At 42.4% G+C, this 269,731-nt stretch overlaps 6 protein-coding genes and 1 long non-coding RNA gene across 10 annotated transcripts; 4 read left to right on the top strand and 3 right to left on the bottom strand.

The window, feature by feature from the left end:
* Positions 1–14,285: 14,285 nt before the first annotated feature.
* CHRNA1 (cholinergic receptor nicotinic alpha 1 subunit) lies at positions 14,286–24,845 on the top strand. Its single transcript, XM_077829804.1, has 9 exons — positions 14,286–14,325; positions 16,882–17,027; positions 17,132–17,176; positions 17,661–17,770; positions 18,285–18,480; positions 19,031–19,268; positions 20,566–20,789; positions 22,146–22,385; positions 24,714–24,845. Exons 1-9 carry the CDS (start codon positions 14,286–14,288, stop codon positions 24,843–24,845), a joined length of 1,371 nt encoding a protein of 456 aa, XP_077685930.1.
* An 18,395-nt stretch (positions 24,846–43,240) lies between these two features.
* Positions 43,241–120,292, top strand: WIPF1 (WAS/WASL interacting protein family member 1). The gene is made up of 9 exons (XM_077829884.1): positions 43,241–43,445; positions 86,760–86,875; positions 98,732–98,820; positions 100,333–100,462; positions 104,635–104,790; positions 107,369–108,136; positions 111,147–111,365; positions 113,694–113,807; positions 115,203–120,292. The coding sequence occupies exons 3-9, from the start codon at positions 98,770–98,772 to the stop codon at positions 115,256–115,258; spliced, it is 1,494 nt and encodes a 497-aa protein (XP_077686010.1). The 5' UTR covers positions 43,241–43,445; positions 86,760–86,875; positions 98,732–98,769; the 3' UTR covers positions 115,259–120,292.
* Positions 120,293–144,119: 23,827 nt separating this feature from the next.
* On the top strand, positions 144,120–190,038 carry GPR155 (G protein-coupled receptor 155). 4 transcript variants are annotated; one of them, XM_077830519.1, is made up of 16 exons: positions 144,120–144,534; positions 153,466–153,977; positions 165,179–165,578; positions 168,567–168,732; positions 170,881–171,036; positions 172,842–172,925; positions 174,818–174,938; positions 177,134–177,218; positions 177,305–177,395; positions 179,153–179,366; positions 180,224–180,331; positions 181,909–182,042; positions 183,933–184,028; positions 184,651–184,715; positions 185,490–185,627; positions 188,943–190,038. In XM_077830519.1, exons 2-16 carry the CDS (start codon positions 153,512–153,514, stop codon positions 189,163–189,165), a joined length of 2,547 nt encoding a protein of 848 aa, XP_077686645.1. In that variant the 5' UTR covers positions 144,120–144,534; positions 153,466–153,511; the 3' UTR covers positions 189,166–190,038. The 4 variants fall into 4 exon arrangements, with proteins under 4 accessions (XP_077686645.1, XP_077686649.1, XP_077686647.1 ...); XM_077830523.1 differs by having other exon boundaries at positions 188,607–189,082; XM_077830521.1 differs by lacking the exon at positions 144,120–144,534 and adding an exon at positions 144,565–144,799.
* Positions 154,632–157,117, bottom strand: LOC144272462 (uncharacterized). Its single transcript, XR_013347564.1, has 2 exons — positions 156,804–157,117; positions 154,632–156,518 (listed from the first exon to the last, which is right to left on the bottom strand). It is a non-coding gene; the product is annotated as an uncharacterized LOC144272462 (long non-coding RNA).
* A 6,047-nt stretch (positions 190,039–196,085) lies between the features above and the next one.
* SCRN3 (secernin 3) lies at positions 196,086–207,189 on the bottom strand. Its single transcript, XM_077829510.1, has 8 exons — positions 207,113–207,189; positions 206,456–206,627; positions 205,386–205,567; positions 204,304–204,503; positions 203,313–203,525; positions 199,520–199,682; positions 198,968–199,148; positions 196,086–196,549 (listed from the first exon to the last, which is right to left on the bottom strand). The coding sequence occupies exons 2-8, from the start codon at positions 206,624–206,626 to the stop codon at positions 196,394–196,396; spliced, it is 1,266 nt and encodes a 421-aa protein (XP_077685636.1). The 5' UTR covers position 206,627; positions 207,113–207,189; the 3' UTR covers positions 196,086–196,393.
* CIRSR (corepressor of RBPJ and splicing regulator) lies at positions 207,177–251,421 on the top strand. Its single transcript, XM_077829509.1, has 10 exons — positions 207,177–207,345; positions 214,285–214,379; positions 215,027–215,100; positions 217,996–218,009; positions 218,113–218,168; positions 218,613–218,661; positions 218,852–218,969; positions 246,433–246,539; positions 248,076–248,161; positions 249,850–251,421. Exons 1-10 carry the CDS (start codon positions 207,274–207,276, stop codon positions 250,556–250,558), a joined length of 1,380 nt encoding a protein of 459 aa, XP_077685635.1. The 5' UTR covers positions 207,177–207,273; the 3' UTR covers positions 250,559–251,421.
* Positions 251,422–260,158: 8,737 nt separating this feature from the next.
* SP9 (Sp9 transcription factor) lies at positions 260,159–262,334 on the bottom strand. Its single transcript, XM_077830215.1, has 2 exons — positions 262,314–262,334; positions 260,159–261,511 (listed from the first exon to the last, which is right to left on the bottom strand). Exons 1-2 carry the CDS (start codon positions 262,332–262,334, stop codon positions 260,159–260,161), a joined length of 1,374 nt encoding a protein of 457 aa, XP_077686341.1.
* Between the last annotated feature and the right edge of the window lie 7,397 nt (positions 262,335–269,731).

The raw sequence follows: 269,731 nt of genomic DNA, 5'->3' as shown, positions 1-269,731 counted from the left end.
ACTTTTTAAATATTAAGTGAGCTCTTTTTTTTCCCTCCTTATGGTTTCTGGGATTTTGATTTTGAGTTTTTGTTGTGTGTGTATCTGAGGTTTTATAATTTAGTAAAAGTGCCAGTTACCCAAAGAGGATTGTCCAAGGCCATTTTGGTTATCCAGATTGTAAGAGTATTCGTTACCATAATGCACTATCATGAAGCTCACTTTAAGGATCCCTTCACTAAACCCGAAAGAATATAGCAAAGTATTAACACATTCATACATTGTTGGTTGTTGCTTTTCTGCTGTGTCTGTTCTGTAAAGCAGGGCTTTCATCATTTTTGTGCACCTGCCCCCTTCCCTGTTTAACTACTTTGGCTACAGACTTATCTGCCAACATTATTATATGAGCTATACTGTGCAATATAATTCATGGAATGTAGATTCTTCTTCAAGTGATGGTCCCTATTTGGTATTCCACATGTGGATGTGCATGTGCGCCAGGCACCTGAGTCTGGAAGTGTTTCTTAGCAGTGTCCATTGTCCCGCATGTGCGTAGTGCGTCCCTCATGCTCGCAGACGAGAGTATAATGGGCAGTGCGGATCGCCACCTCTCCAGTTCCCTCTTACCGCTGCTTCGCCTGAGTCAGAACCCTTGTTTCTGTGTGCTCTTAGTTTTTACTAAGGCTACATCTACACTACAGACCTTACAGCAGCACAGCTGTAAGTCTCCTATGAAGCCGCTCTATGTCGATGAGAGAGAGCTCTGCCGTCGGCACAATTAAGCCAGCCCCAACAAGCAGTAGTAGCTATGTCATCAGGAGCGCGTCTCCCACTGACATAGTATGGTCCACACTGGCACTTTTGTTGGTGAAACTTATGTCGCTCGGGGGGTGTTGTTTTCACACAGACAAAAGTTTTACCAACGAAAGTTCTAGTGTAGACGTAGCCTAAGAGAGTGACTACTGTTCACTTGCTCTAGATAGTTGTATATAGTTATAGATAGTAGTTTTAGAGTAGATAGTTGAGTTAGCAAAGTTCTTTCCTCATTTGAGGACTACTCCCCCCCACCCACATGGGGACTATGCCCCAGATTCTGGGATTTAAAAACTGTGTCTCCTGCCCGTGCTTGTTCTCCAAGCAGTGACAAGCAGCAGAGGCGCCTTCATTGCCTCAGTGAGGCTCACATCACAGCTCACTGCTCCATTTGCAAGTCCTTCCCGCCCCAAACCTGGGAAGCTTGGGAGCTCTGCCTCCATACTTTTTTAATGGAGGAAGCTATGCGACCGTGTGCACAGTTGGATCTGGGACCATCGGACCCCACCCTGTACAGCAGCCATCACTGGCAGTCACCACAGTTGCTTCCTCTTTGCCAGATGAGGTGCTTATTTCCCTCTCGCACTCTCTGCCCGATGACCACCGTCAATACCAGGACTTGCTCCAGTGGACTGGGGATTCCTCTGGAGGAGGTTCAGGCCCAGCACAATAAGCTCCTAGACATTCTCCAAGCTCAAGGGCCCTCCAGGGTGGCACTGCCTATTAACAAGGCCGTTCTCCAACCAGCGTAGGCAGTGTGGCACTCCCCTGCCTCCTGTGCCCCCACACCTAACCGGGCAGAGAGGAGGTATTTTGTACCTGATAAGGGGGTGGATTTTATTTTTTCTCCTCCAGCTCCTCATCCAGCTCTCTTGTCATCCAAGCAGCTGCAAAGCAGGCACACCAGCACTCACAGAAGTCGACCCCTCTGGACAGGACAGCGAAGCATATGAACCTGTTAGGGGGGAAAGTATATTCCTTGGCAGCCCTACAGTTCCTTCCAAATCGCGAACTGTCAGACTCTGCTAGCTAAGTATGATTTTAATAACTACACTAGACTAGCAGCGTTCAGGGACAAGCTGTCACCGGACCAACAACAGCAGTTTCAGGCACCGGTAGATGAGGGGTGCCTGGTCACCAAGGTGGGCCTCCAGGCGGCTGTGGATACAGCTGACATGTCTTCGCTCGTGCGTGCACAACAGGGGTCGTCATGCACTGGGACTCATGGCTCCAGTCATCCAGCTTCCCCAGGGAAGTCCAAAATATGATAGAGGACCTCCCCTTTGATGAGGTCCTATGGCAAGACGGACAAATCCCTTCACTTGTTGAAGGGCTTGAGACACATTATAGTCCCTCAGAATATATACCTCCGCCCTGCAATGCAGATAAGAGAGGTAGCCGTTCTATCTGCACCCACACAGTCCCTACCCAGCCTACTACCAACACCAGCAGGAGGCTCCATGAAGATGGCACCGCTCTCAATGACCTCACTTCCCTGCATCTGCCACAACCATCTCCTCAACCCTTTTCCAGAAGCAGCCAAACCTCCCCCAATGCCACCCACACTGCCCCATATTGTCTTTGGGGACCGTCTTTCCCCAGTCGCCCACAACTGGGGCAAGATCTCCATGAACAGTTGGGTACTGGAGATCATCCACCATGGATACTCCATAGAATTTCTGTCATTCCTGCCACATCAGCCCCCTTTTCCCCCCACCCAAGTCCCCCTTGGGGACTCTTTCCATCAACACATTCTCCAACAAGAAGCAGACACTGTCCTCCTCAAGGGGGACAAAGACCATGTCCCACATCACTACATGGGATGAGGCTTCTACTCCCCATACTCCCTCATCCTGAAGAAAGAGGGAGGGCATTGCCTCATTCTCGATCTTTGTGTGCTGAACATCAGAAAGTCCAAAATTCTGTATGGTGACGCTGGCATCAATTATCCCATCCCTCCAGCGGGGAGCCTGGTTTGTGACTCGACATGAAGGATGCCTACTTCCACATGGACATTCACCCAGCCCACGGCAAGTTTCTCTGTTTTTGGGTAGGACACCAACACTACCACAGAGATTGCTGCTGAGTCTTTTAGGTACCCCTAACACTCCTCTGATTCAATGCAGCAAACTCAGTGAGGATCAGCAAACAAAGAATTAAAGTCAACCCATGAACCTAGTGCAAGACCATCATAAAACATACATTAAAGAATAATGTTTCAAACAGGCTGCATTTTCTAAGTGAGATAAGCTATAGTTTTCAAATCCCTTCACCCCTCCTGCAGAGCTGTAGGAAGTAGTGCTCTTCCGGCAGCATGAAGCTTTGCTATTCCTTACATGTCAGCTGCATGTTGTATTTCGGGGGAAAGACATTGTTTTCAACGTTGTTATAATAAACATTATCATGGTAACAGAAAGTTTGCAGGAATGGGGTTTAGATCGTGAAAAACTGGTTTGCAGAAGCTGTAGAGGTGCTTTTTAAAGTCAGCTCTTTTCAAAGAACTCTGCTTTGATACAAAGTCCACCTCTAAAGGAGGCCATGTCAGCAAACTCAAATATCACTTGGCATGTGAATGAGTAATCCGCTCCCTTGATAATAGGGAGCGGGAAAAATCACCTACTTCTGCCAACCAGTTTAAAGAGCTGTTGATCAGCTTTAAATTGCACCCTGACCTTGGCTAGACATTAGTGGGTCTTCCATAGGTCTTCATTGGGAAAAGAGGTGTGGAGAACTCAGGGCCTGATTCTGATCTCCTTTATCGCGGTCACTGGAGTTACACAAAGGTCAGTGACATCATCTGTAATGTAAATGACTCACTGGAGAAGCTGGGAACATAACTGCTCATGTGGGAGGCTTGGGGTGGTTTATTAGATGTTCCATTCTTATGTGTGAGTGTTTTTATCAGCAGCCTGTATTTTCCTTAGCTTAGGGGTCTTAATCTCTTTGCTCTGCTCTGTGACCTGGTGGGAGGAAAAAAAACCTGTTCCATCTTTAGGGGACAACCTGTCCACTAAAATGATTGTTTAAAATTGATGATGGTGGCACTGGTATGAAATGGAAGAAATAGCCACCCTGCACTTTGTGAGGACAGCTGACATCTACAGCCATGTCTCTCATTGTTGCAAATAATTCCAATAGGGAGCCTATCTCAAATCTTTATCCCAAAGGTTGCTCTTGCTCTAGAGTCATAGACTCTTTTCAGTATGATGAATTAAGTGGTAAATACATTGAGGGGGGAAATACTTTGCTTCTTTCATCAACAAATGCCACTTTACAAATGCATAAAGCTACTTGTTATGGGTATGTTTATTATACTGTAACTGGGGTCCAAAAGAGGCCACTCATGTGGGGTCTTTATGCTGTTGGATGTTTAAATGCACATTTAAAATGCAAGTATTACCTTCAAATATCTGCTTACAGTTAGCTGAAACCTCTTGCAAATATTCCATCTTCTCTCTCCACTCTTTTCATGTACACAATTGTCCCCTTTGCATAATCTTTTACAAGCAACCATCACTGCCCATGATGATTTCTAGCATTTTTACTATAATTTTATTACAAAATAAAATCTAACCAAATTTTAAAAAAATAACTTATTGCAACAATCTCCTTAGTGGTTAATCTTATGTGAAACCCTCTCAGGATTACTATGTTAGGGTTTGATTAACTGTAGGATTTGACCTCTCTCATAGTTGTCTCATGATATAAGGGCTTGTCTACACACAAACTTGCATTGGTTTAGTTAAACCAGGGCAGCCCCTTGTGTGGGTACACTTATATCAATTTAAATCTAATTGATATAGATTCAACTTCCCCTGTTAACATACCAGTGTAAGCTGATTTAAATCAGTGAGGGTGTCCACACACAAAGTTCCGCAATGTAATTAAATTGGTTTAAAATCACTCTGGTTGAAGCAGTTCCACTTTGTGTGTTCGACAGGACCTAAATGGATGTGCTCTTGTGCTTTTACCATCCCTTCAAAAATCCCCAAAATAGCAAAGGATGGGAGAGAATGTTCTCTACACCACTCTGTAGTGATCTTCTCTGGTAGATGTCCTACCCAGCGCTGCTGGGATCCAAATAGGGTAACCAGATGTCCTGATTTTATTGGGACTGTCCCGATATTAGGGGCTTTGTCTTCTGTAGGACCTTATTGCCCCCATCCCGATTTTTCGCCCTGGATATGTGATCCAAAGGGAGCTGCAGCCATCCCTCCTCATTAAAAGGAGCGACATCACAATGTGATGGGAGTTTTGTGGGGAGAAAGGAAAGAGGGATCCTTCAAGATATTCCCTAAAAAGGTTCTTCATGTCCAATAACTGGCCAGATTACATTGTAATAATTTTTCCTAAATGGAGAATTAATTCCAAAAGATTTTAACACATTCAGACAAATTATCATAATAATAGAAAATAGAGATAGTAAAGACCTTTTAGATCACTGAGTCCACTGTTCTGGAAAAGCAGGGTATATAGAAGCCCCTGAGAGAAGAGGTGTTACATATTAAATTCCTGAGTGTTAATTTTCACTGAAACACTCCATATCTGCCAGGAAGATGAGACAAATATCTGCAAAAATGCATTAGTCATTTTAAAAAGATAAAAAGCCTCTGCTCTTTGTTTGATGCTGACTTATCTTTCACTTATATTGCCTTATTGGCCTGTGATGGGGCATCTGCCTCACACTGGCCCATAAGGGGTTAATAGAACCCTAGGGAAGTTGTGTAGGAGGCAGCCAATTAGAGAGGGGCTGTGAGGACCATCCAATCAAGGCAGGGCTGGTCCATATAAGAAGAGCTGCAGGGCAGAGCAGGTTCAGTTGCTCACAGGAGCTTAAGGAGGGAGAACTGGCTGCCTTGCAGGTAGAAGAAAGCTAGCACCTTGGACAGAGTGATGGGCAGGATCAGGGGAGTAAGAGTGAGCTCCTGGCTGACTGCTAAGACTGGCATGCTGAGGCCCTGAGATAAGGGCGGAGAAGGTGTGGGGGCTGCAGGGAAGTGGCCAGGGAAATAGACTGTGAGGTTGGAGGGGATGCAGCATGTGGCTACCATCTATGGGGTCCCTGGGCCAAGACCCAGAGTAGTGGGTGGTCCCAGGTTGCCCCCACTCACCACTGAGGAAGTGGCCAGACAATGGGCTGAGGGAAGTGGCTGGACAGCAGACTGCAGTTCCCCCGGAAGTCGGGAGTGCAGCGTGTGACACAGCCGGAGGACTGTGTCCTGAAGAAGACGGCATGATCCTCGGAACGACACAGGTCCAGGAGCAGAAGTGACGATGGCAAGACATCACCAGAAGAAGGCACACTGGCTAATAGAGCTAATCCCCAGAACAGCCAGCAGGAGGTGCTGCAGTAGTGAGTCGCATCTCATCAAATGACTATATTATGGCTATATCTACTAATCTATTCCCAATAATTGTCTTCAACTGAGGGAATTTAGCTGTGAGAACATGTGTGTAAGGTAGATTTAAGGTTGCTGCAATACCACAGAGCCGCCTTCTTCCCATGCCAAAACCCAGGTATTAGAAAACGGGGCAATAAATGTTAATGTTACAAGAAAACACAAGCCACAAACTCATAAAAATAAGGAAAATCACCACTAGGGTGTGCTTCACGCACAACACAACCACCAAGTCTTGCCTCCAGTGCTTCATTTGTACCAGGGCTTGCCAGGTTCTGAGCTCGGGAACCTCTAGGTTTGGCAGTCCGCAGCCCCAGTATCTCTGGGCTTGCTGTGTAAGTTATGAAAGTAAAAAATATTGCTTAAGCCTCGGCACCTCTCTCATTACAAATTAAGCACTGCTTTCCTCTGCATTCATAGTGATCGTTATGGGGACCGGGAGCATCACAGTACCTTATCCCCATCTGCAAAGTGCACTTCTAAAACTGTTTTTTAATTCTATAATAAGGAGCTTGTGGGCCTGTCTTTGGGTTTTTATTAGTTATGGATCAGCAGCAATTTGTTCGATGTTATATAAGAAGACATGATCTTTGCTGCAAGGATCTTACAATCTGGTTAAACCACAAAACAAACAGTTCAGAATGCGCTGGGTGATCGTACTCTACTACCATTAAAAAGTCCATATTTACCACTCGTTACCAGCAGAATGTTGAGCCCATATTGGTAAAGTTCCTGAAATAAGCAGGAAAAACACATGCTTTGGTGTGAAGCCAGGCACTAATGAATTGTGTGCTGAGAAATTCAAATATAGTTTGTCACATGGAGAGATGAAATCAGTTCCTGGGACTGTAAAATACATTTACAGTATTTCCTGTTCTGACCAGAGAGAAATACTGTGGTATCTCAGATAGCACAGTGAGGTGAATGTTGACTTTTAAATGGCAAAGGTTGTAGCCTTAGGTGAGGTGAGGTTCAGACCAGGGGTGGCAGAGCCTTCCCAAAAGTGTGGGGGGGGACCCCTCCCCCTCCATGGCCCTGCTCCACACCTTCTGCCCCAGGCCCATCCCTGGCCAAGCCAGAAGTCAGACTGGTCTGGGAGCCGTGGACCCTACAGCTGCCTGGGATGGGGGGCTGAGAGCAGCCCCCAGCCTGTATCCCTGCCCCGTGCCCTTCTCCTGGCATGGGGATGGGGCCTCGGAGCTGCAGCCTGGCCATGGAAAGAGCTGCGTGGCCAGATAGCTGTGGGGACTCGGGGCACAGACCTTCCACCTGCTCTGGGTGGGGGACCCAGTGGCGGTGACATGGGCCGGGGGCTGCTCTTTGTCCCCCAACCCTGGACAGGTGGAGGGTCTGTGGCACAGCGCCCCATGCTGCCCAGGCTCCCCGTCTGGGGTCCAGCTTCCAGCCTGGCCAGGGGAGCAGGACCTCGGGGGGGAAGAGGAGGGGTGGGGAGGTCTGTGGTGAAAAGTGGACAGGTCCAGGCCCATCCACTTTCAAAAAATGGGAGTGCCTTGGCCCACCTTGTTCCAGCGCCCTTGGTTCAGACACTTTGCAGAGGTCATTGTTAGATCATTTCATTCAATAAGCAAGGGCTTAAAGAGAAGACCTACCGTGTGTGAAGAAAAAGATGGAGCTAGTTCTAACCCTAAGTGCCATCTTGTATATTTTCAAAATATATTTTTAAAAGATGAAATAACCTAATCTCTGCAAATGAATCCAGTAGTAAAAGAGCCAGTACTGTATAGCTAGCTGTTCTGGGGATCTATCAGAGTTACAAAAGCATTTCCAAGGTTATGTATGTTTATTTTGGTTGCCCAGTGCTCTCTTATTCCAGATGTGATGCACAGTGATTTAACAAGTCTATCTTTTACTTTGATGAGAGCATTTCACTGGAGGCAGACAACCTCCCGATGTATGTTTGAGTTTTCAAATCCATAGCTCAGATTATTTGTGGAATAAGTCATGTAGCGCTTGACATGCCAGTGAGTTAAGACCTGTTATTAGTTTTGGTTTTGGTAGCCATGATGTTGAAAAAGGGGTTGTAGTTAGGGCTGTCAATTAATGGCAGTTAACTCACACGATAAACTCAAAAAAATTAATCGCGATTAAAAAAAATGAATTGTAATTAAGCGCAGTTTTATTCACACTGTTAAACAAGAGACTAACAATTGAAATTTATTAAATATTTTGCATGTTTTTCTACATTTTCATATATAGTATTCTGTGTTGCAATTGAAATTAAAGTGTATATTTTTATTACAAATATTTGCACTGTAAAAATGATGAACAAAAGAAATAGTATTTTTCAATTCACCTCATACAAGTACTGTAGTGCAATCTCTTTGTCATGAAAGTGCAATTTACAAATGTAGATTTTTTTTGTTACATAGCTGCGCTCAAAAACAAAACAAAGTAAAACTTCAGAGCCTACAAGTCCACTCAATCCTACTTCTTCTTCAGCCAATCGCAAAGCAAACAAGTTTGTTTACATTTACAGAAGATAATCCTGCCCTCTTCTTATTTACAATGTCACCAGAAAATGAGAACAGGCATTTGCATGGCACTTTTGTAGCCGGCATTGCAAGGTATTTACATGCCAGATATGCTAAACATTCTTATGTCCCTTCATGTTTTGGCCACCATTCCAGAGGACATGCTTCCATGCTGATAACGCTTGTTAAAAAAATAATGCGTTAATTAAATTTGTGACTGAACTCCTTGGGGGAGAATTGTATGTCCTCTGCTCTGTTTTACCTGCATTCTGCCATATATTTGATGACCTCGCACATGTTGTTCATTTTAAGAACACTTTCACTGCAGATTTGACAAAACGAAAAGAAGATACGAATGTGAGATTTCCAAAGATAACTACAGCACTCAACCCAAGGTTTAAAAATCTGAAGCGCCTTCCAAAATCTGAGGGGGATGAGGTGTGGAGCATGCTTTCAAAAGTCTTAAAAGAGCAACACTCCAATGCGGAAACTACAGAACTCAAACAGTGGCAATAGAACCTACATGGCCAGATTTCAAGCTTTAACCACTTAGCCCATGCTGTGTGGGAAATTTAATTTTCTATGGCCATACTTTTGTGCCTTGCAAATCTCATCCATCTATGTAAAGAGGAACATATTGCCTGCCTGTTATACAAAAAGCTCAAAACAAGCTGCTCTAGCAATTCTACTGATGCTGAAAGGGCCTGGGCAGTGGATCTAGCCAAAACCAATGGGGAAATGTTTAGATACACACTAGGCCTGCACCAGGTCACCATAGTGGCCAAAGTATCCTTAAAATCCCAGAGCAGTTTGGCTGCCTTTTACAATGAATTAGCCAGGACTGTGTGATCCAACATGGTGCACTTGTCTGTTAGAATGGGCGTCTATTGGGCAGCCCTCCCATGAGTGCAATGCTGAATGATTTCTGATTTCAAATATGGAGTTTCATGAATGCCAGCTAGGATTGGATTTACCTTTCTCAGTCATAATAGTGAGTCATAAATGCTCTACCTGGTACATGTCTTACCACAGAAAAATCAATAGCCGTCTGTATCAAGCTAGCAGCTGAAACAATGAACTCTGTTTTCATGGATTGACCTGCTGGGAAAGTATTAAGTGTGTTTTACTAACTCTCTGATGCAGGTGGCTCATTAGTCAGTACAGATATAAGGGAGATGGGCCTAGCTACCTTGAGAGAGAAGACTGGATCCAACAGTGCAAAGCAGGCTACCTGAGGATTCCCTCAATGCAGGAGAATTTCCAAGAGGGAAAAGCACTGTTGTAGCTAGCTGTAATCCCTTTTCACTCTTCAAAGTAGGAAGCATGGCCGGGGAAACAGCTGGAGTACTGCCATGCCAGAATTCTCCCTTGGGAACTAGAGGTAGGTGCAAGCGAGAGCAACCCTTACAAACTGGGGTTTTGCCAACTTTTCCCCCCAACCCAACTAGGGTCTAACCCTGGGTGCAATTCAGCTAGCACCAGAGTTAAACCCTAGTCCTGAAATAGGAACCCTAGAAGCAGCCGAGTCTAAGAAGATGGCTTGAGATGAATTTGGTATCTCATTGTTAATTTCTTTATTAATAATCAAAACTCCAGAAAGGGGGCAGACTTTTGATTCTACATAGTTTTACACAAGAGGGCTGAGCCATGTCTGATATGAAAACTCCAACTTTTGAATTTCCTGATGTTGGCTAATTGAATTAGCCCATAATATTGCACTAAAATAGGCATTTGCGTGAATTAATGCAGTCATCCCCAAATATTTTTGTCTGCATCCCCCCTTATCTGGTCCGTAGTCCCCCAGGAACCACGCTCTAGAGCTGGGGCTGGGAACAGGGCCGCAGTCAGGAGCGGAGCCAGCGCTGCAGCTGGGGCCTCAGCTAAGAACAGGGCCAGGAGCTGGGGGCCACGGCCAGAAGCTGGGCCAGAGCTGTGGCTGGGGCAGGAGGTGAGGCCAAAGTGGAGCTGGGGGCAGAGCAGGGCTGGGTGGCACTCCCTCCCCACCCCCCATGGGGACTGGTCCGGGCCCTAGTGGGCCCACTGGAATGTTCCTTTGCAGCCACATAGGGGTCCCACCCCACAGTTTAGGGACCACTGAATTAATGTTTAGTCCTTGTGCTGTTCTTAAAAATACATTGGAAGGAATGTGAAAAGTGCATTCCGATGGGATCTCAAGGTTGTTAATTCTTTGACTGCGTCTCCTGTTGAAAATATGTATTTCCTCTGTTTTGGTTTTCCTGGTGATTGTTTGTGATAGTTATCTCTTAAATACTGTTGATGTGCCCACTGCATCTTTTCTAACCATCTGTTGCCACCTGCTGGTGATATTATTGAGTTGCCAGACTAGAGTGTGATGGTTTCCAGCAGAAAATGTATGCCATACTGTATATAACTAGGGGCAATCTGGTATCAAACACATGGCAAATGTACAAATTACTTTTCAAACAATCTGCCTTCTGTTATCAGATAGCGCCATAATCTACTGTCACCAACAATGCCATTTTTCGCATATCAAACTGAATTAAACACTGTTAAGGTGTTCTTGGTTTACAATTATATATGAAGTAAACAAGCTTCTATTATTTATTTCTCAGCTCTTATCCCCCTTCATTTTCGTGACGGTATAGCCAGTTACACTGGCTTAATGCTTTTATACACAAACACGTGCACTGAATACCCACCCCCACCCCCACCCCCACCCCCACCCCCCGTCTCTTAAATGATGGATTGCACTGCAGATCCATGTGAATTAAATAGCCTGAGTTAAACCATGTAATAGAAGTGGTTTGGAGACAAAGAAACCTACCCACCCCTTTTCCCTGCCCTGTTTGAAATTATCTTTATTGCCTTTTTTTATTTCATTTCTGGTTCTCATGTCAACAAATGACATAGATGAAGCTGCCATTTCGCTTCGTCTTTCTGTACCATTTCTTCTCCTCCATCTCCCACTATAGTTCAGGAAGTGACTACTTGCAAGTGTGCATATGAATTTTTAATGTTTTCTAAGTCAAAGTCCGTGTTCTCCAGCATTCCACCAGAAACATTTAATAATCAGGCTGAAACCAGTTTAACTTGTAAACTGATTGTTTACATTATGCTGGCGCCCTTCTGCAGTGAAGATTTACCTTCAATACCATCAGTTCATTGTGGGGGTTTTGAACTCAGGCCTGCTATTATTCACAAATTCAGATAAAAATGTAAAATCCTAAATTCAGACAATATTGAGTTAAAATTCTTCTTTATAGCCTGCCTGGATGGGACCCATCACTCCATTCTATCCACTTGCGTGGTTAAAGCACCCTAGGCCATGGCTCCATCTGAGATTGGGGAGGCAGTGCTGAGGGACCAATGTCTCAGAGACCAAAAGGCTGAGGTTAGGTGGAAATAAGTCAGAGCAGGATTTAGCTGTCTTCTATTAGCAAATGATTTTTGTAAAGCATCTTGAGGCTTTGAAGCTGAAAACAGTTTTCTTAGCAAACTATGGAAACCAGGTGTTGTATTGCATCTCTGTAAATCCAGATAAATTCCCACCACTGCTCTTTTCACTCCTGTCTGTTTAGTTTCACCAAGACAATAACTAGTCATACTACATTGTTAACAACAAACAACTTTCATTTCTCTCAGTGCATATTTAAAATTCAGAGTTCAGCTGGCCTGAGCTTCTGGAGGGGAATTTTTTGAATCCAGACACTCTGCCAGCTAAACTCCAACCCCCCTTCCATTCAGACTGTGGGTCCCTATAGGTCTTTTTTGAGAAAACTACTCTTGCAACATCCTTCAAATGTGGACCTCTGACTTTCAACCAGTAAGTTATAGCTAGCTATCCCACGTACAGCAGTTTGCTCCAGAAATAAGGACTCTGTTTTGAGGTCTACACAGCTGCATGAAAAGTAAGCCATGCTGAGCGCACAAATTTTCTGCGCCACTTACACATTCCATGTCTGGCTGATTCCAAACAGAACACAATAGTATAGCTAGGCTTTTTGGAATGGTTGAACCTTATGTTATCCCAGACCTATAATAGGCACAAGACAATGGTAATTTTTTGACTGCCTCTGTTTGGGACTGAACCTGCCATTCCTAGCTTGGATATGCAAGGAATGCTGGGACAGACAAAATGTGCATCTCTGAAGCTGCGTGGTTAAGATTCCAGTGATATCATCATGAATTTGTATCTTTGTGCAGTGTTACGCTGGGGGTTGGGTGAAACTTGGCTGAAGCTGGTGGGTATAATGGCCACCTTTCATTTGGAAGAAGCAGTTAATAATCATAAAGGCATAGAGTTTAAGACCAAAAGGGACCACAAGATCATCAGGTTTGACTTCCTGTATGTCACAGTCCACCATTACCACCCAGTACCTACACATTAAATCCAACAATGGAAATGAGACCAAAGGAAATGAGACCCATAAGAGACTAGACTACTATGTGCCACAGGCAGATAATAGAAGGAACTGGGTGTCTGAGGGCCCTGCAATGGCAGGGAAATGATTAAGTGAGATATTCACAAATAATCCTGGTAAGAGACCCACATCCACACACTGCCAATCTGAGCTGGGGGAAATTCCTTCCTGAACCAACATATGGCAATGAGTTAGGTACCCTGAGCATGTGAACCAGAGCAGCCAGCCAAGCGCCTGAGTGAGAATACTCGGTGCCACCTCAGAGCCCTGGCCTGCCCTGCCCTGTGTCCCATCTCCAGTCATGACCACCCCTGATGCTTCAGAGGAGAGAGGTAAAAAAAACCCCTTCCATTGAGGAAAAAATCCGCAGTTAAGCTTCTTTTGGAGTAAGAGAGCTAAAACAATAGGAGCCACCAGCCAAAACACAGGCCGAACACAAGGCCAGTCAGCACCTGAGCTATGTGGGCAGAGGGCTTTCACTGAGGCTGAATGCAAACACACACAGCTGGGTATTGTTTTGGTGGAGCTCTGTGTGAGATCAGATGCAGTGAGAAACACCACAGAAACAAGCAGGAAGGCAAAAGTAAGCACCAGAGATGTGCTTGTAGCCTGGGAGAAAGCTAAGTGAGAGAACTTTTTGGTAGAATGCTGGCTGGAAAAAGAATCTTGAAATACTGAGCAAGGAAACTGTCTCCTGTTGTTTGATTCCTACTTTGTACAAAATCCTGTGTCCTTGAACATTCTTTGTAAATAGGATTGCATCAAAGAATATCTGACTCCAGCACCAATTTCTCCTCCTAGCTGAAACTGACAAGACCCCAAATTCAGCTAACCACTCAGGTCAAAAAAGATTATGTGCAGCTGAGGGTTTTTTTAGGTTGGGAGTATTCTAGTTAATCCTTACTTGGACGCTAAGTTACTCTACAAACAATCTTCCTTTTACCATGGAATGTGTTATGCTTAGAAAAAAATATCCCACTGTAAACCAGAGAAGATGTTTGACTGGGCAAATATAGCATGTTGCTGTTCCTGCACTCTCAGCTGTCATTCCCATAAGCAGGTGGTGTAAAACAATAGCTCAGCAGTCACATTTTCCAAGCTGTGTATCAGGAAGCAGCAGAACCCTCCTCAGTGCGAGACTGTGAAGACTTTGAGGTCCCCGCTAGTCTGTGTGTCTAGCAGAGACAAAAGGCCACACAATGAAGTTCCACTACACACCCCTCCTCTTCTTTTGCTCAGGTAAGCTCATTTCAACAGTTGGTTCATTTTTGGTTTGGTTCATTGCTTAATGTGTTGCCCACTGCTCCTTGTGTATAACGTGAACTGTGTTAATAAAGCTTTATGAACTTGCAAGGATGACATACAAAATTAATAAAATACTGGCTTCTAAGTGCAATGATATCAGTTTATTCACATTTGAAGACTGAACAAGTGGAGAAATATTCAGATGATTTAATCACAGTATGCACTGGGTTCAAAAGTCGAGCTGCTTTCTCCCCTCTACATTTGCTGCTTTTTTTCTGCCATGTGCCATGTTTTAGCACAGAACAAAAAAGACATTGAAATCTTTGGGGATTTTTAGCAAATATGGCTTGAAATGCAATATACTGTAACAAACATTTTCATTTATTTGTGGGGAATACTGATAAGGATACTGAATTGATTGGCAGCTGCATGTGTTGTGCTGGGACCTATTAATAATTCCAATTAAACTGTCCCCTAAGAGATTAAGTATTTTGTAATCTTAAATATTTTTCACCAAATTAAAAAAATTGCTATATTACTACCAAGACCTATTAGAATAGAACTGTAGGAAGGATTTTGTTAATTGGATTAATAGAAACCAGTGTAACTGTTGACCTAAATATGACTCTGTGATCATAACATACCGTCTGAAACATGACACCCAATACTGCCCTTCCTGTCAGTGGAAACAGGAGCTGTTTGTCTGCAGCAGAATGTGATGTAAACTTCCGTGTTTTGCCACCAAGCATCTTAATAGCAAGAGTTGTGTCATTTCAGTAAATCTGATCCATTTGGAGAAAAGTATTTCATACAGTACAAAGCAGCTGAGACCCAGGAGCAGATTACAGCTGGATCCTCAGATTCCCAGCTCAACTATCTTAAAGGACCTGAGAGTAAATCAATTAGAAACCGAGCGAAATCCTGGCCCCACTTTAGTCAATGGCAACACTCCAATGGACTTAAATGAGCCAAGATTTTGCCCTAAGAACCTGTTCAAGAGTCTGAGCTCAGAAAAAGGATTTTCAGAAGTGCTAACCTCTGACCTAAATCTGCTCCCATCACAGTCCATTCCTGTTGCTGGATGAAAAGATCACTGGGAGCAAAACAGGCGGCTCTGCAGAGCCAGCTTCGCCTTCTATGCTGCTACCTTTGATACTGAGTACAAGGAAACATGTTGTGCCCTTGTAACACTGCATTAGCCAGGCTGCAGTATGGTCCCTTGTAGGTAGTGGAATTTAATTTAACGCTTTCTCAATCACATGACACACCCCACCTATTTTCACAAGTAGTTTTATTATGTGTACTCTGCCAGTGTGAAGAGAATGAACTGACTTGTAAAAATACGTTGTTATTGAAAATGTCAAGTTGATAGCAGCTTCTAGATGTAGCAAAGGGCTTTAGCATTGTATGTTATCCCTCTCCCAACTTGTGAGGATTTGGGTTTCCACATTATGCAAAATCTGCAAGGGCCATTTTTACATACCAACTGTTCGCTTTCACTATGATCTGAAGCAGATGTACACAACCACTTTCTAAAGAAAAGATGAAAGTATGTAGGAATAAGACTGCAAGATGACCGTTCCCTTGTGGCTCTCTCAAAAATGAAATGGGAACTCATCATGAGGGTATGCGACTGATCAAAATAATTTCTAAAGCAGATTTTTTTCTGTATATGTCTGCTCACTGAAAGCATGAGTGAGCAAGATATGGGAAGAGGAAATGGAATCAACATTAAATAAAGATAAAGTGTTAGGTCTATCTTGTCTGAAGTCACACGAGCCTTTTAATTAAGAGGGAAAGCCTGTTTCCTTTTCCATGTGGATTTGAAATGACTGACTTGCATGCTGTTGCACTTGAAATTCAGATATAAAACAAGATGAAGCTGGATCAGTCAACAGATGTACACAGGGAGCAGATTGCAGGAACATAGCGTTAATGTCTTCTTAACCACACAGCCATGCTGAGAATCACTCCCAACAATTCCCAGCATTCAAAGCTTAGCATAAGCTTACATAAATAAAAAACAACCAACAAGCCACAAGGTGGCACTTTTAGCTAAACATACTAACATTATTTGTGCATATTCTTTAAACCTCCAGTGTTATGGGCAAGGACAAGAATGTGGATCCAAGAAAAAAGATGCAAGAAATGCCTGGCAATGAGTCTTCAGTTTGCCTAACTATCCAAAAATGCAGGGTGAGATAGGTTTTAGGAGTTTCATGAAGCCTGATTCCAACTTTGATGGTGGGAGTTCTTGATGTTTGTTGGTCTCCTGGATGGAACTGTATGTGTTTTGAATGATACTTACTCTTGCAAGCAAATATTACTCAGAATCAGAATTGGTTATCATCCCTGATGACTATGAAACAGCCTAAGACATGGTCTACAAATAAAAAGAAGCAATGAAATAGTAAATAAGCTTTGTTATGGTTAGAGTCCCTCACTAAACTGGCACATGACTTTGTATCAGTAATATTTGCAGGATGTCCTTACCAAGATTGCAATATACTCTATCACTGTCTTACGGATGACATATTTGCTGTTCTGTAGCTGGTCTGATCCTGTGCTCTGAACATGAAACTCGTCTAGTTGAAGATTTATTCAAGAACTACAACAAAGTAGTGCGCCCAGTGGAAGATCATCGTGAGGCTGTTGTAGTCACAGTTGGGCTGCAGCTTATTCAGCTTATTAATGTGGTACAGTATGAATGATGATGTTTAACTGTGTTTATTTATATGAGCGCATCAAACATTTCTTCTGAATAAGCTTTTTCCCTAAACTTTCTGTTTGTTTTTTGAAGGATGAAGTAAATCAGATTGTAACAACCAATGTACGCCTGAAACAGGTAACCTCTGAATCTCATTATTCTTGCTATTCCAAAGCAAACCAATGCCCTGGACCTAATCAGGAATGTGCTAGTCTCCAGACATAAATATTACACGTACAACATTTTCTGTTATGGTTTTCTGAAGCAGCTTAGGCAGATGGCAGAACTGATTGATGATTTCTTTATACAGTCCTGGAACCTTGAAGTTCCATTGAACAACATGGAGCTCCTTAAAAAAGACACTTTGCATTTGACAAGATGTCCTTCTCTGATATTGTTTCAAACAGCAGATTAGTGTTACAGTTATTTTAGATTATTGAGGTAATCATCATGTATTGTTTGAACATATATAAGAAAGCAGCATTGGTAGAAGGACACATACAGTACTTTTGTGCCTATCTACATGTATCAATGGTATGACAGTCAGTAGATCTTGGAAATATTTTATTTAGTTCCAGCAATACCAATAACAGATTTCCACTAGCTAAAATTCTTTTTATAGCAATGGACGGATGTCAACCTAAAATGGAATCCAGAAGAATATGGTGGGCTGAAAAAAATTCGTATCCCATCTGAGATAATCTGGCATCCCGATCTTGTTCTTTATAACAAGTAAGTAGTGCTAATGGTACAAAAACTCTGCATAGAGCCTCATATAACAAAAAAATACAGAATCTGAAGTAGAGGAAGGGGACCAATGATCAGCCTGGTGTTTTTTCAATACCTATTTGAACACTTCATATGTGTCTGAATGGCTAGCTGAGCGTCACTTGGATTAGTAAATGGAAAAGATCAGGAGAGAGAACGTCTAAAACAGGGTCTGAGACAGTTATAGTAAATCCAGTGCAGGACAGAAAACCTGTCCATCTTTTGAACATCAAGACCAAATTCTTGGCACACACGCCTCCTCATAACCTAATGACAGGGGAGTTACACCCTGGTATTTCAGATCTGAATTTGACCCATAGGTTTTATATTCAATGAGCCAAATTCTCCACGCAGTTACTTCAGAGCAACCCCTTTACCCAGTATATACCCTTTCCAAGTTTCCTTCAGATAGATACTGTATTATATGTATGTCAGTTATGCTATCCATGTCACTGTTAATTTCCTCTTCCTTTTGCAGTGCAGATGGTGAGTTTGCTATTGATCAATTCACCAAAGTTCTTTTAGAACATACAGGCAAGATCATCTGGACACCACCAGCAATTTTTAAAAGTTACTGTGAAATTATAGTCACACACTTTCCATTTGACCAGCAGAACTGCAGTATGAAGTTGGGCACTTGGACGTATGATGGTACAGTGGTTATCATAAATCCGGTATGAATCAACTTTTTAAATGAGAGTACCAGTAGACATTGAATATTTTAACCTGAATTCTTTTTTCATACACCTTTTTTCTTTTTTTTTTTAAAGTCTCAGGTTTAAATGTTAATTGTAAACTGCTCTGATTGAAAAATAAACAGGTACTAAATTACTGAAAATATTAATTACTGATGCCAAAATATAGAGTTTACTACCAGCAGTATTCAGCACTACCGGTCTTCTAGAGCTATTCTGCACACATTTAGTGCATAAACTTCATTGTCAACAGCATGGCTAAAACTCAGAGAGCCAACTCCTCAAATTGGCACAGTTCCATTGACTTCAGTACAGCTATGGCAACTCTTTGTTATCTGTAGTAGTATTAAGGCTTAGTATTAGGATACAGCCACTAGATTGTGATTACACATGTATCAGGATCCCACTCCTGGAACAAAGAGTTCCCTCAATCATATACATTGTTTGTCTCTCTTTCTCCCTCTCTCTCATTTTCTATAATTTATTGGTCAGTAGCTCTAATATTGAAATATACTATTTATACTGTCAGGAGAGTGATCGCCCAGATATGAGCAACTTTATGGAGAGCGGCGAGTGGGTGATGAAAGATTACCGGAGCTGGAAGCACTTCGTTTACTATGCCTGTTGCCCTGACACCCCATATCTGGATATTACCTACCACTTCCTTATGCAGCGCTTGCCTCTCTACTTCATTGTCAATGTCATCATTCCCTGTCTGCTCTTCTCGTTTTTAACTGGGTTAGTGTTTTATCTGCCCACTGATTCAGGTATGTGCATTTATTACATTACTGTAATAAACTCCTGATTCTCAAAGGAAAGAGCAATAACTAACAATTAAGTCAATGGGACCTGTCAGGATCAGCCCCTAAAGTGATGGACGCTATAAACCTAGCTGAGAAACAGTTTAAACTCTAAAACTGCTATTATATAGGCCTGACCCAGCTCCCTTGGAAATCAGTGGTAAATCATTCATTCAGTTTCACTGGGAGCAAGGTTCAGCTGATTGGTTTTGTGCCTTTGAAATTAATGTATTGAATATGTTAATAAACAATCAAAGGGTGACACTGGAAACCCTGATATAGCATGTTTGGGTAGGGGATTGTTTTAGCTATTAGCTTCTGTGATGGCATGAATAAATATATTAAGCAGCCCTGGACTCTTTCTGTGCCTCACTATTAGGTGCTCTCTAATCTGAGAAAAGCACCTATTCACTGCAACCATTTCCTGGTGCTTAATTTGTTTTTAATCCATGCCAGGATTTTGTCCCTTATCCTTGGTTGTTTTTTTCCTTCAATTTCCTTTTATGTAAGGTCTTATCAGGAGCTTTTTTAAAAAAAATGCTTGCCACTGGACTGAACAGAACAAAATGAATGTTCATTGTGCTTTGTGGTTCAGTTTTGTCATCCTTAGTTCTAAATAGGGTTGCCAACCCTCCAGGATTGTCCTGGAGTGTCTAGTAATTAAAAGGATTAATCTTTAATTAAAGATTATGTCATGTGATGAAACTTCCAGGAATACGTCCAACCAAATTGGCAACCTTAGTCCTAAAGGAAGTCTCAAATACCGACTGAGCTCTAAGGCCGTGTGCTCTCTTGTCCATTCAATCAGCCCCCGGTGAGGCTGCCATTTATCCAGAGCAAAAAACAAAGCCACCCAATGGAGCTGAGGAAATCAACCCAAAGGCGCAAGCCCTGATTAGAGGCTGAGTTTACTCACTTAACTCCTGCAGCACATACTCATGCTCATAGCAGGTGAGTTGTCAGTACCTTCAGCCTGTCCCCAGTCCCAGTTTTGTCCCGGAAAACTCCAACTTGATGCTGGGGGCTTGATCCTAATTTGATCCCTCCACAGTGGCAGAAGAACATGAATGACCAGCCAGGTTTGCTGCTTCTTGTGATGCAGGGAGATATAAAAGTAGTCCTGATGTATAGGTATACATTCAAGTATCCAAAATGTACCAACAACCAATCACCCATGAAATCACACTCTATTTCTCTCCCTGATTAACACCCTCTGCACTGTACCACATTAATGGCAGTGTTGTTGTTTTGTTCTGTGTGGCAGGTGAGAAGATGACTCTGAGCATTTCTGTTTTGCTGTCTTTGACTGTGTTCCTTCTGGTCATTGTGGAGCTGATTCCTTCTACTTCAAGTGCAGTGCCCTTGATAGGCAAATACATGTTATTTACCATGGTGTTTGTCATAGCATCAATCATCATTACCGTCATTGTAATCAACACCCACCATCGCTCCCCAAGTACCCATATTATGCCACAGTGGGTGAGGAAGGTGAGAAGGATTATTTGTGAATTTCTCTGCTTGAGCAGCGCCTTAAATATTTCACTCTGAGGTTTATGTGTTAAAAATCTCAAGATGTTGGGAGGAATTTCCTAATCCAGATAAATCTCAGGGCTCCCTGGCTGGGCTGCAAAATCACTCCTTTAAGTAGCAAAATTGCCTGTTGTTGGGTAGACTATCAGAGGGAAAAGCCAACACCTGGAGGCAGATGAGGCAAAACAAAGTGGCAGCTGTGGACAGAGAAGGAATTAGGTAGGTTGCTTATATAGCTGTTTATGGGAACTGACAGATTATCAGGCTGCATGACTCCTGGCCCAGCAAGTGGCCAACTCCATCAGCCAGCTGCCTGCCCGGGTGTTCATTGTGGATCCACAGAGTGGAGCTCAACTGGGGCTCCCATGACAACTCCTCAGCCCATTCCCTACTCTCCTATGAAACAGCATTATTCCACAGCTGTTGGGAAGGGAGGGAAATCTTCCTCTCCAACTTAAATGATGGCCACCAGACCTTACCAAGACTCATGGCAAAGTTGTGGGTATGTCTCCACCAGGGGAACCCAGACCATCTGTGGCCACTCCTGCTAGTCTTTCCATTACCCAGCTTGCATGAACTGGCATTAAACTATGTAGGCCAGACCTACCAAATACAGACCTATATCTTTAAAATTGCTCCTGTGTTGCAGTAGAAATTGTCTTTTTTTTTTTTAATGGAACTTTAAAAAATATTATTTTATCAAATTCCTGCAAGGCAGAAAATCCCCTGCATAAAGTGAGGAATTTTAAAAGGCCATGTCTGTACATGCTGTGTGATCAGGAAGAAAAACCTCCACTGATTTAAAGAAGGTAGTGAAAATCTGTGTTTATGTAAGTGAAACAGGATAGCCAACAAGAAGAAGGGACAAGCAAAAGCAGGCCAAAAGGATTTCTCTGCAACACTTCTAGACAGTGTGGGCCAGATCCTCATTTCGTGTGTATCAGCATAGCTCCATTAAAGTCAGTCGAGTTACGCCAATTTATGCCAGTTGAGGTTCTGGTCCTGGGTGTTATACTCTGGTTATGTTTGGATCCTGTTAAATCAGTATACATTTTATATAGCAGCAAGAAATTGTTTCTTGAAAATGTGTGAGAGGCTTGTGTATGATTCAGTAAGCTCCAGGGCATCAGATTTATACAGGACAAGTAAAGTGTGACTAAGGCTTGGGCTGTGACATACTTTCAAACAGGGAATTTCTAGCAAATCCAGTAGAGGAGATTATTTGGTAGTTAAGAATGTTGTACCTGCTTTTATTTGTTGTAATGCCACATCAGTAAGACAATCTCCCTAAACTAATACAATTTCTTTTTTCAGATCTTTATTGACACAATCCCAAATGTTATGTTTTTTTCAACAATGAAACGACCATCCAGGGATAAACAAGAGAGAAGGATTTTTACAGAAGACATTGATATTTCGGAAATCTCTGGAAAACCATGTCCTGCTGCCGTCAACTTCCACTCCCCACTTACCAAAAACCCAGATGTGAAAAGTGCCATAGAGGGAATCAAATACATTGCTGAAACCATGAAATCAGACCAAGAATCCAGTAATGTAAGGCATTTTTTATGTGTGATTCATCCTTCGCTTTTAAAATAAGACACTTTATTTTCTGGGAATAATAAATCTTTCCATTTCTCACAAGTACACCCCAAACATAGTTTCTGCTGTATCAAAGAGCCCTGTTATTCCCTGATGCAATCTGTAAAGAATGATAAATAAAAGTTACAGATGACAATTGAGTCTTTGAAAAAAATTATGCACTAAGATTTTCCAAGTGTAGTACATGAACTCAGAGAGGAGTGAGTACGGATAAAATTAGAATGGTTTCAAGGAAATTAACAATATTCCCAAACAGATTCCTAATGTATTTCATGCAGAACATTTTCCTAATATAATAGGCAGTCTGCAGTACACTCAAAGCTGGGAAATAAACCTTAACAAAACTCCATGCTAAAAGAAACATTTTGATTTCACCACCTCAGATCTTACATGTGATATGCAAATGTTAATTCCAATTTTGGTAAGCTTTGATTTTGTGGACTCAGTACTCCAAATAATTCCTATAGGGGGGCACATAATAAGCATCTTTTAGAACACACTGGCCTTTTCTACTGTACCACCGAAATGAAGGCTTAGACAGCATTTCCCAGGAAAAGCTAGCTTTGCCCCTCTTCTGTAGAAAGTTAAGTATATGTGCTAAAACCCTTATTTATAACGCCTGGTTATATACTTCTGTCCTGAGTCGTTTCTAATATTTGGAGGTTAACTTTAATACTAATACAGCACTTATCATTTTGAAGGATCCCAGAGACTTCTCAATTATATACAAAAAGCACCACTGAGATGCAGATGTTTCTGGATGGGTGGTGGCAGCAGCTTGAGCTTGGGGCTTGTTGATGAGAGAATTATTTTGGGCACCCCCAATTTAACTAATTCATTTTGGGCCACAATATGAAAAAAAAAGCACAAAATTCTCACCTGAATGTTCGACTGCAACGGAAATGCTGGCTCAGCTGAGATAGTTAGAGGTTCAGTCAAATACTCCAGTTTGCATCTGAGTTCATTTTGTGGGTGAAAACTGCACCTGAAAAAAGGGAGTCCCGACCTCAGCTGTTTTGAAGATTTGCACCCCATTTGTAAAGAAGGCTCTTTGAGTCATTGCCAGCCTTTTGAAGTGGAGCTCAGCTGTCTGTGTGGTCTGTGCATCATTTCTAACATTTACAAAAGGTTTCCAAGGCAAATTACAAAACCAAGCCAGGGGTTGTAGCCATTCTGGTGAAATGTAGCACTTATGAAGTACTTGAAAATAGTAAGTGATTATCACAGTCCCACTGGGAACTAGGTAAATCTAATAGTCAGTTTTACAGATGGGGAAACTCAGGCAGAAAGGTTGGAAAAGCCTTAGGTTACAGAGAGTCATTGTCATAGGCAGTATTAGACTGTATGATTCCTATGTGCCCACTCCCATGCTTGGCACACTATTCTGTGCTCACTCACACTGCTTGCCTCCCCACAGAAGTTGCTTAGCAAAAGCCCCAGCTCTGAGCAAGTAGCTTGGAGGTTCTTGTACTGGCAAAGCCAGCTTGGGCACCATTGTCCCCCACAACTCTGAACTGCGTTTGGCTCCCCACAAAAATCCAGGGGCCTATAGAAAAGGGTGTTGTGTCCCGAAGGTTGCTGGGTGGACAAAATGGGGACCATGAATAACCTAAAACCTTTAGGAAAAATGGTGACTGGTTTTGAACACTCACAATTGGCATACACTTTTAAGGCTCATTTTGCAGTCTAAAGGGTATTGAGGTTGATTTTCAAAAGAGCCTGAGGGATTTAGGAGCACGTGTTCCATTAAAAACCAATTGGAAGGCGCTTTGAAAATCTTCTTTATTTAAATTAAAACCCAGGCTAGCTTTGATATTTATAAGTCCCCACAATCAGGAGTAAGCCTGTGGCCAAATGTTTGCAGTGCTCTGAAATGCCCACTTTGGCAGCTGTCCGCACACAGCAGAGTGGTGTGTGGGAAGGGGGTGGGTGTTCAAGAGTCTTGGCTGAAAACACCACGGCAAATCTCTGCTCTTACAAAATGAGCAATATGATCTTTTAACCACTGTAGATCACACAGGACCTCTGTTCTTAAGGCCGCTGTTGAAAGGAAGGTTGAATCATCCCTTAATTTGAATTTGTGAGTCCGGCTAGCATAGGCATTGCAGACCACTAACTTGTCACTTCAAAGAAAGTGAATATTTTTCCATAATAATATTAGAAGCCAGAGAAAAGCTTTCCTTTGCACAAGACAGTAATTGCCCACACTTCCATATCCTGCCTTGTAAGGAATATAGCTCTCGGGAGGTTCTAACTGTCTCCTCTTTCTTTCATGTCCAGGCTGCAGAAGAATGGAAGTTTGTTGCAATGGTAATTGACCATCTTCTCCTTGGTATCTTCATGCTGGTTTGCATTATTGGAACATTGGCCGTGTTTGCTGGTCGTCTTATTGAATTAAATCAAGAAGGATGAACATTAAATCTAAAATGTGTACTATCCCTGGCACATCTTTATTCACTTCGTAGGCTTTTATTGAATACATTTCATTGTTCTACCTGTTGTGTTCTTCCCAGCTGTCTGAAGGTTGCACAGCTAAGAATCACTTCCCATGGGGAACAAATAAAGGAAAAATTAAAATGATTTTTCCACACTTGGCATTTCTGAGCCACTTCCTGGTGATGTCTCTTTTGTCAAAAGAAAAAGATCTGTGCCACTGACAATGTGAAAATGCTATGGAAATGGCTATGGAAATGCTATGGAAATGGCTGTAAACCAGGTTCTGACCCTTCTTAACAATCTTAAAAAACATTAATGTATAAATAGAATGTTTAACTTTGAAACATATTAAGGGCCAGATTGTGCCCCAGCTGCAGCCCATGTCAATAAAGTCTAACTGATTATAGGATTCTTCACTTCATGTTTTATCTGTGCTTTAGATCATTATCTAAACTTAGCTTTCAAGCTGGTTTTAAATCTCTGACATGTGGTTTCTGTATTGGCCATGTCACAAATGACCCTTCCATTAGCAAGAGAGGTGCCACCAGCAGAGGGCTCTAAAATTCCATTCTTAAGTGTGACTTTCAACTACAGGTGACTGTGTGAAAAGTGCTTCTGCCCCTGGAAACTCTGCTTGGCTCAGCAAGAAGGGGGCAACTTTCCTTTCAGGTGTTGTAGGTGGAATCCAGCTCAGTACGGGTGATCCGCACAAGACCTCCTTGCTGCCAAGTCCTCAAGGAGCCACGTGCAGGAAGTTTCACAGGTAGAGCAACTGTGCAGAGGTAATGTGCACCCAGTGTTCACAGAGCAGGTCTCTGTGCCTGTCCCAAATAGCCTGCACAAAAGGAAGCTGTTGGAAGCACACCAGGAGCCAGGTCAGTGTTTAAAGTGGTGATTCTAAACCACTTTAAACTAAACCACCAGGGCGTGGCCACTTTTGGCTGAAATAATGGGTGTGAAGAGGCTGCTCACGGGCTGGTGTCAAGGATTCCTTCCCTTGCCCCACCATAGAGTTTCCTGAGAAACTAGGTGTAGTAAGACCTATTCCTTGGTCCCAGATCTCCTGTCCCCCTGCATGCTCACTCCCCCCTTCCAACCTCAGCCTTCTTTCTAAGAGTGTATCTCTACTTCGAGCTGCGGGTGTGATTCCCAGCTCGAGGCGACATACCCGCACTAGCTCTGATTGACTGAATACATTAAAAATACTGGGTGGCTGGGGCAGTGCGAGAGAAGTATGTACCCGTCCAAGGCAACAGGCATGTACTCAAGGCTAACCCCTCCTGCCATATGCACTGCTACAGCTATGTGCTGGTTTTAGCACACTATCTCGATCAGAGCTAGTGTAAATTTCCTCCATCTGGAAATCACCCCCACCCCCAGCTATAAGTGTCAATGTACTCCAAGATGTAGTCATGCTGAGGAGGTAACTTATGTGCATATAGCCCCTTTGTGTCTGTGATTTCTCCAATTAATTCTTGGCCTGTAGATTGTTCCCCATATTCAAAATTCCAGCTGTGTTGACACACCCATGGGTAACATGGAATTGTTTCTGTTCCTTTACTGTATGAGAGCCTGTCAAGGTTCCCCCCCCCACTCTGAACTCTAGGGTACAGATGTGGGGACCTGCATGAAAAACCTCCTAAGCTTATCTTTACCAGCTTAGGTCAAAAACTTCCCCAAGGTACAAAATATTCCCCCCGTTGTCCTTGGACTGGCCGCTACCACCACCAAACTAATACTGGTTACTGGGGAAGAGCTGTTTGGATGCGTCCTTCCCCCCAAAATACTTCCCAAAACCTTGCACCCCACTTCCTGGACAAGGTTTGGTAAAAAGCCTCACCAATTTGCCTAGGTGACTACAGACCCAGACCCTTGGATCTTAAGAACAATGAACAATCCTCCCAACACTTGCACCCCCCCTTTCCTGGGAAATGTTGGATAAAAAGCCTCACCAATTTGCATAGGTGACCACAGACCCAAACCCTTGGATCTGAGAACAATGAAAAAGCATTCAGTTTCTTACAAGAAGACTTTTAATAAAAAATAGAAGTAAATAGAAATAAAGAAATCCCCCCTGTAAAATCAGGATGGTAGATATCTTACAGGGTAATTAGATTAAAAAACATAGAGAACCCCTCTAGGCAAACCCTTAAGTTACAAAAAAGATACACAGACAGAAATAGTTATTCTATTCAGCACAATTCTTTTCTCAGCCATTTCAAGAAATCATAATCTAACACATACCTAGCTAGATTACTTACTAAAAGTTCTAAGACTCCATTCCTGTTCTGTCCCTGGCAAAAGCAGCATACAGACAGACACAGACCCTTTGTTTCTCTCCCTCCTCCCAGCTTTTGAAAGTATCTTGTCTCCTCATTGGTCATTTTGGTCAGGTGCCAGCGAGGTTACCTTTAGCTTCTTAACCCTTTACAGGTGAGAGGAGCTTTCCCCTGGCCAGGAGGAATTTCAAAGGGGTTTACCCTTCCCCTTATATTTATGACAGAGCCATTCTTAGAAGCAGATTGTGGATACTTATATTTCTGAAATCAACGTTTGCTCTCAATGAATATGCTCTAATGTTGGCCTAAAATGTTGTGCCATTCCTGCCTTTAATATGTTAACTGGGATATTCTCTGAAACTAACACAAAAGGAGCGTGCACACAGGGGAAGGAAATCCAGTTTCTTTTTGGATCAGGTAGTCACAGCATGTGTTTTGATGTTTCCACACAGCTGTGTTGCCAAAATCAGAACAATACTTCACTGTGGAGAATGGGAGCAGGTTAGCCATGGCACTGGGCTACAGAACCTCTCAGCTTTAGGTCGCTGGTTGAAATCTAGATCAATTGTGTAGTAACTTATTCATTAGCATATGGTGGCTGTTGTTTGGCCTGTGTACAGGCCCAGCTTTGTAATTTTGGGGGGTGAGCATGATCCTGGGAAGGGAATCAGGCCATGATTTTGCTTCCCCTTGTAGTCCTGGTGCTAAAAAAGGAGATAGGGCCAGCTAGTAAATTGCCGAGCTGCAGCAGGATGTCAAGGTGCTATGCAGCCTCCTTTTTCTCCTCGTGCTTAATGCCAGCATTGTATTTTTGTGAAATGTTATTCTCCCTTAAATATGTTTTCTAAGGGAAAAATACTCAAGCAGGCCATTTACAAAGTTAACATTAAAGAAGCAAGACATGTGTGTGATGTACTACTAAAATCACCAATGCTGTCATTATTAGTTCATTTGCTCAAGGCTTGTGATATGGGAAAACGCTTGGACCGAATTATCATTCTACCCCTGTTCCTACTAGGTCAGGAATAAGGCAAATTGGCATGGGAACTTGCTTTGCCACTATGCTGATCGTACTTGGTCTCTGGATAGACAGAGGACTCGTGCTTCTCACTGAAGCGAGCTTGAGAACACTGGAGACTAAGTCACATTAGACTGCTCAGTATCTCTATATACAGCCTGAAGATGTTTCTTTGTAAAATGTATCTCGGAGGAGACTTTAATATAATATTAAGTGACAAAATGGTGAAATAAAAATACACCATTTTGAATAACAATAATAAACCAGAGCAAACGTGCTACTACTCAGATAAGTTAGACAGCAGCTCCATCCTGTGGTAAGACTGAGTACTGCTGCTTTAGTGAATGTGAGCCATTTCCGAAATATTTCCTATTGTAGGGATTTTTTTACTCAACGTTGAACTGATGTCGGCAACAAGCATCTGTTCACTAGTTTTGGTGATACATTATTAGGCTTGAAATTCTCCCTCTGCAGCCTATTTCTCCTGAATAATGAATAGAAATGAAGGGGAAAGGACTGATATTAATTACTATTCATTCAAGACAGCGGCCCAGGCAGGTAGTATTGCTATCTTAATGGTGCTGAAGAATTTGCTGCAACTTTAACAAAACAACTCTGAATGTTCTATTGCTCTGCAAGAGTTATATTGTGTGTTTGCACAGTATAGACATTTGCAATATACTGTGGACTAAATTCCTCCCTGCTTTAATATGTAAATCTCTGCCAAACAAGAGGTGGTGGAAGCTCAACCCGAAGGGGGAGGGCGAGGTTTGGGTATGGGGATCTGAGCGGAGGAGGGTGCTGCGCAGAGGGAGCTCGGGTTCTGGCAGTGACAGGGGGCAGGGAGAGAAAGGGGTAAACACTCACCTTGACCTTGGAGGTGCACAGCCAGCCTAGGAAGCAGCACACTCAGGCACCTGCCGCAGAATGGTGTCCACACTCCCTGTCCCAGAGCAACCGCCCATCTAGCTTCCCATGCTGGCTGCTGCTTTTATACAACTGGCAGAGGCTTCTGCCCTGGAGGGGAAACAGGCCTCCCCCATTCCCAAAATGACTCAGCTCAGCCTAGCTGTCCCTTCCAAGCCCAGCCCAGCTGCACCCCCACCTCCAGGGACTACCTCTCCCTGTCAGTGAGCGGCCTGGGCCAGAGGAGGAGGAGGACCCACGCTGCCCTGTCTTGTGCTCTCCCAAGTACAGAGGAAATATTGCATCACTCCCCACAGTGTTTCCCTCACTAGCCCCCACTCAGTTCTGCTGCCCCAGTGCCAAACTGTATGCTCAGTGTTTTCTGGCTGACTGTTGTTTTGGTGAGCTACAGCCCCAAAACACAACTAAATAAGCTTGCTGTCTGGACTAGAGTCCTGCTATTTGCAATACTCCACCAAGAGTTTTCACTACCTGCTCTTCCCTATTGAAATTATTTGAGAAGGAAGGGAAACTCCCAAGTCACATCTTGTCATTCTCCCACTCCGTGGTACCATTGAGTCTCTTAGCCCTATAAACCACCTCTGAGAGTTAAGTATCAAGGTGAGGTCTCTAGTGGCATGGTAATAGGGCTAGCTGTACTTATGACCTCTCTGTGGTCACTGAGTATGTCTTCACAGGTCTCAGGCAAAGTACACAGGGTACTGTAGTCGAGCAGCCAGTCTATCTAGTCCAGTGCTTATCCAGCAGGTCTGACTAGATTGGGTACCTGCAGCGTTCTTCCCTTTGAGAGCTTGTGACCAGCAGTGAAAACAGTGACCAGACAGCCTTCTTAAAACATTGTTTGTTCTTAGCTGTAGGAACAAAGCATTAAACCTAAAAAAAAAAAGGAGGATTTTAATATAGCAAAAGGTCTACACATCTATCTGACCTTGAATCAAGCCATCCTCTTGATGGGGACCCAGCATGTCTGACTTCTCCCAGACTCTCCCACAGCAGGCTGTAGGTTCTCAGTCTCAAAAGGCTGGCTCTTGCTTTGAGGGAGTGTGTGTCTCTTGAGTCTTTTGACCCCTTCACAGACACAGATTTATTCCTGGGGGAAACCTGTCTGGCAAACCAGCAGGAGGTTGCACCAGAGCATCAAAACAAATAGCTCTTGCATTGTCTCACAAATGTGTGCTGAGAAATATACATCAGGGTTCACCTTCCCCTTCCTGGGTGCATTTCCTGACAATCCTGTAACTGAATTACCACAATATATGCATGCAGCAGACATCACAAAAACCCCACACAATATTCATAAATTATGACAAGCAGTGCCAAATCATCACAGCTGGTATTAGTGATTCCACATCCTCCCTTGGTGGCTTGTACCACTGCCCACGGGTTTGCTTCTGTTGGCAGACGCAGGGCACAGAGCTCAGTTTATAGTCACAGACTAACCCAGGGTGGGGTGTGGCAATTCAAAGCTGCCACAGCCAGGTAGCCCTGTCTCAGAAGCAAGCAGTGCCAGCCATTGGTTACGCGCCTGTTGGGGGATCTATTCTTTTTCCATTTTAGATTAAATACGTTCTTCTAACTCTAACCAAAGAAGGGGGCACCCCAATTCTCTTAAGATGCGCCTTGCTAGGAATGAGCTATACTTTGTTCCCCCAAAAGTCTCTAGAGGATATTGAGGCTATAGGAAAGTGTCCAGTTTGTACACCCAAAGAGGCAGTGATGGGCTCTGAGCTAGTCTCCCTGGTACAAAGGGGCCATCTCCACCATGGTCTGAGGAAGTAGACTCCTCATCAGCCTCTGAGGTTGGATGATATGTATCCTGACCTGAGCATGCCCAGCAGCCCAGCGGGGTGCCTGCCCATTGCCTCCCACTGCTAAAAGGTGGAGAGAAGATATTATGTCCCTTCACAGGGATTTGAGCACTTCTATAACCATGCTCCTCCAGGCTCCCTGGTAGTCACTGCTGCTAATGAAAAAAAGAGACAGGGACACCAGGCCTCTACCCCCCCAAAAAAAGCAAAAAAAAGCAGACTTATTCAGCAGGAAGGCTTATTCCACAGGGAGTTTACAGCTTGTGATCATGAACCAGCTGACTCTGCTGGGTTGATAGGATTTATGTCTGTGGGATAATATCCTGAAGTTCAAAGCCAAGCGCCCCGATCAGGCAAAGAAGGAGTTCACTGCTATGGTAGATGAGAGCAAATTTGTTGCCAAAACAGCATTGCAAGCGAGCTTGGATGTGGTGGACTTTATGGGCTCAAGCTCTGGCTTCTGCCATCACTGTGCAGTGTTCATCTTGGCTGCAGTTGTCAGGTCTTCCCTGGGAGGCAACAAATGATTCAAGACCTCTCATTTGAAGGCCCCTGGTTCTTTCCCAATAAGACAAATGAGACCCTTCATAGTGTTAAGGTTTCCAGGGCGACCCTCTTAGGATTTATACATCAGCTACAAAAAGAAAATCATTCCACCCACAACAGTCCCAGCTGTTTCAGCCCTTCTTGCTGCATACCTTGGACTTATCTAAAAAGAGGAGCAGAAGTTACAAGACTGTTGTCCTCCTCTCCTACAGCTGTCAGTTCTTCTAGGCAAACTAGTTCCTTCAAACTATCATTTTTGACCTGTTGGTTGAGAGCAGTTTACCACTCACCAAAGTACCATCTTTCCCCACTCCAATTTTTGCCAACTGCCTATCCCGCTTCCTGAGTTCTTGGACCTCCATCACCATGGATCTGTGGGTCTTAAGCACAGTGAAGCTGGGACATACCCTTCAACTTACTTCTATCCCCCCATAGCCCCATCCCTCTACAGAGACCCCTCTCTTGGGAGAGTGCTACTTCAGGAGCTCTAGGCTCTTCTCCTCCTGGGGGCCATAGAGGATGTTCCCATGTCATTCAGAGGGAAGGGATTTTATTCCCATTACTTCCTAATCCTAGTCCTGAATACAAAGGGGAAGTAGTGGCATGAGGCGCTCATGCTGCCCCAACGGGTACTGCTGAGAGGAAACTCTCCAACAACTGAGCACAAGGTGCACACACCCTACAGTGCAACACATCTCAAACAACAGGTAAAGAAAAATCGGTAACTGTTTTATCTGACTCTCCAGACTAACAAGAGTGCCGATCTTCTGAGTAAGAAGGTGCCATTTGCACAGTGAGGAGTACTGTAAGTAACTGACCTGCACTTTTCATTTTCATCCTCTTGCTTATTAAACTGTTATTGTTCCCTTTAATCCTTTGCTTGTAGTACTCCTTCATGTGCTTTTGAAGTTACTCTTCCATATTGTCAAGGCTGAATCCCCACTCTGTCACTCCAAGTACAGAAGGTGAGGGCCTGCAAGGATTCTAAAAATTAATACTGGCCACTCCAGGCTTGTATTAAACTCCTAAGATTACAGCTTTTCTCTGACCTTGGCTTGGTAAACACTGCCACCACCCAAATGCAAAAAAAAAACCCAAAAAACCCTTTGAACCCAGGAAGGAGCACTTGGGAATTCTTTCCTGGGGGGGTACCCTCAAGCCCTTTCACCCCCCTCTCTCCTCCAGGGAAGAGCTGAGAAAGAAAACAAAGGAAATTAGCTGTTGCCGCCAGCTAGTCAAACAGCATATGCACAAATCTCTTAGGACACCAAAAATCCAATCCAGTTCTTAAAAAAGGTAAATTTTATTAAAAATAAAAAGAAAGAAAATACATCTGGAACTTAGGCTTTTGCTAGATTTTAAAAGAGCAATTCCAAAAATCAAGCACCCAAAATGCTTTCTTGGGGGTTCAGCTTAAAGGTTACAAGAAAACAAAAGCATCTGGGGTGAGCACCGAGGAATCCATGAGCCAATAAGGAATAAAAGAAATAACCCTGATTGCGTCTTTCTAGACATTCCCTAATTTTACTTACATATCTGAGGCTTCAGATAAGTAGGTTCGAGGTATGAATTGATAATCTATAATTTTACCTGGTTTAAAGCTGCTTACTGCATTGCTGCTTCACCCCTGCAGCCCAGAGAACAACAGACAAAGGGAAAGTTTCTTTCCCAATTTTAAAAAGTTCTACCTTCCTATTGGCTCTTTTGGTCAGATGCCCACTTTTTTTTTTCTTCTCTACCTGGGGGACTTTTTAACCCTTTACAGGTAAAGCAAGTAAAGAACAGCTACCAAGAGGAGTTTTACAGCCAACTGGCTGGCTGGGTGTCCATCAAAGGGAGCTATCCCCCCACTTTATTTATCACACGTCCTTAATTCAGCATCCCCTTGTCACTTTTCTAGTCTACCTTATTTTTGGTATGATTCTTTTTCTACTTTCAAAGGCTCTTTTAACCATATTGGCCACTAACTCTTTCCCCTATGCACTTAGATTGCTTTCTAATGGTGCTTTCTTGGATATTTTGCCCCCATAAATTTCCAGCCATCCTGAATGTGTCTTCTTCTTCAGCAATTACTCTGTCCAAGGGACCTGACCCATTAACTTGAGGGGTTTTTTAAAGTCTGCATCTTAAAAAGGCCATTAAAGAGTTCCAGAGGATCATTTCCAGTGCTGCTTGTGCCTGGAAGCAGCAATCAGAATGGGCTGCTGCTCTTAATATTCACAGTGCAAATAAGCTAAATTTGACGGCCTTATTTAACTTCCTCAGCCAGTTGTACCTCAGCCATGTGACATGCAGCTGAGTTGAAGTGGATATGGCAGAATGAGCAGGGAAACGACAGCAGCCTACTCTAAAAGCCTGATTATGAGCTCAGATATGCCAAAGGTTGGAAATATTTCCTTCTGAGCACTCACCCGGGACCAGTGATTGGAAAAGCTTACTGGTCCTGAAAGCATTTGTCCAGGTCCTGCCAAAGTGGTTCTGGCTCTGTCAGGTCATGAGCTATTAAACATTAGACATTAAAAGACAGGTGTCACTTGATAATCTGAACACAGTGCAATACATTGGTTTTGAATATTAGTGTCCTAAACATTCTCAGCATTCCCCCAAAGCTTAAGATTCTATTTGTTCCTTTGCTGTGGTTGCCTGAGAGGCAATCTGAGTCTCATGATGCTGCTGAGTAAGCAGTTTCTGTTTCCACATTTAAAAGGAGCCACAGAGACGTACTGAAATTAAATGGAGAAAATACTGGATTTAAGGATGGGGGTGGGGAGTGGAGGGAGATAATTGGACTTTAAGAGGGACGTATGTGGTGCATAAGCATTGAGCTGGTTCTCTGCCTGGCGGGGAATTTCACCACTAAAGAATTTGTTTTCAGATGTGGTGATCTTTACAATATCAGACTTCACAGCTGTCGTTGGTCTCTCGCATTAGCACTGCTTTTGATATTGGTCCAGAATTTAAGATAGCAAGACCCAGGTCTGAGTAATTTTTGATCACAAGATAGCCACACATGTATCATCAACACATAGATTTGTGTAGGAATCTGAACAGTGCTCAGTAACTCACCGCGATCCTGACACCCTAAATATATGCTTTGAGACAGCTAGCCATCCTCCACATTTGTGCCTGGTGTTACAACCCTGGAGGAGCTCCCCATGGTGGACACTCACCAGGTTGCTGTACTTGGATTCGTTCACTGGACCCATGTGCTCTTAGGCAGGTTGGGGATGGATAGAGCCTAGGAACAGTTTCTGGCTCTGGGCCTCTAGGGATGCAGATATTCTGGCTAGCACTCCCTTTCTGAGAGATAAGGACTCCACAGTCCAACTATCCAGACTCCAAAACTAGAACCAGCTCTTCCAAGCCTTCCCACCAAACCTGTGGACCCTCTGGGTTACTGTTGCTTTCACTGCTAGTCCCAAAGAGAGAAAGGAACATACAGATTTTGCAAAGGAATTTCTAAACCAATTACACTTTACTCCTAGACAAAGCACAGGAGATATGCAGATCTATGGCAAAATAACAAACACCTGCACACAAAACCCTGCAATGTCTTCACTACTTCTACAGCCCTTTGGGTTTTGGTCTGTACATTCAAGAGTCCAGGACCTGCTGCTGCGCCTCGCCTTGCAGTTCTAGTCTTCTCTCAAAACAGCCAGGGAGAGAGCCTTCTTTTTATACATTTTCAGTCCCCCTCACACCACTCCAGATGACTCGCCTCAGTGGCATCAAGTCTCATTAGCTGCTCCATTTCTTGGTTACAAGTCTATCTGGGAGAACTGGTTCCTTTGGGCAGCAGCAAGCTTATTGTCCTAGGGTGCCTTAATTTGAATGGGAGACCCTCCAGGTTAATGACACTTGATTGTTCTGCATTGTGAGTCACCTGCTAAGTCCTCCTGGAATCCTAGTCTAAGAGGGAGGTAAAAAGGCAACATTGAAGGCACAGAGCAGCATACACTCAAAAGGGCATTCACAAAACAAAGTGAAGTTTGTAGTTTGATATAGACATGGACAGACATAATCTGTCACATGTCATGTGACTAAACAGAGAGGATCTTAGTCTTACACCCATTATTCATGTAGCCTCCTTTCCTGCCCCCCTTTCATAGGTATGGAGGGCGTTGCATGCATCAGAATCAGTGCAGATCTGCTGATGGTAAGGGGAGGTTTTGTGGAGCCCACTTAGAGCAGGCACACCACAGAGCCCGGCTTTGTGGGTGAGGCTATGTTCACAGGTACACGCAGTGTGTCTGAGGGGTGGGCATATGGTGAAACTGGGACAGGCTAATGAAATTTGCGACTGTTTGGATTGACCAGACACTGACCATGCAGAGAAGTGCACAAGTGCTGTCTATGTAGGCTACTCAAGCCTTGTGAACCTGGGATAGTGGCTTCAGAGCTGCATAAGAGGGTGAATTCTTCCCCATTCCCTCTCCCTGTGGATTCACATTTCCTCCAGCCCAAGTACTTAGGCTGGGTGCTGGGAACAAGATTTTCACCAGAGTCTCAAATGAGTTGATCTGAAAAAAAGTATCTTGATGTAATTTACTCCATACACATTGTGGAATAAACATCTCATGAGTTCCCTCACATGGACAGTCCATAGGGAACAATTTACCTACATCAGTTTTAAACTGCTTTGAGCTAACTCAGTGACCCAAATGCAAAATCTGGTATTCAGGAGCCTCATGTGGATTTGTGACCCTCTTTAGCGGTCCTTGTGTTTGTGAACCCCGAATGGCTGTAAACACATATCTGCTTTTTTCACTTGTGAGCTTTGTAATATGGATAATGTTCTTCATGTGTGAACTAATCCAACTATAAATGGGGAAAATAGACTTTTCTCTGTTTAAACATTGCAGAGCACTATGTGTGTAATGATACAACAGCATAGAAATGGCTTATAAACATGTTTGAGGGCTTTGCAACATTATATAGCAATACTATTCCACTAAGTGAGGTGATACTGCTTTGGTTTGATAGGAATGCAGCATGCCACATAATAGTGCAGCCCTCAATACTGTCTTGGGGTAACTACTAATCTCTTGGTGAAAGCATGAGCATAAGACATAACTGGTTTGTTCAGGAACCAGAATACCCAATCTTTGGTCTCATAGTTCTATGAACTTTTGGGCATACATAGTCCTGAGGAATCCAGAATGTATTCAGATTTCTGATTTCCCTGTATGTCTTTCGGCAGAAGCCATGGCTATGCCTTTTTGATGAGGTGTCCACCCCACACAAGGCCTAAAGAGGTTTAGGTGGCTAGATGGGGCAATTAACTGCCCAGGCTGCACCTGGAGGAGGACCCAGGGAGTAGGAATTAATTAGCGAGGAGGCTCAGCTGGTCAGGAACAGGAGTGTCCTGTATGAAGCCCAGGAGCTGAGAGCAGAAAGGGGGCTACAGGGAATTAGTCTGCAGATATTCCCTGGGTGAAGGGAAGCGTATTTGGGACTCTAGAGGGTTGTCTGCATCTACAATTACTTCCAGGGAGAGGGAATTTGGGCTGGCAAAGCTAGGCAGGGAAAGGGCAGTTCTCCTACCAGATACTGGGAAAGCAGCACAGACCAGGCAGTGGAGAGCAGACTGCCTGGGACAGTTTGCCCTGAAAGGCTTTGATAGCCTGAAAGAGGAAGACCATAGTGACCTGGCCAGAGGGCTAAGTCATGAAGAGGAAGCTGTAGCTCCTGGAGCAAGAGGGGCTGCAGGGTGAGAGAGGATTATGGGTAGAGAGACTGCCAGAGAAGGGCACAGCACCTGGAAGGAGCTAACCTGCAGAGCGGCCAGGAGGAGGTGTCACAAGTGGTGAGTGGACCTGTGACAGTCTCATATAATACCATTTGCAGTTGCTGAGGTGGCCAGGGTTTGTACAGGGATCAAATGAGACAGGTCAGTTAAAAAAAGGAAGACTACGGCTTGTTGTACATATAATGTGCATAAATGGAAAATAATTCTCAGAACAAAGGTATATTGGAACAATCATAGAAGATTAGGGTTGGAACAGACCTCAGGGGCCATCTAGTCCTCCCCCCCTGCTCAAAGTAGGACCAACCCCAACTAAATCATCCCAGCCAGGGCTTTGTCAAGCTGGATCTTAAAAACCTCTAAGGATGAAGATTCCACCACCTTCCGAGGTAACCCATTCCAGTGCTTCACCACTCTCCTAGTGAAATAATTTTTCCTAATATCCAACCTAGACCACCCCCACTGCAACTTAAGCCCATTGCTCCTTGTTCGGTCATCTGCCACTAGTGATAACAGCCTAGCTCCATCCTCTTTGGAACCCCCCCTTCAGGTAGTTGAAGGCTGCTATCAAATCCCCTCTCACTCTTTTCTTCTGCAGACTAAATAAGCCCAGTTCCCTCAGCCTCTCCTCGTAAGTCATGTGCCCAAGCCCATTAATCATTTTTGTTGCCCTCTGCTGAACTCTCTTCAATTTGTCCACATCCCTTCTGTAGTGGGGAGACCAAAACTAGACTCAATACTTCAGATATGGCCTCACTAGTGCCAAATAGAAGGGAATAAATCACTTCCTCGATCTGCTGGCAATGCTCCTACTAATGCAGCCCAGTATGTCGTTAGCCTTCTTGGCAACAAGGGCACACTATTGACTCCTATCCAGCTTCTCGTCCACTGTAATCCCCAGGTCTATTTCTGCAGAACTGCTACTTAGCCAGTCGGTCTCCAGCCTGTAGCAGTGCATGGGATTCTTCCGTCTTAAGTGCAGGATACTGCACTTGTCCTTGTTGAACTTCATCAGATTTCTTTTGGCCCAATCCTCTAATTTGTCTAGGTCACTCTAGACCCTATCCCTCATGGACTCTGACTTCCCCTCTGCCCTGTGGGTGCTCATTGCCCAGCCCCTGTAGCACCCTCGCCCCGCCCCAATTCCACCCCCTTCCCCCAAGTCCTCGCCCTTGCCCTGTCTCTTTACTGCCACTTCCCCTGAGCGAGCCGCATCCCCACTCCTCCTGCTTCCTCCTAAATGTCGCCAAACAGCTGTTAGGCAGCAGGCGGGAAGTGCTGGAAGGGGGAGTAGCAGGGACTTGGCTCCTCCCAGGGGAGGAGGAGGTGAAGATGGGGTAGGGGAAGCTTGGCTGCCAGTGGGTGTGGAGCACCCACTAATTTTTCCCCACGGGTGCTCCAGCCCTGCAGCACCCACAGAGTCGGTGCCTATGCTATCCCTCCCTCCAGCATATCTGCCTCTCCCCCCACCAGCTTAGTGTCCTCTGCAAATTTGCTGAAGGTGCAATCCATCCTATCATCCAGATCATGAACGAAGATGTTGAACAAAACCAGCCCCAGGACCGACCCTGGGGCACTCTGCTTGATACCAGCTGCCAACTAGACATCGAGCCATTGATCGCTACCTGTTGAGCCTGACAATCTAGCCAGCTTTTCTATCCACCTTATAGGCCTTATATGGATTCATCCAATCCATACTTTAACTTGCTGGCAAGAATACGGTGTCAAAACTTTGCTAAAGTCAAGATCTATCATGTCCACCACTTTCCCCATATCCACAGAGCCAGTTATCTCATTATAGAAGGCAATCAGGTTGGTCAGGCATGACCTGCCCTTGGTGAATCCATGTTGACTGTTCCTGATCACCTTCCTCTCCACCATGATTTTTCCAGGGACTGAGGTGAGGCTGACCGGTCTGTAGTTTCCCAGATTCTCCTTCTTCTCTTTTTTTAAAGATGGGCACTACATTAGCCTTTTTCCAATCATCTGGGACCTCCCACAATCGCCATGAGTTTTCAAAGATAATGGCCCATGGCTCTGCTATCACATCAGCCAACTCCCTCAGCACCCTGGGATGCATTAGATCTGGCTTCATGGACTTATGCATGGCCAGCTTTTCTAAATAGTCTTTAACCTGTTCTTTCACCACTGAGGGCTGCTCATCTCGTCCCCATACTGCGCTGCCCAGTGGAGCAGTCTGGGAGCTGACCTTGTCTGTGAAGACCGAGGCAAAAAAAGCATTGAGTTCTTCAGCTTTTTCCACATCATCTGTCACTAGGTTGCCTCCCCCATTCAGTAAGGGTCCCACATTTTCCCTGACCACCCTCTTGTTGCTGTAGAAACCCTTCTTGTTACCCTTCACACCCCTTGCTAGCTGCAACTCCAATTGTGCTTTGGCCTTCCTGATTACACCCCTCAGCACTGGCTCTAGGCACCAGCAAAACAAGCAGGTGCTTGGGGTGGCACAGTCCTAGGGGCAGCATTCTGGCGCCGGCCCTGCCGCCCCTAGAAATGTGCCCCGCCGCCCCAGCTCGCCTCCACTCTGCTTCTCCCCCCTCCCTCCCAGGCCTGCCATGCACAAAACAGCTGTTTGGCGCAGCAAGCCTGAGAGGGAGGGGGAGAAGCCGGTGTGCTTGGGGGAGGCGGCGGTGGTGGAGCGGAGGTAAGCTAGGGCGGGGGATTGCATGGTGGGGAGCCACAGGAAGCAAAGGGCGGGGGGAATGTGGCATGCCTGGGGAGGAGGTGGGGCTGGGGATTTGGGGAAGGGGCAGAGTTGGGGTGGAACCGGGGGCGGGGGGGGGGGGGGCACAAAAAAAGTGGGGGTGGCCAAAATTTTTTTTGCTTGGAGCAGCAAAAATCCTAGAGCTGGCCCTGACACCCCTGCATGCTTGAGCAATATGTTTATACTCCTCCCTAGTCATCTGTCCGAGTTTCCACTTCTTGTAAGCTTCCTTTTTGTGTTTAAGCTCACCGAAGATTTCTCTGTTAAGCCAAGCTGCCATTTTTGCTATTCTTTCTACATATCGGGATGGCTTGTTCCTGCACCGTCAATAAGGCTTCTTTAAAATACAGCCAGCTCTGTATTGGGCTCAGAGGGACAGTAGCGCACAAAGGAGACTCCTTCTCACCCTTCTACCCACAACAGCTAAAAAGCGATGCCCTGGATAAACCCTGCTAAGCTACTAGGTCACCAGCACTTTTGTTTTGAGAACTATTTTATTCAGGTACTCAGCACTGGGCTATGAGGCATTATTAACAGAAGTTTCCTTTCTCGAAAACTGGAGGAAGCCTAGGTTAAAGGAAGTAGAATCTGTTGCTTGCCTGCCAAAGCAATTTCTATATGAACAAGTTAATTGAGGTAAGATGACAAATCCTGCTCAGAGGCCTCATGTGGAGAGGGGTAATTGACCTTCCCACTGTTTAATTATGTTTGTTTTTTTCTGCTGCCTGCCTCTCTGCCTGCAGCATCATGTCTCCAGAGCTGCACTACTCTCCCCCTGCTGCCTGATCTCAAAGCTATCCGAGGCAGGCAAGGCCTGGGGTTGAAAGACCATTCTGTTGGGAGGGCTGGAACTATCTTTCAACCCTGATTCAGATCTGTTGCTGTTCTACCTGGAAGGTCAGGGCAATGCTAAACTGACTGAGATAGCATGTAGCACTTTCACTTTGCCAGTGGAACTAATGGCCACATAATAGCACTGAGGCCAAGAACCCAGCAGGATTCACCAAGTGATCCTCCTGTCTGGATAAGAAGTACTTCCTGAGTTCAAGGGGGGAATCTAAAAAAATAACAGAGATTTGGAAGGGATATAAGCCCTCGTGCTTCAGGCCATAACCTCCCTCTAACAATTGGGGGTTAGGAATAAACTTTCTCTGGGAGCAGGCTACCCTGTAACCACTTACTGGGGAGTTTTTTGTACCTGCCTCTGAAGTATCTGGTGCCACTCCTGGAGACAGTTGGTCTGATCTAGTCTGACCATTCCTATGCATTTATGATGGCAGGAAATAAGTTGGCTTGTTCTTGTGACCTGGTTATAACTGGCTTTCTCCTCTTGATTCTCATTCTCTGATTGACTCCCATGCATGGTGTTACTGGGGTGGAGTAGTGAGTGTTGCTGGAAGAGTGTGCTGAATGCTACTCTTCACCTTATAAGCTTTTTCATTCTTTTTTATCTGCCTGCCCACTCTCTAGTTACTTCTAAGATATACCAGTTTTTCCCAAACTTTTCTCCCCCTATCGCTACCCAAATCCCCTATTTACCTGTGAAAGGACACTTTTTATAAACAAAGGTTTCAGAGTAGCAGCCGTGTTAGTCTGTATCCACAAAAAGAAAAGGAGTACTTGTGGCACCTTAGAGACTAACAAATTTATTTGAGCATAAGCTTTTGTGCTCAAATAAACTTGTTAGTCTCTAAGGTGCCACAAGTACTCCTTTTCTTTTTATAAACAAAGAGGATATAAGATGATGTACAGTGCCTCAAAATGGGCCTGTATCCCTCTTAACTTCTGAGAATTAAATATATGGCTAAAGGTTTTTATATGCCTCAGAAAATGCCTTAATTATACAATGTGTCGCTATAAATTCTATGGGATTTTAATATAACCCCTGGAGTTTGTGAATGCTGACCCCTGTCATAGGACAAGGATAATCACTTTTGAATGCTGACTGGATCATGTGATGGGGGGGTCATGAAGAAAGTTCACTTTTATATTGGCATCTCTGTGTGTGTGACCTTTATTTAACAAGATCCTTTAGAAAATGCCTACCCTCCTGTTTGCATCCCTGGTCTATATGAGTGCACATTCTGAGATGTGCTATGCATGTAATGCCTTTCCTTCAAACTTCTGTCCCTGATCCATTGTAGGGCACAAGAGGTGTAGTACAGCCTACATCAGCAGGTGTGCAACCGCCTGTGTTCATACACACTCCACAAGAGAACTCATCTGAGGGGTGTTGCGAGATGTTGGTTGATGTTTGGCTGTGTGCCTGTTCCATCTGTGTGATGCCCCAGCCCTGCACAGACAGCTGGCATGGCAGACCTTGAGCGAACTACCAATGTCTTAGTCTTTCTTCCTACTACATTCCCCTGCTTTTTGTCTTTTTATGGAGAGGATGTTTACCCTTTGTCCTGGAAAAGTATAATGCATCGACTGAAGATGGATACTCTTCCAAAAATGATTAACTACCTGCTTTTTTCCCTTGGCCTATAGCAAGGGCACCCTCTTTCATCTGATTTCTTCTTTGTCCAGTTTGTAGACAGTCTTTGGAATGAGAACAGCCGCTCCTTGGCAAGCAGGTTAAGAGTGAGGGGCAGGAAGTGTGAACCCCGTCTATTTATTATCTATATGGGGGATAGCTCCTGATGGTGCATGGGTTGCCCGGGGGCTGAGAGTCACCTGGATACCCCCTGCCTCCCCTGAGAGAGAATTGCTTGCGTTTAATTGGGTGTCACCTCTGGCCACCACCAGCCTGTTAAGAGCGCAGGGGGGAGAGATTGGGTAACTACCAGATCTTACAGGCCCCCAGTTTAAAAAAATCAAATCTATTAATAAAACACTGTTCAACTGATACCTCCAGATAGGCGGGTTAGGCAAAGTGAAATTCAGCGTTTCATTTTAATGGCGGGGAAATGTGGATTTTATGGGGGGTTTTGTGGGAGAAGTTTGTTTTTAATCACAGAAAACAGGCGTGCCTTGCTGATGATACTAAGGGATGGAGGGGAGGAAATACAGCTCCCGCTGTTTAGAATCCAAAACACAGAACACTTCCTTTTCAGAAAGTTAAGGGGCAGCAGTTTTAAGACCGTAACATTTCTTCAGCGGAGCCGAGGCTCGAACCCCCGTTGCTCGCTCCTCCTGCGGGTCTGGTCCCCAGCTCCTGCCCTTGCAACAACGGGGCTGGGCTTCCCGGCAAGCGGAGCTTGCGAGGAGCCGCTCCGTGCCAAGGGCAGGCGGTGGGCATCGGCCCTGCCGGCGCGTCACTCGGCTAATGGGCATGTGCGGACACGTCGCACATGCTCATTCGGACCAGCTCCGGAGTCGGGACATGTGCAGAAGCAAAGAGGGCTCATTGGGCAGGTTCTGCTCTGGCTGCTCCGGGAGCTTTTCCTGCTGCTGCCCAGCCGCTCACGGGCTCTATAAATAGTTTCCCATCCCAAAATGCTCCGGCCGCCACAGCGGCTGGCTAAGAGGCGGGCGCTGCCTCCCTCGCCCGGGGCGTAGGGAGCCCGGAGGGACCCAGGCGGAGTGCGGTAAGGGGGACGCGGGGGAGGGAGTGTTGTCTCTGGGTGGGGCTGGCAGCGCGGGGCGCCTCGCTCCTTGCCCCCTCCCCGGGGGTAAATACGGGGCAGCAGCTGGAGCGCGGCGCTGCCGAGTTGCCCGAGGCGGCGGAGGGCTCGGGTGCGGGTCTGAGGGGGAGCAGGGGAAGCTGCCGGCTGGGTTCGGGGCTTGTTTACTGCAGCGGAGTCCTGGGGGTGCTCGGGGTGCTCGGAGCCGCGCTAATGAGCCCTGTCCATCACCCGCCGCCCCCCCCCTCCGCGCGGATCGCCGCAGAGCCTCGCGCCGCTTGCCCCGGCTCCCTTCCCCGGGCCAGGAGCTGCCTCCCGCCCCGTGCCTGCCCCCAGGCACCGGGGACCCGCCTCGCTCCCAGCCCCCAGGCCGGCCGGGGCGGGCAGCCTGCTGGCTCTGGCCCGGAGGCGCAGCCTTTCGGGAAGCGCTTGAGCTGGGCTGCTCGTCCAAAGTTTGCGCGCTGGGGGAAAGGTCCCTGCCTGCCTGTCACAGCACCACGCCGCCGAGCCGTGTCTGGCGGAGCCGCGGAAGGAGGCGGGCTGGCCTGGCCAGGCTGCGAGTCGGGGACTTCCTTGCGAGCGAGAGAAACCGCGCCTGTCTTACTGCGATGACACTGAAGCTGAATTCTTGCCTATTTCTGTTTTCCAGACCTGTCTGTCTAACCCTTGGATAAGCTCCCTGCATTCTGAAGCAGCTCCCGTTCTTCCCAGCCGTCTCCATAGACTGTGTGCCCTTTTATTGCCACCCTTTTCTGATTTTCCTTTCCTTGTGCTCTACCTTCTGGACTGCTGCTGTTGGGGTATTTTTGGAGGGGCGGCTGGATGGAGCATGGTTGGATTGTCTATTCCAGGGGTAGGCAACTTATGGCACACATGCCAAAGGCAGCGCGAGAGCTGATTTTTCAGTGGCACTCACGCTGCCCAGGTTCTGGCCACCATTCCTGGGGGCTCTGCATTTTAATTTAATTTTAAATGAAGCTTTTTAAACATTTTAAAAACCTTATTTACTTTACATACAACAATAGTTTAGTTATATATTAAAGATTTATAGAAAGAGCCCTTCTAAAAACGTTAAAATATATTACGGGCACGTGAAACTTTAAATTAGAGTGAATAAATGAAGATTCGACACACCGCTTCTGAAAGGTTGCCGACCCCTGGTCTATTTTGTTAGTAAGCTGTGGGGCCAAATGCTGCCCTTCCTTAAACGCCATAATTCTGCCCTACCCTAAGTAGATGTGTTCCAGCTAACATCAAAATGCCTGTTCCTGCACCTGTAAGTCCCATGCAGCCAGATCAAACTGGAGGAATCGGGGGAGGCCGGGACACATTAAGCTCCTTCCGTTTGTGACACCAAACTAAGATGCTGTCTCTGTAGATTGTGCAGATCTAAGAAAAAAAGAGGGATGCCCATCTTATGAAGTGCTTTTGATAAGTAGTTAAATGGTATATGCTGGTATTTTAAATTGTGTAATTAGGCTTCAGAGTTAATACCCCATGGAGATTGATGGAGCAATTCACCTTTCTGAGCTATTTTTTCAGGCTTGCTTGCTTTATTTATTTGTAGACTCAAGCAGAAATCACTAAATCAGTTTACGTTCTCTTCAGAATCTGAAGTGTGTTTTGTCTTTTGTTTCTGCATTTGTCATTTGTGTACAACCAATTGAGCCAAGGTTGGAGCAGAATTTGGCCCTGTGACTTTGGGTAAGAGAGGTTCAGATTTCCAAAGCATGAAACTTCTTGTTATCCCTTTTTTTATTTTTAAATGTTGCTTGAGAAGGGGGAATACATTTGGCTAGAGCCAGGCATACAGGAGTGATGTGCAAGATTCTCCCATGATGCTCTGCCAACTTGCCTCTCTCCTGACCTCCTGCCCCCCCTTGCCATATCTTTCCTCGGCAGAGTCTGAAGGTTTTGGAGATCAGACATTCACCAGGGAGCCAAAGTGACCATCAGACTCCTTTCAGGTGTTGCCTAGATAGGTGATTTTTGTGTGGTTTTTTTTTTTTTTTTTCCATCTTCTCTAGAAATGGAAGGCTATTGCTGAGCTGAAGCAAACAACAGCCTGCAGGCCTGCCCCAGGCGACAGCCTTGTTAAGCATAGCAAATACCATGGCTTATAGTAGAAAGACGCAAGCAGATTCTCTGTGCTCTTAATACACGTGGGGAAGGTGTATGAAAAGTGGGAAAACATGGCTGTTCTAATGTGCTCCCACCTGTCTGGCCAGTGGGAACACATGAGAAGAGAGCAGGAACAGAAAGACTGAGAGGGTCAGAGGAAAGCTACACAGGAAAAATAACTTTTTTTTACAGAAAACCCTCCAGCAGAAGCATGGTAGGTATGTGCTTTCCCTTGTAGGATGGTTAGCTATTTTTGACAGTCTCTGTGGTTATTCTTCTTCCATTCTTTCTGTCTCCAGCTGCTGCTGGTTTTTTTTTTTTTTTTTATCCTGCCAGTATATCTTTGCGTATATCTACAGTACAGTGGTACTGATGCAGCTACACTGCTATAGTCCTGTAGTGTAGACACTTGCTACAGGAAGGAAAGGGGTCGGTCTGTCACTGTAGTAAATCCACCCCCTCGAGAGGTGGTAGCTAGGTTGACAGAGGAACTATTCCATCTACCTAGCAGTGCCTATGCCGGGGCTTAGGTTAGCTTAACTACATCTCTCAGGGGTGTGAATTTTTCACATCCCTCAGCATGTAGACAGATCAACCTACATTTTAGATGTAAGCCAGGCTTTTGTCTCTTCCCCACTTCTCTCTGCTGCTGCTTTTCTGCTCCATGTTATCTTCTTCCCATGGAGTTCATTGGGATTTTGGCCCTTAATGTGTGTCTGTCTCTTGCATAGGCCCTTGAGTTACGACTTAAATCACTATGTTGTCCAGTCTCTCTTCCAAAATCAGTGAAAACGAATGTACTAGGAATATTATGTGACACACACTAAAGCAACCTGTTTGGCTGTCTTCTCTTCAGAGTGGAAACTCTCTGGGGCAGGGTCTATATGCAACATAGAATAGTTAGTCTAGCACAGTGAGGGCCTCATTCTTGGATTCAGTTGGCAACTAACCACAACCATAATAAATGGTCATACCTCAGTTATTCCTTTTCAGATGCACACACTCTGTATAGCTAACTTGAAACTAAAGGTGGCGAGAACCAACAGTTCTGCAGCTTTTTGTTGTTTTGCAAATCTTTTCGTAATGCTCTGGATACAGCGTAACATTTTCGTTCAGTATTTACCATCCCATCTGCCTTGAAATGGGAATTACAAGCACTTAAGTTATCTTGGTGCACTCCAGTATTTCTTTAATAACTTGAATGTCCTCTACTGAAATGTAACTTTCTACAGTAACACACCACTTATTGAATGGCAGCAGATATCCTTATGTCTCCTGTAGGAATGAAACTCCAAGGGACTATTCTTCCTTTTTCACCCCTGAAGTACTCACACCAGGATCCCATAGCTGCAGCTGGATTCTGGACTCTAGCCCTCTTACTTACACAGTTGCTTCTGTGCTTAGTGTAGACCCAAAGAAAATCTGAACTGTATTGGAAGCAAGCCTTTACCTCTGGCAAATTGTGCTCTTTCATTCCCCCCAGCCCCTGCAGCCTCACGTAAGACAAAAATAAGACCCTAAATGTAAGATACCAGAGGGGCCAATGACAGGTGGGTGCTATCCTAGCCTCTTTGTGAAGGCTGCTCATTAAAAGACAGTGTAGTAGGACTGCCGGCAAGACTGAATCTCGATGAGACGAAACTTAAAAGGGAAATGACCTGACTGAGTCACTCCCATGTTTGCCCAGGCGCTCCGACCGACCTCACCAAGGTCAGCTAAAAGAACACCTGGAGTACAGCGACAATGGCTACCAGTCATACTGCACTGTCTGCTGCCAAAAGGCAATGAGCTGCTGCTGTGTAGCAATGCAGTACCGCGTCTGCCAGCACCCAGGAGACATGCGGTGATGGTGAGCTGAGCAGGCTCCATGCTTGCTGTGGTATGGCGTCTGCACAGGAAACCCAGGAAAAAAGGCATGAAACGATTTCCTGCCGTTGCTTTCATGGAGGGAGGAAGGAAAGGGGGAGCCTGAGGATATGTACCCAGAACCACCTGTAAAAATGTTTTTGCCCCATCAGGCATTGGGATTTCTACCTAGAATTCCAAGGGGCAGCGGAGACTGCGGGAACTGTGGGATAGCTATCCACAGTGCAACGCTCCGGAAGTCGATGGTTGCCTCAGTACTGTGGATGCACTCCGCCAACTAAATGCATTTAGAGCATTTGTGTGGGGACACACACAATCAACTGTATAAAAACACTTTCTACAAAACTGACTTCTATAAATTCGACCTAATTTCGTAGTGTAGACAGCCTCAGACTGCAACATCCCTTCTTTATTGTCCCTTACCATTATCTCACTGAAATTCTTACATCTACCACGTTGTTTCTCTGTTTGTAAAAATTGCCATGCTTTCTTGGAAGCAGAAAAGACTGTACCTTTCGGCTGGTGGTATAGTAGCAACACAGAAACAATAATCCATAAGTCTCCCCAAGGAACAGAGCTCTTCCTTAAAGGCACATACACTATCTCCAATTACATCATAGTGGTGCCCTTGCATTACAACTCAAAAATCACTTCAGTCTTGACTAAATTGAATATCTGGACCTTCGAGTTACTGTTTGGAAACAATGAGAAAAGATATTGCGCCTCCCCCCCCAAAAAAAAAAGGGGGGGTGGGGGGGGAAAACTTGTCTAAAGAATTTGTGAAATGGGCAACACATGTATCCAAAGCCTAACAATGAGCTGCTGTGAAATGGTGTAAAACTTCCATTCTGATTAAAAGTGGGTGTTCTCACTGATTTCTCTTCTTCTTCTTGATAACTTGACACCTCAGGACTAATTTAGACACTTTCTCCTTTGTGACTTCATTCCTGCATGTGGTGTAGTTTTAACTTTTTTTAAGCACTGGATCTGGTGTAATATGTATTGTAAAGGGGGAGTGTGATTGTGTCTGGGTTCACAACTGCTCAATAAGTCTCCGTACGTTTGAGAGAAATTTCAAATAAGCATTGCTGTTATAAGTTGCAAACAAGTCTCCTATTTTGGGTAGGATAGCTTTTATACTTGGCAATATTAAAGGGAAAATACTAGAACTGGCTTTAAATAATAGGTCTTGAAGATATACATCGTATTGCATCAAGTGCATATCAAAGTGTTCACATTCTTCTATTTGATGTTTCTTCTTTCAAAGAGGATCATGAATCATCTGTCAGTTAATCAGCCATGCAAGTTGCTAACTTATACTAGTTATCAAATAGCCCAGGGAAATGCATTATAAAAAACCTAATTTAACGAAGTTGTCTAGGATGCTGCTTTGTAGGGCACATATTGTTGAACAAAAATAATGAAATATTGATGGATTTTTGCAGCAGCCATTCCTCTTGCAATATCAGTTTGATGCTCTGAGCTGTAACATTGACACTGTGTAGATTAAGGCTGAACATGAGATACAGTTTGGCCACTAGCATGCGGCATGATAGATACAGCATACGAAATCTGCAGAACTATTTCAAGAAAGCAGCAATAAATTTTTTTTTTTTTCTGTGTGGAATTATTAGCAATGTGCTGGATAGTTCTTGCATGTTTTCTACATCTAGATACTTTTTTTCCAAGAAAACATACAATGAAATCAGTGTCTGGACCACAGTACTCCAGTGTTAGGGGTTGGATAATTAAATAATAGAGATGGTCTCAGCAGCATTTAAAGCTAGAAGAATAAAAACCGACTGCTGTTGAGTCTTAAGATTTGAACCTTTAAAGGATGCTACAGAGCATTCGACATGGGGGTTTTGCAAGATGAAGAGACTAAAGACCCATGCCTATAACGGAATGACATACAAAGGCCTGAAAGAGCTGCTCTCTCCAGGCCCAATCCAACTGCCATGGAAGGCTGCCTGCCACTGACTTGGAGGGTGTCAAAATTATATCTGGTAATATCGACCTCCTCTCTTGTGGGTGCAGGTTAAACCAAATCTGAGAGAGTAATGAAGTTGAGAGTAGTAGAAAGTTTGCCCAGCTCTAGTAGGAGATAAATTGGAAACACATCAAATAGCTTGACCTGCCTGTTTTATAAAGTGGATTATTAACACTGTGTCAAGTTATGATGCCTGTCTAGGATGTATTTCAGCATTTGGTTCTAATTACAGATAACTAAACTTTGGATTTAAAACTCCTCATTTTGTAGCTAAATTACCTTCCTGATATAAACTCAAAGATTCCTTTGGCTTATTAAGATGTTTATACAAGACTTGCCTTCTTGAATCTTTCCATAGCGTGTATACACTATCCTGCTCCTCTTAGGGCTTGTGTCCTTTGAAGACTACCCACCCTCCACACCATTATTACATCTTTTTATTTTTGTTTAGTGCAAACTTGAACATGCATCTAGCCATAGAGAAAATACAGGATGTTCTCTGTACTGTGGAAAAGAAAAGAGGCTAAACAAATAGCCAATTGCGTACTAGACCTAGGTGCCTTTCTTAGCATTTTTTCTTCTGGCTTCAAATGTCTTGTTGCACATGCCACTATACGTACATTTTCTGAAGGGGTGGAGCGGGGGGTCTCTCTCCTTTCAAATATTTTTGATGAACTTAATGGTGATTAAAGGTGTGAGATTGAGATCACCCTGGAATGCGAAGTACTCTGACAGCTGTATAGGTACAATGTAGGAGCAGCAGAGCAGACTTCTCCACTAATATTCTTCAGCCTTGACCTGGAGGGGAGAACTTCTAGTCTTGAGAGGGGAGTAAAACTTATGTGCCCATTCAATCTTTGGCCTCTCTTTGCTGAGACTGCTATTAGGGACCCAGCTGCCATGTGGAAAGGTGGCCACTAGGAACTGGACTGGTGGTAGACACTGTACAGATTCCTAGAAAGACAATCCCTACCTCCAAATAGTTTAGACTCCTAAACAGAGAAGCCTTCCAAAGAGATTGAGGGTGGGGGGGAAATACAGAAGCACCGAGAGGTGAGGTGATTTTTCCTAAGGTAATACAGCAAGTTTTGTGACAAAACTGGGAATGCAACCTAGATCTCTCGACTCCCAGGCTAGTGGATTATTCACTAAACTACACTGCTTCTCAACATAAGGCTATCGCCTCCCACTGCTCAACTTTATAAATCAGTGAACAGCAGGGGTTAGTCCACTTTATTGATCTTATATTGGTTACTCATCTGTCATGCTCTATTATTATGTTTTTAAAAGTCATCCACAGAATCAGAGTTTAAAACTTGCATTTTAAAAAAAAATTTTCAAGAAGTCTTTTTTTAATCTAAAAATTGTTTAGAAGTAAACAGAGCAGCATATGCAAGGGAGCCTTTTGGGAATTAAGCCTGCAGAGTTAACTGTGTCTCTGTTTCGAATTCCAAATGCTCTGAACAAGGGCCCATTCAGCTCTTTGGTTATAAGTTATGCTGAATTGTATCAAGAAGAGAGAAAGTGAATCATAGAGAGAAGCTTCAACTTAGTGTTTAATTCTGTTGCTTTTGTTTCAGTAGCTCATTTTTTGAGTGATGAGGCAGGATTCTACTTTCTTTCCTGTTTCATTGGCAAAATTATTTGCCTAGAACGTAACTTGTGCAGGTCATCTGCTAATTGCTAGCATCTGTGAAACTCTACTAGGTTATATAAGCATAGCTAAAAAGTCAGTAAAACCTTGCATCGTTCAGATTTGTCCATTTTATACTCCATAATAAGAGCTTGACTTTGTGACTAACTCGCAACGGATAGCAAAATCTTAAGAGGGCAGAGGTATGAACTGAAAGCTGTGAAATCCTTTAAGTCACAGAAATGATATAATAATGTGTCATTTTATTGTCAATACAAGTGTTATAAAGATCAGACAAAGTATTGTGGTGCTATATTTGTAAGGAGAGTTGTGTGTCAAGAGTTACTCTAGCAGCTGAGTCTGCCAGATAAATAAAGCTGAATTGTCCCTTAGCCAGACTGCAATGGTAGTGATAAACCAAAAGGCTTGTGCTCTAAAATGTATCGCAGATTAGACACTCTCAGTGACAGAGCAAGCTGAACTATTCAATCTTTTCTAAAAGATGAGTCCTCAAATGGGACACATGTACAATAGAAATAGTTGACTAGAGAAATATCCCTCCATGTGAGAGATCGTCCAGGGCTCACTGATCCAAGTTGGTTAAAGTCCCAATGTTTATAATGCTCAGTATGTCTGAGACTTCTGTTGACCAACATCAGCCACTAATTACTGATACCTAAGGGAACAGTACTTGTATCCGATGAAGTGGGTTTTAGCCCACGAAAGGTTACACCCAAATAAAGTCTTTTAAGGTGCCACTGGACTCCTTGTTGTTTTTGTGGGTATAGACTAACACGGCTACCCCCTGATACTAAGGGAACACAGTCAACTTGAAATATAATGAGTCAAAATTTTAGTTGTAGATCATGTCCTCTCAGTCTCCCTGCTGACTTGTGTCATACAATCACATTTTCCAGCTTTGTGGTGTTTCCCCTTTGCTGGCTAACAGACCCTCACAGACAGAGGAGACCATGGAAATGACTGCATACAAAGTGCAGTCAAACGTGCAAAACAACCAGAAAAATAGTTTGTTTTTTGTAACAGTTCTCTTAAGTGTTTAATTGTAGCAATTGAAGGGGAAAGGGATTTCAAAGAAATGTGACTTCAGTTGGGTGTCCATTTTTAAACCAAAGGTCCTGCACTAATAGCTTAGAACTGTGTGCTCTGGCTTCACACTCGGACTACCAAAAGAAAAGGAGTACTTGTGGCACCTTAGAGACTAACCAATTTATTTGAGCATAAGCTTTCGGGTATTTTTTCATGCTTTGTGTGTATAAAAAGATCTTCTGCATTTTCCACAGTATGCATCTGATGAAGTGAGCTGTAGCTCACGAAAGCTTATGCTCAAATAAATTGGTTAGTCTCTAAGGTGCCACAAGTACTCCTTTTCTTTTTGCGAATACAGACTAACACGGCTGTTACTCTGAAACTCAGACTACTAAATCTTTAGGCCCTATAAAGCCAGCAGATCCAGCCACCTGAGATTTTCCCTGCCTAGGAGAATCCCCTGGGTAGCACAGAGCCTTTGTAGTGGCTCCTACACTACTGCCCTCTATTCATTGATGAAGGGTGTCCTGCTTGGGGCAAGGGGCCATGGCTGGGACATTCCTAGACCCTGGCAATCCCCAGCTCCTAGAATGGCCTTCTAGAGCCATGGAAGATGGATGTAAATTACAGCAGCTTTTTGCCCCCTTCTGGTCTTGTACTGAGTGAAATGTGCGTGAGCTGAAGATCTGAGCCAGGGCCTTGGCATCCATAACCTGTTTTCAGCTGAATTCAAGATGATACTTTTTCAGCTCCCATTAGCGCAGAGAACAGTTCATTCAAATCAATAGATGTGTGGCTTCTGATGAGAACTTCCCATGAGTGCAGGAAGATCCTTCCTTTTTGTAGGTAACCCAACCTGAAATCTAGCAGGTTTCATATCTGGTGTCTGCTTTCTTTAATACTTGAGAGAGGTGGGAGAAGAGAATGACCCTCTCTCCTTCCTCCTTTTACTAAAAAAGACTCAACCCCCAAAAGCTAGTAGTAGTCTGTTGTGAAAATGTATTTTCTGACCAAATTTACTGGACTGATCAGCATTTGATCTGTATGGACAAGGTCAACAATTAAATATTTATCTCTTGTCTCTTTCAAATCACTTTACAAACATTAACTAATCCTCCCAACTTGAGCACTGTGACCACTATCATTTTGGCATCCTGATAGCCACATTGCACAAGCAACATTAATGCTGGTATTTCCTTACTTTTCTGAGTGCTTGACTTTGTGACCTGAATGTTCTTCTAATGTAGTTGTTTGGATCTAATTTCCTACAGTGTTTGCCTTTTAAAAAAAAGAAAAAACCTGAAAAACATCATGTGGAACATTCTGATTCACCTTTAGATCCACCAACTTCTGCCACTTGAGTTAACAGGGTAACTGATGACGATAGTAGGTTATCATCCTCTTTATGGGTAGCCACTAGAGGGAGACAATACAGGCTACTTTTTTTTCTCAGTGGGTTTCACAGAGAGTTGCTGACAGCAGATGAATGGTGGGACTCGGGAATCCTGAGCTCTATTCATGCTTCTGAGAGGGGAGTATATCTAGTGATTATTGTCCCACTTCACCCTCCCCGACTCCGCTCCATGTCCCCCTTTCTCCCAGTCCACCTCCTCACCCTTCTTCATTCTAGCTGCCTCCTCCTGTTCCACACTGCTTGGGCACCATCCAAGGGGGAGCTTTGAGGCATGGGAGAGACAGTCTTCCTTCTCTCAGTCCCTGTGTGTGACACCATAGTGACCCATGGCAATTGCAGGGGAAAGTGTCTCTCAGTCCCTGCAGTCCTGGGCTGGACTATGTTCAATGCAGACTGAATCTTCAGCTACCAAACTCTATCAAGTCTCTCCTGAGCATAATTTGGGCTGATTTGCACAGGGACAGCAAAAGCACATCCCTGACATTAGGGTGGCTTCTCCCTGCCAAATTTCAAGCCGTTGTTCCAAAGCATGGAAGCGCGAGAATCTCTCAGTGAAATGATAGAGTATTTTAACGTGGGCGAAACAATGTATTTTTTTCAGAACTAGGTCAAGAAAATAGCTGAACCACTTTGGATGAACTATTCCTTTTTAAAAAAATCGTCCTGAGGCAGTCACCCAGCATGGAAAATTTCAACACAAATAATAGTTTGGCCCAGTTATAAGCAACTGAAAACAGGGTCTTATAATGGGAAGCGTCAGGCAACCTTAACCATGGGCATCGCTACCTGTACTACCTATTACAAAACCTTTAAAATGACCTCGAACCACAGAGCGGGGAAAATAGCTAGTCTATAACTCCATGTTCTTATTGCTGTTACACTCATGCTCCTTCTGTTTCTTACACTCACTTGTTACAATCTAATTTAAGACTAGATACAACCTCTGTGGGACAGAGGCTGTGTTTGTACAATAGGGCTCTGATCAAGAAGCACCGGAAGCTCCCTAAAATCAGGGGGGTCCACCAGTGCCTGGACTGCGGACCTGCACCCCACTCTGCCCCTTCCCCCCCGAGGCCCCACCTGCACTCATCACACCCCATACCGTTTGTTTCCCCTCAGGCCCTGCTCGCTTCTCTCTGCCCTACGCCCCCCGTTAAGGCAAGGGGGAAGTCCCCACCCACCCCCCGCCCCGCTTCTTCTGACACCCCTGCTCTGATCCTAATTGTGAGCTATGGCAATTCAAATAGTAACACCCTAGTGAGGTAGGTTATAAAAGTATTCCTGTTCTGATCTTACACATAGTGAAATCAAGGGAGAGGTGAGGTGAGGGGAAGCACCCCAAGGCCTCAGAGAATGTGCACATCAGAACCTGGTCTAGAAGTCTGTAGCTTCTAATACTTGCTCAGAACACCTAAGACCCTTACTGTTTGGCCTCAGAGTGTTAATATATTTCTAAAACAACATGCAGCTGTGCCAAACAATTGCTCAAATTGTATCTAACACCATAAAGCTACAAAGGAAAACAGACCGCTCCCAGCATTTTGCTTCTCTAAGAAGAAGCCACAAACCACATTGCAATGGCCACACTGAGGACCCTGCTTCTGTGTTCTCAAATCAAAGCTCGGTGTTTGTTCTAAACAGGTGACACTGGGTAGGGTGGAAAATAAAGGAGTTATTTTTGTTTTATAGCAAAACTCATTTTAGAAGTTCTTTGGATGGGCTGGGCTGGCATTCTAGTGGCATCACAACATATTATCTTGTGGAGAGTCAAGTTCTGAGTCACTTTTCATTTGGGGGAGCATGTCAGGTCTCCAGGAGCAGCATGGATGCTCTCTGAAGTGAGCGGATTTAGCCCTCCTTTGCTAAAAGTGGGACTGTAACTCAAGTGAAGAAAATGAAGGGGCTCTTTGAGGTTTCAAGAAGGTTTTGGAGGAACCCCTAAAAGAGGTAATTTGATTGAAACGGTGAGTGTAATTTTTTAAATTTTCTCTCTTTCGAATTCCCCAGTATGGTGCACTTCAAAGTGAAGAATATAAGGCCACATGCTTCCTTGTACCCCCGAGACACCTAAAGTAGATAAAATGGGGTCAGAGCAATAACTAGAAGTGTCCTGGTTAATAGGTAGAGCCCACCTACCACTCCCAATCAGAACCCTGCATAGTCAGGCCCTCTGAGATTTGACATGGTCTCTCTTTCGTTAGCATGTCCTGAATGTGAGTGTCTGTATATTCTGACTAAAGTGAAGAGGAAGACAAACTACCCCACTGTTATGGGGAACTAGAATGTGAAGTGTTCCATGACTGACAAACAGCACAAGATGACTGGAAAAGTTCCTTTTTTATTTATCTAAAATGAGAAATTGCATGGTAGAACATCTGCGCTCTCACAAGTGCATTGCAGGGTAAAAAGCTGTTGATGCATGTCCGTGTGAAGGCATGTTAGAGCCCAGACTATAATATTGTAGGCAATTCACAATATCTTGATGATAAATTCTCCTCTTAGGAGAGGCAATGGTGATTTGAATTGCTTACAATTGGATTGGTGCAAGACAACGCCATTCTTAAACTGAAACGACTTGGTTTTTGGCTAAGATCTCCCTTCAGTGCTGATTCCCAGAAGTTTGTGTTGCTAAGGGATTCTGTATGGCATAATGCCAGCTATAAAATTAGAGGAATTTTGTTGTTGAATGCATAGTTGTACAGGGGGTACTATTTGCTTTGGGAGCATCAGACACAAATAGGCAGTCAAGAATCTTCAAAACTAGTATTCACAATGGCAATTGATTTTAAAAATACTTCTACATGGGACTTTTGCTTAATTGGGAGAATAACTTTGGACAATTACTAAACGCATCAAAGAGTTAATGTAAATCTAAGTTATTAACATATCAGAAGTAAGCTTGGCAGAATTCAGTTTTATTTCTTTTCTGTGGATTCAGCTGTTAATATTGATGATTTTTATCAATTCTAATAATTTTTTTCAGTTTTCCAGCCAGGGCTGCCTACTACTCTCTGTAGCACCAGGGGCACTGGATCTTTGCAAGCTCAAAGTATGGGGAAGGCTGTGGTCCTGGTGGGGTAGAGCAGAGACCCCTGGCCAGGACTGGAAGGAGGACAAACTGCTGGACATGGGGGAGGCCGTTCTTCTGCTGAATGGTTCCTGCCAGGGGACAGCTTGTGAGTGAGTGGGGCCATGGCAGTAGCACTGCAAAGGGCTCCCTGCGTGGCCCCAGAGCCGGGATACTGTATCCTTGTGGGCGTGGGCTACACTCAAGGACTGCTATGAATGGATATTGTTTTCACATATTTCTGTATGTCCGGTGAAATCAAAATTGACTGATGATTGCCAACTTAAATTGAATGTGCCAAGCCTATATGTAACCCTGTAGCTATAAACATACTGTCTAACAGCTGGTTTAGCACAGTCCTCTGCTGGTAATAACAGGGAAATGGATGAAGTAACATTCTAATCTCCTGTAGCACGTGGTAATGCTTGGAGGCATGCCCACAATACTGACAGCATACCTGCCAGTCAGTCCAAAGAGCACCGTACCTATGCCTCTTATGCCTTAAGGAATCTGACCCTTAGAAAACTCAAACAATGAGGGAGAGAGGGTTGGCATAGAAAGAACCTCCATAAAAACTGTGAGTCTTGCACCTCAGTGCCTTTCCCACTGCCGGGGCACCCTAACTTGTAAAGGAGAGGGGATGTTTAGCACTATCCCTTGGCTGATACTCTATTCTCTATGCTCTAGGTTTACAAGTATAGTACAGCCCTGAGGGAAGTAATCTTAGTTAAGATGAGTTTTGGAAATTGGATTGTAGTATATTTTTACTCTATAAGTAATAACCTAACAGAAATCTTCAGACAGCCTACTTTCAAAATATACAGTGATAAGGGTCCTCACTGCCCCAAGATAACATTGTTCGAGCATATATCCATCTGCTCAAGCACAAATTCAATATTTCCTTTCTCCACTGAGGACCTAACCGTCTACTGTTTATTTTTTCATCTTTGAATAATCAGATGCTTACTGTCTTTTACACTTAGCTGCATTATTCCACGGAACTCCTGCTGACTTGACATTGGTGCCAGATTGCTTGAAGCCAGAACACCAGATGAGTGCCTTATCTTTCACTCTTAGGCTGCATTTTAAGGGGCTCCTCCTGCTTGCCAAATTCAGTATGGAGCCCAGTCTATCCAACCCACTACAGCCCCTGTCTAGTGTTGGTAACTGTTTCCTTCTATTTATGTAATGGATAAAATTCCACACACTTCTCTGTTAAGATAGAGAGGTGGTCCCCTAAAACTTTTTCAGGTTTAATTCACTAAAAAATTGGTTGAAGGGGGGGGATTTGGAGCCAAGCACTGATAATGGGCAGTGAGCCTTTTGCTTCTAGATTAGCAGTTTGAATCTCAGCCAGGTTAATTGTAACTGAACATCATTGCCATATAATGTCTTTTGGATGGTCTACGTGAAATGAGACACAAGGTGGGTGAGCTCATATCTCTTGTTGGACCAACTTCTGTTTTGGTGAGAGAATGAGTGAGTTGTCTCACATCTATTTCCAGTGGGACAGGTGCCCGCGTCAGAAGAGATGCTAGCTAGCTTTCATGTTGAAAGGCATGAGGTGGTCAACGACTGAATCCGCATAAGTCTAAACTGCTCCCTCAGCCAAAGCAAACGTCCATTTCAGGACAGGGCATGTGCACACTGGGCATGGTGATCTGAGGAAACTTACATGCATGCAGCCAGTGCTACATCCCTAGGGCTTAAGTGGGATTTCAGTGATGCATAGGCCTTGAGCCTGCCCTCTGTATGTGCCCTCTCTGAATAAAATGGATCACATCAGTGTCCAAGGCTAATTAATAGCAATCATTTTTTAAAAGCTAGTGGAAACCGACTGTGATCTTGCATTCCTCACTCAGCCAAAGCTTCTATTCATGTGAAATTGCTAGCAGTTTTACATAAGAAAGGAGCAGAGGATGCTATCCGTAACTCATCAGAGGTGCAAGTCACTATTTTGTTAGCAGACGGTCACACTGAGATACACACGCTGCAATCTGAGGTGCGATATGAAGCTCAGGTAGACATATCCACAGCTGCAGATATTAGGAGAGATACACTGGTGTGGGTTTTAGCGCAGGCTGTACAAGCATGCCAGGGACCCTGGGTACCTACTCACATTTTGTTGAAGCCTGCACTGCCGCATATACACTACAATTTTTAGCCATGCTAGTTTGGGTGTGTCTACAGTGTAGATGTCCTCTCTGGTTCCGACTGGTGATAGCACAAGTGGGAATTTGTGTGTGTGTGTGTGTGACTCACCCCGGGTCCAAATTCAGGCAGGGTTCAGATAGAAACAAATTCATATGGCAGTGTCCTTCTCTTCCTCGACCACTGTTGTCATCTTCTTTCTTCTCTTGAGGGGGACTCCAACCCTGTGAACCAGGTTGCAACACCCAGAGTGGGCAGCTAGGCCCATCCCAGTGGCAGAGAAGCTGCTGCTGTGGGGTAAGCTTGCTCTCCACTTTTCCCTTTGCCCCAGGCCTGAGACCCACCTAGAACCTTCTTGTGCCCCACTAGAGGGTCACAGTCCTTTTTTTTTTTTTGGGGAAACACTGCGCTAGATGATCAGTAATATCCCTTCTGGCCTTAAAATCTTTGCCTCTGTGAAAGTTACATTAGCGCACAAATTCTAAGAGCATGTATGGGGGAGAATGTACATAACTTTGTTAATACATATTTTTAAAGTAAAAAAACTGGACTAAAATGAATATAAAATATTTTGTGATTCAAGAATTTGGAAAAGAGAACTATGTTAATCTGTTCTAGCTGAATGGTGGGTCTCATCTAAGGTCAATGGGAGTTCTGATTTTGTAAAGTATGCTGCATCCAAGTATGCAAGCTACAGAAACTCTTGAGATCACATCATATGGTTTCTGGTATGAATAATCTTTAGAACTCATGATGTCTGCTAATAAGGAATTGCTGCTGCTGTACTAAACTTCTTCCTTTTACCATCACCATCACCACAATCTAAAGGCAATGTAGCAGAAGGATAAGTAGCTAGCAGACGTGCCACTAGCAACCCAATATTCTAGAAAAATGTTGGAGGGATTCCACTCTAATGCTTCCCAGAAGGTGAGTGTGGCACAAATTCTGATTTCACTTCCAAGGGTTTTATACTAGTCTGTACAATGAAGTCAATGTAGTTAGACCCCTGATTTGCATTGGAATAAAGGAGAGAAGTGTACGGCCCTATATTTGTCTGTAGTAAAAGTGGCCAATTTTTGGGTGGGGGGGAAATGACTAAAAATAACCAGAACTATTTTTTTTTTAAATGCTGCTGGGTCACTAACTCCCAGTCTTTTGGATCATATCTTAGGGCATGGCTACACTGGAAGCAGCAGCGCTTTGAAGTGTGAGTGTGGTCTCCCAGCGCTCCTGGTCATCCACCTCCATGAGGGCATTAGCTCTAAGTGCTGGGAGCCTGGCTCCCAGCACTCGGAGCCTGTTTACACTAGCGCTTTAAAGCACTCTGACTTGCTGCGCTCAGGGGGGTGATTTTTCACCCCCCCTGAGCCAGCAAGTTAGAGCGCTATGACATGTAAGTGTAGCCAAGCACTAACTCTGTATTCAGGTGTGGAGTACTGTCTATAGAAATGCTGCAGACTCAGAAATCAAATACTATGTGGATATGAACAGCCACCAATTCAGTTAATCATAATAGAAGTCCTTTGTCTGTCTGATTCTTGAGATTAGACTAAAATTCTGAGTCATCTAATCCAACATAGGATTTCCACAGCTATCTAGATCTTTTGGCAGCAGTAGGTAATGTGATTACTGGATCATAATAACAAAAAAACGTACAGAACTTCTTCAGGAGTTTACTGATATTCATGATATTTCCTTTTTTTTCGAGCCAAACAAGTAGCATTTCCAGAGCACTATTTGTCAGTTTAGCAACTATTACTCTCTTAAAGTATGTGGGAAAGCTTACAAGCTTCTCGATCTCTTCATGGTACCAAGCAAAGATTTAGCCATATGACTGGGCGTCCTGTAGCTAAAACAGTGGGCGGAAACTTGAAAACGTAGTCTCCTCTTTGCATACGCCTCTTAGCTGTTATAACTTTAGGTGCAAACCTCTAAAGAGCTTGACGTTTACGTTGGAAAAGCATTCAAAATTCGCTTATCCGAACCTTTTATGAGCTCTCCATATTAGGTTTTGATGCAAGACTCCTGGTTTCACAGAAATGGTATGAGAACAATGTCTTTTGTTTTTGTGGTGTTTCAGTTCTTCCAAATGATTTCAGCAGAGATGAGTGAAAACTTTCTTTCTAAAGGAAGTTACCTGAAAATTTTTGGTCCTCAAAGGTTCAGTTCAGGTTCTTTTTGACTCAGTTCACTCATCGTTCTACCATGTAAGGAATGGGAAAATGTGCTTATATTTGATATTTGTGAAGGAGCCTCTTGGGCATCCATTAAATATTTAAATCTCACTACAAACCATTGGTGCCAACAGGACACCTAGCCCTATATCACACATGCTCTAGTTCACCCCAATACCAAACTCCCACTGTTTACTAATCTACAGCCCCCATCTGTGCTGATAATGAACAAGAGGAAATGGAAACAGCAGGGATTATAAACTATTGAAGTCCCAATTTCCATGCCTGAACATAACTCTCTCAGCATATATTGCCTATCATATGCCTGCTTTGAAGTTTGAACACCTCTCTATTAGTGTCCCAATTCTTGTGATATTGGAAGATTACTGTTGAATATTAAAACACAAAAACGTTAAGAGAACCTGTCCTTAAAATATCTGTGTATACGTTGGCCTTTGAGTGTTAAAGCAAAGCAGTATGTTAAGTTGTTAAGGTTGCTATTGAATTAAGAATGGAAGTAGGAGGTTATTTAGCCCCAATATGAAAATGCTGTCCTTTTAAGAACCTCCTCACAGGATCATTGTAAATATTTTTATATGGAAAAATGCTTTATTTTAAAAATGAAATAGCTTTTAAGATAGATAGATAAATGGCTTTGCAAGCATTTAAACAATTTTCTGTCAGTAATTCTGACTTCAATCCTAAATTGCTTCAGACAAGAGGATGAAATGAATCATGTGGAAATAGGATATAACACTACTTACTATATTCTGAAGTTCCTCAGAAATATCTATGCACATATCTCTATATTGTTCTTTACTTAACTGTTAGCAGTTCCACATACTGTAGAGTTCCTGCATTCATTTATATCTTGCTTGTTAAAGTTCAGGACCAGTTATGGCTGTGATTGGAACATTAGAAATAGAAAATATTTCTCACAATATTTCACTAATCAGTGTGTATCCAGACTGTCATATTAGTTAAGTATATGTGAATCTCCACATAACAAATATGCATGGTCCAGTTCTTTGAGGCGGGCACTAGATCTGGCATATTTACCACAAGTAAACTCTGGGGCTAAGTATTCCCCTTTTGTGTATATTGCATTGTCCAATATACTTGCAAGTGTTTTCGTAAACTAGTGGTGCACTTGTTTTCAAGTCAGAAACCTCAAACATTCTATGATTTTTCATTCTACACTCTCAACCCATCTGGGACAACAAACATTGATATAACTTGTCACTACAGCCACGGGTATTAGCATCTTACAGTAGCATATCTGCTTGTGTTTATAATGAATGGTACACAGTACTGGTACCTAAGCTAATAAGCTGCACGGTGACCTTTGGCTCAAAGGTTCAATCAGCCTCTTAAGTGTGCTGGTGTGGCAGAGCATCATAATATGACATTGCTACCACAGTTCTCATTGGTGTGTATTACAGTCCTCTTTGCTACATCCACGATTCACTCCTAATAAGGGTAGTCTCTTTTTCAATTGTAAGTTACTGTAGTATCAGTGAGGGAAATATCAGGACCAACTGTAAAAATCTGTCCTTTCCTGTAACTTACTGTCTTGTTACTGCATATACCACCCCTTCTTTGGTTATATGGGTGCGCACAAGGAGGAACTTAGTTATGTCCTGCCCTCAAAAGAGGAAGGGATGACTTTGTTTCACAGTGTACATAGGACACACCGCATTAGTTATAAATGATTAGCTCACCTCATAATGTGTTGGGTAACCATAGGGAATCCACTGTGAGGGACAGCAGTACTCCCAGATCTGCCAGAGTACAGCTTCCACATTGCTGGCGTGGAGGGACAATATGATGAGAGAGGAGAAACAAATAGTTTGTCTGTGGGAGATGGGCCTAATGGCCTTCAGATGCATGTTTCCTTCCATATTTTGGAGATGTGAGGATGGACCTGACAGACAACAGGATAGATCCTTAGGCTACAGTGGTGGCTCAAAGCACCCAGAAACCAGCAGATCCAGCTAGATGGGAAGTGTAGTAAATTCCCCTGATGGCACAGGAGTGGCATAGCTAGAGCTCCATCACCACCTCAGAACAGGGAGAGTAATGCTGGAGTGCTGCTGCACGCCGATCTGTGGCTGTGGCATGGCTCCTTGGGAACAACTGTGGCCAGGCATAATTGTAAAGCAGCTCTGAGGTTGCTGTAAGTCAGGGGAGGGCAAACTTTTTGGCCTGAGGGACACACTGGGGTTCCAAAACTGTATGGAGGGCTGGGTAGGGAAGGCTGTGCCTCCCCAAACAGCCTGGCCCCCGCCCCCTATCTGCCCCCTCAGAACCTCCCATCCATCCAACCCCCACTGTTCCTTGCCCCCTGACTGCCCCGACTCCTATCCGCACCCCCACCCCCTGACAGGCCCCCCGGGAATCCCATGCCCATCCAACCCCCCCGTTCTCTGCCCCCTTACTATGCAGCTCAGAGCAGCATGTCTGGCAGCCGTGCCACCCAGCCAGAACCAGCCACACCCCCATGCTGCCCGGCAGGAGCTCGCAGCCCCACTGCCCAGAGCGCTGGCGGCAGGGCATGCTGAGGCTGCGGGGAAGGGGGAATAGCGGGGGAGGGGCCAGGGGCTAGCCTCCCCGACCGGGAGCTCAAGGGCCAGGCAGGACGGTCCCATGGGCCGGATGTGACCCGCGGGCCATCGTTTGCCCACCTCCGCTCTAAGTTATGCTGAGGACAACCTGTTACCTAGAAGATGGGAGTACAGAGCTACGTATGCGGTCCCCTCTCCTACACCTGCCAGCTGCACCAAGCAGCGCTCTGGCACAACTGAGGATCTAGCTTTCTATCTCTAACGAGCAGTCCCCATGTTAAATGTGCCACTATAAATGGAGCCCTTTTTCATGTGATTAAAAAAAAAAAATCACCACTTGTCAGCAGTGACTGTTACTCTTGAAAAACTTCTAAAGGGTCGGTTTAAGCTGAAGATGAGTACAATGGAGCAGTGTGTTGTGAACAAACATACAGCAAGTTCATGAACTTTTCAATTTCCCCTTACTCCTCTAGTGCCGAAGCGTACAGAGCAGAATGTCTCTGCACGCTCACAGAGAAAGATTATTTTAAATGAAGGCATTTCATAGTGTGCTAAATCGTCTTCCAATATAAGTAACACTAGGCCCTTTATTTGGGCCCAGATTTTCAATTGTGGGTGTAGCAAGGGTGTCTGCGTGCGCATAGTACAACCACAGGGACTTGCAGGGGCATGCACAAACAGGCACCCGTGGACCCAAAATGGGAATCTCGTGCGCAAGTCCCCATTTTGCAGGCAGGTTCCTATTTTCCAGGCACACTTACACACACACACACTTTTGTGGGTGTAGTTGTGCCCTCTTCTTGAAAAATATAATTCTCTCCGCTTTCATGGAGGATTGTTTACATAACATCCAGGGGCCAAATTTTTTTAAGTTTTGAATTGGCATTGCTTTCCCAGTTAGAATGGATCTGTTTCTTTCTGAACTCCTCCTTTTATACCACAACAACTGATACCAGTTTTGGGCAATTTTCCTAGTGATAAGATCACAGGGTTAGGAGGCAGATCTGTTTCCCAGTCACTCACTTTACGACATTAGGCAAGTTGCCTGTACGTAATTTTTTCCCATCAGTAAAATGGGTTTAATACTTGCCCATTTGAGGTAAAGTGTTTTGAAGTCTTCAGATGAAAGGCTTATTATGTAAGTATGTGGACATAGCACCTACCTCATGAGGACAGACCATACAAAAGGAACTAGAAATGGCTTTTTGTGGAACTGGGGAGGGGTCGATCATCTCTTTTAGATGAATGATTCCTTCCACGTTTCAGAGCTCTTTGGGCAGCCAGAATATATCTATTAAGAAATTACACTGCATTGTTGCCCCTTTTAGCCTGAGCAGTTAGCCAATATTTGGGACCTTGTCAGATTGCATCAATTTCTCCTGCTAACAGAAACAATGAGTCAGCTATTTCAGTTCTTGTTAATTTAGCCTCCCCCCGCCCAAAAAAAAAATGCAAAAAGTGTGGTTTCCCTGAACATAGTAGAAACAAACAGGAAGCAGTTTCCTCATCCAGAAATCCAAGTCTGCCTTCTCTGCAAGTATTGTGCCCAAGCTCACGCTCTGGACTTCCTCCTAGGCCATGCTCCCTTTGCTTCTCTCTCTGTTTGCACACTTTTTCTCCTTGCTTTCTGGTGTCTTTCGCATACATAGATACATGCAGCTGCAGAGCAGTGCCCTAGCCCCTGTATTTGCAGTGAGGCTCTAGGGAAACCCCTTAGTCCACATGGCTTAGTTTCTACTCAGGCCTTGCCATGCTGGAACTTGCCTTCAGTGGTGGCTTCTATTGTTTCCGTTGCCACAAAAAAAAAGACACATTTAATTATTCCTTTAGTTAAGCCTAAATGAAGGATGCTTACGATACCTATCTTTTCTTACCAGGTCTGTGATTGATGGCCACTCTTAACACCTTCCAGCATAACAATATTTTGTTTCTCCTCTTTCCATGCCTTCTCTGCTCCTTTTGTGATGGCAGTTTTTGATACTCTTTCTCTCAAAAACATCTGTCTCTCCTTCCATGGTGCCACTTAGGACTGAAATGCTCTTTCAAATCTAATTCTTAGGTCTCTATCTTGACTTCAAATCACGACTGAAAACACACTTCAAAAACACTAACTACTGAGTAACCATGTAATCATATCCAGGACTTTCACCATCCTCCCCGTACCCGTTGTATGTTCTATCCCAGCTTGTTTGTCAAGTCCATCGTTAGATGGAGTTACTTTGGATGTAGACTGCTGTAAATGAGAGGAGAGTTTGGCTCTATATTTTCAAAGCACTTTATAAGCATTAAATAATTACTCCTACAGCAGCCCTTTGAAATAAGTAAATTATGTTGATGGAATGATGTGTATGTCTTAGTCTGTACTGAAGACAATTATTTTCCCAAAAAACAAATTTCTACTACATACTGCCTCTATGCAAAATGAATACTTCAAGCCTAAATACTACCACTCTGAAAAGCCTATGAGCAGATATATTCAGATGGAAATTTCCCATACCCATGTGCTATTGCATTAGTGCAAATCTACCTAATTACTGCCTGATGAGGCCATTCATGCTTCCTTTAAGAAAAAAAAGCCAGCTAATGATATTGTAACAGCACCATAATATTCTAAGTGCAGCATTAATATAAATGAGCAGCATACAGTGAACCATTCAGTCCTTTGGAAGCAGCCCCCAAAAGAAATGTACTGGGTGTCTTTCTGGCTATGCAGAACTGTATGAACTGTTCATCTTGACATTGTGGTTACAGTATGTTTGTAGTTCTTCATATGCTTCTGCCAAGTAACTGAGGCAAGTTTAACAAGGTGCGGTGAGGAAGTGTGATGTCACATGCAGCTCTTACAGGAAACAAGCTAGAAGATATTTAGGGGAACTTCAGAATTTGGTGATTTCCAACGGATTAAACAACAGGTTAGTCTTTCTGAAATGGCTGTTTCTACCTGCTCTAAAGATGTGTTATATGCATTTTTAAAGGTCCCTTTTAACAGTTGATTAGGAGGGCTTGAGCAGAAAACTTATGTTAGTAGCTGTTTGTAAGCATGAGCTATTACAGGAACAAACATGGAGACTATTATGAGCATGAAAAAGTAGCATTTAGCATGGCTTGCTGTATTGGGATGGTGTAGACTTGAATTGTTTAAAAAAATATGAACTTATTAAATTAGATTTACACTGTGGAAATACTCCTACTATCTGTTTTTGTTTGTTTGTTTGTTTTGTCGTGGAGGGGTCTTTTTAGATTCTTTATATTGAACAAAGGAATCGATTTTATAAAACGAAAGTTCAGGTGCTAATAAATACAGTAAAGTACTTTTTAAAAGGTAGATACAAATTGTCAGCTAGTGTAAGAAATTTTGATATTAAATGGAGAAAATCTACAATTCCTTTTCTTTTAACATACATAAATTCTTGTTTAGTCACTTAGTGCAGGATTCTTATTTTCCCTTCTCTCCATTCTGCTCTTTTCCCACACCCACCCTAGATTTCCTATGGAGATTCTTTCTCAATCTTTCCTCTACTTTGAGTTTCCCGTGCTTGGAAATCTGTAAGTGTCTAAAATGAAACTGAACCAATATCTTTCATGTTCCACCTGGAATACACAGGGAAATAAGTAGACAGAATGAGATCTTCTTCTTTCTAAATTTTAAATCCAGACTAAATTTTTCTTTTAAGCGGTCAAAAGATATGTAAAATTTTAAACATTACTAGAGCATTGTATTTTAAAAAAACAAAAGGTTTTTGAAAGTCAGAAAATTCAGCATGAAAGTTAAAAATAAAAGAAACCTCTGAAAGGTAGGAAATAGAATGTTGTACTAGTACTTCTAAAAAATCTAAGCAGAGATCCTGAAATCAAGATAGAGACATATTCTTAATTGAGTTACTGCATTCTTACCAAAAAAAAAAAAAAAAAAAAGAGGAGTCCTTGTGGCACCTTAGAGACTAACAAATTTATTTGGGCATAAGCTTTCGGGTTTTAGCCATGAGTATAAAATCATTCAGCAGCATGTCGAGGACCATGCTGTCCCTTGCCAGGCTGTTCCTCCTACTTGCCCCTGGCTAGTAACACAAGGTCCTCCTACAATGGCTGTTCCTGTGCTACTGCTCCTCTCCTCATCCTAGCAGCACATGAAAGCTCCTTGCATTGGTCCTACATGGAGCTTTGAAACTCTGCAAGGCAGAAGCTCCTGCAGAAGTCCAGCTTCTGTCAATCCTTACTTGAGTAACTCTCAAGGTCTGCAGAGTTTATAAACCCAGGAGGCTGCAAGCAAAAGCTGTCCGATTCAGGTCTGAGAAGTTTTGTACGCTTTGTTAAAAAGGCTCTTAGCCCTAGCTGAGTTTCCCTGATCCTGCAGAACTCAAGTTTTGCAAGCTCCCAAACTCATTAAGAATCTCTGCTCCAGTGGAGTATATAGTCTTTACCAGGACACTGTGGACTCTCTAAAACCCAGGTACTTCTCAGAGGTTCACCAATAAAATTAAAATGAGCACCCCTCTTCTTGCAAAAAATAAATAAAGGCATTACTCCTCATTGAGGATGGAAGAATAATCTGAATGATGAAATTTCTTTGAATTATAACATACTCCAAAAAGATAGGAAACCTCTCTTTTAAAAAATAAAACTCTTTGATTAGTTTTCAAATGCCTTGTCATGTTACTGACTAGACTTTCAAAAATCACCACTTCTGACAGGGGACTAAAAAGAGACATTGACGGCAGATTGGTGTAGCAAGAGGACAGGTAAAAATTGGGCATATAATGTAAACTTAGTCACAGTATAAACTATAAAGAAGTAACCATCTCTCCATGATAGCTAATGCGTGAGTTTCATGGGATTGCCGTATAGCTAATTGTTCCAATATTACATTGTGAGGGGAAATAGTAAACAAAAGTAAAGCATAAGAATGGCCATAATGGGTCAGACCGAAGGTCCATCTAGCCCAGGATTCTGTCTTCTGACAGTGGCCAGTGCCAGGTGCCCCAAAGGGAATTAACAGGTAATCATCAAGTGACCCATCCCCTGTTGTCCATTCCCAGCTTCTGGCAAACAGAGGCTAGGGACACCATCCAATTTTCCATTTTCAGACTGTGTTGTTTTAGTTAAAATCCCAGCTCCTGGAATCATATATATACTGAGAATTTCAGCTTTCAGTGGAAGAAGAAAAAAAAAGTAAGATTCTACCCATCATGGTCACAGAGAAAAGATAGACACATGAAGCCTAAAGGCTCAAAATCAAAAGGCAAATAAAAGACCCAGAAAGCTGGTGTGTAAGTCAATCTCTCACTTTTTGAATGCATGGACTTGGCAATACTGGAAAATGTTAAAATAAAAATGTTAAAATAAAACTTTCAGTCCATAGGAACAGTGACATTTGCATGGTGTGTGTTCTGTTAGTCAGAGATCGTATGCTTGACTCCATCAGCTGGGACTCTTATTTCTGTGCAGTTCTTCGTAGTGGGCACATCAGTGGCTGGCAGCTTTTTTGTTAAATATGATACGAGTGTGATTAAATCATGAGGTCTTCCCAACTGTCCCCATCGTCCGTCCGTGTCCCTGTCCCCCCCACCGCTGCTGCCATGCTCCTTTTGTGCTCAGTGTGAGGCTTAGGTTTTGTCTACATGGAGAGCTGCACCAGTTTAACTCAAGGTGTGACTCTAAAATGATTTAGTTAAAACAGTGCAAACCCTGGTTGGACATTATTTCAGTTTAATAGTGGTTTAGCATAAATCAATTAGGAATTAATGTAAACTAAATCAAAATATGCTACTCTTAATCCAAAATAAGTGTGATCCACACTGGAGTTTGCAGCTGGTATTTAAATCAGTTTAAAAATGAATTTTGTTAAGCGGCTGCAACTTTCTCATGTAGTCAAGGCCTAAGTTTCATTCTGCCACCAAGAGTGAAGGCAAATGACCAGAACAATTAGAAGAAGTACAAAAGAAGGGGAGCTAGGAGAATCAAAAATCAGAAAGCAAACAATGGGGTCAGGAAACTTTTTCTATAAAACAGGCTACTGTGTCAGTCTCTTATATAGAAAAGGGGAAAGAATATTAATTTTTCAGACAAATTAAAAAGGAGGGCTGCAAAAAGAGAATAGAATATAAAATGGATCTCGAGGGAGAGAGAAACTAAAACAAAATATAAAAATAGAACCAGATGGGGACAAATTCTGTGCTCAGATAAATATGCATCTTCCACTGAAGTTGATGAAGGGGGGCCAGGGGTATTCTTACATCTGTCTAAGGGTATTATTTGATCCTTAGCTTGTAAAGTAGAGAATTTGATTTGTTTGTGTTTCTATCTATGTTCTGGTTGAATTCTTCAGGGAAGAAAGCACACAACTCTGTAAGTTTGTGGTAGTTTAGAAGTGACCTGCAAATAATAATTAGGGCTGTCAAGTGATTAAAAAAATTAATCATGTGATTAATCGCACTATTAAACAATAATAGAATACCATTTATTTAAATATTTTGGATGTTTTGTACATTTTCAAATATCCTGATTTCAATTACAACACAGAATACAAAGTGTACAGTGCTCACTTTTTATTTATATTTGATTACAAGTATTTGCACTGTAAAAAAAACAAAAGAAATAGTATTTTTCAATTCACCTAATACAAGTACTATAGTGCAATTTCTTTGTCATGAAAGTTTAACTTACAAATGTAGAATTATGTACGAAAATCTGTTTTATTTTTTAATGCAATGTAAAATTTTAGAGCCTGCAAGTCCACTCAGTACTATTTCTTGTTCAGCTGATCGCTAAGACAAACAAATTTGTTTACATTTTCAGGAGATAATGCTGCCCGCTTCTTGTTTACAATGTCACCTGAAAGTGAGAACACGTGTTCTCATGGCACTGTTATAGCCAGCGTTGCAAGATCTTTATGTGCCAGATGCGCTAAAGATTCATGTGTTCCTGATGCTTCAACCACCATTCCAGAGGACGTTCTTCCATACTAATGATGGATTCTGCTCGATAACAAAGTAGTGCGGACCGACGTATGTTCATTTTCATTATCTGAGACAGAAGCCACCAGCAGAAGGTTAATTTTCTTGTTTGGTGGTTCGGATTCTGTAGTTTCTGCATTGGGGTGTTGCTCTTTTAAGACTTCTGAAAACATGCTCCACATCTCATCCCTCTCCGATTTTGGAAGGCACTTCAGATTCTTAAACCTTGGGTCGAGTGCTATAGCTATTTTTGGAAATCTCACATTGGTACCTTCTTTGCATTTTGTCAAATCTGCTGTGAAAGTGTTCTTAAAACGACATGTCCTGGCTCATCATCCAAGACTGCTATAACATGAAATATATGGCAGAATGTGGGTAAAACAGAGCAGGAGACATACAATTCTCCCCCAAGTAGTTCAGTCACAAATTTAATTAACACATTAATTTTTTAACAAGCGTCATCAGCATGGAAGCATTTCCTCTGGAATGGTGGCCGAAGCAAGAAGGGGCATACAAACTTTTAGCATATCTGGCATGTAAATACCTTGCAATGCCGGCTAGAAAAGTGCCATATGAATGCCTGTTCTCACTTTCTGGTGACATTGTAAATAAGAAGAGGGCAGCATTATCTCCTGTAAATGTAAACAAACTTGTTTGTTTTAGCGATTGACTGAACAAGAAGTAGAACTGAGTGGACTTTGTTTTGTTTTTAGTGCAGTTATGTAACAAAAAAATCTACATTTTGTAAGTTGCACTTTCACGACAAAGAGAGTGCACTACAGTACTTGTATGAGGTGAATTGAAAAATACTATTTCTTTTCTTTATCATTTTTACAGTGCAAATACTTGTAATAAAAAATGTACACTTTGATTTCAATTACAACACAGAATACAGTATATATGAAAATGTAGAAAAACATACAAAATATTTAACAACTTTAAATTGGTATTCTGTTGTTTAACAATACAATTAAAACTGATTAATGGTGAATAATTTTTTAAATCGTGATTACTTTTTTTTTAATTGTATGAGTTAACTGCGATTAATCGACAATCGTAATAATAATGTTTAAGAAATTCCAGATTTAGAAATGTGCTGAATTTTCCCCACAAAAAAGAGTAATAGGAGTGTTTAGCACAGGGGTGGACAAACTTTCTGGCCTGAGGGCCACATCGGGGTTCCAAAACTGTGTGGAGGGCTGGTGTAGTGTATTAAATTGCTCCCCGTAGGAATATGCTACTTACGGTGTACTACTTATGGCTCTCGCAGCCTTGCTGCCCCGCAGGAGCATGCAGCCCCGCTGCCCAGAGTGCTGGCAGCATGGTGAGCTGAGGTGCCGCGGGCTAGCTTCCCTAGCTGAGAGCTCAAGGACCAAGCAGGACGGTCCCGTGGGCCGTAGTTTGCCCACCTTTGGTTTAGCACAACACTTATTCACTCACCAATTCCTGCTGTGTCTGAATCCAGCTTGCATTGTGCTGGTGACTTCACACCTGTCACAGAACAAACTGCTATGGCTTGAAGCTGACCCATCCTACAGGGTCTGATGAGTGAACAAAAATGCATAGCATTGTAACTAATATGTATCTGAACCTAATAGGCTAGAGTCTGAGATTAGAGCAAGCTTCCAATGTGCATTTCACTTGATTAGTATAATTCACCCAGGGACATCAGATGGAGCAGGAGTTAGTCTGGATGTTTGACCTAAAAATATAGGTAAGTTTTATAAGTTGTTAACCTGCTGAATGATCCCCTTATCCTACCCGGAAGGGCATTCACTACACTATTCCAGAGTCACTGGATTTTTAAAAAGACAATTTTCAGATCTTTTTTTAAAGCCGTTTCATTGCCTATAGCAATGTGCCCCATCTGCTGAGTTGGCCAACAGTATCTTTTGCCTGTTGTGGTATTTGCAGTACTTCCCTCACATGCCTTGGTCCCCTCCCCTTGTTTGAATTCAAGTTCTGCAAATCATTTCTGTAAGCGGCTGTTCAGGGTGGCTGGAGGGCGTGGGGGTTGGTTTCAGCTTTTGCAGGCATTTTTCTATAGTATTAAACTTCAGAAAAGCCTGTTTATTATTAACCTATTCACTGAGTCTTGGTTCCTTCAGGGGGGCAACTGCAGAAGCACCATTCAGTCTCCTCAGAACATAACCACCCGCACATGCTTGTTGTGTCCGATTCTGCTTTCACTTATGTTGGTTTTTACACTGGTGTAAGTCCACTGACAGACTTACATTCATGTGGGACTAAAATCAAGCTCTTTCCTTATTAGAGTCAAGTATTGCCTCTGGGTGCGCACACAGCATCTTTGTGCCTTCACCAATTTGCCCAAAGAAAAGGGGGAGCATCCCCTTGGCACAACTGCCAGAGTTTCCTGTACAAATTCTCACTGCCGTGAGCAAATGCATTTCCTCCCTGGTGGCAAAAATAGATGCATGTATAAGTTTAGGGGCTTCTGATAATTTGGCCCTCTGTAGATACCAGTTCCATGCTTTTGTCCTGTTAAACCACTCGACTTTGGCAATGTCAACATTCTCTTTAACACAGAGCCCCTGGTATGTGTGGGAGGCTTGGGATCTGTGGCACGGGGGTACATAGAGCCTGAGGTGGTGGGGAGAGTTGCAGCGAGTCCTTGAAAGATAGAGGGGTTAGGTAGAGTGGCATAGAGGGAGCTTGTGGGGGAGAGTAGAGGGGTGCAAGGTGACAGTAAGTTCAGATACAGAAATAACAAAGTGTGTGTGACCTACTAGTCATTACTTTTTAGAAGGTTCCTTATTGCACCAAAAAAAAAAAAATTGGAAGGATTTTCCTGGGGAAGAATTAATGGCGACGTTGGCGGGTTGTTTGAAATCCTTCTGATGTGGCAGTTTTCTTTCCTGGTGCCACAGGAATTATTTAAATTCTGGCTGTTCCAAGGTTAAGTGTATCAGATCCTGAGCCAGACCCACAAGCAAATTGGCATGCACAGTATGTTTTTCCAAAGTTAACTGCATCTTAGAGCTGTAAGATTGTATCAGCAGCAGATCAGGAGCTCACAGAAGGGCTTGCGTTGACCAAGCATCATGAATTTCTACTTGTCCTAACTCCTGAATTTGTATAAACAATTATTTTGCAAGTTTGCATATTTGGATCCATAACTATAGCTGTACTATGAAGCTAAATCTTAAGATTGGACTGGGCTTTTTTACCAAAGAAAAACCACCTTCTCCAGTTAATGCTTCTGTGGTAGAAGGCTTGATGGAGGTGCAGTTTAATGGACTATGATATGCAGGAGGTCAGAGGACTAGATGATCGAATTGTGCCGTGTCTATAAACTCTCTACAGATTCACAGCTGGTTGGCTAACTTAGCTTGATGTAAAGGTGATGCATTCTTTCCATGGGTCTTTACCAATAAATACAACAATCAGTAAGTGTCTGTTTTCAAATTCATTTTGAGTATGTGCTAGTGGGAGCTTGGCATTATTCCAGGGATCCACAAATATGGACAAAAGTGAAATTTTATGTATTTCTTCCTTTTGTGCCATCAGTGGCAGATTTCACCCTTTTGCTGAAAACGTGGCAGTGATTTAGTAGGATTCCCTGTTGAGCCAAGCTGCTATCAAAAGGGTGCCATCCCCCACTCTAGTGCTGCATCTTTCCTTGATTTGGGATGCCTTCATAGTTTCCAAGATCAGAAGGTACCACTGTGATCACCTAGTCTGACCACCTGTGTAGCGCAGGCCAGAGAACATCCCCAAAATAATTCCTAGAGCAGATCTTTTAGAAAAACATCCAATGGCAAAGACTTAAGATTTTGTCAGTGATTGGGATTTTTATTCTCCATGGTCATGTTGCATGCCTGTGTTTATAAGACCCATCAAACACAGGCCTTTAGCAGACTTTCTGCTTTACCTTGGCAGGAAAGTCACTGTCTCAAGGGCAGAGATGATGAACAAGTTCTTGGAAAGAGCTAGAAAAGAGAGCACATCTGTAAGTTTGTATGGCTGCAGCTATTTATTATGAAATACCAGGTCAATACTGTCAATATGTCCAAACTCGTGCATTCAGGAAACTGAATGTTTTTATAAGAACACTTGCATTTCTCCCGAATTAGTGGCGATGTGTGCTGTAACGGAAAGTTTAGTGCTATATTGAGGGAGGAGTAACACTGATGCATTGTCTTACACTGGTCCTATTCCAACTTCACAGTGTATGGCTAATTTCAGAGTCTCTGTATTGACAGCTTACTTTGACATTGCTCCAGCTACTAATGAAAGCTGATGGATTTATTTTTAAAGTGTGGGGAAACAGCAAACTTTATATTACTAGAAAGGCAATGAGAACTTTCAAATGTATGGTACAATAGTATATTCAATGCTAAAACATTTCAGAAAGTGTAACTGACATGTTATTGCTAGGTTCCTCCTGAAGATTTGACTCTCCTAGTTTGAAGTCATCAGATGCATTTGGTTTGTTGTGTTATGCACTGTGACAGAGTATGGAGGTACTATCCATCACCAGCACCCAAAGGGTTAACTCTAAGTCTCTGCTATACACAGATGTTCATAGCAAGGTAACAAAGCAGGCTTAGAAATTGCAAGCCAGAGGCAGCAGTTAATTCTATGCCCTGAGCCAGGACCCAGACACTAAGAACTAATATTTACACTGAATTTCTGGCTGTGTAAAACCAGTTTGTTTTGTTGTAAATAGAGCTTCCTAAAGAATAACAAGTTAATGAGGAACATAGGTGGCATGAAGTGCTGTGGTGTAAGTGGATGGAATCTTTTTCACCTTCCACTGGCTTTGTCCATTGTGGTCCTTTTCCCCTCTATAATTTCTCACCATTGCTGCTCTAAACAGGATTAGATGAACAGCACCTTGCCTATAATACACTAATGAAGCTACACTAGTGGTAGCAATAGCAGGAAATCTGAAGGTGAAAGAAAAGCTAATGTAGACACAGCCTGTGAGTCACTCTGGTTGATTAAAAGCACCTTGACGAATTCAATAATCGCAAAGTCCAAATCTTGCAAGGTCTTTCTGTCTCTTGCAAGATCGCCATCCTGGGCTGCAGTGTTAGGGTAACATTTGCTCTCTTGAGAATAATGCTTTCATGACTGAACAAAGGACCACAAAAGCCCCCTGCTAGTTATAGAGTTGACCTAGACACAAAGCTAGAGATGGGTTTGGGGGTCTGGGGTTCCTCCATCCCGCTTGAAGGTTTGGGGGCTCAGGTTTGAGGTGGTTCTTCATTTCTATACCTGTATCTAATTCAGAGATTTGAGGAACTGGGCTTCAGTCCACATATTCTAAACTCCATTTCCAAACCCATTTAAATTAAACCCAATTTATCTTTGTCCATGCTGTCCAGTCAATCATGGTTTAACCAGAGTTAATCTGCACAGGTTTTAAACTATACATTTTAAACATGCTGAGCAAATCTGGGACCCAACACCGCGCTGCTGCTTGCCATTCCCGTTATAAAGAGGAAACTGAAGGGAAGACTAGCTGCCATTCCTTGAGTTCCTCCAGTTTAGGGACTACAACACAAAGCATGCCACAGTCAATCTGTAAATCACTTTCTCTTGTTGCGAGGGGATATTTCTTTATGCTGTTGAACTTCAATGTGTTAGTAATGATTGAGATGTTAAACACTGGTCATGAAATTCAATTGTTTCCCTCACTATTTGTAACACCTCTTCCTTGAGCATAGTAAGTACTTTGCACAGGTACTGAAATGTGCATTTAAGAGTATATAATGTACTACAGTGTGTATATATAGGTGAGTTTGCATGTGGCTTCATGTGTGCTGGGGTTCTGTCTCCTTCAAAATGTGCAAAATTATAAATAGAAGATTGGAGGAGGCCCCAGGAGACAAGGGCTCAGTGTGCCTGGTGGCTGGAAATGCCACCGAAAGTGTCAGAGACCTTAAATTAGGGGACTCAAACTCAAGTTACCTTAGGGCCAGTCCTCAAATCCTCCCAGCGGGCCAATAATGTCACTGAAGATTAGAAAAGAAAAGATTCGATTAGATTCAGAAAAGAAAATGTTTATATTGTATTTTTTATTTCAAATTTCTTAGAAATAATAAAACTGTCATACAACTTTATACAATTCGTCACCTGCCAGAGAGTTTTTAGTGTTTGCCAGACACCTGGCATCGCTTCAGTTCTGTCAGTTTGTTGATGTTTGGCCTCAGTGACTGAGCAGTTGAAACCTTCAGGATTGCAGCAAGGTGTGCATCAGATAGTTTAACTGGCTTGCTGTCCGGAGCAGAGTGTATTGTACTTATGTGTAGTAGACGGAGCTCCCTCTCCATTGTACAGCCACTGCCGATGAATTTCACTGATCTTGAACTATTATTTTTAAACCCAATTTCTCATCTGGAAGTTTTACTGAGCTTCTCTTTGGGCTCTGAGAACAAACTTGAGATACTTTAGCTCAAAGGAGGACTTCCTTCAGCTATTCTGAATGCCTGAGAACATGTGAATTCATGTGTGCTGCGATTCTGTGTCCTTCAGAGTGTGCAAAATTACAGAGTAAATCTGTAATGAAAGTGCCTCCTCAACCATGCAGAAATTAGTGGTGCTCAGGAGCACTAAATGACTTTTCATATATTCCACTTTATTTCTCACTCAGCTTGTGACATTGACTGATTTAGTGAACCTTTCAGAGTGTCTACGCTGCAGCTGGGAGTGAGCCTCCTAGCCTGGGTAATAAATTTGTTAGTCTCTAAGGTGCCACGAGTACTCCTTTTCTTTTAGCCTGGGTATACAGACTTGTGCTAGCAGGGCTCAAGCTAGCATGCTAAAAATAGCAATGCGGATGTTCCAGCTCAGACAGAAGCTTGGGCTGTGAAGTCCACCTGACCTCTTAGGCTTAGGAGCCAAAGCTGGAATGACCACATCACTACTTTTAATCTGCTAGCTCTAGGGTTACCATATGTCCGTATTTTCCTAGACATGTCCGGCTTTTTAGTTCTTAAATCACTGTCTGGGAGGAATTTTTAGATATCTAAAACGTCTGGGATTTTGCCATATCGGTCGGGGATGCCTTTTGTCCCGATATCTGGGACCGCTCACCTCACCGCGCGCACCAAAGTCCTGGGGCTGGCGGTGCTTCCTGGGGCAGCTCCTGGTGCCGACCTCCAGCAGGAGCATGCAGTGTGGGTGGCCCCTAGGCACAGAGGTGGAGGGGGGTCTCTGTGTGCTGCACCGGCTCCCTCCTGCCCAATCAGAGCTGTGGGGGTGGAGCTTGCAGGCACCAGTAGAGAGCCCTCCCCCACCCCCCCCCGACCTGACCCTAGGAGGAACCAGAGGGACCTGCCGGATGCTTCCCGGGAGCCGCCCCAGGTAAGCACCACTGGGACTCCCCACCTTGCCCTCTGGCAGGTCCCTCTGGCTCTTAGGGTCAGGGCGGAGGGCTCTTTGCATGCTGCCGGCACCTGCAAGCCCCGCTCCGCAGCTCTGGCACGGGGCTTGTGCTTGTGACGGGTGCAGCACGTGGAGATTCCTCGGCTGCCCTGATCCTAGGAGGCAGAGGGACCTGCGGCAGGATGGCTGAGTAGGCGACTGGGGTGGGGTGAAGAGGCGAGTGGTGAGCCAGCAGTGGGTGGAGGGGGGAGAGTAGGTGAGCGAGGGGGGGCCAGTGGCTGGCGGGCGGGCGGGCAAGGAGGCAAGTGGCGGACGGGGAGGGTGAAGAGGCGAGCGGTGAGGGAGCCAGCAGCGGGTGGGGTCCAATGGGGCAGGGAGGGGGTGGAGTTGGGGCAGGGCTGGGGGGCATGAGCAAATACCCCCCCCATGGAGTGTCCTCTTTTTTGAATATTCAAATAGGGTAACCCTAGCTAGCTCAAACCCTGTTAGCACAAGTTTATTGGCCTAGGCTACGATGCTCGCCCCAGCTGCAGTATAAACATATCCTTATAGTTGGGTCCTGCATTTCTGAGAAACCACCTCTTTCCATGTTTTAGACCAGCAGCTGAGATCATGTGGGATGCTCAAGCTGATAAACCCAAAATTTACACACTTGGTGAGCCTTGATGCTGGATCTTGTTTCCTCCTTTGGTCTGGCAGAATTGTGTGTTGACCATCCCCTCCCAGCATGTTGTAGGGCTATCAATTCATGGAGGTCTATAATTCATCATTCTTTGCAGCTTCCAACAATCCTCATTCACTAGTCAAATACTTAGTTTTCTGCAGCTTGCATAAAACATTTCTGAAATGAACCGTGCTATGAACTGGAGCCGTAAAGGTGCACTTCTGTAACCTCAGCATGGGAAAGTCTCTCTTGACGTTCTTGCTGTGCCTTAAGTAGTATATTTGATGCCCCAACATGTGGGCCCCCGCTTGCCTATGCTCATGTGTTTGTCAATGGCACCCAACTCATCTAATTTAAAACTGGCTGACCACCTTATATCTGCTGTGAAAAGGTTCAGATGGGCAGGCTGACTGATGCTGCAAGTGTTCTGGGTTCTGTAATAAATCCCTCTGCTGGGCCAGCAATGCTGTATTATGTGACAGAAGAGAACTGTACTGAAACTCCCTCCAAGACAAACCTTTGAAAGCGGTGCCTTAAAACTATGAGTTTGTTTAAATTTAGGTGCCCAAGTTCAAAAAATTTGGTGTGGATCTATAGGTGAATGTGCTAAATGTTTCTGGAAGAAAATGATGGAATTCTGTAGATTTCAGACACACACACACACACACACACACACACACACACACAGCAGGAATAGAATACGGTTCCTCTCCATACGCAGAATGGGGGCTTTAATCTGGCAAATCGAGTTGACAGTGTGACTTACCTTCCACCTAATGTTAGCACTGCTATGAACTGAAGAGGAATTACTTGTTTAATGAAAAATTTAAAAGTACCGCATAAAACTGATGGAAAACAGAGACTCTACTTGGTTATCTGCTGCAGCAATAAGGGGAGGAACATCTTTCTGGTGTGTCTTTTTATTTCATAAATGCAGTGTTTAGAAACCTACTTTAATTATGGGACTTATAAAGGGACAGTAAAATTGTTAGATTAAATGGGGGTGGCTTAATAGGCTGTCCAAATTTGGGGTGTTTATGCATCTGCATTAATTGTCAACTTAAAGTGAGCATTTCTGTAACTATGTGCGAATTTCATTGGCCAAATGCCAAGTTCAGCCATCCCATTAACGTGCCAACATTTTAAAAACTGGGCTCTGTATTTTAATCTTCTCTCATCTCTCTTGGGGCCAAATTCAGTAAATACAGTGCTCCGCCCACTTACATTTTTGAGCAAGACCCAGAAAATACATAATTATGGGCTTGCCCAGCCTTGCCAAGTTGAAGTTTTGTTGAATCTGAACTTCCATGAGTGAAATAAAATATATTTTGATCATATTTACACTATTAAAAGCTAAGTGGAAATTAAGCCAGTGAAGAACAAAGTATATTTGCATTAATGAGACTTTACTGTATGAATCAATTTATAAAACATTTATGAAAAATTTGTTTAAAAAGTTCACCTCTCTTTTCCAAGTGCCTTATGATGTGATATTTCTTTTTTTCCAAAGAGCAGCCCTGGAAATACTACATACAAGACTGAATGTTTTCTATTACTCAGGGTTATTTTCCAGAATGGCCTGGAAGGAAATATTGGGTGATGGGAACAGCAAATGAGCATTGATGGCTAACCTACCTGCATAAGGATAAAATATCAAATGCAAGTACTGAAGGCTAAACCAGAGGTTTGGGGTCCTCTGTGGGGCCACAAACAGGTTTCAGGGGGGCCGCCAAGCAAGGCCAGCATTAGACTCACTAGGGCCCCGGGCACAAAGCTGAAATCCCAGCGCATGAGGCTGAAGTCCAGGGCCCTGAGCCCTGCCACCCAGGGCTGAAGCCAAAGCCTAAGCAATGTAGCTTTGTGGGGGCACCTGTGGCTTGGGGCCCCAGGCAGTTGCCCTGTTTGCTACCCCCTAATGCCAGCCCTGGCTTTTATATGCAGAAAACCAGTTATTGTTGCACAGATGGGCCGTGGAGTTTTTATAGCATGTTGTGGGAGGGGCTCAGAAAGAAAACTGTTGAGAGCCCCTAAGCTGTAGTGTCCTTATTCAGTGCATTAGAGGTGAATCCATGGGCTTCCAGCTGCTATTCCATCAGATAGGCTGGAATAGCAGTCACTTGGAGGTATTTTTTCATGCTTTGTGTGTATATAAAAAGATCTTCTACACTTTCCACAGTATGCATCTGATGAAGTGAGCTGTAGCTCACGAAAGCTTATGCTCAAATAAATTGGTTAGTCTTTAAGGTGCCACAAGTACTCCTTTTCTTTTTGTGAATACAGACTAACACGGCTGTTACTCTGAAACTTACCCTTCTGAGTCTCCTGTGTAGGAATTTCTGGATAGAGCCACTGGATCTATGTAATCACAAATCCAGTGGTCCCATCCCTAATCTGTTCCAATGGCTTGTGGCTGGTGTGGCTCACCCTTCACAGTGCACAGGGTATGGAGGAACCCCCATTCAGCCATTCCACCTGCAATACTGCATGCTTTTACAGGGCTACCACTGGGGCTTCTGCAGGCCCCCACAAAGCCGTTCATTTTACCTGACGTGCATTGTCTGCAGAACAACATGTAGACATGGAGGGCACACCCATGCTTCCTGGGTTTATAGACTGGGGCCTAGATCCACAAAGGGACTTAGCCATTGTGATGCTGAGCTTTGCAGAGCCTAACTTTCAGGTGCCTAGAAAATCATGGAACAACACTGTGATTGACAATGCCGGAGTTAGGTGCTCAGGCTCCTGTACAATGAATGTGGGGAGAGAGGCACTTTAGACTGCAATCCACAAAACCAGCATGCTAGCTGGGGAGCCACCTAAGCTAATCAATGGGAGAGGGGGCATGAGCTGAGCCCTGCCCCCACTCAGAGATAGATGCCTGAACTGGGGCTGCAGGAAGGTGCCTATCTCTGCTTGCAGTCCATGAACGGTGGAAAGCTAGGTGTTCATGCACTAGGCTATAGAGTCATTCTAACTCTCTCTGGCCCAGTTAATATTTAATTATCTAAATGAAGGAGAGATTTAGGGATACACACATTAGAATAGCCCAGTGGTCAAGGCACTCACCTGAGACATGGCAGATCCCGGTTCAAATCTCTTCTTCCCTTCAGAAGGATGGGGGAGTTGAACCAATGGCCTCCCACGTCCTAGCTGAGTACCTTATCCTCTAGACTAAAGCAGCTTATCTGGCTCCTCTGTCCATTTGTGTGAACTCACCTGAGGGGGCCCAATCCAGTAGGCATCCTCTGAGCACACATGCCAGAGTGGACCCTGTGACTGACAGTGCAGGGAGTGAACCAGTGAGCCTGCACTCTGATCACTTAGATGTTAATCAGTTCCCCTTGAGAAAACTGACAAGGGTAATTAGACAATCGGGATGGATGGAATAAGGAGCCAATTACCTCCTCCACCCCAGGTTGATAAAGAGGCAGGAGGGAAGTGCCGAGAGGGGAGCAAGAGGGGAACAGGGCTAGTTGAGCTTAGTAACATGGAGGCTCAAGGGAGGGAGAACTCTGTTTCTCTCAGGTCCTGGGGAAGGGCCAGAAGGTGCTGCTGGCACTGTAAATAGACTATGGCACAGGGATTGTTGTGGAAATGATGGAGGGAACTTAAAAGAAAAAGGAAAGGGTGAAGGCACAACTCCTGGAGTTCATGCAGTTTCCACGGGGAAGAAAGCGGGAGAGCCACACCCTGTGACCAGGGTCGGCTCCAGGCACCAGCTTTCGAAGGAGGTGCTTGGGGCGGCAGTTCATGTCCCACGACGGCAATTTGGTAGCAGCTCTGCCGATCTTCCCACTACTGTGGCTTTCGACAGCGGCAGCAATTCAGCAGTGACTGCTTGGGGCAGCAAAATTGGTAGAGCAGCCCCTGCCTGTGACACGCCCCCACATGCAACCGAGCTGGCCAAACACTTATCTCCCTTGGTTTGTGAATCACTGTGGAGCTTAAGAAGGAGACAGGCATTCAGTCATAGAGGGACACAGAGTGCGCGTGCTCAAGGGCAGAAACATAGGCACCAAAGAGATGTCACTGCAAAAATATAGGCACTGAGCACCTTTAGGCACCTACAGGGTTAGATGGCAGCCGAGTGGGAATTTTGTGGATCACAGTGGTGCCTAAAAACAGGACTTGGCCACCTAAGTATGTTTGTGGATTGCAATCTATATAATTACTCCATATAAAATATTGCCACTCTGGAATAGTCTTTCTCCTCCAGAATCCTACCTCTGACAGTGGCAAGTGCCAGATATTCAGAACAAGGCATAAAAACCTATAATGCATTCAGCTGTTCAGGGTTATACCTGGGAGAGAGAATTTCTCCTGACCCCAGCTAATAATCTACTTGTCCCCTGAAGTTTAAACTGGTAGCCCTTGTAATTTTATTATAGCTTCTGTAACGGAAGACTTTGGACCAGATCCTCAGGTAGTGTAAATCTGTGTAAGTCCATTGACTTCGATGGAGCTATGCCAATTCAAATCAGCTGAGGATCTGGTCTTCTATTTTTATTCATTAAGCTGTTTGCCAGACGTTTATTAAGACAATGAGATAATATAGGTAATGAAATACATGGGATAAAAGCTACATTTTAATAGTGAAAAGCTGTTTGGACTTTTTTTAAGTAAATTGGATGTATGTAATATGGATTTTTGACCAATATTTAAAAACAACAGTTGTGATGCTAGACCTATTTAAATTGGAGTTAGCTGAACCATTTGTTTGGCTAGAGCCACCTACTGATATTTTGGAACTGTATTTTTGTTTGATGGATTTTTTTTTTAACAGCATCATCGGCATATTGCTTCCTTCATGCATTTCTCTGAAAAAGCTTACAGCAGAAGTTCCTGCTGGACAAATGTCAGGCAAGCCAGCTGATGGTGAAAGAACATAGCTGGTAAACTCTTGATTTTTTTTTTTCTTTTCGTGGCTTAAAATTATATCTCATTTGCTGATATTGCTATGGAATTAGGTGATGAAGCAAATTAAATTTTAGTAAAGTTCAGAGTCCAGTTTTTAAAACCAACCCCTTCAAACAAAAACAAAAAATCTAGGTCAGGATATTTAGAGTTGAGATTAAACCCTTGCATTTGAGTCACCCTGTGGGGGTTGTTCAGGGTGTTTGCTTGTTTGTTTGGGGTTTTTTTAGTATTGCAGTTCACATTGTATGTGTGATCACACCTCCAACCGTAGTACCGAAGAACCGCAGGGTCAGCTGTGGACAGTTTGAGGCTTAATTCTGCTCTAGTTGATTAAAGCAGATCCTCAATTTATTTTAGATGCCTTTTGCGTGGGAACTTCCTCTTTTTTCCCTCTCTCTCTCTCTCTTTAATTTTAGGTTTAAAACCGCTTCTGAAAATTTGTTTAATTTGTTGGACGTTCTAAAATATTTACTGAAACTGTAGTGGCATCTCCAAATTTAAAAATGTGCTGTAAAATTAAAAGTAAAATCCAGATGAGGCTAAACTTTAGAGGGCAGAGACTTAGTTCAACCAGGCAAAAATGTGTAAGCACAGTTACTTTAACTGCTCATGCACAGGGATATATTGTCTCTCATCTCTGTGCACATACAGTTATTCAATCTACATGCACATGTGCACAAGCATCTATGACATACAGACCTCTGACTCCTTCTATAAAAATAAATGTGGGCCAGAGAATTACCCAAGGGCATACTTTATTTTTAGAGGCTCTTTTGGAAGGAGGGCACTTGATAAAATGCCATTTAAAAACAAACAAACAAACAAAAAAAGCTTTCAGCATGCAAACATTAATAGTGTAATTTGGACTAATTTGCACTTCAATAGGTAAAGCTTTATTTTTAACTGAAATTTTGCATTGTTTATAAACTTGTATTTGGTTTCTATCAGTTATTTATATTTAGTAGTTTTTGCCTTTTGAAGTCTGTGGATATCTGGGAGCATGAGAAATGCAGGCATATGCCCAAAACATGTCTTCGCTTAGTATGACATCAGTTCATAAGCCCAAATCATCACTACTTGTGTGCAGGAGCACAGAGGAAAAGTCACAGGAAGTTCTTCATCTGGCCCCAGCCCTTCCATGCAACTGGCAGCACGTGTTGCAGGTTGCTCTCCCCAGCCCCAAGAGGCAGGGTGCCAGCTGTGCTGAACGGGACAGAGGTTATATTTGAGCAGATTGTGAGTGTGGCCCCCAGCCATCACCTTTCCTCCCCAGCAAGACAACCAGCACTGAGGGAGCACAAGACATACCTTTACTAATAAGGAGTAGTAGTGGATGTTGGTTAGTATATTCCCCTAATTTAGTATAGTGTTTGTGCATGCAGATGTATAGCTTGATGCCTTATCAACAATCTGTGTGCACAATCACAATTTAGTGACTCAACACAGTTATCTTTGCGCACCTGATCCCAAACATTTTGAGCCCCAGCTTCAATATCCTAAACATGCCATGAGCCTGAGCAAACTGCCACTAAAGTCAATGGGAGTCTATCCATTGCCTCTGAGAGTTGGATTAGACCCTACATCACTGCTTTCAGGGAGTTATGGGTGCTTACCACTTTGCAGGATCAGGCCCTATGTATATCTCTGTACTTTAGAACATGAAATACAATTTTAGCTATCTACATATCAATTCATTGTCTCCCCATACTCTAGAAAATTGATTGATATGGACTTCCACATCACAGACTTGTAAAGTACTTGGATTATAATGTTCTGGTACCATGGCAATCTTACTTAGTTGGAATTTTCCACATACACAACTCTCCTGGATTTCCACGATGGAATTCTTGGTTGCCTCGGGCTGGTGGGGAACAACTGTTGTGGACCAATAAAATGTTACTGTGTTGGTGACAGCTATCACTCGGCACATATCTGCTCTCATACTGGTTTTTTACATGCAATTTTGTTTTGCCTTTACTTTCTTCTGAACTAATGTACTTTGTTTTATTGGATCTGTTCTGGGGTCCTGTGCGTGATTTGTTACTAAGTACATTGAAATTTTTGAGAGATTTGGAGAGGGTAAGGAATTTTTCAGCAGGATAATTAGGGTTAGTGTTACCAGAAAGAGTTCACTGGGTTCTGCTGGCTCAACAATTATAAAAGAAATGGGTCTAATTCTCTAGGAGAAGATCTGAGAGGAGCCTTAAGAGCAATCATGCTCGGGGGCCAGTATGAGCTGAACGTTATCTTATTGTTGGGGGGAGGGGGTTTATTAGAGGATAAACATCCAGGAAGGGTGAGTTTGGACTCCATAGCATGCCTAGATTATTTGAACAGATATCTAATCTACCTCGCCCTACACATAAGAATGTAGACACATCCTACCCATTCTTGCATTTTTTTTCAAGAACAAAAGTTTTGAGTTTTATTTCCTATTGTGTTTTGTTTTTCTTTTTTTATGCTTGTCCATGAACCATCAAATACTTGTGGTTTCTATGTGTCTCAGTTCATGCTGCTGTTTGCAAGAGGAAAAGGATTAAAACATGGATTAAAATGTTGTCATGTTCAAAATTTAAGCTGTGACTCTGAAAGAAATGAACATGTCTCTCTGCAGTCTGACTGGGTCTGGAAAAACACTTACCCTGACATTGGTTTTGCATTCGCATATTTCCGAAGACTTCCCCACACACTGTTGTTAAAGATCTCTAGTAGCCTGCTTTCCTACTCCCTACTTTTGGATGCCTGTAAAAGCTCCAATGTTGTGTGAAACGGGCTACCCTGGTCAGTACTGAATTGTTCTGTTTTGTAAGGGTGAAATTCACTCCCATGCAAAAGGGCTACACAAGACCTGTGTGCCATTTAAATCACATTAAGCCCTGTTTTGAGGCCTTAAGTGTATAGATGTATAGGCCTTGTTTGGTTCTCTGCACAGGGGTGAGAGAAGGGGAGCTCTGAGTTGGGTCCCAGAAATGAAAGCAGATGCTCAGTATGAGTGTCAATCCCTCTCTTACTTCGTTGGCTCAGACTGCTTCCTTAGCCTTTCAGTGATACTGGAATTTTACAGAGGTGGTGGCGTGTTTGGGATCAGGTCTCCAGCCAGACAATACCACCCCTCTTTGGGAACTGCCTCTGCTTTCAAATAAAGTCCAAAAGTCCCAGAATAAATGAACTTCCCCTTTCTGGAACTGTCTTCTCCCCAGAATTTCCCTGTGTCTCTTGTGTCTATGGTAACTTCCCTTTCTGTAGCTATCCAGTTCTTTACAAGGCCTTTTTAAAGGCAAAATGTCTACATCTCCTGTTCCTTCCCCAGCTTTCCCTGTAGTGCAGGTTAGTAATATTTTTTTTCCTCTCCTCTCTTTTCCAGGATAATTTGCTGTGAAAGCCTTTAATGCTCCAGTGTTCTTCCGGACTACGAGTCTGGTATGCCTTGCAGCAGGAGTGGGACAGACTAATGCTAGACCCCAGGCCTTCCTTTTAAAGGTACATAAACTTTGTTAATATGTACAAAGTTATTGAGGGTAAACTATCACTTTCCCTTTACTGTGCTGCCATGTTTTCCATGGAAGATTATTTTATTTTATATATTGCCCCCAAACCAATTTTTTTTTTTTGGCCTGAAGGCTGAAATATTTCAATTTGGATATGCTGCCCTCATGGCAGCTGTCCCCATTCTCCTCTGTATGCCAGGCCCCCTGGCCAGACTGCATCTTCAAGGATGCACTTTTATGGTGCAGCTCTCTCACCAGGAAGGGTCACTGATGCATTGTGTGGGAGCTGGAGTTTGACCAGGGTCTCTGGTCAACAGAGGAGAGCGGGGACATGAAGCACCACAGCAGCATTTCTATAGTTGAATTTTTGCTGAACAAATCTCAGTTTCCCATGGAAAATTGAGATGAAAATGAATCTTTTTTTCCCACGTGCATGGACGTTATCCATGGTGAGGAAAGCCCGTTTTCTGACCCACTCTAGTTCTGAGTTGTGTTTTAATTGTGATGTTGTAACTCTGAGGCTTGCTCTGCCTGAAGGTAGCGACATTATCAAAGTTGTGGCTCATATTACCCGCTTTCCTCTAACGCAGCACTTTTTGTGTTCCTTTCCTCTGTCATTAGCAAAAACCGTTGGGGATTTTAACAGTCCCAAATCAGTGCTACTTTGGAAATTAGGCTCCTTTTCACAGAATAAGGAAAGTCTTGAGAGGGACAATCAACGGTTTTGACTGGTGACTTCATTTTTTTCCCCTCTTAAGTGCCATATTATTTTCTACAGTTTGTTGTTTGTTCCTTCCTCTTTCTCTGTTTGGAAATTAATCATACAGGAAATGATTAACCGCAGCTAGCTCTCTGTCTGCCTGTCTCTGACTTAATGTGTCATATTAAGAGAGAGGCCTGAAAGTGAGTTAAAATGGATGGCTAGATGCACACAACATGCTTTTGTACAGACTTACAATCCAGTTGTTCACTTTGGCCATCCCACACAACTAGTCATCCATTTAGTTTTAGTAGAATAAGATGTTTGTTAAAAATAACTTAGAACTACAAAGTTAGAATCTGAAATTGCCAAAGTTTGGGGATCCAGGGTCTCAGCGGGCCCATTTCTACTTAATTCCCTTGCAGCTTTCCTTTGTAGAGTGTGATGTCTATAAGAGAAGTCTTACTTCTACCTTTAGATTTTTAAATGAGATTTTTGTTGTTGTTATGACATGCTGCATATCATGACTGTTTTTTATTTTATTGTTGGAAATGATATGATGGCTGTCTAACCAATAGCTGGTGGACTTAATTAGCACAACAGTCAGGCACATTTAATTACTCCTGGGGGAATTCTGCAACTTGGCGCATGTGCGGAATTTATGTCCCCCGCAAATTTCTTTGCTTCCCCGCAGAAAAAAATGACTTTCTGACAGAGAAGCAAAGGGAAGCCACAAGGGTGGTCATGCAACTCTTCTCAGCAGTATGTTTCAGGTTCCCAGGGCAGCCGGCAGAGAGGTAAATCACTGTGGGGCAGGGGGCGGGACTGGTGAAGAGAAGACCCGGCTGGTGGCTCCTACCCTCTGCCTGTCTCCGCTGCTATTCACAGCTGGGCTGGAAAGGATGGGACTTCCTCTTCCCCTGCATGGCACCTGGGGCCTGTTCAGACCCATGCCAAGATTTCTCCCCCTGCTGCAGGAAGCTCTGCAAACCCCCCCCCCACACACACACACACACCCTCCGTTGCAGGGAGAGGTATCCCTGTACAGGGAGCTGCTCCCCCATACACCCACACCCCATGCATCCAGACCCCTCATACTCAGACCCTCCCACCAAGCTTCACCCCCTTCCACATGCAGGAAACCCCCCCATGAGCCCCACTTCCCCTGCACCCTGGACTACCCCACCGAGCCCCAACCAGCTGCACCTGGATCCCCACCCCATGCTCCCAGCATCTAGACCCCGCTGAGCCCCAACCACCATCGTCTGGACCCACTTGAAGAGTCCCATTACTGTTGCACCCAGAACCTCCAACAAGCTCCTGTGCATCCAGATCCCCCTGCACCCAGACCCGCACTGAGTTGCCCGTACCCAGATTGCCCCATAAAGAACCCTCTCAACCCACACCTGGATCCCCCCATGTTAAGCCCCTCCACACTTGGATCCTGTCTGTGACGGGTTTGGTCAGAGAGACCCCCTCCCCCCTTGGGACTCTTACCTGACATACTGGAATTACCTCTGAGCCCGTTTTCCACTGCCAGCTTGGGACTCCAGAACCCTGCCTCGTTGAGCCAGACATGCTAGCCTGCTGCAACACAGACCCAGGTTTGGTCTACGCCCCCAAAACTGCAGACTTTAACCAAAAACTGCTCAGCAAGTCACCTATCTCCAGCACCCAGACACCCAGCTCCCAATGGGATTCAAACCCCAAATAAATCCATTTTACTCTCTATAAATACAGTGTAAACTCATAAATTGTCCACCCTCTATAACACTGATAGAGAGATATGCACAGCTGTTTTCTCCCCCAGGTATGAATCACTTTGGGTTAATTAATAAACAAAAAGTGATTTTATTAAGTATAAAAAGTAGGATTTATGTGGTTTTAAGTAATAACAGACAGAACAAAGTAAGTTACCAAGGAAAATAGAACAAAACACGCAAGTCTAAGCCTAATACAGTAAGAAACTGAATAGAGGTAAATCTCACCTTCAGAGATGTTCCAATTAGCTTCTTTCACAGACTAGACTCCTTCTTAGTATGGGCCTGATCCTTTCCCCTGGTACAGTTCTTGTTAGTTCCAGCTCAGGTGGTAACTAGGGGATTTCTCATAACTGGCAGCCCCCTTTGTTCTGCTCCACCCCCTTTTATATCTTTGGCACATGGCGGGAATAATTTCTCTCTCTGGGTTCCCACCCTTCCTTCTGAATGGAAAAGCACCAGGTTTAAGATGGATTCCAGTTCAAGTGATACGGTCACGTGTCCTGTGAGATCCCAAACCTCCATTCTTTCTGGCCTGAGTCACAGGAAGGCTTACAAGTAAACAGAGCCTTTTACAACCAATTGTTCTAGTTAATGGGAGCCATCAAGATCCTAAGCCACCATTAATGGCTCTCACTTTGCATAATTACAATAGGACCTCAGAGTAATACTTCATATTTCTAGTTTTAGATACAAGAATGATACATTCATACAAATAGGATGAACACATTCAGTAGATTATAAGCTTTGTAGTGATACCTTACAAGAGACCTTTTGCATAAAGCATATTCCAGTTACATTATATTCACACTCATTAGCATATTTCCATAAAATATATGGAGTGCAATGTCACACTGCCTTGCTGGGCCTACCTGCCCACACAGAGGAGCAGGGCCCTGGGGTGTTTCTGGGACAGGCCAGGTCCTTGCGCTGTGTTGGCATTGGGTGCAGCCTCACTGCTGAGTCTGTGTCGGGTGGGGGGAGGAGGGGGCTGCACAGTAATCTCCCACCTCTGTGTAGCCAGTGGCATGTGCTCCCCAATGCCATGCTAGAGCCTCCACATTTACCTGACAAACAAAATTTTCAGAATTTTTGTAAAGGATTTTGGTGCAGAATTTTAAAATTTTTGGTGCAGAATGCCCTTGGGAGTAACATTTGGTAATTTGCAAAATAACTTAAATTAAGATCACAGCCTCCCTGCACTGGTCCTTAGTGTGCAAGATATGTGAGTTTTAGTGCAGTTTTTAGTTGTTATCACCACCTAGTGACTAGAATAAATGCCTTGAAAGAGGATGAAAACATATAATGCTGCGTTCTAATCCTCCTCTAGGTGACTTTGTAGCGTAGATGCTTTTGGATTTGAGAGTTTTTAGTTTTAGTCTCAGCAGAGGCAGATTCCTCAAACCAATCTGTGATGGAATCCCTGGGATGGTCTGTCTGATATTAGTAACACTAACCTGATGGATTATAAACCTCAACAGGTTTGGAGGGTTTTTTTGTTTTTCTTTGCTTTAAGAAAGGGAAGAGTTGGAGAAGCCCAAAGAAAGTCTATCAATATTCTAAGGTATATTTAAAAGGCATAGTTATACTGTGGTCGCTTCTTATCATTCCAGTCCTTGATGAAAGGTGCCAGCAACATTTTCAGCAATCCTAGAGACAGCACTCGGGTATTTCTGTTATTACTTTGCACATGGCCCATGATATTGATTGTGGAGTCATCATAATGTATTGGATTTGTCTGTGAGGTTTTTTTTGGAGCTTAAGGACCGGGTTTCTAGTCTTGGATGAGATGTGTGTATTAGGTTCCTGTTATTGTATCTCTTGTCTACAGCACAGGATTCATTACAGTGTGTGCTCAGATACTGGCCCTTTTAATTTTTATATATAAAATAGCGGTAATATACAGTACTTTCCTGAAATAAAATGCAAAGAAATTAACCTTGGATTGCAAAGATCTATGGTCCTAAAGTGTCAAAGCCAGAGACCCTCATCCTTTTGATTTGTAATGTGGTGCTTTGTCTCACTGTTCATTAGTGTTACAAGCACCTTCATTGTTTGCAACTACAGTAGGTACATTTATTATTGCACCAACAGAAGTTAACATAAGAAGGGCCATGCTGGGTCAGACCAATGGTCTGTCTAGTCCAGTATCCTGTCTTCTACCAGTGGCCGTTGCCAGATGCTTCAGAGAGAATGAACAAAGGAGGGCAATTTATCAAGTGATCCATCCTCTATCATCCAGTTCCAGCTTCTGGCAGTCAGAGGTTTAGGGACACCCAGAACATAGGGTTGCATTCCTGACCATCTTGGCTAATAGCCATTGATGAACCTATCCTTCATGAATTTATCTAATTCTTTTTTGAACACACTTATGCTTTTGGCATTCACAACATTCCCTGGCAATCCACAGGTTGATTGTGCGTTGTGAAGATGTACTTTTGTTTGTTTTAAACCCGCAGCCTATTAATTGAATTGGGTGGTCCCGGGTTCTTGTGTTAAGTGAAGGGGTAAATAAGACTTCCTTATTCGCTTTCTCCACACCTTTCATGATTTTATAGACCTGTATCATATGTACATCCCCCTTGGTCATCTCTTTTTCTAAGCTGAACAGCCTTGATCTTCTTAGTCTTTCCTCATTTGGAAGCCATTCCATACCCTTGATCATTTTTGTTGCCTTTCTCAGAGCTTTTTCCAGTTCCAGTATATCCTGGACAAAGTATTCAACATGTAGGCGCACCATGGATTTATGTATTGGCATTATGATATTTTCTGTCATATTATCTATCCCTTTTCTAATGGTTCCTGACGTTGTTGGGGTTTTTTGACAGCTGCTGCACGTTGAGAACTATCCACAAGGACTCCAATATCTCTTTCTTAAGTGGTAACAGCTGATTTAGACCCCATCATTTTGTATGTATAGTGGATCTGCTGTTTTCCAATTTGCATTACTTTGCATTTATCAACACTGAGTTTCATCTTCAATTTTTTTGCCCAATCTCACAGTTTTGAGATCCCTTTAACTTTTTGTAGTCTGCTTTGGTCATAACTATCTTGAGTAATTTTGTATTATCTGTAAACTTTGCCACCTTACTGTTTATCCCTTTTTCCAGATGATTTATGAATATGTTGAACAGCATTGGTCCCAGTACAGTCTTGGGGAACCCCTCTATTCTCTCCACTGTGGGGGAAAATGACCATTTATTCCTACCCTTTGTATCCTATTTTTTTAACCAGTTACTGATCCATAAGAGGACCTTTCCTCTTATCACATGACTGCTTAGATTCCTTGAGATTCCTTGAGTGACCTTGTCAAAGGCTTTCTGAAAATCCAAGTACATCTTATCGACTGCATCACACTAATCCACATGCTTACCATCACCCTCAAATAATTGTAATAGAATGGTGAGGCATGACCTCCATTTACAAAAGCCATGTTGACTCTTCTGCAATATCATGTTTATATATGTGTCTGATCATTTTGTTCTTTACTATGGTTTCAACCAGTTTGCCTGGTATTGAAGTTAGGCTTACTGGGCTGTAATTGCCAAGATCACCTCTGGAGCCTTATTTGAAAATTGGCATTATATTAGCTACACTCCAGGACAGGATTACTGGACTAGATGGACCTTTGGTCTAACCCTGTATGGCCGTTCTTATGTTCTCAGTAGGATTTTACTTCTGATTTTTAAAAGATGTCTTTTTGTCTCTATCTATCTCTTTTCCTCTGTTATTTAGCCATGGTAACACTTTATTGGTCCTCTTGCTGTTTTTGTTTTGTTTGGGGTGTACATATAGTTTGAACCTCTTTTATGGTGGTTTAAATTAGTTTCCATGCAGCTTGCAGGCATTTCACTCTTGGGACTGTTCCTTTTAATTTCCATTTAATTAGCCACTTCCTTTTTGTGTAGTTCCCCTTTTTGAAGTTAAATGCTACTGTGGCGTGTTTTTTTGATATTTTTCCCTCCCTACAAGGATGTTGCATTTAATTAATTACAGTCATCGCTTTTACTCAGCAGTTCAGCTATATTCATCTCTCAGACCAGACCCTGTGTTGCCACTTAGGACTAAATTAAGAATTGCCTCTCTGCATGTGGGTCTCAGGACTAGCGTCTTCAAGCAGTCATTAGTGATGTCTCTAAAGTTTATCTCTGCATCCCATCCTGAGGTGACATGTGCCCAGTCAATATGGGGATATTTGAAATCCCCCATTATTATTGGGTTTTCTATCCTTTGTGACCTCTCTAATCTCCCTGAGCATTTCACGAGCACTATTACGTCATGGTCAGGTGATTGGTAGTATATTCCTACTGCTATACTCTTATTATTCAAGCATGGAATTTCTATACACAGAGATTCTACGGTACAGTTTGATTCATTTAAGATTTTTATTATATTTGACTCTAAGCTTTCTTTCACATACAGTGTGCTCCCCCACCAGTATGACCTACTCTATCATTCCTATGTATTTTGTACCATCGTATTACCATGTCCCATTGATCACCATTGTTCCACCAAGTTTCTATGATACCTATCTTATCAATATCCTCATTTAATACCAGGCACTCAAACTCACCCATCTTAGTATTTAAACTTCTTACATTTGCGAACAAGCACTTATAAAATTTGACAGTATTTAGTTGTTTGCCTTTGTTATATGATTGAATGAGACTCGTTTGTTTGATAGTTTCTCTTCAGCTCCTACCTGTACTTTGTCAACTTCTATCCTCTTCACTTTACTAGTATATAGAGTTTTCCTTTTAATAAATTGTCCCCTATTGGATGTGTCTGTCCAAACTATGCACCTGTTGGCCTCCCCCAGCCCTTCGTTTAAAACTGCTATATGATCTTTTTAATTTTACATGCCACCAATCTGGTTCCATTTTGGTTTAGGTAGAACCCATCTTTCCACTATAGGCTCCTCCTGTCCCAAAAGGTTCCCTGTTCCTAATAAACCTAAATCCTTCCTTTTGAACACCGTCTCATTCACGCATTGAGACCCAGCAGTTCTGCCTGTGTAACTGGCTCTGCACAAGGAACTGGAAGCCTGTTGGAGAATGCTACAATGGAGGTCCTGGACTTCAATCTCTTACCTAGCAGCCTAAATTTGGTCTTCAGCGCACCTTTCCTACCTTTCCCTGTGTCATTGATACACGCATGTGCCCCAACCACCAGCTCCTCCCCGGTTCTGCATATCCACCTGTCTAGACGTCTTGAGAGCTCTGCCACCTCCACACCTGGCAGGCAATTCACCGTGTGGTTCTCCTGGTCATCACAAACCCAACTATCTGTCTTTCTAATAATTGAATCCCCCATTACAGTTACCTGTGTCTTCCTGCTAACTTGGTTTCCTTCCCCCACCCCAGAGGTATCCTCAGTTCAAGAGGATACCATGACATCATCTGGAAGGAGGGTCCCAACTATGGGATCATTTCCTCTCTGTTCCAGCTTGATGTTCTCACTGATTTTATCACTGATTTTATCCTTTCCCTTTTACCACTGATGTTCACTGATTTTATCTTTGAGCTGCCTAGATGCATGCATTTTATTTGTAGTGTCATTAATTTGCAATGACTTACCCAAACTGCCTTTGTTAGCTTTTTGCCATAGCATTTACATGAAGACAACAAATTATTTCCCATTTAACTCAGTTGAAGGAGTTAAGATTTTCTTATAAGTGAATAGCATGACTATTCCCTCCCGCCCCTCTTGGTATGATGACATAGTAATTGTGCAGGCAACTGCAGCTATGAAAAGACTGTATTAAGAAACAGGATGGTTGTGGTTTGCTGTCAGAACTAATTTTCCTGTTGACTTTTTTTTTTTAAACAGGAAATTGAAGAACAAAGCTGCATATGTCTTAATTAGCTCTTCTGTTAAATTTCAAATTTTAAATATTGAATTTTAGTATAAGAAGATTGGGAATGGATAGTATTTTGTTCACAATTTTATTTGATGATCATAAGAGTTGGAAATATGCAAAACTCTGAAAAGAAATGCCCAGAACTGACTGGGATAGTGTCAATTAACGCCTACTTCTGTCTGGAAATATTTCACCTGCTAATATTAGAGGTAACTCCTACAACTACAAAGATCAAAGAGCATTTCTATCAGTTTGGTTTGACAGCGCTGTGTGTAGACTCAGTAAGTTAGTCAGCTTCTCCTTTCATTTGCATTTGTGTCTCACAGAGCAACAGGAGAGAAACTTTTTTTAAAGGAAAATATAAACCTACAAACATTAGGAGAAAGACTCCAAGGCAAAAGTAGTGCCTGAAACCATTTTGAACTCCATTTTCTCCCCCAGTTAGTTAGATTTCAAGATGTGGTGTGTTCTCCCCCTTTCTTCTCCCTGTTGAAGACTTTAGGCAGTATTGATTATGGTCCCATTTCAGGAAATTACTTACACACATCAATGGGACTGAAGCACATCTTTAAAGTTAAGCACATTCCGAAGTGCTTTCTTGAACTGCAGCCTATGTAAATTCCTTCTCTCCTCTCCTCTCCTCTCCTTTCCTCTGTGTAGCATGGATTTTGTTTTAAGTGTATTTGGAATGCTTTTTATGACTTTACAAATAACTAGGAAAATAAGTTGTTTTTCCTCTTTGAAACACACTAGCATCTTAAGATCTCTATTTCTCTAATAGAAATCTCTATTTCTAAGCAAGATTTTTTCCTAACACACCTAAACCTTCTTGTCATTTCTGAGATATTACAGAATTGCAAAGTGGTGACTCAAATCCAGACTAACAGCTCAGATAATTAAATTTCCCTTTTCTAGCATTAATCTGATTTTAATCCATGTATGCTATCTAGCATGAGGTAGAGCTGAACTGAGTAGAATGTGTTTTATGCAAGTCTTGTTTTGAGACTTCAAAAATAAGTGTGGAAAAAATAAGCTTTGTGTATTCCTCTGCATAACTACTGTGGGTAATATTGCTGTCAGCACGGAAGCCTGGAGGGTAACTTTTATGCCCACTCCCATGACTTTTTACCTGTTCTGCATAGGTATGTTTTGAGTGACCGACAGTGGCACCTTCTTCTAATGCCTGTTTATTTGAACAGGCAAAAGAAAAATATATGGGAAAAGGAGGCATCTTAAATAACAAACTAGCTTCCTGTTCCAGAAACCACTTCCTTTTAAATGTGTGCTTGTTACCTCCACTTACCTATGGCAGTGAGGCAGGCAAGTGTATAATGATCCCATCTGTGGTGTTCTCTTCTTTCCTGCTGCTGCAGCTTCTGGCCCAGGAATTTGGTCTTTCCTTCATTCAGCAGCAGTCAGCATGTTGACCCCATCCTGCTTCTCCCTCCTTGTCTAGTATTCAATGGCTAGGCTTCTCCGGAAAGGAGCAGCTGATTATAGAGGTAGCATTTTCTTTGCACTACCAATTCCCTTCGTCTTCCCATTCCCCCACCATAGGACTTGCTGGCAGTCTGTGGGACCTTCAGCCATAGTTGGCGAATCATTGATCTTAAGGATACCTCTAAGCTAATGCTTCTGAATGCAGCTGTGAAAAAACAAATAGAAAAGTTCTAGCACTTCTGTTCCGAAATGCCATCTGTCAACACTGGACGTGCACAGAACCTTTTTTTTTGCTTCTTAAAGTCTGACCTATACTTTCGCCTTAATGAGATCTGCAAAAAACCCAAGGTTGAACGTTTTACTTCCATCTCTTCGAATTATCCAAGCATGAGATTTCAGATCACGGGAATGATGGGAAATCTGTAGTGTGTTTTCCTCAGAAGCCGAAACACTCGGGGGTAGATCTACACGTACGGTGGCGTGTTGAGTACAGACACTGCACATCCAGCTAGCAAGGGTACAAATATCAGCATAAATGGTGAGGCGCAGCTAAGGCGAGTAGAGGGCCCTCCACACCGGGGCCCCCATGTGTGTACCTCGTACAACCCAAGCAGTGCCACCTACCTCTGCCCTGCCATTTTTAGCAGTGCAGTGTCCTGCTGCCTGCCTGCTGCGAGAGCCTATCTTCGCTGCAGTGAAAGGCTCTGGCAGGAGGGAGGAAGCTTCTGGAGCCTTTCGCTGCAGCATGTAGCTACACATGTAATGCCTATACTTGGCACACCACCATAAGTGTAGACATAGCCTAGGAGAGGCTGCAGAGGGGTAGTCTATTCTCTCTCAGTTGGGCAATTTTGTGCAATTCTCTTCCCCCCTCCGTGTTTATTCATGAAAGTGTCATTTGTGCCTGTCGCTGATAACTTCCTGTCACAGTATTTGGTAGGAAATCTTGCTCTCTTCCACACCCACTCAGTCTGTTCCTATACCAAGCTGAGATTTTTCTTTTTAAAGTACGTTGTACTGTGAGGTCTGGGTTTCTGCTACAATAATACTTTGCATTAATATGGTGCTTTTCATCCTTGCAGATCCCCAAATGCTTTGGGCTAAACTGCCCCTTACCCGGCCATGTGCGGAAGTAAGGCACCTTCAGCATGGCCAGGTAAGGGCAGCACTGACTGCAGCTCCAGTGGAGTGAGGGAGAGAGTGGGCTGCTTGCCTGATGCTCCCTCGGTGAGGAAGCAGGTGGGCAGTGAGAGGAGCCGTGGCTGGGCATACTACTGGCCCGCCAGAGTAGCTGGCCAGGCACGCCGCAGGGAGTAAGGTGCTCCCAAAGAGAAATTAAGTAACATACTTTCCCTCCCCCATACCAGTCACGTAGGGTAAATAGGGAGCAGAGAAGAGGCACAACTATTTCCTGGCGAAGCTAAACGTTTCCTTTAGTCAGGGATGGGCATGAGCCTAGTGTTTTCACTGTAGCCCTTGATAAAATACAAGTTGTAGATGTAGCAATACTTGCAAGCTCCATCGTTTAAATGGCTCTTAGGGGACTGCATCCTTCTTTAAGTATGAATTTAAAAGTTCTAATAGCCATGGGTGTTTTTTCAAAGTGATGCTTGGAGATTTAGCTGTGTGACAATCCCTGAGACTTATCCTGCAGTGCTTGCTCAGGAGAAAATCTCATGGGATTCCATGGGAACTTTGCCTGAGCATTATTTATTATTGCACGTTCTAAAATGCAGAATAAGGGCCATCAACAGGAAGTGCACAACTGAATCCTCACACACTGCATATACATTGTGGTGGTATTGCCCAGTAATAAGACATCTTTACCTGATCTCACCTGGAATTATCATAGCTGCAAGCCACTGAAATCTTGTGTGAACCCCCAGTTTATGTATGTCACTACTGCTAATACTTGTAGCTGTTTCTTGTCAAAGTTTAAAATATGAAATATTCTCCTAACACTGATTTATGCTCAGAAAATGTAGCTGCTAAATCTGTTAGCTAAGCAGGTGGTTCGGCAGTCAGGATAAAGTGTGAATACAAAGGTTATAGATTGGTTACTTTACTGTATCTCATTGTTGTTGACAGGTTTCATAGCAATATCGGGAAAAGATCCACGATAGACCATGCCTGTCCCTCCCCCTCCAGCTCCTCCACCTCCCCCAACTCTTGCACTGGTAAGTTTCAACTTAGAAGTAGTCACATGAAATATAAATGTAAAATATTTGTTGTTACAGTGCACCATGTGGGTCATATTTAAAGGGGCAAATTCTGGACCTTTGTGCACAATCGTGTATCTCGGACTCGGGTGAGGGATTCCCTCAGTGGTTGGAGAATGTACGCTTTGCAGGAATACAATCCGTGCTGCTACTCCTTCCCCCTGACTGACTGCATTACTGTCCGCACCTGCTCTGCATCCCCTTGCTCCCTCCATACAGGTCAGTTAGTCTAATATACGGTTTCTCAACCTGGGGATCATGGCCATGTTTCAGGAGGTTGTGACCACCTTCTCTATCGTTACAGCTACATGGGAGGAGGTTCGTGAGACTTTTTCTCTGTTGTAACATGAGGCCATCCTATGGAGAAGGCTGAGAACCATTAGGCTAACCATTGGTCCTATTCGATGAACCAGTGGCTTTGATCCATCCCTGTCCCACTTCCCCTTTATGCTGCCGCTGAAAGCTATGCCACACAAAGGGTACAAAGGCGTTCTGCTGTCCCCACTTCCTGGGAAACGTCCATGTTACTGAGCTGGCAAATCAGGAAACCATTTCAATGATCATTAAATGATCTCAAAACAAATTAGGTTTTGGGATCTTTTCTCAGCTGCGGTTTTGCAACGAAATGGATCAAAGAAGGGGAGAAACCTAATGCAACAAATTGAGTCTGAATGAGTAACATGTGTTTTCCGTCAATCATGAGAGGCGTTAGAAACGTCTGGAAAGGTTGGAACTCTTATTTTGTATACCAATACAAAACATTTCCTCTCTTTTTCTAAACTTGTCATTACCCTTTCTGAATGCTGAGGTAATGCAAAAGTTACACTCTGAAAAGACAAAGCAGATGCAACTGAGGTTGGGAATCTTAAAACCTTGACTGGAAATCAGAAAGGCCTGTGATTTTTGAAGTGGAGGATCAACATTTTCCAGATAGATTTTAATGAAGAGAAAACAGTAGCCAAATGCTTAATTTCCATCCGTGGCATCCAGTGTTTGGACATGATGTACTTCAGTATGATTTTTTTTTTTCAAAAACTTCAATTTTTCTGTGCAAGTCCGCGGTGTGTATGGTTTGCTCTTGTTCATTCTCCAAAATAGCAACCTTTTTATTTTCTTCCATCTTTTCAATTATATTTTTAAATTGAGATTTCTAAAAAAGACAGATCTATCTTGGCTTCATATGTATCAAACATGGACTCTGAATGCTGGGTGGAAGAGAGGACTGTTTCAAACTAGACCAGTAGTGTGGCAATGGATCTTGAGTGCTGAAACAGAAGTAGATTTTTGGGGACCAGAATCTTTGTTTGCAAGGCTAACTGCTTTTAGTGCCACGTTTGCAAGAAGGAGACTGTGACACGAAACTCATTTTGACTGCTTTGGGGTTAAAAACAGAGGTATCCATTTCTCCCCTTACTTCAGCAGGTTGCTGCAGTTTTATTTCATATCTTTATTTATTGTTTCATTTTGCAGGCAAATACCGAAAAGCCTTCCTTAAACAGGTCTGAACAAGCAGGGCGAAATGCTCTCTTATCTGATATTAGCAAAGGAAAAAAGCTAAAGAAGGCTGTTACTAATGATAGAAGTGCCCCTATCCTAGATAGTAAGTACAATTCTGTTTATTTTAATGTATTTAATGAATGATGAGTTAATATGCAAAATTAGAGTAGTTTTTATAATCAAGAGGTGAAGAGATGCAGGGTGGTCAAGCAAAATAAATTATTGTAAAATGGTCAAATAATTTGCTATATTAATTCATGTATTAAATCACTTGAGATATCCATTACTGTTTATAAAGTGTGTATATTAATTTGTGTGCTAACTCTGGTAAATCTATAGCAAAATGTAATTGGCACAACTAAGTGTATGGTGGGGAATGGGGGAAAAAAGTGTCTTCCTTTCGAGTTTCGCAGTACATGCTTATTTTAAAGGCAGACTGCAGTGATTTTTTTAAGTTCTTCTTTAGATGGCTATAGAAAAATATTCTTAATTTCAAAGCCGTATCTAAAAATATCTTCACCCACCACTGATATGAAATGGTCGGCTGTTTTAATAATTACAAAAGGAACTGCATCTTGATGTCAGGACGGGATGATGAGAGCTGCTGGTGTACAGATGAATGCAGATAACTGGCTCTGTGGATGAAGGGAAAGCAGTGGACGTGTTGTTCCTTGACTTTAGCAAAGCTTTTGACGCAGTCTCCCACAATATTCTTGCCAGCAAGTTAACGAAGTATGGGCTAGATGAATGGACTATAAGGTGGATAGAAAGCTGGCTAGATTGTCGGGCTCAACAGGTAGTGATCAGTGGCTCCATGTCTAGTTGGCAGCCGGTATCAAGTGGAGTGCCCCAAGGGTCGGTCCTCGGGCTGGTTTTGTTCAGTATCTTCATAAATGATCTGGAGGATGGTGTGGACTGCACCCTCAGCAAGTTTGCAGATGACACTAAACTGGGAGGAGAGGTAGATATGCTGGAGGGTAGGGATAGGATACAGAGGGACCTAGACAAATTGGAGGATTGGGCCAAAAGAAACCTGATGAGGTTCAACAAGGACAAGTGCAGAGTCCTGCACTTAGGACGGAAGAATCCAATGCACCGCTACAGACTAGGGACCGAATGGCTCGGCAGCAGTTCTGCAGAAAAGGACCTAGGGGTTACAGTGGACGAGAAGCTGGATATGAGTTAACAGTGTGCCCTTGTTGCCAAGAAGGCCAATGGCATTTTGGGATGTATAAGTAGGGGCACAGCGAGCAGATCGAGGGACGTGATCGTCCCCCTCTATTCGACATTGGTGAGGCCTCATCTGGAGTACAGTGTCCAGTTTTGGGCCCCACACTACAAGAAGAATGTGGAAAAATTGGAAAGAGTCCAGCGGAGGGCAACAAAAATGATTAGGGGACTGGAACACGTGAGTTATGAGGAGAGGCTGAGGGAACTGGGAATGTTTAGTCTGCGGAAGAGAAGAATGAGGGGGGATTTGATAGCGGCTTTCAACTACCTGAAAGGCGGTTCCAAAGAGGATGGCTCTAGTCTGTTCTCAGTGATAGCAGATGACAGAACAAGGAGTAATGGTCTCAAGTTGCAGTGGGGGAGATTTAGTTTCGATATTAGGAAAAACTTTTTCACTAGGAGGGTGGTGAAACACTGGAATGCGTTACCTAGGGAGGTGGTGGAATCTCCTTCCTTAGAAGTTTTTAAGGTCAGGCTTGACAAAGCCCTGGCTGGGATGATTTAATTGGGGATCAGTCCTGCTTTGAGCAGGGGGTTGGACTAGATGACCTCCTGAGGTCCCTTCCAACCCTGATATTCTATGATTCTATACACCCAGGATGGGTGGTAGAAGCAGTCTGCATTCCACAGGTACCACTGGCCCTTTGGCTCTGAGTAGGTGTCTGTATTATATGGATGGAAACACTAAACCAAAGAGAAGATCCAGAAAAATATTTAATTTGCCTAAAAATATCTGGTAAAAGCATGTACTTTTCCCTGAATCTCTGATCTTCCTGTTACAATGCTTTAAAATCTAATCAGTCTGATAACATTTAATATGAAACAATTACATATTTATGTACAAGTTATCTTAAAAATATCTCCTGAATTATTTAATAATGTTCTACTTTTGATCAAGTGCATGGAAATGCTCTTTAAATCCCATTACAGTCTTTCTGTAATGCACTAAAAGTCTCTGCACAACAAGACAAAAATATGTGCAGTGTTGGGATAGTGCCCAAGTTGAGTCCTTATTTATGAATTGACCTTAGTATCTCTAAGCAAAATCTTAGCCAAACTTCCGAATCCGAACCTGGGAGGTGTCGCTCTGATGCGTGCAGTTGCATCATGCTGAGGTGACTCCTATGACTTACCTAGCTAGACATTTTTGTTCTATGCATGCAGAGGTGCTAACAGGCTACTTCACCTTGAATAAATATGTGCTAACGATATGTGTTAGCATCTGTTCCACCTTGTATTTTGTTGGGATGCTCTGAGTATCTGTCCCAAATCTGAAGAAAAGCTCTGTGTAGCTTGTTCGCTTGTCTCTCTCACCGACAGAAGTTGGTCCAATAAAAGACATTACTTCTTTCCAGTCTGGGGACAGAAATGCTGTGTGGCTCAACCTGCTAGATAGTGTTCTGATGCACTGTAGCAACTCTGTTGCATGACGGGCTACCTGTGCTGGAAGAGGTGCTCCATCCAGTTGAGCTGCTGCAGTGCATCAGAACTCCACTTGGCAGATGCAGAGGAGCCTGGAAAAGCACCATTCCTAAGGACTCTGGGAAGGTAGGAGAGAAACAGGAAAGAGGATCAAGGGAAACAAAAGCCCGTCCCTTTAGTAGGTCGTGGGGCCACTGTCTGGTGACAGAAGGCATTTCACAGCCAGATCAGCTGATGGGAAACACATTGACAGGCACTCAATCCGGACTTCCAAGGTGGGGGTGTAGAGAAATACAGCCTCGGCTAGCCAAGCATGTTTTAACCCTGGATTTTAATGGGAAGATGACTGAAGAACACCAAAGCACTAAAAGGAATGAGATCTCTTAAAAGTGAACCAGAAAAAACAAGCAAAGCAGATCTAGGGCCGCATTCAGCAGGGTGCCTAATTTTAAGCAAGTGGGTATTCCCACTGAAAGCTAGACACATGTTTCACTACACTGCTGAATTGGAGCTACCATGGCAAGGCAATCAATGGGAATGAAAGGTAGATTAAATAGTAATGTTAAAGGTGATGGGATCTATTTTCTTGTTTGCATGAGTTAGTAAACTATGAAAGATTAAAGTCTTATAGCATCCGATGAAGTGAGCTGTAGCTCACGAAAGCTCATGCTCAAATAAATTTGTTAGTCTCTAAGGTGCCACAAGTACTCCTAGTCTTATATCAGGAACTCTCCAGAGGTTTACACCCTAAGCGAGTCAGAGCTGAATTTGGCCCAGGGTGCCTAACAAAGGGGAAGGGTGCAAGTGAGCATTTCTCCATAAATGCATCTTTTCTCTTTAAGAGAGAGACTACTGAATAGTGTGTCTCATTCACAGACCTGAAAACCCTTTACAAAAGATGGGAAATACCATTTTCCCCTTTTTAAAAACATTGTGGAAACTGAGGTGCAGAGAAATGACTTGCTCAGGTTCACATGGTATCAGTGACAGAGCAGGGAACAAAACCTAGGTCTCCTGATTTTCCCCATCCTGTGCCCTGCTCATTGCACCATGCTGCTCTAAAGTAGTCCCTTGCCTTTATTTAGCCCCAGGAAAATACTTTCATGTGCCATTTCAGTTACTGTGTCAATATTTGTCATGGTCAGAATAGAGAGAAGCATTTTTATATTATGACCTGTTCCGCCTGTTAGAAAAACAAGCTAAAATCCATTCCTAGGCCTTCCCAAAACTGTCTAAAAACAAATCACTGATCCCTTGAGGGGCTTTGTTCAATATGTATTTGTGGCAGCAACCCCATTGGTGACTGAGGTTTGTGCAAATTCCAAGCCTCCAGATTGGACAGACCACCACCAGGAAGGACAGGTCTTCCATCTATAACCAAGCCTATAAATCTGGGGAAGGTGGAGAAGGATTAGGGACCAACGGCGTGGGGAAAAATGGAAGCCCAACATTAAAAGTGTGGCTGAATACCACGTGGAATTCTCAACACCCCAACCTATTCTAGTCCCAACTTCTGCTTTGTGCCTGCTTCATAATCCTGTGGTCCAAGACAGCTACAAGGAGAAGGAGAGGCTATGAAAAATACTGGCTATGTTTTAAAATTTCTGATTTTTGTTTCAACAGAACCCAAAGGATCTGGTGGCGGCGGCAGTGGTGGAGGAAGTGGCGGAGGAGGAGGTGGTGGCGGTGGTGGCTATGGCGGAGGTGGACCACCTGGCTTAGGAGGCCTGTTTCAGTCAGGAATGCCAAAGCTCAGATCTGCAGCAAATCGAGATACAGGTAAGGAGGATTTCCCAGATCTGTGAATTCAGTCAAGAATCTTAAAAGCTTTCTAAACGATAAATTTACAAAAACTTTCATACAAGAGTAATAAAATAATGCAAGAGTTCTTTGGCTCAGGGGATACCTCCAAACATATGTAAACAAAATACAACTAAAATATCATTAAGGGGTTAACTTTAAACTCTCACACACAGTAAACTCTGAGGAAAACCAGCATTTGCTCTTGTGCCTCAGTATTTCAGTCTCTATAGCAGGTACGGTCATCCATTGAGTAACTAGGGACAAGGAAGGGAGTTAAAAAAAACAAACACAGTTTCAGACTTAAATTTGGCTTTGTGTGTTTCATTCTTAGTGCTATGTTTTATAGGGATATTTGTGGGGGAGAAGTTAAATTCCTTCCTTCCACCACTCCTGAAGGTATTACTGAGAAATAAAAATCTCGGGGATTGAGACCTCACCTGTGGTGTACAGTAATAAGGGCCAGATCCAGTCCCTTACTCTGTGTGTGCGCACCCTCAAAGTGTAGTATCCAGAGGATCCCAAGCTCGAACTCCCTTAAGCCCTAGAGAAACTGGCCTCCTCTTAAACTGGAGGGCCCATTTAACCCCATGGGGGCATAATTTACCTGTTAAGGTATGTGTCAAACATTCCATCTGGCTGCAATGCAAGCTGTCAGCAGCAGCATAGAATCATAGAATCATAGAATATCAGAGTTGGAAGGGACCTCAGGAGGTCATCTAGTCCAACCCCCTGCTCAAAGCAGGACCAATCCCCAATTTTTGCCCCAGATCCCTAAATGGCCCCCTCAAGGATAGAACTCACAACCCTGGGTTTAGCATGCATGCATTAGCTGGATATACACACTTTTTTGTGTTTCACAGGTTTTCAAAGGAGCTGCCCCATGGAACAAAGCAGATTCTTTGGCGGGCAAGATTTATAAAATTGGGGATTTGCCACTTGTTGAGGAAGGTTGGGCCCTAGTGATTATTGACATGAGAGGATATAATGGCTCCACCTAAATGTGTACTTAGGATGCTGTTAATGGCCTATGCTCATTATAGATCTAACTTAATCTTTCAGCACATGTTGACACAAACACAGACTTTCAGAGGTGGTTTTATCTATGTTAGCCTGTGCTGGGAACTCTTCTTAATCCAAAGGTTCCCGGCATAATAGGCCAGTGTTTCTTCAATTGCAAAACTGCCTCTTCCAGAGAAACACAAGAAAATCCATAAAAAATAGATATTGGAAGAAGGGAGAAATGGGAGAGTTTTTTTCTGGATTACTTTCAAGTCCTCTTCCTTTTGCTGAATTCTAGTGATCAAATATTGATTGAAAGTTAAGACGCTTCTGCTCACATGTTGAAAACCCTAAATCATTGTTCTTCACAGTTTTTCCAAGGAGAATTTCTTCCCTCTATGCTGTTAATGTTTGCATCAGGGAAGCCTGAAAATAAATCCTATTATATCATTAGCAATGGTCCATAATAGCTCTAGTCCAGTGGTTCTCAACCAGGGGTATGTGTACCACTGGAAGTACTCAGAGGTCTTCCGGGGGTACATCAACTCATCTAGATTTTGCCTAGTTTTACAACAGGCTACATAAAAAGCACTAGTGAAGGCAATACAAACTAAAATGTCATACAGATGACGACTTGTTTATACTGCTCTATGTACTTACATTTCAGTGTATAGTACAATATTTATATTCCAGTTGATTTATTTTATAATTATATGGTAAAAAATGAGAAAGTAAGCAATTTTTCAGTAACAGTGTGCTGGGACACTTTTCTGATTTTTTTTGTCTGATTTTTGTAAGCAAGTAGCTTTTAAGTGAGGTACAACTTGAGGGTACGCAAGACAAATCAGACTCCTGAAAGGGGTACAGTCATTTGGAAAGGATGAGAGCCTCTGCTCTAGTCTATCATAAGTATCCTTTCTATGCAATCCTGCTGTGATAGAACATAATGGCTACATTGGAGCTGTTGCTACAAATGCTTTTAAATTACCTACTGAGTAGCCTTATGGGGACAAATCCAGTCACGTGGCTGGCGGGGGGCGGGGCAGCAGCCGCTCCCCCCACCCCCCCGAGCAAAAATGACACCTTTTTAACTCTTCGGCACCTTTGAAATTTTTACTCACTCGGCGGCGCTCCGGGTCTTCGGCAGCGGGTCAGGGGGAGCGGAGGTAAAAAAGGCACCACCCCCTGATACTCACCCGGCGGCGCTCCAGGTCTTCAGCAGCATTTCGGCATCTGGTCCTTCACTCGCTCCAGTCTTCAGCAACATTGTGGTGGTCTTTCAGTGCAGAAGACCGGAGCGCGTGAAGGACCCGCTGGGTGAGTACCGGGGGGTGGTGCCTTTTTTTATCTCAGCTCCCCCTGTTTTTTCCGCCTGGCTACGCCACTGGACAAATCCTGAAGACTTCAGTCAGTCCTTACAACCAGTGCAAAACTCCCAGTGCATTCAAGTAACGACTTGAAAATTTGGCCCATTCTCACAGTGTGTTTTACCTTCTCTTGCCTATTGCCTAGCCCTTTACCCTGATGTGAATAGTATTTACTTCTCTGTTTCCAGATTCTGGAGGAAACAGACCTCCCATGCTGCCACCAGGAGGAAGAACAACATCTGCCAAGCCTTTTTCACTTCCAAGTGCCGCTGGGAGATTTCCAGGGCCTTCTTTGGGGCAAAGAAGTACCGCTCCCGAACCACAGAGAAACCGAATGCCACCTCCGAGACCTGATTTTGGTTCCAAACCAGATACAGGACCTCCTCCAGTGCCAAATACTCCAAGACCCATTCCATCAGGTTTACACAACAGAGTATCCCCTCCTGTGCCAGGAGTAAACAGGCAAACCAACGCAGGGCCTATCCCTCCATCTTTCCCAGGAAACAGAAATACAGGATTCGGAGGATCTATTCGCCAGTCGACTGCAAGTTCCTCGCCTTCTTTCTCTAACAGACCTCCCCTTCCTCCTGCGCCTGGCAAGTCAACAGATGACAAGCCGCCGCCGCCACCACCTCCAACAGGAAACAGGGCACCCATCAACCGGGAACCTTCCTTTCCACCTCCACCGCCTCAAAACAATAAACCTCCCATTGCTTCCACGCCTCGGCCATCCACTGTCTCACAGGCTCCACCCCTGCCTCCAGGCAGGCCAGGCCCACCTCCAGTTCCACCCATTTCCAGTGGAAATGATGACATGCCACGGCTTCCACAAAGGAATCTGTCTCTAGGTTCTCTTGCACCTCCCAGCTTGCCTGGGACAGGTCGATCTGTCCCTCTTCCTCCCCCTCCAAATGAGCGGCCTCCTCCTCCAGTAAGAGATCCACCTAGCAGATCAGGTATGGCAGTGTGCATTTTTTCAGCTCTCCAGACCACCCCTTGTAATGACTAAACTAATTGTTATTCGCGTGGTTTCAGTGACATAGCTGAATTTACCTCCAATACCAATTTCCTTTATGCTTTTCAGAATGTAATATGAGCTGTAGCTTTAAATTGATTGACATGCTTTGCTGTTGTTTGCCATATAAATTGAAGCTATAGACCAAAATGCCAATCAGTTTTAAAAATTGAAGCTCTCCTTTCACTGAAAGAGTGTGACTGACTGGTTTAATCAGTTACATCTTTAAAAATCGCTATTCAGACTTGAATTAACTATCATGACCTGAGTTTGATTTGCAAGTTATTTTTGCAGAAACATGGGTCATGTAGTTGCCACTTCGTGTAATACTACCTTTCTTCAGTTGGGCTGATTACAAGCACCGTGCCACTCAAGTCATTTTTAGTAGTAGTCGTAATTATGAGGTAGTATTTACACATTCATTATTATTATCATAGTTAATAGCAACTACAAACACTATGTTTGATCATTATATTCTTTGGTGCAACAAACTTGTTTTATCTGTGGGTCCAACTAGATGAGTAATCTTTACTCCCGGGAGTAATACAATTTGTCGGTGGCAATGTTCACAAGTAAAGGTTTGCAGAAATAGGCCCTGTGCATGTTAAACATCATGTACACTTATGGTAGTATTTAAGTTATTTTAACAAGATGTATACAACAGTCGTTAGCATAACAAGTGTCATTATATTTATGAATCAACTTTGTCATTTAGCATATGCAGATTTCTAATGAGACAGAAAATAATATTGTTTCCATGGTGATATTTCATAATATACTTTGATAATATAGTAAATAGAAGGGGACCTTGTGTTTGCTTCTTAATCCATATCCTTCCAATATTTACGCTGTTTTTAGTTGGAATAATTTCTCTCATTATCTTAAAGTTACTAAAATGAATAAACTCTTACTACTGGAGCACCATTCCAGGATTGCAAGCTGTAGTAGCAAGTAAATGTAAACCACAAAGTACGTAGGATTTCTTGTGACACATTTTTGCTTTTGGATAGTGGCACAATATCTGCTGATTTATTTTTAATAAATGTATCTGTAATACATCTTTAATAGATGTAACTAGATTTCTTTGAGCTGAGGGAATACTTGTAATAAAAAAATGACTTAATCAACACAATTAAATTCTCCTAATTGCCCCACATTATGTGTAATATATTTCACACTGGTTCTAGGCATGTTACCGCGACAGTTGCTCAAATATACCGACATTGGAAATGTTAAAATCTGTGTGTGAGGTCTGTTTCTAATTTACAGACAGATTGATGTACTGCAACCACAGCAGAGCCTGGCATGCAGCAAATATTTGTGTCAGAGAGAGAACTGATCCCACACTGCTTAACATTGCCATTACTGAGCTGAATTCTCCTTTACACGATACCACTGGCAGAATCTGGTCCTAACACCCAGCATGGTATAGGAAAGGGAGTGAAGAGTAAAGTGCCAACGTTTGCTGACAATACAAAATTATTCAGGATAGTTCAGTCCAAAGCTGTCTGTGAAGAGCTACAAAGGGATTTCACAAAACTGGATGACTGAGCAACAAAGGGGCAGATGAAACCCAATATTGATAAGTGAAAAGTAATGCACATTGGAAAAAAGTAATCTCAACTATACATATATAATGGTAGATTCTAAATTAGCTGTTTCCATCCAAGAAAGAGATTTTGGCGTCCCCATAGATTGTCAAAAAGGCTAACAGAGTGTTAGGCGCTATTGGGAAGGAGATAGAAAATATGACAGAAAAATATTATACTACTACTATATAAAGCCATGGTGCGCCCACACCTTCAATACAGTGTCCTGTTCTGGTTGCCCTATCTCAAAAAGGATACAGTAAAACTAGAAAAGGTTCAGGGAAAGGCAACAAAGATGATCAAGGGTATGGAATGGCTTCCATATGAGGAGAGACTAAAAAGATTTGGGCTGTTCAGCTTAGAAAAGGGATGACTAAGGGGAGATACGATAGAGGCTTATAAAATCATGAATGGTGTGGAAAAAGTGAATAGAGAAGTGTGTTTTACCCTTTCCCACAATATAAATATCAGGCATCACCCGACTGAAATTAATAGTCCGTTGGTTTAAGGAAGTACTTTTTCACATAATGCTTAATTAACCTGTGAAACTCATTGCCATGGGATGTTGTGATGGCCAAATGTATAACTGGATTTGAAAAAACTAGATAAGTTCATGGAGGATAAGTCCATCCAGCTATTAGCCAAGATGATCAGGGTGACCCTAAAGCTCTGATTGTCAGAAGCCAAGAGTGGAAGCCAGGGGTTGGTCACTCCAAAATTGCCCTGTTCAGTACACTCTCCCTGAAGCTGTGGTACTGGCCACAGTTGGAGGCAGGATCCTGGGCTAGGTGGACTATTGGTCTGGCCAGGTATGGCCGCTCTTATGTTCTTTTGGTTCAGTGAGCTCTTACACCACTTCCCATCCCTTTACCTTAAAAGAAGGTGTGGCTGAAGGAAATGGGATATGGCCAGGACCCTCTGTGCTGCCCTGATGCTCCATTGTGGTTTCAGCTGTTTGTGACCATTCGCAGCCAGCATAAGTTAGAGTATCTTTAGGGCTGCATTAACATGGAAGGAAGAGACCAGCCCTGCACAGAGAATATATGAGGCAAAGGGAGTGGAAAGGTGACATTTAACCCTCCTTTCTGTATAAACATGCCCCTTGAACCTGCACTCTGTGCAGATCAGCCACACCAAGGGGAAGGTGGATCAGGAAAGAGGTGTCAAACCCTGCATTACTATTATCCCTCCCTCTGGCTGAAGGAGGCAGACAACTCTCCCCATTTCTTTTGGATCCCATCAAAGCTTGTGTCCTATCTGACACCCTTCAGAGCGATGCAAGACAATAATGCTTAGAGCTGATAGAATAGCGGTAGGTTTTATGGTACAATAGATTACTGATTTGTTTCTGTCTTGATTCAGGACCCCTTCCACCTCCTCCTCCTGTAAACAGAAATGGCAGCATTTCACGGGCATTGCCTGCTACTCCACAGCTGCCTTCCAGGGCAGGATTAGAAAACCAGAGAGGTGGACCAAGGCCTCCACTTCCTCCTGACAGACCTGGTTCCGGAGCTCCTCCCCCACCACCTCCTGCACCATCATCAGCAATCAGAAATGGCTTCCAGGACTCGTCATTTGAAGGTGAGCTGTGTTTTCAGACATACTCAGCATATTACTCTCTCCTCACTCAGAAGCTTTGCTTAAGTAAAGCTATCGGTGTTTGGCCCCACAAACGTTAAATGAGATACTTCACAGATGCTTTGGTTCTGATTCTGAGCTCTCCCTAGTTTTACACCGGAGTTATTCCTGACTGTCCCAGGTGTAACTTGGGTCTAAAAAGGCCTGCCATATGGAGTTATCTAAATATTTTAATGCAGAAAACAGAAGTGCAAAGTTAACAGGACTGACATGAACATACTAGCATGCCAGTGGGACTTTAGCAAGCACTGGACCTCAGAAATAACCATTCAAAGGTAACCTAAAAAGAGGAAATGTGTGTGTGCCATTCTTTGCTGCTTTATGCTGTATAAAGAAGGCCTGAAGGATTTTTTTTTTCAGTGTTAAAAATTCAGGTCTCCTCTGCCCTGAAACCCTTGGGATGATTGAAGTAGTGGGATTATGACATCACAGGAGACAAAGTAAAAGTGGTAGAGAAGGAAACTCTCTACCCAAAGTCAAACTGCTTAAAACTTTGAGTTTTTCCATTTTGGCCACTAAACAGTGGGGATAAAGGATATATATGTGCATTAAAGATGAATCAGTCCTTTCCTTTCAATTAAGGCATGAGCTGACAATATACATTTGAGTCTCCCAACAAAATCAGGAAAGACCAGACTTGACATTCCTGATATTTCTAAGATAAAAAGCAAGCAGAAAATAAAACTATAAAGTAATCCTTCTGAGCTTTCTTGATGCATCATAAGAGACAAAACTGAATACAACCATTTTTTTTCTGTGCAAATCGCCTTTACGGGACAGAACCTACATAGTTCCTGTACAAGCAGAACTCTAATTGAAATCAGGGTGCGTCTTGCTTGCCTCAGGAATGCAAATCTGGGCCCCAAAATAATCAATCCTGTGGTCAGTTGTTGGTGAAGTTCACTCAGGTCGTAGCTGGATGACATTATACAAAAACCTACATTACAAGAGTGTTACGGTTGCAAAATGCTGGAAATGACAAAAAACGAAGTTGACTGTGTGCCCTTATTCTACCCCTGGAACATCTGCATTCAGATACAGGACAGTGTAATATGAGCATGGGCTATTTTTTCCAGGATTTTGATTTGCTATTAATATGTCACTGGAATCTGACCCCTCTTTTGTTGTACAGGGAAACGTGGGTCTCTAGTGGTTGAAGAAATACTGATACCTTTAGCTTTATCTTCTCACTTTTTACAAAAGATGCACATTTCTCCTTGATTATGCATTTTCTCACAGGTCTGCTAATTTTTCTTTTTTCTTTGAACATTGAATTTTATTGGATGCTGTAGTGGTTCTAGTTGTTTGGATGCTTTGTACATCAATGAGGTCTAAATACCTGTAATGCAAATTCAGCACCCTGAATCCTACTACGCATTTCTATCGTAGGAGGTAAAATTAATTTAATATAGAATATGTAGGGCCAAATTTATTTTATGCCTAAGTGGGTGCAATATTGATGTCACCAGCAGGTGACCTAGAATCAGGAAACCACCTAGACTGAGATCCTCCCACCAGCTTCAGGCCCTTTACACTGCGTACAAGGGCCAGAGTGATGTAAAGAGACTCTCTAAAAGCTTCATAGCTGACTATGGGAGGATCCCCCCAGCACAGGCACTGTGAAAAGACAGTCATAAGGCTGCCCTTCAAGGACTACCCCTTACAAGCCATAGCATGGGGGTCATGCCTGGGTGGGGCAAAGGGCAGAAGGGGCCCCAGCACACAGCACTGCAGAGATTCAAGGCAGCGCTATGACCTGTAGGGCAGCCCAGGGGTAAATACCATAATTTATCTTAGGCGGCCTTTGGAGGCCTATCTATGCCAAGGCTTGAAGCCACCGTCCCCTTAGTCGGGGCATCTAATCTCAGCCCTGAGGGCTATGTTCTTCTGCACAGAACGTAAGGTGGGTGGAACATACTGAGTCTTCATACAACATTCTGAGTCACAGTATTAGGATTCCTGTGGACGTCAATGGACTCCTGTTTGGATTATTTTTCTTAGTTTGTTTTTAATGGAGCATTGTAAAACAATAAGACAAGGCAGGTGCAATGACATAAACGATCAATGAATGATTAACTGAATTCAGGCTAATTTGGGCCATCTTTTTGTTCTGTGTTTGTATAGCATCTAGCATAGTGGGGTTCTGGTTTATGACTTGGGCTTCTAGGAGGTATTGCAATACAGAATGTGTAATAAGATCAGTACTACGCAACTCTTCTATTAAGGATTGTTACTTTTTAAATTTTCCTGTAATGGTTTATTTTTCCCCAGATGAGTGGGAAAGCAGATTTTCCTTCCATCCGATATCTGACCTGCCACCTCCAGAGCCATATGTACCAATGAACAAAAGTTACCCCAGTAAACTAGCAAGGAATGAAAGCAGAGGTAAGTTGTTTCTTTGTTGGGTTTTTATTTATTTATTTATTTATTGCCAAATATTGTTAATTTTGAAAGATAATAGTCAGGCCTTCAGATGGCCTAGTGATGGATCTGGTGAAAGAACCTATACAGATTAGTGGAGGATAGGTATATTTATAACTGGGAACAATTTGCATCTGTATGTATCTGCTTTCCCTTAGTAGACTGAGTTTACTAATTTCTCTGCTAATTACCATTATCCCTTTTCTGTTAGCTATTGGCTATGCACACCATCCAACCTAAAAACTCATAATTCTGCCTTCAGACGTGCAAAAACAACTCCCATTCGGATTGTAAAGGTGTTGAAGGGCAGAATAGGGCCTAATAGATCTACCAATATTTTTGTTGTTGTTGACTTGAAGAAATTTAATGGTTGAGTTCTCATGTATACAAATAGTGTAGGTGTTACCTGTGCAAGTCCCTCTTCTGTTGTTGAGAATAGACTCTCTAGACACGAAAATATGTAAAATGTCTGGGGAAAAAAATGGGAGAAACCAATGTCCTCTTAATAATTTAAGATTTATAAGTCTAAGGGCCTGATCTCGCACCCTGTCCATGCAGGAAACACTGAAAGATTGTTTGCAGGATCAAGTCCTATGAAACTTGTTACTTTTTTTTTAAATGGGGGGAGGGCCTGGGACTGTATACCCTTCTCAAATTTAATTTGCTTAGTTTTTGGATGAAAATTTTCTTACGGAGAAATGGTGCTTTGAGATTTTATCACACTTAAACTGTAGAACTTCAGTGTTTTTATTAAAAAGAAAAGGAGTACTTGTGGCACCTTAGAAACTAACCAATTTATTTGAGCATAAGCCTTCGTGAGCGACAGCTCACTTCATCATGAATGCATCCGATGAAGTGAGCTGTAGCTCACGAAAGCTTATGCTCAAATAAATTGGTTAGTCTCTAAGGTGCCACAAGTACTCCTTTTCTTTTTGCGAATACAGACTAGCACGGCTGCTACTCTGAAACCAGTTTTTTTATTACAATTTGCATTTGTTTTAAAGTCACAGTAGGACTTAATGCCCTTGTAGAAGTGATAACTCTTATTAATGCTAACAAGAGTTATAGATCTGTCTCAAGAGGAGGAAAGAGCCTAAAGGCTGAAAAACCACATGCTTTCCAGGCATTTGTGGCATTAAATATATACTTAATAGGAATTATGCTGTACATCATTTATATTTTTTATCTTGGTAAATAAATCATCCAATAAACTACACACAACTGCTCATAAAATGGATAATACGGGTACTTAAAATGTGTAGTTCTTCACATATCGTTTCATGAGGAGCTTGGGCATGCGTTTCTGTGTAAAAGGAATATATCATGATGAACACAGCCATCTCTTTCTTCTGTTTCTAGATGGCTCTGGCCGAAGAGAAAGAGGTGTCCCACCGCTCCCGCCTATACCTAGGTGAAGTGGGTTTTCAGCCCTTCTGAGGGTGACTGCTGTTTTTAAATGTTTCTTGAATTACTTCTCATGCCCATGTCATTGGAAAGTTGCCTCTTCTGCTTTATTTCCACTTTTGGCTTGTGATTAGGGGTAATTTGAGTATCTGTTAGAGAAGTAAGGTACAGTTTATGAACCATAGTTGCTTAAAACTGTAGATTTTACTTGCTTATATAGCAGGCTGCCATGAAAGGCATTTTGGGGACCATATATAACAATATATATATTCTTACTGTGTCCCGTCCTGTTCCCAGTGATCTTGGTGGGAGTTTTGCCATTGAATTCAACAAGAGCAGGCGTAAGCCCATTGACTAGTTTTGGGTGAAGTAGTTGTAACATTTCAACTACAAATTCCAATAATTTACTGCTGTCTGTCTGGAAACTAATCACATGGGGACAGCACACAGATGAGATTCCCTTGGATCTTTTTTTGCATGCTTCCACACCCTATCCCGCTTCTGCATGCTACTGCCCAACTTTTATGTGAGTCTGCAAGTTAATAGTTCAACGCAAATTCTTTTGACCATAGTTTAGCCTGTCAGAAGCGTGTGTTTATGCTACAGATAGCCTTCCCTGAGGGTGACAACTAAATGGCGTAATCTTCTGACACCCCACGAGCACTGGGCTCCAGCAGAGGCTATCTCCTGCCTTCATTCTCCAGGGGAAAGGTTGCCATGACATGAAGGAGAATCCTCAAAAGAAGAGAGAAAATTGAGAATTCAGCGGTGTAATAGTGTCCTGTATGGCCCTGATGCCTTGTTTTGTAATAGTTTTATGTTGTTAATCTCTACTTGTCCTTTCCATTTGGACATGGATCATGCTGCAGTTATCCATGCCCTCAAAATTGGATTACTGTAATGCTCTTTGTCGGACTACACCTGAAGACTACTCAAACTACGACTAGTACAAAATGCAGCAGCCCCCTTAATTATATGCTCCTTCTGTGAAGCCTGCTAACACCTATGTGCCACAGATTGCATTGGCTTCTCATTTGGTTCTGGGTATAATTCAAGATGTTTTTGACTAATGAAGCTCTGTGTGGTTTGGCTGCTCGAGAAAGTGCTTCTCCCTTGTGTTGCATGGCAATTGAGATCAACTGAGTGCTTGAGTGAATGGCCCTCACTTTTAAATAGGAGGGATCTAGTGGAAGGGCATTTTCTAGTGAAAGCCATAAACTCTGGAACTTTCTGTCCATGCTGGTTCAACAGAGGTGGAGTGTATTGACCTTCTGAGCTTGCCCTATGGCCTACCTGGGTCCAAACTTTTGTTTGAGAGGGTATCAGGAGGATCTGAAGGAAATTCCCTTATTGGGAGAAAGCAAGCCTTTTTTAGGCATTGTGGTGATTGGTGAAATTGCAGAACTGCTTTTAAATATTGTACGTAAGCAAAGAGTGTTTGTTTAGTTCATTTTATAAACTGATATAAACAAGTGGAAAAAGACATTTGGAAATCATAGGAGGACTTTGATTCTGGATTTGAGCGTGGCTGATGAATGTATCTCTGTCAGCTGGACTTCTGAAAGTTAGCTTTGAAGAATAACTATCCGTCACCTCCCCACCAATCTCTGACTCTCTCAATGTGCTCATTGGAGTCCCCAGGAAGTCCTCACTGATGGACATGTTTCATACTGTGTTGCTCATTAAATCAGAGGAAGAAGCCATGCAGGTTAGAAAAATATTGGGCTAAATGCCTCTCCCCGCCCAGCAGTGGAAAACATGATTCCTGATTCAGCTCTGCAGGTTTTGTTACGGTCTGATACTTTTGAGCCCAGCACTTGAATATCTGCAGGGGGGTGGGTTGGCAGAAGAGACTCTTCAAAAATGAACATTGAACCCTAGGGAAACGTGTCCAGTAGGACCTTCTCCATTATGTGACTGTGTAGTGGCAGAGCCCACCCTGCCTTACAATCTGTGCAATCCTGTTGACAACAGGGTAGGATTTGAACATGATAAATACAGCTTTGCCTTTCCAGTATGTTTGTTTACAAAGTCCCGTTTGGATTTTTTTACCTATGATAGTATTTGATAAAATACATATTTTTACATTTTGATATCTCTGGGCCTAATTCTGAGATGTGTTCCACGGACCTGATCCTACATTGAAATCCACCCAGCAGCATGCGTGCACACACGCACATGCAGAGCTGCAGGATCAGAGCCATGTGAGCTTCTTGCACAGATTTCAGAAGAAGCTCCCCCTGTGAAATGTATCTTTGGATCAAGCCCATGTGATCAGTAAATATACTAACATCACTTGTAAGAATGGCACTTAAAAAAAAACCAAAAAACATACGGGCTATGAATATTGAAAGTCTGTATGTGGCTCACTATTGTGTGAGTCTAAAGTCCAAAGAAGATTTAAAACACCTAGTGATATTTATAGGATAAATGATTGTATTCACGCTGTTTAAACTAAAGCACTTATGGCTTTCTGATGTCCATGACATCATGGACTTGAGAATACAATATTTTAATGCATCACCCTGCCAAAGTCTTAATAAAATATGAATAGTTATGGAGTGTAACAACTGAGAGCAATTCCAGATGTTATACATTTTTGTAACTTGTCTGCATATAGCAAAACAGTTTTACTTTGGCTGTGTCAATGAAAATGCTGTATTTCATTCCTGTAGCTGACTGCACCATCCAAAATACTCCACAATTCGCTTCCTGAGCAGAATTTCTCTATAATAATAACCAAAGCCATAACAAATTAGCATAAATCTAATTTTAAACTGTGATGTGGGCTTCAGTGAGGGAAGCAAAGAAATCTAATCTGTTTGGAACTGTCTGATTCTTAGCACTTTCGAGTAGAAATTTTTTCAATATGTATACGCTAAGCATCCATAAAACATCTTTGAGAAATGAAAGTATTCATTTTTCCCTCAGATAGTAATAACTGTATATCTTTTGATTGTAAAATTCACCAAATATATTCAAAAAACAGTGCATCATTTTAACATTGAGTATATCATTTTGTATACAAGTAGATATTTGCAATAAGATCAGTATTACAGTATTTATTTCACTATGCATAATGTTTAAAAAAGATACGCATGAAACAAAACTGGTTAATCCAAGGGTGCCTTACTATATTTTAACAAACTTTTGATGTCAAAATAGCAATTACTGCCTTTTTATAAACATTTTAGATGTTTTGCTTTGATGTCTAATGTAAAATACAAAACAGTGCTTATTGAGTGATAATACAATGTTTGAGCTAAGTGTTTGCATTTGTAACATGCTTGATCCACTAATTTCAAAGGGAGTGAAATGTTTGAAAAGACTGCTGGATCAGGCCTTTAATTGGGGTATGAATGGAAGTTTGCTTAATTCCAAATCAATTTCTGGTGTTAATGCGTTTGGAAATTAAGCGCATTTACCCCACAGGTTTATAGTCATTGGACCAATGTATCTCTTCTGTTATACTTGTACAATCCAATTAACTTCAGTGGGGCTGTGCAAGTGTATTAGAGGACCACTGACTGACAGTGTTTAGGATTTAGTATGTTTATTTTGGTGGCATGGCATTTTAAACATGCACTCCTTAAACTATCTGTATGTCATCACCTGAGACACAAATTGTGACAAAAATGACCACTGAAACTCATTTCTATGCAAATCAACCAGATAAATAAAATCAGAGCTTTCTGTGTGAGATGGCCATTTTTATTTATATTTTCTAGTCAGTATTTTTTGATGAAGACCACATGCTATATATCTGTTGGAGTAACTTTCTTGATGCTTTATGACTTTATTCTAGCCACTCTGTTTAGGGATAAGAATTGGACTAAAATTAGACTAGCTTCTGTTCACAGGAATAACTGTTTTACATGTCTGTGGTGAAGTTTGCATCCTATTTATGAGAAAGGTGTGGGGAACTAATTTCCACTTGGGTTTGGGTGTCTTAGTACTATAATTTTGCTATGCAAAAAAATGCAATTAGAAACTACACTTTTCTCCTTTTAGAGTCAAGAATTCTGAGTCTTATGAGCAAACTTATAATTTTAATTCAAACAAAATATTATGTAATGAGAAACCTTGACATAGTCTTTATGGCAACAGAATCTTAGAAAGAGGAAGGAAGAATTTGTGTGCATGGGATTACATAAAAAATGGACTAAATATTGCTATAACAGTTCAAAACAAGACTTATATGTGCTTTTTCAATGTCACATTGTGGTATTGCGAATGTTGATGTCTTACTGTCCAGTAGGAACAAAATCTACTCTGGCATTACATTGGGTGTATAGTTTTCCAAACTGTACTCAACCAGGAAATAATGAGAATACCTTGCATGAAATAGTCATTAAAAGAAAAACTGCTAAGGAAAATGTCTCTTCAAGTGAAAAGAGAGGAGGTGAGAAAGCCCTTTAGGTTCCAAAGCATCTAAAGTGAAATCTTCTAGGCTGTTTAATTAGTGTTTAGACCTGCGCAATTGCCGACAAAGGGGAGGTTTTGCAGGTGTTCAATGTGAGCAGCTCGGGCTTATATAAGTTTTTAGTTCCCAAGTGTGTGCGATGGCTATGCAAGTCAAAGAGGAGGAAATGAAGACTATGTGTTCAGAGAAAAAGAATAATGAATCTAATCGAGTATGTTTGAAATACTGTTTAACTTGGTGCACTGATGACAGGCCTGTAATGTAAAGTAATATAAAATGTGCTAAAGGCAACACTTGACATCTGGATTTGCGAAGCCACACAAGACTGTAACGGAGGAAGGAATAGAGCTCAAAATGGTTCCTGAAGAACAAATGAAGCATTTCTCTGAAAGAAATGTGTCAAGTGCAGCTGACAGCCTGCTGTGCTGAGAGAAGATTCTGGTAAATGTGAAGTCTTTGGGAAGCTTAACCAAAATTATCCAGAGCTGAGCTTGGAGCTAAGCTCGCTGGGCTTTTCATAAAATGTTAGTCATTGAGCAGAACAAAAATAACATTTATTTTGTTTGTGATTCTTTTTCTCTATTTTCTGCCCGATGTTAAATAAATTTTTTGCTTTTATTTAAGATAATGAATTGATTGTGGAGACTTACTTTAATTTAGGAACAAACACTATCAGGTCCTTCAGGAGAGAGGAAGCTGACTACTGATCTTAAAGGGAAGCGGAAGTGTAATAATTAACCTGGACACTCGCTCAAGACTCGCAAAACTTCTTCCCAAATTGGTATATGCCACTTCCTTGCAGCACAGAGTGGGACTAAAAGGATGTCAAGCTTGGTTACAATGATTTTTATATACACTAATTTAATACTTGAATTAGCCTGTTAATTTTGGTTAATGAATGTTACAAATTTACATTGTATCTTATGATACTATACTTATAGGTAGGTATTATTTTAGGGCCAGATCCTACAGTCATAGCTGAATAAAGACTTCAGGATTTAGTTCTAAGCAAGACACACACAAATTTTAAAGTGAGGTGTAATGCCAAACAAAATTGTATACACAAGGAAAGTGTTATGCATCAAATGTCTCCACTAAACAGGGAGAAGCAAATATTTTGCCTTTTGGAATGCAAACTATCAGGCACTTCCACATTTCCCCAAAGAAGTGTCCTTTCACTCCTCGCAATTCTGCTCTCACTCCTGGTCTTTAGACTTTTCCTATACTTTAGTCCAATTGGAGCCAGTATATAGGGTTAGAACCCCCTAGTCAATGTCTGAACATACAAGCTGGGCTTCAAGTCTCGTTCTCCCTTCAACCTCTCCTCAGAAGTAGAAGGATTATTTAACCCTAGTTAGGATAGTTCACAGCAATAACCCTAAAGCAGCCAATAAGTAGAACCACAAAAATTGGCAGGTGTCTGAATGCCTGAAACTAATTTTAACCGTGTTCTTAAAGTGACTGGATTTCAAGTTAATGGTGTCTCCTTATCACAGTTTATTATTTGTATTCCAGTAGTTCCTAGAGCTCCCAACTGAACATGGAGCTCCATTGTGCTACGTAGCGAACACCTAGTGCGAGAGAGCCCTGACCCCAAGAGCTTGCACTATAAGAAGGGAGAAGGAGAGGAAATATGATTGACGATGATGTCTGTGACAAATGTTCTTTTGATGATCAGATCCTTTTGTGAAAGAAGTCCATATAGTACTGCATCTCAATTTACCATCATAAAAATGCAATGGGCTCACCTATTATTTTTTCCACAGATGGTGAAATTGATGTAATCAGTATAATGGTGCATTCTGAGATGGCCAAAGTGTTAAATTCAGGGTACATGCAGAATATAGTCTTTAAAAACACCCATTTTGATGATGGGCAGTTCTCTGGGTTTTTTATTTGCAATTAGTGAAGAGTTGTGTAAGTTCAGCTTCTATAGAAAATCAGGCATAGAATAATCTTGGAAAGGAAGCCACAAAAGATAACTTTGTAAATGTTTAAAATACAGAGGGTAAATTTCATTGCATTCCCATAGGAAGCTGCTGCTAATGCTCTCCTTGACTTGTATACCTTCAACAATATTTGTGTGCTAGATCAAAATCTTTTGTCTCAGTTCCTTGGTAAAAAGGTGCAAACAAGGTGCAAACTATTTATAGAAGAAATAGTTCCAGACCAAAGGACATGCTGTTAAACCCCTCCTTGGAAACTTGGAATACTTGAAGGGATTATGATTTCAAAATGGAAATCAAGTGAATAATTTAAATAAAATATTATAAAGGGAGATTGGCGAGAAGTAGAGGAGCTGGGGCCTTGTGTTCCTTAAACTACACTGTCACTGAAAGAAGCTAATTAAGATCAGATGAGTTCATGTTAATATTACAGCTCACATCCATGGTGCACACAGTCTGGTTGACTCTCATACTTTTCAACTGTAAAGTCCTTGGGTAAGAATTTTAAGTAAGAGAGGCCAGAAAACTAGGTCAGCAACCATTTTCTTTATTCAGCTGCAACCAAGCATCTGCCTGCCAGCTCCTAAACTTCTTAGTCAGTGAGATGGGGCTAAAACTAAACACAGTAACAGTAACAGCAGTGCACACAGTAACACAGTCACTCCTACTAATGCTCTTCTCCCAGTACATTATCATTTACCCTCTGCCAGACCACATGGATAGTCATGACATTTGCCCCATGTCTCTGACAGCGAGGAAGTCAAATCTTCAACTTCTAATGCAGTTTATTCAGTGGATTTGGAGCCTAGAAGAAGCTTCCTCACAAATTTTGAGAAGCAAGCCTTCAGGAATGAGGTGTGGCTGTAACCTGGCTGGCTGTGAGCATAAAAAGAACAAGAAGGGGAAGCCTTAATGTGAGAACCAGTGAAAGGTTGTAATAATGGTTACCATATTAGTTGCATTCCAGTAGCACCTAGAGGCCCCAGCTGAGAGATGGGGTCCATTGTGCAATACCATGAACTAAAACATAGTCTTTTTCCCAAGGAGGATAATTTAAAGAGAGAAGACAAAGGGTGGGAGAATGATTTTTTTTTTAATTTTAAGTTCTTCTGCAGAAGCCAACTTAACAATAAAGAATAGTAAATATTGCCTGTAATCACAGTATTGTCTAAATAATGTATACAGAGTATAAGATAACATGAATGAGTTCTACAGAACTCAGCCTGCTGGGCTCTTATATTGTTTTGGTTTCATCATTGCCTTTTATTTTTATAACCACATAATTTCCTTTAAATGCCCCTCTCTATCTTTACATCATTCATTTTTTTTTTCTTCCTCAGCTGAAACAAGTAACATTTTTTTTCAGAAGTGCTGATACTAGTTCCTGTGAGTGCCTTCCTCATTTTGAATCTTAAACTATTTCTTGTTACTTTCTCCTGTATTAGTTAGTTCTGTTAGCACTCGTAATGGGCTCTGCGAAAAGAATACATCATCCCTGCCCAAGTAGCCTGTAATCTAAAGCAAGACAAACAAACAGACACAGGGTTTGGGAAAGGGGTCCAACATGCATGCAACTGAATTATATTTTAAGTAGGGAGCATCGCTTTTCAGGGCTAACCTGTGCTCAAAAATAGGAACGTCTGGTATTTGATGGCAGTAGTTTTTACGAACAAATGTTTTAAGCTGTTGGGACTCCGTTTTCAAAAACAGCCTCTAATAATACAAGCGCAACTCTGTCAGTCTATGTTTTCATGCATGAAATTAGTCAAATCAAGTGTGTGTGCACGGAAATCAAATTTGTGTGCAAAGCATACCAGCTCATACATACACACATCAGGTAATTAGCTATCAAGCTGATTTTCTTATGGAAATCTAAGGTTTTGTATGCATCATTCTGATTTGAAAATGTGAGCCTTTATACATACATAGCACTGTGCAAATGATAAGTTTCCCCCCCCCACCCCTGTTTGCACCAATATTTTGCCATTTATTGCAGAGTGCAACTTTTGATAAACACAAAAACAGTTACCATTAATCTGTCAAACATGATGCATTCCTTGTACTTTCTAATGTGTTGCAGTTTTTCTCTTTGGATAGCAGAGGGCTAAAGGCATCACATGCAATTAAAAATCGATGTGTAAGCCATTTCCTAAGAAGGGAAGGGTGTGTGTGGATGAGGAAGAGGTAGCTGAAGTGTTCGGACTATGACAAGAGCTCCGTAAAAGGAAGTGGCTCTGCATGTAAGATACAGCAGCTGTGAAAGCAGTGCACACATTAGTGTCTAGTGTGCAGTCTTATTTCCACTGGGCCAGTTGTCAAAAGGTTGTGGAAAGTGTTGTTTTGTTATACTATCTATAAACCAGCACTTTATTGCTGGAGTCTTGTGAAATCTTTCTGTAGCCTTACTGAAAATAGAAGCTTTCACTTCTGCTATCTTGCAAGTTACTTGCATTACTATGAAAGCAGTGAGACAAGGAAGATGTTTTATTTGAGAATACACAAGTGCATCTATAAGATTCTAAAAAAACCAAGGAGTCCTGGTGGCACCTTAGAGACAAACAAATTTATTTGGGCATAAGCTTTCATGGGCTAGAACCCACTTCATTGGATGCATGGAGTGGAAAATACAGGAGCAGGTATAAATACATGAAAAGATGTGAGTTGCCTTACCAAGTGTGAGGTCAGTCTAATGAGACAATTTACTTAACAGCAGGATACCAAGGGAGGAAAAATAACTTTTGAAGTGGTAATGAGAGTGGCCCATTTCAGACAGTTGACAAGAAGGTGTGAGGGGGAAATTAGTATTGGGGAAATTAGGTTTAGGTTTTGTAATGACCTAGATTTTCTAGTGGCCCTGTTCTTCTTTCTGGCTGATTTCATGGAACACCTTCCCTGAGTCTGCCTGCCTGACCCCTCCCCTTTCTTCATTCAAATTCCTCCTTCAAACTCATTTTTGCTCTACTACCTCCCACAAGTGAATTATTACATATTTAAAAATAAAATAATGCCCAGGTGCCCAAATAACCACATCATTTTATTACTGGGACCCTCATCCTGCCTGTGCATCTTGAACAAGACTGTAAATTCTTCAGGGTAGGGACCATCTCTTTTTATTTTTCCTACAAAGTGTCCCACAAACTTGGGGAAAGGGGGCTATAAAAATAATTTTATTGATTAAAAACATTCAAAATTATTTAAAATGTCTGTAGTTGATGGAACAGGTATGGACACACAAGTACATATAACACAACATGAGAGGCCTGCGTATATAGCTCAGTGGTTTGAGCATTGGCGCGCTAAACCCAGGGTTGCGAGTTCAATTCTTGAGGGGGCCATTTAGGGATCTGGGGCAAAAATTGGGGATTGGTCCTGCTTAGAGCAGGGGGTTGGACTAGATGATCTCCTGAGGTCCCTTCCAACTCGGATATTCTATGTGTGCACCTCAGGGGTGAGCAAACTTTTTGGCCCGAGGGCCACATCTGGGTATAGAAATTGTATGGCAGGCCATGAATGCTCACAAAGTTGGGGCTGGGGTGCGGGGGGGGGGGGGTGAGGGCTCTGGCTGGGAGTGTAGGCTCTCAGGGGCGGCCAGAAATGAGGAGTTCAGGGTGTGGGAGGGGGCTCCGTGCTAGGGCATGGGATTGGGGCAGGGGACCGGGTGAGGGCTCTGGCTGGGGGTGCAGGCTCTGGGGTGGGGCTGCGGATGAGGTATTTAGGGTGCAGGAAGGTGCTCTGGGCTCGGACTGAGGGGTTTGGAGGGCAGGAGGGGGTGGGAGCACGGGGAGGTGGCTCAGGATTACAGGCTCCGGATGGTGCCTACCTCAAGCAGCTCCCGGAAGCAGCGGCATGTCCCCACTCCAGCTCCTACGTGGCGGCGCAGCCAGGTGGCTCTGCACGCTGCGCTGTCCACAGGTGCCGCCCCTGAAGCTCCCATTGGGTGCGATTCCCAGCCAATATGAGCTGCTGGGGCAGCGCTTGGAGTGGGGGCAGCATGCGGAGGAGAGCCCCCTGGCTGCCCCTATGTGCAGGAGATGGTGGGGGGGGCATGCCACTGCTTCCAGGAGCCAAGTGGAGCGGCCCCAACCCTGCTCCCCAGCTGGAGCGCCAGAGCAGGGCAAGCCCCAGACCCCATCCTCCAGCAGGAGCTCGAGGGCTGGAGTAAAACAATTGGTGGGCCAGATGCGGCCCACAGGCAGTAGTTTGCCCACCCCTGGTATAGCTTCATGTTTAATAAGCAGGAAAAGCATATCTACCTAGACTGGATACTCTCCGCCACCTTCCTGAGAGCATACTGTGTACATGCTGCATATGAATTTCCAGTTGATGGAAATCACAAGTAGTGATAACAAGTAGTGTGCATCTGAAAATGCCCTCGGAGAGACAATTCACCAAACAGCTAATTTCAGTGTTTCAAGCAATTAAAGAGGTTTACACAGTATATTGTGCAAGTGGCATAACATAGCATGGCATATTATAGCAGTAAGTCACTAAAAAGGACATTCAAAAAAATAGTGGCCCAATTTTTGCATTAAATTATTCTGCTGTATCCATAATGTTACTCTAGATTTACACTGGTATAACTCAGCACAGAAATTGGCCCATTTAAAAAAAAAATCTATTCCCTCAGTCTGGTTTCACTGATAGCTTATGTCTCATTGCAATTTTTATCTTAAATATATATATTTGAGACCTTTCTCTTTCTCCATCTTTTTTATTTTTGGTAGATGGATTCATATTTTCCCTCCAGTGGAATTAAGTTACCTTTTAAGAATCCCTTAAGTTTTAAAAAACAAAAGATAGTTTCTAAGCACTACAATCCTGCAATTTACTGAGCCCTATTGAAATAAATTGGTGAGATACTTGCTACACTGAAGTCCTTGGCAAAATGCCCATGGACTTCAGTGGGACAAGGCTTCTTGTGGCTCAGGGGTCTGCATGCCCAGCATCACTAATAGGATTGTGGGTTTTGTTCCTTAGGTACATTTCAGAATGTTTCCTCTTGGTTTACAATGTGATCTGTAATTATGTTGGCTCCGTACCAATTTGGATTCCAATTTGCAAAGAAAAAAAGTGTCTACTAGCTTGTTGTCAGTAGACAACACTTTGACTTTCTGAATTTTGGCATTAAATCTCAGATTACTGCAAAAATTGTGTTTTTTCCCCAGAATGTTCTTTACTTAAGAAAGCAAAGATGGTGTTTTCCAAAAGAGCACTAGGTGGCGCTTATGATTTGTTCACATAAACCTTTGCATTGCAATCATAAGGGACTACAACATCTATAAGGTCATAGTCAAATTATGAAATTATATCATTTATAAATTACTTTTGATCAATATTTTACCTCATGTGAGAACAAAATGTATTTTTATATTTTAAGGTATATTCCCAACTCACAAAATATTTTGTTTTTAACCTCTTTGAGCAGAACTATAGCTATGAAAATTTAAAGTTAGTGACAACAGTACCTTTCTATCTTTTGCCTGCTGGTACAGCAACTTGTAAAATGACTCATGTATAATCTAGACAGGGCCTGATTCTCCACTCAGTCACACAAGTTTTATGTCAGTGTAACTCCATCAACCAACCTAAACCTGGTGTAACAAAGTGGAGAATCAGCTCCATAATTTTGTTACAAGAACGGATTCAGAGGGAAGGCAGGTTACTATTAGCATTTTAAAATATAAATAAAAAACCCCACATCCATTATTATAGCTAAACTGATAGAAGCAGAACAGAAGTTGAGAATTTAAACACTGTTCAGAAAGAATAAAGGAAGAAGGGAGGGCTGCCATCACTGAAAATATTCAGATCTAGAAACAGATACCCATCTCTTAAGGACCTTTAAGAATAATTAAATCAGTTCTGTGATCCAAAGATCTGGCACGCGTGATCCATTTGAGGTCTCTTGCAACCCAAATGTGACAGTGTGTACCCACCCACACTGGTTCAGCAAGGATAAACCACACTCTGTGGGTGAGGAGGCCTAGGTATAAAAGAGAGTAGCTCAGCTCACTCTGGACTGGCTGCCGAAGGGAGTACATGTGTTTGCAGTCTCCTGCGAAGAGCCTACCAGAGCACCAAGACACAGGAGCCAGCCGAGTCTCCAGCCGACCCGCAGCTGCACACCACCACCAACAGAGGAGAGACAACAGAAGCCTCAAAACTACCAGTCTCGGAAGAAAGGGTAGGAAGTAGCCCAGAGGAACTAGACAGTGATCTGGTTATGGAATCAGAGCTATACTCTGTGTGTTTTAGAAGGACCCCGGCTGAGTCTATGGTGGATTTTCCCCCACCCACTCCCCCAGACAGGGCCCTGAGTTGGGACCTGGTGGAGTAGGGAGGGCCCGACTGCTACCCACCCCAGTGGCAGCCCACTCTACTCTGGCCATGGGGCCGTGCAGTCCCACAGAGGAGGGCAGTCTTACTGACACTGGCCACTAGGCTGTGCTCTCCTGGGAGTCAGGGCTGTGGTGTGGGCAATTAGGTTACTCGGGCTGCCAACCCCCTACTTTAATTCCCCCACAAACCAGCACTCCTCTGATGAGGGTACTTACCCCACAACATCAAATGATTCTAAAAACTTGAAGGGTTAAAATAAAATGAAAAATCATTAAATATGAGAAGCAATGGGGGAGAGGAAGGAAGAGGAACCGTGAAGCATGTTCAGAGCAGTGGAGAAGACGAAGCATGAAGGCATGTGCAAGAGCACAGGAGAAGGATGTACCAGTAGCATGTACGCAGGAGTGCAGGAACAACAAGGGACATGGTAGCATGTGTATGGAACAGAGGAACAAAAGATTTGGAATTAGGAGGGGGAGATGAATGAACAACAAAAAGAACTGGTCTGATGGGGTTTTCTACCCGAAACAGACAACACAAAAAAAGATACAGTAATTGCAATGTAATGTTTAACTGCACGTGTACAAATTCATTAAATGAGAGACGTGCTTTCCGAAACGTTGTAAGCTGCTGTTGTTTCCATAGGGATATACTGTGCTCACAAACAGAATCATGATAAGCAGGGGAGATCGTTCGATTAAGGTCTGACCAACAGTGAAAAGGTTTCAACATACACCATTCAAAAACTCATGATATGTAGGTGTCAAAAGTGGCTTTGGTTTTCCAAATGAATCAGTTTGTCACCAGCTGGCATGCTAGTCAAGTCTTGCAGATTTCTTATCAAAAAGACAGTTTATTTTATGCAACTTATCTGAGTGCAAGTTTCCTTAGCAAAGTCAGAGAGGGCTTGCAAACAGTGTTTGACAACTGGAGTTACAACTGCTAATCTCATTCCATTTCTTTCTTTTGATAGAATCAAAATGAATTTAATTTTCTCACAATGACTATGGATAACAACTCTTAAATGAGTGCAGACGTGATGGAAGGAAATGACAGTCACAATACCAGTAACTGTCTTTATACAGTCAAGTGAATGAAAGTGGCTTCACATGGAAACTAGCCACAACTCACATTTCATTCCATCATGTGGTGGTTCCTCAGCTAATTCAAAGCAAACATACACAGTGTATAATAACTACAATGTCTATATACTGTACACTGTATAAACTAATGCTACTCAAATATACAGCTATTTCTAAATCATAACATAAAACTGGAAGACAAAAACTTTTTAATTTCAAATAACAAATCCCCTAGATTAACCACTCATAAAGCAGTATGTTAGAACAGTGAAGTTTAGAATTCTACTTGATAGGGCCACTATTTCTTTTGGCATTTTTTTACCCTGCAGTTTGACACGTTCACACAGTATTGAGGGGCAGTCTAGGGTTTGTACTTTGACTTGTCAGACTGATTTGTTTGCTGTGCTAGCTTTCCAGAAGCTGTCATCTCTGTGCCAATGATCACGCTGCTTTTTTCACAATATCTTTGCATCGCTTTGTCTGTCTCCCTCATAAACTTTTAGGCCAAATCCTGGTCCTACTGAAATCACTGGGAGTTTTGCTACTGACTTCACTGAGACCTCTCTGTGGATCCTTATACATTATACTCTGCAAGGGGGGTGAATTTCACCCTGTATAACATTGTCTTTTGGTGCCTAGTGCCTTACAAGAAGAGGATGTTTCCATTTCAGTAAAGCTGTCCTTGCAGAAGCATTGCTGCCATTCTGGTTTGCAGAATTTCATAAAGATTTGTCTCTTATCATTTGACAAGGAAGGTTGAAGATTATAACTATGACATTTTTCTTCTCTTTGATACGCCAGTGCTGATAAGCAGCCACCTCACAGAACCCCCTGGCGACCTCAGAGTAGTCCTGCACATAGCGTCTCACCTCAGTTTCACTTCTTGGATCCCCAAATAAACTCCACAGAGTTTTACCAGCCCTCTTTAGGGTCTGATTTATTACCTTAAAGTTCAAAAGTAAACAACCCCCACCCCCAGTACAGTCCAAACTTCCCATGTTCAGACAGAGACCTTCCTGCCTCAGCAGGCTTCTCTTGCCCCTTCCTTGCTGGAGCAATTTCTCTGCTCTCAGAGTATTCCTTTGAGAAGCCTCTATCACTCTCTGTAGTCTCACTAAAGCCCCTCCACCACCTTACTGTGGGCTCCTTCTGCTCTTCATAGGAAAGTGCTTCATTCCTCTCAGGTGCGGCTCATTCTGCAATCAGCCTTGGCTTGGCCTCAGACTCTCCAGGGCAAACAACCCGATTACATCCAGCAACATATGTCCATGTTTCAGATATAAAATAAGGTGGAAGTTATCATAGGCTGTAAACATGGACTTCAAGCTTTTGTGTGATACTGTGATGGTTCCAGATTTAATGTTCCAATCTTCCCTACAGAAAATACCAATTTGGTTCTGGTACCCAATTTAGACACCACAATGACTGGTACTATTGTAAAATGCTAGACAAGCAGATGGGTAACTTGATCAATGAGGACGATGTTTGACAAAGGTAAGAGAAGGTAATTGAAGATGCAAATTTACTTTATTGTGTTTGAGGTCATTGGTGTGATGCTAGGTCTTATAAGCTTATGAGTTATGTTGTTCCAGTTTAGCTGTTATGGTTTGGTTTTTTTCAGCTGAGTAGTAAGTCTATAGTTTTATAGCTGTCTTGGCAAAACTATAGGTGATAAACTGGATGTCATATGGCATATGTGCAATAAGAGCATTGTCATCCACATAGAGAAGTTCCTATGCAATATCTTCATTTACTTTTGGTACGTGTGTTCCATTGCCACATTCCCCCGTGCAATTGGTAGTATTTTGGTGAGATGAAGAGAAATTTCAAGAAGTCTTTCAATCTGTTCATTTTAAAGCACTTGCCAGAAGTTGTTCAATGTTTAATACAAGTGCCTGGTATGACATTTCAGGTGGCATCATCAATCTGTTGCTGTACAGAAGAAACCAAAGAAACTTCATATCAAAACATATCCCTGCTACATTCCATTTGCTATTACAAAATGGATCCAAGAGAATTTTGTCTACAATTACTCCAGCTTATTCTATCATGCAGTTGGAGAGTGACATGCATTAATATTTCTGGACAGGAATTTCCACAGTCAGCGTTGTAAAGTTAGCAGTGACAGCATACAGGTCCCGGTCTTGTTCACTATATTTTTCTTGTAAGCAACAAGCAGCGTGATAGTAGTGCTTCTTTTTGATTTAAAGTTACAAGCCCCAACTCTCTGCTGGCATAAACCCATTGACTTCAACAAGTTTTCACAGAACGCTGGGGTTCTGTCAATAACAAAGAAGCACTTGAGTAAGTATTTTTCATGAGTAAGTAACAGAGAGAAAGGAGATTACGTAAAAGGTGCTATTCTCTTCTTTCAATTGTGTCTACAATTGCTAACAATGGTTGTATCCATAAGTCTCTAAGTGTTCCATGTTGTTCTAAAATAAATGAACAGCTGGCTGGAAATTACACTGCTACTATATTGGTAGAACTCAAGGTGTATTTCATCCTGATTCATTTGTGTGTACCATAATTACCTCTGCCTGCTCATCTCCTTCCAAAAGTAGTGATACCCCTGTCTTCCTGCAAAGGTCAATCATTGTCATATTCTACTGGGAGCTTATTTTGTGATGTTCAGTGGTGTTTAAGGCAGGGGTAGCTGCACTGCCTATTATTAAGATTGCCTGACACTACTATCAGATTCGGCAGCAGGTAGCTAAGGCTAGAGGTGGCTCCAGTCAACCTAAATCCAGCTCCACTGGTGAAACCCAGATGTGCACTATGTGATGCTGTGATGGGCTCCTCAAGCTGCCTCCTAGCAAGCCAATGGGCCAGAACAGGGAGCCAGGCCTAGGCCAGCACCAGGGGACAGGAGCAGAGCCGCCACTGCCCAGGGTGAGTGCTGGATGGGCCCATACCCCAGGCCTCCCCTCTGCACCAGGCTGGGATAGATCTGGGCACGGACCCCCCCACAAACAATATTTTCATCCTCCACCTGTGATTAGAGATCCCTGCTTTCAGCTACTTAGAACTTCAAACTTTAGCTTTTTTTGGAGTTTTCCGTGCTGGGTGTCCGCCTCAGGCTGCAATTTTATTTTTATTTTTTAAATTTCAGCCAAAACTGTTGAGCAAGTTCTGAGAATGAGGCTAGGGGAAAACACATTGTTTTGCCAATATTAAAATGTTTTTGAAACTTTCTTTGAAAAGCTCTAGGGCCTTTGACCGCTCCAGCATTGCTCCAAACTTTTACAGGGTGCAGGTAAATATAACTCTGATGTTCTCTTATGAATGCTACGTCCTCATCACACAATGATTCAACACATTCCAGCTCTGAGCTACCAGGACTCAAAAGGGCTTCCCTGTAATAGCTGCTCCAGGCTGGGGTGGGACCAGGCACTGGAACTGACAACAAAGAGCTTGTCTCTCCTTTGCTCTTGATGACACTCTTGTCCCTACCCCCAGGCTCAGGCAGAGTGGAGGAAGCTGTCTGATTGGATGCAGAGGAGACAAAAGCCAGTCCTGGGGTGAGGAGAGGAAAAGAAGAAGATTGGGACAAGGCTTCTGGTGAGAATGGGATGAGTAGGAGGGTGCAGAGAAGAAGTGTGCCTGGGAGGTGGAGTAGGAGAGGCTGACAGTGGTTGGACAAAGAGACTGGGATGGGGAGCTAGTTGCAGAGCCAGGGACTAGCAGGGCAGGGATACTGGGAACAGACCGGGAGAGGAAAGACTGGGACTGGTTGGACAAGGAAACTGGGACTGGGAGCTGTGGGGGAGACTGGAACTGGGAACCACTGAGGGAAGTTGGGTAGGGGGGTTGCTGGCAGACGGTTAGCTGTGGGAGGAATTCTGAGATTGGATGAGGCACTGGGGTGAGAGGAGTAGACTGGGACTGGCTGGGCAAAGAGACTGAGACAAAACTCTGGGGGCAGGGGAGACTGAAGTTGGGGAGGGAGACTATGACTAAGAGCCAGTGTGGGATGAAGGGGAGAGACAGATCAGACAAGGAGCCAGGAGGGAGGAACTCCTGACTTACAGCTAGGCAAAGGATTTGGGGCCGGAGAGGGAGACTAGGAGTGGTTGTGTAAGGAGACTGGATATGGGATGAGAAGCCTGAGTAGTGGAGACTGGGGGACTCGGTAGGCAAAGAGAAGGGGACTGGGACAAGGAGCCAGGAGGAGAGGGGGAAAAGAGCAGGATTTGGACAAGGACAGTTTGGAGGGGACGAAGTAGAGGGGGTCAAGTTTGGTGTCATGGGCAGAAATATCTGTGACCATTACAGCACACTCCCCTCCAGATCAGTTATTCCTTTGGCTCAAGTGGCAGAGGTCTGTATAGTGGATCTAAAGGTTTCAGATCTGCTGATGAACCAGGTGGGTCTCACTATGATGCTATATGATAGAATTTTGAGGAGGGGAGGGGAGTTCACTTTGCTTTTTTAAAACTTGGGATATTAACCACCCATCCACATACACAAAATTGTAAGTGAAAGAACTAGGGCTGTCAATTAATTGCAATTAACTCATGTGATTAACTCAAAAAAATTAACCGCAATTAAAAACATTAATCGCGATTAATCACACTGTTAAACAATAGAACACCAATTGAAATTATTAAATATTTTTGGAAGTTTTTCTACATTTTCAAATATATTGATTTCTATTACAACACAGAATACAAAGTGTACAGTGCTTACTTTATATTATTATTTTTATTAGAAATATTGGCACTGTAAAAAACAAAAGAAATAGCATTTTTCAGTTCACTTCATACAAGTACTATAGTGCAATCTCTTTATCATGAAAGTGTAACTTACAAATGTAGATTTTTTTTTATTACAGAACTGCACTCAAAAACAAAACAATGTAAAACTTTAGAGCCTACAAGTCCACTCAGTCCTACTTCTTGTTCAGCCAATTGCAAAGACAAACAAATTTGTTTACATTTACGGAAGATACTGCTGCCTGCTTCTTAATTATAATGTCACCTGAAAGTGAGAACAGGCGTTCGCATGGCACTTTTGTAGCCAGTGTTGCAAGGTATTTATGTGCCAGATCTGCTAAACATTCATATGCCTCTTCATGCTTCGACCACCATTCCAGAGGACATGTTTCCATGCTGATAATGCTTGTTAAAAAAAATAATGAGCTAATTAAATTTGTGACTGGACTCCTTGGGGGGAATTGAATCATAGAATATCAGGGTTGGAAGGGACCTCAGGAGGTCATCTAGTCCAACCCCCTGCTCAAAGCAGGACCAATACCCAACTAAATCATCCCAGCCAGGGCTTTGTCAAGCCTGAACTCAAAAACCTCTAAGGAAGGAGATTCCACCACCTCCCTAGGTAACCCATTCCAGTACTTCACCACACTCCTAGTGAAAAAGTTTTTCCCTAATATCCAACCTAAACCTCCCCCACTGCAACTTGATACCATTATTCCTAGTTCTGTCATATGGTACCACTGAGAGCAATCCAGATCCATCCTCTTTGGAACCCCCTTTCAGGTAGTTGAAAGCAGCTATCAAATCCCCCCTCATTCTTCTCTTCTGCAGACTAAATAATTCCAGCTCCCTCAGCCTCTCCTCATAAGTCATGTGCTCCAGCCCCCTAATCATTTTTGTTGCCCTCCGCTGGACTCTTTCTAATTTTTCCACATCCTTCTTGTAGTGTGGGGCCCAAAACCGGACACAGTATCCCAGATGTGGCCTCACTGATGCCGAATAGAGGGGAACGATCACGTCCCTTGATCTGCTGGCAATGCTCCTACTTATACAGCCCAAAATGCCATTAGCTTTCTTAGCAACAAGGGCACACTGTTGACTCATATCCAGCTTCTCATCCACTGTACAGGAAGAGCCCCTGTGTGGCAATACCTCAGAGGGCAGGATGATGACCTGTTATATTATTTCTTTTCTTTCTATATGGGGTGGTATGAAGGGGTGTACCTGGCCCTTTGAGGCCCCCTGCTGGAGGCCTTGTGATGCTACCTTATCCTGTCCCAGATAAGGGGGGGTCCTCTGGGCCTACCTAGAAAGACTGCAGAGAAGCAGCCAATCAGCGTGCAGCAGATTCAAATAAAAGGAGTTGCAGGGCCTGAGCAGCTCAGTTGCTGGCTGGGACCAGATGGGCTAGGAGACAGCAAAACTCTCCAAGCAAGGAAGCCTGGGAGAGACCGTGCTCAAGCAGGGATAGGACAGAGACAACCTAAGGATTATAAGCCTAAGGTAACATGTGAAGGTGGTGGGACTGAGTGGGAAGCAGCGAAGGGAATGCAGCAGCAACTATTCAGGGAAGCAGTACATGGCCACTGGTGCAGGATCCCTGAGTTGAGACCTGGAGTAGTGGGCAGGCCTGGAGTGGTGGGCAGACCACCACCACCAGCCACCAGTGCTGGAAAGGGGACATGGCTAATTTAAAAGCCCAAGAAAAAAGGCTAGATTTAAAAGGGCCCAGAGACAGGACTGAAGACCCCAGAGAAGGCCAACCATGTGTTGAACCTTGATACCCCAAAAGGACACTAAACTTGGGAGGTGACCTGGATGGAGAACTGGGGCAATGAGAACTGGTGAAAACAAAGAGTTTCAAGGGAGAAAGCCCTGGGGGCAGTGCTCTATAACAGGGCAGGGACTCTATAACAGTTAGCCTAGAAGGGGTTCATCCATTGTTGACTGAGTGACTTAGCCGGAGGGCTGAGCCACTTAAGATCCACCTGATGAGGTTATCAACCTACCGGGGGCACCAGGTGAAAAAGAAAACTGCAGCACCACACTCAGCTGACAGGAGGCACTCACAAGAGTGGGTTCATCGATTCCAAGGCCAGAAGGGACCATTGTGATTATCTAGTCTAACCTCCTGTGTAACACAGGCCATAGAACTTCCCAAAAATAGATCCCGGAGCAGATCTTTTTAGACAAACATCCAATCTTGATTTTAAAATTGTAAGTGATGGAGAATCCATCAAAAACTTTGGTAGATTGTTCAAATTGCTAATTACTCTCACTTTAAAACATACTTTATTTCCAGTCTTAATTTTCATACCTTCAACTTCCAGCCATTGGATTGTGCTTTTTCTGCTAGAGTGAAGAGCCCATCAACTATTTGTTCCCCATGTAGGTACTTACAGACTAACGTTCTCTTTATTAAGCTAAATTATTAATTTCCTTGAATCTTACTATAAGGCATGTTGGCTAAGAATTCTTTTGGCTCTTCTGTGAACCCTCTCCAATTTATTAACATCCTTCTGGAAGCGTGGATACTAGAACTGGACACACAATTCCAGCAGCCGTTGTGCCAGTACCAAATACAGAGATACAATAACTGCTCTAATCCTACTGAGTTTCCCCTGTTTATGCATCCAAGGATCACAGTAGTCCTTTGGCCACAGCATTGTACTGGGAGCTGATGTTCATCTGATTATCCAACACGGCCCCCAGATCTTTTTCAGAGTCACTGCTTCCCAGGATAGAGGTCCCCATCCTGTAAGTATGGCCTACGTTCTTTGTTCCTAGTGATATATATTTACTTATAGCAGTATTAAAACATACACTGTTGACTTTGCACAGCTTACCAAGCAATTCAGATCGCTCTATATCAGTGTGTGACGCTTTCTCAGTGTGCAGAGTGGTAAAGTCACTCTGTTACCCATTTGCCTCAGCATAAAAGGGAACTGCTGGGCTAAACTGAGTCACAACTCTTTGTCACTCCAGTTTGCTAGTCAGCCCCACAGAGTCCTCAGGACTCCACCAGTCCTAACTTTGCCTTGCAGGTTAATCCTTGGTGCATTCAGCTCCCAGACTCTCCAGAAGCATCTCCCTGCAGCATCCAGCCCCTGTCACTGGACACCCACAGAAATGACCAAGTCTGCTGTCTCCAAAGAGACAGGATACACAGCCGCCTGTTGGCTTAGCTGAGGATTCACACTTTATTTCAACACACTGCATTGGGATGAACTTACAGTGCAAGGAAACATAAGTTTATTAATAAAGAACAGAAATTCAACTGATACTACGCAAAGGTAACAGAGAGAGAGAAATAGTTAAAAATAAAACTAAAGGATGACATGCTTCTAAGTGACCAAAACTTAACTAACCAAAATCCTTGGCTAAAATAAGATTCTTACCTAAATCGGCCTTTCAGTGTCACCCACCCACATGTTAGGGGATCCACTGTGCAAAAATACAAAGAGCACTGGCCTCTTTGTCCCCTAAGTGATGGGTAACCAAAGGTCATTTTGCTGCCCCTTATATTCCCCAAAGTTTATTGTCTCTGACACCAGAATCAGGATGAATCCCTGGGGTTCAGACTCCAGTGTCTTCCCAGGTTGATTTCACATCCTCATGTTAATTTGTTGCCCTGTGTATCTCCAATGCAAATGAACTGCCTACTGTCTCTGGCATCACCTTGCTCAATTCCCATTAGAGACATGGGGATAACTATATTCCCTCTTGTCTGGAAGACAACTTGTTTCTCCCTTAGTTTGGTTACAGACTTAAAGCATAATATCAGTAATTCCTCATATAGTGTAATAAATACATTTTTCAATTATATTAATGGCCAATGTGTCACCAGCTTTCATTTGGTACTCATACAACATTCTTTATAGATTGATATCATGACAGCAATGTGATAGGTGTAATGAGTTTGTCAAGCTTGATAGGAGTTGCTGAGTAGTGAAATACCAGTGGTCCTCTGTGTCACACAGTGACCATAGGATTAGATAGGTAAATAAAAGGGTTTTAGCAGCCATGGGAAGACCTTGGAAATAATGTGCTTAAAGTTAAAAAAAAAAATGTAACTGGAGAGAAGTTGTAAAAATGCTGAGCTCAGAATGTGGATGATAAGAAAAGAGGGGTCTCTAATTATCCCGGATGGTTCCAACTAGTTTGAACAATAAAGAAGGGTTGTGCATGTTGAGTCAGAAGTAACTTTAACATACCAATGTTACCTTGGAGCTGTACCTGGTTATACACAAGCTTCAGCTAAAGAAGTATTGGTCAGCAGCTAGGAAGAAGTATGGTAAAGATTTAAAAAATAAAATAAAAAAAGACTTGGAAAAAGGGAACCCAGTCAGCAATCTTATCTACTTCAGGCCTAAGAACAGGGTCTAGCCCTAAACTGCTAAAGTTAGTAATTGGCAATGACATAACTTTTTTGTTAAAGGGTAGAAAAGGGTGAGCTCTTAAATGGCTCATCACTAGTACCTGGCTGACCAAACTGGAGCCAGTCAGCATAGGTTTGACCACCCCTGGGTCTCATCCTTTGTAAGTATTTGATCATTACTTATAAACGTTTGTTGTTGTATAGCTGTAGTAACTGCTTATCATTTAGGCTTTTAAACATGTTTAGAGCAATTACATAAATACTTGAATTTAATGAAGGAATTTATGGTTAAATCAGTGTCTGGCAGGACCCTATATTAGTATCCACAACAATTCCAGTAGTGACCTGTCCTCTTTATTATTTACCACTCACCCAATTTTTATGTCATTCAAAAACTTTATCAGTGTTTATTTTTATTATTATTATTCCAGGTCATTGATGACAATGCCTAATGTAAGACCAAGAACAGATCCCTGTTGGACCCCACTAGAAACACCCATTCAATGATGATTACAGTTTGAGACCTATCAGTTAGCCAGAGTTTAAACCATTTAATGTGTGCCATGTTAATTTTATATCATTCTAGTTTTTAAATCAAATTGTTACCATGTCAAATGCCTTACAGAAGTCTATTACCTCAACACAACTATCTTTATCAATTAAACTTGTAATCTCATCTAAAAAAAGATATTAGTTTGACAGCATCTAGTTTCCACATCAAGCCCTGTATCAGCTACTCCATTATCTTGCCTAAGACCAATGTCTTACTGACAAACCTATAGTTACCCAGGTCATCTCATTTACCCTTTTTAAATATGGGCACATTACCTTTCTTCCAGTTTTCTGGAACTTCCCAAGTGTTCCAAGACACATTGAAAATCAACATTAATGGCCCAGCAAGCTCTTTTGCCAGCTCTTCTAAAGCTCTTGGATGAAAGGTATCTGGACCTACTGATTTTAAACATGCTTAAGTGTTGTAGCTGTTTTTTAATATTGTCCCAATGTAGTGGAACAGAGAGTGCTATCACATCATATGATATGACCACATCTATTTTCCCCCCAAATAGAGAACATAAATATTTATTGAATACTTCTGCCTCTTCTGTGTTATTATTGATAATTCTACCATTTTCATCCAGTACTGGTACAAAACCATTGTTAGGATATTTTTTTGTCCCTAATATATTTTAAAAACTTGTATTGTCCTTATCTCTGTTGGCCACAGAGTCCTCCTTGTTTCCCTTTGCTTCCCTTATCAATTTTCTACAATTCCTAGCTTCTGTTTTATATTCATTACTGTCAACTTCCCCTTTCTTCAATTTGTTTATTTTTTATAGATGCGTTCAATTCCCCTCTAAACCAGGTTCATTTTTAAACCAATATAGCAGAATTCCTTGTTTGTGGATTTTTGAGCATCTAGTAAAGTGTTCCTAAACAATTCCCAATTATTCACATTTCCCTGATTAAATTCTTCCTGAGAGCTGATGTGGCTCACAATTGTTTTCACCTTTGTGAAATATGGTACTCTTAAATTTCTGTGTGTGTGTGTATACAATGTATTTTTCTGGTCTGGACTTTATTCTGTTTGCACATTATAAATATGATCAAGTCATGATGATGGACTTATTATTGCAAGATCACTTTCACTGAAGGTGCCTTCCACCTTCAAATTCTCAACTAGTTCTGCCCTATTTGTCAATTAATTCTAGAACAGCCTCTCCCCTTCTCCAATTTCTGTAATAAAAAGTTGTCTGACGCGGGCTCCCCTGGGGCCTGATATAGCAAACACATGGGTGTGGGCATCCATTGATAGAGTTGTGTACATGTGTCAGGGGGAGGAGAAACTAACAAAGAAGCAACAGAAAGCCAAGGACAGCCAGAACAAGCTCTAGGAACCTGAGAAAAGCCTAGAGAGATTTTGGGCTAAATGCTAACCGGAAAAGCACCTGGAACTGTGAGCAAAAAAACTGTTTGCCTACTGAGTTCAGGAAAGCAGGACTTTGTAAATAAAGAGGAATGCATCAGAGAAATAGCTGACTCCAAATCAACTTTTCCACCTGATTGAAGCAACCCACTAGACCCTGAATTTTGGCTAACAGCTCAAGTAAAAAAAGGGATGACAATATTCTCTGTCCCGTAGTACTTTCTTCTACATTATTGACATCAGTGATACGGTGGTCATCTGTACAGTATTTAATTAGTATTGTACTGAGGACCGTGTGGTTATTTTTCTCAATATGTATTCTATAATTAGTTGAGTTAAAGAACTAGTTTAATATGTTAGAGGCATGCTGCCTTGTCTACATGAGGTTGTTAACATGTGCTTAGCTAACATCTTTCAAGTCCTAGTCTAGACAAGGCGTTTCTAGGCTAGGGAGCATGGGTTTGAGTATGATCCTTAAACAATGTTCCCACTAGTGCAGTTAACTCACCCCCCGCCCCGCCACCTTTTTTGCTGGTTTTTTTTGTGTTTTGTTATTCCCTTTCCACTTTTTTCCATTTGTGAGCATCTATTCTAAGTTTATTGTTCTCTCATTAGCTTCTCCTTTTTGTTGTCCTGCCTCTCCTTTCCATTTCTGTTTCTCCCCTTTTCTGTTTTGTTTTTTCTCCCCCAGGCTGGTCATGCACATAGCACTAGTCTAGAAAAAGGAACAGAATGAAATTGATGTGATCCTAGGCTGTTTCACTCTGCTGCTACTGTTGGAGATGCTCTGTGTGTGGGAGCATCAATGACACAGGCCAATACAATTATCTGCTGTTGGGAACAGAGGAAAGATAGACAAGCAGTGTCCTCAAAATCAGTACTGAACCAGTCACCTAGCATGGTGCAATGGAGCACTACATTGCTGAAGGTGCTCTTCTGGGACAAATTGTACTTAATGGGAGATTTCACAGCACTTTACACAAGACTAAGGGTCGTAAGACTGGTGTCCTGTCCACTGGTTTATGTTCTACCTAAACTCTCCTATAGTTTCAAATTGAGAAATTACTTTTCACTTTCTGTTGTGTGGTGTTCCTGACTCAGAATATCTACCATGTTTCATCCTAGAAGTGGTGCATTTGTCACTATACCACTTAGTCTGTAAAGAGTTTTCAGTCCAGTCAGGAAGAAAGGTGTTTTATAAGTGCAAATAATTATTTCTTGTATGTCCTTATTCTTTATCTTTCTGTAGTTGATATTCAAAGGGTAACAATCATAAAATACTTGTTTTCATAATATTCTGTATTCTAAGTAGAAATTTGATTTCCCCCCCCCATTTCATTTATTCTTTTCTCCTCTCTTGATTATCTTTTTTTCTTTTTTCTTTCAGTGGTGCTTAAGCCTGGAACATCCCAGAAGAATTGTGTTCAACCTTTTTACCAACTTGTGATCTCTTAATGAACTTTAAAATATGAAAATTGAAGTTATATTACTATCAATGTTTTTACCTCCATTCTTCCCTTAATGGTGTTCCCCACAATACCCCAAAACCAGAATTGTAAGTATCAGGATAGGAGCACTTTTCTGGATCTAGGGATGTGCATCTGACTACCATGCTCAAGAAGGAACACCCAACCTAGGGTGACCAGATGTCTCGATTTTATAGGGACAGTCCTGATTTTTGGGTCTTTTTCTTATATAGGCTCCTATTACGCCCCAACCCCTGTCTCAATTTTTCACACTTGCTGTCTGGTCACCCTACCGCCACCACTCTGACAATCCCTTACGGTAGCTACTAGTGAGGTGGGAAAGATTACACGGTGCTCCTTTAAAGTTTCCTACAATCCCTTTTCCAAACATTTTTGTTCCTTCAGTGCCCCCTTCTGTTTTGGTTAAGGGCTTTTATATCTCTTTTTATATAAACCTTTTCATTATCCTTGCCCTAAGTATCCTGTTCATGTTGTTTCTCCCCCCACCCCACCCCTTCTTAAAATATAACATCCTATTTGTTCCCTTCAACTTCCCTTTGGATTTGATAGATTCAGGGGTATAAGAGCCAAGATTGACCCATTTTGGGGAGAGAATGTTTGACAAAAAATAAAGTTTCCTTTTAAGTTGTCTGTCACCTGTCCATCCTTTTTCCTCTGCAATTGTTGGTTCTCAGTCTCTTTTTTGTTGTTGTTGTTTTTCTTTCCAGTTTATCTACATGCTGAAAGCGTGTATTAAGTCTTTTTCTTGTGTGTGAGATTCTTGTTTACTTAGTTGAAGGCCCCAGGTTTGGTTTGATTTTTTTAATTGACTTCCTGAAGAAACTATGAAAATTCCCCTGCCTGTAAGTTCCACTGTCCCAGTTACGAGGGGTTATTGGCACAGGTGTGTGTGCTCCAAGTGTTCAGAACACGGAAAACACGCTGTTTTGGGCTTTGCGCTTTTGAAGGTCCTACACACAGACTGAAAGGGAAGGTATACAAAGAAAGCATTTTACAGTTGTCCCCCCTTCAGACAGACGGCAGTGAGATCAGAGCGGAAGCAACACATGACTTAGTTCCTTCCTGCTCAGCCACCACCAAGACTGATGGAAAATGGGTAAGTCATGACCTGATTTCTCCTTCCTTCAATAGTGGGTTAAGAAGAGGCAACTTAAAGTCTGATTCTCCTTTGCAGCAGCAAGAGAATCATGACTATTGATTCTAAATACCCAACTTAAGTTATCAAGTAAGGCATAGTTAATTATAAGGCCAGCCTTTGCAGGTTATATATTAACACAGTTTGGAAACTCAGCCTCCAACTAAATTAGTAGGCTAAACAAGTTACAACAAATATAGAAAACTATCACCTCCTGACTACTCTCTCTTAATTCTATGATAATTTGCTCTTTCTGTTATTGTGGAGCATTACATGGGTAATGTTTAATTTCTAGTTTTAGTTCTAGTTTACTTAGAAAAGAAATAAAATAGCAAATTAAAAGCTTCCACCTTTATGCCCTGCTGTTAGTGTCTAAAGCTTTAGAGATGAGGCTCCTTGCATCTAAATTTTATGCACCCACTGGCCCTATCCATGGCTGTATATACAGATTCTATAGGCATATAGCCCCTGAGCCTTTGTGACAAGGATCTGGGGGCTTACAGAGCCAAACATTTGTGGGCCTGAGATCCGGTTCATGATGTGAAATGCTTCACCTGCTCATGCAGAACAGTGACAATATTAAGGGAGTGATACAGCAAGTTTCTCAGAGAAAGGGCCAAGCCCTACTCTTTCAGGCTCCCAAGAAGAGATTCCAAATGCTGTTGAGAACTAATCCCCAAAGATGGGAGTCTTTCTCAGCATAGGGAGAACAGGGGGCCAGAATCTACAACCCTTCTCTCCTCCCAAGGAGTGAGGCTGGGAGCAGCTCTGTTCCTACTAACAATGAAAAGCAACTCTGGCTCATTTTGGGGAGGTCATCTTTCTGCACTGTGAGGTCACAGGGAATGGGGGGGGGGGTGAGGGCAGGTCCTGTGACCACCTTTCCCCTTCCTCGAGACAGGATTTCTGAAGGGGTGGGGGGATCTGTCATAGCCCTTGTCAGGAACAAGACTTGGGATCAGATCTATAGTCTCCTCCCCCGCCAAGGAAATGTGGGGTTAAGGTCTGAGGCCTCCCTTTCCCTCTCCAAGAGGAGTAGGGCTGCATGATAAACTCCCAGCCTGAGGAAACTTGGGGACACATCCAAAGCCCCCCATTAGTAAGGAGATGAAGGGATAGCTCTGCAGCCCCTTCATAAGGAGAGAGGGGAATAAGTCTATAACCCCTCCCTCCAACAGGCATACGGGGGAGATAGACCCACACCCCAAGGAGCTGGAGGGGTGAGAGTGTGCCACATACCCCCATCTGAGAGAGGGCAGCTCTGTGCGCCCCCGGGTAAGGAACGGTGCTCTCCACCCCCACAAGCTACCGCCTGAGAGAGGGCGGGGTCAAGCGGCTGCATCTAGCACGGGCTTGGGTCCCAGGGGCACTAGCCCACCGAGCGCCGCCATCTTGAGGGCCGGCCTCCCTACCCCTGCCCTTCCTCGTCGCGTCAGCGAGCGCCTGACTAGCTCCCTCCACGCTCCCGGCTCAGCAGCGGCGATGCGCGCCCAGCTCCTGCTCCCGCGGCTGGGGCTAGCGCCTGGCTGCACCCGACGCAGGGCGGGCACTTAGACTCGGGCGCCTCCTCTGTGGGGCTGGGCCCTGCCGCGCGTGGGAGCTGCCGAGGGACCCAGGGCGGCAGCGCTGCGCCTCGCCTCCCGCTCCATGGGGCTGAGCTGGAGACCGGCCCCAGCCTGCGGCGTCCAAGTCCTGCGCCAGGCAGAGGCGGCGAAGGGCACCTCGGAGAGCAGAGAAGGCCTGGGGGAGCGGCCGGTGGCCGGGCACTGAGAGGGCCCCAGCACTCAGGGGCTCCGGAGCCGGCATGTGCGCTCCCGCGTTGGGGCTGTGACCGTCGCGGGGAGATCTCCTGAAATCTGTATGTTATTGGGGGCGGTACGGCGTGTGTGCCGGGGGGATGTCAGCCGGTCCCTGCTCCAGGCTGTGCCTTACGTAAGGCTGCGCTGGACACGGTGTGGGTGTTTCTTCTCTCACTGCTGGTTTGCAGCGAGATCTTCTGTGCAGATGCCCGGGCTGTCTCCTCCTCGGAGGCGCTCAGCCTGCCCACGGGAAGGGGAATTTTTACTTAGCTGCATACCGTTTGCGACACCCTAACGACTGTGACTTCAGTAGGCGCTTAGCAGGTGTGTGTGTGTGTGTGTGTGTAAATTTACCCTTTAATACTCACTTCAAGCTATCCAACAACACATCTTACTTACTGATAAACATGATCTCATTCCAAAACTATAGTGTTGGTTACACCGTGTTTTCAGTATGATTGTAAACACCTCTGGTACAGAGTGCCACTGACTGAAAAAATCAATTTTCATCAGTCTTAGCATTGACTTGTTTGTTTGGTTGGGTTTTTTTTTTTTGCACCAATTATTTTCGTATTTGTCAAACTAGACAAAGTGAAGCATCTGCTGTGTATATCTGTTATAATATATTCAAGTAGATTTAGTTTAAACACACCACCAAACTAAACAATTAGGAAACCCACCTAGCCTTCCTTTTCATCTTCCAGCTTTTCCCTCAAGTCTTCTGTTACGCAGCACATTGCAATTAGTTTTGTACTTGTCAGACACAGACATTTCCCAATCATGAATGTGGTTACTCATACACAGAAGGAGCATAGTAGGCATTCACAGAAAATAAATATGAAGTACTAATCATAGGGCTTTACTTTTCACTGTATGTTAAAAAGAATTTAATAAGAGTGAGTGATTAGGTCTTAGCTGATTTTACAAATGGGAAAACTGAGGCACTGAGGGGTTTTTTGTTTTAAAGGGATGTTGAATCTAAAAATCACACTTCAGTGTGTAAAATATTTTACTGACTGTGTAGCATCAAAGATCACATCTACAAATAAAACATAACATTACTGTAACTAAAAGAGAGTAGGGGAAATATTTTCCTTTTTCAGTTTGTTTACTTTGTGCAATTGGCAACACTTCTCATATTGTTAGGGCTTTTCTACACACCGAATTTACACCCATTTAACTTACTTAGTTGGAAGCCACGCCCTTTAGTTATATCAGTGCCACTTTGTATGTAGACCAGGGCCTTCATTTCACTGCTTCTTTTGTGTAGTCAGTTTTCTTAGTTGTTGTTGTTTCTGTGGAATCTAGGCACTTTCACACAGCAAAAGTGTGGGGAAAAAATTAAAAATAGGAAATATTTTAAAACCCTAAACAGTGTGGAAGGGAACAAAGAAGAAGGGTTGGTACCTGAAACTACTTTTGGAATTGACTAGAGTTCAGACTAATGGCGTCCCTTTTCAGTGATTTGCCCAAGGTTACACCGTTACTCTTCATTTACTCTCCCGAGGCTAGAAGACCGAATGGCAGTGTACAGGAGTGGAATCTGTACCAATCACTTCTCACCACTACAGTATCTTTTAATTTAAAGCACTAAGGTGACGCAATTAACTTCCTCTTTTTGGTGGTTTTATTACTCTAGACAATTTTAAAAGCAGACAAACCCATTCAGTATGTTATTCCTCTAATGTGAGCACCTGAGATGCAGAGCTCTTTCATGGGAGATATTGCCCCTTCTGTCAAGGTTTCCACTTAAATGAGTTTGTCCAACAGAACTATAATGTGTTCATCACCAGCAGGATATTGTTATATTGCATCATGTTGTAAATGAGGTGATCTGCTTTGTGAAAGTGATCTCAGGATCCATTAACAATTTACAGAATCTCTTCAACAAAATCAGCATGTTTCTGGTAGAAAGTCCCCTCAGAATTTTGGGGAGGGTCAGTAAGAAGAATTTTTGTGGAACTCCAAACTTAATTTATCTTCCATTAAAAGTGGAGGGGAGAGTGAAGAGGGTCTTCATGCAGGAGAGGTGGAACTCAGCTGCTTGTGCTGGGGTTTACGCATAGTTGCCAGTATTTAGAAGAGTGTTCAAGAAATAGTACTCTGATCAAAGCAGGGATCTGGGAGTTGCTCGAACTCCTAGCAACTGGAGAGTTTGGTTTCTGTTTTAGTGCTTTACAAATATTAATCAGTACACCCATCACTCATGTGAAGTAAGTAGCTAAGTAAGTATTATTGTCTGAGTTTTACAGATAGGGTACTAAGTTAGTGTTGGAGTTGGGGTTATAGAATGCAGTAGGTCCTTATACTCTGGTGCTTTTTAGTCTACTACTAGACCAGAAAGAAAAGGAGTACTTGTGGCACCTTAGAGACTAACCAATTTATTTGAGCATGAGCTTTCGTGAGCTACAGCTCACTTCATCGTAGCTCACGAAAGCTCATGCTCAAATAAATTGGTTAGTCTCTAAGGTGCCACAAGTACTCCTTTTCTTTTTGCGAATACAGACTAACACGGCTGTTACTCTGAAACCTGTTACTAGACCAGACTTCCTCTTGTTGTTGAGCTATCCCTCCTTGAGACCAGTAGCTACAATGTTTGCCTGGCAGAGGAGCTAGCTTAGCAGCTGTCCTTAGCACAAATGGCAGCCTAGGCAGCACTGTCTCTAAAAGTCATGAATTAGTCGTTAGTCCCCCCCAGAATAAATGCATCTGTGACTAACTTCTCCCTCTCCCTTCTCTGGAATAAGGGAAAAAAGTGGGAGGCCAGGTCTACACTACAAACTTTTTAGATGGTGCAGTTAACGCCAGTCGGGCTTGATTTGTGACTGACAGCTGTGCTAGGAGAAGCTCAAAGGGTAGCTGCACTTACCTACTGGTAAAACTGTGCTTTTACACAGATAGCTTATGTCATTTGAGTGGGTATAGTGAAGGAGGGAGGTCCTAGACTAAGCTACATGAGCAAAAACGCAGTTTTGCTGGTATAAGCTGGGTCCACAGTAGGAGTGCTTTGCCAGCACAATACGCCCTTGTAGCTATATAGCTATGCCAGCAAGGCTTTATAAGTATAGGCCTGGCCTCAGTTCCTGATCTGTAAGATGGGGATAGTAATATTTCTCTACCTCACAAGGATGTTGTGAGGATAAATATATTCAAGATTGTGAGGCGGTCAGATCTATGTCACTAGAGGCCGTATAAGTATATTAGGCCAGGTCTACACTAGAAAAGGTTTGCTGGTGTAACTATAATGGCACCCCCCCCCCCGCCACCACCTGCCAGCTGTAGATGCAGCTTATACTGGCAACAGTATCGTTTATACCAATTCCCTGAGGAAAATAAGCTACACCAGCGAGAGCACTTTTATGCTGGTATAACTACATCTACATTAGGGCTTTTGCTGGCATCAAAGTGTTTTTTTGGGGTTTTTTTTTTTTTTGGCAGGGGCAGGAATCGCACCCCTAACCAATTGGTTTACTGTTGAAAGCGTTCTAGTGTAGATGGGGGTCTTATATAGGAAGGCACGGGACACAGGCTGCTGCTGTGGATCAGAGCAAAGCCTTTGGGTGAAGGAGCCAGACACTAAGGTTATCGCTAGGAAGGCCCCAGGGTAGGCCAGGGAAAAGGCCAAGTTTTTAGTGCTCCTGAGAGCCTGGCCTCTGTAACTGCCTCATGTTCATTTAGGGTTTACTACCTGCAGAAGCCAAAATATACACCCTTCTCAGGTGTGGTTATGCAATTGTATCCTGCTCTGTTTGAGTGCAGAGGGAAGGGCTGAGAGTTTATTATTGCGCTGATTCTGTGCTGCAATCTATACTATGCAAAAGGGACCTAAAAAACTAGCTTGGAAAAGTGCTCTCCACTAATAAATTAGTGGGAAATAGTCAAATACAGATGTTAATTGGAAAGGAAAAACTGGGAAGCAGCAATGCTGAAAGAGCCTTAGGGGTGAGAATGAGCACTAAGTTAGACCTGAGTTTGCAATGTGATATCGGAGTGAAAAAGCCAATGTAACTTTGGGCTACAACTAGCTGTGCTATGTATTAGGGAGGTAATAATTTCTATGTGGGTCTCGTGCAACCATACCTGAGATATTGTGTTCAGTTCTGGGTACCTTCTCATCAGAAGAATATTGAAAGCTCTGAGTGAGCAAGAAAAATAACCTGTGGGCTGGAAGAAAGTTTAAGAACTAAATGTGTATGGCTGAGCTAAACATCAGTTAAACTGAGGAGGGGACGTACTCTCTATCCAAGTAGTTGAAAGGTGAAAACACTAGGGAGGAAGAGAAATTCAAGAAGTTGATACATGGAGGCCTGTGTCAGCAGTCTCTTGGTGTGGTCTTTCGAGGGACCCCAGTTTCTCCTGGCTGACTCTCCTTAGCTTGTCTTCAATCAGGTGAGTTCCTGGACCTTTACCTCTAATTAAGGCTATCAGACTCAGTCTGCTTCACTCTCTTGATTTCTTTCCTGAAAGCAGCCTGGTGTCTGCCCTTTGCTGTCCCATGCCTTTTTGCCTCCTCTTCCATCTGTCTTTGCTACCTGGAGGCCTTGTTTCCTCTATTAGTTGCAGCTGTGGGCATCTGTCTCCATGATTGGTAGCTCTGGCAGCTGTGTGGGAGTGTGATCAAGCTGAAGAGGTGGTTCTCCTCCCCTCTGTCTATGCTCAGTGTGGGGTTTGTAGACCTGATTACAAGGGCATAACTTGGAGTAATGGGGTAAAATTTAGTTAGATCATCAGGAAAAACTAACTGATAGTGAAGTGTGTTGCATTCTCTCAAGAGAACTGCTGAATCCATGTTGTTTGGGAGATTTACAGCGTAGAGTGGACACAACATTGGAAAATGTACTGTATGGGATAAGAATGGACTGGTTGACCTAAAATAGGCTATTTTCATCCCAGTTGATCAAATGTGGTAAATGTACACAATGCTGCAAGGTGGGTAAGGTTGTCAAATATTTAGTCTGTGTCCCAAAGAACTTGCATTCTAAATGCATGTACGATATAAAATATAACAAATGTGGGCAGGGAAGGAGCTCTCTATAAGAACACTCGTAAACATTGGTGCTCTGGATTAACGGTGTAATGTTTTATAATTCAATTGGGTTAGGAAAACTTTCTTTAAAAACTTCAAAGCTTTGTTTGAATCATTTAATAGGCTGACTTTTTAATGTGCAGTTAAATTGGAGAAGAGTTCCTATCACTGATACTAGTGCATATGTCACACTTGCCACAAAGTAATCAAGATGTGAAGGTTGTCTTCATGTTCTTTATGTATATAAATCTCCCCACTGTATTTTCCACTGAATGCATCCGATGAAGTGAGCTGTAGCTCACGAAAGCTTATGCTCAAATAAACTTGTTAGTCGCTAAGGTGCCACAAGTCCTCCTTTTCTTTTTTGCGAATACAGACTAACATGGCTGCTACTCTGAAACCTGTCTTTATAACCAGGGGAGAAACAAACTGTGTATTGTTTTTTGTGTTTTTTTTGTTTTTTTAAAGTAGGTAACACATTTGTGACTTTCTGTTGTCCATGTTTCCATAGCAACTGCAGAAATTAGAAAGGTCATCTCCATCTCAGTCTGAAATGGGGCACAGGAAAAAAGCAGAATCTCTGTGGCCATGTCTACATTAGCATTTTTCTTAAAATCTCCAACTCTTAATCCAGCATCAATGCGGCATCACTATTGCTTGTAACAGTGGGAATGTTAGTGTAGACCACCAATTGGTATCTTTACCACTGTGTTGCGTACCTAAATTAAAGAATGCCTGTGTTGTGTCAATGCACTTTCTGCTGTGGTTTTTCTATCGCGGCGGGACGGGGAGGGATGTTACCCTCTTTTACCCGCTCCTTTAGATGAAATTCAGAGTCCTACGGGTGATTTCAGTTGGAAGGAGAAATTGATGATGAAGGCAGGCATGTCTTTCATACAAACCTGTTTGCTTACCAAGAATGTACAAAGTCCTGTTTCCTTGAACATAGGAGGAATCAAACAACAAGAGAGTGTTTCTTTGCTCAGAGTTCCACGCCCCTTTCGGCCACTCAGCCCAGAATGTTCCCTCTCTGGGTTGTTGTTTTTCCCCCAGGGCCATAGTCCCAGGGTTTGCTTAGGCTATGTTCTTGGCTACTTTGGTCTCTGTTCTGGTGCTTCCATTCTGTGTCTCTCTCACACACAGCTGCCCTTCCCCAGTTCCTGGCCAGCCTCTGTGATTATCACTCTTCAGGGAAACCCCTTGGCCAGTGTGGCCCAGGCTTACCAGGCTGGTCTATTCCTTGAATGGTGGTTTCCATTGTTTTTTAGTACTAAACAAAGTTCCATTTTTCTAATGGCTCCCTCATAGGTACTTACCAGATCTGTGATCCCTGCAGCCACCATCACCTCTCAGCATAAAAATAAGACTTTGTCTTAAGTTCTTAACCAGATGAATGATGCAGAAAGTCTAGTTGGTTAGAAAGGATAATTGGCTTAGAATGATGATCTGATCTTTTTTTTTTTGCTTGGTGTGGTAGCAGTGGACATGATTTCTTCTGTGGCCACTGGAATTTATTCTTAATTAGAATAGGAATTCTCCTCTATTGTAGCATCCTCTCTTCTATTGTAGCATCTTATTGAGTATCCTTAGGCAATGGTGATGAAATACAGAGAGCTCTCTTTATTTAGTTTTAAATTAGCAAGTTGGTAAGATGCCCCGTCCACTCCAAAATATCCCAGAAGTCAGGCAGAGAATAGAGCCAGTGGGAAAAGGGAGGAGGCTAGTTTCTTATTTTCTAGTCTGCTTGGCGCTACTCTTCATTTTAATGCCATAAATGTACGAGAGAAAGCAGTTCACTCCAAAATATGTATTAATATATTAAACTGAAGTGTGCTTTCCCTGCTCTTGGACAGGAGGCCCAGCACTTGATAGCATTAAAAGCCACGTTACCATTAGCCAATTTTTAAAGGTTGTGGAAAACATTTTAACTATCTGAATAACTGAAAGAATATTTCCCCTCTTTTTACATTCAGAACTTGCATTCTTCTTATCAAATGATGTCATTTGTTCTTTCAAATGAACAGAACATTAAGGTGTGTGATGGGTACATACACCCACATGTTTTTCTGGTCATGCAGTCAGCAATCAGATGGTTCACAGAGGGGGCATTATGAAAGAAGCACATCAACTTAAAAATCACAATTTTGTCTGACAATGTTACTCCCCACCATTCGGAAGCAACGGTGTAACCAAATAAGATTAGACTGAATCAGATTGTTCACTCTGCATTTGACAGCATTCTGTGTTGAGTCAGTTAAACTGCTTCCTCAGCAGAATCAGTCATTTGCCCATTTGGATTGGTGTCTTATGCAGCATTATCAGAGATGTGGGGGAGGGGAATCTTTTAAAATTATATAAATATGGTTGTATAACAATAAAAATTGACTGAGGAACTTCGGAGCAGGCATGGGATCTGAAACTGCTTGTAACTCCTCGTTTGAAATAGTTTAGATTTCAGATTTGACAGGAGGGTATCATGCATGGGTAAAGCTCACGGGTTTTTTTTTTTAAGCAGACTCCCTCCCCCATCTACATTACAACTGTAATTTAGTAATGAGACCATGTGACAGGATCTATCAGTCCTTCTCTGTTCGTTGCTGGAGGCATTGGAGCCCTGACATCCCCTGTTCGATGACCAGACCAGGCTACAAAAACGACTTAGTCCTCCAGTGGCCTAGAATGGCTAGGAGGAGACTTTGACCAATCAGGACCCAGCACGCCAGTTAAAAAGGCTTGTCCCCTTTTTCTCAGGGCAGCGCTTCTGGATGAGAGTGGGACAGATCAGGAGCTCTGCTTGCCCAGAACCTCAGGGTCTTGCTTTCAAGCATTGCAACTAAGTGCTTGTCTTTGAGGTTCATTTATTTAAAGGTGCAGACAGCCAAATTCTGAGTTTATTTTTATTTAACTGTTTAGATACTGAAGTCAGGCTTGTGGCACAGACTACCCTCCTGCAAGCAGGTAGCCAAAACTTGTGGACTAAGCCGGGGGTGCCTGGAGTACCACCCAAACAGTCCCACCTGTGACATACCCAAATACGGCACCTTTTTCCCCAAGCCTCGTTACAGCACCATTACAAGTTGTAACATATATAGGACCTAACTGCATGGATTGTAACAGTGAGCTTCTTTTTTACTCTACAGCTTCTAATGGTGTTGTAACGGGATCTCCTGACTTGATTAGAGTTTTAGTATGTATGGAACTTCCATCTTTCTGGCCCTGCTCACATTCACTTTTCATGACGTTAGGAAACAGTTTCTTAAAGAAAGCTCTTAAATATGATTTCAGCTAAAATGATGCTGCCAGTTGGTGTACATGAAACATAACTTACTTAAAAGTTTGTTTTTAAAAACAATGTTGTGTACACTGGGTATGGATATGGCCCTGTTAAGTGAAACCAGTTTTCAGACCTGGCCCAACAAGACAAATGCCTTAGCTTTACTTTTGTGATTGATTTATTTTTCATTAAATCAGAAGAGCTGAAAGTGCCTTTATTTATTTTAAATAAATGTTTAGATTCCAGAGTCTACAGTAGAAAATCCTCAAGTCATGTCACTTTCCATGCCAGCAGATTTCATTGTTTCAGCTCTTGAGTTACATTTAGATTTAATTTTCACTTGACATATATGCTAGAATTAAAGTTGAAACCCAAGTGGATTTTAGTATTTGTACTAATTGTAAAGCTGTGCTATTGGTGAATTGTGTGCACTTGCCACTATCAGCAGAAGAGAGAAATAGCTAAGGAGGGAAGAATGTGTATTTGGGATCCACCCAAATGATTTTACAGTTTTCTATTTTATCAGTTTTGTTTCTTTCTCTCTCCCCCTCTCAGTAGCTGCCATTATCTGGCTGGGTGATGGACAGAAGTGCTTGTGGGAGGGATTTGGAACTGCATTTTAAAATAATCAGAGAGACACACTCCCACTCAGAAGTTGAATAACACTGTTTCGTTCTTTTATTTTTACAGATCAGAACATCACATGCTCCGTTTTTAAAACGAGCAGTGAGAAAAGATGGATACTTTCTCAGACTTTATCGCAAAGAACCTCTCCTCTTCAGCCAATATGTCGCATTCCCTGCCCAGCAAGTTGGACTACCAATTTAATATTACCAGCCGTTCTCCTTCCATGTCAATAAGCAGGCTTTTCCCAGCACTGCTACAATGCTTTGGCATCATCCTCTGTGGATATATAGCTGGAAGAGCCAACATCATCACATCAACTCAGGCCAAAGGACTGGGAAATTTTGTCTCCTGTTTTGCGCTTCCAGCTTTGCTATTCAAAAACATGGTGGTACTTAATTTTTCCAATGTGAACTGGTCCTTCCTTTGCAGCATCCTGGTTGCCAAAGCTTCTGTATTTTTCTTAGTCTGCATTTTAACATTATTGGTAGCCAGTCCTGAAAGTCGATTTGGCAAAGCAGGACTGTTCCCTATTTTTGCTACACAAAGCAATGACTTTGCACTGGGATATCCTATAGGTAAGAAACCACTTATGCTCTCTTGTTTTTGTTAACTTTATTTTTTTAACATTATTTTTCCTTGTCCTAGGCATTTACTGTATGCTGTGATTATACAGTCTTGTGTTCTTGTGCTTCTAAATTAGAACTGTTTTACATTCTGCTGAATTGAAATCTTAGGCTGTATAAAACAGTTGTCAACAAACAAACATACATTTACTTGTACAGAGACATGTTTATGACTTCAAATGTGTTGACTGGATGGCTCTGGGAATCAGGGTGGATTTGATTTAAATCAAATTGATTGAAATCGTAATATAAATCACTAGTCAGGAAGACTCAATTTAATCATGGATTTGTACATAAAAGTGCATTCTTGTTGGTTGTTACAACCTTAATACATATCCTTCACAATTCAGAAATAGATGTAGGTTTCATTTTTAGAAGGTTCACACTATAAATTTTTAAGTGATTTGTTTTGAAAACTTTTCCGATTAGTTTTACAGCTATATCAGAAAATGAATGATTGTTTGGTTATTTCATTTACCAAAGGTAATCAAAGCAGATATTTATGAGGTCATTGGGAGGCGAACTATCTCCAATTCAACAGGTTAATCATTAATATTTAGAGGATTTTCTTGCCATGCTGTATTAGGAGGAGCGCATCACTAGACAGACATTTTAAATTGTTTTATTTAACTAAAACACCGACATTATGTATTCTGGATTTTTTTCTTCAGCAGCAAACATATGATATTTTAACAAAACAAGCATATGAATTTTTGAATTTAGTTAAACATTCAACTTTTTAAAATCGGGTTTGTTTTTGTTAAAATTGTTTTTAACTAAAATGGTTAAATGAAATACTTTTTATAAAAAAAAAACAAAAATTAAATTGACTGTGTCAGCCAGGTCAACATGAAAAATTTAAAATATAGGCTTCTGCAGCTAACTCAGTCGTCTTCACCTTCATTTTCCTGTTTGTTCGTAATCTGAAAAGAAAAACAAGCTTTCCTGCTTTTTCAGGTCCCAAATAATTTCTCAATTTGGAATGAATTAGTTCAAAGGAAGAAACTATTCTTTCTGCACCGTCAGAAGAAGCTACTGCTGTTAAAAGTGAGATTATCACTTCAACAGTCTCCGAATCCAAGTGCTTAAGTGACTTCCACTAGGTCACTGGTGTGATTTTCTTTAAAACATCATCAGCAAACATATATTTCTTGAATGATTTCACCCTTAGCTCTGAACTTTATTATAGTTGGCATTATGGAGGGATGATTGCTGGATGTCCATGTCATAGCCAACTCCTCTTCTTCAATAGTTAAGGTTTGACCCTGGTACCGAGTATTGAGAATATTTGCAAAAAAATGAGCCGGAGATAGTGCTTGTCCCATTTATTTTTTTAATTCTTGTAATTTAACTCTGTCATTGCATAGGTCTTTTTTAAAGACCTCACTCAGTTCCTTCCAAATTTCAACAGCATCAGTAATAAAACAGCTATTTTCCCTGCATTTTATTCAAGGCTACAGAAATAGGCTTCAGGGGACTTGGGGTGTGTTCAACGTTTCTCTGAAGCCCAATGGTGAGAACTTTGGCTGTGACAGGGCCTTCTGTTTTTTCACAATTTTGTTCACAAACTGTCATCAGATTAGGCCAGTTCTTGATAATTGTGCTGAAAATAGTCCACTACTGAGTTCCATCGCACGTCTTGTGGGAGTGTTAGCTTGGTTCCTCCCACTTTTTTCAGAGCAGCTGCTGCAGAATGGTTGTTATGGAAGTATCTTGCAATTTCAACAACATTAGTCTTTATTTCTGGAACACTGAAGTCTTTGGCTAGGAGGTGCATCAAATAAGCACTGCAACCTTATGGTATTAGCTTGGGACTCGCTTCTGAATTTCTTCTTATCTTGGGTACGTTTGCAGCAGTGTCTGTGACCAAGCTGCGTACTAGACATTTTAATTTTTTTTCACAGTTTGTTATAGCTTTTACTGCTACGTTTTGTAAGTATTCTGTTGTGTGTGCATTTCCTGATGTATATCAGTTGTTTCTGAAGACATTCTCTTCTTCTGTTATGTCACAAGCACATACAATAGGATCATTGTGAACATTGCTCCACCCATCAAGACTCAGGTTAACAATTTTACCCTCTAGACCTTTTGCACAGTGCTCAATTTCTCTTTCATACAGTTTATCCAGCAATTTGCCTATGACATCTGCTCTGTTGGGTGGACTGTATCCTGGTCTTAATGACTGAACCATGTTAATGAAGTGTGGGCTCTCAATCATATGGAAAGGAGTTTGTTGCATAAACAAACGGGGCAATTTTTCCATCAATTACCTCTTTTTGTAATCTGCTGGTTCTTATCACAAACTTATATATGATTGTTTCTGGATGATGGAGATTTTTTTTCTTTTTGCTACAGGTGATATACTGTGGCTATGTGACATACATGATGTGACTGACACACTGTCATTGGCAGAGAACTCTGACGCTATAGAAAATGATGGTGATCTTGAAGGTGGATAGTCTTCAGAATCCTGTATGTTGAGGATGGATTCTCCTAAACAAAATAAGTCAATGCAGTTATTTAATTATTATTACCATACTGCTCATTTAGTTTTTCTCATTGCATTCACTGGCACTCAGTACTACTTTAAAAGGTGAAATTGTAAAAGGAAGATCTGCCTATTTCAGCTATTTATTTTTTTATCACAACTGCATCGAAAATGATAGTACCACAGAGTAACAACTATATTTTTTGCTCAAACATGAGAATTCAAGAATAGTCCAGAAGGAAGACAGGCAGTCCTTAAGAAAGAAGTATGAAATAAAAAAGTTTACCAACCTGAAGATCCTGCATGTTCAAATATGTTCCTTTCATCATCTTCAATGCAGCTTCCTCCTGAAAAGGAACACTTTTCACGATGTTGTTTCATTTGGGCAACCGGGCCTTGCATTTATTTGTTGCACTGTTGCATTTTGCACGCATGCCTGTCTTACCCACAGGTAGAGGAACTTCATTAAAATATTCCCAAACTGGGTCTCTTTTATGGCCTGCTGCCATTATAGGTTTTCCCTTCTAGTGAGAGAATGGTCTGGTAGATCTCAAATCTACGAAGGCTGCACTCAGAAAGACCTCAAGACTTCTGGAATATGCTGCTCAAACAGTTTCACTTTTGTTTCTACTGCCTGTCCCTCCCTTCTCACATTTATCTCCAGACTTCTTCTTGTCCAGATCTATTCCTCCCCCAACAATCTTCTATTCATTGAACTTTTTGAAACTTTGTGCTTTTAGAGAGAGGTAAGGGATTGACTTTGTGTACACAAATTTGCAGAGGGACAATAGGGTTGAAGTCTGTTATTTATCACCGCTATATATTTATTTATTTAAAACATTTTTGTTGTTAACAAGCATGTTATCTCGGATGACACAAATCCACAGTTTGAGACTCGCAAAACTAAGCATCTCTGATGGCATCTTTTAGACTGAGCACTGAGTCACATTGGGTAGATAGAAAGATTAACCTAAATCTATACAGAAGACCCTGGAACCCCATAAGATTGAGTCCATAATCCATGAATTATTGGAACTCATTTACAAAACTTTTCTTAAACATTATGTGAATACATTGTCTCATACTATAGAATTTGAATTTATAATCCCTATTCCATGATGAGATCTCTTTGAGCTATAATGTATCTTAATTAAAACTATTTTTAGATAGTTTTTTTTCTCAAAACTCATTTTATCAAAAAAATCTGATTTAGATTTAAAAAATCTGATTTTTTTTTTAAAGCATTATTTTTATCCACCCTGCTGGGAGCAGAGAATAGGATACAGAGTCTTTCAGCTGCAATTTGTCACTGTGCATCTACACCAGATATATGGGGACAAGAAGTTGCTACCATCTGTTAGCTATTCAGAGGTCTACATATAATGAGCTTAGTTTGGTTTTCAGTGGCCTGATGTCCACATCCATGGTCGCAGTGTCTGCAGAGAAACCAAGAAATAAATAGACTGGACTACCATGTCACGCACATGAGCGAGTCCGCTAAGTCTGTGTTGAGGCACGTTAGTCAGAGGAATTTTTTGGTGCTGCTGCTGCTTGTGCTGTACTCCTTCTGTACATAAAGAGAGTACTTAATTCTCCAGAGGTATCAATCTGACGACAGTTGTGAGCAATAAACGCCCCTAAAATATTTTTTTTTAAATAGTCAAAATTTTTAGCTTTGTGTGAAAACTTGCAAAACTGTCCTAAAACTAGAAATATTTACTGTGTGGAAGATTTGTAAAGCAGTATACATTGCAGTACAGAACTCCTACAAAGATCTGACATCCCTCCCCTGCCCTGAAAACCAACAGACTTCACACACAATTCTAGATGAAGTGCGCTGTAGCTCACGAAACTTAGGCTCAAATAAATTTGTTAGTCTCTAAGGTGCCACAAGTATTCCTTTTCTTTTTGCGGATACAGACTAACACAGCTGCTACTCTGAATTCTAGAAGACTTGACTAAAATAAGATGTTGCTGTCCTGTAGTTGTGTTGCTTGTTGCACTGCTGTCACAGAGTTATGCGTGACTGCGAAACTCATCATTTATAATGTTAGTTTTCTTTTTGTTTCAGAACGGTTTAGTGCTTCCAGAAATTGCAGTCAGAATAAAATTCTTACTATGAGTGTCTAATTAGGGGTTTACTGCTCGCCTGGAAAACATGCTGATTTCCAATCCGGGCTACCCGAGTCTCCCCAAACTTTAAAATTCTGAGGTTGCAGCTTAATTGTACATTTTCATAACATTTCAGGAGCTGCAATGGATGAGTTGCCTTGTACCTTCTTGGCTTTAGCTCTTGACCTAACATAAGGAAACCATCTAATGTGCATGTTTCCATCTATTGGGGAGTTTGTTCAAGAAGATTTAAAAGTGCTCAAAACAGAATTTAACTATCTATTTGTTGGCATGCTGGCATCTTAATTTCTGTAGCAGGTGATGGAGGAAAGTTGCATCTTTTGGACTCAGTTCTAATATGTGGTCATCAAGCATGCATTGTCATATGTTCTGTGGGGGAAATGTCGCTTTGTATGTACACAGGATTTTGCATAGCCCATGGTAGTGTGTGACCATATATTTCAAATCTGAGCTTCTTGGGACTTTTTCTATGCCTTCAGCATAGAGTGTAACAAGAAATCTCTTTTCTGATAGGGATCTAAAAAAAAAAATCCTATTTCCTTGAAGAATAAAACTTTTATTCTGTCAACTTTTTTGTTATTGCATCCCTATTTTTAATTTCAAACAATATAAAAACGTAGCCCACTCCTTCTCCTCAATTTTTGATAGACAGGCTTTTTATAATTGTTTTCGTTGTTGGTTTGCTAATGTGCATTTAGTCACTTACAAAACTATTTACTGTGTATCGCAGCCCAAACATATCTGGAAAACTGGATTGTACAAATAATACTATGTGTGTGGTGTGTGTGTTTAATTAGTGACCTGCAATGTGGTGTTAAAATTAACAGGAAAAACTGTGGCCATTTAAACAGCACTTACTTAAAAGGTAAAAAGCACAATTTAAAAACCATGCACTTACAGCTGAAGTTGTTTTTTTGTTTTTTTTTAAGGAGTTGGTATGTCTGCACTTTACAATAGCAACTACTTAAAAGAACCCATTCAACATGAGCTCTGGTCAGTTTTAAAAATGAATCAAAAGCTACCTGTGGTTATAAAAATTTAAAAAAATGTGGAAATTCACATTTTCCTATTTTGTAAATGTTTTTTTTCTCCCTTGCTTTTGTACGAAAGACACACACAAACAGGAAAAAGTGACAGACTGTACAGAAGAAACAGTGAAGCTGACTAGATACAAAGTCCTTTCAAAATGCACTATGCAAACATACTTATTTTTGCCACCTAAACTCTCATTTATAATATGGTAGATGTTGCTTTCTTTTAACAGTAAGTTTAAAAAAAAATCAAACATAAGTGTAATGTATGTTTTAAGTTAATGGTAACTACTTACATTTTCATAGAGCCTTTTTATGATACCTTGCGGTGCTCTACAATAAGCTTGAAATTAAAAATGAAATCCGTCTTGCCACTATTTACTTAAAAGCCAAAGATACCAAATGTCTACGTCCTTGCACAGGAAAGATATTCTTCATATCAGTAGGTTCAAGAGTACAACAGAGCAGTTTGCAAGCATGCACACAATTGGAGAATCTGTCTGACAGAATGTCAGACTTGGGCATCTAGAGCAAGTAATGTGTTGGGGGTGTGTGTGTGTGTGTATATGTGTGTATATGTATGTATATGTGTGTGTGTGTGTATGTGTGTGTATATATATATATATATATATATATATATTATATATATAAAAATCTGGGTTTTTAGTGAGGCTTTTGGCATAGTCCCACATGACATTCTCATGAGCAAATTAGGGAAATGTGGGCTAGATGAAATTACTGTAAGGTGGGTGCACAACTGGTTGAAAGACCATACTCAAAGAATAGCTATCAATGGTTTGCTGTCAAATTGGGAGAACATATCTAGTGGGGTCTCTCAGAGTCAGTCCTGGGTCTGGAACTATTCAATATTGTCATTAGTAACTTTGATAATGGAGTAGTGTGAGTGCTTATGAAATTTGTGGATGACACCTAGCTGGGAGGAGTTGCAAGCACTTTGGATGACAGTATTAGAATTTGACAAATGGACAAACGACTTTGACAAATTGGAGAATTGATCTGAAAACAACAAAATGAAATTCAATAAAGGTCAAGTGCAAAGTAATTCACTTAGGAAGGAAAAATCAAATGCACCACTAAAAATGGGGAATAACTGGCTAGGTGGTAGTACTGCTGAAAAGCATCTGTGGGTTTTAGTGGATCACAAATTGAATATGACAATGTGATGTATTTGCTAAAAAGGCTAATATCTCTGGGGTATATTAACAAGAGTGTCATATGTAAGACATGAAAGGTAATTGTCCCACTCTACTTGGTACTGTAAGGCCTCAGCTGGAGTGCTATGTCCAATTCTAGACACTACATTTTAGGGCTGAACCAATTGGAGAGTCCAGAGCAGAGCAACAAAAATGAGAAAAGGTTAAGAAAATCTGACCTGTGAGGAAAGGCTAAAAAAACTGGGCATGTTCATGAGAAAAGATTGAGGGGGAACCTGGTAAGTCTTCAAATATGTTAAGGGCTGTCTGTTATGGAGAACAATTGATCACTTTATGTCCACAGCAGGTATAACAAGAAGTAATGGGCTTAATCTTCAGCCGGGAAGATTTAGGTTAGATATTAGGAAAACATTTCTAACTATAAGGGTAGTTAACTCAGGAATAGGCTTCCAAGGGAGATTGTGGAATCTCCATCTCATATTCATTCACTCACACACATACAAAATGAGTACATACACACAGTCTTAGTGAACCTATTTCTCGCTTCCCTCTTCACCAAACCTTAAAACTTCAAGTTGCATGAATATGGAAGAATTAATAATAGAACGTACAATTAAAATGCTTGCAAATCAAGTAAGAATATGATAGGTTTCAGAGTAGCAGCCGTGTTAGTCTGTATTCGGAAAAAGAAAAGGAGTACTTGTGGCACATTAGACTAACCAATTTATTTGAGCATAAGCTTTCGTGAGCTACAGCTCACTTCATCGGATGCCACTAGTACTCCTTTTTTCAAGTAAGAATATGTTCTTTGATGCAGTGATATTGGCACCCTCTACTGCAGATGCAGGAAAGCAAATCCTTGTTAGACTGGCCTTTGGTATTTTCAGTATTCAACTGGGACAGGTAAACTAAGAATCTCTAAAGGTGTTGCAGTCTAATAATATGTTGACTTAGCAAATCCAGATGGTTTCTGGCTTCCTTTATTAAAATATAGAAATAGGGCATAACGGAGTCCTTATAACTTGCCCTTTTAACACTACTGATTACATAAGTACTGTGAGTAATGCTAAGTATGCTGAGTTAATAAGCTGTAAACAGAAATTAAGTGTTTTACCAATGACTGAACAATGAGTCTTATAGGTGTGTGTTCATTTAGAGCCAGAAAGTCCTATTTTTTTATATTGCCTCACCCCCCTCCTCAGCAATAGTCTGATCCTTTGACCTTGAAGGTGCTAGTCTGTCCATAAAAATCAGACATCTCCCTCCCCTGACTCAGCCTCTCTGAACAGGAGGTTGTCACTATCCCTTATGAAATTCCCTTTGCATATTTTAAAGTCTTTTACTATTATAATCAATACTATTGAGCAGTCAGGTTGGGGCTCCCACTCTTCCCTCCTCTGTACCTTAATTTCTCCAAATACTACTTTGAAGGTAGATCCACACAAGTGGGAGCTTTCAGCCTACATTTGCAATCCCCTGCCTTCTGGATTGGTTCTTGATATTAGAAGAGGTCCCTTTTAGAGATACTAATTGACCTATATTATAATATTTGCTTTCCCTAACCAAAGGGATAGCCTAGCAGACAGCTAGTTGTCTGCTGTGCCCTTGAGGCTAAAGAGATGGGGTTCATGTAATTTGTAGATTTCTTGCAAAACTAATTCTACTTTATATCAAATATGAAATGTGCAAATAGATTTTAATCTATCATATTTGGTACTAATTCAGCTTCTCTCAGCACTCCTTTCTGGCTAGCACATTAAATAGTACTAGCTAATTGCTGGGTGTCTTTTGTTGGCCTTTTCAGGTGGGACACAGGTAAAAAGGCTGCCAACAGAAACAAGGATTAATGTTTATTTCAGAAGGTGTAACTTTCCTGGACTTGTTGGGAGGCACTAGGAAAGGGGTAAGATATAAGAATAAGTTATATCACAGTATCCGTGAATGTTCATTACTGACCACTGGATCATCATGGTTTTATAACTTGGGAAACAAAATGTTGCTTGTATGGCTGTTGTCAACTGTGGAGTGTAGTACAGGCCTTTTTAAAAAAAAAAAAAAAAAATCCACTTGCTTCTTAGAAATGGGAAGCTTTACCAAGCAAGTTGAGGGGCCAATTCCTTTAATGTCTGCAAAGTGGAATTGTAATTTACTTAAAATATATAAGGGCTAGAGTTGTGCCGGTAACTTCCCAAATGTGAATGGATTAAAAGGACATAATGTCTTTGTTCCGAGAGCTCCCGTAACTTATAGGTTTGCAAAACAGAAGTAGAACAAATTAAGAAAACCTCTAATTGTTTTCATTGCTGCTGCAGGTAGTAGTGAAATTGTGAAGAGTTGTCAATTTATGCAGCTGCTTCTTGGTAAATTTATGAACAGCAGTGGAGGCACTCTCACCGAGCTATTCACAAGGGAGGCTGAGGGGGGAGGGCAGATAAGAGTAGCTGGCATTTTTTTTCTCACAGCCTTTGAACCAGGCAGGAGGTTGTTGGAAATGTAAAGTAGTGGAGCCTCTCTTCTCTTGCCTTTCACAGCAGCTAAGAAGTTCTGACACGCTGCAGGGAGGGGAGAGAGAGAGCAAGCTTCTGGCTACTGCAGGGAGGTGCTGGCATTTCAAATATGATGCAGGCTGGTGTACAAGATGGCGCCAAAGACAGCCCTCTCCCACTTAATTGCAGGGTTGGGCTTCTCACTGGGGATGTGTCCCTGGATCTCATTTTTGGAGCTCCCAACCCTCCTTCTGGCTAGCAGGTATAATCCTTCCATTAGCAGATGTCTAAAAGGTTTTTCAAGTCCTAGGCCAGCTCTATATTAGGAGCGCTTTGCTGCGATAGCTATACTGCTATGCTATACTATAGACTTTGACTGGCACAGCTGTGTTCATCACAAATCATAGCCCATCACATTGTGGCTGACATAGCTATGCCAGCAAAAGTTTGTAGGGTAGACCTGGCCCTAGTTAAGTGTCAGTTTGCACCAACCTCTAATTTATCCCTGCTTTGGCTTACTAAGGCCTGGTCTACACTTAATTAGTTTGACCTACCTGCATTGCTCAGGGATGTGAAAAATTTCACACCCTGTGTGTCAAAATTAGGTTCACTTAACCCCCGTTGTAGACAGAGCTAGGTTGGCAGAAGAATTCTTCTGTCAGTGTAGCTACCAACTCTTGGAGAGGTGGAGTAACTACATAGATGGAAACAACCCTTACATCAATGTAGGAAGTGTCTACACTATGGCTACAGTGGTAGCGCAGTATATCCCAATAACTTGCACTTATTTCGCTACTTTCATCCAAGGTTCTGAAAGTATTTTACTGGTTATTTTACTGTGCCCAGAAGTGCGCTAGGCATCTGCAGAGCATATAGAAGCTACAGACGCTGCCCTGAAGACGTGACATAATAAAAGGGGTGGGAAGGATTATTAAAGCTACAGGGTTTGTGAACCTTTAACTAATTTAGCAGCAGTCCTGTGAGGATATATATCATACACCCTTTTTATTGATGTGTAAAGTGAGTCACAAAGTGGCTAATGGCCTGATCTTTAGAATTCAATGACAGCTATGTGTGCTCAGTACCTTTGAAGTGGAAGCCCTAAGTGGTTTACTCAAGGTCACAAAACCAAATTGTTGTCAGTGGAAACAACCTAAAATGCCTAAATCCCAGCTCCTGACCTGAGTAGTCCCAGAACATGAACACTGCTTATTTATTCTGCACTAATTTTTCTTTTAATTTATTATATAGAGTGCCATAAAGGGATCATAAATACAGGATGATGAATTACACCTGTCATACACACTGGTTATATTTCAGAGAGATCTAAAAGACTTGTAAGAAGAAAAACAATTTGCAAATTGGACTCTTACACAAACTGTGCTATTAACGTGCAGTGACTCTCCCATGATTGTGGAATGTGCTGCAAAAACAATTTCCTTTATCTGAAATGCTGAACAATCTACAAAAGAGGGCATATGGTATTATTATTTTGTTGTTGTACAGCAATATTAGAATGATTCATTTTGAAACAGGGTTCTATCAGCTGGCCCTTGGGGTATTCATAGTATAGTAAAGCAACATGGGTTAGTTAATCTTCTATCATTTTTATTATTTTCAGTGCATATCTATGGTCTAATGACAATTAACCATGCATTTCTTTATATTTTCACTGTCATCTTGCGCTCGTTGTAAGTATTCAACTGTTAATTAGGCTGATATGGTTAGTATGAAGAACATCTTTTTGTATATTTTGAGAGACAATCATTCATTTTAATATTAAATCATATATTTTTGTTAAAGTATTGTCAATAATCACTTTCTATTTCCTGTTTTCTAGTTGAAGCTTTATATCAAACCACTTACCCAGAATATCTCCAGTACATTTACTTAGTGGCTCCGATATCTCTTATGATGCTAAACCCTCTTGGGTTTATCTTCTGTGAAATCCAGAAAGGGCGAGATAGTCGCAGTATGTCGCACAACAAAATGAAAATAGTGGGACTCGGGCTTCTTCGAGTGTTGCAGAACCCAATAGTATTCATGGTCTTCATAGGAATTGCCTCAAATTTTATTCTTGGACAGAAGATACCAGTGTATCTTGAAAACTTCCTTGATGGACTAGCCAGTTCATTTTCTGGCTCAGCACTCTTTTACCTTGGACTCAGCATGGTGGGACAAATAAAAAAACTGACGAAGAATGCGTTTGTTGCACTGATTCTTCTCATCACAGCTAAACTGTAAGTTTGATGTGTTTACTTTTGTATTTACATGTTTCAGTATTTTTTGTATATTGCAACATTTAGAAAAGCATTAAATGGACAGTCAGTATTACTAATACTTATCCATATCTCTCACAACTAATGTATTATTAAAACAGATCTCATTTTTAACAAGTTTACTTTTCATTCCAAACTGCTTGGTTAGTTTTTGCATTTTGCTTAGCTTAGACAATGAAACTAAACTGGTGAGTTTTATTTGTTCCTATTTGCTTTTGAGTCATTTTAACTTCTTGTGCTGCAATGTTTAAATTCCCCAAATAATTTTGGATTATTTTTAAAACCCACTTCTGTTCACATTAGACTGTAAAATGATTTATTTAAATCTAAATTTTGAGTATCAGTAGATGATAGTTTCCCTTTAAAGTTCAGCCAATTTGCCAGTGAATTAACTTCTGCCATCGCATTGCTTGGACTAAATAAAGATAAATGTTCTTATTGATGAACTGTGCACTCTTTCTTGCTGTGAAGCTACAATTCACATCACAGTATTACTGCTCTGATATAGTCAAAGAAATATAAACCTTATATGAAGAAGAGCTTAGATGTTGGCAGAGTAAAAATAATTAACATGCATAACCCAGATCAGTGATGGTGAAGTTGTGAATTGGACACATGAAAAGAATATGAAAGAAAACTAATTGATTGTTCATGCTATTTTTTGTTTAATACTAGGCCTATATACATCTGTGTGGACTTTTTGCTCCCATTCCCTTCCCTCACCCCCCCCCATCCAAAAATGATGCTGTCTTGACACAGCATTAATAGGGAAACCTTTTTTTTTTTTTTTTTTTTTTTTTCCCTTGCTTGGAAATCGTGTCTAATATTTCCCAACCTAGATGCCTAAAGATAGGGACTTGCTAACTTTCAAAGGTGGTGAGTGAGCACCTGCAACTACCAATGACTTCAGGTGGCATTTGTGGATGCTCATCACCTCTGAAAATCAAGTAAATTTTATTTACATACCTTAACAAGGAGTTAGGAGACTAACTTGAGGCAACCACCTTTGGTCTTTGACTTAGCACAAAAAGCAGCTCAGCATATTATGACAAAATAGGCTTATATCCTAAATCAGTGGTCTCCAAACTTTTTATGGCCAAATCACTTTTTGAATCTAAGGGCAATTCAGGATCTACCCCGCCCCTTCGCCGAGGGCTCCACCCCTCCCCCACCCTCACTCGCTTTTACTGGGCTGGGGCAGGAGGTTGGGGTTCAGGAGGGCGTGCGGGCTCTGGGCTGGGCAGAGGGGTTCGCAGTCTGAGAGGGGACTCTGGGCTGAGCCTGGGGCAGGGTTTGGGGTGCAGGAGCAGGCTCCGGGTTGGGTCAGAGTGTTGGTGTGCAGGAGGGTGTGCAGGGTACAGACTGAGAGGGAGTTTGGGTGCAGGAGGAGGCTCTAGGCTGAGGCACAGTGTTGGGGTGCAAGAGGGGGTACAGTGTTCCGGCTCTGGGAGGGGGTTCAGGTGCCGGAGGGGGTTTGGGGTGCACTTACGTGTGGTGGCTTTCGGTTGGCCGTGGGTACAGCAAGGCTATGGCAGGCTCCCTGCCTACCCCAGCCCCATGCTGCTCCTGGAAGGGCCAATGTGCCCCTGCAGTCCCTGGGGCGGGAGGAGGGGAGGGGGCACATGGCTCTGCATGCTGCCCCTATCTGCAAGCACCATCCCCACAGCTCTCCCGGCCAATGGGAGCTGTGGGGGCGGTGCTTGCAGGCAGGAGCAGTGAGCAGAGGGAGACCCCTGCCCCGCCTGCAGGGCTGCATTGGCCACTTCCGGGAGCGGTGTGAGGCTGGGGTAGGCAGAGAGTCTGCCTTAGCTGCAGCCACATTGCACTGCTGGTGGACATCACGATCGACTGGGAGATCCTCGAGGGTCAACCAGTCGATCGCGATTGTCCTAAAGAGTCACTGTCCTAAAGAGGTTCTAGTTCTCAGTGCAACTTATAAAAAAAATTATTTGAGAGTTTGTCAGTTTTAAATTGTCTCTGATGTTTGGTGACTAAGTAGGAAGGTTTACTGTGTAGTCCATGAATGCTGTTTCAGTTTTGCAAGAAGAACTCTAAGATTCTTTGCTCACCTCACCACATAAAAGATTTTCCCACTTACAGTAGATGCTTGCTGTTTGGCTTGTTCTTTTTAAGAAGGGACAGGATACCCCAAATTGTTTAACTTGAATATTTGTAGCTTTGTTTTGTTCGCCACTGGACTCTTACAGCAAGCTGTTCAAACATGCGTGATTTCCCACTTCTTTATTCTGTAGCCTGTGGAGTTTCCCCAGTTCTAATACAGATTGCCCCCAGGAGCAGCTGTCACGATATGGTATCTTTCCTTCAGATAGCCTACATATACTTTGCTCTGCTTTCTCAGAGCCTACTGCAATTTTGCTGATCTATGGACTGTTTGGAAGATGACAAAGATGCTAAAAATAGCAGAACTCCCACTATATCTTGCCTCTGTGACACAGTATCTCCAAAATCATGCCAGGAGCTAGATTGTTTTTCAGATGCTCCATCTGGCTGCCTGACATGTGGAAAGTTTTTTTTGGTTTTTTTTTTCCCTGAATTAGTTATCTCAAACAAGATTCTGGACCAGATTCTGATCTCGGTTGTGCTGGTATAAAACTTGAATTGACTGGCCTGAAAACCAGAGTAAATTGTTTTAAAGGATTTATATGGTGATTGGAATCTACTTCTGTCTGTATTAGTTCATGTTGCAGTAGTTAGCAGGTATCTAAACTTACTGTTGGAGTTCTGTTATATATTTATTTGAACATGATTTTGTGTATACATACCACTGTACCTAGGGAAGCAGTTACTGAAAGTGAGGTCCCTCTTTTCTTTGTATATTTAATACTGTTGTTCAGAGAAGCCTGAAATTTCGCCTTTTAAGCTGAAAGCAATGCAGGGAAATGTCACTTCAGAGAGTAAGTATGTATTCATTTTTTCTTTCCTTTTCAGACTGATGATGCCACTTTTCTGTAGAGAGATGGTGGAATTGTTGGACAAGAATGACAGCTTAGTCAACCACACCAGTTTATCAAACTATGCATTTCTCTATGGAGTCTTTCCAGCAGCACCTGGCGTGGCTATCTTTGCAAACCAGTTCAATATGGAAGTAGAGATTGTATGTGCCTGACATTAGCAAACTCAGCACTAATTTTGATTTTAATTTTGTTGATAAAATATTTTTAATACAAACTTTTGAGAAAGTTAGCTTTTCATAATATAGACACATCTGGGTCTCTTATGCTCTCTAGGGATCAAAATAGGAATTACAATTCAAATTAACAATTAAACCATGCAGTTTTTTTTCTGCTTTCTGTTTCAAGTGTTCACATAATACAGATTTTTTTTTTTAAACCTAAGATCCTATTCCTAGAGCCTAGATTAAGAAAAATATGTGGACTCAAATAACTTAAAGCAGAAGGAAAATTCTATATGTTCCTGTTGAAGCCAATGAAAGTTTTATCACTTGCTTCAGTGGGAGCTGAATTAGGTCACTGCTATGAACTTTTGAAAATCCCACCTTGAGTGACTCTCTCCCCTTTACAGGTGCCGACTTCTTCTGGCTCAAGTGGGTGCTTGACCCCCCTCTACCCCTGGCCCCATCCCGACTCCACCCCATCCTGCCCCCATTCCAACCCCTTCCTCAAATCCCTGCCCCAGCCCCACCTCTTCCCCGCCTCCTCCCTTGAGGGCGCCATGTTCCCGCTTTTCCCCGCTCCCTCTCAGAGCTTGCTACAGCTGTTTGGTGGCAGCAAGCGCTGGGAGATAGGCAAAGGAGTGGGGACACAGCGCGCTCAGGGGAGGAGGCAGAGGAGGAGGTGAGGCGGGGCTGGGAGCTTGACTATCGGTGGGTGCAGAGCACCCACTAATTTTTCCCCGTGGGTGCTCCAGCCCCTGAGCACCCACAGAGTCGGCGCCTATGCTCCCCTTCGGTTAAACTTTATGATAAAAAACCATGTAGTTCTTGTGGCACCTTAGAGACTAACCAATTTATTTGAGCATGAGCTTTCGTGAGCTACAGAAGTGAGCTGTAGCTCACGAAAGCTCATGCTCAAATAAATTGGTTAGTCTCTAAGGTGCCACAAGTACTCCTTTTCTTTTTGCGAATACAGACTAACACGGCTGTTACTCTGAAACATGTAGTTCTTGTTTCTTATCCAGAGGACACTGCTCCAACTTCACTATTGGATTTATTACAAATAGCTCTTAAACAGAAGAGATGTTTTATGAAGTGAGCCAAATTCTTACAGGCATTCTGCATACACTTCAGGGTGGAAAGTCCAAGTATCCAGGGTGCATCATGTTTATTACCGGACCCAGCAAGTGGCTCCTATCCACAGCTTCCCATATAAATTATTCGAGATGCTGCGAGAAAGAGACTCTGGGGAATAGACAATATGTGGAGCTGCTGCTGCCTTGAATATGGGCACACATTGATGCTGTTTTTTTAGCAGCATTTTGGGGTGGCATTTCACATAGTTCCAGAATCTGGCCCTATATACATGTGCATCTGTAACTGTTTGATTTTCTTTCAAGATTCCTTCTAGGCAAAATAATAAAACATTTGTCATAATTTTTTAGAAGAATTACACAGATTTTTTTGCAAAAATATACAAGAAAGATACAATAACGAAGCATTGTAGCTTAATTTTGTGTCTAACCAACCTTGGCAATGTCCCTTTATTAGTCAGAGGGCTGGTGTGTGTAGAATCTCCGCTGCTGTTGAATTCCAAAAGCGAGGAAGCCAGGGAAAACCAAAATATAAGTAACACGTAAACACATCCAGGCTTTTTTTCATCCTTGAATTTGTATGACAGAAAATGCACATCTGCACAAACAAATTTTATTTGTTTAATGTAAAATATAAAGCTGTGCATTGGAGGGAGAGACTAAGCTGTGACATTCCGCATTGTAGTATGTTCGCCCAGTCCTGTACTGGAGCCATTGGGATTACTCATGTGAGAAAGCACTGTTAATGTAGAGAATTTGCAGAGAGGGCTCCCAAACGGATGTTGTTTTTGATTACACTTGTTACAAGATGTTCATCTTATTCTTAACTGTCTGCAAAAAATGGATGTATTTCCTACAATTCATAGCCCAAATTCTGGTTGATCTTCTAACCATGCAATACATTGACTTCAGTAGAATTCCATATGGTATTTAAGACCAGGGTAGAATTTTGCCCATAGTATATTTCCTAAAAACAGATAATTTAACTAGAAATGTGATATCTTCTCCGCTTTCTCCTCTTGATATCTGTTTGCAGATTACCTCAGGAATGGTGATAAGCACATTTGTGTCTGCTCCTATCTTGTATGTTTCTGCTTGGCTATTGACCATTCCATCTATGGATCCAAACCCATTGGCATCTGCAATCCAAAATGTTAGCTTTGATATAAGTATTGTCAGTCTCGTCTCCCTGGTAAGTATTGATAATACAGTAAGGTGAAGGAAATACCCAAACCACATTAAATGGCAGTAAGGTAGTGACAAACAGCAAGCCAGGTAATTGAAAGACAAAATTGTCATTTCATCACTCTTACCCTCTTGTAGGAGAGGAGAGAGAGAGGCTCTCCAATGTAGGGTAAATGGTCCACCGTAAAGCTAACATGAACGAAGTAGTTGTAAAAAAGGAATGGTCCGGTGGTAAGGGTATTAAGCAAAGGACTTTGGAGATCCAGGTTCAGTTCCCTGCTCTTGCACAAACTGCCTGTGTTGACTTGGGGCAAGCCATTTGGGTGCTCTGTGTTTCAGTTCCTATCAGTAAAAATGAGGATAATTGCACTTCCCTTTCTGACGGGGGGTTTTGAGGACAAATACATTACAAATCGTGAGATGCTTAAATACTAGGCCTATACACATCTGTGTGGATATTTTTGCCCACTGGCCCCCACTCTTACATCCAAAAAAGGTGCTGGCAGGGGCTATTGCAGTAGCAAAGATAGAAGTTAAAGCTGAGGCATCTCTCTGAGCTGAATGCCTCCACAGTCTTGGCTAGTGAGAGCAGTTAGCATGGAAGTTATTTAGCATTAAAATGTTTGGGAAATTATTTTCCTGGCAACAACCTCTGGTTGCCTGGTTCATAAAATAGGTTGGGACATCCCAGAATGCATCATTTGCCATCATTACAATGCCATAGATAGCTTTGTTTGTTTTTTTTAACGTAAGTTAAAATATCCATGCTGAATGGTTCCCACAGCCTTATAAGCTGGGCCATTCAGCACAGTTTCTGAGTTTCACTCCATTTTTAGCTTTGGAGTTCATCTTTCCAGAAGCTATGTCAGACTTATATTTGCATTTTATGCCTTTTGTCAGAGTGCTTCTTTTTGATATTTCTAATAAAAGGCGGGAAAGTTTTATGTTGAGATATGAAATATGTGATGATAAATGTAAAGAAACTGGTGTGATTAACTGGTTAAATTCTTGTGTTGTAAGCAGTTGAATACTCCCTAAAGTTTTATTAATTTAAAGGAAAGGATAAATGTCACGCAGTTTAAAAATAAAATGCATGTAAATTAGTCCTTCATAATAAGCAAAATTTTTCTCCTTACTTATTATCAATTTTGTGTACGAAGATAAACTTCTCAATGTAGCTCATGGGTACCTTTTGAAGAAGTGTGAATATTGTTAACCTGGATCATTAAATATCTCAACAAAACCTTGAAAGAGTTGACAAAACAGAAGAATATAGAGTGGGGCACTGACTGTGACATTGAGGAGAAATGGAAGGACAGCCACAACTAGGACTTGCATCTTGGCAATCAACAAGCCTTTGTGGGGATTGTAAGAGAGGAATGGGTAGAAGCTGTGTCTTAAACTAAAAAAAGAGAGAGAGAGTGAGAGAGGGCGTGCACCAGATCCACCTAGCCTGAGCACCCCTAAGGAGGCATGGGTGGCTCTTCAGCATTTTTTCCACCCCTTTGTTTGTGAGGGGCAAGCAGCCTCCAGCTTGATATGACATGATAGAGCAGCTTTAACTTGCCCCAGCAACAGCAGTCCCCTAGAAGTCACACCATCCCAAGCACACAGAAGAACTGCACTGTGGCTATGCCTCCTATGGCAAGGGGACTGGGAGCTGGTGGCATAGAGTTGATGCTTCCAGCTTTGTTATCTAAAAACAAAAGGAAGTGGCTTGTTGGATGTTTAATTCCTGTATGTTAAGCCTGAGTGCTCATCTTAATTTTTAAAAGTCCTAAATTGAACTCTTATTTCTTTTGTGTATTTCAGATCTGGTCTCTTACTGTTATTCTTTTGAGTAAGAAATATAAACAGCTTCCTCATATGCTGACGACAAACTTACTCATTGCTCAGGTCAGTACCATGTAGAATATAAAAATCTTTAGATACAAACTTTTTTTTTTTTTCTGAGAAATCGCTGTGTGGAAAGCTTACTTTATAGATATATGATGAAGGGAAAAAAGATCTAACACATTACTTTCTAAATAGCTTCAGTGTTACTGTGCCTCAGATTTTGTGTAGTAGACTGTATAGTATTTACTGTACAGAACAATCATTTGTGATTCTGTTGGAATAAATGATTATAACATTAAAGTCTCTCTGATAGAACTGTTTTTAGAGTAGCAGCTGTGTTAGTCTGTATTCACAAAAAGAAAAGGAGTACTTGTGACACCTTAGAGACTAACCAATTTATTTGAGCATAAGCTTTTGTGAGCTACAGCTCATTTCATCGGAATGCATCCGATGAAGTGAGCTGTAGCTCACGAAAGTATATGCTCAGATAAATTTGTTAGTCTCTAAGGTGCCACAAGTGCTCCTTTTCTTTCCGATAAAACTGTGTCTCAAGCTGAGAAATAGAGGAAATTCAGAGGGAAAGCTCAGATTTGGAATACATTCTTTTCTCAATTTTATATGTGTAATTCTAAGTGGTGATAATCATATCTCTAAAAATAGCATATATCTTTTCATCCCAAAATGCTTCCCAATCTACATATACAGTAAGCACATATATATATATACATGAAGCCATCTTCATTTGGTTGCTGTCAGCCACTTGAGGACATCTGGTACACAGCAGATGGCCCAACAGTGAGAGGGAAATGTTGGCTAAGGACACCGGAGCAAAACCCTGTATTTGAGAAAAGAACCGTGGAAGCTTTAAGGTCCAGACTTGACAGAAAAGATTTGGATTTATAAGTTCTCTGCTGCAAGACTTGCGTAAATGGAGTAAATTTCATGAGAATGCCACGTGTACTGAGAGAAAAGACTGAACCACCCTTTGCTCACTGGAATCTGTGTGTGTGCTTCTTTTTCCCCATGCTTTGCAAATGTTACTCTTGCCTATCATATAGATAGGATCATAAACACGCAGCACAAATTCATACAGTAGTTGCGGGACTGTTCTCTCAATACACATCTGTAATTCCCATTGATACAAGTAGGAGTGAGTTACATGTGCCTAGCATTGGGAGAAAAGACCATATAAGACCTTCTTCCCTGGAAGTCAACTGCAAAACTCCCATGGAGTTCAGTGGGAGGATGATGGCGCCTGTTGTGTGCATATGCAGCAGACCTTTTTCTTAAGTATAATATTGATAGAAATATATAGTACATGATATTAAAACCAGCGAGGGTCCGTTGACTATTATGGAGTCCATCCTTTTCAAATATGGTTTGTTTAAATTAGACACTTCTTTTTTATAACTGCAAGTTAACTTCAACTGTAAAGGTTATTTTTCTTAAATTTGTATTATAGTAATTTATCTGGGCCTCTTCACTACTAAGATTATCCTTGGACAGGTTGTGTCCCCAAGTGTGAATTATTTACCCGATAATTCTCCCAGATATCCAAACCTCAATCAGCCTCAGGTTTTTTTCAGTGCCCCTAAAACACTTCAGACAAAAAGGGTATGTAATGCATTTTATAAAATTTGTTTTCTGAACCCTCTTACTTCAGGTTTCTCTAACTCTAGAGTATGTTTGTTGTCAAAAATAGAAAATCCCTGAAAAATAAATGCTTATGTCAGTGACGTAGCCTTAACTTTGAGAGCACTATTGCACTGCTTTAATGCTGTGAAAACTCCTTTTTAAATATCTGAGAATTCATAAATTCAAACAAAATTCAGTTGTCTGGCTGCAGATCGTGGATTTTTGACAACTGTTGTATCTGTGCTACACTATTTATTTTTCCCCTCATATTTTAATTTCAATATTCAAATGATTGCAGCTTCACTCTCCTTTCACAGGTTGTTGCCTGCATTGGAATGGTGATGTGGAATTTCATTATTAGAGAGAGAAACATCACTCTGAAGATTCTGGTGTTCATCTTGTTATACAGCTCGCTTTATAGTACTTATTTGTGGACAGGTAAGTTGGAATGTGAATAACTTCTGCTTTCATGTGGTAAAAATAAGTATTGTAGTGTGCAATTAATGTTCTAGAGTAATTGATTGTACTCTGGAGAGTCATCTTTCCTCACATTGTATGTTAATCGTTTATTTAATACTATAAATGTGCACAGTTCTGTACAGTGGTAGGTCATTGCCAAACAGAAACACTGCCTGCACTGGGGAGCTTACAGTCTAAGGCCCTGATCCTGCAATTGGTAGCTTGTGGATACACTGCTGTGCCTATGCAGAGCTCCATTGACTTGAGTGCAGTTCTGCATAGATGCAGCAGCCTGCTTGTACTGAACAAATTGCAGGAATATGCCTTAAAGACAAAAGCAAACACAGAGTGAACAGTGGGGTGTAGCCTTTTAACATGTCATAAATTGTGGGGGGGTTTTCTGTAGGTTCCTTGGGATGGAGACAGTGGTTGATTGCTGTATAATAGCAGAGCTTTGGGGAAGTTATACTAGGCATATGAGGGGGCATGGAAGTGTACAAAACAGATCAAAAGAGGTGGAAGGAAAACTTGGGTAGCCTTATGTGAGTGTGACGGGATGTACCAAACCTGCACGGGGCCAACAGGGTCCAAGAGGCCTTGCCCCTGCTGCGCATGCTCAAGGTGGAAGGGACAGATAAAAGGAAGCAGCCCAGCTCAGTCTGGGCTGGCTGAGGAGGAGGAAGGATGTGTGCTGCAGGCTCCTGCAGAGACGCCTATGACTCTCCAAACGGTGGGAACTGTGGACCTGGACTATGCTGTGGATGACCAGCCAACTGCGGAGCCCGACTGGCATGTCGAGCTGCTGCCGGCTGGGGAGAGGCCTGAAATGCACCTTGCGGTAGAAAGGACCCAGGGAATGTTGATAGAAGCTGATGCTTAAACTCTTAACAGGGAATTTGCCTGGGTTCCCTCCTTTCCTTTCCCCCACCCCCCTGCTTGCCAGTAGGTGTGGCTACTGCTTGTTTGCTCTGCCCTGCCCAGGTGCTACAGTCTGACTGACTGTTAGCCTGCTATTACCTGCCTCAGCCAGGAGGCCCATGGGCCATAGTCTGTTGTCTGCTTGGCTCCGCCAGGGGTCCCGAGCTCTCCTTGTTGTAATTACCTGATCCCACAGGGAGTCCCAATGACCATGTGATGGGATGTACCAACCCCACATTGGGTCAATGGGGACGGCCCCACTCAACACACAAGATCCCCCGTGACAGTGAGGGTGACCATGTGGTTATTTGAGTTTTCCTGCATCATGTAGATTATGGGTTTTTAGCTTTTTATTGGCCTTTGATGAGGAAACATGAACAGGCACAGACAAGGTTTCTTGTGAGGAAACTTTAGCCCGGCTTGAAAAGGCCTCTCGCCCCTCCTGTACTACTCAGTCACACGTGTCTCAGGACCAGTTTTAAGTGGGCAGCCTCTTTGCACTTGCATTTCATTCACTCATACCCACATACAGTTAGCCCCATAAAGGCAAGGCATTTCCCAATGGGAGTAGCTGGTTGAAAATCAGGCCCCTTATTTAGACGCCTAATTATGGACTTAGGACCCCAGCTTTGGTTGACCATTTTTAAAAATCTTATCCAGTTTTTTTCATAAATATGGAAGTATGTAGTTTGCTAACTTCCTGAGTTGTGAGGGACTGATAATAGAATTTGGAAGTCCAGCTCAAAGACACTGTTGTGCGTATGTAAAAAAGTGCAGAGTTTCTGATTATGTTCATATTTAGCTATCTAAAATAGATCAATAATGAATCTATAATTGTTATAGTGTTCAACTGGTCAATACGTTGATATAAAACCTGCTACTAATGAGCAACTATAAAAACAAACTGCTCATGTCTAACATCCTTATGACATCTACTAAATGTTTATTAATCCATTAGAAACCATTTGTAAATGGAACCTTACTGTACAGTGAGCCCAAGTTTATTTAACATTTTAAATACCTATTTAGAATGTAACTTTTGAAGGTAATAGTTTTTGTATAATTTTGTCATAGAAAAACTAGGAAAAAAACATGGTAGCTTGTAGCTTTTGACTTAATATATTGAGGCACTAGAAAGAAAAAGTCTTACCAGCTGTGTGATATTGGATACCAGTTGTAGTGTATCTAGACTCTTCAATTGTTACCTTTTTTTTTAATGAAAAGTAATAAAGCAGACATTTCTATTGTTTTCTTAGGTTTCCTCTCTCTGACTTTGCTGCTGTTAAAGAAAAGAGACGTAATAAAGATACCTGTTGGCTTTATCATCGTAGCTGGATGGGGGTAAGTCGGCAGAAGTTTCCTGCAGAATAAGTGGGAAAATGCAAAATAATTATTTTCTTGACACACTTTGTATTTTGCTGTTGCAGCATCCCAACACTTCTAGTGGGAATCTTACTAATAACTGGTGAAAGTAACCCTGACAGCATTGACTCAGCTTTTTTTTATGGAAAATATCAGGTATGAATGTTTCTCTTCACCCCTTTTGACACTTGCCTTTCACAGTATGTTACTGAGAAACTGTTTGTTTTCTCTCTTTGCTTTACATATAACTAAAGAGCTTTCTTCCAAGTACAGTTTACAGTACTGGCAATGCAAATACTAGGGATCAAATAGCCACTACTCAGCTTGGAGGCTGTGGTATTAAAATGTTTTTCTGTAACAAACAGTTATGAAAGACTGTTTGAACAGGGAGCCTTTTTGGCAACACTGACAAAAAGAAAGCAGGGACTGAATAGCCTGGGAGTGATGATGGGCAGTAAATCCCTCATCCTCTAGGTCAGTGGTTCCCAAACTTTTTACTAAGGCAACCCACCAACTGCATTTTGATTTGTTTACTTTTTAACCCACCTGGAGTCCAAATTCGTTGGGGGCACAAAATCATAGGCCAGCATCCTTCTTTCTCCTCCCCTGCTGCCTTGCCCTGCCAAGGGGCAGTGGCACCCTCTGCCCCAATGCTGCAACCCTAATTCTAGCCCGATGCAGAAGGGGGGTAAAGTTATAGAATGAGCCACGCTCACCTTATAGTCCCCCTGTAGCAATGGCTCCTGTCCCGTGAGACTGGACTTGGCTCCCCACTTCAGGCATTGCTGCCTGTTGCACAGGGTTGCAGCGTCCCTCAAGGTTGGCCCGGCCATCCTTCTTTCATGAGGGAAAGGCGGCCGAGCCAAATTTGAGTGCGTGCCCCATGTGGCACGTCTCAATGCTTGGCGTGGGGGAACTGGGCTCTGACTCAAGGGACAGGAGCTGCCACTGCACAGTGGGTGCAGGGCAGGTTTGCTTTCTAAACCCCTGATCCTGAGGCTTCCCCTCCGCATTGGGTCTGCAACCCATCTACAGTTTTCCTGCAACCCTCTGGTGGGTTGCGACCCACCACTTGGGAAACACTGTTCTAGGTTACCAGTTTGAATCCAGCTTAGCTTGGTAGTTAGCTAAAGTTGTTACCATCTAATGGCTGATCAGTGGTCTTGATCAAGGTCCTATAGACAGGTGTCCACGCTACTAGAACATTACACCAAGTGGCAATAACTAGCATCCTCGTTGGGAGTCTTGGCAGAGAAACGAAGGACTGAAAGCGCCTGGAGTCTGAACTACACTCTTACTGATAAATTGTTCATTCATCTCTGGCATGACATACACAGTTGGGGCAATGTGAGCTCCCCTTGTGGTTTTACTTTCCCAGTGGATCTAGAGGACGTGAGTATGCAGGGTTGTCAATCTGATACCTGTCACAAGTACTAACAATCTCCAAATTGATACTGTGTGTTGATGGCAGATCTGTCAGACAGGCTAATTGGACTTGCAGAAGGAGAGGGGGTGGAAAATGGAGCCCTGCAAAAGGAGGAAAAGAGAGTGTACTTGTCCTTGGAATAAGAATCACAGAAGAAGGAGAAATGGGGGGAAAGGACAGGAAGTAGCTGAGAGCTCTCATTGCCTGGAGAGAAGGGTTCCTACAGAACAAAAGCCAAAGAAAAAGAACCCTCTGTGAGTTATCCAGGCTGGGAAGATCAGCTTAGCCAAGCATGCTGAGTGGACTTTTAGCTGCTGTTATGTCCTTGTGGCATACATATAGAAATACATTTTGGTTTGTTCAGATTTAGGTGCTCCTCGAGGGTTGGATTCTAGAAAGTACTGGTATTCAATGTGTCAGAAAACAAGCTTTTACATTTTCTTATGTTAAGGTGGCATATTTTTTTCTCTTGATTTTCCTCTGACAGATGGTTACCACAGCAGTGACTCTATTCATCAGCATTCTGATATCAGGTATCTCACTTCTGTGTATGAACAGAAATGAACAGGAGACTGACTATGAGATATTGAACCCATATTCACATAATGGCCAGAGGGAGAACTCTGAAAGGGAAGGGAATGAGGAGAATCCGACGTCAAGCAGTGGCTCTCCACCTTTCGCAGAATCCACTGCAGAAAGAGGTACAGTGCCTGGCTGTGCAAAAAACTGGGAGCTGGGGATAAACCATAATTCTGTGCATGAGTTTAACCTCTACTTGCTGGAAAGGGGAGCGGGAGGAGGGGAAAAGCTTGTCTTTGTCAGTTCTTGAGAAATGCTAAGCTGCTATGGTGATGCGTGAAAATATAACCTTAATAGCGCACTTTCTCTCAGTTATTTTAATATGATGATTTAAGGGAGGTTTCTTAGTTATCACTATACCTAGTACTGTGGGCGTATGTGAAAGATCTCATTAATCAGGCATCTCTGACTGTTTCATCTGCACCCTGCCCACTAACCCAGCTCTTTCAGGACAGTCAAACTATTCCTTGTCCTCCTTATTTGGATTTAGTGTGCTTAGTTATGCCAGTGCTCCCTTACGTTGTTTATGTAGCCAAGAGCACCTACATTGCTCCCATAGTTGTAATGCTGTGTTTTGAAAACTTTTTAGTATATTAGGTGTCTGAAAAAGACCCTCTCTGAATGGAAGCTGGAAGAGAGTTGTCACACCCTTCTCCTTTAGGCAGTCAGTAATTCGTATAAAAACAACAAGGAGTCTGGTGCATCTGAAGAAGTGGTGTTTTGCCCATGAAAGCTTATGCCCAAATAAATCTGTTAGCCTTTAAGGTGCCACCAGACTCCTTGTTGTTTTTGTGGATACAGACTAACATGGCTACCCCCTGATACTTGGCACTAATTTCTTGACACTAATTTGTATATTTTCAGATGTACAGTAAATGTTCTTCTTTTAGAATATTATAGAATAATTTTGTTTTCCCATCACATTACTGTAAATCAGGGAAACTATAACTATCCCTTTAATACTTAATATTTTTAATAGGTTGCTGTTCATGTCAAACAATAAATGGTGAGTTATGCCGCTCTGGAGAGGGAGAGCCAGTGTCAAATGCCACCTCTAATGATAGCTGTACTCCTCCCACCGAGACAGGTACGAGAATAATGTATTCCCATATAATATTCCATCTATTGCACTGACTAATTTAGTTTTGCTACAATAGCAGTAAAAATTAAATTGGGAGATGTCATCACTTTAACTGTTCTACTTGGACATCCTGAACTTCTAATTAAAATAGAAAGCTTTTGCCATCATGTAACTTCTTATAGTTTACACTCTGCCATCAGAAAAAATACTACAACTGTCTTATTGTCCAGAACTATTAATTTGTAAGAGACCATTTAGAAAGCTGCACAGAATGCAACCCTTTTAAGGGGATTTGTCCTCAGAACTTTCAGCACTAGTCTTCACACAGGGGATGGGACTTTCAAGGTATAGGGCACCTCTATCTGTTCATAAATTCCTGGTCCTAAACTGTTGGAGTTTGCATCAAGTGCCTGATCCAAGGTCTATAGAAGTCTTTCTATTGATTTCAGTGGGCTCTGGATCTAACACTGTAGATTGTATTTTGCCCTCGTATGGAACGTTCCCTTCCAAGTGTATTTGTTTGAGGGGGCCCAAAGAGCCATGGAAATTGAAGAATAGTTCACAATGAACTTTGTGCACCCTGCAAGAACCCTTGGTCCAGCCCATGCAGATGTTTACTTCTCAGTAGCCAGCAAAGTGATCGTGCACACTGCAGCCTTCCTTAGCTGCACACTTTACAGGCAGCTCCATTCCATATGTACTGCATGCACAACATGTAACTTTCAACAGGTCCGAACTCTTTGGAACCCAAGCCATTTCTCACTGCAACACTTAATCAGGTCTCCTCAGTGAGGGCTATTTCCACACAGGAAGTTATAAGCAATTGAAAATGGGGTTACAATGGAAGCTCATGTAACCTTTACTATAGCAGTTGATCATGCTTCCCACTGTTACACCGAACTGCAGTGACACATACCCTGTTTTGTGTGTAGTACATATTACTTCGTGCAGTTCTTTTCTTGCCATCTAGTGGCAGGTATGGAGAACTTTTAAATAACCACTACTAAACTTTGCGCTAGTATAGAGCTGTAATTTAGGCAGCAAAAGGTTTTGTTGTGTAAAGTTTTCCTGGTTAGAGAGAGAGCAACCATCTCCACCAGAAATCAACCAGTCCGCTTTGGAACAGATGTCTGAAAAATTTATAGTTAAAGCTAACATTAAAATTTCCCTTTTTGTGCATGCATCCTCAGCACAGAAATTAAAATTGGTATTATACATGCAAATTTCAGAAGTAGTAATAGGGTAGTTCGTGCATGGACTTGGAGCCAGGAACTCCTGAGTTGTTCAAGACTGCAGTGTGTGTCAGCACTGATTAAATCAGTCATTTCAGCACTGAATAATGGGGAAGAGACACTGCACTGTGTAGATCCCAAACATGAAGAAAGCTGTGTGTGTGGACATTCCTGTTGTTCACTTCCTCCTCCAATCTCTCCCCAGTACTTCCTCTTCCTCACTGCTTCTAAAGGATTGTTGTAAGATTGTGGCTTTTGACTGGGTGTTGTACAAGCTGTCTAGCAGGGTCAGAATCATCAGACTCTGTAAGTTAAAAAGCCTAATTATAAATTCTGGTTAATGTTTTGCAGCAAATCAGTGTGAGAGTCATTGCAGTTCTGAAAACTGCATATTGGCACAGGAAGAACAACGTCTGCAGAGTGGAGACAAACAACTGGCTAGACATGTGTTGCTGTGTTTACTTCTCATTGTGGGCCTGTTTGCTGTAAATATTTCCTATTTCTGACATTGATTAGATCAGAGGTTTGACACTTTTTCAGGAAATCTGTATTGGCAGACCAGTAAAAAGCTTGTAGTTCCCCATTTTTCTGGGTCAGTGTCAGTTCAGTCTGCGCTATATTAAATGAATTGTGTGTATCTCCGTTCTGTCCCTCGTTAGAAGAGTACGTCACAAAATTAAATGTGCTAACTGTACCATTAACACTGCTGATGGCAATGAACAAGTCAGGGCTGACAACAGTATGGGGAGGGCCAAAATTTGAATTCTCATTGGTCTGCCAGTTCATCAGACTTTTTTCAGGGATATTTTTCTTCACTACACGATAGTCAGCTTTTAAAAAGTGCAGTAGTTCTTTGAAGAGGGACTACCTAAAAATGGCTCCTTCTTATCGAAGAGCTCTGTGTGGATTCAGAATCCAAGTTCCTATAGCGATGACAAATACAATAGTGATGAGCATGGTATAAGAACCTATATAAATAAAACAGACAAATCTATTTGTGCTATTTATATTAGCACTGTGGACTCCACACAGCCACGCAGTGGACTGGATTCTATTCCTTTGCTGCATCATTAACAGATTTATTTACTACCTTCCAGTTAGAGCTAATCAGTGACTCCAGTGAGATACTGTTGAAGACTCCAGTCTACTTGCTGGAGTGTAACTAAGTCAAGATTTGACCTGCAGAAACTCTATTGCTGGTGGTGATACAGAAGAAGGAAACAACCCAGTCTGACTTTCAGAGCCCAAGTAGAGTTTGTCAGGCTGACAAAAAAACATACATTTTTACTTGCAAAAAATGTATAATTGATATAGAAACCAAGAGGACTCAGTGAACCCCACAGTGCCATTATTAGTCAGAGCAAAACTGCTTTTTAACTAGATCAGTGGTTCTCAAACTTCATTGCACCGTGACTCCCTTCTGACAACAAAAATTACTGCACGATCCCAGGAGGGAGGGACCAAAGCCTGAGCCGGCCCAAACCCCGCTGCCCTGGGCTTCAGGGGGGCCTATAACCTGAGCCCCACTGCCCCGGGCAATGGGGCTTATGCTTTGGCTTTGGCCCTGGGCAGTGGGGCTCAGGCTTCAACCCCGAGCCTCAGCAAGTCTAACACCAGCCCTGGCACCCCATTAAAATGGGGTCGCAACCCACTTTGGGGTCCTGACCCACAGTTTGAGAACCGCTGAACTCGGTCATTGGAAGCAAGTTTTCCTTTTTTTCTAAATATCATATATCAGACATTTCAAATAATTATAAATACATTTTTGTGGTGGCCCGCAAGATAAAAAGGTACCTGAAATTTTGGCCCCAGTTTTATCTATAAGTCAGTTATCAGATTTTTAGTTGCAGAAACTATTAAATGAACTATGAACCCCTTGCTACTCAAAAATGATTTCACCTTTATGCCCACATGAGCTAGCATTTTTTTCCAGATTATGTTCCGCTGAAGTGCATACCAGCACCATTTCAGCTGCTGCTGAGCTTCCATAAAAGCAAGAAACCATGTAGAAAATGCTGGTGTGGAGCTCAGTAGGAATGTTTGCTGTTTGCCTTGTGAAATATTGGCTCAGACAGGTTTGCTACTTATTGATTACCTAAGTATGCATAGAGTTTAACATAGAAGAACAAGGTCCTTCTTTGTTTAGGGTATTAAAGGATCAGGCCCTCAGCACTGATGGTACATTTCACCCTTAAAATCGATCACACTATGTGGGTCCCATTTACAGCTACTGAACCTCACAAGGAATGTAGCAGGTTACTTTTCAGTGACTGTTTTTGTTCTAGGTGACTTATTGCATAAAGAGAATAAATGAGTTTTTTGTTATCTTCTGTGAAGAAGAGAGAATTTTCTAACACAATTTATATTTTTAACAGAATCTGTCCAGCTGTTTGTGGTGGTTGTTCAACCAAGAACCTGGAAGGCTCTACGTGGAATTGCAGTTCTTTTGTGCTGTATTTAATTTTGGTCAGGTACTTCACAATGTTTCCTTTGAAATTGCGTATTTCTCTTGGGTGCTGACGCTGGTAATCAGCAGTGATAGGAAAGAACATGCTGAGACTTTCAGTGGAGGGCTGATAAAATGTGAGGTGTATCAAGTTTTCTAGAAAGGGGCAGTGATTCATTTAAACAGGTCGCTCATCCATTTTCTGCTTCACAGGTTGTTCATGCTCTGCCTCCTGTTTGCAAGTTTTGTATGATGGGCAAGGGTTCCAGAAGTAAATTGCTATAGCTGCTTATTCTCTTTATTTTAGCTGGTCTTACCATGCAAATAGCTCTGGAAAGATGTCATTGTGTTTGTAATATCAGATGAGATGTCGATCTCTACATGAATAAATTTACCAAACCCCTTTCTGGAGAAGTTATTTGACAGCCTATTGCATACCTGTGTCTGTCTGTCTCTTTAGGGTCCAAAATTTAAAGGATCCTTAATCCTATTTATTCTTTGAAATAGTGTCCAGGCCACAAAATTCAGTCCTGATGGCACTAAATTCAGTGGATTATTTTAATTTTCTTTTCTTTCCTGGGTCTGAAATAATGTCTTTTCTAGGTTTATAATACTGATATTTCTGTGTTGTGGGTTTTTTTTCCCAGGGCTTCATATCCTTTGGTATATTTGGTTTGGATAAACATTTAATCATTCTGCCATTCAAAAGAAGGTAAATCTAATCTTTCAACACTTACCTAGGAAGGTTTAATGCTAAGGATAGCTATTAATAATGTTATTGGTCTTTTAAACCTCTACTTCCATCGCTGCTCCTACCTCCTCTCCTGCCTATGCTCCTTCCAGGGTGCCGCTCCTGAATGCCTCTTTGGTATTAGATTGGTACGGACACATGCAGTAAGCTGCACCCTTTTGGCCATGCCTTAATGTCACCGCTGCTGGCTAATCAGAGTCAGTGGGTGCCAAACTGAAAATCTGGTGGGACGTAAAAGTTCAGCTGAAACTGCATTTAAACCTTAGCTTGCAAATGAGCAATTGCTGTTGGTACAAGTGAAACTGCCAAAGCTACTGCTGCTTCCCCAAACCCAGGGAAGCTGAATATGTCACTTACGTGGGGGAGTTGGGACTCCTAAGTCCCACACTGCCCCAAGCTGTGGGAAGAACTTAAGTTGTGGCTGGAGCTTGGGAGAGGACTGCCACCCACGGTCAACCTTAAATTGCACAGGGTCCAGGCAGTTCTGAATCAAGGAGGCACACCTAGTTCCTTGCCTCCTCTCTGTGTTAGCTAGAATCAAGCTTTTGAGTGTTCAAAGGCAAACAGTATATGGGCTAGGAAGTTCTATCATGAGTAGCTGGTGTATGCACTATATTATAACAGAATTGGTGACAGAAATGATGCAGAATTTTCCCCCGGGTTCGGTAATATTTTTCCAGCTTTCCTTTTAAATTGCCAGTTTCTTTGTTGATTTCTTGGTTAATTATTTTTCAGGTTTGAATTCCTCTGGGGTAGTAGAGAAGCAGCAGAACGTGCAGAGTCTTCTGTACCTGAGGAAATCAGGATGACATGTCAACAATTTGTTCATTATCACAGAGATGCCTGTGTCAGAAGCATTGTCAAAGACAGAAGGTGGGGCTCTGTTCCTTTACAGAGGTTCATTTAAACTGCAGTAAGCTGTTCAGAGATCACAGGCTGGGAATAAAAATATAGCACTTCCATTAGTGTTTACAGCCATGGCAAATGTCTTCTAATTGCAGTATACATCAGTGTGAAAGATGAGTATTTAGCAGCTTGTTCAGGTAACTTGTCTTCAATGGAAACATCAAACCTCATTTTTTTGTGACTAAAAGTATTTGCATGAGAAAAGTTTTGGGGGCCTAATCCTGCATCTTATACTTACATGCATTTGCTATGGCTACATCTGTAAAGACTGCTCATGTGATTCTGGCTTTGTAGGTCCTTGTCCCTTACAAGTTCATTCTTGTTGCTGATTTTTCATTTGAAGTTATAATCATCTTGTGATGTCACACAAGCTTTCAGAAACAAATCGATGCCCTAAACTGAAGATTATGGTTTCAAGTTTGTGTTTGAGGTGGGAGGTGGGGGAGAAAGAGCAGCAGGAGCAGAATAACTTAAAAAACCTTCTGCTTGTTTTGCAAATACCCACGGTATAAAGAAAAGGCAGCAATGATTTTTCTAATCAGAATGCTTCAGATTCAGTAATTCTTTAAAGAAGGATGAAGTAAGGCAATCTGTAACATTACACAGGGTATAATCTGGACTAAGGAACAGCTCTGTCCCCTCAGTTCTCCAATGTGGAGTGGTTTTTACACAGCTTTGCTGTGAGAGCTATCACTCCTGGTCTGCTCCCACACAACCTCCAGCATGTAACTTATTATCAACTATATTGTATGAGTGCTATAGCCAGCCATTTGTGAATTACACTGGAGAGCAACACCAGCAAAGTCCCAGTCCCAAAGTTTCCCAGAAATGTACGTCTTGTACTGCCCAGCTGTCTGCTGGACAATACAAGCTCATAGAAAGTTCGTTATTTTATTAATAGAAAATGATATGCACAAATCCTGTTATCCCAAATGGAGTTTCCCAAATAACTCAATCCAAACACACTGGTTTAGGTGAAACAAATTTATTAACTATAGCTAGCTAGGTAGATTAGATTGATTTTCAGTGACTACAAGTAATGAGGCATAAGTGTCAGAATTGGTTACAAGAAAATAAAAGTACAATACAACTAATGCTTACCTTAAGCTAAAGTAAATTCAAAGCAAAGGTCTGTCTCACCACATGGTTCAGCAGTCTTACTGGCTGAATTCCCCCAGTCAGGATCCCTCCCCCAGTCCAGTGCTGCTTTCTTTGTTCTTCAGGTGTTGTTGATGCTGTGGATAAAGAGAAAGGAGAGATCATTTGGGGTGTCTGCTCTCCCTTCTTGTAGTTTTTTCTCTTCTTCGAGAATCATTTCCAGATGAGGTTCAGGAGACAGAAAGTCTGTGTGTATGGGAACCCCAGGCTGTTTCTTTGTCAAGATGTAGACTTTTCACTCTCACCTTTTTTCCTGCCAAAGACACCTGGTTGAGGCATTGGCTAGCTTTTTGTCTCTGGGAAACTGGTTTGTGACTGCTCCCCAGATTTGGAACATGTTTTAATAATATCATATAGTAGAATCTTAGAACTTTACACACAATGTTGCCACACACATTTTACCCGGACAATGTCAGCAAATTGAGTTTTCAAATGATACTTCACAAGGCATATTTTGTACAAAATTTATCATAATCTTGCAAAAGGGGTGAACATAGGGTACAGACATCACACAGTTCACATAGCAGGCTTCCTACCACATAAGCAAGCATGGCACATCAGGAAGTATTTTTACGAAGTAGACGGGTGCACTTTGCACCTACATGGTGCACGGTATAGGCACCGACTCTGTGGGTGCTCCGGGGCTGGAGCACCCATGGGGAAAAAATGGTGGGTACTGAGCACTCACTGGCAGCCTCCATCAGCGTTTTCCCCCTCCCCCCGGTGCCTTCTGCCCACCAGCGGGCCCTGCCGATCAGCGCCCATGCCTCCCGCCCATTGCGATCAGCTGTTTTGCATTGTGCAGGAGGCTCTGGGGGGAGAGAAGAGGAGCAAGGACGCAGCACACTCAGGGGAGGGGGTGGAACAGGGCTGGAAGATGCAGGGCAGGGGCGGAAAGCAGGGGTGGCCTTGAGGGAAGGAGTGGAGTGGGGGTGGGGCCTGGGGCAGAGCCAGGGGTTGAGCACCCCTGGCACAATGACAAGTCGGGGCTTGTGATGCATGGCATTTTATTCCCCCTACTGTTTCTTTGCTTTTATTGTTTCTGTTTCCTTTGAGAATTAATCAGACTTAGAGTGAAACATAAGCTTGTACATATATTTTGGGTCTCTGTATTTAAAAAATATCAATTTCTGATCTCAAATATTTGTATTTTATATTTGAATATTATGTACTGTGCAGCATTTCTTTCCCACCTTATTTCCATTTGTGAGAAAATGTGTGCAATCCCTTTATCCCTTATTTAAATATTCATCTAATTTCTCCTTAATTTAATAATACTGTGTCTGATATGATTTTGGTTCTTTGTTTTGTTGCTCCACTAATATAAGCTAACATTTGCTCTCATTTTTACTGCTTGTTTTAATTAAAATATAAAGAAGTTCCTTGGTGATTGCTGTCTTGTGTAGCTGTTAATCATCTTTGTTTGCTCAAACTTCAGAAATCCTGCAGTTAGGTTCCATAGAGCAGATTTTAGATAACCAGAAATATTCATTACCACAAATACATTTCTGAGTGATAGTTTCCTAACACTGACTAGAAGGTAGTAGTATTGCCTCATCACTAAGTCAAAACAAACAAAACAAAACACTTCCATCTTGCATCAGTGTCATATTGTTCTCAATTGTTCCCTCTAGTAAATAAAGATTCAGTAAGATAAGCACATTAAATGACTTATCTACAATATACACAACTATTCAAACTTGACGAAAAGGTGAGCATTAAAGTGCAGCCCAAGTACCTAATGCTTCTGGCATTTTACATTTCATTAAATCAGGTATTTTGTTACAGAAGTGGTCATGCTAATGAATACATTTGAAGTAAGTACCCAATAATTTGTATGTGTACGTGTGTTGTTGTCGGATTGCTGTGTAGGTTCTATAAAGTTTATTTTACAGGCATAACAGAACTTTGCATGCATTTTGCTTTTCATCCAGACGTTTAGGAAAAGGTAATGAAATGTGCATGCCCTTAACATACAGAATTAATAGGTTCTCTTCTAACATACTTTTAACTTTCATGCTGTCTTTCCTTGTTTTCCCTGTATTTTTCCTTGCCTTCCCCCATCATGCAGTGGTGATAGCAGATTTACAGAACATATGGGTGAATCATTCCTTTGACATACAGGTGTGGTGCAAAGACCTCGACTGGCATCTTCTTTGGCTGTGAGCTGGTGAACTGGCTTATCCAAGTTGGCCTTGCTTCTGACCGTGGTGAAGCTCTGATGTACGGAGACAAACTGGCAAAAGGAGGAGTCATCCAGCATATTACCAATGAGTTTGAATTTCAGGATGAGTACTTGTACTACCGTTTTATTCATAAGAGATCCACAGTGACTGAAAGCCACTGAACTGGGCATGTATTCAGAGCGTAGGCAACAAAGGGCAAGTTTGTCCTTCTCACCTGCCCTCACCACTGAAATCTAAAGCATTTTCTTTCTTATGACACTTATCGAATTGGGTGTTCTCACTTGTAATGCTGATGAAATTTGGTGGTTCTTGTTCCACCAAAAGAAAATGTGTAGCAAATGGCCTGCTTTGAATGCTCACTAATGAAAAAATCTCTGAAGTAGGACGCTCACAGTTCAGTTATTTTTCCAGTTTGAGCATAAGCAATATAAAATGATTCCCCACCCCCAATAAAACTGCACTTAGCTGCTGATGACACATACAAAACTTTAAAGCATTCTATGTTAAGAATATTTCCTTCTCCTGGTGAAATCCTGAGCTCCCATTTAAGTTAATGGGAGTTTTTTCCTTTGACTTAATGGGAGCAGGATTCGCCCCTGTTACTTAGGACCCTTGCGTAAAACCAGGAACTCTGTGTTCAAATTTTAACTTCTCAGTTTATGCTGCTTACTCCTCCCTTGAAGAGAAAATCCTCTGTTTGTAATGACGTTAATTGCTGTGAAGATGATCATGATGTCAAGGGATTAGAACTCAGGCATGAGCAGATGAACAATTAACAAACATCCTGGTTTTATACAAGTTTACCAAGTCTTAAAGAGATGTTTTTTAAAAAAACAACCAAACCAAACAAAACCCTAGAAACATCACAGAATATAATGAATTCTAAGTAGTTTGTTTTCCAAAGATTTTCTCTTAGGTGTTAGTACAGGGGTGGGCAAACTTTCTGACCTGAGGGCCACATCTGGGTGGGGAAATTGCATGTAGGACCATGAATGTAGGGGGTTGGAGTGCAGGAGGGAGTGCAGTGCGCAGGAAGGGGCTGAGGGCAAGGGGTTGGGGCAGAGGAGGGGTGCAGGGTGTATGAGGGGGCTCAGGGAAGAGGGTTGGGGTGTAGGTTGGGATGCGGCCTGTGGGAGGGGGCTCAGGGCTGGGATGCGGCCTGTGGGAGGGGGCCCAGGGCAGGGGTGCAGGGAGGAGTGAGGGAGGGGGCTCAGGGCAGGGGGTTGGGGTGCGAGGTGCAGCAGGGGGCTCAGGGCAGGGGGTTGAGGTGCGAGGTGCAGCAGGGGGCTCAGGGCAGGGGGTTGGGGTGCAGGAAGGGTGTGAGGTGCAGCAGGGGGATCAGGACAGGGGGTTGGGGTGCAGGAGGGGTTTGGGGTTTGGGCTCCGGCCCAGCACCGCTTACCTGGAGCAGCTCCAGGGGGGCAGTGGCATGCACTGGGGCCAGGGCAGTCTCCCTCTGTGCACTGCCCTCACCTGTGGGTACCTCCCCCGAAGCTCCCAATGGCCGTGGTTCCCCATTCACGGCAAATGGGAGCTGCAGGGGGAGGTACCCGCAGGCGAGGGCAGCACACAGAGCCACTTCCCCCCCCCCCCCCGGGCCACAGGACTTGCTGCCAGCCGCTTCTGGGAGAGGCATGGGGCCCACAGCACCATGGGGGTGGCAATCCCATGGGCCAGATCCAAAGCCCTGAGGGGCCGGATCTGGCCTGCGGGCTGTAGATTGCCCACCCCTGCATTAGTAACTCTGCACACAGTAATTAGCAAATTATACCTTCATCTTCAAATCCTAGAAGCAACTGCAACTCTTGGTGGGGTGGTAGATATTTAGTACCTTTCCAAATCAAACCCAAAACTTTGAACAAAGCATAAAACCTTTAAACTAGGTGTAATGACTTTGATCCAAAGAATGATCCAAAGAATCCTTGTTGAATTTCTGAATTTGGTTTTAGAATATCTAAGGATTTTAAAATTACATTGTCTTTATCAAAGCTTTATCTCATGGGTACAAGATAATCAAATTCTAGTAACCTCCCTAAAATGTTCAAATAGTTACTCAAGTACTGTATGTTATATTCATATCTAACTTGAATGCACCAAAAGGAGAGTTTGAGTCCATGTTATCTGTAATAGTTTGAAATTGCTAAAGCAGAATGGTGGAGTATGGAATAGCCCATTTTACTGCCCTTTTAAAACTGCAACAAGAGCGCTAAGTTGCCATAAAATTTCTAATCATTAGTGTAATTGAAAAAACAGGAACAAAATCTGCTTTTGTTTCCTCATCTGGAGTAGCTACATGTATACATCAATTTTCCTCAGCCCTTTTATTTTTAAAGACACAGATTTTACTTTACCTTTTTATGTGGCCATTATCTGCTAGTAGTAAGAATAAAGTCGTTTTAACAGCATAAACCACAATACTTGAGGAAGTGGCTTTACAGTAGCTACAATTTGGATGTTGCACCAAATGCATGCAAGACTGATGCTGAGAAAGCAATTCCTTTTTGCTGTCAAATATATACAGTAGTCTTATTGCACGTTAGTCTGCTGTGTGCATTGATGCAGACAGTGTCCTACTGTATGCTATACAAACTGATGTTTTCTTTTTCCACAACAAAGAAACTGACATTTGTAGCAGGCAGTGGATTGGCATTATCCATGAGTGAAGTGGATGGTATACTTTTGTTACACTGAAACAGCTGAAAACAGCTGTGTCAAGCTATTTTGGATGAATTATAGATGTGTGTATGTTAAGAGTAGAAGCAATTAATATCTCTGGCTTCTGAATGTTGCTACTTCTCAATAAATCTATAGTTATTTTATCTTGTGGTTCTGAATTTTTATTTATTGTAATTTCATGGGTTACCTCAAGAGGCCAAACTCTGTAGGGAATATTTTTATCTCTTTGTGAGGGGCTTCTCTTCCTAACACTAGAGACTTGGGAATCCTAATTTTTGCCATCTTTTAATTCCACCAATGCTGCTCTTTAATTGGCTGGAGGGTTTGCTGGTGACTGTTAATTGATTTCTTTCAAGTGTAGACTATTGTTCTGTTCTCCTGCCTGAGTTAATGAGGTGGCCAGTCTAGCTGTGAAATATTTTAAGTGACTCAACTCCTGTTTATTGGCTTCCTAGATTTGGTGAGTTCTCCATTCAAGAAATTGGCCTGTTAAAGTACTGAATATGCCCATTATCAGCTTAATAACATGGCGTCTGTTACACTCTTTTGTATTTAAGGTTAGTTAATTATGGGTGAACATCCGTTTTGGCAGTATCCATACATAATTTGGCAGAAGTTGGACCAAATTGCAGAAGGATAATTCAAATATTCCATAGAATGAAGCACTGAGCTCTAACTTTTTTCTTGTATGTTTGTAGCCCTTACCAAAGGAAGCAGTGAAGAAATGGGGCATTTGTACTAGGTTTCACAATAGAAAAATATTAGATAATGTTTTTCAGTGAATTGTTTGTAAATAATCTTCTGCCCCTAAAGTTTGAAAATTAAAGTGAGTGTGTGGGGGGAGGGGTCTCTAAACCAAATATGTGCAGAGGTTGCCCTCTAGCGGACACTCTAGCTTTCAGTTGAATATAGTTCCTTTTCTCCTTCCCTTATATTTTGGCCAGAATCTTGTCTGAAAGAACTAAATCCCAGGGTCCGACAGCAAAATATAATAATATTCATCACTTCACCCACCTCCAGAATCTAGCACACCATCTACACTATATATCGCTTTAGGCCAGGAAAGGGAAAGCGTGTTAGAAAATACAGGGGAATAGCTGAAACGTCACTGCCCTGTTGGACTCTCGGCTGCACACATAACAGGACATCTCCACTCATTATGATCAAGTAGGAAAGTAATCCAATTTATGACTTGGTGTAATGTAGTGGTGAATCAAGCACTATAATGTGAAAAAGTACAGTTCTTACTTCACAATCCTACCCACTACAGTCTTGGTGACTTAGGCTTGAGCTAAGTTCTGACCCAACAGCTTTTTTCAGCACCTGAGTTTTATCATTAAGCTGCCCATTCGAGTGCCCTTCTGGGAGGTGTGACAAGATCACAGCCCAAAGTGGTACGGCTGCCAAATGGCTCGCTGTCGAAAACAGACATTCAGTAGGAGCTGAGGTGGAACACAGCAAATCACTTTATTCAAAAATATCCTCTGCCAGTTTATGAACATTCTTTGTATTACTGAACCTTCAGGAAATCTTGTGTTTTCTATGTCTGTGCTAGCAGAGTCACTGTCACCTTAATCAAACTTCTATAGAAAATGTTTTACCTACTGGCATTACTCTTAACATCTGTGATTGCTAAACCTAAAAGTCTGCATGTAAAACTTATCTTTTCAGTTTGCTTTGTATACTTGGCAGCACTCCACTCAGTTTCAATTTCAACTTTCGTTTGTGGGCTCTTTCACACAATGATGATGGAAAGGATATAGTTTACAAAAGAGCAACACTAGATTTGTAAAACTACAAATCAAGGTGTCTGGCAGGTGGAGTATCTGAAATAACTTAGTTCTTGAAATTGACTACATAAAGATGATCACTTTGATGGAGGCAGGGGTGATACAAAGTTGCTAGAGTTCTATAGCTCTTTGTATAACTACTACATACTGGATTCTTGATTTCATACGAAAAGGTGAGGACTCTAAGGCCTTGTCTACAATGCCAAGTTTTTTTTGACAAAAGGCAACTCAGAAGGCCTTGAATAGACGTATGTAGAGACCAAAGAAGGAACAAGGGTAACATGATGCACCCAGTACTTCACTCTGTTGACATTACTAGTGTGTGATAAAACAAACCAGTATAGAGCCACTGGAGGGAGAGGAGACCTACTCTTGGGACCGGTATGCATTGTACATCAGATGTAGCCCCTACACTCTTAAAAAAACTGCGTAATCACCTGATCAACATCCTATACAGCAAACAAGAAAGATTAAGAGTGAGCTCTCAAAACTGGATACTCTCATAAATTTCTCCTGCTGATAATAGCCCACCTTAATGGATTTGTCTCGTTACAGTTAGTATGGCAACCCCCATCTTTTCATGTTTTCTGTATGTGTATATATATCTTCATACTATATTTTCCACTCCATGCGTCTGATGAAGTGGGTTTTAGCCAACGAAAGCTTATGCCCAAATAAATTTGTTAGTCTCTAAGGTGTCACAGGTACTCCTTGTTCTTTTTGCTGATACAGACTAACACGGCTGCCACTCTGATACAAAACTATTGTAAGGCTTTCTGGAGGGTCTGTGTCATAGCCAGAATCCTGATCACAATTTTAGACCCTCTGTTTAATTTCTAGGATTATAAAAAGTGTGTTGATCACTTTCAACAGCTTCTTGCCATGGAAGTGGTGTTATTTCAAATACTTCACATTGTGGGGGAAGGCTCAAGTCATCCCCCCACCCCCAACACACAAACACTTAGCAGGTGGTATTCACAGCAGTTGTAGGATAAGAGGGTTTCCTCTGCTTGGATTTTTCATGCCACTGCTAGTGGCTTTTCCTCCTAACACAGGGAAATATTACAAGAATGTTTTCTCACAGTATTTTGCTGACTAAAGTAGGTGTTTGTTGCTAAATAATTAGATGTTAGTCCATCTCTATACAATTTTAATATAGATGAAGAATTGCAATTGGAAGTGTGACCTGCACTCTATTTCTATTACACAGACTAAGTTATAGGCACAGAAAAGCAACAGTTTTAAATGGAGAAAATATACAAATGGGTAGAGTTCTTCAAATTTACCCAGGAAAAGTGTTTGTTTTTTAAAAAAAAAAACTTGTATAAATCGATCTGATTTCTGTGCTAATACGGATTGCCTGATGTATCTAATGTGTTATTACCTGCAGTTACTAACCAGTTACAGAAAATTTAAACTGATTTTTAGTATGCCAGTAGTATCACCAGTTATTTTATACATTCTATACTTCAGATACTTTTAAGTACTTTCTCTTTTACAAGTCTTCCTTACCTTTAGCTTGATTCTGTATGAATGAAGTCAGAATCCTGCATTTATCCTTCCAGTCTCTTGCCATGAATACGAAGGTAATGTTACAAATTGATCATGACTTTAATACAGGATCAAGGATTTAGCTTTGCTTAAATCACTCTTTAATAAATTAGCAGCTTTGGCAAGACAAGTTATGAATAACAAGGTGTTCATCTAAAGAAGAAAAGTTTAGTCTCTCTTTTTAAAACTGTCATGCTGTAAGAGTAGGCACACTTCAGATCTTTAAATACTCAGACCTATTATTCATTGTACTTGTGTGTTTTAAACAGATGATTCAATAAAATGATTGTTATGAAAAACAGCCCAGTGCTGTCTTGAAAAGTGCACTGGCAGAATTAATTTCAAAGTAATCAGAGAGTAGTACATAAAACCAAAACACTTCTTTCTAAATAAAGGTTAGCAAACATATAAGGATGCTAAATCTTAAATGTTTTGTGGTAACTGGCAGGACATTTTGTATTGCTAAGATACCAAACACTCATTACCTTAATGGAACTTGAAAGTCAAAGCCATTTTAACACATTTCAGTCCAACTTACTTATTGTAAAGTTGAAGCTGTAATTTGGTTTTAAAATGGCAGATTACTTTAGACACACTCCTACTCAATGTGTTAATTTGAAGGTTAACTTGTCATTCATGCATTGCCACTTGCACAATTAAGTGTAAAGTACATGTATCCTATTAAAGTAATACTAGATTGAGCTATAATCTATCCTAGCATACAACTGTCATGAAAACTCTTACTGCTGACAAGTAAAATATTTTTCTTAGTGTGGCAATTGTACAACTGGAGGATTATTAGCAGAGCGTTAAAATAAGTATTGGTGCTGCGATATTTGTTTTACAGGAATAAATTAACCTCAAAGGATAATGATACATAATAGTGGCTTCTCCATTTCAGAGAGTTCTCGCTTGTCCATTTTAATTCAGGGAGTGAAATTATGCTGTGATAATCAACTTGAGTAACACTTCTTGAGTATAAAATCTACATGCATATTCATAGAGTGAGTTGTTCAAAACCAAGATGCACCGAATGAAAATCTTAATCATAAAATAACCAAGAATTTCAATACCTACTAGGCATTTTAATATTTAATTGTTAATCAAGTTGGTTCTTACTGGCATTTCACCTAGTTGTCATATTCTTTATCTACAGCCAAGTGTCATTTAAAGGCAAAACTATTCCCTACCTTTGAAAACATTACTTATTTGATCATTATCAAAAGCCCGTAGGCCAGCATATATAAGATGCTAAACACCTAATCATCAATGGAAAATGACTTGTCCAAAATAAGATTTGATCCCTAGAGCCATACAACTACAAGGGATCATGATCACCAGGACCAAATTCCACTGCATTTGATTTATACTCTTAAGCATATGTGTTGATTTCCTCTTCCACACACTGTGAAAAAAGGTTAACAGCTTGGTTAACATCAAGACATCCATTTTGCAGGATTGATTCCATCTTGCTAATTTTCTCTTTCTCCAACTTCCGTATCTGTTCCAGCATCTCTTTACCTTTTTCCTACAAAAACAAAAGAACACATTTTCGAATGAAACTAACAGCTCTGTACAGTTTAAAACAAAGTCTTGCTATAGTCAATCATCTTTCTACTTAAGCTCTCATACCTGTGCCCATAACAACAATTTGTGATAGTAGTGGGAATCAGTGCTGTCCAGTTTGTGTAGGTTACATAGTGTTCTTGCTCAGATGCTCTGTCCCTTACACAGTATTTGTCTCATCTACCTACAAGTTCCAAACCTTTTGTGCGAGGGGCTTGAATGGTAAAAATGAAAAGTTCTTCAGTGCTTTCAGCAGCAAAACGTATTTGTGCAGAAGTGCCTTTTTAGAAATGGGTGTGTGTGTGTAGATTCTGAATAGCCCTGTCTTTGGATGGCATCTATTTTTGGACCAAAAGTTTAAATAAATTCTAGGCTCTACTTCAACAAAACCAGTGACCTTTTAGAAGTCAGCAACTAGCCTCCTTGCTCCACAAAAAATAGGCAATTCTGCTGATGAGGAAAACTAGGGCCTGTAATTCTCGAAGGTAGTTCCAAAAAGGAAAGCTATAATGTAAACGAGGTTTGTGTTTTCACATCATAGTCTTGACCCACTCTGAGCAGCCTTAAATAAAAAAGTGATAAAAGCCTGAGCCCTGTCTAGGCTACTGTCTTGCCCATTGCTGTCATCAGCTTATCTGTGCTGATGGAAATTAGGGCTCCCACTCTAAACACAGCCACAGGGTGGCAGAGCTGTATGTTGTACTAATGCAGTAAGCATGCTTTGAAATCCTCATCTGTGGTTGGTGTGCTGTACTGCTCCGCTGCTTCAAGTTTCTTCTGAGGATGCATTAGTGGGACACTGTCTCCAGGAGCTACAACTGGAGCCTGACTAGAGATGGTATGAAAAGGAAGGGAAGACAACTGGGCTTAGGAGTTAAAAACACCAAAGAGAGGAAACAGAAGAGTCAGGAAATTCAGAAAAACGCTTGGCCTGATGTCACATCCTTGGGAGTTAAACCAAAGGAGCTGGCAGGAGTGATAGGGAGGGCCCACCCAGAGAGAAGCCAATCACACTACTCTTGGTAATAAATACTCCAGGATTTCTATATTTAGTATCTATTTTCCAATAATGCTTGGTGAAAACTAGAGGTCTTCATCTCCCTCAGAATCAAAACATCCCATAATATTCACTCCCCCTTCATCATTTTAGTCGAATTAGCTAAGGTAGCAACACCTGCAGTGTCTTCCCACAGAGGGGGCTGGACTAACTCATCGACCACCTATAACCTCTAAAATCATGTTCTCTCTCTCACTTACCCTGCTTTCAGTTTGAGTGGGATATTAGAAGCAGAGCAGTGGTCAGAGGAATGTAGTGCTTCCTAACTCTGTATTTACACAAAACTGGCCTCCCTGCAGCTCCTCTCCACTCCCCTGCCATGTCCACTGTGCTACCTAGCTACAGCTTCTCCCATAATCTGGCCTGCATTGCTGCAGCTGCTCAGCATGTGCCTGCTCGGTAGCTGCAATTTTAAAACCTCCTTCCCACCCATCTACCTGTTGCTGCTCCCATATACATTGCTCCAAGGAGTGCACCAACCCAGTGTACTTTAGACCTGGTTCTATCGGTTACAGGGCTTTATACTGAAATCCTTCCGGTGAGTCTAAGCAGACTCCAAACCTCAGCCTTTTGGTAACTGGTGAGCCTCATATTGGCCTACATATACCATTGGTCACAGCCATTTATGAAAAATACGCTAATATTTATTACAGCAAGTGCATGGTACCACTAGCTAATTTAAACTAAAATCCTCATCATTCAACATGCAATCTGGAGCTCAGGCAGTACCATCGCAAGCTATTATGATATTAACTCAAAACAGTGCTTAGCACATTGATGCACTTAATCACTGGTGTCCAACGTGGGGCATTCCAAGGAGACTTACGAAGAAAAGTCTGTGACTTTTAAACTGAAGTGTTTGAATCAATCCTGTCGCTACAAGGAAGTGGTAGCAGGCACCCCAACCCCTCCCTTCAGACCCAAGAGCAGCACTTGTGATTGCTGGGAGTGCTCTGACCAGGGGCCATTCCTTCCACGCTGGGGCTGTTCAGTAGTACCCCCAAGGTCTGGCTGGTGCAATTATAGGAGATGAAAAAAGAGTAGTCTGGCCTGCTCCATTCCAGGCTTTGAGAACCCTAGGCTTAGAAGGACAGAAGTTTGACTGGCTGTGCCTGAGCCTAGGGAAATAGTTGAGGGATTGATGGTGGCTCTTTGGCATTTCTGAAACGTGTGCATACGAGAGGCTGAACAGATTGCCCACTGGTGCACTACATAAATATTCTTTACCATCCAACAAACTGGAGCCTTAAACAGTATCACATCTGCAAACCATGAGTGGAGTGAATAACCCAAATCACTACCTTGCACTGAAATCGAACATACCTTGAAGGTTTCCATAACCACAGCAGCACTTTCATGTTGCTTATAGAGCTCATGTCTTCGATCTGGCTTAGTCAGAAACCGTGGTTTCTTCTTCACTGGATCATCATGACCAAATGTTGGTGAGCTGGTTTTTAGTAACTGAGTAATATTTGGCACAAAAATAAAAGGCTTAAAAACAGATCTAGGGAGAGGAAACAGAACACAGATTCATTGATATAGTTTTATTAAAGGTACAAGCAGAACTCAATGCATCATTGTATTTTCCTTCCATTTATCCCCTCTACTTCCACTGGAGAAAGGCTTCAAATAACTCTTAGCCTTGTTTTAATTACTCAGATAAAATGTGTATGAAGTCTCCCCACATTTTCATCGATGTTATGTATGTACGTAAAGGAGTAATGAACCCCTAAATTATGACATGCATTTGGCTCTCACTACATTTTGGGACTTGTTTTAAAATAATAAAATGAAACTAATAAGCAAGTAAATGACACCATCTTATAACTTAGAAAACATTCGCTAACTTTTCATTTTAATTAGTTATTGTATCACCTGTCAGGGTCTGGAGTTCCTGTAAAGAAATGAATACAAGGGAAATTAGGCTCCTGAGGTAGAATGGAGACCATACTTCCAGTTGTCATAAATCCTCCTTCCATATTAATGCCACTCTCTTTATCCCGAAGAATTTCCATCATTGTTTCAGAAGTTATATTGCCTGTTTAAGATACAAAACAATGAATTTACAAACAAGACTAGTAGTGACTAAATACCAGCTACTCTAGAACTGCATGCTTTACTCCTCACATTTTTTCAAAGGTAATGTTCATGTTAATATGCTGTGTTGGCAAAAAGACCAACTGGTGCAAAACAAGGGATATCAGACTAGCTTCTTACACGGTAGTTAAAAACATGAGGGACACTTTTTAGCTCTGTCATGAAAGCAATCAATCCTTCAGCCCACATACATAGTGGAATAAGCCACATGTTTAAAATAGCAAATAAGATTACTGTTTTATTTTTATCTTTTCTGATAAGTAAATGACAATGAGATATTGCATTTATGACTCAAGTGCTATAACAAATGTATTTTGGACTTCCAAAGTATATGACAAGTAATAAGCCTAGCAAACAGTTCAGATAAAATAACTTTTCAGATGAAAATTCATAGTTCAAGATTAAAGACTAAACTTCCTAAATGCTGTGTGGGAGTTAAGCAGACAAATCACAGTATTGCTTACTGGTATTATCTATGTACAAATCCCACTAGACTGCTTTGAAAATGTAAAACTAATGACAACTGTATGTGGATTTCCTGTATGTGCTTTCAAAATGCAACTCGAAGAGATTAAACTGTTCCTTACTATTTTACTTCCCAGGTAATTTATATTTCAAGATGACCAGCTGAAATGATGCACTAGAGAACAATCAGTTTTATATCTTGAATGGAATGGAACCACACTAACGTAGCCATTTGTGAAGGGCTATGTAATACTGATCAGCAAGCACCAAACTAAAAAAGGCAAACTTGAGTTCAGCATCCTTGTGAAAATAATTTTCTTTCTGAGACAGGGTGAATGGAACCCCTTCATTGGTATTGGCTGTTCTTGTGAAAATTCTAAAAGTAAATTATTTTAAAGTAGTTAATGTTCAAATGCTGTGTCTGTTTTTTATATACTGTAGTGGTTTATGTGAACGCCTAGTGATGTACTGCCAATATTTTAACAAGGGCACCTACAGACATTTTTCCTCCAAATGCAGTACAACAGGTGAGCAAGTGCTAATATAAAAGAGAGAAACCGCTAATCTATTAATTGTTTTTTCCATTTTAAAGGGATATTGGCAACTCGAAACCTCCTACTCTTGCTATGTTTTCCTCATACCATCTCTCAGTGGATTAGGATTTCTAGTTTAAACGGCCTTGCCATTTCTAGTTGAACTAAGAAAATCATGAAGACTGCTGCTCAGTGAGAAAACTTAAGCTGGCTTGTCTAAGTTTCCCTGTAAATGATGCAAGTTGCAACCCATGTTGCGCTTCAAGTATTGCACATGGTTAATTAACCATGTGCACTCTTCTCCACCGTATGGGGGCAACAGGCTGAAGGAAGCCAGCAGGAGGGATTCATCACAGTAAATGAAGGAAACAAAAGAGAGGAGGCAGTTTTCATATTTGGTCAAGGTCAATCATCGCAAACCAAGATTAAGTGCAGGTCAGCAGCTTGTCCAGCAGGCACAACGTATTAAATTTCTCTTGTCTAGATCAGGTTTTTGATTCTCCTGGGTTCCCCATATAGTCTCTCAGTAGCTACTTTTAAAATAGCTATGATATTTATATTTGTAAAGTTTCTCCACACACCGAAGATCAGTAGACTGGAAGACTTTTTTTTTTTTTTTTAAGCTATTGGGAGAAAAAGCTTGGAAGGGTAGAGTATGATAACTATGCCTTTGTTTCTGCTCTAAATTAAATAGCTTTTAAGGCATGGATTTTTAAAAAATCTAAAGGAAATGAAACTATACGAGGCTGATAATTTGAATACCTAGGGTGATTTAAAAATGGCTGAGGTGAATGCCTGAAAATGGGGATTTCGGTGAAAATGCTGACAGAACCTTAAAACTTCTATAATACAGGTATTAAGTATTCAGAACCTGCAATTCCCAAAATGGATGCAGGATTTACATGATCACCAGAGTAAGATATCTATAGATAATTCACTAGCACGCAGTGAATAAGTGCTAAAGCTGGGGTGACCGAGCTCAAAAAAACAAAAAGCACCCAGGGATGCAATTTGATTTCCGTTTAGATTAATCATTTCAAATGCAACAGTGAATCCAGATGCTATTTTGAGATATATGCAACACAGTTAAAAGCTGCCAAATAGAAGCAGTTGGAAGAGAAGTAGTAGTTTCTCTCTGCATAAATGTGAAAAAAAGTCATGTGAATAAGTTGGTAACTAAGAATTTCTTCTGATAATGCTGTAAATTCCTTTATCCTGCTTTCAGATAGGGTGTTTTACTGGACTATATAATTTTAACAGTAACATTTTTTAAATCTATGTTTTTAATATGAGTATCTTCAAGTCCAACCAAAAAAAGGTTAGATTAGGCAGAATGACTTCATATTCATATGACAATAGTGTTCAGAGGTGGGTTCAGTTAGGCACTTGTACTAATATAGGCCTTCCCCAAAGCTCTCCCAAGGTTGTATAAATGGCAGTGAATTTTTGGAAGTCTGCTTTTTTTCTGCCAAGTAGGTGGATGGAAAATAACCCATCAAATATTCCGGAACTAGTCAGTCATCAGTCCTTGCTGAGCACAGAACAAGATGGCCCTCGCTTGGTAAGCCTATAGCAGGGGTGGGCAAACTACAGCCCACGGGCCACGTCAGGTCCGTCAGATGTTTTAATCTGGCCCTTGAGCTCCTGCGGGGGAGCAGGGTCTGGGGCTTGCACCACTCCAGCTGAGAAGTGGGGTCAGGGCTCCAGGCGGCTCCCGGAAGCAGTGGCATGTCCTCCCTCTGGCTCTTAGGTGTAGGGGCAGCCAGGGGGCCCTGCACGCTGGCCCCGCCCCAAACGCCACCCCTGAAGCTCCCATTGGCCGGGAACCGCAGCCAATGGAAGCTGTAGGGGTGGCACGCAGAGCCACCTGGCCTCGCCTCCACATAGGAGCCAGAGGGGGAGACATGCCGCTGCTTCCGGGAGCTGCCTGAGGTAAGCGCCACCCGGAGCCTGCACTCCTTACCTCCTCCCATGTCCCAACCTTCTGCCCCAGCCCTGATCCCCCTCCCACCATCCAAACCCCTCAGTCCCAGCCCGAAGTACACTCCAAACCCCTCATCCCCAGCCCCACCCCAGAGCCCACCCTGCCAGCTGGAGCCCCCCAACCACCTGCCCAAGCCCGGAGCCCCTTCCCATACCCTGAACTCCTCATTTCTGGCTCCACCCCAGAGCCTGCACCCCCAGCCAGAGCCCTCACCCTCTCCTGCACCCTAACCCCAATTTCACGAGCATTCTGGCCTCCCATATAATTTCCATACCCAGATGTGACCCTCGGGCAAAAAAGTTTGCCCACCCCTGGCCTATAGGTATGGCTGCAGTATTAAATGTTTAATATATAAAATTTGTTTATGATTTCTCCCCACCCAATTGAGAAAAATGCAAAAAATATTAGAAAACTTAAAAATAGTGAACAGCCCTTAAAAATCCAATCACTCTAATATTGTCTTCAATTGAATTATTATTGAATTAACCCAGTGTATGTACCACAGCAGACATTTTAATCGCTTGAATTAAATGGACACTGCATACTAAATACTTTGTTTGATTTGCTATAGTCAAATAATAATGGGTACCTTTGTGTTTATTCAGTAGCTTATAGCCTTCACAGTATCTGCCCCTTGAAGTTGTCATTCTGGCAGTATTTACGTAGGAATATATGGCAGCAAAATCAAATTCTTTTTCACCATCCCACCAGCCTTTGCTCTTAGCATAATCTCTCATTTCAGGATGTTCCCGATCGATCTTGGTTGTTATGGAGAGCTGGTTGGAGATATTCCGCACACCCTCTGTTTGTAAAGTGGGGAAAGAGATCATTTAGTGTCTTTTATGCAGTGATTTATCCAGTATTTTATTTGTTTACATTTAGCTTACTGAAATGTATTTTATATTTTACAGCTTTTTTGAAGTTCTCATGTAACCTGCTGAGTTCCCCTGCAGACCTGGGAATATTTTTGGCTTCTCTCTCTTTCTCCCCCACATCACACACATCCAGGCCATATCCAAATTCTGCTACTGCTTCATTCTCTGCAGCTCTGATATTCATTTTTATTTCCATTCCCACAGCCAAGTGTTTTGTTCAGGTCCTTGTTATATTCCAGCTCAACTACAATACCGGCCTCCCAAACAATCATCTTTCTGCCCATCAATTTGATCCGCTCACTCCTCTTTGAATCCTTCCCGTGGCTCCACGTCTATTATCACATCAGTTTTTAAACACCTTTTCACCATCCTTAAAGCTCTGCATAATTCTGCCATTCTCTTGTCATGCTTTCCATTTCCCATGTTCTCTCCTCCATCAGTGTTTGCTTGCACGTTCACCTCTGTGGCCCGCATACATAGTACAACCTCCTTGAGCTCATCCGTAAGCCCCTACTCTGCCTACAATTAAGTCCCTTCTAAAGACTGATTTCTGCTATTGACATGAAAGCAGCGTGGTACACACGTACCCAGAAGCTAGCTGGATCCCCCACATCCTAATGAAGCAGTTAGTATATGAAAAGCAGGGAATTACTAATGCTGTTGCAGTGGGAAGATTTAAAATCCTAATGAAGAATGTTACCCTACCTTCTATTTTCTCTGCTGCCCAGTATTTTCCTGAAGTCTCTAGTACCCAAGCCTCCTTTCTATCAGCTATCAGAAAACTGTTATGGTAGGTAAATGCCATGTGACTCTCCATACAGTTTCCTCCTTGTCCATATTTTTCTAGCAAGTCAACCATGACAGTGAGGGCATTTTCAGCTGTATCCGCTCTTTCGAGTCCAAGTCTAAAACAAAATTAAGATGTTACCTTTTGTACTTATCTTGTTTTAGAAGAATTCTTAAACATCAATATTAAAGTTCAATCTGAACAGTGAATACTGTGGTGGGATGTGTCCCTGTCTAAACCAGAAAGGGATCAGACCCCTTCACTGGGAAGAAAGGAGGAACCTACCTGAGCTCCTTGTTAAGCTGCTGGACTGTATATCTGATTGGCTGTGCCTCCTTCATGGGAGAGGATGCAATAAAATGGAAGTGTGCAAGGGAGGAAGAAGGGTCCTAGGAGGTGTCCTCATTCACCCCCCATTCCCAGGTGGGAATTAACTGCCTGCTCTGAACTAAGAAAGAAGGGTTAAACTATTGGCAGAGACTTCTACCATACTAAGACTAGTTTGTTCTTAATTGCTTGTTTCTGGCCAACTGGAAATTGGCAAAAAAAGAAGCTGGCCTTTCTTTGTTTTTGTACATTTGTTTTATTTGAGGATCTGTGGCCAAAACTGTGACAGAAAAAGATTTGGGGAAGAATAATTACAAGGTATGACCCAGACCCCTCAAACTGCAATTGTGTGCTTGTGAGAATTTCAATTCATAATTATTCTTTAAAATAATTCTAGTAGTACTGATAAAACAATTTCTAATATCTTCGTTTGCACGGTCCATGTTAATGCTTCATCCACCTCAAAGATTCACAATGACTTTAACAGCAGTTAGAGCTGGCCTTTCTTCCTAGAAGTGTTCATATTTTAACAAAGAAAAGAACAGCAGAGAAGGCAGGGTCCTTGCCTTCAGACATATGTTCGTTTCTATATAAAAAAATGTATCTGGGTTATAACCTGAAACCAAATTCAACATAGTATATCTATCTAAATACAACTAGAGTATGTGCCAACCTGAGAAGGTCCATGCCTAGGAGTGCTTCATTATCACAGACTTCTTCTCGTCCCCACACTGCTTCATTCCCAATGCAAACTCCATGTTCATTGGCTCCCATTTCAGCACCCCATATCCAAGATGGACGACTCAAAACAACCGCATATGTTTTTTCTGCTTGCTCAATTTCTATATAAGTGCACTGCAACATAAACCAGGGCATGGGAAGTGTAATAAAAAATCAAAATGCTACTTAATGAATGCAGGGCCTGAAAGTTCTCATTCTGCTAGATTTCCTTTGTGACAGGAGCTTCCAACAATAACTAACAAAATCATATCTCTAAATTCCCCCTCTTCTCCTTATCCCGCAAAACCATAGACTAGTAGACTATCATTAAAACCCCCAAATTCAATAGAAATACATGTATATACTATGTAAGTGAAGTAGTATCATTAATAAAAACAAGCTTTCTTTAAGGGTTCTCCATTCCTAATTTACACTGGAAGACAAAATATCTGGTTTCCTATTCAAGTGATTAAAGGGATACCTGCACATACTTTGGATCCCCAAACTCTATCTATTTTAAAATAGCTCTCCAATCAAGGTCACAGGGTTGTTAAACATAGCGAGGGAGGCAGTTTAGCTACACATTTCAAAAGGCCCGCAAACTAACTTCTATGCTGCAGGTAGATAAGGGTCTAGATTCTCTGCTGTAGGAGATGTTGGGTATCTATAAAATAAACTAATGTGCTATTACCAGCAACCTTCATTACAAAAGGCCAAGCATTACTTACAATGGGACCCACAAAAAGTGGGTTTACAGTGAGTCAAATAAAAGAGGGTTCTCAAAGGCAGAATCTGAAGGGGTGCACTGAGCTGACACTCACTGCACTAAGTCAGTCGGTATTTCTGATGGAGGGTTATGATCCTGCTGTGCTAGTACACAGCAATACAAAACTTACACTATTTTACGTCTTGTGCTTGGCCAAACATAGGAGATTTTTTTAAACTAATGTTTAATTCTTTACTATTTTTATTGTATGGTGGGCAAGCACCCTTAGTTTCTGTTCAAGAACACTTTGCTCTTACCTCAAGCTTGTCTCCTGCCTTATGAGAAGCAGCAGGGAAATAGACTACCTCTTGCACTTCATCAGAGGGTCTATCTGAATTTTTTCCAAAAACAACCCGGCTGCCAACTGTTGCTGGAGGCAGCGCCACAAATGTGTCACAGGAGCGAGGTGCAGTGGTTCTTGAAGCCATCCTTGAAATAAATAACAACGTACAGGAATGCACTTAAAATTCAGAGCTGGGGGTGCTTCCCAGACAGGAACAGGGGCCCGAGCGCAATGACGGCATTTCTCCGAGGCGTGGAGGCTGTCACACAGGTAGCTGAACGATTACTTTTTTCTGGAATAGGTGCCCGAAACACAGACTTAGAAACCACCCCCTGGGCAAGAGCGAACGTGCAGAATGGTAACTAGGAAGCCGCTCTCTTGCGGTACCGGGACGTGAGGCCACGTTCCCTGCCCCGGGGCTAGCAGCAGCCCCCCCCCCATCGCTACGGCAGCGCGGGACGCTACTGCAGCCCCAGCCGGTCTCGCTGTTTCCCTCAAGAGGGGGCGGGGAACCGGGATCCCGTAGGGCCAGGCGCGCCCAGCGGGCAGGGGCAATACAGGGATCCCGAAGGGGACCCCCGGGGCGGGGCTACGGGCTGTCAGGCCCGGGCGGGCTCCGCGCAGGTCTCACCTGGCGCATGCGGGCCGCCGCCCGACTCCGTGTGGGGGCAGGTGTCAGCCCGCCCCGCCGCCCGCAGGAAGCCCCGCCCCCTGCCCCGGAAGCTCGGGCCCGGCCTGGGTGCAGCGGAGCGACTGGGGCGAGAGGCCTGAGGAGGCCGCGCCGCCGCCGCCATGGGGAAATCCTTCGCCAACTTCATGTGCAAGAAAGACTTTCACCCCGCCTCCAAATCCAACATCAAAAAGGTGAGCGAGCGGGGCCGGGCCCCCAGCACAACGCCCCGGTACCGCCCGGGCCGGAGCCACTGACCCCCGGCACAGCGCCCCCGGTACCGCCCCGGCCGGAGCCACTGACCCCCGGCACAGCGCCCCCTGCACCGCCGGTACCGCCCCGGCCGGAGCCACTGACCCCCGGCACAGCGCCCCCTGCACCGCCGGTACCGCCCCGGCCGGAGCCACTGACCCCCGGCACAGCGCCCCCTGCACCGCCGGTACCGCCCCGGCCGGAGCCACTGACCCCCGGCACAGCGCCCCCTGCACCGCCGGTACCGCCCCGGCCGGAGCCACTGACCCCCGGCACAGCGCCCCCTGCACCGCCGGTACCGCCCCGGCCGGAGCCACTGACCCCCGGCACAGCGCCCCCTGCACCGCCGGTACCGCCCCGGCCGGAGCCACTGACCCCCGGCACAGCGCCCCCTGCACCGCCGGCACAGCGCCCCCTGCACCGCCGGTACCGCCCCGGCCGGAGCCACTGACCCCCGGCACAGCGCCCCCTGCACCGCCGGTACCGCCCCGGCCGGAGCCACTGACCCCCGGCACAGCGCCCCCTGCACCGCCGGTACCGCCCCGGCCGGAGCCACTGACCCCCGGCACAGCGCCCACTGACCCCCGGCACAGCGCCCACTGCACCGCCGGTACCGCCCGGGCCGGAGCCACTGACCCCCGGCACAGCGCCCCCTGCACCGCCGGTACCGCCCGGGCCGGAGCCACTGACCCCCAGCACAGCCCCCCGATACCGCTACAGCCACTGCCTGGTACAGCTCCCCCCTCCCTATATTGCCCCGCCTGGAGCAACTGATTCCCGTACAACCCCCTGGTATCGCTCTGGCCAGAGACACTGACCTCAATACATTTCTTCCCCACCCTCGCCTCGAACCCTGTGGTAAATTTGGGCTATATATTTTTTTCTCCAAAAGAAGTCCTAATTTTGATGGGGTTTGGCTATATCATGCTGGTTATTGACCTGAAGCAACTTTGAGTTTGACAGTTTTAGAGTGCAGCAACTTTGTTCTAGAAAACAAAATGTCTGAAACTGGCTATCTTAGATGCTATAACTTGTAGAGAGTGGTGAGACAGCATTCAGGAGAGTTTGGGGAATAGTCGGGCTGCTGCATGACCCTGGGGGAAGTTTTATTAAACCTTCCTTGCGCTTGCCCTAAGTAACCATGTAATCTTACTGATGTCACCTCTGCCATTCCTCCATATATACCTTGTCCACTGTTTTGTTTTGCTTTGCATCAATTCTGAAATTAAATTGTAAATATTTTGGAGCTGGGGCCCTGTATTTGAATGCGACTCCATGCAGATCCAGTTACTGGATTCAGGGATTCACTGGCAGAAATGGGTTTCAATCTGTATTGTGAGGTGCAAACCACACTTTGGGCACAGTAAAATATTAAAGAGAGCTGGCCTTAGGGGTGGGTCATCTAGGCAACTGCCCATGGGCACCATGGTCAAGAGGGCACCGGGAGGCAGCGCAGAGGTGCGCCTTGTCGCTATAGAGTCAGAAGCTTCTCCCGGCTGGCAGGGGAGTGCTGGGTGATGGGGTGCCCAAATTTCTCACTGCTTCCTCCCGGTGGAGGAACATTGGGGGGTGAGCAGTGATGCACAGATGCTGCTCACCCCACAACATTTCTCCATGACCCCAGGGGACTGTGGGGGAGTGAGGAGCAACACCAAGTGTCCTGTGTGTCCAGGTCACTTCCCCCACCTGTGCTGTGCTGTGGGGTGAGCATCAGGAGCTGCTGCTCTGCTGCCTTCCCCTTATGCAGTCCCTGGTGGCAGAAGTGACCAGGATGCAGGGAGCCCTGACCTCTCTCCTCATCTCGCAACCTCCTAGGGGTGTGTTGTAGGAGCAGCATTGGAGAGGGGAGTGAGCAGCAATATCAGCTGCTCCATACATCCAGGTCAGTTTCCCTGCGTGGGTGCAGGGGTTGGGGAGCCCACAGGAGCCAGGGCAATGGGGGAGGTGACACGCCCAGGGAGGACAGGGGTGCCAAAATACAAGCTCGCCCAGGATACCATTTTCCCTACAGCTGGCCTGTAAAAAGACAGGAAGTTGGAAATTTCTTGCTCAACTTTTCCAGATTCACATTATTTGATTGTCATGAGAAGTGAGTGTATTGTCAAAGTATTTAATAAATAAATAAAAATAAAAAAAGAGGCGAGAGCCATCCTGGCTGTCAGAGGCAAGTACAATACATCAAGCAGCTGCCCAGGATAGTTTTTCACACTGGAGCTATGTCAACAGTAGGCACACTTTACCTGTGAAGGATACCAGTATATTAAACTGGCAAAGTGCTCCTAGGGTGGATGCAGCTTATACTGACAAAGCTGTGCTTTGTATCTGTTTAGTAAAACCACTCTCTATGACTGAAACAAACTACGCTGCCAAAAACAGCTTTGCCGGTGTGCCTACACTATACTACATATACACTATATAGCTGTATCTGCACTATACACCGCTCACTGACTTCGTTGTGCTGGCAGAGGTCTGGAGTGTAGATCTTTCCCAGGTTTGTCTAGGCTAATGCTTTTTAGGGCTTCTCTATACATGAAAATTACTCTGGATTGAGGTAGGGTTTGAATTTTAAGCAGAATATTGCAAAATAACTCCAGGTGTGGCCACTTGTGTTCTGGAATAAGAATGCCTTTTCCTGATTTAGCTTAATCCACAATAAGGTCTGGTGTACACTAGGAAATTAGGTTGACATAACTAAATCGCTCAGGGATGTGAAAAATCGACACCTCTGAGCAATGCAGTTAATCCAACCTAACCTTTGATGTAGTCAGTGCTAGGTCAACAGGAGATTTCCGTCAACCTAGCTACTGCCTCTTGGGGAGGTCAATTATCTACACCAATGGGAGAACCTCTCCAGTCAGCATAGTAGTGTCTTCACTGTAGAACTACAATGATGCAGCTGTAGTTGTGTTTTAAGTGTAGGCAAGCCATAAGAGTTATCACACATGGCCCGTAGCTAGCTATTCCAGAATAAATCCATGTGTAGACAAACCCTTACCTTGTTTGCCAATTAACTCCAGGCAGCTAAGGGGTTTGTAAAGGCTATTCTAGACATCTGTATTTGTAGCAAACATTTGGGGAGCATCCAGACTAACCTTTACAAGTATGTTAAGTACCTTCAGTTAATCAGGAGGGAGGGAAATCTCTAGGGTAGACAAAGGGGGAGTGGGGGCTGGTTATAGCACATAAGGTCCTAATCTTGGCTCTAATTTGGAAACAGATATGGTATGGCCACATTAGTACGTACTTCAGAGTAGCAGCCGTGGCAGTCTGTATTGTATGGCAACTTCCAACTTATCTGTATGTATATATATTTCTTCTTACTATATGTTCCATTCTAGGCATCCGATGAAGCGGGCTATAGCCCACGAAAGCTTATGCTCTAATAAATTTGTTAGTCTCTAAGGTGCTACAAGTACTCCTGTTCTTTTTATTAGTATATATATTTGCATGATCAGGTCCCTTATTTTAAGAGTCACCTGCATTGACATATAGAAGTTGGAAATATGTTCTTGATTTCTGCATTTTTAAACATGAGATTGTGACTTAACTGTATTTTCAGTTAACAAATTATTGGTAGCTAATTACTGCTTCATTGAAAGAAGGACTGTATTTAAGATTTTGCTGAGAGATTGATTAATCTGCACCTAAAAATCAATGTATGAGGAGTATAAAATAACTGGATTTCACAGCCCATCTGAAGTGCGACCTTTTACTTTGCCTCTAATATACAATGTAAGTCATAAAGATGAGACAATTGTATACTCAAGCTTACAGCCACAAGATAGAAAATTGCACCAATAACAAATGAGGGCCCTGGATTCATTGACAGAAGTGAGCATAGACCCTGACAGAAGGTGCCTCTTCAGGAAAAAGTTTGTTTAGGGGATCAGGGCAGTACAAGGGAGCCCTGACCTCCGGTCCCAGTGGTGGGCAGTGCTGGCTGGAGAGAGTGTGTATGGCCAGAGCAGTTGGACGATATGTGCCTTCATTATATCCCTTAATCAGCTTCAGTCAGAGTTGTCCCACCACCTGACTGGCAGAAGTCCTGGGAAAGGGAAGAAACACTATCTGACCTTCCCTGAGGCCAGAATGGTGCAGAGGGGGGTACTTTGGCTTTGTTCTAGTCTATATAGGTTTTTATACTGCCCTCATCACTGTAGCGTTGATGTGTTTTCTCGGTAGTGTCCATTGAAAGTGTAACACTGAGCTCAGGCAATGACTGGTATATTTTGTAACTGCTTTGAGCTCACCATTGTGCAAATCTGTACATGTAAATGCATATGTGCAATTTTTGTTATTAAATGACTTAATAGTTTGTAAAGGCTCAAAGTGCTGTTAGGTGATTATCACGTGATTATCCTTATCCAGGGTGGGTGTGATTTATTCTGCTGTTCAGAAACCTACATTTAGGCTGCAGTCTTGATCCACAGAGCCAGGGGCGATGGAAGGTCCCTAAAATTGACAGGGCCATGGGCACCTGAACCACAGCTGTGCTCCCTTGCTTTGCTCTTTTTCCCTGAGGCCCTGCCCCCTTGAGCTGTCCCTCTCTGACACCTCCCCCCATCACTTGCACTTGTGGCTGGTAAAAAGTGGAGGAGCAATGGACCCCTGGCTTCCCCTATTCTAGTGCTCCTGCACAGAGCTGTTGTAGCACTGCAGCAAGCTCTGGACTGACTGTTTTTCCTACTCTGCTGAGATGTTTATTTCCAGCAGCCCATCCCAGTCCAGGTGACCTTCCTCCTCCTGCCGCATGTGAGATAAAGCTATAATTTGACAATTCATTTTTTATAATTTCTATGGCATCTCCATAGAGGAAAATAACCTCAAGTTGGATGATGGTAGTATTGCTTCATCTTATTCTCCTCTTATACAGTTCATTTAATCTTATTTGCTTCATTTCTGTGGGTTAAAATGCCTTAAGTCTTATCTTATTACAGTCGAACTTTTGATTTTAGCTATTTTTGATTATGTGCACATCTGTAGAAAAATGACCTCAGAATGATACCTCACTTATCTACATCACTTCGCAATATGATGGTTTGCTGCATATACAGACATAGTTGGACATTATTTTATAGCATATAATTTTGTACAGGCATCCTTTTATTCTATTTTGTTTATATGAACATTTGTAGATGTTTGATCATAAGCAGCAAATCACAATTCTAATCATGTTAATATTAGGGCTGTCGATTAATCGCAGTTAACTAAAAAAAATTAATTGTGATTAAAAAATTAATTGCTATTAATCACGCTGTTAAACAATAGAATACCAATTGAAATTTATTAAATATTTTTGAATGTTTTTCTTCATTTTCAAATATATCAGTTATAACACAGAATACAAAGTGCTTACTTCATATTATTTTTGATTACAAATATTTGCACTGTAAAAATGATAAGAAATGGTATTTTTCAGTTCACCTCATACAAATACTGTTGTGCAGTTTCTTTATCATGAAAGTGCAACTTACAAATGTAAGGGAGTTTTGTTACATAATTGCACTCAAACAAAACAATGTAAAACTTTAGAGCCTACAAGTCCACTCAGTCCTACTTCTGTTCAACCAATTGCTCAGAAAAACAAGTTTGTTTACATTTACAGGAGATAATGCTGCCCACTTCTTAATTATGTCACCTGAAAGTGAGAACAGGCGTTTGCATGGCACTGTTGTAGCAGGCGTCGCAAGATATTTACATGCCAAATGCGCTAAAGATTCGTATGTCTCTTCATGCTTTGGCCATCGTTCCAGAGGATATGCTTCCCATGCTGATGACGCTCCTTAAAAAAATAATGTGTTAATTAAATTAGTGAATGAACTCCTTGGGAGAGAATTGTTTGTCTCCTGCTCTGTTTTACCTGCATTCTGCCAGCAGTCTTGAATGATGACCCAGCACATGTTGTTCGTTTTAAGAACACTTTCACTGCAAATTTGACAAAATGCAAAGATGATACCAATGTGGAATTTCTTAAGATAGCTACAGCTCTCAACCCAAGGTTTAAGAATCTGAAATGTCTTCTAAAATCTGAGAGGGACGAGGCGTGGAGCATGCTTTCCGAAGTCTAAAAAGAATAACACTCTGATGCAGAAACTACAGAACCCAAACCACCAAAAAAAGAAAATCAACCTTCTGTTGGTGCAGTCTGTCTCAGATGATGAAAATGAACATTTCAGCCTGCCCTGTTTTGGATAGTTTTCGAGCAGAAACCGCCATCAGCATGGACGCATGTCCTCTGGAATAGTGGTTGAAGAATCAAGGGACATATGAATCTTCAGTGCATCTGGCACGTAAATATCTTGTGACGCTGGCTACAACAGTGCCATGCAAAAGCCTGTGCTCACTTTCAAGTGACATTGAAAACAAGAAGCAGGCAGCATTATCTTCTGCATGTAAACAAACCTGTTTGTCTGAGCGATTGGCTGAACAAGGACTTGTAGGCTCTAAAGTTTTACATTGTTTTATTTCTGAATGCAGGTTTTTATGGTACATAATTCTACATTTGTAAGTTCAACTTTCATGATAAAGAGATTGCACTACAGTACATGTAGTAGGTCATTTGAAAAATATTATTTCTTTTGTTTTTTACAGTGCAAATATTTGTAATAAAAATAAATATAAAGTGAGCACTATACATTTTGTATTCTGTGTTGTAATTGAAATCAATATATTTGAAAATGTAGAAAACATCCAAAAATATTTAAATGAATAGTATTCTATTCAACAGTGCGATTACTTTTTTAATCGCTTGACAGCCCTAGTTAATATATAAGTAGACTGTGAGATTATATTGTTTTATGTGCATCTATGCTATAATAGGATTTTACTTACTGGTAATTAACATTTAAGATTAATTTTTAACTAGTATGTGTTTTAAATAGGTATGGATGGCAGAACAGAAAATATCGTATGATAAGAAGAAACAAGAAGAACTAATGCAACAATACCTTAAAGAACAGGAATCTTATGATAATAGGTGAGAACTTCTGTAGTATTAATGAAAGCTAAATTTTCCTCCCTCTCTGTATTCTATGGTATCAAGAAATAGCCCACGTTCAGGTACTTGAAGTTGCATCACCACCTGGTTTCCATAAGTCCTATAGTCCTAAAAGTTTTTCATAATTTTGAACAGTGATTCATAAATTTGAGTCTACTTAAGCAGGGGTCATATGGATTTTGGTCCTTCCTTTTTGTTTTGGACCATCATTTTTCTGCTTGCTCTACTAATACTCCAAAAGTTTTATGAGTATTCATTTGCATATAAATGCAATACTACAATCTCTGCTTGGAGCAGCAAGTTACCAGAGATTGCTGCAAATGTGTGTGTTGCAAATGTACCAGCCAGGGTCTGTTTTTCATAATGCTGCTAGCACAGAAGTGAGATAGGTATCTTCTGAAACATTCATGTATTGTGTTATGTAGCAGTGCCTGCAAAACCATTGACCAATCTCTATATTCTTTTAATATTTAATCTGTAATATTAACACTAACAAATGAGAAATGTGAATTATTGTCACAATTCCCTTGTGTGCTTTTCATGTCTATTTTAAAATAACTCTTTTAGTAAATAATGTAAATTTGTATTTCCCGTGATATGTCCTAAACTCTGTTCTTTTAATTTAGATTGCTTATGGGTGATGAGCGTGTCAAGAATGGTCTTAATTTTATGTATGAGGCCCCACCAGGAGCTAAGAAAGGTACTTCTGATTTCTTAACATCTTGTGGGAAATTTGATTTAAATATATTGTGCACTCGCATAAAAAACTGTTGTTAACCTTAAGGTTGCAAAGTCAAGCTCAAAAGTTAGGAAACGTCATACTTAATATTGGCCAGGCAACTTTTCTGCACTTGCATTAAGAGATATGCAGTCTTTTATGACATGACCTCATACTATTGTTTCTACAGGAAAACTGTTTCCCAGTGTTCTCTGGAATGAGAAACTTTTTTTTTTTTAAAGTAAAAATATTTTTACAAGGTCAGCAGAAGGTACATCCCTGACAAAGATGATCTCTGTTTCCCCTGCCAAATTTCAAGCCTTTGCTCCAAAGCATGGTGGTACTAGAGCGTCTCACTGAAATGGTTGTAAAGATTTATTTATTTATTTATTTATTTTATCCTGGGCAAAACAACATATTTTACCCTAATAGTGTTCTCAGAAACGCCTTAAGCTTTTTGCTGAAACTTAAAAAACATCTCAGCCTGAGGCAGAAACCTGGCATGGGAAATTTCAACCCAAATGATTGAAGTTTGGGAAAGTTGTTATAAGTGACTGAAACAGGGTCTTATAATGGGAAGTGTCAGGCAACCTTTCTCATAGGATCTGCCTGTAATAGTGTTTGGTAGATATATAGAACACTAGCAGTTTTTTTTCTTTGTTGTTAAAAGTGAGTGTCTAGTATGAATAAGGTAGTACTTTAATGAGTCTAACGTAACATGCTAAGATTTTCTTCTGATTACAAGAGAGTACATCGCTAAAAAGCATATAACATTTAATCAGAATAAACAAATAGCCCACATCTTGTCAGTATGAACAGAGGGAATCTGAATCCACATTAGAAGCCCTTGGAATGAGACAGCTTCCTTGTTGTAAAGTACGTTCTATAATTTAACTTAAAAGCTCTTAAACCGGTTTTTTAAAAAGACTGTCAAGTTAAACAATCTTAGACACAAATGTAATCTTTTAGCTTTACTATTGTTACGTAACCCTTAAAATGACTACCTCTGAAATACAGGACATTTTGTTTTCCTTTAGTTTTTGTGCTAGTTTACTTGGTGTGTCTTACAGCATTTTGTGTATAGTTGGATTGTCTCTCTCCCCGCTATAGTCAATAGGTTTCCCCTGTTTTCTAATTTCCCCTGTAGTGAGAAACATTTCTTTTAAGTTACGATTATTGTAAAACTACAAAAATAAGCAAGGGACTAAGGGACAGGCACAGTACCTGAAATAACATTTTGTTTTGTTTTAATGACTACATTTCTAGTTGGTTTTTATGGTACTTTTAACCAAATAAATTAATATAACTAGAACTTGCATTACAATAACAATGAAACTGATTTCCAGTGGTTTCTAAAGAGAAAACTGATTGATTTAGTTCCTCTTCGTGTCAGCAACCTGTGCCCCTGCTAGGAAGTACAGCAGAACCTTACTAATGACACTGATGGTGAATTACCACATTTTGTAAATTAACAAGTAAGAATAGTCCTTTGTCACAAAATGTGTTCATTTATCTTGACAAGTACAGTTTAGGTTTAATTATTTATTTTATTTCATAGTCTAGTAGTAAATGTAGGTGAGTATATTTGTAAAAGTAATGATAACTAGTAATATGAGATCTCACTACAGCACTATTGTTCAATTACTAGAAAGTTGAGTGAGGCTGATAGAGTTTATGTAAGAATAATCAGATTTGTGGTTAGCTAAGTGAGAATTAATGAGGTTCTACTGTATCACTGAGAGAGCAACCTCTGCAGAGAGACGCTGAATAGTTATCCAGGAATAAAAACGTATTTAGAAAAATCTAATAAATCCTTAATGTTGTAGCATTTGCAGATAGTTACTTAAAGCAGTGGTTCTCAGCCAGGGGTATGCATACCCTGGGGGTACACAAAGGTCTTCCAGGGGGGTACATCAACTGATGTAGCTTTTGACTAGTTTTACAACGGGCTACATAAAAAGCACTAGCAAAGTCAATACAAACTAAAAGTTCATACAGATGCTCTATATACTGTACACTGAAATGTAAGTACAATATTTATATTCGATTTGATTTATTTTATAATTATATGGTAAAAGTGAGAATGTAAGCAATTTTTCAGTAATAGTATGCTATGACGCTTTTGTATTTTTATGTCTGATTTTGTAAGCAAGCACTTTTTAAGTGAGGTGAAACTTGGGATACTTGTGGGTACACAAGACAAATTAGACTCTTGAAGGGGGTACAGTAGTCTGGAAAGATTGAGAGTCTCTGACTTAAACTTTAAATCTTAAAGGATCTGTGCCTATCTGTGCCTATATAACTGTTGTATCTAACTCACTGTAATGTATCAGTGGAGTTTTCCTTAAGTCAAAATCTTTGTATGATAAACATGAATTTCATTTTGTGTAATAATGATTCACTATGAAATCTTCTTTTAAATATTTTCTCAAGAATTGAAAATGTAGGCCCCAATCCTGTAAACACATAAGCACATGCCTGACTTTACTAGAATACTTAGCCCTGTGGAAATCTATGAGACTACTCACAGTAGTGAAGTTAAACTTATGCATAAGTGTTAGGAGGATCAAGGCCCTAGATACTGGCACATTAGGTTGTTTGGTTACTCTGAACTTCACTTGTATTTACTACTAATGAATGCAGAGCTCAACACCAAGTTGCAAAAGGGCTATATAACTTCAGCTATGTCCTCCTGCTCCTTTGTTGTGTTAGTTTGAAAAGTCTGAGGGGAGGAAATGTTATACCTATGTTTCAAGGCACTATTACAATATTATAAACCATTAAAATGTTCTGCTTTCAATGTAGATATCCACAACAGCCTATATCTGTGATTAATGTCTTGTCTTATTTTTTTTCATGCTTTTCTTTTCTTCAAAGAAGAAACCAAAGAGGTAATCCAACACATCAATTCTTAACACTTTCTTTACAATTACTTAATATAACTTTCAAACTTGATGTGAGATTTTCAACATTCTTGTATTTTATGTTTTACAGCAAGAGGGAGAGACTGAGTACAAATTTGAATGGCAGAAAGTAGCCCCACGAGAAAAGTAAGAACTATTTATTTATCTGGATAGAAATCCACTCTTTTTGGAGCTAGTTTCCATTTTGTTGTGCTTTCTTTCCTTCTGTTACCTTTCAGGCAGGTGGTTTCTCTTATTCTGTCATGGCCTCATGGCTGGTTAGTCAAGCTTTTAAAACAGAGGAGTTTGTGTGTTCTAATCAGCTATTTTTCTCTTGGTTTTTGTTCTGGGTGCATATTTGAAAACACCTGTTTTAGTATGAATACTTAAGTACACCTTTAAGTTATTTGCAGTTCTTCCGACTTGTGTGTTTTGTTTGAGTTACTTTGATTTTGGAATAGATATGCATCCTCTACGTGTAACAATGAGATGTTCTGTAGTAGTTTTGTATATGATAGTTTGAAAAACTTTTCTGGTTATTTTATTGTATTAATCTTAAGACTTTAATCTGTTTCTTTTTGCATGTAACAGATATGCTAAGGATGACATGAACATCAGAGATCAGCCATTTGGTATCCAGGCAAGTTATATTTACCTTTGTGAGAGTCTCTGGTGTATTTCAAATATTTGTCTAACTACATGACATTCACATTAATCGTATCTTATTCAGTAAGTTAAAACAGCTCCTTAGACTTAAGAACATAACAAATTACTAGAAGACATGAAATTCTGCTGTTAACTCAATTATGTCTATGCTGTTTATTCGTCAGGTGCGAAATGTGAGGTGTATTAAGTGCCACAAGTGGGGTCATGTAAACACTGACAGAGAATGCCCTTTGTTTGGTCTTTCTGGAATTAATGCAAGTTCAGTTTCCAATGATGGATCAGGTAGGCACTAGAAATGTATTTAAAATGATTTGTAATTGTCTGTCTCAGAAAGGACTGACCATAAATCTTGAAGGCATTTCTTAGATCTAAATGTTGAATGTACAGATACATCATGTTTCAAATGGTAGATGAAATAGGAAACAAGAATCCTTGATTCTAAATGTTGTAATTTCTAGATCATGTCTTAGATTCCAAAGATCTAATTATCTAAGTAGTAAGTATCTAAATGGTAAAATCCCCTGAACATTGTCCTGGTGACATTGCTTTTCCCCTTTATGTAGGCATCTAGTTCTGATGCAGCCTTGTGATGTCTACTTCAGTTCTGAATGGAAAAAAAGATGCTTCCATGTTGATAAACTAATCAGTTAAATGGACCATCAAAATAAAGTAACCACAATTCAGACTCAAACCATAAGGGCATGAGAAGTAGGAAACACCAATTCATACTGGTGGCATAGTTTGTCTTAATTTCTTAGATCTCTGAAGTGCCTAAATAAATTAATCAACAAGTAATTGAGGCTTAGTTTTCTAAATGCCACATTTTCCCCTCGTGTTAAGTTTTCACTGCTTCAAGAAGAGTGATTTTGCTCTGCCATCTTTCTTGTTGACTAGAAACACGCTGCATTTTATTTTTAGAGCATACTGTCCTTTAATCAGACGCATATGTGATTAATACATAGCACGCTATATTTACTTTGAATGCTTGAAGGGGAATTCAGTTTTTGTCTTCAGTAATTTGACCCACGACTGTGACACTTTCACAGTCATAATGAAGTATCTAAGTGTGATTCTAGTTGCACTGAAGAGGTGTGTTACAAAAACATGAAGGAGTCTTCATGCTGTGGCACATTCCACTGCAGATTATAGAGAATTTTATAGTCTGAGAATGAAATGTATTCTCAAGTCATTTCTTCGGGAACGCCATTACAATTGACACCCTGGTTAACTTTCTGAGCAGAGAGGCCAAGGATAGAAGCTAAACTATGTCACTTTCATGTAATAACTATTAGTTCTTTTTGCATAGTCCGCCTATTGACGATCTGCCTTATCTAAAGGGACTAATTCAAAAAGTTATTTGATGTTCCTTTATTGAAGGGAAGTGCCATAAAGCTTTACTTCAAGAAACAGTATATCATGCTGCTTTGCTTTTAAGCACTGTCAGAAGATCATACCATCATAATAGCAACTGTATAGTTGTAGATGAGATGGCAGTCTTTCTGAGCCTCTGTATTCAATGGCTTATAATGTTGTTTACAGCTTAGAAGAAATTTTGATTGGAAAGATTTTTACTGGTGTAGGGGGGTGGGGAAATATACTTTACAGCTATTATTAGTGAGACATGCTTTTATACTCAGAAAATTCAATTTGTGCTGAAATCAATCTTGACACATATAATCCTCAAATACTCTCTTGTGAAATTAAAAAACACTTGTAAATAAGCGTTCTCACACATCGTATTGTACTTATTCGTCTTCCCATTCATAACTGCACCAAGGCCACTTTTCAGTGTCTGTTGAAAACCTAACTAGTTTTTCATCAACCCTAAGAAATCTCTGAGTGTGCCAGGCCTTTTCGTAGTCAGGTACCGGTCCCCAGGGCATCTTCCCAAGCAACTGCTAAGAGCATAGTGAAAGGGATTTAGTACATCTGACATACCTTCTGTTTGAACATAAGCACTATAAATTCCACAGTTTGTGTGCTCTGAAGCTAAGCACCTTCTAGTACAATCACTTCTTGAAATTTTCAGCTTTAGACCCTAAAAGAAAGTGTGTGATCCTGAGCAACTCCTGATGCCTTTTTAAAATAGGAGCAAGTGTAGAGGGATGACTGGTCAGGTTTGGGGCAAATCTAGAGTGCATATTTTAAATTTGTTTGCATGTGTGATCTCTTGAATTAAATATAAGACACAGTGGTACTTTACTTTTTTTTTTTTTTTAAAGGAAATTAAATGCAAAGCACTATAGTTGGGATTTTCAGAGGCTCTCAGCATTGGTTTAATTCTGTTCCCATTAATTTAATAGGGGGAGAGTTAGGCCTTCCTGGAGCATTTTTGAAAATTCCCTCTATGTAAATGCAACATTGAATGTGAAAGATAAATTACAGAAGTTAAGAAATTCATCTAGTCCCACAGGAGCCATAATTCAGTCACATTGCACATGTACCAGTGTATTAAAGCTAATGCTGTATACAAGAAAAACAGGATAATACGAACCAAATCCTGAGCTCAGGGCATAGCCCAAATAAGTGAGATCTGGGAGGAAGTAATTGCTTTTCCCCATAGTAGCAGAGCCACCACTGTAGAGCTACAATCCAGCTATTACGATAGCCTCAGAGCTGCAGTAGCCCTTGCTGCTGAACCTCCCTAAGAAGAAAGTGAGTTTGGTTCATGAATCTATGCAGTAGCAGATTTAACCTTCTTTGAGTGCTTGCTCATGTCCATTCCAATGTAGGTATGTGCTCGTCCCAGAAAGATTTTTCCCTTAGTGGTATCCATCAGGTTGTCTCTGGTGCCCCCTGGAGTTGTGCTCTCACAGGGATGGTATAAAGGGCCCTGCTGACCCGCCGCCCCCTCCTAAATTCCTTTTTACTGCCCATAACAGTTGTTGGCACTTGAGCTCGTCCTTGCGTTTTCCCGCAAGTACATCTCTGTGGACTTTGTTTCTATTACTGTATATAGTTATTTGTAGTGATTAAGTTTTAGTTAGTTAGCGGACCCCGCTTTGCGGGGTTAGCCCTTCCACAGCACCAGGGCATGCCACAGTCTCTGGGGTTTAAGCTGTGTGTGTCATGCCATAAGCCAATGCCTGTTAGTTGAGGCAGCTGGAATGGGGGTCACTGTCTGGGGGAGGCCCACATGCAGGAGTGTTGCAGGATCTGCAAGGGGTTCAGGCCCTGTACTGAGAAGGACAGAGACATCAGACTCAAGTTCTTCCTCATGGAAGCTCCTCGGGGCCAAGCCAGGCCAACTCGGCACCGGAGTACTTTGGCTTCAGTAAGAAGCACCCCAGCAGCTCTAAGAGAGACTGAGCACAGTTCTGCTTCTCCCGTGCCGAGGAAGGACTCTTCTGTTTCCCGAGACTCCTAGCACCAACAGTCACCCTGGTGCCGAAGAAAACCACTCCTACATGGATTCTCAGCACACTTCTTGAGAAACAAGCAGAGGAAAACTGACTGCAGGCGATCCCCAACCCCAAGGTCTGTTCGACACAGAGATGCTAGGCAGAGTGCGACCTATGCCGGGCCACTCAGAGATACTAGCTGTGTGGACAGTACCATTGACTCTGGCCCCTGGAAGGGTGTCATTAAGTTCAGCATCTTTGGACTCTCCACCAAGAGAGAACCATCACAGTGCAAATACTCTGGCATTACCATTCACACCAGAGGCATTTGAGTCAGCGAGGGAATCACTGTCACTCCCGGTACCTCCATCCCCCGCCATTCTGGAGCTATCAGCGGCGGCACCAGAGATAAGAGCCACGTGGCACCAAGACCCCAGGCGCCATCAAAAGGGAAACCACCTATGATGACACAGCACCGATCTCCTCCCTCCTGGCACTGCTCGCCAGCACCGGTCAGTGCTACTCCACCCTGGTTGCTAAGAAGTGACTCTTCGGAGTCAGACTCGGAGGCAGAGGCATTCCCCAGTGGTCGACATGTGCCAAAGCATTCCACTGGTGGCCTGGCCACCAGTGCAGTGGCAGATGCCACTACAGTGGCTGTTTTGGAACCCCCGGACTTTTCCACCAGTCCAGGGATCACAGTCCAGAAGGTTCTACTCTGTTTTATCAGAATCTAGAGCTCCCCCACCATCTCCCTTAGAACAGGGACCAGGCCCCAGTACCAAGCCTGGTGCCAAATTTGAAATCCTGGCACTGAAGACCCATCCGGTGCAGAGGGCGAGGAACAATGCTCCTTGTCTGTGTAGGCTGCTTCCTCCTCCTCTCCTGATGAGGCGGTTTCAGGAACAAGTGTAGTGCCCTCCCAAGATGATTATAGGGTGCATCAGGAGTTCCTCAAGAGGGGAGCTCAAAACCTGGGGATCCAGGTGGAGGAGATCAGAATCCTCCCATGCCCTGGTGGACATTCTAGTGGCATTTGCCCTTCAATGAAGCCATTTTGGACCCCATCAAAGCCTTATGGCAGATCCCTGCAACCAACAGCGAAGAGGATGGAGAAAAAGTACAGTACTTTGTTCCCACTCAAGGGTATGAATTTCTGTACACTCATCCTTCACCGGATTTGCTGGTGGTTTCAGCAGCTAATGAGCGGGAGCAGCAAGGGCCAACACCAAAGATGCAGAAATCTAGATCTTTTTGGCAGAAAGGGTCTACTCAACTGTTGTCCTCCAGCTCAGGATCGTGAACTAGCAAGTGCTCCTGACCCATTATGATTTTATTTCCTGAAACGCAATGGCAAAATTGAAGGAACTATTGCCACAGGAGTCCAGGGGTGAATTCTCGACCCTAGTTGAGAAAGGAAAATTGGTGGCAAGGGTGTCCCTTCAGGCAGCTTTGGACACAGCTGACTCTGCAGCCTGATCCATGGCTTCAGCTGTAGTTATGAGGAAAAACTCATGGCTTCAGTCCTCTGTTACCCTATGAGGTGCAGCAGACATTGCCGGACCTTCCCTTTGAAGGCACATCACTCTTCTCGGAGCAAACAGATGTCAATCTACATAATCTGAAGACTCAAGCCACCCTGAAATCCCTAGTGTTACATACTCCAGCTCCTTCTAGGAACATTATAAGCCCCAACTGGTGGCTTGCTTCTACCTGCCACAGTCAAGACAAGACTACAATAAAAGAAAGTAGAGGCTATAAAAGGAGGCCTCCATCCCAGTCCATGTCAGCCTCCATGCCTGCACCCCCTAGGGTAATTGGCAGGGTCTAAGCAGGCCTTTTGATGGAATGTTTGGTGGTGATGTACCAGGACATTTGGATCCAATTTCCCTAATTTGTGTGGACCAGCTGTCCCACTTCTATCAGGCGAGGGCTTGTATTACCTCAGATTGCTCGGTGCTACGCACAATAGCACTGGAATACACCCTTCAACTCAGTTGTTCCCCTCCTTTCCACCTTCCCTCTCTCTCCCTCTTTAGGCACCCTTCTCAAGAGCAATGTCTAGCCCAGGAGATACAGTCACTCCTAAGGGCAGGAGCAGTGGAGAAGGTTCCACTGGAGTTAAGGGGCTTGGGGTTCTGCTTCCGTTGTTTCCTAATCCTGAAAGCCAATGGCGATCTCAGACTGAACCTGGACATGCAGAACCTCAACAGCTTAATGAAGAAGTTGAAATTTTGCATGGTCTCCTTGGCCTCCATTATCCCTTTTCTGGATCCAGGGAACTTGTACTCCACCCTTGATTTGAAGGACACTTATTCTCACGTTTCAATTTTTCAGGTTCACAGACGGTTCCTGTGATTCATTGTGAACCACGTGCACGATCAATTTTCTGTGTTCCCATTCGGCTTGTCAGCGGTCCCTCGTATGTTCAGAAAGTGAATGGCAGTCATCGCAGCCTTCCAGAGGAGGCAGGGGGTTCAGGTCTACCTTTACCTCAATGACTTGCTGTTCAGAGGTCAGACTAAGGCCTAAGTGGAGGCAAATGTAAAGTTAATCAACTTTCCAGGACCTGGGGCTGTTGATAAATATGCAGAAGTGTACCTTCTCCCTGGTTCAAAGGATAGAATTCATCGGGTCAGTCCTCAACTCGGTCCAGGCCAGAGCCTTCCTCCCAGAAACCTGATCCCAAGCTGTTAGGGGTGCTCAGAGAGAGCCTGAAAATCACCCCATTACCGCGGGAAGAAACTGCCTGATGCTCTGGGGCCTGTGGCATCGTGTTCCTATGTAATGCAACATGCAAGATTACAGCTCATATCTCTTCAGACTTGGCTGGCATCGGTATATGCGCCAGGCTGAAACCATTTGGACATGGTGGTCTCACTTCCCCCTTCGGGATCATCACCCTTCTTTGCTGGCTGGACCTGTGGGCAGTATGTACAGGAGTCCCATTCTTGAGCCGCCAACCATCAATGTATCTCATTACAGACTTGTTGGCAATGGGATGGGGGACTCACTTGGGGTCCCTCAGGTCCTCCGGTCTCTAGAAGAGCTCCCTCAACATATCAACATGATCAGATCATTGTGCCTAGCCTGCCAGGTGTTTCAATCCCACTTGCAGGGCAAGTGTGTGTCAGTCCTTACAGACAACACGACAGCAGTGTTTTATATAAACAGGCAGGGTGGCGCGCACTCCTCTCTCCTATGCCAGGAAGCTCTTTGACTGTGGGAATTCTGCAAAACCCACTTACTCCACCTCAAAGCCTCCTATCTCCCAGGGTTGAAGAACAAGCTAACAGATCATCTAGCAGTTCCTTCTCCAACCACCATGAATGGTCCATCCATCCAGATGTTGTGAAAGGCATTTTCCAGAAGTGGGGGACTTCCCTGCTAGATCTGTTTGTGACGAAGCACAACAAGGAGTGTCTTCAGTTCTGCTCCTGCCTCGGTCACAGCCTGGGCTTGCTCACAGATGTCTTTCTCCTCCCTTGGATGGGCCATCTCTTCTTTGCATTCCCTCCCTTTCCCTTCATACACAAGGTACTGCTGAAGGTCAGAAGGGATGGGTTGCATCTTAACCTGATTGGCCTGGTCTGGCCCTGTCAGCACTGGTTCATCACCCTCCTGGACCTCTCAGTGGAACCGGCAATCTGCCTGTCTCTGTTTCCAGAACTGATCTCCCAGGACTACAGCTACCTGTGTCATCTAAACCTAGAGTCCCTTTCACTCACAGCTTGGAAGCTCCATGGCTGAACCTTGCACAACTAGCATGCTCCAGGACTGTTCACGAGGTGCTGTTAGGGAGCAGAAAACCATCCACTTTCCTGGCAAAGTATTCTCAATATGGTCTGCACAGAAAGGGGTTTTGCCTACACAGTCAATGCTACCTTTCATTCTAGATTATTTAGTACACTTGAAACAGCTAACAGTTTCATCTATTAGGGTCCAGTCTCGGCTTTTCACTCATGGGTGAGCAGCCGGTCTGTCTTCTCAAAATCGATCTGTGGTCATTTTCTTAAGGGCCTTGGAGTGATTATACCCCCAGGTACTCAGCCACTCCCTCATTGTGACCTCAGCTTGCTGCTTGCAAGTCTAACAGGATCTCCATTTGAACTGCTGGCAATGTGCTCACTGCTCTACCTGTCATGGAAAGTGGCCTTCTTAGTGGCCATTACTTCTGCCAGAAGGATCTCAGAGATTTGAGCCCTTACTTTGGAGCCACCTTACATGGTCTTCTTCAAGGACAAGTTTCAACTGTGACCACACCCGGCCTTCCTGCCAAAGGTGGTCTCGCAATTCCCTAGTAACCAGGATATCTTCCTACCGGTCGTCTATCCAAAACCACATGCTAATAGGGACGGACAGAGACTCTACTGTCTGGGTGGTAGGCATGAATTAGCCTTTTACATAGAAAGGACTTTTCGAATATTTAGTCAGCTGTGTCTAGCCATTGCAGATAAGATGAAAGGCCTTCCAGTTTTGGCCCAGATAATTTTATCATGGATTGCTTCCTGTATCTGCACATGCTACAACAAGGAAGCAGGTCCTTTGGAATGGTGGCCGAAGCATGAAGGGGAGCATATGAATGTTTAACATATCTGGTATGCAAATACGTTGCAATGCCAGCTACAAAAGTGCCATGCAAATACCTGTTCTCGCTTTCTGGTGACATTGTTGTTAAGAAGTGGGCAGCATTATCTCCCGTAAATGTAAACAAACTTGTTTGTCTTCACGATTGGCTGAACAAGAAGTAGGACTGGGTGGATTTGTAGGCTCTGAAGTTTTACATTGTTTTGTTTTTGAGTGCAGTTAGGTAACCAAAAAAAATCTACATTTGTAAGTTGCACTTTCACAACAGAGATTGCACTATAGTACTTGTATGAGGTGAATTGAAAAATACTATTTATTTATCATTTTTACAGCGCAAATATTTAATCAAAAATAATATACACTTTGATTTCAATTACAACACAGAATAAAATATATATGAAAATGTAGCAAAAACATCCAAAATATTTAATAAATTTCAATTGGTATTCTATTGTTTAACAGTGTGATTAAAACTGCGATTAATCGACAGCCCTAATTATTTGCAACACACGGGTTGCAGATCCCCTGATTGATTCCCTGTATTTTTCCCTGTGCCCCAAACATTTGTCCATCTCCCATCCACAGACGAATACACCTGGTTTCTACTGCATTCTGGGCTTTCCTTGTCCATAATAGAGAAGGAATGCTTTACACCTACATATGCAAATGGCGCTTAAGTTAGTTGCTATGAGTGACCATCAATGAATTTCCTGATTCTTGAATTCTTGAGTCTTTGTATTTGATATCACTAGTTATATGCTCTGTAGCTTTAATACAGTCTCTAAATGGTTAATTACTAGTGTACATACATGGGCTAAACTGGAATCCATGACAGTTGCTGTTTTTCCCCATTGGTTTGCTTACTTTTTTTTCCTCTGCTAGTCCTTGCCCATCTGTTGACAATTGTACTGTCTTTCCTGCTGCCCAGGCACATAATTTCGGTGTCATCTTTGATTCCTCTTTTTTCCCCCAAATGCAGGTGCTCAATACATCCTGTCACTACTTTCTTTATAATATCTGAAAAATTAATGAAGAGAGCATTAGTTAAAAATCCAAGTGCTTGTGACTTTTCAGTACACAGCAAATAAATGTTCTCTATGTATAATTTTAGAAAGCTGGCAGAAATCCATATAAAACACAAATAATCCAAAGCACTTCCATTTGTTTTGGCTGTTAACCCCAGCCCTAAATGAGAATTGTGATGTGGGATGGGATTTTGTGGGTGGGGGATGTTAATACCGAGATTTTGTAAAGTTCTAGACCAGTTGTTCTCAACACATGGGCTGCTTGCGGCGCAATCAGCACACAGCTGCGGCCCATGTGACATCCTCAGCGCCATACAGGGTCTGTGTGTGTGTGTGTATCTATATATAAAAATTGATTGATTGTGTGGAAGCAGCCCAAATAACACAGAGAGAGCTGCATGTGCGGACCACTGTTCTAGACACCAGGGACTAGATTCACAGAAGGACTTAAACACCTAACTACTGCTTTAGGTGCCTAAATCCCAGAATCAGGCCCTGCTGGGATTCGCAAAGCCTCCACTTACCTACCTTCAAATTCTGTAAACTCACCTGGTGCCCAAATTTTTGCAGTAAAAGTTCCATAAGTGCCTGTGCATCTGCCTCTGAGCACGCACACTGCAGCCCCATGCCAGGCGTCTAAGATTCAGAGTGATGCGTGAACCAGGGGAAGATACGCATTGCTTTTCCTAATGTGCCTGCAATTCCTGATCCAGTAAATGTGCTCAGACCTTGTCTATCTGATTGGATCCTACAGAGAAGCTTATACAAAATGCCAGGGAAGGAAGAGGCGGAGGACCTCCTTCCCTAACCACTGAGCTAAAAGTTATGTACACACTTGGAATGGGTTTCAGAGTAGCAGCCATGTTAGTCTGTATCCGCAAAAAGAAAAGGAGGACTTGGGCACCTTAGAGATTAACAAATTTATTTGAGCATAAGCTTTCGTGAGCTACAGCTCACTTCATCGGATGCATTCAGTGGAAAATACAGTGGGAAGATTTATATACACATTTATTGGATGCATTTAGTGGAAAATACAGTGGGGAGATTTATATACACATTTTTTTATATATATATATATGTGTGTGTGTGTGTGTGTGTGTGTGTGTGTATATATATATATATATATATATATAAATCTTCCCACTGTATTTTCCACTGAATGCATCCGATGAAGTGAGCTGTAGTTCACGAAAGCTTATGCTCAAATAAATTTGTTAGTCTCTAAGGTGCCACTTGGAATGGGGAGACTCTTGGTGCAAGTTTGCCCTCCATCTGAAGGGGAGGAGGGTTTTGAACGAGGATTTGCCACCTCTCGGGTCCATGTCCTAGCCACTCTATAAGATCATAGAATCATAGAATATCAGGGTTGGAAGGGACCTCAGGAGGTCATCTAGTCCAACCCCCTGCTCAAAGCAGGACCAATCCCCAACTAAATTATCCCAACCAAGGCTTTGTGAAGCCTGATCTTAAAAAACTCAAAGGAAGGAGATTCCACCACCACCTTAGGTAATGCATTCCAGTGCTTCACCACCCTCCTAGTGAAAAAGTTTTTCCTAATATCCAACCTAAACCTCCCCCACTGCAACTTGAGACCCTTACTCAGTTCTCAGTCTCTTCTGTTGAAGCTGTTCCCCTCTGGGTAAATAATTAAAAACATAAAATAAGTATTTGGAGCAGGCAAAGTGGATTCTGTGTCCCCTGCCTCCCTGCTGAGTGCTCTAACCACCAGCTAGAGTTACTGTCATACTTGGTCTCTGGCCCCACGTTGAAGCTCTTCCACTTTGAATAAATAATGAAAGAATCATTGGGCCAAAGAGAGAAAATACTAGAGTCACTCTGTAGCCTGGTGGGTTAGCACTCACATGGGAGGCAGGAGACTCCCAGTTTAAGTCCCCTCTCCACCAGTTTGCAGCAGAGCTAGATTGTGTAAATCTACATGAGCTGGGAAATGCACCTCCCAGCTCAAATGTAGACGTACCTTGGGTTCATGGGAAGACAAGCGATGCCCTGCCTTGTCCTATCTATCAAGTAGATCAGTAGTGTTAATCTGTTTACAGCCTGCTCAGAAGAAGGGTTGAAATATACTACAACCACATGATTAGCAACCATGTGATAATCATGTTGCTGTGTATGAAATCAATCATGTTATAACCTAGTCCTAAAGTCTTTAAAGTTCTGCAGAGTATAAGGGCTCTTAAACACAGGACAAATATTTCCTTTCCAGGCCAGCTGTGTCAGATAAAGTGGTAGCAATATATCACTACCAAACTTTTACCGGATGGACATAGTGATGGTGCTTGCCTTATTTAAGAGAAATTTTGAACACTGCACTTGCTCAAAGGTTTGTCCTTATTGGGAAACCAAGCAGAGATGAGTATTTGATGACTAGACTGCCATGTTAAGATGCCCCTCAGCTTTAATGGAGGACTGTCTGTTTTTGTTTCAAATATCATGTTCTTTGAAATGTTAGTTCTATGTCTGATAAAGTCTAAGGGTAAAATTTTGAAAAGTGTCTAATGCTCCTAAATCTCACTGAAAGCCAAAATTATTTATTTACAATTTAAATACTGCAAAAATTTTCATCAGGCGGTGCTGGGTGGATCTTGTTGAAGAGACTGAGGCAAGGAGATGAGCAGAACTATAAATGCTATACTTCATGATGATCTGCTGTCAAGCATAATTTCTCACATTTCAGCTATTTCTGATGTCTTGTTGACAGTTTTAGGGTAGTCTGCTGCTAGAAGTTTCTTTTTAAAATCCTACTCACTTTGTTCTTTAGATGTTTAAGGACAGTGCATGTAACTTTTAATTGCCTGTACTGAATTTTGTGTGTGTGTATAAATAACTTTTCTAGAATGTTGCTTTTTGTTGAGCGCGCAACAAAATGGTTTTACCATTAATTAGTTTAGGTGGGACTGTGTGGTGGGATGGATCACTCGATAATTGCTATGTTCTGTTCGTTCCCTCTGAAGCGTCAGGTGCCAGCCACTGTCAGAAGACAGGACATTGAGCTAGATGGACCATTGGTCTGACCCAGTATGGCCATTCTTATGTCTAAACAGGCTCATGAGAAATTTCTGGTTTTCGTTTTAGGTATTTTGTACAGTGTTAACTTTTTCTTTTTTTTTTTTTTTTAATTGTTTCCTCTGCCCCATCCCCAAAATAGGTGAATGGGAATTTCACATCTCATCCCCAATCCTCCGCCCCAGCTGCCCCTTCACAGTAAAACCCCAAAAAGTTTCTCCTCTAGGCTGAGACTATTTTCAGCCTCAAAGAGAATTTTCGAGTTGCAAGTGAATGAAAAGGAGATTATGACTGTGTGGTCAAGTCATTTAAAATCTTTGCTTCAGTTTCCCCATCGATATAGAACTGGGATCCTATTTACCTAGCTCATAGTGGTGTTGTGAGGACTGATTCAATAATGTTTGGAAAACATTTTGTACATCAGAAGCACTATGCAAGTGTGACGTATTAAGTTGCAATTCAACAACAATAACTATCGCTCTAGTAAAAACTGAAATTGTTTTAATAGTTAACAAAAAAACATTTGGGCCTTTGGTAGTGGTATGTTAAGGAACATACCACTTATTGGACTTATCTTGCTCTTTACATATAAACAGACTTGCATTGCTCTTTCGGACTGGATACCGTATCTGCTCCATGTACGGACTTCCCATTGACTTGAGTGAGGATTTCACATGTGGAATTGGTGCAGGATTGGGCCTATACAGATTAAAGCACATGTCTACTGCTAATCAGAGTCCTGGTCTGTGAGGGGAGACAGCTGTTTCTCAAGATCCAAAATGTAGGGCTACACTGCAGCAAACAAGAAAACAATAACCCAGTACTGAGTTAGTTTCATTTTATTTTTCTTTGTGTACAGACCATTGTACATACTCAGTTGGTGATTCAAGATTAAAAAAAAAAAACTTAAAAAAAAATCACCTATTGAATAATATTTCACCAGTGAATAGAGATTATTTTTGCAATAAGGCAATTTCAGTGGATGTGGTTATCATGGGATAATCACACCCCTGGGGTACAGCCTTATCTGTAATCTCCCAGGAGTGTAATTATTTCATGGTAACTGCACCCCCTGATGTTGCATTATTTCCATTATGAAATTCTTAGTTTGATATATAAAGTAACTTACTTTGATCACTGGAAACGGCAAGGTAGTGTTAGAATGTTCCAGCTGTGAGGTTTACAGAGACCAACTATAAGATTTACTACTCCTTTACAAAGTTAAATTAGGCAATCAAAATGCTTCTTCAGGCTAGTCTGGTTTAGAATGTTTTTTACTGATACAAGCATAACTTCTAAGGTTCATAATCAAGATAAGGTAAAAATTATATGCAATATAATATATATCAGTTGTGATTACAAATTGGTATTCTGTGTGTATATGTATTTGTATTTAATAATTATACACAAAAGTACAGCTAGCCGCCAAAAGTTTGCTTGATTTTATACAACCCTTATTTTTCTAATTAGCTACCAGCATCTGTCAATTATTTGTTCTTTTTGATGCTTTATGGAGTTCAAACAGCAGCTTTTAATTTCTGAATACATCAGTGGTCTGTTCACAATCCTGGAACTATTTCATAATGTTTTAATATTTGTTCATTCCAAAATGTCACTTACAGAAAGTGGTATACACAGATTTAAAATATGCCATATAAATTCAGTAATGGAATTTACTTTTAGAGGAACAAGAGGTTATAATAAAACACCAGAGTTAGTTTCATATTTGGATGACTCCAAGGCTGTGGTCATGGCATGTAATATAAATTAGCATTTAATTTCATTGGAAAAAATGGGTGCCTTCACACACCCGCGATAGGGTAATAATAAGTTTTGGAATGAAAATGGTTAGAGATAGTAGGAAGGATCACGACTGGCTCAATTTCTTCAAAAAATGTAGAAGCATCATTAGAGAAGTGAAACTCTGAGTGCTCCAGAAAGCAGTGAACAACATGGTGCTTTTAATACCCAATTTTTGTTTCCTAGCAGATAAAAATCAGTTAGCATGCAATAGGAAAGCAGAACTTAATTCTGTGCTCTACTTAATCTAGGATAGCGTTTTATTAAGAAAAAGTTGTTTAATGTGACTATCACGAAAATTCGTGTAAATAGTCATCCGTATTTAGGTACCATCAGAAAATGCATAGCAAATAAAACCCTCCTTAAAGATCTGCAGCTGAGAGCACTTTGATTGTAAACAGTAGGATCCCACCAAAATTTTCACTTAGCCTGGGCACCAATCAGATTTTAGATTAATCCCAAATTCATGCTTCAAAATTCTCAATATTATGGTTTATGGGTATTAAATATACTTTGCTTTTATAAAAGCATGGGTGAATTCACTGAAGGCATGTTTATTGTTAAATACAATAACAGAACTTTATGTCAATAAGACCATTTCCTTGCCCCTCAAAAAAGAGAAACCTTGAATATCCTCCCAAATATAGTGTTCGGCAAAAGCACGGCTGATTATATTGGCCTTGTACTCTTGTCAAACCAACCTGGGGGAGAAGTGAGCAGTGTAGAGGTTCCCTCATTGAAAATACCATGTCTTTAGCCTTTAGTCTTTAAATCAAGGGGATTGTTAGCTCAAGTGCCTCAGCTGATCTCAGCTGCCATAATACAATGTAAGGATGGGTAGTCACTCAGGTAACCAGGACTCCGACCCAAGCCATGCAGACCACTGGTTCAACCTCCTCATTATCTTGGTTACTGTTTTGTAAGATAGCAAATATCCTCTCTCCCCAAGCCCAACAGTTCTCTACTGCTTGGTTCTGATAATGTTTCATTTGTCAGGTGTGTCGTCCTGTCACACCCCCCCCGATAACTGGCGTTACACTGATCACAGTTTGAAAACAACCAAACCATTGCTGTCAATTGCATCCAGAAGCAAATTTGAAGCCAGTGAGAAGCACCACTAAGTGGGCAGCCACGTTTCATATTGGATGAAATCTGAGAGAAAGCGTTAAGGGAAGCTTTGTTGATAAATAATCGATTCTAGAGATGACATACTCATGGATCATCATGGCAAGGTCTGCATCAGAATGGAAAAAACTGTCTCAGAAAGTAGATGACAATTAGTACTTCTGACCATAGCTGTTACCTGACCTTATAAAAGCAGTCAGAGATCCAACGGGGCTTCACCCACCCAGTTTGTGTCTTTATGGCAAAAGGTGAGCAAATCCCCTCTCTTTCAAGAAATCAACTCTGTCATCTCCTGGATGTTTCCTCCAGTCAGCCACCATCTTCTGTGAATTGAGCCTCATCAAGGACCCAATCTCAGACATACGCTGAGAGAGCTGAGCCACTGCCCTGTTGAGGTCTGATATTAAAAAGAGGGACTGAGTGTAATTAGCAGTTTGGTGTCATCGCAGCGCAAACCTTCTTGCTATAGGAGTGATTTTACTTGTACATTGAACAAGAAATCTAACAGGCTAGAATCTTCAGCACCCCATGCAAGAGAATGCTTGGGACAGAGGAACAATTGCCCAATGTATTATCTGGGCCTTCTCTGAGAGAAGGGAATAGAGCAGTGGTGGGCAAACTACGGCCCGGGGGCCAAATGCAGCCCTTCAGACATTTAAATCCGGCCCTCGAGCTCCTGCCGGGGAGCAGGGTCCAGGGCTTGCTCCACTCCACATGTGTCGTGGGGCTCCACGCTGCTCATGGCAGCAGCAGCATGTCCCTCCTCCGGCTCCTACGTGTAGGGGCAGCCAGGGGGCTCCACACACTGCCCCCTCCCCAAGCACCGCCTCCGCAGCTCTCATTGGCCGGCAACCACAGCCAATGGGAGCTGCAGGGGCAGCGCCTGCAGATGGGGCAACTCGCAGAGCCTCCTGGCTGCATCTCCACGTAGGAGCCATAGGGGAGACATGCTGCTGCTTCCTGGAGCTGCTTGAGGTAAGCGCTGCCCAGAGCCTACACTCCTGACCCCTTCCAGTGCCCCAACCCTTCTGCCCTAGCTCTGATCCCCCTCCTGCTCTCTGAACCCCTCGGTCCCACCCTCCTGCACCCCCAGCTGGAGCCTTCACCCCCCCCACCCGCACCCCTGCCCCAGCCCGGAGCCCCCTCCTGCACCCTGAACTCCTCATTTCTGGTTCCACCCCAGAGCCCGCACCCCTAGCCAGAGTCCTCACCCCCTCCCACACCCCAACCCCCAATTTCATGAGCATTCATAGCCCGCCATACAACTTCCATACCCAGATGTGGCCGTCAGGCCAAATCATTTGCCCACCCCTGGAATAGAGGATGGGATTTTCAAAAGTGAGTTAAAAACATATGTCCCATTGACTTTTCTCTACCTGACTCCAGTCTCCACAGATATTTCAGCTTTGTCTATTGCAAGGAGGAAAATCCTCAGAGTTGCCTCCGTAACTTAGCCACATCTAAAACCACTTTGAAGGATTCCATGGTATCAGAATACTCCAGGTATTGGCAAATCTGTTTGGCCAAAACCTTCACAGTAATCTTTCCCAAAAAAGGAAGGTGAGACAGGGCAATTATTGTCAAGATTATCTGCATCAAGAGACAGTTTCTTAAACAATAGCCCCCTAATAATTGCTTATTGAAGAAATTTTGCCATTCTGCTCTCCCCCAAAGAAGCACTGACTAGCTCCACCAATAATAGTGTCAGTATCATCCCACTCAGTTTAACCACCCATGAGAGACACTGACCCAAATAGAGGCCCTAATCTGAAGTTCATGAAGCACTTTCAGGACTGCAAAGGATAAAACTAATTTAAAGTCAAGGATAGAAGATGTTGCACTTACTATTTTCCCCCACAGTGGGTATGAAAATTACTCCATCAAAGTGCATATCTCATCTGAACTCAATCAGTCTTCTCTGTGAAGTAGTAGAAAAGTTGAGTGAGAAATGCTCAACTCTGTATTAGTGGAAGTAGCCGAGATACATTAGGTTGTCTTGACATGGAATGTTTCTGCTGACTGGGACTTCATTGTCCTTGTGGTGGAGTGAAAAAGAGCTCTGCTTTTATCTCAATCACAGCCATGACCTAAATTCAAAAAGTCTGTCCTGTGATCAAGCTCAGTTTCTGATTTCCACCACTGGTGCTCAACTTTCTTCTTTCTCCAGTGACACAAAGGGAGGGGGACATTTGAGAGTATTTAATGGTAGAGACTGAAAAAGTGTGTTCCAAAAAGCTGTTGGGTAGAATAATTCATTGGTTTTTATAGTATACTTCCTCCAAGAATTTTAAAATCTAGCTAATTTTCTTTCATCTCCAAGGACAGACCAATTAAACAGGTCTTCCACCTCAAACTGTGAGCCCTGACCGCCAACCATAGGAAGCAGTGTTCTGGATCTCTAATTCAAACTCCAAAATAAATCCACTGTGGGGCCAACTAGGTATATTTAGTGAAAGCCCACCAAAGAGACAGCCCTTGGTTGTTAAGAGCTCTTGAGTCAATCTAGAAGAGCTTGTCTTCATAGTCGATTAAGGTTTCAGAGTAGCAGCCGTGTTAGTCTGTATCTGCAAAAAGAAAAGGAGTACTTGTGGCACCTTAGAGTCTAACAAATTTATTTGAGCATAAGCTTTCGTGAGATACAGTTGCATCTGAAGAAGTGAGCTGTAGCTCATGAAAGTTTATGCTCAAATAAATTTGTTAGTCTCTAAGGAGCCACAAGTACTCCTTTTCTTTTAGTCAATTAAGTCACCCAGAACAGCAAGACTTTGTGACTTCAGATCTGAAAATAATTTGATCAGCTCATCCTGGTGACCTGCACAACTAAATACTTCTTCCCATTGCAATCCAGTCCAGGGACTCCTACGCTTTGCTATGTAGTTTTTGACCAGTAGGATTGTCTGGTTTGTAAACATAGGTTGCAGAGTTTACATTGAATAGGTAATCCAGTAAATCCCTTGTCTTTTCTTTAGAAGTTGCTGGAGGGACCAGGTCTAAAGCTTGATTGATGATAGTTATCAGTTTCCCTCGGTGAAATATAAGAGCATGTTCTTAGAATCACTGCTGCATAGGAAGCAAAGTAGAACAGTGCTATAGGTTTATTCCATCTGAAAAATACAATTTTGGAAATATTACAGTAGCATGTAATCTCAGGTCCTCTTTGGATAGGAGAGAGTAGACAGTTTGCTTTTTGCCAAACATTATTCCAAAAATAATGCATTATTCAAACGATAACATCTCGTAGATCCATCAGCATATATCTGTGGAGGCTCTATAATGATGGATCTTAGGGTTGTTCCTTTTAGAGTAAAAAGAACACACATTTAAATTAGAAACTGTCCCAAACCAGAACCCCCATTCCAGCTCCCTTCACCTGTGTGAAGTCAGCATTGCCACACTAGTCTGTTTCTAGTTCGGCACTCTGGATCTGTACAACTTCCACTCCCAAACTTGAGGAAGGGTTTGGATCTGAATTTCATGGTCTAATCTAAACAATCTGTGCTTTGGTAAAACCTGCATTATATGCAAACAACTAGGGTGCACTAAAATGTGGCTAATGTTAGAAAAGTGACTGTAAAAATGACACCTGTTAGCCTATGATCAGTGACTTCCCTATCAAATTGTCTGTTCTGAATCAAAACAAGATTCAGTAAATGCCACTACTATGCAAGCATAACATGATGTCTGAAAATCAGTTACTGTATTCTGCCCCTGCCTCTGATGGGAATGAGTTATGCTTTCACTGCCTCTTACCTCAACACTTTCAATAGGTAGTCTAGAATCAAAACTTAGTTGGTAACTTAATTGATTGCATGTAGCAGAACAACTCAGCTTGGTCTTCTGCAGTGCTGGCAGAAATGAAGGCTTTTGTCAGTAAACTAAGCAGGTATTATCAAGACAATGCATCAGGAGCAGATAGGAGAAATAACAAAGTGCTGTTTTGGTAGTCACTAGTGACCAGAAGATTGATTTTGTCCATGCTACAGTTTGGACTATTCTAGCAACCACTATATTTTATTTAATTTTCCACCACCATTGGGGAGAATTTGAAAACTATGTTTTAGACCACTTAAATGTAGGCCTACACTTTAGCCAGCATTATTCTAATAAAAAAGAAATCCTTGCCCACATTTGTTAGTGGAAACCATGATAGCAATTACTATGTACTAAATACAATTGTTGGCTCTGTGACTTCAGCCATAGTGTGGACAAGACCTAAAAGGAAATAGTTTCAGACGTAACTTCCAGTCTTCTTATGTATGGAAGGGGAGAGGCCTCAATGGGGAATGAGAGAACTTGTAATTTAGACCTGTAGCAAGTGAAATACAGGATTTTTTTTTACCTTTGTTGTTTAATAGAGATCATCAGATTGAAGTACAATCTGAGTGCAACCATAACAACAGAACATTCAGATTTCTCCTGATATTTAATTGAGATCAATTTAACTGAATTAATTGGGACTAAAATCTCTCATTTCACACTTTATTAAATGATTTCAGTTTCCACATTTAATACTCTTTTTCTGGGCCAACTGAATTGTCTGTATTTTTTTTCTCAAATAGTAACTTTAGTAGAAGAAACATTTCAGAAATAAGCCCATTTTGAAATTTCACCTGAAATGTTTTCACGCTGCACTAGCTTTATCGCAGTTGCCCCAAACTTCACACATTCACATGACAGCTCAGATGTAGGCCACACTGTATGTTTTATTTTAAAATGTTTGAGTTATTTCTCTTATTTGCCATAACCGGCTGCTTGAGCCCTACAAAGAAAAGCTGATAGAACTGTCAAGTTCCCCCAGCTATTTCCATTCTTTGCTGCTGCTGGCCTGCCTCCATGACTCACCAGTTAGGCAGGCTGAGCAACCATGGAGGTATTCTAAGGTAGGCTGGAGGGGGCAGAGAGCAAAGCAGAGCTATCGGGGTCAATGTAGCTTTGGACCCCATCTGAGGACATGCTCACAACCTAGGTTCCCCTGCACTCAGTAACCCTTTACCTCGCCCTTTCCATGGGAGGGTCACTCTGACACATCACAGGAGACTTAACTGTGCAAGGAGAAACTATTTCTAGCTATTAGGACCATGAAAATAAGGGTCTTGTGTTGGATCTCTGGATGCATCTTAAACTGTGGAGCCTCTTCTGTGTGACTCCATAATGTAATTTTAATTATGCATTAAGGTGAACTGTTTAGCCAATTGTCATCATATAGAGGAAAAAAGTCTGGTACCATTCTGCAATGACCTGCTTGCTATATGAAGACAATCGCTTTTATGGCGATACAGACCTTTATAGAAATTTACAATTTTTATTTCTTAAATGGGTGTCTTCAAAAGTTTTTATGTAACTTATCTCTGTTAAGATGTAGATTCCAGACAACAAGCTGTTTGCCCATTTCAATAATAGTTTACGTACTGTAATTGCTTTGTTTTAAGAAGAATAAAAAATGGCAATGATGAAACAGATCATTGTTTGATGTTATTTTCAATTTTGCTGATAGATGAACATTGAGTGATTATTGAAAAAGGGTCTTAGCAATCAGCTCTTTTTATAGGATTTTTATGTCTAACTTTCCATAAACTGGTGACACACAGGACCTTTTCACCCAACTTCCATGCCAACTTCCTCCAAAGTGGTCATTTGTATCCAGATTTTTGATATAGTTTGAGGAGTTGCTGATGTCAGTCTCTGGTTTGCAAACATCAAATATATTTTAAATTGCTGATTTAAGTGAAACTTTTCCAAGTTGATTATCACTAAGGATGGCCAAATTCAAATGTAATTGGATCAAGTTGCAGGGCTCCAAAATAGCTTTTACACTGGACTTGTCCAAAGTCCTTGGGGGAAGATGTTGCAAGGAGGAGTGAGCAAAGCTTGCCAACCATAAGAATCAAGGGTAAAGCTGACACCCCTAGTCTTTCAGATCAACAAGCTACTTGAGGAATAAGAGTGACGTCGCAGATCCTATAAGGCCAGTAACTTTGATGAGATGAAGTCACAAGCACCAACAAAGAGGCCACTCTGGCCTTTGATCAGTCTCCCTGCACTCAAAGAAGGTCTGCTAGCGAGAAGCACTGTGCTAGCAAAATATCACTGCTTGGCTACTTAACTGTAGATTCGGCTCCTTTTCAGAGAGTCAGATAGCCCATAAAGTCCACCTGGGGAAGGTGTCTGGCAACAGCCCTAACTTTTGTCTCATTAAATTACTCATTAGAGTGTGGTTGATGTTTTAAAAATCCTGAGACTTGAGATTGTCACCTGTAACTTCTGGTAGTTTCAAACTTTTCCTTATCAAGAGTGTATTCTAATATCTCCAGGCAGGAGTAGAGGGGAGAAGGGCAGAAAGGGTGAGCCAGCTCACAGAAATTTAAAATCTAAGGAGGAAGCTTTTTAATTGTCTCTGACTGTTCCAGACACTAGAGAACAATTTGCTTTCAGTATTAAGCTTCTTAACCACTCAAATTATAAACCTGATAGACATTGGTTAGATTCTTTAGTTGGGATTTATAACCAAACAGCCACCTTCTCGGACTCTGTCTTAGAATTTGTAAGGATGGATGATTTAACTGCAGTCCAATATTGAGGCCAGTTTGTTAATTTTGATATTGATTTGATAGTTGTATTGCTTTATTTTTTTATGTATTACTGTAGCTCCCAGGAACCCTAGTTATGGACCAGGACTCCATTGTGCTTGGCACTGTGCAAACATATATCCTAGTTCATTTAATATTATTCATTATAGTTTAGTTTTGGTTACATTTTATTTTTGTGTTTTAATAAAATTTATAAAACTGATGCTGAATCACATTTCTTTCAGTTAGCAACCTGTGTCCAGAATCTTTGAGGACCTGGCTGGATACCTGCCAGTCAACCCAAAAGCCTGACAAGCTCCACTTAATTAGTCTTTGGTTCTCACAGCTACAATTACTAAATAAATACACCACCAACACCTGAACTAGAACCAAGTCTACAGATCCAAAAATCATAGGCCTCTACCTTTTTAAGACAGAAAAATCTCTCCATTATCTGGCAACTACAGCGAGGATTCTTACACACACTGCAACCAGCCATTATTAGGTAACATACTGTGAATAGGTGAGGTTCCTGCACTGTCCCCCCCACAACACAGTACACTTGCACAGCAGGGGCTTGTTGAGAATTTACTCCTGTTCCTGGGGTGTGCTTTTATTTTGCAGCTTTAGAAATGTAATATGTATAAGAAAACTTCAAGGCAGGAGTCTATTTACAGTTTTCCATTAACCCTCACTCAAACTTCTTTTCACTGTTTTATCCCTAGGGCTTCCCCCTACAAGATTTCGTGTCCTCCTCTTAGCTCTATCATTTTAAAGAATCTCAGCTTTTTTTTCTTCCTTAGTTGATTCTAATGAAATTTACCTCATCTATCTACAAGCTAAATCAGCAAAATAGTTCTGCATTTCCATCCAGGGTCATAATATCCCGCATCCTGTTTCACTCTATCTGTCATACACATGCCATAACCTTTCATCAGAAATATAACCATCATTAGTGATGTTTTTGTAATTTCAGAGCAGTTTCTTCAAATGTAACCTGAGCAGAAGTTTGCAGTAGATTTAAATATATGGGAAATTTCAAGGGGTACTAACCAGACATTTCTGAGCTAATGGAATCTAGAACACAGTTACACTTGTCAAAATTCCAAATGAATAATTTTTACAGACTTATAACTAGTTTGACCAGTTTTCTTCAAAGTTTGCAGAAAATTCTCCTTTGTCTTCAGAGCAAACCTGTCAATTTCAGGTTAAGCTAGTTTCACTAACCAGAATTATGTAGAATCGCAAAATAAGGATCATGTTTATTTTATATGTTTCAATTTACACAGACTAAAAAAAGGGAACCTTTCCATATGCTGTAGGCACCTTTGATATAACTTCAGTGTAACATACCTATAGACCTAATGTTGCTTACCTCCTTTAAGCGCTAATAATTATAGTAGAACCTGGTTCCAATCTAAAATATTACAGATTGGTGGAGCTATGAGCATGGCTCCATAGTTTATTTTAAAAAAGTAGAATCTCATACTAGTCTAATTCATTTTCTTTTCAGGTTTACCTTCCACGGGTTCTTATTTTTCCCAGCAAAGTTAATAACTTGCTGAATACAGTTAGTTTTCTTATGCTTTTAGAGAACAGAGATGTTTAAATACACTTTTGGGTTTATCTGATTCTGAGCAGTCACTCAAGTAACAACTCTGGCCTTAAATTCCAACCAAAGTCAATTGGAGCTTTGTACAAAAATCAGCATAAGGATATATTCCCATAAGCTTTTTATGCAAAGAAGAATCATAGAATATCAGGGGTGGAAGGGACCTCAGGAGGTCATCTAGTCCAACCCCCTGCTCAAAGCAGGACCGATCCTCAATTAAATCATCCCAGCCAGGGCTTTGTCAAGCCTGACCTTAAAAACTTCTAAGGAAGGAGATTCCACCACCTCCCTAGGTAACGCATTCCAGTGTTTCACCACCCTCCTAGTGAAAAAGTTTTTCCTAATATCCAATCTAAATCTCCCCCACTGCAACTTGAGACCATTACTCCTTGTTCTGTCATCTGCTACAACTGAGAACAGTCTAGAGCCATCCTCTTTGGAACCCCCTTTCAGGTAGTTGAAAACAGCTATCAAATCCCCCCTCATTCTTCTCTTCCGTAGACTAAACATCCCCAGTTCCCTCAGCCTCTCCTCATAACTCATGTGTTTCAGTCCCCTAATCATTTTTGTTGCCCTCCGCTGGACTCTTTCCAATTTTTCCACATCCTTTTTGTAGTGTGGGGCCCAAAACTGGACACAGTACTCCAGATGTGGCCTCACCAGTGTCGAATAGAGGGGGACGATCACGTCCCTTGATCTGCTGGCAATGCCCCTACTTATATATCCCAAAATGCCATTGGCCTTCTTGGCAACAAGGGCACATTGTTGACTCATATCCAGCTTCTCGTCCACTGTAACCCCTAGGTCCTTTTCTGCAGAACTGCTGCCGAGCCATTCAGTCCCTAGTCTGTAGCGGTGCATTGGATTCTTCCGTCTTAAGTGCAGGACTCTGCACTTGTCCTTGTTGAGCCTCATCAGATTTCTTTTGGCCCAATCCTCCAATTTGTCTAGGTCCCTCTGTATCCTATCCCTAACCCTCCAGCGTATCTACCTCTCCTCCCAGTTTAGTGTCATCTGCAAACTTGCTGAGGGTTCAATCCACACCATCCTCCAGATCATTTATGAAGATATTGAACAAAACCAGCCCCAGGACCGACCCTTGGGGCACTCCACTTGATACCGGCTGCCAACTAGACAAAAGAAGAAAACAGTGTAATTTTTTTAAAATTATTATATGCAAAGAAGGCCAGAGAGATCTTTTAAAACTAAACAAGTTTAATCCTGGAAGACTCTGGCCCCAGTTCTGAACTGTACCTCTTTACTCCTTGGGGAATTCTGCACCAAAAAATTCAAAATTCTGCAGACAAAATTTGAAAAACTCTATAAAATTCTGTCTATTTTGTCAAAATAACACAATATAATCACACCAGTTTCAATTATTTTGGTAATTTATTTCAAAATACCGGTCAGCAAGTATGTCTGTCACAGTGCAAGTAAAGTAAAAAAAAGGTGCAAGTAATGTTTTTTTGACAAATAGATTCCTTACTAGGCATATTAATACAGAACTTTGAGTAATTCATTTGAACTACAATACAGAAACATATTTCCTGCACTCCTCAGAAGCAGTGCAAAGGCTTGTGGGAGTTGGGGGTAATGGAGGACCTGAGGGAGAGGGAAGGATTGTGGGAGTGAACCTGGAGGGTTGCTGGGTGTGGGTGGGAGAAGTATGGAACAGGATTTTTTGCAGGGGAAGGGAGGAATTATAAGGTAGTTGGTGAGCCTCCCCACATCCCGAGCCTCTCCCATTCAGTCAGGCACATCTGCCCATGTCCCTGCACCCCACCCACCCCCATGTGGCCCTTCAGCACCCCTCCCATTCAGCCCCTGGCTCAATGCTGTCACCCCACTAGCTCATGAGTGCACTCCCCATTTGTTTCCCCGCCACTAGCCCTTCTGAACCCCAGCAGCCCTGTGTGCCCCACTCTGTCTGTCCTAAGCTGGCTCTGCGAGCAGGGTGCTGTGATAAATGCAGCTGGCTGCTGGCTGTTCTGGGGCCACAGCGGCCTGTGGTGGGTGAAAGGGAGAACTTCAGCACTTCTTGGGCAGAATGTATATTTTGCTTGAAAATTTTTTTTTGCACCAGACATGAATTCTGCACATGTTCAGTGGTGCAGAGGTCCCTCAGGAGTACCTCTTAGAAGGTACAGCCTAAGCGAAGAGATCAAGGAGATGAGAGGGAAAGGGGGCTGTAATTCTCTGTTGCACCTCTCAGATCCTGAGCATACCTGTAGCCTAAGACAGCTACCCCCCAAAGACTGCTCTGATTAATGGCAATTTTGAACAACCTCCTATGGGCCATTCTGCCAGTCTAGAGAATAGTTGGAGTGCTTTGAGCTCAGCCACATTCCCCTGCCCCCCATGTCTGACGTGCCCCTGTGCCACAGGCATCATGCCACCAGGTCAGTGCTGCCAGAAAAGCCCCTTAAGAGAATATTCCTTGGTGGGGTCAGATAAACCAGTTCTTTGGCCACTTTACAGCAGCTGAGCCAACAAAAACAGAGCTATAGCAGGCTGCTTTATGGATGGCTAGGTAACTAACAAAATCATGATATCACAAGTACCAAGAGAAATACAGTGATTTAGTCAGATTGTTCAAAACTGGATTTTTTTTTTTGCCTTTTTTCTATTTTCCCTTAACACCTATTTAACTTCAAATACCAGGTGAGCAATTGGGAGAAGAGATCTCTTTGCAAAAGGCTGAATACCCTATGTAGCCCATGAATGGAGGGCTCAGAGAGCTCCCACTCTAGCTCATTAGTTCTCCAGCAAAAATAGGAAAGACAAAGATTTGAAATTGCTGATATTTTTACAGCAAAAGAAGGAAAACAAGGAAAAAATCTTAAGAATCTTTCAGACTTCTTTATATAATAAAAAACAAATAAGCGCATGCATTTATTCTCTCTCCCTCCCCCCGCTTGGGGAAAATTTGGACAAGTTACCTATATTTGCTGTGCCTCAGTTTCTCCTATCTGCTGACTGGGGATAACTTGTTTTAATTAATTTAATGTGTGTAAAATGCTGTGAGATTCTGAAGAGGGCAGGAGTTCTAGAATTACTATTTTATTCTGTCAGTTGGTGTATCTCTTCCATAGCCACATTTCATGTTTGCTAGCTTAGAAGTGTCCTTCTGGGCTTTGGTCTGATTAAACATTTTGATTTCTCTGCTATGGTGAAATCTGCCATCTGCCTTTTCATGTCTGTTGCGCTAGTGTGTGTGCCTTTCTCTCACCCATTCTGAGGTCATTGTTTTGCCCTGTTTAGGCTATTGTAATGCCCTTTTTGTTTGTTTCCCTGTATGCATCATTAAAACTTCAGCTGGTACCAAATTCTGTTGCTAGGTTTCCATCTAGTGTAAGCAGGTACCAAGATTATGCATCAGGAGCAGATATGGATAAGCAGAGCAAGGTTACAGCAGCAGTTCTGACTCGGTTACACTCTCTCTGCCTGTCACATTCAGAATCAGACTCAAGATGCTGCTCTTGACCTATAAATCCCTTCCGAATCTTGACCAGATTATGCTCTCTCTGGTCTGTTCACACCTACCCTTCCTAGGGCTGGCTCTGAGGTCATTATCTGCTGGCCTGTTTATCTCTCTGGCACCTAATTATGCTGCAGAGTATGTCTGCCATTTCAGTTATTACATCTCTCTGAAAATGCCAGTCAAAAGGTATCCAGCATAGACACCGTTTCAGACAAAATCGAAGAGTAAAATCTTTCCCCTTTGCATCCAATTGTTAATGTGGCATTACAGGTTGTGTAATTAAAATATATTACAATATTAGTAAGTTTCTTTAAGGTTTGATGGCATACTGAGATGCTACGTATGTTGAATTTCTGGTGAATGGTTTATATCAGTATGATTAATCTATCTTTTACCTAATAAATCATAACAGCTCTTTCACAGACAATAGTTACATGTTTTGTTTGCAGATGTACATAGCCTTTTTGGTATTGCATACTCACCATGGCTCTGATCTGTACAGTGACAAGCATGCACAGAAATGTTGAGGAGTTAGAACTCATGTTGATGTTTCCCGCCTCTCCTCAGTCAGTATTTAAAACAAAAAAACAAAACTGAAAGAAAATGTAAACAAGATGATCAGTACATGCATATTATGTACCTCTGGTCTCAATTATATTTTAGAAGAAAAACAGTCTTTGGTATATAATTCGTTCTTTAAAAATCATTTCAGAGAAGTCCAATTACAAAATAATAAAAATGTACGGGGAAGTTTTAAAATGTGTATTGTATGGTTATGAAAAATGCTATAATATTCTCTTAAAAGTGTGGTTTCTTATTGCTTTTGGAGAGAGGAAGTATTAAAAAGTCTTTAAGTTAATGTGTCTGTTCTAGGCTTCCTATATTTTTTTGTACTACAGTCAAAAGCATACAACCAGACAATACCTAAATATATTGTTTTCAACATGACAAAGTTACATAAGAAGAGAATCCCCTTGCACTTAAAGAAAAATGCAATTATTTTCTATTCTGAATCTCCAGACTGCTGTTTTAAAAAATCATATCTGATTATTTGCTCAGCAGAAGATTATTGAGTTGATTTAGCTGTGATTTTACTTAACAAAATTTCAACTGAATTCCTACTGTGGAGTCCAAAAAAGGTAGAGATATAAATGATGCATTCAAACTGTGATTTTTGTGAACAGGGCCATCAATGCACCCCTCAGAGCTAATAGCGGAGATGAGAAACAGTGGGTTTGCACTGAAACAAAATGTACTGGGGAGAAACTTGACCGCAAATGATCCATCACAGGTAATGATCTTTTTATCAGTAAGCTGAAAATGTCTGTAAATCTAAATGTGATTGCTTGTGAATTGCGACTTAACATTTTTTCCAATATGCATATCCATAGGAAAGCTGGATAGATCTAGCAGTGGAAAATACCTTGAAATGTATTGTGTTTTGCTGCTTAGTTTTAGCCAAAGTGACAAATCTGAAATGATTTTTTTAAGGCCACAGTTTAATAAATTAAATGTCTCCTCTGGATGACTAGAAACTGAATATGTCCCAGAAGGGATGATTTGCGCTCCTGCAACATACATCTGATGTGATACGTGCTGCCTGCAGGCTTACCCCTGAACTGGCTTTGGATGAAACCAGAGGAAAGCATGCAAAAAATAACTCTCTCTATTTAAAGCTTTTTATGTTAATTTATTTTTATTATATAATTTTTATTTACAAGACTTTAAATATGTAATTGTACTTCTTTAGACTTTCACATAGTGCCTATTTCAGACTTGTAGGTGCCTTAACAAAAATGTGAAATGCATAATTTATATACACTATCCAAAATAGCAAGCCCACCATAAAGCCACCTCACTCATATAGCAAGATAACTGAACTACCAGGCAACCAAGTACGGGGGGGCGGGATGACTTGCAAATCAGGGACTGGACCGTACCTTGCAACCCTTCCTAAAAAGCCTGAGTAAACAGACAACTGCTTATGTTCCTTTTTATGCACATAAGCAGCACTCTTTGCCTTTACAGGAAATTATGTACTCAGGAGACAATCTAGTTTATGAGATTAGTGTTAAATGTGTTGCAAAGTTCTCACCGGTTTTTTAGAAAAGTCGCATATGGAGAACTTATGTCCTAGTTTCTGCCCTGTTGTTGCTCATGAGTTAAAATTAAAAATGTGAAGAGTAAGAAATTGGGTATTCCAGATGCATGTAATTTGAAAGGAAGGGGGTCTTAAGAATTCCTAAATTTAAATCTGACCTGATTTTTAGTACTGTGTTGTTGTTGTGGGTAGAAAATACAGTTGCAACATATTGTATTTGTATAGCACTTTACAGACAATAATTTAAGCATTATGGCACACTTGTGAGGTGGATGGGTATAACACCCATTTTTCAGTGAGTAAGCTCATGTAGAAAAAGGTTAAGTGATTTGCCTAAATTTCTTTGTGGTTCAGTGGGACTTGCAGTTTCCCATCCACCAACCAATGCTTCCATCTCTTACACTAGACAGAACTCAGGAAAGCTTTCCCTAAATGACTTAGCCTGTGGAAACATTATAGTGTTCACATTATGGTGCTATATGGTTCCTGTACTCTGACACCCAACTCCTTTTAAACCCAATATAGATTCCCTCTTTGTAGCAAGCTAACTGCTTATCTTCTCAAGGTTGCTATTAGGGGGTGTATGTGTGTGTGTTCATATACATAAAATCAAATTCTCACACACCTTTTAATGTTCATAATATTTTAATACAGGAATCATTAATTTGAAATGCCACCTTATTTTTATTTAAGGATATGGTATCTTATTACTTTTTCTCTTTATAGGAATTTGTTGCAAGTGAAGGAGAAGATGACCCAGAAGTTGAATTTTTAAAATCGCTGTCAACTAAACAAAAACAGAAACTTCTGAGGTAATTTTATCGCAGTTGCATGGCACTTATTCCTATGAGTTTAGCAATATATAGCCAATAGCTTTTAACTACAGTTTTCCATCTACTGAAAAAAAATCAATTTAAATTAATCTACACTTGACTACCACACTTCGTATTATGCAGCATGCTTATTCATCATTTTGTAATCCAATTGTAATGCAGTTTTAATGGCTTTATTTTCACTTCATATTTAACTTTTAATGCTGTGACACACACACTAACTTTGTATATGCATCAGCTCACAGAGGACAATGTCAATTGCTATTTTAAAATATTTTACACTCCATTGTTTACCATGCTCTCTTCCAAGATTGAAAATTACATTTCTTTCCTTATTGATTTTGCACTTGGCAAAGCTTGACGTACTTCCTTTGTTCCTAAGGGAGCTAAACTTAACCTTTCTTCTGTGTATCAGCAGTGGTGTTACAGTTTACCATAGCCCTAGAATTAGGATTAGCCAGCAGAGGGAGTGCAGGATATTTTTGTGGTTTCCGAACAAAGTTTGTTTTTTCTCTGCTGCTGCCTTGTTGCTTTCATATGCTGAAGGGGAAAGAAGGTTTTACATTTCTTCTCTAATTTTGTGTGTCCTTATTAACCAATTTTGAATCACTGGCTGATAGATGACACAGACATCACTCTTATTTATTTAAATATAATAACTTAAAGAAAAGTTAAAAGAGCACTCTGTGAGCATTGTGAGGTCCAAAAGTGTAATTAACTTTAAATAAGGAAAACAGTTTACACTATTTATGAAGGATAATTGTGTGTGTGTGTGTATATATTACACACACACACACTCTCTCTCTCTATATATATATATGCATGCTTGTGGTTTCAGTAATTTAACCTTTAATAATTTTGTTTGGATTTCTAATGTCCCAAACACACAGTTTAAATTACTGTATATTTTTAAATGCTTCAGTTTAGCTAAGTGTTTAGGTCCTCAGAGATTTTAAGCTTCTTAATTTGTTTTAAATCCAATGAAGGCAGTCTAGGTAGCATGTCAAATGTAGTGGCTGACTCATTGATAAGAATTAACAAAATAAGAGTGACCAAGGGCTTAAAATTACAAAACTGGGCAAAAGCAGTTGAAATGAAAATGAATGAGTTTGCTTGCCTGATAGAACAGTGTACTGTTGACTAGACATTTTACACCTCTGTTTATGACTGAACAGATGATAAGAACAGCTTTCTGGAGAACTAACATCGGGGGGAGATTCTGAAAGGCACATGTAGCAGATAGGCTCCTAACTTCCACTGAGGGCCATTGGGAGTTGGGCGCCTAACTGCTATTTGTGCCTTTGAAAATTTTCCTTGTTATATTACAGAGTCAAACCAACAGAGCCAGCTCAAAACCATCACCTGGTTGCACTACCAGTTGTAAGGCCCAGGTTCACATTTCTTACCCTCACCTTCCTAAATGTGGTCCATTAAAAATTACTTCTTTGTAGTTCTGAGGGATGGCTAAATGGGAGCTACATTTTAAATACTTCAGTTTAGTTTGAGATCAGAAATTTAAAACCAAAAGTTCAACATGCTTCGTAAAAAAATGTTGCGTGTTTACTGCGTACTGTCGTCTTAAGTATTGACTGCACAAGAAGGCAGTGGTGCTACATTTTACCTATCTTTAAATGCTTGATTGATCTTTTTTATTTTCAAAATAAAAGGAAATTGGATCGTCTGGAGAAGAAAAAGAGGAAAGACAGAAAGAAGAAAAAGCAGCAAAAGAAGAAAAGCAAACGTAAACACAAGAAACATAAGATCAGCTCCTCTTCTTCCTCCTCCAGTGAGACTTCAGTAAGCAGCAGCGATAGTGAGACTGACAGCAAAGCCATACAAAAGAAGATGTATTCTAAGAAAAGAAAAAAAGACAAGTTTTCAGGGGCTAACAGCAGTGATTCAGAAGGGAAGACAAAGACTAAGAAGGAAAAACTTTATGAACAACCCTCCAGTAGTCACGGTAACAAGGACAAAGATAGGGAGAAGTGTAGACTTTTAAAGCAAGATAGTTCTGGGGAGAACAACAAATGGAGCTCCTGTGAGAGTGAAAGAAAGTCCAAAAGCAGAAACCAGAGCACAGACAAGAGAGAAACTGAAAGAAATGAGAGGGATAGCAGAAGCCAAAGCAAGGATGAGAGGAGCGGGAGAAGCTCTTGCACAAGTCACAGCAATTACAAGCAAAGGCAGATAAGAAGACGACCAAGTCGAAGCCCCAGTGAAGAGCAGCACAGGAAAAATGAAACCAGAAGCCACAGCACAGATGCGTACAGAGAGAAAAAATATAGAGAGAGTGGTGGAGACAGGTGCAGTAAAGTGGACCATAAGGAAAGAGGCAGAAACAGCAGAAGTAGAAGCAGAGAGAGAAAATATAAATAGTGTGGGTGACTGGTGCAAACACATCTTCCTTTTGGTTGAGTACCTTTAACCAGGGTTCAGTCAGGCATTGCTTTCTTTTTAAGAAGTTACTTTTCACTTTCCAATTCTTGTAAATCGTCATGTCCTGCAAAACAGCATCAAATCCATTCATTATTTGGGGATATTTGTAAGTTAGATATAAATATTATGGTATTTTTGTAGATATATTTTTGTTGGTGAATGTTTCTTGTATTTGTGTAACAAGCCCTAGACTTTTTGTAAATTATACTTCCTTTGTTCAGAAATATTTTTAAAATACCAGTACATGATGTGTTAATGTTTTGTAGAGTATTATTTCTTCTTGCTTCTGAGATGTAACACTTTTGGAGGAGCATGGGGTAATTTTGGAAGAGTCCCAGGATTTGTATAACAATGCCAAACATTATTTGACATAATTCAGGATAAAAATCACTGCTTCAGACTTCAGACTAGATTATTTTTGTACTGAAACTTTTTCAGAGGTTTCACATAAGAGGGCAATTTCACCAGTTAAAACAGACAGACAGACATATTTCCACATAAGTATATAGCCAACATTTTTTGACCTCCTGCAGTATCTAACTTAATCAGGGCTATCTAAACATCTTGAATCCCTGTTGGTAGATGCTAGTACAGTGTTGTTATTGTTCAAGAATTTCTCAAGACATGAAAAGAATATTCACCCTTTCAGCTGTTTCCAAGGTATCTCATTGTGTGCAATAGAAAGTTAAGGCAAATGCTCATTCTTGTGTTGTCATGCAGCAGTTTACTTAACAGTTGTGGGATTTCCCCCCCCCGATATGTCATGAGGATGGACTACCTTAATAAACTGTTACTTTCTATAAGCAGTATGAATCGCCTAATTTTCCAGAGTCCCTAAGTCATTTCAAAGGCACAGGCAGGAAAACCACATGTTTTTCTGCTGCAAGGAGAATGTCTTTACGGTTTTTAAGAACATGGAAAATGGTTGAGTTAGCAGTAAAATGGTGCAGTCAGGCTCAGGCAAGTAAGTTTTTCCCCTCTTCACTACAAATGGAGGGTTGTAGTTCTTTAGCTGTCCCACCTGCACATCTTAAAACTGCCAGGCAAAAATTTTTAAATATCATATGGAGTTAAAATGCTGTAGAAGTGATTTGACCTTTTAAACACGTTTGAAAGTTTTCACCCTTTCAAACATGTCAAGCTTTTCTTCTTTAAATACTTGCACCAGCTTGCCCCTTAGGCCCTTGGCAGTGCTGATATAAATGGGAATTGAGGGCACTCAGCACTTGGAAGGATTGGGCCCTAAATTGATCCATAGTATTTGCTTGTAAAAGCTGTCATTTAAAAGGGACAAGAGGCAAATTTGATAAACTTGGGGGGAATCTTTAACAAATAAACCAAACTGTTGGGAGAAATGTTGGGACTCACTCCGACTGCCCAGTGGTAAGATGTAACCTTTTAAAGCACATTCCATTTGACTCACAGAATATTAACAAAGTACTCTCAGGCATATCCACCTAAATATTGGGGGTGGGGCACCAACAGAATCAGGCACCTTTGCTACCAAGTGGCATTTATTTTGTTTCAAAAGGTCTGTAAAACACTGTGCACCAGTCTGGAAAAAACACACAGCAGCCTGGATACAAGGCAGAAGCCAGGGTTGCTCTCTCCAATGTTTGGGTCGTTGGGGAAATGGCCTGTTTTGGTATTCCATTGATTCATTTTAAACGGTGTGTTTTGAACCCAGTTTGAAAGGGCACAAGGAATAACAACCAGCAGGATGTGATGCTCTTCTCTCTGAAGAGCTCAGTCTGTCTCTCCATGAATGTGCAGTGTATTTTGTTACACAGGGCCTTGGATCTGCACTAGTGGCTTGCCAGCCTTGCAGCTTGGCTGTAATACAGCTACTAACTTTCTGGTGCAGACAGAAGGAGGAAGGGCTCAGCCCCTCTGTTTGTAGTAGGCATTTGTGTATGCTGTGTGTGTTTGATTTCTGTTTGCAGGCACTTCGTAAAGTGTATCCGGAGCATCTGACACTGCCTTTGTGCCTGCAAGGAGCAGGTATTAGTCTGTGGTTAAGTGGTGTGTATCTGTTCTGCTGGCTGGCTGTTCCCTGTCTGCAACCTGGAAAAGACAGAAACAAGCAATGTAATCTTGGAAATATTTGGGTAAGAGGCAACATAGGACAGGCTGATAAATCCAGTATTTTTGTTAGTTACCTGCTCTTCTGCCTTCAGCAGCAAGCGGAGGCAGCTTTGGGAAAGGATTCACACTGGGTCAGGCGAAGAGCCTTGTTGCCCTTAACATTTTCTTTAGCTCAGTTCAAACTGACAACGCAAGGGAGGGGCTGGGAGCAGCTCCAGCTCCCTGTTTGGCAAAGCTGCTCTTGAGAAGGGCCTGATTTGCTTACCTGAGGCTACAGAGCTTTTAAAGGAGGGCAACCAGGGTGCCTCAAACCTAGCGCAAAGGGGCCAGGATTCCAGAGCGGCCTGTTGTCAAAAGCCTCGAGGGAGCAGCTTGAGCTTGGCCTCCAACCCCTGCGGGGCAGGAGGAGACCTTCGTTGTTCCTGCTCAGAGCGGAGGGAGCGCGCTGGCGCGCCAGCCCTTGGCGTCCACGGCACCTTCTACTCCCGCCCCAGAGCTCCAGACACACACAGCGCGCGGGGGCCCCTGACGCCGCGCATTGGCTCTGCCACGCAGCCCGCCCGAGGCCGCCGAGCCGGCCTGCGCGCCCCGGGAAGCGTCGCCCCACGGCTACTGCGCGCGCAGGGGATGGTGGAAACGGCGCCATTTGACACTAGCGAGTGAGCTCCGGGAGGAGGTGCTGTTGGCTCACGAATGGCCGGGGACGTCGTCTCCCGTTTGCAGCGGGACGGGATTAACCCTGAGGCCGGGCGCAGGATGAATGGCTGGTCGGTAAGTCCCCAGCCCTCGGGAGCCACTCGTGCACAAACCGGCAGCGGATTTGCTTAACCCGCAACGTTAAAGGCAGCTCCCCTGCGAGGCGGGGGCTCTGCAGGCTGCGGAGACGCTCTCGCTACGTGAACTCTGGGCTGGGAGTAACTCGGCTCCGTGCTAGGAGCAGGGGGCCTGGGGACTCGCCAGCCCCGAGGTCATCGCCCGCTCGTGAGCGGACCGCATGGAGGAGGGGGAATGAACAATGCCTGTGGCACTGGCGCTGCGGGGCCAAAGGCCGAGTCTCCCGCTGGCTCCCCTCACCGGGGAGGGGTGTTAGCTGGGGCCGGTCGTGTCTGGGAGTCCCCACCCCCATGCCTGGGGCGGGGTGCTAGACGGGGCCCGACGCTGCAGGCTGCGAGCAGACCGCGCCTTGCCCCGCCTCAGGGAAAGTTGTGGGAAGTTCGGGGCCGCAAGGCGCTGCTGTAAACAGGCGAGTTCGTGCGGGGAGGGGACCCCTCTGCTTGCAGCAAGGCCGGGCAGCAGGGCACCGTGCAGGGGAAGGTCCCCAGGGGGCGCGGTGTTAATGGGAGCTGTAGTGGTCCGGCAGGAGCCCCTTTGTCATCAGCCAGAGCGGGAGCCCGCTGCCTCGTGGGAGCCCGGGCCGCCGTGACCCTGCGGGGCAGCCCCAGGGCTGCCAGAGGAGGGGCCGCCGCTCCAGAGACTGGGGGCGGAGGGGTGTCAGACCTCAGCCCCGCGCCCGACCCCCGGCACAAGAGGCCGTGCTGTCATGGCCCTGTGCTGCTGGGAACGGCCTCGGCCAAGGCTGGAGCTTCTCGGGCCACCTCTGTGCTTCCCGCGGGAGCCGAGCCAAGCCAAGGTGTAAAGTGCCCCACGAAGAGAATATTAGTCTCCTCCTCATAGGCCCCCGGGCCGCAGCCCTGTCAGCTCGCAGGGCTCCAGCTCGCCACCCCCGGCTCCTAAGGCTGCTGGGCCGGGGGGCAGAGACCGCCCCCAAGGTTGAAGCCCCTGGGCAGTCTTTGCTCCTGGGAGGGGAGTTAGCCCGGGGGGGTTGTGGCGCGCCCTGATTCTGGCTGTGTAGCCCCACATGCAGGGCGTAGCGAACAGGTGAGTGGCCCGGCCTGTTTCAGCTCCCCAGCTGCTCACGGGGAGGCGGATTCCACAGGTGAAAGGCGGCTTCCGCTTTAATTTCGGCAAGTCTCCTCCTGTTTATGCTGTAACAATGGAGAGGCTTAACTTGTCATGGAAACGTGTTAATTAGGTGCGGAATGACAGTGATCAGCAGGAAAACAGGGCGTTTTCCATTGTGCTCCCATTAGCCAGAAGTGCACATTATGGTCAAAATGAAGCCCTGGCCCTTGCCCCGGTGAAGTAACCGCAAGTGCAAGGGCGCTACTCCGCACCCTCCAAATAGGGGTCGATTTTTCTTGTAATTTTAAGATGACGATCGAGTTAGCATTGTTGGTGTTCGAGGAACTCGGAGTACCGACATCTGGATCATATTTTTCACACTGCTCCATTTTCCCTGTAGCTCTTGGCGCTTGGAAAACTGATCGCTGAAATTTATGGCGAACGAAAATAAATTACTAATTTGAAAGTAAATAAACAGGTGACTCAGATCAAATTCCTGCTTGGATCGTTACAATAAATATCCCTGAAGGAAGCTCTCTATTTATGTTGTCATTGATTAATTCTCGCTACCTCATTTGATTTCGATTTAGAACGATTTGATTCTAATTTAATTAGCATGTAATTTGGATGTACATAATTACTGTAATTATGACATTCAGGTAAGGCAGCTTTAGGCTGAAAGGCAATTTCAAATTTTCTAGCAACCTACTTTGTACTTGGAAATGGACAAGGACTTTGCGCCCTGCTATCCAAGTAGTAATTAGCACATCTCTGAAACAGGCAGGGCTGGGGATTTATATTAAAACACCAACACAAATTCATCCGCATTACCCCGTGCAAAGGTAGCTGCATTCTACTGAGAAACATATTATTTTACTCGTCGCATGGTCACGGATGACCGAGTTCCCAAATACTAACTCCAGCCTAGCTCTGCACACGAGTCAAAGGCGGAGTGGCACCGAGGTGCAGATCCCATTGGGGATTAAGACCCAAACCCGGACATTAGGTGGACTTTTAAAAACCATACACGTTTGGACTTGAGGATAGAACTAATTGGAAAGGGCCGCTCCTGCCCACAAAGTGATTGCACTGAATTAAGGACCGCTACAGATCAGAGCAAGCGGCTCCGTTGTGTTCCCTAGCCGGTTGGTTGCCTAGCCTGGGCGCCGGGCCAGCTCAGGGGTGAAAGGGCAAGGGAGCGGTGGCCCAGACCCGAGCCAGGTCCCTTCTTCAGGTGGGTGATCTCTCCAGCCTGGCTCGATTTTTCCCCCCCTAGTCTGGTAAGTTTCCTCATGAAACAATAGTTTCTAGTACTAACTTGAACACTAACTTCCCCCTGGCTGCTAAAGGCTCTGCGTGTGGCTTGAGGGTCCTGTGCCCGCTGCTGGGGGTGGTTCACCCTTGCTCTCGGGAATGGAGGGCCAGGAGGATTGCTGCGGTACCTCCATCTGCCTTGTAGGGAGTTCGAATACATTTGAAATCCAAGTCTCTGCCAGTCGGCGGAGGGTCTCTTGTTTTAGCTTTACCTGTCCAACATTTCCAACCTTGCCCAGGTAAAACATTGACTCCAGCCAGGCCCACCCCCGCGCCACGTAGCGAGGGGCTGATTCCTTCTGCCAAACGAAATGAGCAGGGATCTTTCCCTGCACCAGCACAAAAGTCTTAGCGGTTCGCAGCTTATGCCGTAGGGAGCGAAACAAGTGCCGCCCTGTGCTCCTGAAGCTCTAGATGGCGCCAAAGAGCCACAGTTATAAGCATCCCTCAAAGGCATCGAGACCGACTGTCAAACATAAAAGCAAATCAGTTTTCCTTTTTTTGTTGTTAATGTGTTAAGAATGTTATTCCTTAAGAAAATTTGTAGCTAAATTATTCTCACTTAAAATAAACACTTAGTGTACCAATTACCCAAATGGGCGGGATTTCTGTAAAATTTCCTTCATCTGCATTTTGGGAGTGTGGCAGAAACATCTTAAATCAGCTAATGGCTGCAAATAAATTAGAGCTTCAATAAATAAAGTTTCCCTCTCAATTGCAAATTTTAAACAAAGGTTAAAAAATAACTGTTCATACACAAAGATGGAGTTCTATATTATCTCCTTAAACAAACATATTCATGCTACCTTTACTACTTGTATTATTATTATTTAAAGGACTATAATACACCCTAGGGGGCAGGAGCCACATCTCCGGTGAATCAGGAGCAGAGCGACATTTACCAATAGTTTGCTCTGATATTTTGTCTTTCGTCGTCTGTAAATCTTGTTTAATGGGGTTAGCTACAGGATCGAGTATGGAAACTCAGTCCCACAACGTGTACTGGTTGGAAGTAACCATGCAGGCAAAATGTAAATTACTAGTAGTCATAAAAGTCGCGTTTGAACGGGGCCACAACTGCAGAGAAACAGCAACGAAGGGTGAAAAAAAAAAATCTAAATCCTCTTTCGACTTCTCTGGCTCCCTTCCCATTAGAGGGTGACACGTAAAAAAAACGTTTCTCTGTGTCCCAAGGTTATGTTTTGCCCCCGGGTTTGCAGGCTCCCACTATAGAAATGCCATTTAACTGTAATTGAAAAGAGTGAATCAGAATTATTTTTCGGTTCTCACACTGTCTGTTCTTTATCCTGTCGTACAAAAGTTCTGTAGTCCCCAGACCATATAATTATCACCAACAAGTACTAAAGAATGGTGCCATTTATTTTTTAAAAGGTTACATGGTTTCTATTTTCTTGGTTAAACGAACCGGCTCTGCGGCCCAGAGTTGCTCCCTTCTTCATTTCTGGGGAGTCTGTAAATGATGGACGTTTTCTGACCCCAAGGGGCAAAGGCAATGCAAAGAGGTCCTTGATCATTGAGCTGAGAATTGTAACCCTGGCCTGGCAGAAACTGGACCTGGATGGCTTCCTTTGATCTGTTTTATTATGGATTGAAAACAAAGCTGACTTCTGCCCAACACCCAGTGAGAATGCATTCCTCGGAAACCCCAACAACTGACAAGGAGGGGAGTCATGTCCTGCAGCTCAGCAAGCGCACTGTTTATTTTACATCTGCCCGCCAGTGTCATCCTCGCCAACTCCCATTGTCTTTCTCCCCCGCCTGCCCTAGAATAAAATACATCTAATACAGATCCTCTAGGCACTCCGGGGAAAGAGTGGTGTGGAAAAGCAAGAGGATTTCCCTTCATCTTACAGAACGGTCTAAGTTTAAAAAGGGGGATAAGAAAGACAAAAATAGGTCAGGAAAGGAGAAAAGAGAGTGAAGATAATCGATGCTTTTGAATAATTTAGGCCGAGGAAAAAATGAACTCAGAAGATGGTTTTGAAATTGCACTCTTGCTAAGATTCCTTCCGGCAGTCCCTCAGCATCGCCGCGGAGCCACACTTGTGTGCATTTAAAACAAACGATTTAGGCACACGCTCTGTTAGTGTCTTGTGACAGGGTTGGGAAAAGTGAAATGCCTTCTATTAATAGTCACAGCTGAATTTTTTATTTCAAAATCTTTGATTTGTGACTGACAGCACAATCCTTTTTCTGATTTTATTTGCATTCTCTAGCTTGTACTGGATTAAAATGTTATTCCTCCACTCTGCACAAAATTAACTTTTTTTCTTTTTAAATAGCGCAATTATCTCATTTAACCATTTTTTTAAAAAAAATACTGTGGCTGTTAAGTTGGTGGTCAGGAGACAAAGGGAGTGAAAATAATTTTCATTTCAATAATTGCCTTCTGGTCAATTTAACTGTGCCTTATTTTGAAAGAGCCTGTCTAAATGAGATTCCTGTCCCAAATGTGTTCCCAGGCCTTAGCCCAGCCTTTAATTATTCCTGAGGTTTTTTTTCTTCAGAATAAGACGCTGCACTGAGTAATCACAAAGAAGTCAGAGAGCATCCTTGAACCTTTTCAATAGCAGAGCCACTGATATTCAAATAACATGCAAGGACCATTTGACTGCATGGGGACATAAGCATTTCCAATTCACTATTTGCATAGATCAACTGTCTTTGAAAAGGAAAGGAGCAGTTGTCTTCCATAACATTAAAAAGCCTAGTTATCAAATCAAGTGCTTAGTTTGGGGCTTTTAAAACGTTTACATTTTATCTCAGGTTGCCCTTTACCGTTTGACATGCAAATTTGGTGCAGTTAATTTAGACAATTAAAAGGATCTTCAAGGGAGCTTTGTCACCGAGAATATTCGGAGTTGTCCCCGTGGACCAGCTGAGATAAAGTTGGCCAGAACAAATGATGTCTAGGAGATTAATTAGATATTTGATAAGACATGAATCCCTAATAAGGGAATACAAGGCACAGGGGGCTGCTATGTGCTCTAAGTCAAAATTAATAACATTTAACAAGATTTTCATTTAGCATGAAATGTCTGTTCCGGAGTAGTGACTCTAGCGGTTTATTCCCCTGAGATCATCTCCCAACCTAGGAAGCCTTGTGAGGCTAAAGACTTTTTTAAAAAACAGTTTCTTTGAACAGTTTACGTTAAATCTATTTGGGGGCATTTTCATAAAATGCGTTTCCAAGATTTGGATAGGTTTTAAACATTTTTTATTTGGGGTCAGATCTTGGGGGGCGGGGGAAATGAGCGTTTGAATGAGGAAACACAGTTATAGGACATAACCAGATTGAAATTTGCCTTAAGATATTTGATTAATTTGGACCCTTGGCGTCAAATGCATTTCTTGTTTTTAAATCCCATTCGCTTGTATTACTGTACTAGCATTGGGAGAGGAAAAAAGAGGGTTTGCGCTAAAAGCTACTCTGTATAAGGGCTGGGAAAAAAGAACAAAAAACGTAAGTATATTGTTCAGAATCCTTTAATAATACCAAAATGAAAATATTAAGTCAAGATTTTTTTTCATACAGATAAACGCATTTAATTTCTTCAAATGACCTTAACTTACGTGTGTTTGAGTGAAATGTTAACTCAACATTTTAAATAGCTTTTACATATATACCGACTTCCACAAAGTGCATCAGAAATTTTTTTAAAAAAAAACTTCCTGAATTTCAGGAATTCACCAAAAAAGACAAAAAAGAGAGACAAAAATAAACCCCCTATCAGGATCAACGCTTACAAGAAAAATAAGATAACACAATCTTTTTTGAACTCTATTTATACAGATGTTTATGGAATACAGAGGAACTGTCTCAGACTTCCACTTTAATTTCTCACCTTAAGCCTCTTTTAGGATGCTTTCCCTTTTTAAAAAAACAAACAAAAAAAAGTGTCATTGTAACTAGATTTCGTCAGGCAGGACCTGGTGTAGCTAGAGACTAGTAATCCACACCAAGGGCGGTTTTCGGTCCCGTTGGTTTCACACTGGTCAGTCTGTGCGGGCTTGGGTCTCGCTATTGCTCTGCATCAGGAAGCTGTGTCAGTGTCCTGCGGGGCTGAGGGTTGGGCTGTGTCTCTGGGGCTTGGCCCTGGACCCTGCGCTTTAGTCCAGTCGCTCCTGCAGTCTGAGCGCAGTTTGGGGGGCGGCTCCTTCGCCTCTCCCCGGCCGGGGCTTTGCGGGGGACGAGGGCGGCTGTTCCGTCCGGGCCCCCTACGAGTCGTTCGGCCCCGCGGTGGATTCCTTGCCACCGCCTCCCCGGGCAGCGGTCACCCCCTCGTGCAGGATGAGGTCGGGGGACTCAGAGCGGGGGGTCTCCAGGTTGCTGGCGTCCGTGTCGCTGTCGCTGCCCTTTTTGCCCCCGCCGCCCCCGTTGTGCGTTTTAATGTGTTTGCTCAGGTGGTCGCTGCGCATGAAGCGCTTGTTGCAGACGGGGCAGGCGAAGCGCTTCTCGCCCGTGTGAGTCCGCAGGTGCCGCTGCAGCTCGTCCGAGCGCGTGAAGCGCTTGCCGCAGAAGAGCCAGTTGCAGACGAAGGGCCGCTCGCCCGTGTGCCAGCGCAGATGCGCCTTCAGGTGCGAGGTCTTGCCGTAGACCTTGCCGCAGCCCGGGATGTGGCAGCTGTGCAGCCCCTTGCGCCGCAGGCTTGCCCCGGCCGGCCCCAGCCTCTCCGCCTCCTGGCAGTTGGGGCAGTCGCAGGTGGCCCGGCCCGAGTACCTGCGGGCGGAGCGGGCTGAGCCTCCCCCAGCCGCGGCGGCCGCGGCGCCCGTGATCATGGCGCTGGCTGCGGCCACCGCTGCGCTGGAGTCTGTGTAGGAGGGCAGCACGGGCTTGAAGCCCTCCTGGGTCAGCAGGTGCTGGCTGGTGGAGAGCAGATGCGAGGCGGCCGTGGAGCCCAGGCCCGTGGAGCTGAAGGCGGAGTGAGTGAGCGAGCTGAAGTCGGGGTTGTAGGTGCCCAGCTGGGAGTGCAGCGAGGCCTGGGGGGCGCCCGAGTGCAGCGAGCTCTGGAGCCCCCCGGCGGGGTTCTGCACCTCCAGCCAGGAGCCCGGGTTGGTGTGCACGTCCCACCACGAAGAGGCCGCCCCGTTGGCCACCTCTCCCGCTGCCAGGGTGGAGTGGAAGCCTGACTTGTACCACGATTCGTAAGGGTGCGCCATGCCCACCCGCGGGTACAGGCTCTCGGCCGCTGAGCTGTGCACTTTGGAGATGAAGGCCGACTGGCCGCCGGGCTCCTGCGGGGACACGCCCGCAGCTGCCGAGTTGGAGAAGAGGCCGCTGTAGTCGCTGCTGAAGGCCGAGGAAGTGGGCGAGGTGGAGGCCAGGCAGAAGGCACTGTTGGCGGTGCCCGTGCCGCTGGCCAGCCCGCTGGAGCCCCGGCTAGTGGCCACCGTGAAGCCCGAGAGACTGGACCCCAGGTTACAGCTGGAGGTGGAGCGTTTCCAGGGGTGAAAGCCTCCCTTGGCGAAGGCGCTGGACTCGGGTAAAGTGGTCAGAGGGCTGGTGTTCCCGATCTTATTGCAGGTCGCAGCCAGCATGGCCAGGGGAGTTGTTCCAAATCTTGGCTCTTCCTAAGGGAGACACAAAGCAAGCCCGTGAGCCTTGGAGAGCCCAGGAGAGGCGCACACGCAAACACAGCAACGTGGCTAAATACTCTCTGCCCGAAAAGTAACACTGCAAAAGTAGCCTTTCGTTTTGGATGAAAACGCCACCCTGCCCAACTTGATGCAATGTCTATCTTGTTTTCAGGGACCTACAGTGCTTGAATAAACGCTACAAACCAAATTCATTTAATGATACACTTCTCCATAGTCATAATGGGGACGACCGACAGTGATGTTTTAAAATGGCACAGGCGTAATTTCTTAAAAGAGTTTTGTGGCGGTTTGAGACTCTTTATGGCAATGCTTTCCTCTTTCAACGTGCGATTGTAAAGGCAAAAATCCCAAGGGAAACGAAAAAACGACGTGCTCTAAAGCCACATGGGTTATGGCTTTAGAGCCAGCAGAAACATAAACATAATTACATTGCTACATGGCTTTGGTGCAAGCATCACGCACCAGGCTGGTTCGAGAAAATCCATTCCAATTTGGCATAACCCGCCTCGAGTTTTTTTTTTAAAAGCTTCATTTCTTTCAAAATAAAATAAACTTGATACTAAAGTCGTCTTGCACGTGAATGGTACGACTGGAAATCAGTCCCGAACGCCCCCGAAACATTAATCGAGTTTGCGCTTCAATTGCAGCACATCGTCATTTATATAACGAGAAACTGCTATACAACAGCAACAGTTTTTTTTCAGGGTAACAAACCTGCCCCCAGAAACCACAACGAAAAACGTGCCGTTGGAATAAAGATGTTTCTCTGACTTACCCCAAGTATAGACGTAGCCATAGCACGTCCCTTGGCTGGGTGATGGGATCGAATGGGGGGCTCTGCTTTGCGCTCAGCCCGGAGAGGTTGCTCAATTTCCTCCTAGCTCCCCGCTTTATTCCAGTTGCACTAAGTACACTCCTGACTCTGGAGGGCTAAACTCAGCCTAAGTGTGGGGAGCGCCTGCTTTGAAGTACCGCTGGCTGGGTCTCTCACCCAATGAGGGCGCAGAAAGAGCAGGCAGGAGCTGCCCTGCAGCCAATCAGATACTTGGAGGTGCAAGAACCAGGGCTCAGGGCGCGTGCCAGTCAAAGGCACAGGGATAAAACTCAGTGCTTTGGACTAAAGAAATTATACTGTAATTAACTTTTAAAAAAAAAACAACCCTGGGTTTAAATATCCTTAAGGTTGTGACATAAACCAACAAAAGCTAGGAAATTCAAAGTTAGGGCTGACACTTCCTCCGTAACTAACGGTCTGTGGGAAAAGGGGGGGAAGCCACAAAGGGCAGGAGCTGAATGTCAGCATTCACTTTGAATTTTGTCAGTTTAACCATAGATTAAAATTATTCGACTGTATTATATATTCTCCATAATTACTTACCCAATCCAACATACTAGCTGGATCCAGGAAATATGTATTTCTGTTTCTTGTAAAAAGAAGGTTTATTTGCTCAACAGGCCCTTCCTTTCATTGCCATTCTAGAATCTGGTCCATCAGACAAATTGGGCAGGTGGGGCACAGTCAATGCACATCATACCTGCCCAAAAGTGATTATAAACATTTCTGTGCTAGAACAGTAAGCACATTCCAAAGTGTATTTTACTCCTCTATATTTTTGTCAAAGTACTAAGTGATTCGTCATGTTGATGCATAATATATTTGCTAGTCTCTTTGGGGAAAAATATGAAGAGGCTTTTTAGTTACATATCCCCCCAAAACAGGATATTAAACCGACACGTACTGTATCTTTCTTTTTATATTCTCATAACTGCCCAAAGGAGCCCGAGGAGCGATATTTTTTGCTGGAGAGGAAGGGTTTTATCTTAAATAACAATCCCTGGTTAAAGACTTTGAATGTCAAGTCTGCAACCTGGAGCACGTTTTTCGAGCCTTACAGAAAGCCATGAAAAACCACTGTGCTTGCTAATGGCAGCGAGCGTGCTTCCTCCTAGCTGCGCTAGGGCGCCGCTGGAATAAGCCTCCCCAGCACTCGCCTGTGGCCTCTGCACTCTACACACTCCACACGCCCAGTGAGCGACAGAGACTTTACCTGCTCTCTGCATGTGCGAAATGTAAGTCCAAACCTTGGCTCCTAAATGTATTGCAGGCTAGTCCCTTTGATTGTAATTATTAGAAGCTTCTTAAGTAATTGCATTGAACTCACCCGCACGGTGTCGCGAAAGTCAATAGACGGACAACTTTTTAAATATTGCGATTGTATCTGTAGAGCTGAGATTATGACGGTGTCCTCTTTCTCTCTCTTCCCGGGTGCAGCTAGTTACAGTTCCGAACCAGAAATCTGAGTGCATTCAGGCAACCCTAGCTACTTGTTCTGGATTGCAGTAAATATTCTCCTTTTCCTCAAATCCGCTTCAGTAATCCAGCATAAACCCCAGCACTAGATGCAAAAATACACAGTGTTAAAGGACGAGGTGGAGAAAACCATGGATTAAGGTTCTTTTTCTCTTGTCTTTATTTCATTGCTAAATGTTCCAACTAGACAAGATAGCACGTTGTTGTACATTGTAAGTAAGACCCAGTCTGCAATAACTATACCACAACGGGCAGGGATGTCAGTGGAGATTTTCTTTCATTTAAACATTTAGGGCTATTTTCAAAGGGTGTTTGCCTTTTTGACGCTGTGAATATTTAAAATGGTGAAAGTCAGGGGAAATACTGTTCTGCCCCTAATACTTTGCACATTGACTTACGCTGAACACAGGGGGCCAGCGAGTGAATTGCAATCCCTTTCTCCAAGAGGTCTGCCTGGAGCAGATCATAAACGGCAGTTTTACCCAGGAGGGCTGAAGTGCTCCTCGGATGGAGGCGATTGAAAAGGGATTGGGGGCGGGGGGGAGCCTAGAGCACAGGAAAGACTAGGAGTCCGACAGGGGCACCCGGGAGCAATCGCCCAACAGGTGACTCTTTTCTACAGGGGGGAGCCAGCGCTCCTGTTTGTTTAGACGATCTGCCGTTGATTTACTAATAGGGGTGATTGTTCAGTGGCAGCGAGGCGTTTCTGACCAACCCCGAGGCAGCACAGGGAGGAGAACTGGTGAGGCTCCCCCCCCCCCCCCGGAAAGCTGACAAAGTAATGAATAAAATAATCTGCAAAGGGAGTTAAAAATTGTGATGTTCAAAACCCAGCCATTTAACCCAGAGGGTAAAGGCACCTACTTACTACTGGCCTTTTCACATTGTCTGTTTCCAAATCCAGTCACTTTTTTTTTTTTCTGTTTTTAAACACACATGGGTAGGGGTGTTACATATAGTATTAATCAATTTGATAATAACAAAAGTAACTGAAATCTACTAAAAGAAGGCACACATTTAAATAAATAAACGAATATGCAGCGAAATAGAAAACGCTCTTAAAAATCTTTAGGGGGTCAAGAATTTTCTGACAGATTTTTTTCAAACACCAAAAATCTAGTTTTTAAACAAAGATCAATGTGTTATGCTAAAGTGTTGAGCTGACTGTTAAAACATTTGGGGGGATAATGACAATGTAACAAAGGCCTGGTTTGGAGTGAATCACCACCCTTTTAAAAGTTAGAGCAATTTTCAAGAGAATAGCTTTCAGCAAACGCTTTACATTATTCAAAACGGCCAAATAATGCTCTATTATAGCGCCTGAATGCTGCCAGTCAGCCCATAAGTGCAATTTGTGCAAAGGCTCGGTGCCTTATCTCCACTTCTTTATAAAGAGGTGAATATAAAACAATTTCTTCCAAACCCAGACAGAGAGCACGAAAATTGCTTCCCTTTCTGCAATCAGGGCAATTTAACTGGAGTGCAATTAGCACTATTAAATGTCGATTCTGCATAAACAAATCTGACTAGGAAGCGAAAGTGGGGTGAGAACCTCATATAAACTGAAACTGATTTTTTTAAATTATGTATCCGGGTCCTTTACAATTGATCCGTGACGTTTTCATCTCGGAATATATTTACATCATAAATACACTATGGCTAAATCAACATAAATCTTTTTTAAGTCTCAGTGTGAGTACTAATAAAGAAGAATGGTCTAATTAAATGAAACAGGTTCACTTCCTTTGAACAAATATTGTTTCCCACCTTCCCTTTAACATGGATCTTTTGATCCGTGCAACTACTAAAGTTGCTGTCTTCAGGAGGTAAAGCTGGGAAACAATTCGTTCATTAAAGCTGATTGGAAGGCTCATGGGTTCACATTCAAGAGCGTCAGACGAAATGGTTCTTCTGTTCAAACGGGGCTCTGGAAAAAAATTGCCAAATATTTTCCAAATACATCGATTTAACAGCAGTTAAATGTGAGGTTGCTGTACTATTTCCCGGGAATCCTAGGACGGACACAGAATTTACACACGGATGCTACACGGGGGGAGGGAGGGAGGTGTAAACCTTTCCAAGTTCAGGAGAAGCAATCAGATTCTCTGCCAAACAAGAAACGTGTGGGGGAAACCCGCAAAAATGCCCATCGCTTATACAAATAATTGCATCCTGCCATTCTTTTAGCATCAGGGTTTCCATATGAACATCTCTCTCTCTCTCTCTCTCAATTATGCTTTTCATTTACATGATACAGACTCCACTATGGATTATGAGAACAGCGCCGAGGGGGACCAGGTGATAAATTAATAACTTTAGTTAAGAAAAGGCTTCCCCACTATTCTATGCATTCTGTGCATTATATTAAAAAGGGGGAGGCTATATAGAGAGAGTGTTAAAATACAGCCCATGGTGCCTGTTGAGTCCCTGAATTATTTCCTCTGTAGAGTTTTTCATTTGTGGGCAAAGATGAAGTGCAGCTTTTGATTAGAAGAAAATCTTTTGTAGTTCATAAAAAGGGAATGAGCACAGGGATCAAATAGATCATGGAAATTAAGTGAAAATTATGGAACTCTCCAACAGTTTGTACTTGAGCTTTCATTTTATATTTGTTACATAACTCCCTCCCTCCCACTCCCGCCCTTACCCATATAAATAAAGACCCAAAGATGGAGCAATTGATAGACGAGGCTTTAATCTTTCCTCTAGCTCTAAGGTGCCACTATTTAGAGGTACCAGGGAGATACATTTCCTCGCAGTTGTGAAATCTGCAGGATATATTGAAAAAATCCTTGTCTCTTAAGTGCTCTCCAAACATTTGAGTATAAAACTAATTTTCTTCCTCTACATTTATTTGACCCTTATATTTTAAAGCCCCCTTGTTCTATTTATCTCAAACGAAGACACGTTAACAATTAAAGGGAAGACTGCAGTGTCAAAGGAAGGAAGGTGACTGTAGACTGTATGATGATTTTAATTACTACAATTATTGGAAGATTATTCAACAAGCTTCATAGATTTGTTTACTGCATCGATAGGAAAAGCCTCAGGAACATTTTATGAGGATTTTATCATCTTGGTTCACATTCCTTACAACACTGTTACGGTATATAGATTAGACATGACAAGATCAAACCGCAGCAGGTTTGAAACTCAGCCAATGCTAGCGTTTTTAGAGCTATCTGTATTAAAATTAATGGGTTTCTAAGTAAAGGGAACTGAATTAGCAAACGATTGGACCCATATTTACCGAGCCTAAAGCTACCTTTTGCATATACGTCGGTTAAAGAAGAAGCTCTGATCTCTTCGGAAATTTGGTAGCGTTTTAAGTAGAGAAATATTGGCCATGTTTATTAGTTTTGCTTTCTAGATATACAAGCCAAAATACCAGCGGTATCATTACTTTAAGATTGCCTAACTTCCGCTCCTTCCTTTAGTAGGGCTTATTAGATGTGAGGGTAAGCATTTGCATTGTATAAGATAAACGCGACATTAGACACGTTTGCTCAAACGGTGCACCTGAAAAGGGAAGATTTTTTTTTTAAATCTCTCTTTTCATGTACAGTACTTCTGATATTGGCCTAGTTTTTTATTAACATCTATTGCAAGGTATGACTCAGTATATTGGTTTGTGACTAAGAAAACTAGCTGTAACCAATAAATCCTACTGTAGGTTTTGCCCATTAATGAATTGCTGATTTCAATCAGGAAAAATACACTGATTCTCTCCCATCTCTATGTTCCCCTCTTCTCCTTTCCCCTTGTCCTGGTATTAGGACTAGGAAAGACGGAGAGCCGTTCAGTGTGCTATAATTATTGGATCTCAAGCTTAAGGTGAATTTCAGCTCAGATCATGAACCATTTCACGTTCAAATGCAAGCTTGCAGTACTTTCCTAGTGGCAATTAGGAGCCTATTACAAGCCATTAGATTGATCAATGTACCTTAAACAATGTGAATGATTTATATGGCGAAGAAAAAACCTTCTTACATCCATTGTACTGTTCCAGAGACCAACCTGGCCCTGTGAGTCCATCCATCACAGCTTTAAACAAGAAAAGCTATTTATTTAGAAAACTTACATGCAAAGAAACAGGCTCCATTCGTTCGTCTTGAGAGGTATTCGAGCATTGTCTGTTTTTCTCTTTATTGTTAAAGAGACGTAGGCTAGAAGAATTCGGGGGGAGGAAAGGGGGCGGAAGAGATTTGCTGGGTTCCAAACGGATTAATTCACCTTGTACCTGAAAGAAGGAAACAAAGAGACTGCTTCCTAAACAATCCCCTAATCTGCTGTGTAGAGGCAATGCAACGAGAAAAGCACTGGGTTACATGTTTATTTAACGAAGTGTTTGGGTAGCTTTGTAGCCTTTTAATTACATCGGAGACACAGACCCATTAGCCATTGAAGTTATAAAACGGCAAAGAAGCTGAAACCCAATCTCATGAAGGAAGGGCTATGCCACAGCGTTCCCTACAATGGCTAAATATTCCAACTAACCTAGACATAGCTAAATATGTGTGGCGATCAAAGCCAGCCCAGCCACCCCTATAGGCCTGGGTCTGTTTGCAGTTTTCCTTTCAAGACACATTGAACTTCTCACGAGAAGGAAATTCATTCCAGTTTCTGACAGCCCACAAACCATAGGGCTGAGGGAAAGAACTGACCCACTTCACACTTGCCAACACACTTCTGGTTAGGCTTTGCCTACATTCAGGTCGAAACGACCAGAAGCTGGTTTAATCTTGACTGTAATGGATGGCCACCACTATTCGTTCCTTGCTTTGGTACTAAACCGAACTAGTTTCTGAACTCAATGCAAGGGTGCATGTTTATATTTTAATCACACCGTGATTGGATAAGTTGTTTTTACAGTTCTCTGAATGAAATGCTCTGAATTTAAAATACTGGGAAGGAGAAACCCCCCAAACCCCAAACTAACTAAGCCTTTCTTTAAAATATCCCAAGTGATCCCCGCTGGGGACAACATAACTAGTGGAAATATTTGTTAATTAAAGTGTGCACAAGAATTGCAATTGCAATGTATGTGCCCTTCGGCTGGACATTTAATCCGACATGTCACAGTAGTGACGATGTTAACTAGCACGAGATTCTAAGCATTAATTTGTCATATGCCAGTTACCGTCTGGTCTGTTGTTTTCTACATTCTAATCGCTAGCAATCCCTTCAGAGCTTGTCAAAAATAACCCTTCATCACATCATTTGATGAGAAGGAGCAGGAGGTAAGCACAGTGCAACAGCATCTGTACAAAGAGACAGGGTGTCAAATCCCATCAAGAGATATGAGCTGCCTTTTTAAAAAAACAAAACAAAACAGGGACTGGATACTATTAGTTTAGAATCTGTTTTTCCAATTTGTTCCTGTGAGATTCATGCCTATTTATTTACTGATTTAGTTATCAACTGGTTTCTCTTCTTGATTAAAGAAATGCATCATCTACCATGTAAACCGAGCAGTAGAGGCAATAGGACGACACGAACTGTCTTTCTCTATAGGAGAGCCTATAATGAGAGAGGGAGTGTTTCTACTGAGTCTGGCATTACCAAACTCGGTTCTTCCCTTTCTTACAGAGCCTACGCCATCAAGAGCTTAACACACAGAAGCCGCAACGTGTCCTGCTTACCTTAAAGTTGTCCTTTCTTCTAGAGAAGACGTGAAAGAAGAATAAAGGACATGGAGGCCCCGTTCAAAGGCTTTCCACGCACCGTCCATTTAGTCATTTGGCTTTAATATTTTTTTTTTCTCTCTCTCTCTCCTTTTTCCTCCAAAGCTTTGTACTGGACACCTCTCCCGGGAGAGTTACTGTGCCAACTTCTCAGGATAGGTCCTGGCGTTCCCTTACTTTGTCTGTGCGCAAAAAGTA

This window comes from Eretmochelys imbricata, chromosome 11, assembly GCF_965152235.1.
Source record: "Eretmochelys imbricata isolate rEreImb1 chromosome 11, rEreImb1.hap1, whole genome shotgun sequence".
NCBI lineage: Eukaryota > Metazoa > Chordata > Testudines > Cheloniidae > Eretmochelys > Eretmochelys imbricata.
Note: the sequence above shows the minus strand (reverse complement) of the source record. Positions and strands in the feature narration are given on the sequence as shown.

Bases quoted from the DNA above. Each gene is read 5' to 3' on its own strand.
- CIRSR (XM_077829509.1), top strand. From the start codon at position 207,274: ATGGGGAAATCCTTCGCCAACTTCATGTGCAAGAAAGACTTTCACCCC. The intron at 218,169-218,612 runs GTAAGAACTATT...TGCATGTAACAG, and splicing joins AAAGTAGCCCCACGAGAAAA to ATATGCTAAGGATGACATGA. The intron at 218,970-246,432 runs GTAGGCACTAGA...TTTTGTGAACAG, and splicing joins AGTTTCCAATGATGGATCAG to GGCCATCAATGCACCCCTCA.
- CHRNA1 (XM_077829804.1), top strand. From the start codon at position 14,286: ATGAAGTTCCACTACACACCCCTCCTCTTCTTTTGCTCAG. The intron at 18,481-19,030 runs GTATGAATCAAC...TTATACTGTCAG, and splicing joins CAGTGGTTATCATAAATCCG to GAGAGTGATCGCCCAGATAT. The intron at 19,269-20,565 runs GTATGTGCATTT...TCTGTGTGGCAG, and splicing joins TTATCTGCCCACTGATTCAG to GTGAGAAGATGACTCTGAGC.
- SCRN3 (XM_077829510.1), bottom strand. From the start codon at position 206,626: ATGGCTTCAAGAACCACTGCACCTCGCTCCTGTGACACATTTGTGGCG. The intron at 205,568-206,455 runs GTAAGAGCAAAG...TTTATGTTGCAG, and splicing joins AGGCAGGAGACAAGCTTGAG to TGCACTTATATAGAAATTGA. The intron at 196,550-198,967 runs GTATGTTCGATT...TTGTTTTTGTAG, and splicing joins TGGTTATGGAAACCTTCAAG to GAAAAAGGTAAAGAGATGCT.
- GPR155 (XM_077830519.1), top strand. From the start codon at position 153,512: ATGGATACTTTCTCAGACTTTATCGCAAAGAACCTCTCCTCTTCAGCC. The intron at 171,037-172,841 runs GTAAGTATTGAT...TGTGTATTTCAG, and splicing joins TTGTCAGTCTCGTCTCCCTG to ATCTGGTCTCTTACTGTTAT. The intron at 179,367-180,223 runs GTACAGTGCCTG...TATTTTTAATAG, and splicing joins AGAATCCACTGCAGAAAGAG to GTTGCTGTTCATGTCAAACA.
- WIPF1 (XM_077829884.1), top strand. From the start codon at position 98,770: ATGCCTGTCCCTCCCCCTCCAGCTCCTCCACCTCCCCCAACTCTTGCA. The intron at 98,821-100,332 runs GTAAGTTTCAAC...TTCATTTTGCAG, and splicing joins CTCCCCCAACTCTTGCACTG to GCAAATACCGAAAAGCCTTC. The intron at 108,137-111,146 runs GTATGGCAGTGT...GTCTTGATTCAG, and splicing joins AGATCCACCTAGCAGATCAG to GACCCCTTCCACCTCCTCCT.
- SP9 (XM_077830215.1), bottom strand. From the start codon at position 262,334: ATGGCTACGTCTATACTTGGG. The intron at 261,512-262,313 runs GTAAGTCAGAGA...TGTCTCCCTTAG, and splicing joins TGGCTACGTCTATACTTGGG to GAAGAGCCAAGATTTGGAAC.